The sequence below is a fragment of the Diabrotica virgifera genome, chromosome 10 (genome assembly GCF_917563875.1).
Source record: "Diabrotica virgifera virgifera chromosome 10, PGI_DIABVI_V3a".
In the NCBI taxonomy this organism is placed as follows: domain Eukaryota; kingdom Metazoa; phylum Arthropoda; class Insecta; order Coleoptera; family Chrysomelidae; genus Diabrotica; species Diabrotica virgifera.
Genome location: NC_065452.1, coordinates 34,483,211 through 34,751,128, shown reverse-complemented (window position 1 = coordinate 34,751,128; position 267,918 = coordinate 34,483,211). Strand labels below are relative to the sequence as shown.

At 33.6% G+C, this 267,918-nt stretch overlaps 2 protein-coding genes across 4 annotated transcripts; both read right to left on the bottom strand.

Moving 5' to 3' along the window:
• Positions 1-16,327: 16,327 nt before the first annotated feature.
• On the bottom strand, positions 16,328-75,256 carry LOC126878471 (spermatogenesis-defective protein 39 homolog). 3 transcript variants are annotated; one of them, XM_050641217.1, is made up of 9 exons: positions 74,925-75,256; positions 74,779-74,872; positions 64,951-65,123; positions 55,967-56,103; positions 55,674-55,698; positions 42,671-42,815; positions 33,393-33,610; positions 25,030-25,329; positions 16,328-16,504 (listed from the first exon to the last, which is right to left on the bottom strand). In XM_050641217.1, the coding sequence occupies exons 1-9, from the start codon at positions 74,997-74,999 to the stop codon at positions 16,484-16,486; spliced, it is 1,188 nt and encodes a 395-aa protein (XP_050497174.1). In that variant the 5' UTR covers positions 75,000-75,256; the 3' UTR covers positions 16,328-16,483. The 3 variants fall into 3 exon arrangements, with proteins under 3 accessions (XP_050497174.1, XP_050497172.1, XP_050497173.1); XM_050641215.1 differs by lacking the exons at positions 64,951-65,123; positions 74,779-74,872; positions 74,925-75,256 and adding an exon at positions 58,231-59,010; XM_050641216.1 differs by lacking the exons at positions 25,030-25,329; positions 64,951-65,123; positions 74,779-74,872; positions 74,925-75,256 and adding an exon at positions 58,231-59,011.
• A 17,496-nt stretch (positions 75,257-92,752) lies between these two features.
• Positions 92,753-267,395, bottom strand: LOC126878470 (ionotropic receptor 21a). The gene is made up of 9 exons (XM_050641214.1): positions 266,773-267,395; positions 261,633-261,829; positions 252,824-252,949; positions 244,083-244,244; positions 229,204-229,445; positions 217,285-217,425; positions 217,035-217,227; positions 102,052-102,250; positions 92,753-93,313 (listed from the first exon to the last, which is right to left on the bottom strand). Exons 1-9 carry the CDS (start codon positions 267,385-267,387, stop codon positions 92,753-92,755), a joined length of 2,436 nt encoding a protein of 811 aa, XP_050497171.1. The 5' UTR covers positions 267,388-267,395.
• Positions 267,396-267,918: the final 523 nt, after the last annotated feature.

Here is a 267,918-nt window from a genome sequence, read left to right as displayed (position 1 = left end):
GTCATTTTAAACATCAAGCAGGAGAAAGGCAGCCTTTCTGGTCGCGGGCCTTAGTATTCAACGCCCTATCACTGCATCAATCGCATGCATAATCAAAGTTCAAGTTCCTAAATAAGCAGGAAAGTGCCTTTCTTCAGTCGCTCTCATCTCTATACTCTATTGCAGTGAGTTAACGGCGTTTCAAACATCAAGCAGGAGCAAGGCATCCCATTTCTGGTCGCAGGCCTTAGTATTCAACGCCCTATCATTGCATCAACCGCATACATAATCAAAGACCAAGTTCCTAAGTAAGCAGTAAAATGTCTTCTGTCGCTCCCATCTCTATACTCTACTGCAGTGAGTTAAAGGTATTTCAAACATCAAGCAGGAGCAAGGCAGCACATTTCTGTTCGCGGATCTTAGTATTCAATGTCCAAAACGCCCCATCACTGCATCAATCGTATTTACATTTTTACGAAACCTATACTGCCTGGGGGATCAGCCTACAGACCTCTCAACCGCCTCACCAGTTCTCCCACGTAAAGGTATGTATCCATACGTGGGTGCTCCGTGCTCGGTGTAGCTGCTCAAATGGATACGGCATGCGCTTCCCTACGTATAAACCGCAAACCGGTTGAATCGAAGCACCTGAAGCACATATCCCGTCTAGGCCCGGGGCCTTGTGAGACTTAAGTGCCCCCAAAGACTCATCGGCGTGTTCATCCAGAGAGAAGGGAACAGCCTACTCAGCGAACGCATCCTGACATCCATGCCATTAACCAGACGTAAAGAGATCCCGTGTTACCGAGAGCTTCTTGTCCAGCACCATATCGTACGGAGGATACGCTCAAAGCGCATCATTACGATTTTGTTCCACTCTCCTCATACGTCCTCGTCTAATTCCGCACAGAGTTCCCTTTAGTATCCTTCTTTCCTAGTGCGGATCAGCCTGCTTAGCTCTTAGCTCTCTTTCTCATGTGAACGACATTCATCTTGCATTCCTATCACCACGTTTTGCACCACGTCTCCTTGCAAGCTGTATCCTGCGATGCAGGGCCACAATCTGCAATTACTTGTCAACAACAGAACACTTAACGTATCTCTAAGCGAAAACCCCATAAAAACTAAAAACACTAAGCAATTTCAAAATCATATTTCAACAGTAATATTTTTGGAAAGTTTCGCTAATGGTTTGGAATGAACACCCAATTTTCTAATTTTTAAAATTGCATTCAGATAATAAATACAGGGAGTAACGGAAAGGTAGGTCATAAATTAAATCACATATTCTGTGACCAAAAATAGTTCGATTGAACCTAACTTTCCTTAGTACAAATGTGCACATAAAAAAATTACAGTCAAGTGACAAAATTAAAATTGATTTTTCCAATATATGGAAAACTGAGAGATTTTGTATTGAAAATGGACATGTGAGTTTCTTATAGCAGGAACATCTTAAAAAAATAACAGTGAAATTTGTGCACCCCATAAAAATATTTTAGGGTTTTGTTACCTTAACCCCCCCCCCAAGTATTAAATTATTATTATGGAACCATTAGTTAAAAACAATGTTTTTAAATTTTGTTTGCCCCTTCGTTACTTTTTCGATAAGCCAGTTTTTATCGAGATATTTTGAACATTTGTAAAATCCACCACATATTTATAAATGGTTAAGTAAGATTATAGAGACCTGGTAATAATATGAAATATACCTAATATTACTTACCCATTTACAAATATGTGGTTAATTTTACAAATGTTCAAAAAATCTCGATAAAAACAACTGGCTTATCGAAAAAGTACTAAGAGGCAAAAAAGTTTTAAAAACATTGTGTTTCACTAATGGTACCACAAAAATAATTTAATTGGAACATAAACAAACAATTTGAGGTGGGGGGGGGGGGTTTAGGTAACAAAACCTTCATAATATTTTTATGAGATGCACAATAATTGTGTGAAAATTATTTTATTACTTTTCTAAGATGTTTCTGCCATAAGAAAGCTACACGTCCATTTTCAATATAAAAACAGTTTTTGATATATTGGAAAAAATTGATTTCCATTTTATAACTCCAAAGGGCTGTAACTTTTTTATGTGCACATTTGTACTGAGGTAATATAAGTTAAGTTCAATCGAACTATTTTTGGTCCCAGAATTTGTGATTCAATTTATGACCTACCTTTTTGTTACAGCCTGTATATTTTACATTAAAACTGTGCGGTTATTTATTTCGCCAGTATACCTATCTATTTTTTATTTTTCCACTCTGTATATTGTACCAAAGCAATGTCGTATTATTTTATTACCGACTTAACGTATCTGCAATTACCGCATATCTGAACTTTAGGTCAAAAGTAAACCACACCTGTATTATTTCATTAATTTATTCCTTCGAGAGACAGAAGGTCAGCACAGCAGATAATAAGGATAAAAAAATCTCAACGAAATAGTTATAAATAAAGTATTGTGTAAATTTTTGAAATATAGAGATGTCGACTGTAAACTCTAAATCACATATAGTGGTTACCTACACGTTCTAAATCCGTCCATAACACAAAGAAGAAGTGATGAAAAATACAAATACACTGCGAGGCATAAGTTATAGAAAATTATGCTCATTTTCATAGTTGATTTTTTCGTGAACAGATTGACAGATTCCGCTAATTTTTTTATTATTCTCGGTTTTTCTTTGGTATTTACACAGTTGGGCAAAGGTTTACTCAATCCTTTTTTTGTACTTATACCGGCTGAAAGAAAAGAAATGTTTTTCTTATGTTAAGTTTAAGACATCCTGTAGGGGGGACCAGTGGCGGATCCAGCATCTACAAGAGGGGGGCCGATTGGCTAAATTTCTATGAAAAATAAATGAATAAATGAGTGTTTTTATAATATTTATATATAACTTGGTTAGAGAGGGGGGACGATCGCCCCCATCGCCCTCCCCTGAATCCGCCACTGGGGAGGACAAGGTACAAGTGTGGGTATGTCTCGAAATCGTATTGTAGTTTTATGTTTTCTGAACATTTATGTATTTAATGTTATGTATTTTCTGTTCTTTTGTATGGTGTGGAAACGTGGACTCTCAATAAACAATGCCTCAATAGATTGGAAGCATGTGAGATGTGGACGTATCAAAGAATGCTAATAATCTCCTGGACAGACAGAATAACCAATGAGAAAGTACTAAGGAGAATACAGAACAGCAGGGAGATACTGGATTCCATCAAAATAAGAAAACTTCAATACTTGGGTCATATAACACGTGGTGACAGATATGAACTCCTAAAATTAATTATGCAGGAAAAGATTCAAGGAAGGCGCAGCATAGGTAGGAGAAAAATGTCCTGGCTGAGAAATCTCAGAGAATGGTTTGGATGCGGCTCAACTGAACTCTTTCGGGCTGCAGTGTTAGAAGTGAGAATAGCAATGATGATTGCCCACCTTCGTCGCGGAGATGGCACGTAAAGAAGAACATGTGTTTTAACTGAAACAATTTAAACTTAACAAAGACTCAGAACTCGTTGTCACCAACACATTTTTCCAATTACCTCCTCGAAAGCTGTACACATGGAAATCCTCTCAAGACAAACCCGGGAGAATTATCAGAAATCAAATAGATTACATTTTAGTAAACAAAATATTCCGAAACAGCTTTACATCTGTCAAGACTTATCCTGGAGCAAACTTAGAGACGGACCACGTTCCACTGGTGGGAGTATTTCGCGTCGAACTCAAAATAATGCAGAAAAAGAAATCACAATCATACGACTTACGTATACTAAAAGACCCTGACACGAAAATGAGGATCCAAGCCACGTTAAACGAGCAAGTGACTGCAACTTGAGACGAATCGAACGAAGAACAAATGATCAAACAGATGACCGAATTATTTCAAAGTGTAAAGGATAAACACTTAAAAGCAGATAAATTAACCAAGAAGAGATCATGGACGACAGATGAGATCCTGAAACTAATGGACGAAAAAATACCAAAAATGACCCCGACACATATAAAACAATCAATAAATCAATAAGAAGGAAAATTAGAGAAGCGAAAGAAAAAGAAGCAATGGAGAGATGCCAAGAAATTGAGACTCTACAGTCAAAGTACGATAGTCACAATGTACATAGGAAAGTTAAAGAACTCATAGGTGGACTAAGACGGAGACAGAGAGGAAATCTAACTGATACTGACGGAAACATCATCTTAGACAAACAGAGTAAAATTAGAACGTGAAAAGAATATCTAGAAAAACTATTTGAAGACCAAAGAGATAACACGTTTGAGTTAGAAGAAGAGGTAAATGATGAACCAAGAATATTACAACAGCAAGTTTATTCTACCATAACACAGCTAAAGAATGGCATAGTAGCAGGTCCCGATAATATACAAGCAGAACTACCTATTCAACTGATGGACAACGAATCAATAGAAATAATCACAAAGATATTCAACAATATATACAACTCTGGAGAAATACCAACAGAATGGCTGAAGTCTGAGTTTATTGCACTTCCAAAAAAAACAGGAGCCAAAAAATGCGAAGAATACCGTACGATAAGCCTGATAAGTCATCTCCTAAAATTGTTCCTAAAGGTAATCCACACGAGAATTTACAAGCTATGTGAAAGTCAAATTTCGCCCAACCAGTTCGGGTTCATAAATGGTGTTGGTACGAGAGAGGCTTTGTTTTCAATACAAGTCTTATTCCAGAGATGCAGAGACGTCAATTGCAACGTATACGCATGTCTGGTTGATTACGAGAAGGCGTTTGATCGAGTACAACACGCCAAGATGATGCAAATACTAAAAGAAGCAGGAATTAACAACCAAGATCTGAAAATAATTCGAAACCTTTACTGGAATCAGACTACAAACCTCAGAGTTGACGGTGAACACACCGAATATGTGAAAATCATGCGTGGAGTGAGGCAGGGCTGCATTTTGTCCCCTCTCAATCTTTACTCTGAAAGAATATTCATCGAAGCTTTGCACGAAACTGAAAAAGGTATTCTACTAAACGGGTCCCGGCTAAATAACATCAGGTATGCAGATGACACAATAGTATTTGCGGACAACCTAGAAGACCTCCAAGTCCTCATGAACAAAATCACGTATTATAGTCAACGATATGGACTCAATATAAACGTAAAGAAAACAAAGCTTATGATCGTCAGCAAGAAAAAGATAACAGAAGGTCAACTCTATATCAACCAAACCCCTGTAGAAAGAGTGAGGCACTACAACTACCTCGGCACCATAATAAATGAAGAGTGGACCAATAACCAAGAAGTAAGAGCGCGCATCGGAAAAGCTAGATCAATCTTCAACCGTATGGGCGCGTTTTTCAAGAGCCACAACCTTTCTCTTGGTATAAAAGTAAGAATGTTGAGATGTTACGTCTTCTCTGTCCTTTTTTATGGTGTTGAATCATGGACCTTGAACGAGGATATGTGCCGAAAGTTGGAAGCATTTGAGATGTGGCTATATCGGAGAATTCTTAAAATCCCGTGGACTGATCGGGTCACAAATGAGGAGGTCCTTAGAAGAATGGGGAAGAACCGAGAGGTACTACTGACCATCATCAAATCTCGAAAGTTGCCAATCTCAAAGATATGCCCTCCTACAAGCCATCCTGCAAGGAAAAATATTTGGAAAGCGAGGTCCAGGAAGAAGAAGAACATCCTGGTTAAAGAACCTCAGAACCTGGTTCAACACAACATATGTGCAGCTTTTTCGCGTTGCTGCAGATAAGGTGAAGATTGCCATGATGATCGCCAACATTCGTCACGGATAGGTACATCAAGAAGAAGAAGAACTGAAACAATAATAAATTAACAATAAGTTAACAAAACTTAACGCATAACTTAAACAGTTCTGATCGACACCTATAAGAGTTATTTGTCGTCCAGGTAAGCGGTATGCACAGCGCAGCATAAGACAGACGAGGTTGTTTAATGAAGGTTCTGTGATGTTTTGGGGTGGAATTTCCTTGAGAGCAAATACGGATTTGGTGTCTACGTGGAGCCTCTTTAAATAACGAGAGGTACATTACACAGATTTTTTTCTATGAACACGCTGTTCCTTTCGCACTATACAGGGTGTAACAAAAATACAGGTCATAAATTAAATCACATATTCTGGGACCAAAAATAGTTCGAATGAACCTAACTTACCTTAGTACAAATATGCACATAAAAAAAGTTACAGCCCTTTGAATTTACAAAATGAAAATCGATTTTTTCGAATATATCGAAAACTATTGGAGATTTTTTATTGAAAATGGACATGTGGCATTCTTATGGCAGGAACATCTTAAAGAAAAATTATAGTGAAATTTGTGTACCCCATAAAAATTTTATGGGGATTTTGTTTCCTTAAACCCCCTCAAACTTTTGTGTACGTCTCAAATAAATTATTATTGTGGTACCATTAGTTAAATTCAAGATTATTAAAACTTTTTGCCTCTTATTATTTTTTCGATAACGCAGTTTTTATCGAGTTGAGGCTTATTTTTCAACATGTTTACATAAAAATTTTATGGGGGTTTTGGTCTTTTAAACCCCCCAAATGTTTGTGCACGTTCCAATTAAAATATTACTGCGGTACTATTAGTTAAACACAGTGTTTTTAAAACTTTTTTGCCTCTTTGTATTTTTTCGAAAAGGCACCTTTTATCGAGGTGTGACTTCTTTTTTAATATGGTTTAAAATATCCCTAAAAATGTAAATCATAAATAAATGTTCATATTATTACAAAGTCTCCATAATCGTACTTAACCATATACAAATATGTGGTGGATTTGACAAAAATTCGAAATATCTCGATAAAAACTGACTTTTCGAAAAAGTACTAGGAGGCAAAAAAGTTTTAAAAATATTGTGTTTAACTAATGGTACTACAATAATGATTTAATTGGAACGTACACAAAAGTTTGGGGGGGTTTAAAGGAACCCCCATAAAATTTTTATGGGCTGTCCAAATTTCACTATAATTTTTTCTTAAGATGCTACTGCCATAAGAATGCCACATGTCCATTTTCATTAAAAAATCTCCAATAGTTTTCGATACATTCTAAAAAATCGATTTTCATTTTGTAACTTAAAAGGGGTGTAACTTTTTTTATGTGCACATTTATACTAAGGTAAGTTAGGTTCAATCGAATTAATTTTGGTCCCAGAATATGTGATTAAATTTATGACCTGTATTTTTGTTACACCCTGTATATGGGAAACAGTTTCATCTTAGTGGTATGATAAGACGTGACCTTCTCACGTATAGCATGTCGTAAGTTAAAACACATATTAAAGAGTAAACCCGTCTAGTTTCTTTGTTATTAAAGATATCAGAGATTTAAAAAATAAAATATTTACAAAATATGAGACTATACCATAATTTCGATGGACCCACCTTTGTACCTTTTCCTTCCTACAGTGAGTCTCAAACTTTTGTTTCAGTTAAAACATGTTAAAGAATAAAATCGTATATTTTATTTGTTTCTAAAGATACCAGGGACATTAAAAAAACAAAATGTTCACAAAACATAACACTCATTTGTACCTTGTCCTCCCTACAGGGTGTCTCAAACTTAACATAAGAAAAACATTTATTTTCTTCTGTGTATCCGTGTATCTGTAAGTCCCTTTTGTCAATGTTTTTGGTCTTTAGAATTTGGACTCATTTTTCATGTCTTTCTTTGCCAAATGTGTTTTCGAAATCAACGTAACAATGTACATCCACGTTCATGCCCATGCATCGTTGAGCTAACACATTAACCTTTCCTACATATCATATAAGTCTTATATGTATTAGCAATATCATGCCTATCAGTTTATATATTACTGCCAAAAGATGATCACCACCTTCCTTATACACTTCAGAGCAGATTTCGTCGATTCCTGAGACTTCATTATTTTTAAGTTTTTGGGTGGCATTTGGTACTTCCTTACTTGTTTTTGCTTCAATGTGTAGTTGCCGATGTATGTTTCGTTGATTTTCTGATTTCCCTCATGATCTATGCCTTAACGTCATTTATCATAGTTGGGGAGCGAATTTTATGCTAAATGCATATTGGTTGCATATTTCGCATATTTGAGAACTATACCAAATTTTGTAAAAAAAACGTGCATATCATGTGCCTATTTAAAAACATTTTTGTTCAAACCAAAAAATTTTAAAATTTTTTAATTCGACACAAAATATTCCCCGCACATGATGCCGTATCTTTTCGAGAACTACATGAAGTCGGCTCATTCACTACCTTCTCGGTTTTTCTTAGAAAACTCCCGATCTTTACCCATAATGTGCATCTAGTAGGCCGTCATAAAATGATTCTAGGATGTTAAATACCCTATTGTTAAGAGAATATTTACACCTCTAAACATCGTTTTACGATTCTCTAACGGAAATTTAAATATGATTTAAATCAGATCCCGTAAATCAAAAATTAGTCACCTTTAGTCGGTCAATGCGAATGTTTACTTTTTAGGTAAAAGTACTTTTGTTTGTGAATAGTGCAATATGCCGATCAGGTGCCTGGTTTATTCCCGGATCAGAACCTATCATGATCAGAACAAAGCATGTAATCAAATGGTGAGTTTAATATTGCTTTCTTCCTCTCTTTTTTAATAAATAATATTTGGCTGATTTCTCAACATTTTAAGTTTAAACAGTTTGCAAAAGTATGTGTTATTGTCGTAGATACCATATTAGCGAAAATTTTCGGTTACACAACACGTCGGGACAGAACTACATAAGTCAAAATGCAAGAAGATGAGCGAATCGAAACTAATTTTGATCAGTGACCCATTGACAGTAGACAATAATTGTTGATGACTTCATCCAATGAATATAAATTTCATTTATATTCGGATTTAAAAAACACGGGAAATCCTATGTTTAAAAGTTTCTTGTAAATATATTGCAAGAAAAGTGTTCCCGATGAAAGTTCATTGAGAAAAAATTACGTACCTTAAATTTACAACGATACCATAAAAAAATCAAGAAGATAGTGGAAAATCGATACATTCATTTTATTGTAGATAAATATTTGGTTTCTTAAAATGCGCATTTTTTGAAATTATTGTGCATATCTTGCGCATATTTCGTAATTTTTTATTGCATATGTATGCGCATATTTCATCAAAATTGCTCGCATATAATTCCGTTCCCTAATTAATCCTTATTAATCAGCCAATAGCATCCACTGCTGGACATAGGCGTCCCTCAGTTCTTTCAAGTGTGTTCTCTACACTGGGCCGCTTCAAGTGTTCTAGTCGGTGGTCGTCCTCGGCTTCTTTCATAGTTGCTGGACCTCCATTCCATGATTCGTCTTGTCCACCGTCCATCTTGTGTTCTAGCTAAGTGGCCTGCCCAATTTCACTTAAGCGTCGTAGCTCTTTCGTTGACATCTTGAACTACTGATCTTTGCCTGCTTTGTTGGTTTGTTATGTGGTCTCGAAGGCTCACGTTCAGCATTGCACGTTCCATGGCTCGTTGTGTAACTCTGAGTTTATTCGCGGATTTTTGCGTCAGTGTTAAAGTCTCTGCTCCATAAGTTTGTACAGGCAAAACACCTTTCGCTTGAGACACATGGGAATTGAGCTTTTTAGAATATGGTTTAGTCTACCAAATGCTGGCCATGTAAGGCCTATTCGCCTCTGTTTGATTGTTGTCTCTGCTTATTTTTATCTCGTGTCCCAGATATTTGTCTGTTTGTTGTATGGTATTATTGTCAATAGTTATATTTCCACTCATTACGAAATTTGTCATAAGTTTAGTTTTCTCAAAGTTTATTTTTAATCCTGTTCTCTCAGACAGAGATTTAAGCGAAATGTATCATAGAAACTGTTTCCTGTAAGTTATCTGCGATTAATACAACATCATCCGCAAACCTCGGATAATTGAATCTCTCTTCATCTAATCGTCTCCTTGTCTTACTCCTCAACCAAAGTCATTTATGTTTGTCAAAATATCAACATGAATTTAGTTAAAAGTGTTTGTCACACTGCCCGGCACGTACCAACTTGAAAATAAATATAACTTGTCAGTTATTTCCGCATTGCAAGGAAGATTATTCTCCAGGTGATTTCTTAATAAATTTTAATTGTTATTTAACTTCGAAATCTTGTTAACTCTCATGAAATCTGCCTCAACGTCCCTTATGTTTGTCAAAATATCAACATGAGTCAAGAACGCGTTTTTTGTGGCACTGCACACAGCTTACAAATGTATATGCCTGTTATTTTCGACTCATAGTATTGGCTCCGTGCGTCTCCCCTCTACTTACAGTCACGTGACACGCTGTCAGATTTTGTCAGGACGTTTTAACATCGAGTTTTATGGGATTATTTTGTTAAACTTGAATATTTTATTTTGTAGTGATAATAACCGAATACAATTGTTAGAATTCATTAGTTATTAATTTATACTGTAATTTGTCGTGCAACAAAAATATTTTCTTTTTCGTTAATAAGGATTTATTGATATAAACTGCGATAGTGAGGTTATGTATACAAAATCAAACTGATAATCAATATTGGAAATAGAAGAATTTATATCAGATTAAGTGCGTTTTTATTTTTTGTTTATATTAATACATAATATCACTAGCGGGACACGGCATTTTTTTTAAATGTCTCATTTAAACATACATACACAAAGCGTCCTGATAAAATTTCAAAAAACCGCCACCATGAGCAGGTCGGTCGATTTTGCTTTGACACTTTGTTAAAGCTCAGAGCGAATACAGATTGGGAAAGAATCTTACCTTGGTATGCGCCTTTAATGACAGCAACAGAGATACACGTATTTAAAACGGGTTAGAAGATATAGGAAGGCCGGGCGACCAAACGAATACGTATCGTAGGTACAGTGCATAGATTCTGTGGGTACCGGTGGGGGATGGCGTCTTTGCGCAGTATTATAGTCGGTGTATGAGAGAGAAAGTATTATCGAAATAATGAAATAACAAATAATATAAATTTGATTTCATTATTTCGAATACTTTCTCTCTCATACACCTACTATAATACTGCGATGCAGAATATGTGTACTGAATGTCCATGTCAGAACAGCGTTGCCAAAGTAGAAATTAACAAAAGAAATTGTGATTGTGAAAACGTTGAATTATAATCAAACGTTTTCACATTTTTTAAACAATATTGTTTTAGGTTGGATATCACCATCACTTCTTCTTCTTTTAGTGCCTATTCGTTTCGAATATTGGCGATCATTCTGGCTATAATTATTTTATTAACTGATGCTTTAAATAGATTAGTTGTTGTTGTGGAGAACCATTTCCTCAGGTTCTTTAACCACGATATTCTTCTTCTCCCAATTCCTCGCTTTCCGAATACTTTACCTTGAAGGAGTACCTTCAGTAATCTGTATTTAGTGCCGTTTCTCATTATGTGTCCGAGATATTCTAACTTTCTCCTTTTAATAGTATTCATCACCTCTCTTTCTTTGCCCACTCTTCGTAATACGGTCTCGTTGGTTATCTTGTCCGTCCATGACATCCTTAGGATTCGCCTGTATAGCCACATCTCGAAGGCTTCAAGTTTTTTCTCCATTGCTTCAGTGAGTGTCCAGGATTCAACTCCGTAATACAATATTGAGAAGATATAAAATCGTAGGAGCCTTATTTTTATCTCCAGATTAAGGTTGTGGCTTTTAAAAAGTTTGTCCATGTTATTGAATGCACTCCTAGCCTTCTCTATTCTACATTTTATTTCTTGTGAGTGATCCCATTGTTCGTTTACTATTATTCCAAGATAGTTATACTGTTTTACTCGGTCCACTGGTGTATCATTGATAAGTAGTTGGGCGTCTCTAATTTTATTTTTGCTATGATCATAAATTTAGTTTTTGATATATTTACTTGAAGTCCAAATCTTTCACTTGCTATCATTTACTTTGTTTATTAGTTGCTGTAAACTGTACAAACTGTCTGCAAAAATAACGGTGTCGTATGCATAGCGAATGTTGTTTAGGCGTTCTCCACTTAGAAGTATTCGATGTTCGCAATTTTCCAAGGCTTCACTAAATATATCCTCTGAATATAGGTTAAATAATATAGGTGAAAGTATACAACCTTGTCTAACGCCTCGTAGAATCTGGATCGCTTCCGTTGGTTCACCTCCAAGATTCGTTCTAATGGCAGCTATGTACGCCGTTGCTCCCGCTTGGCGGCGCTAGTGTAGTTGGAGGTCAACGTTTTTACAATTCGTGAAGTTTATTTATGGTGTTTTTGTTTACGATTTAATAAATTATGGCAAAAAATACTGATCTTGGACTGTTTCTACGTTGACAAACGGAAGGAGATGCGGATGGAGAAGTACGAGAAGGAATGCGAGAGTTACTGGAAAAAAGGAAGCCCTTTAACAGCCTCCACTGTTTATATAGCCATATCTATTTCCTAACTGCCCTGTCCCAGTTGCTTAGTCTCTTGTTGCCACAAGATCAAATTTATTATATTTTTTGGCTTCGCTTACTAGATGCTTCAGTTTTCCTTCCTTGGATGATCCTTTTATATTCCACGTCGCTATTTTAACTAGTTCTTCTTTATTGCCATTATCTCGTTTATTATTTTTCGATCCTCGTTTCCGTTTTCTTTGCCGGGTCATCTTTGTTGGGTCTCCAAATACTGCAATCAATTCTAGTATTTTGCAATGTCTTCCTCTATTCTTTCCAGCTTCTCCTTTTCTGTCTTCGATTTCCATAATTCATTGTTTATTGTCAGTCTTTGGTACCCTGCTTTGTGCTATTTCCTTTGATTTTCTCTACCTTAGCAATTCTTCTTATTTTGGCCATTATTTCCCTTTCCGTCTTTCGTCAGATCATCATTTACGTGTATTCTTTCTCTCAGTTAATTGAGTTTCATCTTATTTTGCATTACTTTGGTATTTTCTTTCTTGCTATTAATATCTACCAAATATATTTTGTCTCCCAGCTTTCTTGCTTCATTAACGTTTAATTTTACTCGCATTTCCTTTTCTATGAATTTTTCTACCTCATTCCCTAGCAAGAGTGGTTGATCGGTGTCAATCTTCAGTCCTTGAATCACAATATTTTTCCTTCTTCGCTCTCTTTTCTAATTTTTGTAGTCTTTCGTTGGAGATATTTAATTCATTTCGTAGTTGATTAATATCTTGAAGTGCCTTTTCATTAATAAGTTTCAGTTCTTCCATTTTCTTTCGATAATCTTTTTGCTGGAATGCCAGAGTTACTGGAAAAAAGGAAGCCCTTATCGAAAGGTAAGTATTTATCATCATTTAAGGGCCTGTATTTATCATCGCCTTAATATTTTATTTTTTTACAGTCGAATCCAGGGGCAATACGTAATCTGTTTCAACAAAATGTTTATTGCAGATACGTGCATTTATTGTCGGCAGATATTTATACCTTCTTATTGCTACAATCCACTTTTTTCTCATCAGAATATCTTTGGGGAACTTGTATCCTGATGTTCTCGATAAGGACAAAGGCACAGCACAATATTGAGGCATTTTATTTTCTCAAAATAAATTCAAAGACTCAAATTAAAAGATTGATTTGAATAGTTGACGTGACCTCCAACTACACAAGCGCCACCTACGTTGAGCTTTCCAGAGTAGCTGCCATTGTGGCTGATTGGTTCCAGTATAAATTTTATACGTCGGTCTTTATCATCCATTTGTGCTTTTGTTAGAACATCCATCATTTTTGGGTGTTGAACTGTATAAAATGCTTTTTGGTAGTCCACAAAGCAGGTGTAAATATCGCAAGTCATATATCTGCAGCTTTGAGATAAAACCTGTAGACTAAACAGTGCATCTCTTGTACCTACGCCTTTCATGAATCCAAACTGTGTGTCTTGTATTCTCTCTTCGCATAGCTTGTATATTCTACGATGTATAATTTTAAGAAAAAGTTTTAATGTATGGCTCATTAGACTTATTAGCCTGTATTCTCCGCACTTTTTTGCTCCCTGTTTCTTTGGTAAGGTAATAAATTCTGAAACTAGTCAATCTTTTGGGATATTGCCTGTGTCATAGATATTATTGAAAATTTTACGTAGCATTCGTAAAGATTCATCATCAAGAAATTTAAGAAATTCAGATTGTACTCTGTCTGGCCCTCGAGCTCTACCTTTTTTTAGTGATATTATGGCTGCTCTTATTTCTGCCACTAGTATAGGCGGTCCTGTTTCCGTAGGTATTGGAGACTGGTTCTCCCTCTCATCAAAAAATAAATTTCGTATGTAATTTTTCCAGGTATTATTGATACTCTCTTTGTCCACGATTATCTCTCCATTGTCATTAACAAGTTTATTTATTCTTCTGTTTTTACATTTGCCTGTAATTTCTCTTACCTTCTTATGCACGTTGAAGTCGTCGTATTTACTTTGCAGAACTTAGATTTCTTGCCATTTTTTCTTCAGTTCTTTCTGTTTGGCTTCTCTGATCTTTCTCTGTATCTCTCGCTGTAATGTTTTATACATGGAGTTATCGTTCTTGTTTTTTCTTCTTTCTTCCTTTAGTTGCAGAATCTCTGTCGTCATCCATGTCTTATTCTTACCTTCTTCGTTCTTCATAAAATTGTCTTTAATGTCGTCTATTGCTTTTTTATCACCATCACTATCTTTACTATATTCGTTTACAAAAATTAAATATATTATTTTTGCTACTTTGTTAATATTCTACTTCGGCATCGCTGTTCTAACATAGACATACGATACGTATTGGTTTGATCGCCCGGCCTTCCTATATCTTTGATGCTCTCATTAAAGGCGCATAACAACGTTAGATTATTTCCCAATCTGTATAACAGATTAATTATTTGTTAATTTCAATACTTGTTCTACTTCACATTTCATGATATCTATCTCCAAGCTTCTGCTGGTCTAAATATCAACAAGTTATAAAAGTTAACGATTGATCAGCTAATACGAAATTATATAACGCTTATAAAGCGTCTTAGTATCTTATAGTAACCGCAATAAAATATTTGTATACACATATTTTTGTAAAATATCTTTAAACATGTATATACCTAGGTGTAACAATTTATCATAAGGCATTACATTACATAAGTTTAATAAATGCATAATTTAGTTCCTGAAACTTGTTTATATGAAATATACATGAAATGTTTATTTAAAAATTACACTGTTACTTTATCATTTGATGTCAAGATGACTGCATCACTGACTTTTCATATTACTCCAGGGAAATAAGCAAAAAATAGACCATGTTCGGTACACTAAATAATCCAGGTAGCTGACAACTTTTTTAGTTATTGTAGACCTATAGTAAGAAAACCTACGTACCTGTTTTCTACCTAGGGTTTGAAGCCGTTTTTTAATTATTAACAATTTAGTACAAAAAACGTGATCTTTTCAAGATAAAAAAAATTATTTATTATAGGTATAAATATTAAAAATAATTTTAAAAATATTGTCCGTAAAAAATATTTTTATATATTCGAAAAGATGATATTTTAAAATAAATTTTCAAATAAAAAAATTTGGCCTAGGTCAATTTGGACCAAAGTTAGCCATGTTTTTTCTTAATTCACAGCTAATTTGTTTATAACAATTATGGAACCTAATTGAGCCATTTTGAAAAATTAGACTTGTATTTTTTTGTCAAAAAATTTGCAAAAACATTGTACCTTAACAGGACTTTCTACGCATTTTTAAAAACGTATTTCAATTGGTGACTAGGGGGAACCTACAAATCCCCCAAGTTCAAATACCGAACAACCAATTTCAAACTACTAAAATCTTCTATATCTCCTGAACGAATCAATGGATTTTGATCTGTCGTGTTTTAATGTGTATGTACTTTAATGCATGAAATTAAATACGTTTTTTTAAATAATTTTTTAAACTAACTTTTTAAAAAAATGAATGATAATTAATTATTTATTGAAGATCATTTATTTATCAAAGTGTACTTTACCTTTTTCTATGATTAACAATGGTAGTATCATTAAAAAATAGATTTATAGAAAAAAACTGTTTTTTCAAAAATTGTTAAACAAAGTAGACTGTTTATTAATTAATAAATGTCTAGATAAATTGCATATTTATAATGTACACAAAAAGTACATACAAATTAAAAAGACAAAGATCATAATCCATTCAACTGATCAGGAAACAGGTAGGTTTTCTTCTTGTCGGTTTACAATAACTAAAAAATTTGTCAGATACCTGGATAATTCAGTGTCCTGAGAAAATCCTTATTTCCCTGGACTATATGTATTATTTATTGATTTGTTAATATTTTTAGCGAAATAAGGATAGATTATAGTAATATTATTGCAGGCATGTTAAATGTATCAGTATTATTATTTTCCATTAAATAAAGAAATAAAAGTTTATTTATTAATCAGAGTTTTTCTATAACATTACATGTTAAAAAAATATCCTCATAGAAATATATAATTCCAAATACTTTAAGTAATATAAATATCCAAAACAAGGTTTCTCTGCAAGGCTGCTGGTTCTGATTATCACATTTAATTTTTCCATTTTTTGTCCTGAAACAACACAATACAAAATCAACATTGTTATTCTTGGAAAATTGCCAAAAATTATAGAGGTATAAATCTACTGAACACCGCATTTAAGATAACCACAAAAGTCCTAACCAACAAAATCAATAAATTAACAACTTTATCAGATGAACAACAATGATTCAGATCCGGAAGATCCTGCGTAGAAGCCGTATTTGTACTAAGACAAATCACAGAAAAGGCCATCGAGTACAATAAACCAGCTATCTTTGTTTTATAGACCTGACAAAGGCTTTCGATCGCATCCAAGTCGAAGACGTCTTACACCTACTGTATAGAAGAAACATACCAATCAATATTATACAAACCATCGAAAACATCTACTTCCATAATCGAATACAGGCAAATATAAATGGAAAACTAACACAGTTTATACCAGTACAAAGCGGAGTCAGACAAGGTGGCTCGTTAAGCCCACTGCTCTTTAATATAATAATGGACGAAATAATAGAAGCAGTACGTAAAGGTCATGGTTACAGAATTGGGTACAAAGAAATCCAAATATTATGTTATGCAGACGACGCCGCATTAATCGCCGAGACAAAAGACGATCTCCAAAGATTAGCAGAAAAAACCATCCATCAGCAGAAAAAACCAAATGTATGACAACATCTAAATACCCACTACGATGTAAAACCGAAATTGATGGGAAAATAATAAAGCAGGACTTACTAAGGAAGTAAAACCTCACTTGTAGGTAAATGGTATATAAATTTATTAAAAATTTTATCTAAAATGGTCCAAATTGGATTGAAGTCGGTACATCTATAGTACAAAAATCACACAAACGTTTTCGGACCAATCAGTCCATCATCAGGTAGAAAACCTAAAATAAACAAACCACTGTAAAAGAGGCCAAGATGAAATATGACAATATATTTCAGTCCGTCAGTTTGAAGCCAAGATGAAGACCACATTATAGTACCACTACATTTATAAATTCTTCAAACATCGACTTATTGTCGACATTGTTGTAGCCGAAATGGCCTGATTATTGCAATTTTAAGGTCTTTTGACCTAACTATGTAGCTAGTTCCAACTACTTTGGATCTAAAGTAAGTAACCACATGTTTTAATTTTCCTAACTTTCAAACAGTCAAAAATTTCATCTTGGCCTCTTTTACAGTGGTTTGCGTATTTTAGGTTTTCTACCTGATGATGGACTGATTGGTCCGAAAACGTTTGTGTGATTTTTGTACCATACATGTACCCACTTCAATCCAATTTGGATCATTTTAGATAAAAATTTTAATAAATTTATATACCATTTACCTACAAGTGAGGTTTTACTTCCTTAGTAAGTTTTTTATTACGGTATACAGCCAATGAGAGGAATCTTTTCCTTTATATTTTAATAAAGCAGGAAGCAAGGTTTAGATATCTGGGAATAGGTATAACCAGTTACGGAGATGTTGAAGAGGAAGTACAACAACAAAGCTACAAGCAAGTAAAGCGACAGGATCTCTTAATGACACAATCTGGAAGAACAAACGCCTAAGACAAGACACAAAAGCAAGAACCTATAAAGCAGCAATTAGACCTATATTGACATACACGGCGGGGACAAGACCTGATACATCTAAAACGAGATGACTACTAGAAACAACAGATATGAAAATACTTCGACGAATATCAGGGAAAAGTCTGTTGGATAGGGAGAGAAGCGGAAACATAAGAAGAACATGCAATGTAGAATACATAAATGGATGGTTGACAAAACGGAAACAGGAGTGGAACGAACGCATTAGTAGAATGACAGAGGATAGGATAGTACGAGTAGCATGAGATAAGTCACCAAATGGACAAAGAAGTATTAGCAGACCAAGAAAAAGATGGTGCGATAATTTAAACAATTTAGGAGGCTAATCTTGAAGAAGAAACAGGATTTACAGCCTACATACAAGAAGGAAGAAGAAGAAGAAGAAGAAGGAAAATTGCAAACGAAATTACTAACTGCTTACTATTTGCTTAGTTTTTTGTCTATAAGAGAGTTAATTAGTACTATCAGCTACAAAAACCTTGCCACCAAGTATGGTAACTAAATACAAGTAACAAAATATTGAAATTATAGTCACACAAGTCGTAACATCAATCGCAATGACTACTAAGAGTATAAGAGAGATGACGTCGAAGATGTATTAGAATTAGACAAAAGTAGAAAAGCTTCTAGTCTAAATAAGAGCACAGTCTATACCCTTTTTACTACAAAAACACGCTTACGTTATTCAAGATTTCTGACGACAGAGCATTGCCAAAACATTAGAATATGACTTTTCAATCATGGCCATGCAGAGGAAGAACAAATGATGGTAGAACCGGAAAAACCAGAAATTACCACAAATTAAGATCTTAATATACGTACACAGGAAGTTCGAAAAACAATCGAAAAGCTGAAGAACAGAAAAGCTGCAGGTAAGGATGGAATACCAAACGAATTACTAAAATATTGTGGAGCAGCAATTACAGAACAATTAACAACATTAATTAACAAAATCATAAAACACAATCAAATACCGGAAGAATGGAGAACGAGCGAACTAATTCTACTATTCAAAAAAGGAGATAAAACCAGCCAGAAAACTACAGAGGTATAAACTTGTTAAATACTACACTAAAACTTACAATTAAAATTTTACAAGACCTAATGAATCAGAGGATAAGTTTAGCAGATGAACAACAGGGTTTTCGTACTGGAAGATCGTGTACAGATGCAATATTCGTCATAAAGCAAATTACTGAGAAATCACTAGAGTATAATCGACCAGGATTTCTATGTCTGATTGACTTGAAGAAAGCATTTGACAGAGTAAGACTCGAAGATGTAATCCATCTTCTGAATAATAGAGAAGTTCCCTAAATATACTAAAAACTATTGAAAACATCTACAAAAACAACAAAATGGAAGTCAGAATAGATGGACAACTTACAGAACCTATAGATATAGGCAGCGGAATAAGACAGGGAGACTCATTGAGTCATATGCTGTTCAATTTAATCATGGATGAAATCATCAAAAAAGTCAACAAAGGACGAGGATATAGAATGGGAAACAAAGAAGTAAAAATACTCTGCTACGCAGATGACGCAATATTGATAGCCCAAGATGAAGATAGTCTGCAAGGATTAGTCCACAGATTTAACATAAGAGCAAAAGATTTCAGAACAATATGACAATTTCATCTCAGAAAACCAAAACAATAGTAATCAGTAAAGAACCAATCAGATGTAAAATAGAAATTGATGGTATCAGTATTGAACAAGTAATGGAAGTAAAATACCTTGGAATTACATTGTCAAGTTACGGAGACCTAGACAAAGAAGTGAGAAATCAAGTACAAAAAGCAAAAAGATTGGCAGGATGTCTTAATAACACTATATGGCGAAACCGACGTATTAACACTGAGATGAAGTCAAGAATTTATAAAGCCAGTGTAAGACCAATAATGACATATGCATCAGAAACAAGACCCGATACAGCCACAACACAAAGACTACTGGAAACGGCAGAGATGAGAGTACTGAGAAGAATTGCAGGAAATACACTGAGAGATCGAAAGAGGAGTGAATATATCAGAAGACAATGTAACGTACAGAGTATAAACGAATGGACACTAAATATAAAAAGAGAATGGAACAACCACATAACCAGGATGGGGGAGACAAGTGTGGTCGAAATAGCAAGAGGTAAATCACCAATCGGTAGAAGTATCGGCCGGCCGTGCAAAAGATGGAGTGACAACCTTCCATAGAGGTATCAAACCGCCAATGAACAAGCAGAATTGCTTATAAAGAGGAAGAAGAAGAATCATGGACATGTTTATTGTACAGTGAGAAGCTGTACTAAAATCACAATAAAGATGCACTAGAAATAAACAAATCAAGACACGTTGAATGTTACGAGGAGCACCCCGAATCATGATTTACAATGTATGTAACTTGTAAATCATGTAAACTTGTAAATCATTATTTGGGATTTACAATGAATATACATTGTAAATCATGATTTGGAAGTGAAAGTCACTAGAAAATGGAAGAAAAGAGACATGGAAAAAAATTACTGATTGATACTTTTAAAATGATGATAATGTTAATCATTTTAAAATTAGTAAAGACAGAATGCTAGAAATTGAAAGTAATGCAGGGGAGAACCTTAAAATAACGCACAGTATAATTTTTTAAATTATAGAAATACAGTAAATGTATTTCTACTGTATTTAAAACCCGTAAAACAAAAACAAAGATAATCAGATGCACAAAAATGTGGATAAACAAGTAAAATCCAAAATTAAGCAGGCAAAAGAACAATGCGCAGAAATAGAAGAATATCAGAAAAGACATGATAGTTTTAACAAACAAAAAAATTAAAGAATTAACTCAGAACAACAGAAAAAGAAAACCGAAAATACTAAAAGATACAAATGGGAAACTTGTGTTGACTACTAACGAAAAATTAAAGAGATGGACAAAATACATAAATGAAGTGTTCAAAGACAATAGAACAGAGCAGCTGAAAGTAGGAGACGATGATATGGTTTTAAAGATATTAACAGAGGAAATTAAATCGGCAGTAAAAGACAGCAAAAATGGTAAAGCAGTAGGTCCAGACCTAATCCCAGTAGAAAGCTTAAAATGCATAAATGATGAAACTTTAAGACATTATCGTAAACTTGTTTACCACAGTTTACAAAACAAAAAACATACTGTAACAAAAGAATGAATCACCGACCGCAAGTAGCAGCTCCAAACGGTTCCATCTCGAGAACATTCTGGCGAGAGCACGATATACGTGGAATCGGTGGAGACAGACGTGCTGTATGTGGAAGGTCACACAATAGCTAGAGGTGGCGAAGTCTGGAATTATCGAGAATAACGTTATTTTGTATTTAAGAAAATTGCGGTATTAGGAGAGTTTGTAAAAGAAAACTTGTATAAATAAATTCGTAAAACGAACCGAGAGTATTATTTTAACCGTAATTACGCTACAATACCAAATCAACGGTTACTCTCCACCTTTTGTGCTATCCCTAAAAATGCAAACGCTAAAGATTGCAGTGAATACAGAACAATATCATTAATAAGTCACATTCTCAAATTATACTTGAAAAGAGTACATGGTCGTATAAATAAAATACTGGAAGAAGGAATAGATGATAGTCAGTTTGGGTTAAGAAACGGACTAGGAACCAGAGAGGCGTTATTTGCTTTTAATGACTGTATTAGCTCAAAGTTGCATGGCTATGAATGTGGATGTGCATGTTTGTTACGTTGATTTTGAGAAAGCATTTGACAAAGTAAGACATGAAAAATTAGTCCAAATTCTAAAGACAAACAATATAGACAAAAGGGACTGAACTCCTTGAAATCAGGAGAGGAGTTGGGCAGGAATGTATTATGTCTCCATTACTCTTTAATGTATATAGTGAAAATATGTTTGAAGAAGCATTACTATCTCAAAGTGAAGGAATAATAATTACCGAAAGATCTATTAACATAAGATATGCGGATGGCACCATAATTATGGCAATATCTGCTGAACAACTCCAATTACTGCTAAAGAAAACAAACAGTTTCTGTGAAGAATGTGGACTAAAAATGAATATAGAAAAGACCAAATACATGATAATAACTAAGAAAAAAACATACAAACACGCATACATTTGGGAAATGTACCGATAGAAAGTGTTGATAAATACAAATACCTAGGAAACCGCATTTCAAAGAAAAATGATCAAACGGCAGAAATAAGGACCAGGGTAGAAATATCAAGAAATGCATTTGTAAAAATGAAAACAATTCTCTGCAACAAAGACCTTTGATTAGAACTGAGAGCCAGAGATTTGAGATGCTACGTGTTTGAGATACTGCAATATGGACGTGAAAGCTGGACATTGAAACAAGAACACATAAATAAGTCATTTGGAGTGTGGTGTTACAGAAGGATGCTTAGAATGGCATGGACATAGAAGAAAACGAACAAGGAAGTATTGCTAGAAATGGGCAAAGAATGCGAAATAATAAATACAATAAAAATAAGGAAGTTACAATATCTGGGACACGTAATGAGGAGACAGCGATATGAAATGCTAAGACTGATGATACAGGGAAAGATAAGAGGAGAAAAGAGTATAGGAAGAAGGAGAGTGTCATGGTTGAAGAATTTAAGGGACTGGTTTAAATGCAGTTCTATAGAACTTTTTAGAGCAGCGGTAGATAGAGTAAAGATAGTGATGATGATATCCAACCTTCGATTGGGAAACGGCACTTAAAGAAGAAGAAAAATATTGACTCTAAAGCTCTAACCGTTGGTGGAATATTTACGTTGAACACCTTGATTATACAGGGTGTCCCCGAAAATAGTGCGTTCCTTAAAGGTATAGGTAGAAGGCACAATGTAGAGCAAAAAGTCTTATAACATTTTTTTCTAAATTGATCCGTTTGACCAAAAAACGAAAATACATTTTGATATGCAAATTGAAGTCTGGCAACAACGCGCAACTCAAAAATCTAAAGATTAAAAAAGTAGGTATGTAGGTCAGTTGCATCTGGTAGGTAAAATAATGTAAATAGCAACCAAACCCATATCCATTATTTTGCAGGTAGGTACCTACGACGTCAACAACCCCAAAAATCACCTTAAAGTAAATAAACAAGGGGTTATTCGGTTAAATTTCCACAGTCACAGCAAGTTCTTCTAGGCTACGTTGCCATGTCATTCAAATTTATGAAAATAAAAATTCACTTATATGGAGAACAATGTAATTTTTTTTTGGAAACGGTTAACTTTAGAAAAAAATGTTATAGGAATTTTTTGTTCTAAATTGTGTATTATATCCATACCTTAAAGGAACGCACTATTCTCGGGCACACCCTGTATAGATCGCATCGAACATCGCGGCGAGATACGAGTCGAGATGCCTGGCGAGATGCGAGGCTTCACTATACACGGTGTATCATTAAAAACGTCGAATCTCTGAGTTGTAGATTCTAGACCTCAAGATATTAAGATTTAACACAGATCAATTAAATAAAATATGGCTCCTTACTGAGTTACAGGGTGTTTTATTTAAAAATTGAAAAACTATTTTTACCCAGTACTTTAAAACTATTTGACGTATCCTTATCATACTTGGCAGAAAGTGTGGCTACTAAATTATCATAAATAAACGTTTCTAGCTACTACCAGAGGCGTACGATAGGGGATAGTGCATGGTTGACCCTTCTCAAATTCTACGCCACTGGGGGAATTACTATTTTAGCGCAATTTTTAGATTCTCCAATACTTTCTATGTAAATAATAGACTCTTTATTTGTAACGATAAAGTCATTAGTTTTCGAGATATTTGTTAAGTTAAATTTAGTTAAGTTAAAAATGAAACGGCACGGTTATTTTGATTAATTTATTGTGTCGCTTTATTTTTAATTTCAAATATCTCGAAAACTAATAATTTTATCGATACTAATGAAGAGTATATTATTTACATAAAAAGTATTGGAAACTCTAAAAATTAGAATAAAATAGCAATTCCGTCAGTGGCGTAGAATTTGGGAAGGGTCAACCAGTCACTTTCCCCTTTCGCACGTCTCTGGTATTCGCCAGAAACGATTATTTAACATAATTTAGTAGGGTGTACAGTACCTAGACTTTCTGCCAAGTATGATAAGGATACGTCAAATAGTTTTAAAGTACTAGGTACAAACAGTTTTTAAATGAGGCCTATAGAATCAAAACCTGCTAAATACATATGTTGAAATTTTGTCAGGAGGTTAAAAAAACGTTAAAAATGTGAATTTTCCAAAAATATCCGGCATTTCTCAATCAAAGGGACATCAATAAATATCATAGAATGGCACACCAATTTGTCATTTTTCTGCATGTCCCTTACATCTCAAAAATTTGTACTTTTAGTTTGGATTTAGCAGAACGAAAAATTTGGATTTAGCAGGTTTTCGATTCTGATGGGCTCAAATATTAATCATATGAATCATATCATAAATTAATAAAAAAGAAACGGTGCCGTTTCATTTTTAAGTTCAAATATCTCGAAAACTAATGAATTTATCGTTACCAATGAAGAGTATATTATTCACATAGAAAGTATTGCAGAATCTAAAAATTGCGCTAAAATGGTAATTCCCACAGTGGCGTAGAATTTGGAAAGGGTTAACCGTTCACTATCCCCTGTCGTACGCCTCTAGTAGTAGCTATAGACGTTTATTTATCATAATTTAGTAGGGTGTATAGCCACACTTTCTGATAAGTATGATAAGGAAATGTCAAATAGTTTTAAAGTACTTAAAAGTACGTAAAAATAATTTTAAAATCATTAAATAAAACACCCTGTAACTCAGTAAGGAGCTACATTTTATATAAGTGATTTGGGTTAAATCTTAATAATTTGAGGTATAGAATCTACAACTCAGAGATTGGACATTCTTAATGATATAATGATACACCCTGTATTTCTACACTTTTATTAAAGTTAACTTACGGTGGACTGCAATGCATTTTCGATCATAAAATATTCTGGATTTTGAGGCGTTAACTTGTTAGCTATAAGTGAAGCCTTGTAATTTATAAGTCCAACTCTATCTCTCTGATTAATATAATGTTGAATGACAAACTTATGACAGTTCAATTTTTGCGCCAACAACAGACTTCTCTCAGTATTATTTATATATGGTAAGTACTGTTCCAGTACATCTTTAGGGGGATTGTGCTTGCTTAATCCATATACAAACAGTTCAGTTGGAATGACTGTTTTCAAAGAATGCTTTTTTGTTAGCCAGTTCTGAAACAAATAATATATTTTTATCAAACAGGAAAAAAATAAAAATTTAATAAAACCAAAAAAAAAAACCAGAAACGCAGAGATGTCGGACATCCTGTTTATATGTGTTTTATTGACTTTGAGAAGGTTTTGATCGAGTTAAACATATTGAAATGATTGTCATTCTTCAGCAGGTGGGTACAGATGATAACGCATTATTAAAAATCTTTATTGATATCAACGTGCAAACATCAGGATTAACCGTGACACTTCTGGAGAGCTTCAAATACGAAGATGAGTAAGGTAGGACTGCATTTTGTCCCCACTAGTATTTAACATCTATTCTAAAATCGCTTTCAATCAAGCAGTGGATAATGTTCAATGTGGTATCAAAATGAATGGCGTCAATATTAATAATTTGAGATACGCTGATGACACGGTGTTAATTGCAAGCAGTTACGAAGAACTTAAACATTTGATTAATAGGATTACCACAACGTGTGATGAATATGGATTCAGACTAAACATCGCAAAGACAAAGGTAATTGTTTTCAGTAAAACGCCAATACAACCGAAGCGGAAGTGGTAACAGCTTATGGTGTACAACTGGAGAGAACTAACAGTATCACCTATCTTGGTTGTAATCTAAATGAGAACTGGGACATGGGCAAAGAAATTAGAATATGTATAGACAAGGCCAGAGATGCATTCTTTAAGATAACGAAACTGTTATGTGAAAACAATATTACTTTGAGTCTGAAAATTAGATTAGTGAGATTTTATGTGTTCTCTATTCTTTTGTATGGTGTCGAAGGTTAAACCAAGTTAAACTTTAACGGATACACTTCTCAAGAAACTGGAAGCCTTTAAAATCTAGGTGTATCGGAGAATCCTACGAATAAGTTGGTTGGATAGAGTTCGTAACGAAGTTGTTTTGCATTGGATGGAAAAAGTTACGGAAGAAGACAGAACAGTTAAAAATCGCCAACTTGAATATTTTTGCCATAATATGCGACACCGAGAGAGATATAATATACTCTATTTAATAATACAAGGCAAAGTAGACGAAAGAAGAGGGGCCAGGTCGAAGAAGAACGCCATGGCTTAGAAACCTGAGAGAATGGTTTAACAGATCCTCTGCATCCCTTCGCCGAGCTGCCGTCAACAACATGGCACATAAAGAATAAAAATAATTTAAAAATCATAAAAGTGAAAAGACAAAAACAAGAAAGGAACAGAAGAGAAAAGCCGAAGGACAGTTAGCAATATGGAATGTCAGAGGAACCTTTTATGAAGGTGCTCTAAAGGAACTAGTCAATAAGACAAGGCAGTATAAAATCGATTTAATTGCTTTGCAAGAGAAAACAATTAGGTTCGGAACTAACTGAAATAGTAAGAAATCTATACATATAAATTCATCACCATTACAAATAAGTAAATAAGAGATGGAAGAAATAACCAAATCTCTGAAAAATGGAAAAGCTCCTGGTCCTGGTGACATCCCTGCAGAATTAGTGAAAGCCGGCACAGACAAACTCCAGGAACAGCTAAGAAATCTTTTTCAAGACTGCTTAACTGGTGCCAAATTAACAAAAGAATGGAAATTATCTGTCATGTCAACTATCCACAAAAAGGGCACCAAGAATCAGTGTAAAAATTACAGAGGAATTACGGTAAACAGCACAATAATAAGGATGTATGGGAAACTTGTAAAGAACAAAAAGAAAATGACTATAGACATTACGAAGCAGAGGAGTAAGCTGGCTTTAGAGTAGGGCAGTCCACAGTAGACCACTTGTACTCTATTCATCATCATCATGGCATCTACACTCCTAGCGGAGTGATTGCCGCCCTCTTTGGGCTCTTCCGATTCGTTTGTCGCGGTGAATCAATCCGCTTTAACATTCTCGTTTTACAATTGGTTGTGTGACTTGGCATCTTCTACAATTTTCCTCCATTCGTTCCTGTTTTTGCTTCTGGTTACCCATTCTCTGACTCCCATCTTCTTAAGGTCCTCCACTATCTGGTTCTCCCATCTAGTTTTGGGTCTTCCTCGTGGTCTGCCTGATACAGGTCTCCATTTGGAAATATTCTTAATAACGGCTTCTGGATTCCTCCTTTCTATATGTCCATCCATCTGAGTCTCTGTGCCTTGATAAATCTGACGATGTCTTCTCCTTTCAGAAGTTCCCTTACTTCGTGGTTCATGAGTTTTCCAAATTCATTATTACCTAAGTTTAGTGGTCCTGCTATCCTCCGAATTATTTTCCTTTCTAGGATCCTCAATCTTTCTTCCTCTTTCTGTGTCAGACACATTACTTCAGCACCATATGTGATTACTAGTCTAATTGCTGCTTTGTAAATTTTCAGTTTTGTATTCTGAGTAAGCTTCTTATCTTTGAGGAAGTTACTGTATTTCCAGTAAGTTCTGTTACCTGCCTAGATTCTTTCATTAATTTCGATACTTCTATCATTAGTTCCATTAACTGAGACTCCAAGATATTTAAAATGTTCTACCCTTTCAAATTCATATTCACCAATATTTAAGCTTATCATATTAACTGGGTTTTTTCTTGAGCATATTAGGTATTTTGTTTTGTTTTGATTTATTTCTAAACCCCTTTTGAATGCTTCTTTGCATAACTTCGTAAATTCTTCCTTTAAACAGTTTAAACTGTTTAGGTTTCTGCTAATTAATGCTATGTCGTCAGCATACGCCACAAGTTGCGACGTCGATGTTATAATCGTACCTTTTATTTCTGTAGCTCTCATTGTTCCTTCTATAGCGACATTAAATAGTGACGTTGATAAGAGAGTCGCCTTGTCGTATTCCACTTGTTATTTCTATATTTTTGGTGATTCCGTTATCTGTAACTATTCCTGCAGTCGATCCTTTCATTGTCATTTTCGTAAGCTTTATAAGTTTCATTGGTATATCTAGGTTTTTCATGTCTTCTATTAGGTCGGGTCTTGTTAAGCTGTCAAAGGCTTGCTTGAAGTCTATGAAAAGGATGTGTAAGTCGATACTGTGACTGTATGATTATGTGAACTGCGTCTATTGTTGACCTTCCCTCCCTAAATCCGTGCTGGTAGTCTCCTATTTTAGTTTCAATGTGTTTTGAGAGTTTTTGTCTGATTAATGATGTGAATAACTATCCGATGTAGTAAATGCTATTAAATGAATTGTACATTTTAGGAGACGCAAATGGGAGAGTAGGAAGAGAGCAGAATCACTCTGTAGTGGGGAGATATGGCGAAGAAACACTGAACGAAAACGGTACTCGTCTGAGAGATTTTTGCCAATTCCGATCGCTAAAAATAATGAATGGGTTCTTCTCACACAAAAATATCCACAAATTCACATGGACGCAACCTACAAAAAAACTACGGTCAATAATTGACTACATAATCCAAAGAGAAAGCTCTAGACTGAAGACTACAGACGTGAGGGTATACCGGGGACCAGAATGTGGATCCGATCACCACCTGTTGGTAGCCAGCATAAGAATAACTTACCGGTCAACAAATACAAAAAGGCTAAAAAAGACGAAGGAACTAACATTTCAGAAAAGTGTTATAAGTTGGAAAGCTTAAAACACGAATCGACCAAATTTTTGTATAAGTTGAGACTGGCCTTAAAATTAAGATTAATAGAAAGTAACACCGATAACACCGAAAAGTTGTACCAGCAAATAAAAGAAAGCATACACGCAGCAGCAAAGGAAGCGTTAGGATATTTGGAAAAGATGATAAACAAAATCCAGAATGGTGGTCAGAGAAACTAAAAGGTTTAGTAGATAACAAGAAGACAGCATACCAAAAATGGCTACAGACACAGGACTTACAAGATCAAAGAGTATACGCACAACTAAACAGAGAAGTGAAAAGAGAAGTAATAAGGAGTAAAAATGACACATGGGAAAGAAAGTGCGAAGAGGTGGAAAGACACATAGGCGGATCCAAAGTAGCTGAAGCATGGAAAACGATAAAAAATATCAGAAAAGAAAATAAAGGGCAGAGTAATTTAAATTTAATAACTACCAAAGAATGGGAAGATTACTATAAGATACTACTGAGGGAAACTAGACCCGAATTTGAGGTAAATCAAATGGAGATGCAGACGAATGTAAATGAACAAGTTAGAAGAATAACTACAGAAGAAATAAAAGAAGCCTTATTAGAATCAAAAAATGGGAAAGTATCAGGACCTGGAAATATCCCCATCGAACTGATAAAATATGGACCAGACATACTGCACGAAATACTGACGGAACTCTTCAACAAATGCATGTTGCAGGGAGAAAACATACCAGAAGACGGGAATTGTGCATACATTAGCTCGATTTACAAAAAAGGAGACAAGACGTTGTGCAAAAACTACAGAGGTATAAGTATAACCAGTGCAATGGGGAGGTTGTATGGCCGAGTATTAAAGAAAAGGGTGGAATTAGAAATTCAGGACATGGAAGAACAGAGTGGTTTTCGCGCCGGTAGATCGTGCGCAGATAACATATTCGTGATGCAACAAATAATAGAGAAAAGAAGAGCAAGGAATCTGTCTACTCACCTAACATTTATTGATCTGGAAAAAGCCTACGACACAGTACCTTTAAAGAAACTCTTTGACATTTTGACCACGATAGGCATAAGCGAAGCATATGTGCGAGCAATTCAAAATATGTATCAAAATCCGAAAAGCTGTATTAAGCAGGGAAAATCTATGTCGAAACCATTCCCTGTTACAAAAGGTTTAAGGCAAGGGTGCTGCTTATCGCCAACACTGTTTAAAATATACATCCAGAAAGCTCTGGAGCAATGGAGGAAAACAGTTGCTGGGATGGGAATAATGATTGAAGAAAACTGCTTAACAACTTTGTTTTTTGCTGCTGACCAAGTAATTCTTGCCAACGATGAACATGATATGGATTATATGCTAAGAAAGTTACAGATCGAATATGAAAAATGGGGCCTATGTATGAACATGGAGAAAACGGAATATTTGAGAATAGGAGAGGAAACCGAAGATCCGGAATTAAGAGTTAAGAAATATAAGGAAATGTAAGGAATATAGATATTTAGGAAGCATAATATCAGAAGAAGGAACTACAAAAAGAGACATACAGCATAGGATACAGCAAGGAAGGAAAGCAACTAGTATTTTAAATGGTCTACTATGGTCTAACAAGGTGAAGCTGAACACAAAGTTAACAATCTACAGAACAATTGTAGAACCTATTATAACTTATGGAGCAGAGTGTTGGCAACTCACAGGAAAGGAAAGGAAAAATATAGAAGTAGCGGAAATGGATTACTTACGTAGAGCATGCAGAGTATCTAGATTAGAACATGTAACAAATGAGGAAATAAGACGACGGACAAATAGTTTATATTCCACGGTTGACCATATAGAAACAAAGAAATTGCTATGGTATGGCCATGTTATGAGGATGTCAGAGGAAAGATGGCCAAAAAGAGCATTAAATTACACACCCATAAATAGAAGAAGAAGAGGAAGGCCTACAGAAACATGGAAGAAAGGCATAGAACAGTCTATGGCAGATAGAGCTATTGACGAAAACGAATGGGTGGATAGAAAACGATGGCGGGCGAAATGTGGGATGCGGAGGAGACCGTAGGAACCCCACTACTATATATATATATATATATATATATATATATATATATATATATATATATATATATATATATATATATATATATATATATATAATGATGTGAATATTTTGTAGCAGCTGTTTAACAGTGTTACTCCTCTATAGTTGTTACATTTTGTGGTGTCCCCTTTCTTAAGAATCGGAAATATCCATCCAGTTTTCCATTCTTCGGGAATTCTTTCTTCTTCCCAAATCCTTATTACTAGGTCGTATATTTTCCGTTGTAGTTCTTCTCCGCCTCGTTTTATTAGCTCATTTGGGATTTCATCTGGGCCTGCTGCTCTCTTTTGTTTTAGATTTCTTATCACATGTAAAAAGTCCTCATATGACGGCTTTTCGATTTCGATTTCATCAAGGTCTGTTTCCTCTGTATATTCGAGAGAACTTTCTCTCGCCTTAAATAACTCTCCGTAGTATTTCTCCCATATTTTGGCATCAATCTTAACTGTGGGTTTCTTCTTGTTTTGTGATTTTATATATTTGTAAAGCTTTACATTATTCTTGCTATTTACTTCCAACTTTTCTATAATTTCATCAATCCATATCTTTTTTTATTTGTACAGCATTTGTCTGAGTCTTTCTTTTTTCTCCTGTACTCTTCCAGATCTTCTTCTCTACCTGTCTTCAGCCATTTCTTTCGAGCTAGGTTTTTTCCTGGTTGCTGTTTCGCAGTCTTCGTCATACCACTCTTTTTGCCTTTTTATTTCTTTGTATCTTATTACTTTTTCTGCTGCTATCGAAATGTGGCCTTTTATTTCTTTCCACGTTTCTTCTATGTTATTAGGGTTCGAAACTTTTAAATTTGCTTCAAACTCTTTAGAATAATCTTTCTGAACAGTATCCGAATCTAGCTTCCTTACGTTCCAATTTTTTCTTTTCGTGAATTTCTTTGTGTCTTTAATTATTTTCATTTCCATATTTCCTATTACTAGGAAGTGGTCAGAATCTGCATTTGCACAACGATACGACCTGACATCTTGGATTGTTCTCCTCCACTTTTTTGAAATCAAAATATGATCGATTTGATTACCCTCCCTTGATCCTGGTGTTAGCCATGTTGCCTTATGTTCTTTTTTGTGTTTGAAGTGTGTGCTCATTATAAATGTGTATGTTGCTGCTGCTAGGTTACAAAGCATTCTCCCATTAGTATTCGTAGTTGTGTGGAGAGTTTCCTTACCAGCTACGTCCTTATTTATATCTTCCTTTCCTATCATTGCGTTGAAATCACCTAGTAAAATTAATATGTCATTCTTGGGTATATTTTCATATATCTCTTTGAGTTTCTCGTAAAAATCGTTTTTGTCTTCCTCATTCGCATTCTCGGTGGGAGCATATGCATTAAAGAATGTTAAGTTAGATTGCTTGTTCTTTATTCTGACATAAGATAATCTTCCACATATTGCTTTGAAATCTATCACTTCTTCTTCTTGCAGTACCGTCTCCTATCGGAGGTTGGCTACCATCACAGCAATCTTAACTTTGTTGACTGCAGCTCTGAACAACTGTATTGAACTGCACCCATAACACTCCCTTAAATTTCGCAACCAGGAAATCCTCCTACGTCCCACATTTCTCTTTCCCGAGATTTTTCCTTGGATTATGAGTCTTAGCAGAGAGTACTTTTCTCCTCTCATTATGTGGCCTAGATACTAGATATTCCAGTTTTTTCGTTTGTATGGTTTTTATGACTTCGCATTCCTTCCTCATCTTCAGCAAAACATCTTGATTTGTTACTCTTTCTGTCCATGGTATTTTCCACATTCTCCTGTAACACCACATCTCGAATGCCTCAATGTTTTTGATGTTTATCTTTTTAAGTGTCCAAGCTTCCATGCCGTACAGCAGAACGGAGAAAACATAGCATCTTAACATTCTCGTTCTTAAGTTTATATTTATGTCCCGGCTACATAGGAACTTTTTCATTTTGACAAACGATTGTCTCGCTATCTCAATTCGCCTCTTGATTTCTCTTGTCTGGAAGAAGAAAAAGGGGACTCTGGAAAGATCGGAAAGGAAAATATTGAGAAGCATTTTCGAAGAAAGACAGAAAACAGGTGGGAAAGAAAAAGTAATAACGCATTAATAGCTTTGTACAAAGAAACTACTATCACCAGGTTCGCCAAGTGACAAAGGATCAGATGGTTAGAACATGTAAAAAGAATGGCAGGGAACAAACTGCTTAAACTAGTTATGATCAGAAAACTAATCGATCCCAAAAGATGAGGTAGACTCAGAAGGAGGTGGATTAATAAAGTGAAGAAAGACCTTAAACATGTGAAGGTGAAGGACTAGAAAAGGAAAGCACAAAATAGAAGTGAGTGGAAAAATATTGTTCATCGGATCCTTCAGAGTAGTTACGAATTTTATATAAATAAAATAAGAACTGAAAATAAAACTATATATACTTACCGGCTTCATAAAAAAATCGTTTAGCTGTGGCCACATCCCCTTGGATGCCAAAACATTCATTACAGTCCACTCAAAAGCAAAGTCATCAATTTTCAGTCTTTTTTTAAATTCAAATATAACTTCTACAGCGTTTTTATTTACATCCCACTCTTTTTTACATAAAACGGCTAACTGTTCTATAACAGACTCACAATTTTCATTTTTTTCAATTTGCCATCCTAAAAATAAGATATTCATTAGATTATAATGTATCTGGGACAAAAATAATAATATACTAGTGTAAGAAAAATGTATAAATACATTCAATACCAACAATCAGCCAATCGCGTCCACTGCTGGGCATAGCAGTGAGCCGCTTATAGCCAGTTTCCCGCTATTCTTTTTATGTCGTCGGCTACTCTGTTTTTTGAAACATAGTTTTAAGCGAATGTATCAACGAAACTGTATCTTGTAAGTTGTCTGCGATTAATACAACGACATCTGCAAACCTCAGCTGATTTAATCTTTTTCCATCTACAGGGTGCATGGTAAAGAATGGGCCATAGCTTAACCTTAGATTCCTGAGGTTAAAATAGGTCGATTTAAGCTAACTTACTTTAGTATAAATAATAATATAATATCGTATGGCATTTTTGCCGGGGAGATCCTTTCGGATAGTTCCAGCGCCAATTACATCTTTAACCCTGTTTCAAGTAACTAGTGTCGATGTACACTAGCCCAGGGGGACCGACGGCTTAACGTACTCTCCGAGGCACGGTGAGACGGCTCGTGTCATTATTGGAAATGAAAATGGTTTGTCTTTGGCAGGGATCGAACCCACGTCTACTGGCGTATGAGGCCAGCGTTTATGCCGTTACCCACGGCCGCTCACAACTTACTTACTTACTTACTTTAGTACAAAAGTTGATAATAACCGAAATACAGGGTGTCAAAGTTAAACTTTCATTTTATTTATTTTTGAATATTTCCTGACAGGCATGTGATAACAACACGAAGTGCTTACATTTGGTAAGTGGTGCTGGTACTGTATACCCTAAACAAACAAACTAAACTAAACAAACGTTTCTGGCTACTACCAGAGGCGTACGACGGGGGACGTGAATGGTTGACCATTCTCAAATTCTACACCACTGGCGGAATTGCTATTTTAGTGCAATTGTTTGATTGTCCAATACTATCTATGTAAATAACATACTCTTTATTCGTAACGATAAGGCCATTAGTTTTCGAGATATTTGAAGCTGAAAACGAAGAAGTATAATATATTAATCAAAATAAGTGTGCCTTTTCATTTTTAACTTCAAATATCACGAAAACTAATGACTCTATCGTTACAAACAAAGAATATGTTATTTGCACAGAAAAGTATTGGAGAACATAAAAATTATGTTAAAATAGCAGTTTCATCAGTGGCGCAGAATTTGGGAAGGGTTAACCATTCACTTTCCCCTATCGTACGCCTCTGGTAGTACCCAGAAACGATTATTTAATATAATTTAGTAGGGTGTACAGAACTTTAAGAAGTAGGTACGTGTGACCGGTACTATAAAACTATTTGACGTATCCTTATGATACTTGGCAGAAAGTGTAGGTACTGGTACTATACACCCTGCTAAATTATGTTAAATAATCGTTTCTGGCTACTACCAGAGGCGTACGACAGGAGAAAGTGAAGGGTTGACCCTTCCCAAATGCTACGCCACTGATGAAACTGCTATTTTAGCATAATTTTTAGATTCTCCCAATACTTTCTATGCAAATAACATACGATAAAGTAACGATAAAGTCATTAGTTTTCGCGATATTTGAAGTTAAAAATGAAAAGGCACACTTATTTTGATTAATGTATTGTGCTCCTTCGTTTTTAGCTTCACATAACTCGAAAACTAATGGCTTTATCGTTACGAATGAAGAGTATATTATTTACATAGAAAGTATTGGAGAATCAAAAATTTGCACTAAAATATAAATTCCGCCAGTGGCGTAGAATTTCGGAAGGGTCAACCATTCACGTTCCCCCGTCGTACGCCTCTGGTAGTAGCCAGAAACGTGTGTTTAACATAATTTAGTGGGTTTATAGTACAAGCACCACTTACCAAATTTCGTGTTGTTGTCTTATGTCTGTCAGGAAATATTCAAAAATAAATAAAATAAAAGTTTACCTTTGACACCTTGTATTTCGGTTATTATCAACTTTTGTACTAAGGTAAGTTAGCTTAAATCCACCTATTTTAACCTCAGGAATCTAAGGTTAAGCTATGGCCCATTTTTTACCAAACACCCTGTATATTGATGACCATAACATGCCATTGAATGTTCTTAAATATTGACTCTAGACCTGTAAAATATTGTCTCATTGTCTTACTCCTCGCCCTACTAAGCTGAATTTTTCTGACTTCTTGTAGTCGTATACTTGATGTAGCGTTCTCATACATGTTTTTGATTGTGACATATACCTGTAATCTATTCGGCTTTGCTTTAGTGCTTCCAGTTCTGTTTCAAACTCTAAAGAATCAAAAGTCTTCTAGTAATCGACAAATGCAAGAACCAGTGGTATGTTGTGCTCGATGCATTTTTCAAATATCTTTATGGTATGCAAAGGGTCATTTGTGCCATATCATACTTAGTCCAGAGAAATAAGGTTTTTGTCGGGACACTTGAGCAGCCAGGTTGCAAATGGATTTTTTGGGTACTATATATACCTAATACATTATAAATACAAAAATGCCCGTCACAGTTCGGACGAGAAACTTAGTTATTAACAAATAAGGGTCAAAAATAGCAGTTTTTTCGTTTAAATCGCTACAGGTAAAAATAGGGTAATTAAATATCTTATTTATAATATGCTTCTTTTTGTAGATGAGCCAATGTTTAAAATGGCACTTTTTGAATTTTGGTCCGATCCTTTTTTGTTTCGGAAAGTGCAAAATAGGACTAAAATTTCAAAAATAAAAAATGTACTATAACTTTTGCGAAAATGGCCTTAAGACTTTCATATTGCACGAAAAGTTGAGTCAAACATTTCATATATTACACAAAAATTTTTAAGACGATTCGTCAATTGTTTTAAATTTTATTCAATTTGTTTATTCGCAATGTTATTGTTCAGAAAATAATAATGACATAGCAATTCTGTGGAAACCAAAGGCAAGAATAATAGTTATATTTTTAAAGTATTGAAAAAATCATTAAAAAGTAGTTTTTATCACTACGAAAAAAGTTTAGTAAAATAGAGTCATTTTTGGCTTCTAAACAATTTGAATAACTTTGTTAATATTGACTATAGAGTACATCTACTTTAAGATTTCAAAAGCTGGTATTTTTATACGAATTTTCAGAAAAAAACTTTTTGCCTAGGTTAATTAGGTTCAAAGTTAGCCACTTTTATTATTTAATTCGCAGTTGCTTCTATATACATCAAATTCTCCTGTAACAGTGTTAGTTACCATACTACTCCGAAACGGCTTGGCCAATTTTTATAAAATTTTACACGTTCATCCTGTAGGACGTTGAAAAGGTTTTAATCTATTTTTTATACCCATAAGTTATAAGGGGGGTTGCCCCCTGATATTTTTTTTTTATTTTTTTGGACACAATTATCTACCTTAATTTTATATGATGTAGAATTAAAAAATACATACAAATCTTAATTTTCACTCTTCTATCACCAAGCCCTATTTGTTAATAGCCATCTATATATTTACATCTATAAAATTCTCTTGTCACAGTGTTAGTTTCTATACCCTTCCGAGACCGCTTGACCGATTTTTATGAAATTATATATGTATATTCGGTAGGTCTTAGAATCGGTCGTAATCTATTTTTCATATCCCTGAGTGATAAATCGGTCGTAATCTATTTTTCATATCCCTGAGTACATACAAATTAAAAAAATTATGATCAAAATCCATCAACAATTTCCAGCGATATTAATAGCAGCATATGTTTACAGAATCAGTTTCATTTTTTGAGTGCACGTATTTTAGTAATTCCCCTCCACCGACCACGAATTAATTCCGTTCGGACGCCATTTTTAAAGCTTTATTAACCACTCTGTTGAGGTTCAAAGTTTACTCAAACTTTTACAGATAACCTATACTATATATCTTTAACTTCAAAATGGCTCTAGTTAGGTTGCTTAATTGTTATAAACAAAGTAGCCGTCAATTAAATAAAAAAAAAGTGGCTAACTTTGACCGTAATTAAACTAGGCGAAAAGTTTTTCTTTGAAAATTCGTAAAAAATACCAGTTTTTAAAATTCCATTGTAGTTTTAGTCTACAGTCAATATTAACATAGTTATTCAAATTGTTTATAAGCCAAAAATGACTTTATTTTAGTAAAATGTTTTCTGAGTGATAAAAATGACTTTTTAATGATTTTTTTAAATGCGTTGAAAATATGACTATTTTTTAACTATTTAGAATGGGAAATAAGCCACAATATTATTAAAAAATGATTTTTTTATGTAAGTTTATATTTTTACTCATTACAGTAAGTCACCACATTTTTATGGAGTACCGAAAATTCATAAAGCGAACATACCACTTAGACCCATTTGTAGTACCATCAGTTCTCCTTGTAGTGAACTATCAAAATTTTTATTAAACATTATAAAACCATTTGCTAATAATGATGACACATTTATAAAAAATACAAAACATTTTGTAAACAAATTATCAACTATTGAGTTTAATCCAAATAATATTTTAGTAAGTTTTGACATAAACAGTTTATTTACAAATGTGCCATTAGATAAAACTTTAAACATAATCAAAACGAAATTAGAGAATGATGATACATTGACAACTAGGACAAAACTAAATGTATCAGCTATAATGGAGTTATTGACATTATGTACTAATAATACCTATTTTCAACTAAATAATGAATTTTATAAACAAAATTTTGGTCTAGCAATGGGCTCCTCTTTATCTCCATTATTGGCTAATATATTTATGGAGGAGTTCGAAACTAATATCATTTCTAAACAAAATTTAAAACCCACTGTATGGTGGAGATATGTAGATGATGTGTTTTCAATATGGCCTCATAGATCAGAATTGTTGGATACATTCCTGAATATTATAAACGATCAAGAAGAGACAATAAAATTTACAATGGAAAAGGAATATAATAACACCCTGCCTTTCCTCGATGTTTTAGTCTTAAAGAAGGATACTGGATATGAGACTCAAGTGTATAGAAAACCAACACATACCAACAGATATCTCAATTACAAATCAAATCACAACATCAACGTTAAAAAGGGAATCATAAAATCCTTATATGATAGAACCAAAATTACTTGTTCTAACGAGAATTCCTTTTTAGAAGAAAAACAATTCTTAACATCTGTTTTATTAAAAAATGATTATCCTTTATCGTTTATAAATAAGGAATTGTCAAGATTGGATCGAATGGAACAGAACAACATAGAACGGGATCCTACAACATTCACAAGAAATAATACGAGGAAAATATCAATACCATACATAAAAGGACTATCCGAGAAACTTAAAACAATTGGAAATAAATTCAACATTTCAACAACATTCAAAACAACCAACACATTGAGATCTATTCTATCTAAAACTAAACCTAACAATGAACAAGAAAGGACAAAGAATTGTATTTATAAAATACCTTGTGAATGCGAACAGTTTTATATAGGTGAAACATCAAGACCATTAAACGTTAGAATAAGTGAACATCAATCTTATATTAAAAATAGAGAATTTGATAGATCTCAAATATGTCAACATGCATGGGATAATGAACATAGAGTTCAGTGGAGAGATTCAAGTATAGTCCTGAAAGAAACAGATAGTAAAAAGAGAAAAATCAAAGAAGCGGCTCTAATTATGCTAAACGAAACCAATTGTGTCGCAAATTCCTCGGTGGAATGCAGTAGGATGTGGATACCCATACTGAAAGAGGAAGTCAATAGAAAGAAAATACCACAATTAGTAAGTCAATAGTCGAGTTAGTACATATTTTATATTTTAGTATTACTTATATACCCATGTATTATTGATATTATTTATAATTTAAACAAAATTATAGTAAAGTCAGAATTTGGTATTAATTTTGAGAATAAATTAAATGTAAGACCAAATACTTACGATGTCGGGATAGTATCACGAGGTTTTTCCTGGTTTTCCCTCGTGATTTACTATGAGATCTCTAAGGCGAGAATTTTAATGTCACCGTTGCATGTGGTTGTCTTTTTAAAGGCAGATCACATGCTATGATATTTTTTTTTTTTTTTTTTTTTTTTTTTTTTTTTTGTGACGGATATTCTTGAGTTGGGGTTGATTTCATGTAATCGAATGAACTATCTTTCAGTAAAGTCGTCCCAGGAACGCAACTCATAAATATTGGCAATATCATTTTAAAGTCTTCTACTTTAAAATGTATCATATGTATCTGAATTGCCGATATAAATGAGTCAAATTAAATAAATTATTAGAAGAATTTTTTTTTTTTACTAAGCAACAACATTTTTGTTTATATTAATAGTATTTTGTATTTTGACAACGGCACCCGATTTGGGCGTCGAAACGTTAATAAAAAATCATTTTTTAATAATATTGTGGCTTATTTCCCATTCTAAATAGTTAAAATTGTAAAAATGCCACAAGAAAATAGCTTCAGAACATGACTATTTTTCTTTCATGTTGTTTTCACAGAATTGCTGTATCATTATTATTTTCTGAATAATAACATTGCGAAAAAAAGCTCTTTGAGATAAACAAATTGAATAAAATTTAAACTAATTGACGCATCGTCTTAAAAATTTTTGTGCATTGTATGGACTGTTTGACTCAACTTTTCATGCAATATGAAAGTCCTAAATTAATTTTCGCAAAAGTTATAGCAATTTTTTATTTTCAAAATTTTAGTTTTATTTTGCAATATCCGAAGCAACAAATAATCGGACCAAAATTCAAAAAACGCTATTTTAAACCTTGGCTCATCTACCAAAAGAAAAATATCATAAATGAGACATTTAATTACCCTATTTTTACCTGTAGCGATTTAAACGAAAAAACTCTCATTTTTGACCCTTATTTGTTAATAACTAAATTTCTCGTCCAAACTGTGACGGGCATTTTTGTATTTATAATGTATTAGGTATATAGGGTGAGGCAGATAAAGGGCCTATTAGAAATATCTCGAGAACTAAAGGCAACAGAATCATGAAAATTGGAATGAAGGGGTTTTGAAGAGTGATCTATTTAATGAAAATATTTTCATCTATTTTCTACTTCCGGTTATACCGGAAGTTGCTCATAACTTCGTTTTTTTAAATGGGACACCCTGTATATTTTTACATTTTTGGATTTTTCTCGATGTCTCCTTTCTTAATATGTGAGGTTTTATATTATTATACAGGGTAGTTTAAAAGATAATTACGTGTTTTTATTAATTTCGTAGCAGATTTCACACCCTGTAGAATTATAGTACTTTGACATCAAAAACTCTATTTACGTTCATATGATTTTTAATATAGTCTACTATTGTTAAACATTATTAGTATAGCTATATATTGAATTTTAGTATACAGGGTTGGTCAAAACATGGAATGAATATTTTCTGAGTTTTCTTAAATGGAACACCCTGTATTTTAGTATTGTAATGAAATAATATTTTATGGTACTTTTTCATTTTATAAGCATTCCCTATACCTAACTGCTTTAATTTGTGAGTTATTGGTGATTCAAGCCAAACATTAATTGCAACAAAAAATACGTGAAATTTTATTAGGTTGGCCTTGAAAATATTCAGTCACAAATGATGTTTCGGAAATAAATACATATTTATCTAGACTGATCGTTAAAATTCCCAATAGTGGTTGAGCTACCAAAATAGTTACATAGTTAAGATTCTTGGTGCGATTAACAATTAAGCACAAATTAAAGCAGTTAGGTATAGGAAATGCTTAAGAAATAAAAAAGTACCATAAAATATCATTTCAATACAATACTAAAATACAGGGTGTTCCATTTAAGAAAACTCAGAAAATACTCATTCCGAGTTTCGATCAACCCTGTATACTAAAATTCAACAATTAGCTATACTAATAATTTCTGACAATAGTAGACTATATTAAAAATCATTTGAACATAAATAAAGTTTTTGATGTCAAACTACTTTAATTCTACAGGGTGTGAAATTTGCTACGCAATTAATAAAAGAACGTAATTATCTTTTAAACTACCCTGTATAACAATACAAAACTTCATATTTTAAAAAATAAGACTTCGAGTAGAATCCAAAAATGTAAAAATATATAGGGTGTCCCATTTAAAACAACGAAGTTATAGGCAACTTCCGGTATAACCGGAAGTAGCAAATAGATAAGAATATTTTCATTAAATAGATCACTCTTCAAAACCCCTTCGTGCCAATTTTCATGAGTCTGTTACCTTTAGTTCTCGAGATATTTCTAATAGGCCCTTTATCTGCCTCACCCTGTATAGTACCCAAAAAACCCATTTGCAACCTGGCTGCTCAAGTGTCCCGAACATGGTATATTTTTGCCTTATTTCCCTGGTGTAACTCTGAAGCCTACTTGTTCCTTGGGCTGATAGAAATCAAGTTTAAGTAGTCTCTTCGTTAAGATTTTTATAAAGAGTTTATGCATATGTGTCAATTCAGTACCTACCCACATGTAAACATTTATTAAACATTATCACCAGGCGATCGATGGTTCTTCTTCTTCTTGTAGTTCCTTCTCCTATCGGAGGTTGGCTATCATCACAGCTATCCGTACCTTATTGGCGGCTGCTCTGAAAAGATCTACTGAGCTGCAACTATACCACTCTCTTAAAATTCTCGGCCAGGAAATTCTTCTTCTACCTATGGATCCTTTCCCCTAAATATTCCAGCTTTCTTGTTTTGATGTTTCTTCATTTCCTTTAAAGCTGCTCTTACTTCTGACACTGTAATGGGTAGAAGTACTTCAGATCCCTGATTTATGAGAGTCCTTACTCCTGTCAGGAAATTGTCTTGTAGTCTTTGGCCGGTATAGATATCTTTATAAAGACCTCTATAAATATATTACTTGAAAGAAACAGAATGGATGCATGGTTATAAACGGAAATCAAAAAATAGATCAGTGTTGGGGCAAAAAAGGACAAAAGTAATACTGAATTCTTAATTTAAGAAAGTAGAAATGTGGCACCAATTGATGCCAAAATAGAAAAAAATGTTAAAATTGTAAATGCGTGTTAAAATCCATATCTGGTTATAATATATTATCAATATACCTACGTAATAGTTGTATATATGGATTATATTCTGCACTATCATCTTTGTTATACATTTTCTGTAGAGAATCCATGCCTAAACTATTTAAATGACCAAGTATAATGCTCTTACTCTTAGTACCACGTGCCATTAGGTAATAAAGTTGTTTCTAAAACAATAAATACTATATAATGTCGTCAAACAGATCATCTGCAAGAAAATGTCGAATTTAAAATCATTCATAAGTAAACATGCAGTTGATTAGACGTAAATTGTTTTCATCTAAAGCAGCCCATAAATTGCGTTATTGCTCGACGAGCAAGTCTGTTCGAACAAAAATGATTATTGCATCATTTTTGCAAGCGAGCAAGAACAACAGTTTTCAACCCACACACTTCCATTTTGCGTCATTTTTGTTCGAACTGATTTGCTCGTCGAACAATAACGCAATTTGTGGGCCACTTAAGAGTTAATAATTAAGTGTAGCCATGATTATTTTGTCACCAGTTTACAATCAATAGTTGGTCTAAAAATATATCTTTTTGATGTGCTATCTAGCCTTTTTGAACCTGCTTTTCTTCTTTCTGGGTGACTGCATTCAATAGAAAAAGAGAAAATAACACTAAACTATATGTCAGAAATCCACAGCAACCAGGGAAAAAATCTAGTACGAAATAAATGGCTGAAGACAGGTAGAGAAGACGACTTGGAAGAGTATAGGAGAAAAAAGAAAGACTGAAACAAATGCTGGACAAATAAAAAGGGATGGATTGATGAACTAGAAGAGTTCGAAGTAAATAGCAAGATTAATATAAAGCTAAATATACACAACCAACACCTAGGATTGATGCCAAAATATGGCAGAGATAGAACTTATGAATGCATAGAAGAAACATACCTTGACGATAAAAATAAAATCGAAAATCGGTCGTATGAGGATTTTTTACGTGTGATGAAGAAATCTAAAACAAAAGAAAGCAGCAGGCCCAGACGAAATCCCAAACTAGCTAATAAAATTAGGTGGAGAAGAACTGCAACGGAAAATATACGACCTAATAATGATTTGTGAAGAAGAATGGAAAACAGGATGGATATTTCCTATTCTAAAGAAATGCGACACCACACAATACAACAGCTATAAAGGAGTAACATATTTTTAAACAGCTGCTACAAAATATTGATATCATTAATCAGACAGATACTCTCAAAATACATTGAAACTAAAATATGAGACTACCAGCAGAGATTTAGAGAGGGAACAATAGATGCAATACACATAATCACACAGTTACTTGAGAAGTGTTACGAACATGAAATCAACTTACACATCCTTTTCATAGATTTCAAGCAAGCATTTGACAGCCTAATAAGACACGACCTAATAGAAGACACGAAAACCTTAGTTATAGCGATGAAACTCATAAAGCTTACAAAAATGACAATGGAATAATCAAAGGCAGCAATAATAACAGATGACGACATCTCAAAAAATATGAAAATACTCACTATAACGTCACTATTTAATGTCGCTATAGAAGGAACAATAATAGTCCAGAGAAATAAGAATTTTCTCAGGACACTCAAAGATCCAGGTAGCTGACTACTTTTTTAGTTATTATGGACCTATAGGAAGAAAACCTACCTGTTTTCTGCCTAGAGTTCGCGTCCGTTTTTTAATTATTAACATTATAGTGCAAAAATCGCGATTTTTTAGATTTTTTGCACCCCATTCAAAAACTAAACAGTTGACATAAGACTACAAAATTTAATTTTTTAGAACATTGAAAAACCTTCAAAATGCCGATTTTTGAAAGTTAAAAAGTTAATTCGTTGCTTCGCAAATTGCAAAATAAGTGAAAATCGATATTTGTTAATAAATTCTACTAAATTTAACTTAGAATTTTAGGGTTTCACCCAAAGTTGGGTATTTTGGTACTTAACAAACCCTCAAAATTTGAGACCGATCCATTAATTAGTTTAAAAGTTATTCTATTTGTTTATCCCAGAGACCTTTATTTTGCAATAACATAAGACAGAAAATAATGAACATTGGGCAATTCTGAGTATGCCAAATGAAAGTAGAAGACGGATAGTATCAAAACGTATTAAAAAAAGATAAAAAATTAATTAATATAATCAAAAATCCTAATGCCAAATTTTTGAAATTTTGTAGTTTATAAACATCAATCTTTTTATATACTCGAAAAGCTAGTATTTTATCACGAATTTTTAAATAAAAAAATTTGGCCTGGGTTCATTTGGGACAAAGTTAGCCATGTGTTTTTTTTAATTCACAGCTAATTTCTTTATAATAATTAAGGAATTTCACTGATGCCATTTTAAAGAATGGGATTTGTATTTTTTGTTAAAAAATTTACACAAACATTTTATCTTCACAGCAGCCTCTACGATTTTTCAAAAATGTAGTTCAAACGGTTACTAGGGGGAACCGACGAATCCACCGAGTAAAAATACCGAAAGAGTAATTTCAAACTAATACAATTTTCTGTATCTCTGGATCAACTCAATGGATTTTGATCTTTCTTTTTTTAATTTGTATGTAATTTCTACGTACATTACAAATATACAATTTGTTTATAAATTTATTAATTAATAATCAGTCTAATTTGTTTACACAATTCTTGAAAAAATATTTTTTTACAATTATCTAATTTTTTAATCGTATCATTAATGATCATAGAAAAAGTTAAAGTACACTTTAATAAATAAATTATTTTTATTAGATAATTATTTATTGAGGATAATTTATTTATTAAACTATACCTTAACTTTTTCTATGATTAATAATAATAGTATGATTAAAAACATGGATTTTTGGGAAAAAATTATTTTTTTCAAAAATTGTTTAAACAAATTAGACTGTTTATTAATTAATAAATGTCAAATTGCAAATAGACAATTTACATATTTGTAATGTACAGAAAAATTACATACAAATTAAAAAAAGAAGATCAAAATATATTCAGTAGATCCCGAGATATAGAAAATGATAGTAGTTTTAAGTTGCCTTTTTTAGTTTTCGAACCCGTGCATTTGTCGGCTCCCAGTTCCCCCTTCACTTACCACGACTAGTCACCAACTGAACTACATTTTTAAAAATTCGTGTAAACCAACTTTTCGAATAGGTATATAAAATGATTTTTTCTACGGACAATATTTTTAAAGTTATTCTAAATGTTTATAAACCACAAAATTTCATTCAAAAATTTGGCATTAGGATTTTTGGAATTAGATAATTTTTTATCTTTTTTTAGTACATTTTGATAGTATCACTCTTCTACTTTCATTTGACATACACAGAATTGCCATATCTTCATTATTTTCTGTCTTATCTCATTGCAAAATAAAGGTCTCTGGGATAAACAAATAGAATAACTCTTAAACTGATTAATGGATCGGTCTCAAAGGGCCTAGCCGGGTAAGATGATGAAAAGTGCCCCCAAGTCGATTCGAATTCCATATAGGTCAACGTTTAGCATATATATAGAAACTAACTTTCTGAAATTCTTAGCCCCCTAGGTGGTCATGTGACCGACCTAGAGCCTAATTAGGGTTTTTATGTTTTTATTTTTTATCTCAGCCGCATCGAGAACTAGCGAAAAACTTTAAATAAAAAAGTTGTAAGCTTTAAAAAGTTCTATCCGAAAATAATTTTTTTTTTAATTTTTGGCGGGAAATTTAAATTTTAGAACGATTTTAAAATTTTAAATGAGTATAAAAAAATAACTAAGACATTCGTTTTTACGAAAAAAATATATGACGTGTATTTTTGCATAATGTTTCACCCTGAGTTTTTTCAAATTTTTAAAATTGGTGAAACGCACCTTTAAAAATAAAAAACTGCATTTTTTCGGTTTTGTTTTTCGTTTTTTGATACAATTTTATACATATTTTTCAAAAAAAGGTAACACCGTTACTGCAGTAGGTAAAAAACAGGAAAATAATTGGGGTTTGCTTAATAAAAATTTTTTGTAACGTCATCCATTTTCAAGATACAGGGCGTTGAAGAAAACAAAATTTTACACATTTTTTACGATTTTGCCGAAACTACTGGCAACATTGTAATAAAACTTGGCGGGTTTTAAGAGGTAGTTATTGTGCATGTTTTGACATTTTTTAACATACAATTAAGAATTTTATATTTATCATTGGCGCGCATAGGGGTAATGGTCTGAACTTTTTAAAGAAAAAAGATAGTACGCCACTGACATTTAAAATTAACAATCGTTTTTGAATTCCTCGTTCAATTTGTGACAAAAAATCTATCTTCCTATTTTTTCATACGACGCGCCATTTTTATTCAAAAAATAAAACATCTTAACCCTTACAAAGTCTTCGAAGTTCTATGAAATAAAATAATACTATTAGTAGTTTCTACATTGTATCTACATAAACTCGTACATCCATTATAAAAACTAATTCGAATACTTTGGAAGCGTTAAGATATTGTAACGATGTGATGCCTCGGCGGGCGATGAGCTGCTGTTACCGGAGGGGACTGATGGAGTCTCCGTGTTTGCGCATTCCTTCTTCACGGCACCGCTGGGGGAAACCGAAGGAGAGGGCATCGAGAGCATATTTAAGGCGAGCTAGGAGAATGAGAAAATCAGTCATGGTTCGTGTATTGAACTTACTATGGCTCAACAGCTGATGCCTCGCGTATTGAACGAGCTTCAGCTGGCCTGGCAAAGATGCGCCGTTTGTGAGGCGGAACTATGCCTAGGTAGACGCCACCGTAGTGACGTGGAGTCTTGCCACAATCGTTATCGCAGTAGGCGGTAGTAGCGAGGAACGAGTGACTGCATTGAAGTGAAATGCCGTCTCCAGGCTACGTTGTTTTAACGTAGCGAGATTATTATTGTATATATTGTTTATCGTATTATTTCGATGTTGCTATTATGATCGGATAACTATAATAAAGTTTAATATTGTTTTTCCTTTGCAGAAGATGGAATTATATTTTATTTTATTTGTTTTAAACTGTATATAATTACCTTTAATATATTTGCTTTATTTTTAAATTGTGTTTTACTGAGTCTGTCGTCCTTAAAACAACTACCCGTTACAAAATGGCGCCCGAGCAAAATAAAAGCTACGCAGTTTGTAACTACCCGTTACAAATTGGCACCCGAGCAATAATTAGAACCATACAAAGACACAGACTCAGTACCAGGTCCACGTCGTGGATAAATAAATAGAACCCGTTCAAAGATGATTAAGCTTCTTTGTTTTCAGATTCTTAAGGAACCGAAACCGAGAAGGAACCGAAAATAAACGTCGCCGATGCAACGAGCAGGAAGAGTTGCGACCGTTCGCTGTAGAAAAACCTTGGCATACTGTCCCAATGGAGTTGAGGGGATCACGCCCAAGATCTACAGAAGGAAGCACCTTCTAGCCAGTCATCCGAGACCAATTTACGAATCACCAAAAAAAAATGACATTGTTAATGGAACCGTCAAAGATGAAACCAGCAAGAAAAATGTGACCATCTACTGTAGAAAAACCTTGGTAAACTGTCCCAATGGATTTGAGGGGACCACGAGCAAGATCTACAGAAGGAAACATCTTCTTGACAATCATCCCAGACCAGTTTGTGAAAGAAAATCGACAGAAAGTACATGCCTTAAGGGTAAACCGTCGCAGATGCAGCCAGCAGGAAGAATGTGACCATTTGCTGTAGAAAAGCCTTGGTACACTGTCCCAATGGATATGAGGGGACCACGATCAAGATCTACAGAGGGAAGCATCTTCTTGACAGCCATCCAGGACCAGTTTACGAAGTAAGGAAGAACCGACCAAGACCACACCGATGATGAGTCCAAGCCGTGTTTCACACACGGCACAAAAAAAATGTATGCTACATTTTTTTTGTTTTCCAAAGAGAAGGGGGTGTAACGATGTGATGCCTCGGCGGGCGATGAGCTGCTGTTACCGGAGGGGACTGATGGAGTCTCCGTGTTTGCGCATTCCTTCTTCACGGCACCGCTGGGGGAAACCGAAGGAGAGGGCATCGAGAGCATATTTAAGGCGAGCTAGGAGAATGAGAAAATCAGTCATGGTTCGTGTATTGAACTTACTATGGCTCAACAGCTGATGCCTCGCGTATTGAACGAGCTTCAGCTGGCCTGGCAAAGATGCGCCGTTTGTGAGGCGGAACTATGCCTAGGTAGACGCCACCGTAGTGACGTGGAGTCTTGCCACAATCGTTATCGCAGTAGGCGGTAGTAGCGAGGAACGAGTGACTGCATTGAAGTGAAATGCCGTCTCCAGGCTACGTTGTTTTAACGTAGCGAGATTATTATTGTATATATTGTTTATCGTATTATTTCGATGTTGCTATTATGATCGGATAACTATAATAAAGTTTAATATTGTTTTTCCTTTGCAGAAGATGGAATTATATTTTATTTTATTTGTTTTAAACTGTATATAATTACCTTTAATATATTTGCTTTATTTTTAAATTGTGTTTTACTGAGTCTGTCGTCCTTAAAACAACTACCCGTTACAATATTTTATTTTTTGCAGCAAAACGGCGCCTCGTATAAAAAAAATGAGAAGATAGTTTTTTTATCGCAAATTGCACGAGGAATTCAAAAATGATTGTTAATTTGAAATATGTCAGTGGCGTACTATCTTTTTTTCTTTGAAAAGTTCAGACCATTACCCCTAAGCGCGCCAATTATGAATAATATCAAATCCTTAATTGTATGTCAAAACATGCACAATAACTACCTCTTAAAACCCGCCAAGTTTTATTACAATGTTGCCAGTAGTTTCGGCAAAATCGTAAAAAAAAAGTGTAAAATTTTGATTTCTTCAACGCCCTGTATCTTGAAAATGGATGGCGTTACAAAAAATTTTTACTAAGCAAACCCCAATTATTTTCAGTTTTTTACCTACTCCAGTAACGGTGTTAACTTTTTTGAAAAATATGTATAAAATTGTATCAAAAAACGAAAAAAAAAACCGACAAAATGCGGTTTTTTATATGTACTGAAAGGTGCGTTTCACCAATTTTAAAAATTTGAAAAAATTCAGGGTGAAACATTATGCAAAAATACACGTTATATATTTTTTTCGTAAAAACGAAAGTCTTAGTTATTTTTTTATACTCACTTAAAATTTTAAAATCGTTCTAAAATTTAAATTTCCCGCCAAAAATTAAAAAAAAATTATTTTCGGACAGAACTTTTTAAAGCATACAACTTGTTTATTTAAAGTTTTTCGCTAGTTCTCGATGCGGCTGAGATAAAAAATAAAATCATAAAAACCCTAATTAGGCTCTAGGTGGGTCACATGACCACCTAGGGGGCTAAAAATTTCAGAAAGGTAGTTTCATTATATATGCTAAACGTTGACCTATATGGAATTCGAATCGACTTGGGGGCACTTTTCATCATCTTACCCGGCTAGGCCCTTCGAAGGTTTGTTAAGTACGCCAATATCCAACTTTAGGTGAAACACTAAAGTTCTAAAGTAGTTTTAGTAAAATTTATTAACAAATAACGATTTTCACTTATTTTGCAGTTTGCGTCGCAACAAATTATTTTTTAACTTTCAAAAATTGACATTTTGAAGGGTTTTCAATGTTCTAAAAAATTAAATTTTGAAGTTTTATGTCAACCGTTTAGCTTTTGAATGGGTTGCAAAAAATCGAAAAAATCGCGATTTTTGCACTAAATTGTTAATAATTAAAAAACGGACGCGAACTCTAGGCAGGAAATAGGTAGGTTTTCTTCTTATAGGTCTACAATAACTAAAAAAGTAGTCAGCTACCTGGATCTTTAAGTGTCCCGAACATGGTCTATTTCTAGCTTATTTCCCTGGAGTATAAAAGCTACTGAAATAAAAGGTTCAATTATAACATTGACGTCGTAACTTAGCAACATCGACATAGCATTGATTAGCAGAAACCTTAACAGTGGAAGAATTTGCGAAGTTGTGCAAGGAAGCATCCAAGAGGGGTATCGCAATAAAGCAAAATAAAACAAAATACCTAATATACTCAAGGAAAAATACAGTTAATGTGAAAAGGTTAAATATTGACGAATATAAGTTTGAACAGTTAGAACACTTTAAATATCTTGGGATCTCATTTAATGCAACTAATGACAGAGAGATTGAAGATTCTAGAGAGAAAAATCATTTGGAGAATAGCAGTCCCAATAAACTTAAAAGTATTGTTCTGAAGTTATTTCTTTGTGGCAGTTTTGTAATTAACTATTCTAATTGGGAAATAAGCCACAAACTTTTAACTTGAAAAAAAATTTTTATTAAACTTAAGGGGAGGGCGGGGGTATGGTTTGAAATATTTAATTTTTTTATTATTTCAAATAAAAGTGCATACTTTCAAGAATACTCTCTGAAAATTTCAAAATAATCGGAGTAAAATTACCAGAGATACAGGGTGTTGAATATCCCTACCTTCGACTCGCTTTGCCGCGGCTTCGCGCCAGCACGCTTGAGCGTAGTGAGAAACGTTAAACAACTGTTCGCCTTCTCTTTTGTAGATTACTCCGCAATTCAAAAAACATATTCCAATGTTCATCACTTTACGATTTGGCAGACAAATAAGAAGATGAAGATGCAGTTGTCAAAACTTTAAACGCATTTTTCTCAAAACTGCTTTTTCAAATGCGGTGGACATTGTAACTAAAAAACTACTTCACCGATCTACCTGAAATTTTGCACAGATTTTCTTTAGAGATTTCGTGAGGTAACAACGTCGAGATATTTTTCGTTTCGTGCTTATTTTTTGTTCAACAATATTAAATCTGTTGGTTTTCACAAAACTTTTATCAAAAATTTCGTATTTTTGACTTCTGAGTGATACCAAAAATTCAAAAATCATTAAAAATAAAAAAACTCGACGTTGTTACCTCGTGAAACTCATAAGCTAATTAAATCTTTTTGAATTTTTTGTTTCATATGATCCAGTGATGAGTTCTGATGTCCACCGCAAAATCAATTTTTTTTTTGAGCTGCCTGCCAAAATTTGTCGCCAATGGCTTATTTTTCAATATTTTGGATTGAATTTTTTCTTAAATATTCTTTGAGTTGTACTTAATATGTTTATTTAATTTAAAAATAAAATAATTATGCCATAGCGTCGAAAAAAATTCACAAAAATGTGCCTGATATGTTGATTTCAAACCATACCCCCCCTTAAGTAATGACGAATTTAGACAACTGATAACTACAATATAAGATAATTTTTGAAAGGAGAAGACATTGTCATTTATCAAAGCACATAGCACATAGATGGATGGAAAATACAGAAAGGAGAGGTCTAGAAGCAGTTATCACGAAAATCACCAAATGGAGACCAATATCAGGCAGACTATGAGGAAGAACGAAAACTAGATAGGAGAACCAGATAATTGCAGACCTTAAGATGGGAGTTAAAGCATGGATAACCATAAGCAAAAACAGGAACGAATGGAGAAATATTATAGAAGACGCCATAAGTCAGACAACCAATTGTAAAACCAAAATGTTAATGGGGACTGATTCCCTACGACAATTACTAAATCAGAAGAGTCCAAAGAAATTGGCAATTACTCCTCTTGGAGTGTAGATGCTACACTCTGGGCCAAAATTAACCGTCCACCATAAAAATGGGTCACTTTTGATGGCTTATATCTCCTAAACCTGTTGTCCGATTTAACTGATTTTTTTAATATGTTATTATAGCCTTATTCCTTGAAAATATCGTTATAATAATATTGTTGCTAAACAGGTAAATTTTCATTGTCTACCGGGTGCACGAATCAAACTGTGTTTTTTTCTTAAAGTTTGCATCACCCTGTGGAATATTCTAGCATTTATAAAATATTGAAATTAAAACCTAACTGTAGCCTCATGTTTTCTCAACATTCTGTTTTTTGATTCATTCGCTGATGTTGGATAATAAAAAAGTTAGGTGCTTTAACAACTAACATGTTTTTTATCAATACAGGGTGTTTTTAAAAAATGTTGGCAAAGTTTAAGGGGTAATTCTGCATGAAAAATAATGACAGTTTGCTTTATAAACTTATGTCCACAAATGCTTCGTTTCCGAGATAGAGGGTGTTGAAATTTTTCGGACAAACTGACGATTTCAAATATGCAGATCCTCAGTGACACTAAGGATTACATTTAATTCCTGTTTTCTTCACTTACAATAGTTTTTGTTCGATCAGATTTATCATAATCTAAGTGTCCAGTCCGTTGAAACCGTTCTAGTATATTTTTAAACGTTTCTTTTCTTAGTTGTCGTCTATCAGGGAATTTCTGATGAAAAATTCTTATTCATAGTAGCACATTTTTGTTATACTCCACTAGCACAAAAATCTTATTAATCAGTTCCTCGTTAGAAAAATTCATATTAGTAATGGTAACAAAGCAACTGGAACTATAAAAATAGTATAATATAAAATTTTTAAGGAAATTTAGTGTCATAGCCGAGTAAGTAGAATATTGTATGTTTTTATTAATATTTTGCGCACCAACAATCTTAACTACGAATTTATTTGGATATCTCATCCAATATTAATAAATTAAGGATCAGGCCAGATTAGGATGTCTTTTTTTCGAAAAATTATTTTTTATTGAATATTTTCACGGCCACCTAATAAAATTACACGTAATTTTTCTTGCAATTAATATTTGGCTTAAAGAATCACGAATAACTTAAAAATTAAAGCACTTAGGTATAGGGAATGCTTAAGAATTAAAAAAGTACCATAAAATATCATTGCATTACAATACTAAAACACAGGGTGTTCCATTTAAGAAAACTAAGAAAATACTCATTCCGAGTTTCGACCCACCCTGTATACTAAAATTTAACATTTCGCTACACTGTTAATGTTTAACAATAGTAAACTATATTAAAAATCGTTTGAACTTAAAATAAAAATTTGATGTCAAATCACTACAATTCTACCGGGTGTGAATGTTGCTACGAAATTAACAAAAAAACGTAATTATCTTTTAAACTACCTCGTATCATATTACAAAACCATATATTTTAAGAATGGAAACATTGAGGAGAATCCAAAAATGTAAAAATATACAGGGTGTTCCATTTAAAAAAACATAAGTTTGTGTCACCCTGTCAATACGCACGTGCCTGTATATTTGAAAATATTTTTAAATTATGGTCCTATCAGTGCCCCAACTTTTACCTAAATAACTTTTTTTCGTATCTCTTACGACAAACGAGTAATTGGACTTTGTCATACTAATGCCCCACCCTGTATATCCATCCATTCCTGCCTAATTATATTTTTGGAAATAGTATATAGGTCTTCTGGAATGAACGAATATTTTACAAAATTATCCGAATCTAATGCTTCCTTGGCGAGCATGTCTACTTTTTCATTATGGATAATCCCACAGTGAGCTTTAACCCAAACAAACTTAACTATTTTTCCTTCTTTGTGCAAGTTTTTAAAATTAACTAAAATATTTAGTAAGAGATAATTAATATTACAATTAGTTGATATGTTTTTAAGTTTATCTAAAACACTTTTACAATCTGATATTATTAAAAATTTTTGCTTACTAAATAAACTATTTTTTATATATTTTAAGGCTTACATATACCGATTTGCTCAGCTGAATAACTTGAAAATTCACTCGGAAGTTTTTTTGCCTCGAAATAGTTTTCTATAGGGTCCCAAAATGCACAAGACGCTTTATCGTCTTTTTTAGATGTGTCTGTAAATACTATATGATGATTTTTAAAATAATTTTCTATGTCTGAATTAAACATCACATTTCTCAACGACTTCGGATACATGGGATAATCTCTTAGAAATCGTATATCTATCTCAGGCACATCAGTTAAGTTTGTTTGGTATATTGGTAACATTTCGTTTTTATACATTGTGTCTTTATATTCTTAACAGTCTTTATATGATTCACATAAAATAAGTGATTCCTTTTTCTTCCAGTACTTATTAGTCAAATCCATTATAAATAGGTTGTGAAGTTTACTAACTAGACTACTATTTTTAGATAAAATTTTCCATAAAAATTTATTACAGAAATATTTTCTTCTTAACTGTAGAGGCATTTCGCAGCATTCCACGTAAAGATTTGAAACTGGTGTACTTTTAAAGGTTCCAATGGACAATCTTAGGCATTTATTTACTAAATTACCTATCTTTTTTAAGTTACTGGAGGCTGCTTGGGAGTATAGAAAGCATCCGTAATCAAGAATTGATATAATAAATGATCTATATAATAACAGGGACATTTCTGGATCGGCTCCCCAGCTGTAAGTTACAGCCCTTAATATATTTAGTCCTTTCTCGGCTTTTTTTAATATTCTTTCTGTGTTCTTTCCAGAGTAATTTTCTATCAATAGTTACTCCTAGGTATGTTACGTGAGAAGTAACGGGAAAGCAATGCTCTTGTAGTACAATCTGGTTGGGAACTGCGCGTTTTCGGGTGAATATACATGATTTTGATTTTTTTAGTGAAATATTTAAGCCTTTCTCATGACACCATTCGTTAAATTGAAGAAAAAATTGGTTTAAAGAACTGTAACCAGATTCAAGATCACAATTATCAATGTAAATGCATATATCGTCCGCATACTCCAGTATCTTAAGGTCCCTAAATTCGTCTGACAGCCTTTCTAGGTCAAAAGTGTAGATTGTGTATAATAGAGGACTTAAAACGCTGCCCTGAGGTAATCCCAGACTTGTTGTTCTTGTATCTAAAATTTCCTCGTTTACTTTAAAGTTAATTATTCGATTCCGGTATAATTTTATAATTTTTGTAGAGAATTCATTACTAAATCTAATTCGTGTCATTTGTCGATGAAGAATTTCAAGATTTACTTTATCGTAGGCTCCCTCTATATCCATAAATAACGCTATAGTGGAACGATAAGAGAACGAAATATTAATGTCAGCTACTAAATGAGTAATATTTTCTACATTTTTAAGGTGGTCGGTTAATTATTTTGGTCCAGAGTGTATGTTGATATGTCATAAATAAAAGTACTTACCATATTGGAATAAACACCTGTTGAGCTAAAAAAAATCATAATAAGATATCAAAATTATTATATAGACTAATATAGAGCGTTTCACGTTAAGAATAGAACATTGCGGAGATGCCCCATGTATTTCTTATAGACGACAGAAGCGCGCCGATGCCACGCCGTACTGATTAGAATGAATCGTATATCGGCAATCGAGTAGCCACCCATGCCCGAGAGGTTTGGCAATACTGATCTCCATAAGCGTAGGTAACGTTCTATTCTTAACGTGAAACAAAGTATAGAACTATTATACTTACATATAAAAACTAGTTAGATCATCGTACCTATGGTTCACAATCAAATAATTGGCATAATGTTTTATTCCAGTCTTACTCTTTATTAGTTGGTTAACAAATATACTACGGTTTAAAGTGGATTCCAAAAATAGAATAACCTAAAAATCAATAGAGCAGATGATATAGGCATATCATTATAGATATATCGTTCATTTGGAAGAAGAGGGTTACATCTCAAAATGTTAAAGTTTTTTTTATTGCACCAATACCTTCCAAATAATGACTTCTACTGTGGAAAAATTGTTACATGTGTAAGTACACTAGTCTCCGAGAGATGGCAGATGCAACTCTTTGGTTTTCCCCTAACTTTCTCTACAGAATGTTATTCGCTTTAAAGAATACAGTTATATCTTGGAATATAAGAGACAAAAATAAGTTAATTTAATTAAAAGGGTGATTTGTATTTGGGATATAGAGTTATAAGTAAAGATATAACCATTTTTCTTAAAAATTATAACAATAAAAATGAACAGTATGTTCTGATAGAAGGATACTTTCTTAGTTGTAACTTGGATAATTCATCATAAAAAAGAAGCAATATTATGTGCGTAAAAGTAGTTTTGTGAAATGTAACCTTATTCTTCAAAGTTATTTTGTTATAGGTATGTGAATTATCTTTTTTTGCATTGGGTAAATTATTATAAATTAAACTGTAGTTTTATTTAGGGATTAATTTAATTTAACAACAAATGCTTGTTGTCTTTAGTAGAGAAACGCAATGTTTTCCTGAATACAATTTAAGTTTTCACAAAAATTTGTGAATAAAAACAATTATTACTATTATTGCTTTATGTTTCATTTTGTGTTGTATAAGAGATACGATTTTAATGTTTTATTAATAAGTTTTATTAAATCATAATTGATATAATGGCATTTTTAATAATACTTTATTAATACAATTCCTAAAATGTAACTTTATGAGCAAACATAGTGTCTTAAAAAGATAATATTTCTTTATTCAAGAAGGTTATATCAAGTTTTTTTTCTGAACCAGATATCTTAAAAAAAATTTTGTCAGAGCAATAAAAAGATCAGAAATCTACCATACTCAATCATTAAATCCTATAATATCAATAAACACTGCACAAAATAAATAAAATAAACTAAAATGAATCTTAAAGCCTTTCTACTGAAAAAGTGAAAATTCTTAGTTATAACTCTCTTCTTCCAAATGATCCTTTGCGATACATTTCTGATAAAAATATCTGAGATCTAAATAACAATTTACAAAAACATATTTTACGAACATATAAAAAAAACATCAATAGTTAAAATACACACACATTAAATTATATAGTCTACGTTTCAGTAATTACAGGTACAGAAAGGTCTAATGGGTCACGGCGTTTTAGTCTTCCTCTCCTGGGTCGCTTAAGTAGGTCTTGCGCAAGCGTATTTGGATGCTTCAGTAGTCTATTTTTGTAGGTTCCACTGAGTGAGAAAACGGTGTCTTTAATGTTTTGGATCTGAAGGTCTCGATGTATAACATAATTAGGCACATACCACGGAGCGTTGGTAATATGTCTCAAGACTTTTGATTGAAAACGCTGACGTTTCAGTAAATGGGAATTAGATGCTGTACCCCATATCTGAATACCGTAAGTCCATACTGGCTTTAGGATAGACTTATACAATAATAATTTATTGTATAGACTTAATTTGGAGTATTTGTTCATGAACCAATACATTTTCCTGTATATTATTCCTAGTTGTAGTCGTTTTTTCCAGATGTGCTTTCCCCAATTTAGTCGGCTGTCAAAATGTATTCCTAAGTATTTAACATCATTTCTTGTGGGTATGATGGTATTGTTTATATGCACAGATGGTACACTTTCCCTGCATAAAGTGAATGTTATATGTGCAGATTTGCTGCCATTTACTTTAACTCGCCACAGTTGTAACCATTTCTCTAAACCATTTAAATGATGTTGTAAATTTTGGCACGCTGTAACTGGAACCGAGCTAGAGGCCATTATAACAGTATCATCTGCGTATGTAGCAATTGTGCTGTTTGCTGTTGTGGGAATATCTGCTGTGTAGAGTAAGTATAAAGTTGGTACCAATATACTGCCCTGGGGTACTCCTGATAGAATTGGAGTTATGTTTGATACTGCTTCATTATGTCTAACCTGGAAGTATCGATTGGTAAGATAGGAACTCAGAAGTGTATAGATAGGATGGGGAAAATGAGTTTTTATTTTAGATAGCAGCCCATCATGCCATACCTTATCAAATGCTTGTGAGACATCCAAAAAGGCTGCAGTGCAGTATTCTTTCTTTTCAATTGCATCTCTTGCTTCCTTGGCAACCCTATGTACCTGCTCAATTGTTCCATGTTGTTGCCTGAATCCAAACTGGTACTCCGGTATCAACTTTTTTCTCTCGATTATAGGATTCATTCTTTGAAGGAGTAACCTTTCAAATATCTTAGATATAACGGGAAGCAAACTGATTGGACGATAAGATGGTAGTTCGTGCGGATCTTTATTTGGTTTCGGTATTAGAATAATTTGTGCCATTTTCCATTGAAACGGAAAATAGCCTAACTTTATTATAGCGTTGAATATGTACACAACCAACCGAAGTCCTTCTTCAGGTAAGTTCTTGCAGATTTTTCCCGATATTAAATCATACCCTGGAGCTTTTTTGATATCAAGATTTTTAACTAAATCTTTAATTTCATTTATTTTGATATTTTCAATCGGAGGTGACATCTGGTAGGATACCTCTAAGCTCTTGTGAATGAATTCTTCTTCTTCCGTAGGGACAATTCTGGGATGAGGTTGAAAAACTTGCCTGAGATGATTAGCGAAAGCTTGGGCTTTGTCGTCATCTGCCTTGGCCCAATCACCATCTTCCTTTCTAATGGGGAGCTGAAAATGAATATCAAAAAGACTAAATATATGATAATAACTAATTTCCAGTACAATACAGAAGTCTATGAAGATGCTTGGCTTTATAAAAAGAACCACCAGAGACTTTACTAACATCTCAGCTATTAAATCCCTTTATTTCTCCCTGTTTAGATCTCATTTCGATTACTGTTCCACAATCTGGTCCCCCTATTACTTTACTCATAAACTGAAACTTGAGGCTGTCCAACACAATTTTCTGAGATATACTGCCACTAAGATGCATGTATACTACGACTATTCTGCATTAGAGCGCATACTGAACTTACCTCCTCTTGAGGTACGCAGAAAACAAAGAGACTTAATAATTTTATTTAAAATTATCAACGGGCTGTGTAACTGCCCCGAGCTTCTCTCCAAAATATCTCTATTTGTCCCCAGTCGTTCGACTAGGCAGGTGCAAACCTTTTATGTTTCTTTTCATAGATTCAATTATTCTTAACTATTTATAATGGGAAATAAGCCACAATATTATTAAAAAATGATTTTTATTAACGTTTCGACGCCCAAATCGGGTGCCGTTGTCAAAATACAAAATACTACTAACATAAATAAAAATGTTGTCGCTTAGTAAAAAAAAAATCTTCTAATAATTTATTTAATTTGACTCATTTATATCGGCAATTCAGATACATAATATGATACATTTTAAAGTAGAAGACTTTAAAATGATATTGCCAATATTTATGAGTTGCGTTCCTGGGACGACTTTACTGAAAGATAGTTCATTCGATTACATGAAATCAACCCCAACTCAAGAATATCCGTCACAAAAAAATCATAGCATGTGATCTGTTTTTAAAAAGACAACCACATGCAACTGTGACATTAAAATTCTCGCGTTAGAGATCTCATAGTAAATCACGAGGGAAAACCAGGAAAAACCTCGTGATACTATCCCGACATCGTAAGTATTTGGTCTTACATTTAATTTACTCTCAAAATTAATACCAAATTCTGACTTTACTATAATTTTTTTTAAATTATAAGTAATATCAATAATACATGGATATATAAGTAATACTAAAATATAAAATATGTACTAACTCGACTATTGACTTACTAATTGTGGTATTTTCTTTCTATTGACTTCCTCTTTCAGTATGGGTATCCATATCCTACTGCATTCCACCGAGGTATTTGCGACACAATTGGTTTCGTTTAGCATAATTAGAGCCGCTTCTTTGATTTTTCTCTTTTTACTAGGTATCTGTTTCTTTGAGGACTATACTTGAATCTCTCCACTGAGCTCTATGTTCATTATCCCATGCGTGTTGACATATTTGAGATCTATCAAATTCTCTATGAATTCTATGAGATCTCTAACGCGAGAATTTTAATGTCACAGTTGCATGTGGTTGTCTTTTTAAAAACAGATCACATGCTATTATTTTTTTGTGACGGATATTCTTGAGTTGGGGTTGATTTCATGTAATCGAATGAACTATCTTTCAGTAAAGTCGTCCCAGGAATGCAACTCATAAATATTGGCAATATCATTTTAAAGTCTTCTACTTTAAAATGTATCATATGTATCTGAATTGCCGATATAAATGAGTCAAATTAAATAAATTATTAGAAAAATTTTTTTTACTAAGCAACATTTTTATTTATGTTAGTAGTATTTTGTATTTTGACAACGGCACCCGATTTGGGCGTCGAAACGTTAATAAAAATCATTTTTTAATAATATTGTGGCTTATTTCTCATTATAAATAGTTAAAATTGTAAAAATGCCACAAGAAAATAGCTTTAGAACATCAATTATTCTTACAACACATTTATTCCTAGAACTCTTCGACTAGCTAACTCATTAAATAACCATATTTCTTCCCTAACTTTTTAACTTTTTAATACTTTCGGCCAGAGCTTTTGTATTGTGATTGGTGTTACATGACCTGTATGTATTAGATAACTCAAAACCGTTATACCTTGGAACATTTCTGAATTGATTTATGTGTTATCTTTTGTTTGTAATTGTACTGACCTATATGTTATCTTATTCTTTTTTCTTTTTTGTAACTGTACTACTCATAGAATTATTTCTTCTCAAACCACTTTGTTATGTTATATATTATGATAATTTAAAACACTGTAACATTTATATCTGAATAGGGCTTGCCCGTGAATAAATAAATAAGAATAACACTATACAAACAAACATACATTTGGGAAATGTACCCATAGAAAGGGTTGATACATACAAATGTCTAGGAACTTAAATATCAGAAAATAATGATCAAACAATAAAAATAAAGGTCAGGATATAAATATCAAGAAATGAGCTTGTAAAAATGAAATGAATTATCTGCAATAAAGACCTTAGATTAGAACTTAGAGTTAGAGCTCTCATATGCTACATGTTTTCGATACTGCAACATGGACTTGAAAGCTGGACATTAAATCAAGAACACCTAAGGTAATGGCACCAGTACCTGACATTCTTAGATTGCAAATTAACTTATAATTTTTTACTAAGATAGATGAAGAAAGTCACAACAGAACATTTTAGTGTGACTATTACTACTTAATTTTTATAAATATCTTTTAAAAAATCGCAAAGTTGTTTATTTAAGATTTTATTTTTAATTTTTTTTGATAAAATACATGTTCCCCTATAGATGACAGGTAAAAATTGAAGGTCACCAGTTGGTGACAACACAAGAACCCTATAGGTATAGGTGACACCTAAATAAACTAAAATACAAATATGAAAATGCAGCATTTTTAATAAGTACCTACTCAAACAAAGATGTAAAAACTTAAATTACTGAATACATAACTTCTTAAATTTAAACACATTAAAACTTCCAACTATGACAAAAACTACAAGATTTTAAAACATTTCTTTCAAATCGGAAACTGGTGCTTGAAAAACAATTTTAAACCTATCACCAGATTGCACCAATTGTGGATTTTCTAATTTTCCCAAAATTTAATTAAAAGCTACTGTGGACACATCATCCTCAACAGCCTTAAAAGTTCTTTTTGTAGTATCAATAGATTCCCATAACTAATAATTCGTTCTTAGAGCATTTTTTCTGAACAATGCAGACATATTTAAATCTTTGGGAATTTCTTTTCCCTCCCACTGCACACTAGAATGAAATCACCATTTTGTAGTTCACTCAAATTTTCTATTATGATTAGCTTTTGTATATCTTCAGCGCCCGTATCTTCGAAATCCTCATTCCATCCAGAATTTTCAGACTCTGCATACTCTACGTCACTAACATCACTATCTTCTGATCCTGACTCGATCTTATTCTTTTTCTTTTTTAATACTTTTTCAGCCTTAGCTTCTTCTCTCTTTTTCTTTCTCTCAATTTTATTTTTTTCCTTTTCTTCTTTTTCTTGTTGTTTCTTTTTATTGTATTCTTGCCATGAATCAGAGGTCGCAACAGACGGTATCTTTTCTTTTCTTTTCCTTTTATTTAAAGATTCCTTGCTCGTTTCCGGCCAGAATAAGGCCCTTTTAAAAGGTAATGGAACATACTGACCTGCTTCTATGTTAATGTTTATATTAACTGGTGTTGATGTTACTATTGGAATTTTTTCAGGAGTAGAATTTTTTACAGGTGTTGAGTGAATAACTGATACATCTATATTATTTTCTAATTTATCAGGTATATTTTCTTTTTCTTCTATGTTTTCCAGTCTTTCCATAATTGTCACGTTTTGTACTGTCTAATCATCAACAAATGTCCGTTCTTGATATTTTTGAGATGATGTCACATAATCGCAAACTTTCTCCCAAATTTTAAATAGTGATTTGTCTTCATTGCCCTGAATACCTCTCACAAAATCTGAAACTTTTTGTTCACCAATAAGTTTGCTTAATGTTAACTTAAACGACATCCAATCTACGTTGTCTAAGTTTTCTTCCAGAGCTAAATTTTGAATTGGTTCTTGAAGCTGATTATTCTCTTCAGTATGTGGTGTAATTTTAGTACAATCCACTGCATTTGGGTTCCATGGCACCAAACCGCATTTACGAAAACCATTTTTTGCAATGTCTGGAGTAATCTTTGAATTTAAAATTTTTTCTAGCAGTGGTGCAAAATTATGTTTTTTTAATTCAGATATATTGTTTTCTAATCTCCATTCCAGGACATTTTCTTTCCAGGCACCCTTTAGAGATTTAAATATAGCTACATCCAGTGGCTGTAACAAGTGGGTTGAATTTGGAAATAATGCGATTAATATTTTACCCTTATCAATACAAAAATTACTTAGAGGCAAAGTCAGGTGGGATGAGTGTCCATCCACAAATATAATAATGGGCAAAGGTATTTTCGCAACTTCTGTCAGCCACGGGAAAAACACATTGGTGATATATTCAAAAAATCCTTCAGCAGTCATCCATCCGCTCTCTGAACGACCTATTCCCCACTGTTTTGGTACACTCTCCGCCAGAACTGCTGGAATTCTTACATATCGGAATATGACCATTGGTGGACCAACACTACCTGCAGCATTACATGCTACCAAAACAGTAAGACACTCTTTCTCATCATTTCCAACAGCTTGGTAGACAGATCGGTCACCTCTTTTTGCTAGAATGTTTTGTCCTTTTGGATTTAAAAAAAGGCTGACTCATCAGTATTAAAGACCCTGGTAGGGTCTTGAAGGATATCACAATAATTTGCTTCTGAGAGATAATCGTAAACTTCAGTGAACCATTTTTTAATTTGTTGTTCAGTTACATTTTTTCTGCTGCTGGTAAGATTTTGGCAAACTCGTTGAGAAATTTCTGGATGCCTTTTTAAAAATCCGTAATACCATTTCTTTCCAATTTTGTAGTTTTTTAAGTTCAGAGGTTTACTTAATTATATCGCCAATTTTCTAGCACTTATGATTAAAATGCTTCTTGTAATTGGGAATTTTCGACTTGCCATTGCTATATCCACTGCACTAGCCTATTTTCTTCCTCTGCAGTAAATATTGGATTTGGACCCATTCTTCTTTCTACTGGATTTTTCTCTTTCAATTTGTAGAGCAAGGTTACTCGTGGAACTTTATGGATTCTGGCAGAGGTTGCCGTAGGCATTCCATTTCGGCAATCTGCCAAAGCTGCTTCCATATCTTCATGACTGTATTGTAATATTTTTCTTGGCATCCTTTTAAATCTATAACAAAAAAAGCTGTCACCTATTGGAACCCACATTTTCTGATTGGAACCAATACCTGACACTGGGTGTCATGTACTGGGGTCAAACATTTTTTACATGAATTCTAGTTACCTAAAGGTAACACCCCTTGTATCTTGTTTATTTCAAGGTTATTTACTAAAATTTGTTAATAAATAAAAAAATAACTTCCAACCCTCACTAGCATTAGTTCTTAATATATCAAAACTTAAATAAAAAGTACCAAACAATATTAATAATGTTTTCTTACCTTTTTAGTCACTCTAATAACAAAAAAACTTTAAGACCATAGGACCATGCATCTACTTGTGAAAACTATTAATAGCCATCTTGGGTTCAGAAATAACAACTTACTTTTAATGCTCATTGATAGATGGCACTAACAGCAAAGAAATAAATGTATGTCAGAGAAGATTTCTGTAATTTTAACCTTATTTGATTGATCTTTTTCATAAGTGTCACCTATAGGTGCCCTGTCCACTACTGGTGCCATTACCTTATAAGCTATTTTCATTTGAAATGTGGTGTTACAGAAGGATGCTTAGAATAGCATGGATACAGAAGAAAACAAACACGGAAGAACTAATGCAAGAAACGGGCCAATAATACAAAATAATAAAGAAGATAAAAATACGGATAGAAACTTAAGAAAATAAGAAATGCTAAGATTGATAATACAGCGAATAATAAGAGAATGAAGGAGTATAGGAAGAAGGAGAGTATCATGGTTGAAAAATTTAGGAGACTTGTTTAAATACAGTTCCATAGAACTCTTTAGAACAGTAGTAGATAGATAGAGTGTAGATAGTGATGATAATATCCAATAAAAGGACTAAATACCTACACAGACCACATTAAAAAATAATTAATTCGGTATACTTACTTTTAATATAATATTTCCATCCATAGACTCTAGGGCAGAATTAAACAATAACAATTTATCAGAAAACTTTTTATAAACATCCAGTGAATATTTATGCCCAGATGCCATTTTTCTAATTACTTCTTCCACTGGTGGAACTGTATACTCATGGGCAGACTTAATATCATCTAAAACTAATATACAAGGTTTTACTATGGTTGCTTCAAATACCTAGGAACAACTTCCAGTGACAACACAGGAGAACGGGAGGTCAAAATATGAATACTGGTGGGGAATAAATTTGTCTTTGCTGTTCAACATCTAATAATGAGGTCAAAGCTTCTCTCAAGACGTATCAAAATCCAATGGACATTGAGAAAGAAAGAAATTAATAAACTCTTAGTATGGGAACGCAAAATCCTGCGAGTAATATATGGTCCTTGCAGGGACAGTGTGACAAATGAATGGAGGAGCAGGTACAACAATGAATTAGAGACTGTCTTCGGGCAGGGAAACATCGTGAGATACATAAAAGCCAACAGACTAAGATGGGAAGGCCAAGTGGTACAGAGTGATGACAACTGATTTATCAATGTGTTTTGGGAAAGACCAGACGGTAGAAGACCAGCAGGACGGCCTAGAAAAAGGTGGAAAAATGAAGTCAGAGAAGACCTGGAGAAGATGGAAGTGAGACTAGGGAAAATAGTAGCACAACAAGTAGCAAACAAGTCTATGTAAAGATGATACTGGGCAAATAATCAGTGAGCAACAGAAAGTGACAGAAACCTGGAAGCATTATTTTCAGACCCTACTTGGAACACAACTAGACATGGAAGATGAAATGGGTATGAACTACGTAGAAGAGAATGAAGTAGATAATGGAGTAGAAGCTCCAACTATAGAGGAAGTTCTCGAAGCTATTAAGGCCTAGAAAAACAATAAAGCTCCGGGAGTTGACGAAATACCAGCAGAACTGTATAAGGTAGGTGACGACCACCTAGCAAGTCACATCCACGCGCTCATCAAAGACATATGGCAAGAAGAGAAAATACCCAACGACTGGAAGAAAAGTATAGTATGTCCGATCTATAAAAAAGGAGACAAACTCCAGTGCAAAAACTACCGTGGAATCTCTCTACTATGTACAGCATATAAAGTCCTCATGTATATTATAAACCAGCGGCTCCAACCACTAGCAGAAAATATTATTGGAGAGTATCAGACGGGCTTCCGACGGGGAAGATCGACACTGGATCAAATATTTACAGTCAAACAGATCTTGAGCAAATCATGGGAACACGATATTGATGTTCACAACATGTTTGTAGACTTCAAACAGGCATACGACTCAGTCAAAAAGAACAAACTACACTATGTATATATTGGCTGAATTGACAATACCAAGCTACAAGCTAATAAGAGTCATTAAAGCCACAATGGATGAAACTCAGGCATGTGTACAAATACAAAACCAGCGGACAGACTTTTTCAAAATTTCGCAGGGACAAAACAGGGAGATGGGCTGGCCCCAACATTGTTTAACCTGGCACTGGAGTATGTGGCTAGGCAAATGCAAACTGGACGAGGAAACCTACTGACTAATCGAACGGTTCAACTGGCCGCTTATGCCGATGATATTAATATTATGAGTAGAACATCAACAGGAGCACAGGAAACATACGCAGAGTTAAAAACACAAACAAAAATGCTAGGTCTGGAAATTAACACAGAAAAAACAAAAATAATGACTCAAAAGAAGACATTGAAACGGTTGGAAAGTTTACATACCTGGGAGTAGAAATATATGCCGACGGATCAGAAGATGGAGAAATACGGAAGAGAATAACGCAGGCAAACAGAGCTTATTTTGCCCTCTCCCATATATTTCGGTCTAAAAGTGTCCACCGAAATACAAAGATAAGAATCTATAAATCTTTAATTCGACCAATAACATGCTATGGCAGTGAAGCTTGGCTCCTGAAAGAAACATCCAAAAACAAACTCGACACATTCGAACGGAAAGTACTGAGGAGAATACTAGGACCTGTGAGGAAAAACGGAATCTTCAGAAGTCGATACAACAACGAACTTTATCAACTTTATAAGGAAACACTCCTGTCAGACTTCATTAGAATACAAAGATTGCAATGGGCCGGACATGTGATAAGAATGGGAGAGGATAGGCTACCAAAAAGAGCACTGAAGGCTAAAATGCAGGGAAAGAGACTGGTTGGAAAGCCAAGAAAGCGCTGGGAAGACACAGTAAACAGCGACGCACAAGCCCTTTTAGGCGTCCGTGTATGGAGAAGAACAGCCACAGACAAGCAAGGGTGGAGGCAAAAAATAAAGGAGGCCAAGGCTCAATTTGGACTGTAGTGCCGTAGAAGAAGAAGAAATGCGGCAAAGACTCACGAAGAGTTATAAAAGCCAAAGATGATGATGACTACGGTTGCTTACAAAGTAAAACCAACAAATAGGCAAACATTTTCGCTAATCTAAGATATATTCTAATTAAATGTGTTGTTTACAATATTTTACTTACTTAGACGCAAAAATTATGGGAAATAATATTAGAGAGGAGAGGTATTAGTAATTAAGAACATTTACAACAACAATGTGAATTATTTCATCAGTCAAAACAGAACACCAAAACCACATACTACAAACGAGGGTCTGAGACAAAGAGGAGGATTAAGTTCAACACTATTCATAATATATTTAAGTATAAAAATATCTTAGAAATGAAGGCAAAATTTACAAAATAGTCATCAGACCAATAATGACATACATGGCAGAACCACAACCTAACAGAGAGGACAAATCCTTGGGCCTTTACTTTTTGTTATGTTCATAAATGACATCACCGATTATATAAAATTTGACAAGTTTCTTCTATTTGCAGACGATTTAAAATTATTTCTTACAATAAAAAACGAACATGACTGTATTAATTTACAACAAGATATTCAAGGTATATCCACATTCTGTAAAAATAATGATTTGAACTTAAATGAATCAAAATGTAAACTATTGACTTTTTCTAGAAAGCGAGAAATCATAAGAATAGATTATTTTATTAACGAAGTAAAACTTGAAAGGTTTAAGCTTTTAATAGGTACTATTAAGCTTTTTAATGTGTATGTGAGGTCAAAACTCGAATATTGTTGTACCATAAGGAGTCCCTCTACCATATCACATGGTGATATGATAGAGTGGATTCAGAAGAAATTTTTAAGGTCTTTATATCTAAAGAAATTTGGGATTTATCCTTTTAAGGTTTCCTATAACTTGCAGATAATGCTTTTTGACACTGTGTTATTGCGCGAAAGACGTAGAAATTACCAAATCATTTTCATATTTAATATAGTTTATCAAATCATAGATTCTCCTACGATTCTTTCATTTGTAAATTTTAATGTACCAGACCAAAGACTTAAATGTAGACACACTTTATTTAAAATAACTCCAGAATACGCAAACTCCCCCATGGCAAACTGCTTAATGGCAATGAACGATTTTATCATGAGTGAAGACCTTGACCTATATAATATGAAAAAGAGTACTATGCTACATAAACTGTGATACCCTTATTTATTGTTTTAAGTGTATTTATTTTATTGTATTGTATAAATTATTGTATGTTCTTATTTCTTTGTATTGATCAACTGTGCGTTTATAATTGGCATCATTGCTGTAAATGTGCAGTATAAATAAATAAATAAAAAAGATTCCTCGAAACAGCTGAACAGATGAAAACCCTTCGAAAAATCAATGGTAAGACACCATGGAACAGAGCTAGAAGTACAGATATATGACAGAGATGCAAGGTGAAAAACATTAATAACTGGGTAAGAAACAGAAGAGTAGAATGGAATGACCACAAAAGCCAAATGACAACAAATAGAGTAGTAAGGACGACGAGAGACGGTTCCCCAATAGGAAGACGATTAGTGGAAAGACCACGTAAACGATAGAACGACAACTTACTGGAGGCACATTGAAAAAATAGACAGAATAATGTCTATACAAAAAGAAGAAGAAGTCCATTTATAATTTACATGGATGAGATAATTAAAGATTATAACACAAAAGTCAAAAAAATGCATGTTGGTTAGGTATAGAAATTACAATTACAATTACATTGTAGTAGATATTTCAGAAGGAACATTCACTGAAAACTTCGTCATATTGGCCTAAAATGAGGAACAACTACAAGGAAATATATAAATATGGAATGAAATACTAAAAAAACATGGAATGACAATTAATTAAAATAAAACAAAAGTTATGGTAATGAGAGAAAATAAAGAAAGTGAAAAGATAAACATGAAAATAGAAGAAGCACGAACCCTACTTAGGAGTAGAATTAGAGGACAACAGAAAACGGGAAACCGAAATTACAAATTCAAAAAACAATAAACCTATACTTTGCAATGAGCAATAAATTCATAAATAAAAAAGAAATAACAAGAAAAACAAAAATTAATGTGTTCAAGCCAATGTATCTGGACTTCGGAGGTAACCTACACTATGTCGATCTGGTGTTGTTTTGAATAAGTTCTTTTAATCCACTTATTTTATTAGTTGAAGGGTCAGCAGGAAGAATGATGAATGTCTATCTGGAAGCATTTTCGGTAAAATGAGAAACAAAGTTACATATTCATTGTTATTCCCCCTTGCGTCCAATCTTGTGACATGTTTTTAAGACGATTCTTATCGTTATTTCCCCTTGGCCATTGACAGGTTAATAGTACTCTTTCTAAGCTAACAGACTGCACAAAAATCGCAAAATGACCAAAAATTGGCATTCATCGTTTTTCTCTCTGACCCTTCAGTTGGCTTACACAAATTGGTTATACAGGGTGTCCCGAAAAGATTGGTCATAAATTAAACAACAGATTCTGGGATCAAAAATAAATTGACTGAACCTCACTTACCTATATACAATAGTGCACACAAAAAAAGTTACAGCCCTTTGAAGTTACAAAATGATCCGACGCCCTGAAGGGTACTAAGGATTATGAGAAAGAAGAAGAAGTTACAAAATGAAAATCGATTTTTTTTCATATATCGAAAACTCTTAGAGATTTTTTATTGAAAATGGACATGTGGCATTATTATGGCAGCAAAATCTTAAAAAAAAATTAAAGTGAAATTTGTGCACCCCATAAAAATTTTATGGGGGTTTTGTTCCCTTCAACCCCCCAAACTTCTGTGTACGTGCCAATTAAATTATTATTGTGGCACCATTATTTAAACACAATGTTTTTAAAACTTTTTTGTCTCTTAGTACTTTTTCCATAAGCCAGTTTTTATCGAGATATTTTGAATATTTGTCGAATCCACCACATATTTGTATATGGTTAAGTACGAACGATTATAGACCTGTTAATAATCTGAAAATTTATTTATAATTTACATTTTTAGGTATATTTTGAAAAAGAAGCCGCATCTCGATAAAAGGTGACTTATCAAAAAAAGTCAAAGAGGCAAAAAAGTTTTAAAAACACTGTGTTTAACTAATGGTACCACAATACTGCCGTGCTTAGCAAAAACACCGTATCTGCAGAGACATCACATTCGAGTAAAATCGATTTTAGTTTAAGAATTCGTATACATTTACACAGGATATGGCATAATAAGACGCGGTGTGTTTAATGTGTTTTGGCTTAACTTACGTCATTTTTAGTAAGCAAATAAGATAGATATGTACATTTGGGTTAGAAAAAAGTAAAAATTTCATTTTTTCAGATTTTTGCAGATACGGCGTTTTTGCTAAGCACGGCAGAATAATAGTTTAATTGGAACGTACACAAACATTTGGGGGTTTAAAGGAACAAAATCCCTATAAAATTTTTATGTAAATATACTAAAAAAGAAGCCGCAACTCGATAAAAACTGGCTTATCGAAAAAATACTAAGCGGCAAAAAGGTTTAAAAACGTTGTGTTTAAATAATGGTACCACAATAATGAATTAATTGGAACATACACAAAAGTTCGGGGAGGGGGGGTTTAAGGGAACAAAATCCCCATAATTTTTATGTGGTAGACAAATTTCACTATACAGTAGACTCCCATAAGTTCGGCCTTGGTTAGTTCAGTCTCCTCTTAGTCCGGCCGGCTCTCTGAGCATTAGTCACACACTTTGCACATCAAAAATCATTAAAAAAGAAAATTCAGAAAAAAATTACTGACTTTTTTTAAATGTTTAAGAAGCCAAACCACCAATGTGCAATAATATTTTTAAATTTTATTAGGCCTAGAGTTCTGTAAGTATTTATTTATAGTATTTTTGTAACAGTCTATCTTTTCATATATTATGTTAAATATATGTCAGAGTATTCCTCTGTGTTGTCTTCTACTTAATGTACAAGTGTTTTCTTTTTGCTAGATCCATACAAACAATAAATGGGCATTTTTTAGATAAGCATCGTTTAAATCGGCCTAGGGTCCGGTCACGAGGTGGCCGAACTTACGGGAGTCTACTGTAATTGTGTTTTAAGATGTTCCTGCCATAAGAATGATACATGTCCATTTTCAATAAAAATCTCTAATAGTTTTCGATATATTGAAAAAAATCGATTTTCATTTTGTAACTTCAAAGGGCTGTAACTTTTTTTATGAGCACATTTGTACTAAGGTAAGTTTGGTTCAATCGAACTATTTTTGACCCCAGAATGTGTGGTATAACTTATGACCAATCTTTTCGGGACACCCTGTATATTACCATTAGAATATGTTATATTGTCTTTCAACAAATTATGGGATATATCAGTTTATTATTGACATCCTAAGTGCTCTGAACTCTGTTGCAAACACACGCTAAACACAGTTGCTCAAAATGACATAATGTAGTTTACCCGAGGTCCAGATATACACCTGTATTAACCTTTGGTCGTGGTTTTAACAGAACAACAAAAGAGTCAAATACAGGCAGTAGAAATGAAATAGCTTAGGCGAGTTCGAGGAATTACCAAAAGATATAAACTACAGAACACTCAAATAAGAGAAGATTTGGAAATAGAAACTTAGAATGTATAGAAAGAAGGCAACTCAGTTGGTGGGGTCCAGAGCCGTGCGGTACATCTTTTCAATATGATGCAAGTCTTCGAAATGCCGCCCCTTAAGTATTATTGAAACTTAACTTTTATTTTTATTATATGAATCTACAAAAAATGAAGGAAAACTTTTATTTTATAAACAAAACATACTTTAAATTAAATGAAATATTATGTATTAAAATTAATTAACATTTACAAACATTACAATTTTGTTCTTCTTACTAACTTAAATTTGGTAAACTCGTCAATTAGATTGGTTAAAGTAGCAGCTAGTGGCGACTCTATTGAAATGAGTGCTATATTTTTGTTTGTCTTATGGACTTTAGTAGATAGTTTTTAATAATTTTTAATTTTGAAAAACTTCGTTACCCACTAGCTACCTAGACAGAGTGTTAATAAAATTCTTAGTGGTAAATCTATATTTGGGTATAAAGAAATTAGGTTATTTTGGCACAAACAGTTCAAAATCTCAAAACCTTAAAAAAAGTTTCATGGAGTATGAGTATGGTATCATTTGAGATATTATATCACGCAATTTTTCTAAAGATCATTTTGCTCTATATCCTATTCTTATTCTTTTTCCATTGAAAGTATTGAATGAAGATTAATACAATATTTTTCTAGTGTTTTATCATCTGTTTTCCTCCATTAAAAATATCATATAAAAATTTAAAATTTTTATATGAGTTTCTAGAAGCGAAAATCGGCCAATCAAAAAATGAATGGCAATGTCTATGAAACATTATTTATTTTAAATTTATCTTCCTCTGTTAAGAACTCATCCACAGATTTTTCATAATCAAATTGGCGATTTTTTCTCCTGATTTCAATTTCAATCTCAGCTGGAAATTCGGAACATATATCAAGATTTTCTGCAAATTCATTAACAATAATTTTCATTTGGTCTTAGCCAGATTGTCTGTAACTTTTCATTTTTTCTATAATTTCTGATAACATTTTTACACAATCTGACAAGTTTATAGTTACATGTTACAACATCTTCGAGACTGAATTTGTATGAAACACAATATCATGCTAAAGAACTACGCCGCATATAAATTTATAATTTTTAATATTTTTTGCTAATCCTCATACTTTGACTTTAGTTTCTGGATCTTTGTTGATGTCTTTTATTGTTTCGAATAAGGCATCATAATATATTTCACAAAATTGAAATCCTAAAGATTTCAATGCATCTATTCGACTTGACCATCTAGTAGCACTCAATGGTTTTAGAGTTAGTTGTGAAACATGTTATTTTCAGAACTTCTCAACGCTTTGTAGAACCAGAAAAAAAGTGTACAGTTCTTGTATATTACAAAAAAGGTTGTTTTTTCTGTAGAAGAGAACGCTGCGTCATTTATGGCTAATTTTAAAGAGTGGCATGCGCAGGGCACCTAAAGCGCTCTCGGATATTTTCAAGTAGGTATTCTGTTTTGCACATCCTTTTTTGTTCCTTTCATATCGGCCCCGTTATCATAACCTTGTCCTCTAAGCCATTTTAACTCAAGACCTAACTTTTCCCAATTTGTCAAAAAAGTTCTGTTAAACCTTCAGTTAAAAACAATACAAAATTCTTCGATATTATTATTTGTTCTGACAAGAATTAAAAGCGACAACTCTTATCGTCAATGCGAGCAGTTCAATATGACTTACCTACTGGGGTACAATTGGCGATTATCGAAAAATATTTGGCGATTTTTGCTATTTTGACAATACAATTTTGTTTAAAATAATATTACCCATTAAACTTATCAATTCATGTTGCCTACTGTTGCTTAAATAAGTCACAAACCATCTCCTTGAACTATCCTGATATGTTCTTCCATTACTGGATCAAACTTCAAGAGCAATTATTGTACTAACTTTTCGTTACTTAAAACGTTAAGTTTTCATTATTAGGTTGAAACAAATGATCAGTTGTTCCATGAAAAACTAAACATTGTAGGGCCAAAAGTCTAATTCTTTTCAAAACTTCTCCAATAATGTTGGATTATCCATTATTATATTAGATTTTACTGATTATGCCGCCTGATGCGGCTGCCTCACCGCATCATAGCACTGCACGGCCCTGGTGGGGTCATCTTCAGAGAATGGATTATACAAAATTGGTGAAAAAAATTTGACAGGCAAAAACACAAAGAAGAAAGGTAGACCATGATAAACATGGGATAGAACCCTACAAAAATATTCGAAAAAAAGGGGAACAACATGGATAGAAGTAAGGAAATTGGCCAGAAATGAGAAAGAATGGGTCAAATTTCTACATAATGTAAATATCAGGAGCTTGGAAGAGTAAGGGCAAACTTGCAAAATGGTTGTTTCAAAAACAGTCCTTCCTCACATAGGTACTTTTAAAGAATGGGTCTGTTTATTATAACAGCATGTTTTGTACTCCCAAAATTCTGTAAGAAATAATATACCAATCCATTTATGTCTGAAACTGAACTGCATAATCCTCTAGAAAAGCAAGGGTGAAACCACAGGCTTTCATTGCTTTTCCATTAAAGGTTCGCCCCTTCTCCTCTGTAACCAGCTGGTGTTTCTTTGGCTTTATTTGTTCGCCCTTACTATTCCAACACGTTTGTAAACTTTAACTCAGTTTTGCTGAAGCATGGTTTTTGCAGTTCGCCCTTACTCTTCCAAGCTCCTGATATGTTTTAGAATATTAGTTAAGTAATCCTCAAGTTGGATATTAATATTAAGTTGTTTTTGTTTTGTATTATAATGTATTGTCGCCCTACAACTCTGTGGTAACAGGGTTTTTGAAAATATATATTTACTTACTTAGATCTAAAGATTTTTTGGAAATTAAAGAATGTATCGCAATAGTAGTATCTTTAGGAGCTGGTTGAAATTCATAATCAGGTTGCGGCAGTTCCTACAAAACAATTGTTAAAATCAGGTAAATATTAATTATTCTTCCTCTTTACCTCCTCATCTTCATCGAAGTTAAAACCTGATGTTGAACTACTATTCCAAAAGTCGTCTATGTTTTTGGAACTCATTATTTTGTTTCTTTAAACATTCTAATGTGCAAAATATTTTGAATAACTAAAACTTAGCTGTCATTTTTAATAGGTTAGGTAGGTATGTTTATTTAATCTTCTGTTTTTTTATCCAACGTCTTCTTAAGGTGCCGTGCATTTCTGCGTAGGCGTCCACCCGTCCACCGTCTTGTGCGATGTTAAGGCGAAATTACACGGTTCACTTTTGCCTTTCAATTTGAATGAAGCAACCAAATTGATCCATGTAAACATAAAAGTGAATAATTCAATGTCATTGAATATTGTCTTTCAATGGCATTGAAGGCCGCGTCTCACCATCAAATAATTTGATCAAACAGTTTGAGCAAACTTGACGTACTTGAAGTACGTCAAAGTGACGTCACAATTGCAGTTTTTTTGAAATTCTAAAAATCTGTGCTCTCACTATCAGTCTAGTTGTTTGTACTTTATTTAAAATTAAAATTTTTCATTATTATCCACAATGAACACTCAGGATGTGACGTCACTAACTGTCACTTTCAGTTTGCTCAAACCAGTTTGATCAAATTATTTGATGGTGGGACGCGGTCTTGAAAGAATTGAACATGCTCAATATTTTCACTTTTAGCGTTCAATCTTCAACGCTGTTGAACGAGAAATGAATGTGTAAACACAAGAATTGAATTATTCACTTTTACAGCATATTATTATGGAAGGCGAAGAGCACATGCTTCTGTTCTTGGAACATTTTTAAAAGTATTTGTGTCGATGGAATTATAAAACATAGAGTTATAAAAACCGAGATTGTGGTGGGAATTGGGAATGCTATTAAACTGCTAATTGAAGATTTGAACATATATTAGTGGTATAACCGAAGAAGACATAAAGTTGAAAATTAAAAGTACCCGTACTCGTTATACTTGTTAGTTAACAAAGATAAATCGATCGACCAAAAGCGCGGCTCAGGCTTGTTTGTCGTCATGATCGCACCCACCAACAACGGCGTTTCCTTGGCTGCTTTTTAGATAAATATTTTATAGGACTTTTCATTCATAGTCATTTGTTTCGAGCTTCTGTCATAATATGTCGCGTATAATCCGTGTATAATATTAATATTTTATAGGACTTTTCATTCATAGTCATTTGTTTTGAGTTTCTGTCATAATATGTCGTATAATCCGTGTATAATATTAATATAGGTAAACAGATTATACAAAATATGACAGAAGCTCGAAACAAATGACAATCGATGAAAAGCCCTATTAAATGATTACATACTAATGCAATTCCTAAACACATGACTTCATTCGACAACATCATTCAAAGCATATGTGTTGAATAGTTCACTTTCCACATACCGTGTATATAGCATTTCTTTCACTTCTGCTCCATTCAACCAAGGTGAATTCCATTTGGTTGAACCGTGTAATTTCGTCTTTAGTTAGTTAGTCAGGATTAAGGGCCGTTTGCACCGACTATATTAAGGCCCGCTTAAAGTAAATATTTTCGTTTCACCCTATGTCAAACTAGATTTTAATTTAAGTTTGGCAGTGGATAGGTAGCCGGTACCGGTGACTTCTTCCGTAACCAGTAGTTGGCTTTTATTGGTTAAGCAATTAAGTGGGCGGAACTACCGGTCAATGAGTTGGTTGCCGGTAAATACCGGTAATACATTAGGTAGGTACAATGATGTATTACTTACGAAAATTATACAAAATAGCTGCATTTACATTATACATTTTCAATGATTGTGCGAAATAAGTGCATTTTATTTTAAATAATTATTTTCAAGCAGTGTGCATTTTTATGAAAAAGTAATAAAACAGATCACAATAATTAACTCAAAGATCAAGTAAAACTTTATTAAAAAAATTAAAAAGTAACAATAGTTATGATTATTATTGTACCCCGGCAGAACCAAAATTTAGTCCCCATCGAACCCATCACAGATAATCAAATTTGCCTGATTGATGCAGTTCTCAAGTCAAAACTCTGCTTTTCTCCATGAACAATATCCTGTATAGATTTCCATGTTTCACAAGTTACCATAGTTTTAAAATTGATACCGAAACAATATTAGAAGAGATTATAGAAACTATTTGTTTTTTAAATTCAACTTGATCGGATAAGCTTTTCATATTCTTTTTTTTTGTAAACCAATTACGGTTAGCTACATCTTTCCTTTTGGTCTTTCAACCTTTAATTCAATTCAATGCTTTAAACTTTAAACAAAACAAACACAGGAGCGTACGAAGACGATGACGAAGCAAACATAAACATAATTAACCAAAACTAAAGATCAGTGGCGGCTGGTCAGAGGAGGCAAGGGAGGCTTAGCCTCCCCATAAATTTTTTACACACGCTACATGCACTGTTTTGTTTACTTTGCTATTTTGCTTCGCGTTAGAGATATCGCAAAAAGTTATTTGAACAAGTTGTTCCAAATAATATTCTATCCCACATACCAAGTTTCAGCACAAAATTCGCACTTTTAGTTTTTTCATTATTTGTAGTCTTATTATTATAGTTAGTCCATTAAAAATAGTTTATTATAAAAATGCCACAAGGAAATAGCTTCAGAACAACATTGTAGTCGGGATCCTAAAATCGCAGAGGAGGCTGCTGGCCGGAAAATCTCACTTGCTAATGCTCCGCGTAGCCCAGCAGCGTTTAAGGAGACCCGGTCTCCTTAGAGCTGCACATCGCTTAACGCACACGCTGCCCGGAGATCGGGCAAGTGAGATTTTTCGGCCAGCAGCCTCCTCTGCGGATTTTAGGATCCTGACTACAAATAATGAAAAAACTAAAAGTGCGAATTTTGTGATGAAATTTGGTATGTAGGATTAGAATAATATTTGGAACAACTAGTTTAAATTACTTTTCCGATATCTGTAATGCAAAGCAATAAAATATCGGTAATTTACCGTGTTTTTGCATTCGCGGAGTAAGCCGCTTTTAGAATTAAAAAAAATCAGTTGAGTATCTTAAACAATGTAAACCTTCAACCTGTATGGGCTGCAAAACTTCAAATCTGTATTTATTTTGATATGCATATCTACTTACAGAGATAGAATTGTTAACAAATAAACGACACAAACTTTGGTAATACACTTTTACAATTATACTAACTATTTTTTAAAATGATATATTATGAAATAATTATGAATTATGATGATATTATAAAATGTAAATAAAAAATGGTCAAAAAAATGGGGCCCTTAATTAGATTTTTTTGGCGGATTTTTTTTTGCTAGTGCAAATTTGTCTAGATAATTTACAGTTAAGTATAGCCTCCCTTATTGAAAAAATCACGAGCCGCCACTGCCAACGACATATGCATATCTTTGCGTTTGACTAATTATTTCTACCTATAATCATTGTTTTTATCTTCTTGATATTTATTTCAAATCCAGAGCTTCACTTGGACGAGTTAAATCATTTAAATAATGCCACTTAGAAGAACCATCATCGGCATGCCTGATGTTAATAAATATTTTATGCCGTTTACTTTAAAACATAAGCCGAATGACAACAAATAGAGTAGTAAGGACGGGGAGAGACGGTCCCCCAATATGAAGACGATCAGTGGGAAGACCACGAAAAAGATGAAACGACAACATAATGGAGGCACATTGAAAAAAAAAACAGACAGTCATTTCTACACAAAAAGAAGAAGACTTTAAAACCCTTATAGGAGTCTGCCAGTTCTTCTGAGCGAAGGTTTTTTCTGTATATAAGTTAAGCAACATTGGAGAAAGTATACAACCTTGCCTTACCCTTTTTTTAATTGATAAGTCTTTTGTTTTTGGTCCATAAGTCGTGGTCTCAAGATCCGGTCTCTGAACCTTGTTTATAAATGTGTTTTGACTACTTCATCTCCTGCATTCTCTCATAAGTGACCTAGCTGCCAAAGCCTGTTTATGATTATGGACTTATCGATACTAGGTTCACTATAAAGGCGATAAAGCGTAAAATTATAGCGTTTGCGTCATAATCCGTTTTCCTGCATGCTTTTATAAATATGCCTGAGGATTTTACGTTCAAAACAGTCCAAAACGTTCTTCATCACCTTTTGTCATCGTCCACGTTTCTGACGCGTGAGGACGGGCTGGATAATAGTTCTGTATATCAATATTTTTTACGTGAAACCGACTTCTTGCAATCGTTCTAATAGTAGATCGTGTTGTACTCCATCAAATGCTTTTTCGAAGTCTATGAAGTATAAAAAGATAGGTATCTTTGTTGGCAGTGATTTTTGGGCCAGAACTAGTAAACTGAACAGGACTTCTCTCGTTCCCATGCTGGTTCTAAAGAACCCCGCAAAAACCTCAAGGCCGCGTCCCACCATCAAATAATTTGATCAAACTGGTTTGAGCAAACTAAAAGTGACAGTTAGTGACGTCACATCCTGAGTGTTCATTGTGGATAATAATGAAAAATTTTAATTTTAAATAAAGTACAAACAAGTTAGACAACTCAATTCAAAAAATTTGATCAAACTAGACTGATAGTGAGAGCACAGATTTTTAGAATTTCAAAAAAACTGCAATTGTGACGTCACTTTGACGTACTTCCAGAGTTTGCTCAAACTGTTTGATCAAATTATTTGATGGTGAGACGCGGCCTTTATGGGAAATGGCTCTCTGTCAGATGCTCTGAAACTTTGGATTCTGATAGTCCTTGATATGTAGAACAAAAGACTCCATGGGCGCGTAGCTCCAAAAAATCATAGTTCTAAGATATAAGCCTCTGAAGTTATAGGTACAGTGAGGACGTTTGAGTTGGAATAAATTCATTTCCTCGAGAATGGGAGACTCTGGAGATAAATTACGAATCAGCTCGATTTTTATTTTTAAATTATAATTTTTTGGTGTATATATCATACTAGTGACGTCATCCATCTGGGCGTGATGACGCAATCGATGATTTTTTTAAATAGGAATAGGGATCGTGCGATAGCTCATTTGAAAGGTAATTCAATTCTCTATTCACTAATATAAACATTAACATAATTATTTATACAGGGTGGCCAAAATTTTTTAATTAAATTAATTGAGACAAAAAGAAGAATGTATATAATTTATTTAATTCGAAATACACTTTACTGCTGTAAGAAAACAGAAAAAATGTTAATTTGTCAACCCCCTCCCTTTCACTTCCCCCACCCCTTATTTTTAAATAAGGAATAGGGATCGTGTGATAGCTCATTTGAAAGGTAATTCAATTCTCTATTCACTAATATAAACATTAACGTAATTATTTATACAGGGTGGCCAACAATTTTTTTTATTTAAATTAATTGAGACAAAAAGAAGAATGTATATAATTTATTTATTTCGAAATACATTTTACTGCTGTCAGAAAACAGAAAAAATGTTAATTTGAAAAATAAACATTGCTTTTCGCTTAACCCTTAAATGCCCGTGATATGAAAATAACCATAAATGCCCATGTGGGGTCTCCTAGGGTCCCCACTAAAATTTTCAATTTAGTAACGTCATTTAGCACTGACTAAAAGGAAAACACGGTTAAAAATAATTTTAAGCATATTTGAATAATTTTTATTTATTTTTCATACAAAATTAACGGCTTTTCTAGAAACAAATTATTTTCAATACGAACAAAATTAAAATTAAATAATAATATAAGCATATAACTTTTAGTTCCAATTTTTACATACAATAGTTTTTTCTTCTTTTCTGTGCACCTGACGTATAAATTTTTTGCAAAAAGAGCAAACGGTATTCACTTTTCTGTCACAGTTTCGCGGACACTGGTAACAACGAGCACGTTTCTTAGCTGAATGGACGGATTGAGTTGCAACTTCGGTAGTTGGGTTTACCATTGGTATGCCACAATCTTTTAGAGCAGATTTTACATAGGCTTTATGTTTTATATATTTCGCTCTTTTTTCCATGTTGTTTCGAGCAAGCTCAGCCCCTAATTGTAACAGGAAAATACGTCTTCGTGAAAAATTATTTTTCTTCCAATCAGGATTTTTTTCAATGTATAAAATATAGGCATTTAGTGCACATATGTCTATAATATTCATAAAGAGCCTGAATGGCCAACGAGCAGTTCTTCTTTTACAGGAATATTCCCTAATCAGTTTGTCGGCATTATCAACACCACCCTTGGTATTATTATAGTCTAAAATCATCAAGGGTTTGTTTTGAGAGTCTTGACAAATTATATCACTATCGTGTTGACTTGAAAGAAGATGTACCATCCTGTGTATTTTAGGTATGTACGAAACCATAGCTAATTCTTTAGTAAAAGCAAATATTGACGACTCCGCAGGTCTTTTTGTCAAACTTAGTTGTGGTGGTGTATCAGGTTTATTTTTGCGGACGGTCCCAAGTAAAGTAAGGTTTTTAGATAAAAGATATTGAGCAAGAGGAACACTGGTAAAAAAGTTGTCAGTTGTAATTCCTCTCCAACTGCCATGATATGGTTCCAACAGATCTTTCACAACATGAAATCCCTGATTTTTCTCTATTGTACCACCTGGTAGTTTTCCAAGGTACACCTGAAGTTTTGATAAATAAGATGTTTTAACATCCGCGGCAGCCCAAATTTTTATCCCATAGCGGCAAGGTTTTGATTTTATATATTGTCTAAAAGGACACTTTCCTCTAAAACTCACTAACTGTTCGTCAACGGTTATATGTTCGTATGGTTCAAAGGCTTTGTCACAGTTAGAGACGAACATGTCCCAAATTACTCGTATCGCCGCTAACTTATCCTGTTCCTTCCGCTCCACCCTGGTCACTTTGTCATCAAACCTCAAGAAACTCGATAATTCTTCAAATCGGTTCCTAGCTAATGCGGCTGTAAAAAATGACCGGCGTATTGAGGTGTCTGTAGACCATATCTCTCGTGTCGATACTTTCCCACACCTTAAAGCACCAGCTTTGATAAGTGCTCCTAAAAAGCTATCCAGTTCATTGTTGGTAAGTACCGTCCACTCTTTTTTGTTATTCGGATGTTTTTCGTTCCACTCTTGATAACGCCTAACAGCTTCTTCATTAGTATGAAGGCATATGACATTCTTCATCTCTTCGGTCAAAAATAAATTGAAATAGTCTAAAAACGTGTTGGAATTTTTACTATAGTTTGTTAAGCCTGGATGTACATTTATAATATTTTTTTGTTGCCTCTTGGATCTCACGAAAGGTAGGCTATTCCACTGCATTCCAGATTTGGATGTATATGTTGGACCACTAACCTCACTAATATTATCGTCCACTTCGGTAGGTTCTGCATCTGATTCCTCGTCACTGTTGACTTCTAAATTGTCCTCAGTTTCCGAAACATTTTCCTCAAAAACATCTTGCTCTTCGCTATCTGATTCGTCGGTAATCTCATAGTCGAAATCGGAGTCTGATATCCCTTCTTCTATATTTCGGATAATTTTTTCATGTTCTTGGTCGCTTATTGTCATTTTCAATCTCTTACGGTCCATTTTTCAATGTAAACTGACGAAAAATGTTAACAATAATAAAAATATTCTGGTGCCTCTAAATGCCCAATCGGGGTCACAGCGAGACCCCACTTATCTAAATCTCTCTTACAGACCACTGCACCTCACGAATGTTCGTGGTATACTAACAGAAAACGTAGGAGACACGTCCACACAAATACCTGATTGCGCGGTTGCCAAATGTTTCAAATAAAGATATTATAGCCAAAAATGTATGTCTGGGGTCCCATAGTGACCCCGATTGGGCATTTAAGGGTTAAATTAAATGTTCAAACTGCTAAGAGGCAGTTGGGTGGCAGCTTTAATATTGAATTTAAGCGAAAACAATTATTTATCAAATAAACATTTTTTTTGTTTTCTGACAGCAGTAAAATGTATTTCGAATTAAATAAATTATATATATTCTTCTTTTTGTCTCAATTAATTTAATTAAAAAAAATTGGGCACCCTGTATAAATGATTATGTTAATGTTTATATTAGTGAATAGAGAATTAAATAACCTTTCAAATGAGCTATCACACGACCCCTATTCCTGTTTAAAAATATCATCGATTGCGTCATCACGCCCAGATGGATGACGTCACTAGTATGATATATATGTGCCAAAAAATTATAATTTAAAAATAAAAATTGTTCTGATTCGTAATTTATCTCCGGAGTCGCCCATTCTCGAGAAAATGAATTTATTCCAACTCTAACGTCCTCACTATACCTATAACTTCAGAGGCTTATATCTTAGAACTATGATTTTTTTAAAGCTACGCGCCCATGGAGTCTTTTGTTCTACACATCAAGGACTACCAGAACCCAAAGTTTCAGAGCATTTGACAGAGAGCCATTTCCCATAAGTTTTCTGCGGGGTACTTTAAACTGATCGTATCCAATGATTGTTTTGCACTTTTAATAGATTCGGTTATGTACGATTTTTAATAGGAGATAATATGATTAACCCCTATAAACCCTCTCTTGTCGTTTACCCATTACTGAGGATCGCAATTTATTCCAATATTTCTAACAATTTTTTTCCATTGGTCTCTATCTTCAGCTGCTCTAAGAGCTTCGTAGAATGAGTTTCCAGCAGAATTGTTAATTTGGTCGGACCATCTAGTTGGTGATCGTCCTCTTGATCTTCTCCCCGAAACGTTTCCAGAAACAATTAATCTCTCCAAACTATCATCACCTCTGCCAACCACGTGACCGAAGAATTGCAGAATTTGTTGCAGGTTTATTGTGGACAGCCTTTTTTTAATCTCGAGGTGGTTTAGGATGGAAACGTTTGTCCTATGAGCTGTCCAAGGTATGCAGCATTCTTCTCCAGCACCACATCTCAAAAGCATCAATTTTTTGGCGCTCGCGTGCAGGAAGAGTCCAAGTCTCTGCCCCGTATAGAAACATTGAGAATACAAGGGCATTCACCAGTCTCATCTTGATATTTTGAGAGATAGATCTTTTTTTTTGGGAGGTGAGAATCTTCAAAAGACCGTCTGGGAAGGTGTCCCAGGTGTGTCGGATTCGATCCGTCACGCTTCACCGTGCCGAAACGCCTACCGACTAAACTCACCTCCTCTTCCTCCAGCCGACAGGTCTGGAACCGCTCTTGGTGAGCATGTCTGACCCGTCGACCTTACTCATAACTCCTTCCGGGCACCCTCTGCGTGCACTCCGTAGATTAAGTGGCCACCCAGCCGCCCCGTCCCGCACACACCCCGCACAAAGACCGGTCGGTGAAGACGACCGTCCCGTGCAGCCCATGTGCGGGTGGGGCGACCGGGGTGCCCCCAATCCAACATGAACTAGCAAAAGGATACCAGTCGACAGTTACGAGCAACTCCAAACATTCGTGCTTTCATCAATTTACACTCATACCCCTTCATTCTACAGTTAAAAGGAAGCAGTCAGTGAGGTTGGGTGTAAAAAGCCTCCCCCACTACCTGATACAAAACAAAAACAGACAAAAAAAACAAGACCAAACAGAAAGTAAACAAAACAATACAAAGGCGGTCAGCATGGGTCAGATGTAAAAAGTCCTCCCCCTGCTGACTACCGCTTACAACACGCAACACATTTGAGTAATAAAATTGATTTAAAATGATAAATATTGTATAAATAAGATTGAAGAAGTAAAAGGAGATAAAACAAGATAAAATAAATAAATAAGTAAAACTAGTTAAAATAAGACAGACAGCGCAGGTTGGATGTAAAGGATCCTCCCCCCACTGGCTGCCATCTACGACACAAAAAAAACGTTAAAAAATAAATAAATAAATAGACGGTCATCCCGCTTGCAGTCGCCTCTCTTTCTCCTCTTTGTGCTTCATTGTCTTCGTGACGAAAGCAATGATCAAGTCGAAGTCTCTCTTGCTATTGATAGCTTTATCAATTAGCTCGTGAGGTTTGCCTAGAGGGGATCCCAGTCCCAGCTGCAGCTCGGTACGTCCCGCCTGGTATGCAGGGCACACGAAGACGACATGCTGCGCGTCATCCACTACTCCACACTCAGGGCATAGATCGTCCACGGTTTTCCCTATACGATGAGTAAATTTCCTGAACGATCCATGTCCCGTCAAACATTGTGTGAAATAGTAGCTGACGCGCCGATGCCGGCACTCGTACCACCTCACCACATCTGGAATCAGGGATCTCGTCCAGGCCGCCTTCTCGACTTCGGCTGCCCATTCCGTCTGCCACATCTCTAGACTTCTTTTCCTTTCTTGTGGACCTGAACCTATTGCCCCGTTGCCCTTCTGGTACATTCGGACTCTTTCTCTGGCCAGGATGTGCACCGGTACAGACCCAGCCACCACCTGTAAGGCAATTGTTGATACGGTTCTGTACGCGCTGCACACCCTAATCAGAGGTTTCCTCTGTGTCCTAAGAAGCATGTCTTTATACTTTTTCATTCGAAAGACCTCGTGCCACACTGGGGCTCCGTATAAAACTATGGATAAGATGGATTGTGCCATCACTATTCTCTTCTGGGATCCAGGACCCCCTATATTTGGCATAAATTTATTTAGTGTAGAGGTCCTTTCTTCTGCCTTCCGACATGCTTCTTGTACGTGTTGTCCGAATTTAAGCTTGTCGTCGAAAGTAATTCCTAGGTACTTAACCGTCTTTTGGGGTCTTATTACGGAGCCTTTGTATCCAAATATTATGTCATCTCTCTTTCTTGGTCCCCTCAAGATAATGGATTCTGTCTTCTCTACTGCTAACTTTAGATCATTTCTCTCTATCCAATCTGCGATCTTCTGTATTGCTTCGTTTACTTTTTGTATTATTCCCCTATTCATGTCGTCTTCGACCAGTAAGGCTAGATCGTCCGCGTATGCAATCGCTCTCACTCCTCTCTGTCTGTTTACTTCTAGTACCCCGTTGTATAATATATTCCAAAATAAGGGTCCCAGGACTGACCCCTGGGGTACACCCGCGGTCATTTCTTTCTTCTTTTTCTTCGATATGCATACGGTTCTTTCAGATAGAGATAGATCTGTCTTTCCAGACTTTAGTTAGGCGATTCATCGTATATTTTGCCATACCAATACGTCTTCGAACTTCTGCTTCACAGTTACCTTCGTTAGTTATACTAGACCCGAGATAGACAAAGCTGTTTACTATCTGGTATTCCTGTAACCATGTTAGTCAGTTGAATAGCGTGGAATTTGTCGACCACCATTATTTTTGTCTTAGCTTTATTGATTTTCAGACCAACTTTATTGCTTTCATACTCAACTCTTCGCAGGAGATCAAACATTTCTTGATCATTTGCTGTTATAAGTGTAGTGTCATCAGCAAATCTCAAATTGGAGACTTTCCTACCAGCTACTCTTACTCCACCGGCCCATCCTTCTAAAGCCATCCTCATGACATGTTCACCATAAATATTTAATAAGTCGGGTGACAACACGCATCCTTGCCTAACACCTCTCTCGGTCTTGAATTGGTTTGAGAACTTCTGATCTAGTCGTACTGTTACAGATTTTTAATAAGTGTCACCAGGTGCATTGGTGGGCCCATATCTATTAAAATGGACCACAAATTTATCCGGCTTACACAATCAAATTCCTTTTGGTAGTCAACGAAGCATATAATCATAGGTACTTGAAATTCTCTAGACTTTTCAATTAGATTTCTCAGATTCAGGATTTGTTTCCGTGTACCTTTACCCTTTACAAACCTCGCTTGTTCCTGAGGTATTTGGTAATGTAGATAGGTTTTTAATCTGTTTTTGATGATATGCAACAAGCTTTTACTAGCATGTGTTATTAGTGACAGTGTGCGGAAGTATTCACATCTGGTAGTAGTTCCTTCTTTATGTAGCGGGATATAGATTGAGGTACACCAATCAGATGGCCATTTTCCTGAATTCCAAACAGCGACACAGATAGAATGGATATGTAATCCTTTGTCACCTAGTAACTGTAATATTTCACCTGGTATTGAGTCAATGCCTGGGGATTTATTTCTCTTTAGCGATTTAATTGCATCTTTAACTTGAGAGAGTAAGACAGTAGGTTCTCTAGGGTAGTCAGAGGGCCACTGATTTTCTGCTGATACCTCGTTATTTTAACATGTTTCCAATATTTCGCAGTATCGGTCTTTAGAGTACTTTCCTTATCTATTACAGACCACTTTTGAGATTTAAATTCTCTGGTAAGGAGTTTGATCTTCTGAAATAATTCCCTCGGTTCATTTCGACAGCCATGTTCCTCTATCTCTCTGCATATTTGAGAGATGTAATCAGCTTTGTATTTGCCAAAGGCAACCACTATAAAGGAAAGCAAAAAATAAAATACATGTATAAATGCAGTTTGTTGAATTAAACATTAAAAATATCTATACATACTGTTCTAAAACAGTTTGTTCACGACATTTTAGTGTTTTTAATATATTTTGAAAATAAAGTACATCTTGTAAAATGAATTATTTATTTCTCATCTCGAAGTAGAAACAATAAATGCAGAACCTATTTTACAATCTGTATTTATTACTATTATTAAGTGTTCTTTTTTCTTGTTTTTAACAACTAGATTTTCGTCTCTCTGTGTGTGTGTGTGTGATGAGAGAGTGGATGGCATTAGACCATGTCTATTTGCCACAGAATTTTTTAATTTAAAATTGATTGTATCTTCTAGGTATAATTACTTTTTCATATATCTATTTTAGCTTCTAAGATAAATTTAATTAAAATATCGTAAATTCCTTTGTCTTGTTGTGCTAATAGAGTAGTGATACTAATCGGTAGACTTGTAAGTTTTCTTAGTTCTTGATACAGCGTATCTGTATATGCAGTATATTTTTGACACTCTAAGAAAATATGATTTATATCGGCTACAGGATTTTCCGGACAATGGGTACAATGCGGAGAGTCAATGATACCTATCCGAAACAAATGGGCTGGGAAACGTCCATGATTCAATTTTAAACGAGATACTATAGACGAATGTCGCCTATTATAATTCCAAGTGTTAATATGTGGAATAATTTTTGGTAATGCTGGGTGAATTTTAAAATAATGACTTTCAGAATTGGATGAAGATGTTCTGTAATGAGCCTCCCATCTATCCCTAACATCTTCCTTATACAAATTAATAATATCTAATGAGTTATAAATATTTAAACTCAATTCTGAATTCAATGCTTTTTTGGCTGCAAGATCAACAGCTTCATTTCCAGATATCCCTGAGTGACCCCTTACCCAAACTAGTGTAACTCCTATACCACGCTCTTGCAGTTTAAATATACTATTTCTTATAGATAATATAAGATTATTTTTATAGTGTTTTATTGGGGAACTATTAATTGCCTGCAACACTGAAAGAGAGTCACTTACAATTATCACAGATGAAGTTACATTAGCCTCGCACCAATCTAGAGCTTTCCCTATGGCTATCGCTTCTGCACTAAAAACTGTTAAATAATATGGAACTTTAAATTCCTCAACATGATTGGTGTCTGAAACGAGAAATGCACAGCCTGTTTTATTTTTATTTTTTGATCCATCCGTATATATGACTGTTTTATTTTCTCCTAGATTACCAAGTACAGATTTGAACATTAATTTTGTGAGATTTGAATTATCCGGATAGTTTGGTATGATAATGGTTGGTTTAAGTATTAAAGCTTCAAAGTTTGTTTCGTATAATGGATAGTTATTTAGGGTATATATAAGTTTTTTATGCTTTTCTGTATAAATAAAGGCATCAGCAAGTGGAGGAGAATTTTTAATTCTCCAATATTTGTTTATAAAACTCTGAACTGCTACATCTGCGATTTTCTTGACCATAAATGTACTAAACGTCCTGTATTTTATAATTTGTTTGTTCGCTAAATATTGTCTACGAAAACACAAGGGCGGTTCTTGTGCTTCAGCAAGAATTGCACTATTTGGTGAGGAGACCATAGTTCCTAGACATATCTTTATTGCTTTATACTGTATTCTGTCTAAAATTAATAAATTTGACTTACTAGTTGAGGCGTAAAGTGTACATCCATAATCCATTATTGATCGAATGTAGGACTTATAAAATGTAAGGGATATATTAACATCTGCACCAAATTTATATTTGGAAACTACGCGCAGAAGGTTAAGCCCTTTTTCACATTTCTGCTTTACGTGTTTTATGTGACTCGTCCATAAAAGCTTATTATCAATATGGACACCTAGATATTTATATTCTGTCACTAAGGGAATAGTAATGTCACCTATGGTACAAAGATCAGAGGTTTTTAGTCTGTGTCTGGTAAGACACATTACCGCTGTCTTGTCCTGTGAAAAACTAAAACCCATATTATTAAACCAATCACGCATGCAGTAGAAAATATGCTTTAAGTCTCTAATACATTGTTCATATGAATCTTGGATGGTATAAAAACAAATATCGTCCGCGTATTGGATAATTTTTATAGTGTCATCCATCAAACCATGCAGTTCAGCTGTGTATACGTTAAATAAAAGTGGACTCAATATAGATCCCTGCGGTAAACCGTTACATACCGTTCTTGGTCCGTGGAGTACATTTTTGTGATCACGAATATATATTTTCCTGTTTAAAAACAAGTTTATTATATTAGTTGCTACCCATTTGCTGATACCCATTCCACACAATTTTAGTTTTAAGATACTCAAATCAACCACATCATACGCACCTTTTAAGTCGACAAATAAACATAACATGTATTTATTTTCAGAAAAACATATTTGTGCATCAGTAACCAAATGAGTCAATGCATCAATAGTACTATGACCTCTACGAAATCCGTACTGTGCAATGGGTAGAAGAGAATTGCTTTCAATAAAATATTCTAGTCGAAATTTAATCATTCGTTCAAATGTTTTAGTAAGACACGACATAAGTGATATAGGTCGAAATGATGACGGTAATTTTGGATCTTTATATGGCTTTTGTATTAGACATATGACAATGTTTTTAAGACTCTCAGCATAATCTTGTTTCAACCACCAGTTGTTGAAAACTTTTAAAATGATTTGTTTTGCTGAGTCTGGAAGATTGTGTAAAATTTTATAGGTAAAACCGTCCAAACCAGGAGCCGTGTTCTTGGTTTGTTTTAGTGCCAAAGAAAGCTCTGAAAAGGTGAAAGCTTCAGAAGTACTATCAAAAGTAGACCGAAAATGAAAATTATTTAGATCTTCCACGTTGACATTGGAGGCTGAGGGCGGGGCAAGCTGATTCAAAACATCCTCAATTAAATCGTTATTTAATGGAGGTCTCTTTTGTTGGTGATATTTGTTTCTGATTGATTTTATATAATTCCAAATTTTAGAAAGTGGAGTAGATCTATTAAGTTCATTAATAAAATTCACCCAGCTATTTCTTTGTTTTAATTTGAAAATGCGTTTAGCCTTTGCAGAAATATTTTGATAGACCAGGTAATTGGGAAAATTTCCTTGTCTTTTAAAAACCTTAAGGGCTTGGGAACGAGCTTCTACTATTTTTGAACACTCTTCGTCCCACCAGTAGGGCCTTGGCGAAGAAGGAAGAAATGGTTTTTTAACAGGCATTGATTTAGAAGCTGCTGAAGATATAACGTCAAATAAATGTTCTGTCAGTTGACAGTTATCTAGATCATTGACAGGAAAGTTAATATTTATTTCATTTTCAATAAGTGCTTGGAAAAAAGACCAATCAGCCCGAGAGTCGTTCCATTTGGATGCAGGATTTATTTCGAAAGATGTAGGGGAAATCTGAAGTTCAAATTGTATAGGATAGTGGTCAGAACCTAGTGTATCTTCTCGTACGGACCAATTTATCAAATCCGCCAAGAAAGGAGAGACAATGGTTAAATCGACTGCAGAGTGGTTGCCATTTGGATTTACCCTAGTGGGTGATCCATCATTTAAAGTAACTAGTTCCAAAATATCTATAACTTCTATTAAAACCTTTCCACCACGATCTTCCGGGATAGGACCCCACCTGTAATGGTGTACATTAAAATCACCACAAAAAATTGTACGAGAAATATTAAACTGTTGAAATAAATTTAACCAATCCTTCTTTGTCACAACTATATCAGAGGGTTTGTATATTGAGACAAAAGAAATATTCATATCCGGAATAAATACTGCACATACTTCAATGCCGTTTTCAAAATTTGGGACTATTACACATTCTTGATAGTTTATGGTTTGTAAAATAAAAATACCAACGCCTCCATAACCATTATCTCGACATTTTTTATAGAAATTGTAACCTTTTATATAAAAATTACTATTAGACTTTAGCCAAGTTTCGGAAACAATGATTACGTCAACGTGGTTTGTATTAAGGTAATTTAATAAACTACCTTTGTTAGTTGTTATTGATCTACTGTTCCACTGTAAAATAACTAATTGACTTCTAAATATTTGTTTGTTAGCCATTAAAAGTACTTATTAAAAAAATTGTTTTTCACTTGAATCAGATTCACTAAATGTATCCATAATATCAGTCGGATCGTTTGAAACGAAGGCATTCTCAACAAAATCCCTGATGTTGGATTCCGTAAGAGTATTAAGTGAAAATTGAGAATTTTTTTGAAACTTATTTATAAAAGATGTAATTAGCATTATAGTTTTTTCTTTATAATCTATAAACTCTTCTCTGTAGGGGTTAGGAATAATGGGTTTAGATTTTTGACTAGGTTTATTTGATTTTTTAGGTGGCATATTATCAGCTGTAGGAGAGGTTGGATGTGATCGCTTAATGGATTTTGTAATGTTTGGTTTAGGCATTGATTTTGGTTTTTTAATAGTGAAAGTAGATGAGCTATTACCTGAAGTGTTTGGTAGGGACGGAAAATTATTATCATTACTTAATATTGAAAATCTATTATTAGTCGTTACTTTTGCATATGATGGGTTGTTATATATGTGTTCTGCTTCTTTAAAAGATATATTTTCTAAGGCCATAATTTGTTTTATCCCTTTTTGTTTTGTGTATACAGGACAGACACGTGATACTGAAGGATGGCTGGTATTATTACAATAAATGCACATGTTTTCTTCCTTACATTCTTCTTCTGTATGACTGGTATCTGCACACCTTCGGCATCTCTGATTTTTTGATTTGCATTGCTTGGCTGTGTGGCCGTAATGCAAACATTTGAAACACTGTACAACGGGTTGTACATAAGGTTCAACGCGGAAGTTACATAAATTTATTTGTACACATTGAGGAATTTCATTCCCTAAAAATTCAATAATGATCATTTGTCTATCAATTAAGCACGCATTTCCATCAGAGTCGATAATCCGCCTTTTCATACGCTGAACACCCACTACCTCTCTGTTTGATTTGATTGCAGTTAATAAATATTCTTCGGAAAAGAAAGTATCTACCATTTTGACCACCCCTTTTTTATGAGTGTAGAATTTAGGAATAAATGCTATTAAATCATTTTTAAGAATAACATCGTGATTAACTAATGAATTTGCTATTTCTAATGAATTGAAAATAACTTTAACTCTATTAATTCCAACGGGTTTAATGTCAATTACATTATTCTTCAATTTCTCATCAACAAGAAGAAAATGGCCAATCTTAATGGGGAATAACCTTCCTAGGTTCAAATTTTTATGCTGCACGAAAACAAAAAAGGGCCCTTTATCGCCTGGTCTATATTTATTATTAAAATCGATTTGTACATACCTGTTCTCCGTGTTATCAGTTTCACTGTTTTTTTGATCGGGCGGCTTATCAGCCGCCCTTTTTTCGGACATTACTACTTACTAATTAATAATTGTGTTAAACTAAATCCTATCAAAACTAAATTTATATTGTCTCTTTTTTTAAATCACTTCCGCAATAATAAACGCACAAAACTCGAATACGACTGGTCACTTTGCCTAACGAATTCGAACTGTCGTCTCTCTGTATTTGCTTCCTTAAGGGCATTATCAAAAATTTCATCGATTATATTATCAATTTGGTTGTCCTTTACGCAAAATTCAGAATCTTCGTGTTTTGGTTCACTTTTCTTTTCTGAATTTTCGTTACTAACATCCCTACCATCATTTGTATCTTTATCATGAGTATAATCTTTATCATGAGTATAATCATCATGAGTATAATCTTCGAAGGATCTCTTAATCTTGGAATAGTGTTCTTGGAAATTAAATTTAATTCTATTGGTTTGTCTTGCATGAGTTCTGGGATTGCTTTCGATGGACTCGTCACTGCCGCGTCTGTTTTTCCGTTGACATATCTTGTAGCAACCACCAAACCATTCAAATACCAAGGCGATTCCTGCCATAACAAAGCCGATGCCAAGGAGTAGGAACATTCCTTGCGTATCCTCCAAACTTAAAGCTTTATCTTCGTAACTTAAAGCTTTTAGTCCTCCTCCAGAACTAGCCTAAAAAAAGGAAATAATTTGAACAATGAATTAAATTAAATTAAAAGACAATGTATGTTTCACTTCGATTCAGAGGCAAGGCACAATCTACAGACAGCTGTTTCTGTTTTGAACTTCATCAGCGTAGATGCTTGTCCGCCTCTGAATCAAAACGAAACGATATTGTATTTTTAAGGGTAATTTCAAAAACAGATTAAAATCCACCATAAAAACGCTGCCGCGACATCTATTAAAGAAAATAGGAAAGTCCCAGATACAGAATCCAGTATTAAATATAATAATAGACACTAATTTAAATCTGAAACTATCCTTATTAGAACCTTTCTCTGTTAACATCCTAAATCTTCCACAATTTATAAGGCATAGCGACGACGAATATAGAAAACGGAAAGGATTCTACAATATGTACGCATTCCGTTTTCATTCGTCTAGGAAAAGGTACGAGCAAAGGTTCTTAGTACCCACAATCTGAGTAAAAATAGAAGTGAATTAAATTGTGAATACTAAGAACATTTTCTCGTACCTTTTCCTCTCTCTTCAATCCTGACCCTCCAGAGGGAGTGTAGTGGTCGACGTGATGTCGTGTATTGTCCGTCTCCAAAGATCTCTGTCTCTGGTCATTTCTTTTAACTCATGCATGGGTCTTTTGCATATTCCCGTAATTTGACCGATCCATCTTGTTGGGGATCTTCCTCGTGATCTTCGGCCTTCCACCTTTCCTTGTATAATGAGTCTTTCCATGTTTTCTGTGTTTGCTCTCATAACATGTCCAAAGTATTTTAATTGTTGGAGATGGACTTTAATGGAGAGTCGTTGGCTAACTTTTAGCTCTCTTAAAATTGAATTATTTGTTCTATGGTCGGTCCAAGAAATTCGTAGCATTCGTCTCCAACAGACATTTCAGTGGCGTCTATCTTTCTCCTTTCCGAATTTCTCAGGGTCCAGATTCACATCCGTAGGTCAGTATTGGGAATATTAAGCAGTTGATCAACCTCATCTTTTAAGCTCTTGAAATTTGACAGTTCTTCCATATTGTGGTCATTTTTGCTGTGGCGACTTTTGCTAGATCACATCTACGTTTTATTTCTTCCTGTAGTGACCCTGTGTTTGTGATTAATGATCACAGATATAAGTATGAGCTCACAACCTCAAACCGATCAATTGTGGTTATGTGTGGATGATTGTTATGTAGTCTATCCACTATCATGATCTTTGTCCTTGATATGTTTAATTGCAGACCAAACATTTGACTTTCGTTTTCAACCAGTCGTATAAGATCAATCAGGTCCGCTTGACTATTTGCAAGAAGGGCTGTGTCATCTGCGAAACGTTGGTTGTTTATTTTATGACCATTTATTGAGATGCCTTTTTCCCATCCTTCAAGTGCTGTTCTGATAATATGCTCTCCATATATATTGAATAATTGTGGAGATAGTATACATCCCTGTCTGACACCTCGTTCTGGATGAAATTCATTTGAAAGTGTGTCAAGCACTTTAACTGATCCAGTAGTGTGTTCGTATAGTTCAGTTATAAGCGAAATAAGGTGTTGGGGTACACCTACTTCTTTTAGTATTCGCCATAAGTGTCTCCACTTGACCCTGTAGAACGCCTTACGATAATCTATAAAGCATATGTACAGTGGACTATTGAATTCCCTAGATTTTTCGATTATCTGCCTTAAAATTCAACAGGTGTTCTCTAGTACCTCTACCTTTGGTAAATCCAGTTTGCTCTTGTGGAATTTCTCTTTAAAGGAATGTTTTTAGTCTCTCATTAATTATATGTAGCATTATTTTACTGGCATGTGATATAAGAGAAATAGTTGTATAATTGTCGCATTTATGGAAGCTGCCTTTTTTATGAATTGTCGTTGTTGTAGATTTTGTCCAGTCTTCAGGCCATTGTTTAGAATGCCATATTTGGTTACAGAGTAGATGAAGTAATTTTACGCCAGTTTCTTCTGTGGCTTTGAGCATTTCTGCTGTTATCATATCTGGACCTGGTGTTTTATTATATTTGAGCTTACTGATCGCGAGTCTTACTTCATTTTCAAGTATATATCAGGTTCTTCTTCTACCTCGTCAGAGATTTGGCTAACAGGTTCTTGGCGTTGATCATCTTTATATAGGCCCCTGCAATACGATCTCCATGTCTCTGCTATATCTTCTCTGTTTGTTCTCAGAGTTCCAGTGTTGTCTTCAATGGCCCAAGTTCTGGCTTTGAAGTCTCTTGTTAAGTAGCGTATTTTTCTAAGTAGATCTCTCGGCTGATTATTCTGATCATGTCTCTCAATTTCTTTGCATATACTTTGATAGTACAGTTTTTTTTATATGCCTTGCATCTTCGTTTTATTTTCCTAGACGAATGAAAATGGAATGTAATTGCATATTGTAGAATCCTTTCCGTTTTCTATATTGCTTTGTAAATTGTGGAAGGCAAAGATTTAGGATGTTAAGAGAGAAAGGTTCTAATAAGAAAAGTTTCAGATTTAAATTAATGTTTATTATTATATTTAATAATGGATTCTGTATCTGGGACTTTCCTATTTTGTATCATTTTAACAGTTTCACAGACCAATAAACCGGGATATCTTCTCTTCTGCTGCCTTTTTTCTGCCAAGTAAATAACCTGGTTTTGGTATCCATTGATCTGGACAAAGCGTATGATAGAGTTCCTCGAGAGATCCTGAGATGGACGCTTATTAAAAAAAGTAGTAAAAAAGGTAAAAACGCTCATTAGGTAGTGTTGAGAACTACTAAAACACCATGAACCAAGCTAAGAAAGAAAAGAAAGTTCCACTAGATTGGCAGATAGGTATTATAACACCGTTGTATAAAAAAGGAGATAGCAAATAATGCTCAAACTATAGAGGAATAACACTTGGAAGCACAGTAGGAAAACACCTTTGAGGAGAGCCAAGGTGGTTTCAGAAAAGAAAGAGGGACGAACGATCAGATTTTCATAATGAGACAAATAGTAGAAAAGGCTCTTAAAACAGAAAAAGAAATACATGCATGTTTCACAGATATGGAAAAAGCTTTCGACAGAATTAAAAGAGAAGATATTTGGAAAATACTAGGGAAGAGAAAAATTGAACAAGATCTGATATGATGCATCCAGAGTTTATACGAAAAAACTAAAAGCTATGTAAGGACAAGAAATGAAAAATCAAAAATATTCGACAGATGCATTGTATTAAAACAGGGTTGTGTCCTGCGTCCACTACTCTTTAACCTAGTACTAGATGACGTAATAAGGAAATGCAAACACAAATGGAGAAAATATAATGTAGGATATTGGAAGTTGAGAATGATACAAATAACAGAACTATGCTACGCAGACGACTTGGTGATCATTGGTGAGTCAGAAAAACAATTACAAGAAAATATAAACATACTGTATGAAGAGCTAAAAATCATAAACATGAAAATAAACAAATAAAAATCAAAAACAATGATAATTGAAAGACTAAAAAAACAACATAAAATAGAAGCAAGTGGCAAGCAACTGAACAGGTAGACAGATATAAGTATTTGGGGGTAATCATAACCCGGGATGGAAAATTAGAAGATGAGATAAATGAAAGAATTGCAAAGACTGGTAAGCTGTACAATAATATCAAGAGCAACTTTGTAAATAAGAAATAAATATGTACCTAAGTATATAAAAACGGAAATAGTAAAAAAGATTGTGAAACCCACTCCAACCTATGCCTGTGAATCTTGAGCATGAACAAAAAGATAAAAGAATAGACTAATAAGCACAGAAATGAGATTTTTGAGAAAAACAAGGAAAGATAAAATTAGAAATCAAACCGTTAGAGAAAATCTGAAAATACACCCAGTTACAACAACAACCGAACAAGGACACCTTAGATGGCTCGAACATGTACTGCGAAAAGAAGAAAAAATAGTAAGACAGATATATGAAGCGAAAGATATGGGAAGAAAAAAGAGAGTAAGACCAAGAAAGACGTGGACAGAGGAAGTGAGGGAAGCGGCCGACAAAAGAGGAATAAAATGGGAGGAAACAAAAGCATTGACAATGGATAGAAGGAAATGAAAGGAAATGTGGAAGAAAACGAGGGAGAACTAAATTCCACAATAACTCATACCGAAAAGTAAAAGAGCTCTGGATTAAGTAAATAAGTAGGTAGTGTTAAGTTGGATTAGATAACAGCGAAACTACAGAGGAATTAATATTGCTTAATATATGCTAATGATATAGTGCTAGTAAAAAATACCGAATGGGACTTAAATCAAAAACTAGAACAGTGGAAATAAGCTCTTGGGGAAAAAGTTTAAAACTCATTACGGCAAAAAACATAATATTTGGAATGTTCATTTAAAGGTGGGCACCCAAATGTTAAACTGAATAAATTCTGGAATCATGAAGAGTTTCATATCTATTATGATTTCAAATATCAATTAATCGTTGTAGTCTAGTCGCAACATAAGGGGTCCCGTGGGAAATTCTAGCTCGCCGTGATTTGATGACGGTATTATAGGTTTTTTGGGTCGCTCAATCCAATTTTAGTGGTCTAGAAGCCCAAATATGGTCAGTTTAATTGTTATTATCAAATTATGGAAAAATTAGGTATTTTTCAGGTATTAAAAAAGCCATGTAAAGAAATTGATAGTGTTAAGGTCTTCTCTGGTGTATTTTTGGTCGCTGAATCAGATGCAACTAGTCGAGATTACTCAAAATATGTTCTTATTTTGAATAACAAAATAATTGTTTATTCGCCAAAAAGCTCGAAATAATGCGCTATCTACAGCAAGTTTGTAGTCTTTTTCATAGTATTTTTATACGCTTAATCCATCGCCACTAGTCGTGATAGCTTAAACCACGTTCCGAAGTTGTTATTAATAATTGCAAAAATAACGGTTTATAGTACGTTTATTCACGGTTTTTGCTCCAAATTTAAAAAAACCGCTTCGGTTGACATGGAATTTGGCATACACGTAGTTAACATGTCAAACAAAACAAGTGATATTGTGCCGATGTGTGCTTTTATCCTGGGGGTGAGTTTCACCCCTTTTCGAGGGTGAAAAAAGATACCTTTGAAATAAGTGTAGACGTAGATAAACTGATTAATTCTAAGTAACTTTTGATCTAGGTATAGAGTTTTTTCACTAAGTCAATACTTTTCGAGTTATTTGCGAGTGAATATGTTCATTTTTCAACAAAAAACCCACGTTTTTAGACGGTTTTTCGCAAATAACTCAAAAATAAATTCTTTTTCAAAAAAAATTGTTAGCAAAAATATAGACTATAAAAAAGTGAAAAAAATGGTGTATGTGTGAGGTCCGTAGACCCAGAAGAAGCGGAGTTATAGCTAATCAACAACATGTTCGTATTCGTCAAATTACAAATCGATTATTCAACATAAAATAACCAAAAAATGAAGCACTTTTTGAGGAAAACGAATTACAACTTTTTAAAGCTTAAAAAAAAACTTTATTTTGTTTTTTTGCAAAAGTATCTAGTGTCAAAAATAAGCAAGTTACGCTCAAAATAAAAATAGATTCTTGTTTTTTGTAAAAAAATCGGGAAATCACCCCCTAATTAGCATCTCAAATGAAATTAACCGTTACCGCTTCGCAAGTTGCTTTACTTATGTTGTATTTTTATGATCTGTAAGTTTCATCGCGTCGGCTTACTCCCAAAACCAACTAACTCCATTTTTAAAAGTTTTGAAAAATCTACCTTTTAAACTTTAATTTGAAATGAAAAATCGGCTGAATTTAAATAATGATTTAATAATTGAAAAATATGACAAAAATATTTTTCAGTTATTAAATAATTTTTTTAAATTCAGTTGATTTTCAATTTCAAATTAAAGTTTAAAAGGTAGATTTCCCAAAACTTTTAAAATGGAGTTGGTTGGTTTTGGCAGTAAGGCGACTACGCCGACGCAGTGGTGAATTTCGCCGAAAACCTGGCCAAAATGTAAAAATTTAAGTTTAATGGTATACCCCGAGAAATTTTATATGAACCTTGCTCTGTAAGCCTTTGAGAATCATAAACGGCCGTTAATGGTAGAACAATACATGCAGATAATGCATGGGCGCCCATCAAAAAATTTTTTAGGGGAGGGGCCAGACGTGAATATGTTGCACATTACATTTTGTATACTTTGGATGACAATATAATGTAGTTTAAAGTTATAGAAAAGCTAGGGGGGCCGTGGCCGTGCCCATGGATATGGGCGCCTATGAGATCATAATATATTTATATTAGTGTAAAGGTGTGATTGAACGACAGCGGACCAAATAAAAATTAAGTGTGTTATACAATAATATTGGGGCATTGTTTGGTTTTTATTTAGAACTATAGACGTGTATTATTTGGTTAGTTTTTAGTAGATGCTACATCTGGAGGTAAGTGGAGTATTTTAATATACTTTTTAGACTTTTTTTTTCGTAAAATAGACTATATTTACAACATATTTGCAAAATATTGGCAAGAATCTTCAATCGTTTTATGTTTTCCAAGTTTTAAAAAGGGAAAAGTAAAAAAGTCTACTTTGATTAGCAAAGATATTTTGCTTAATAAATAGTTCAAAATGTATGTACATAAATATTCCTTAAAAAATCATCTACAGACAGGTGCATCCTTAGCGGAATTTTTCATTTTAAAAAAATATAACCTAGAGAATTTCTACATTAAGAGACTTTAATGTTATATGGTCAGTTAATACAGTAAGAACAAAATATGAAGTATCTGATCCAGTAAATTTACAGTTTTTTTTACACAAGAGCCGCCGTTTTTTGTTATTTTTTTTTGCTTTCTTCTTCTCTTTCTTAACCTTTAAGTCCTTTTACTCTTATGTATAATTCTATGTTTTTGCTTCCTTGCTTTTATATTTTTTAATAATTTTGGTCGTGTGAGCCAAAAATTTTAACTTTTTAAAAATGAAATGCATAAACGAAACTTTGTGTTAAGAAGCCGCACATTGGTAGGTAATAATTATAATTAATCGGATCCATTTACAAAACAATTAAAATGTATTAAGAGTTGACCTACCTATTTTTGGCTTCTTAATATAAAATATCGTTCATACATTTTATTTTAAAAAAAAAGGCAAAATTTTTGAACTCACACGACCAAAATTATTAAAAAATATAAAAATAAGAAAGCAAAAAGATAGACCTATACATAAAGGTAAAAGGACTTAAAAGATTAAAAAAAAGAAGAAGAAAGCAAAAAACAATAACAAAAAACGGCGGTTCTTGTGTAAAAAAAAACTGAAAATTTACTAGATCGGCTGCTTCATATTTTGTTCTTACTTTATTAACTGACCATAACATTACAGTCTCTTAATGTAGAAATTCTCCAGCATGTTACAGTTTTTTAAAATGAAGGATTCCGCTAAGTTTGCAACTTGTTGCAGATGATTTCTTGAGGAATATTTATATACATATTGAGTTATTTATTAAGAAAAAAATCTTTGCTGACCAAAGCTGACTTTTTTACTTTTCCCATTTTAAAACTTGGTTAACAGAAAACGATCGAACATTCTTGCCATCATTTTGTAAATATGTTGTAAATAAAGTTTATGTTAGGGAAAAGAATCTCAAAAGTATATTGAAATACTCCACTTACCTCCAGAAATAGCATCCACTATAAAATAACAAAATAATACAGGTCTATAATTTTAAACGAAAACCTAACAATGCCTCAATTGTATAACACACTTTAATTTTATTCGGTCCGCTTTCGTTCAATCCCAACTTTACACTAATAAAAATATGTGATATGCTTGTATTGTTCTACCCTCAATGGCCGTTTATGATCCTCAGAAACCTACCGAGCAAGATTCCTATAAAATTTCTCGGAATATATAAACTTAAATTTTTGCATTTTGGCCAGGTTTTCGGCAAAATTCACCACTGTGCGACGGTTCGAAAGTGCTTATAAAACCATTAAAAACGTGTTTTTTACGTTGAAAAATGAACATATGTATTCACTCGCAAATAACTCGAAAAGTATTGACTTAGTGAAAAAACTCTATAGAACAAAAGATGCTTAAAATTAATCAGTTTATCCACTTCCGGACTTATTTTAAAGGTTTCTTTTTTCACCCACGAAAAGGGGTGAAATTCACCCCCAGAGTAAAAGTATATGACTTGTTTTGTTTGACATGTTAGCTGCGTGTATGTCAATCCAAGTGCTTTTTTAAATTTAGAGCAAAAACCGTGAGTAAACGTATTATAAATAGTAATTTTTGCAAGAAATTATGAATAACAAAGTAGGAACGTGGTTTAAGCAATCACGACTAGTGGCAATCGATTTAGCGTTTAAAAATACTATGAAAAAGACTACAAACTTGCTGTAGATGTAGACAGCGCATTATTTCGAGCTTTTCGGCGAATAAACAATTATTTTGCTATTAACAAAATAAGAACACATTTTGAGTAATTGCGACTAGTCGCATTCGATTCAGCGGCCAAAAGTACACCAGAGAAGACCTTAACACTATCAATTTCTTTACAAGGCTTCTAATAATACCTGAAAAATACCTAATTTTACCATAATTTGTTAATAACAATTAAACGCACCATATTTGGGCTTCCAGACTACTTCCATTGGATTCAGCGACCCAAAAAACCTATAATACCACCATCAAATCACGGCGAGCTAGAATTTCCCACGAGACCCCTGATGTTGCGACTCGACTATTGTGAAACAACTATAGGTATCTAAGATAATTATCTACAATATCTACTTACAGCTAGCAATTTTCCTGTGGCGCTTCTCATCATCTCCCATTCTACATCACTTTTTATTTTACTCATAATACCTGATTCTTGAATCAATTCAATTCCATTGCTTAATACGTCTCCATAAACAGCTTTTAAGGGATAAGCCAGAGAGACGCTAAACGGCACAAAACATTCTTTACTTATGTGTAGGACAGATCGTTTGCTCCTAAAATGTTTTTAGAATACAGTAATATACACACAACCACACTTATATGGAATCACCATGTATTTCAAAGCAATATTTATTTCTTTTGAAAAAACTTGTTATTGTTGCGAAGAATATTAGACCAGGGCGCATCTGTAAAAATATTAGTACATTTGGACGTTGAGAGGTGACTCAAATTTTTTTGCAGAAATTGCTTAAAAATAACTCAAATAATGATATTTGAATTATCCTCCCTCTCAAAAAGGTCCGGAACGTTGAATAATCAAAATGTCAAAAAATGAAGGAAAAATTCGATTTTTTTCTTCGTTTTTTGATTATAACTTTAAAAGTGTTCATTTCCGAGAAAAGTTGTACTGACATAATAGTTGCGAAATTAAATTTCCTACAATATAGATTTGGTTAAAAGATTAAAAAAGAGTCACCCTTGTTGCAAAATAGCAATAATTGCGAAAAAAACCATACAAAAACAAGTATTCGCATTTTACGTTTTTCAACCATTTATGCTACACTTAGGACCTTCATATTTCACCCAAAAAAACTTTATGATACAGTAAAACAATACTGTAAATTTCATTAGGAGCGGTTTAATATATTTTGCAAAATAAATTTTGCAATCCAGCTTTCGCAAAAAAAATTCATTTTTTCAAAATGTTACAGGACTGAAAATAAAGCAGATAGCAAGTTGAAATTTTTTTTTTCTTATAGAAGTGTACTGTACCTTTCATTGGCAATTTGCAAAACTAAAATCGATTAACTACCTCGGCGTTAGAAATTTTTTTAAATAAACATTAATTATTGGTGCTACGCGCAGGATAGCGGATAGTTTGCTCTGATTGGGCATTCCAATGACCTTTGATAATGATTGATACATTTTAATTTTTATTACATTTCGATATAAATAAATAAATTTGTTTGTTGCAAAATAAAAACACATGCTCTATCCTTTGAAATAACACTTTTTTTAGCAAAAACTTTCTTTTTTCATATATTTTAACTTGGAGAATAAAAGTTTATCATTTTTAAACATATGAAATTGTTTAAACAATATTTCACAAACAATAATAAAATTAGTTTGATTTTTGTGGAATTAAAATATTAAAATACAACAAAATATAGAGTAAGACAATAATATATTAGATAAAGATTGGAAGAAATTTTGGTGGAAATCAACTTCTGTGAATCGAACACCGCTGTCCTGCGCGTAGCACCAAAAATTAATGTTTATTTAAAAAAAATTCTGACATCGTGGTAATTAACCGATTTTAATTTAGCGAATTGCAAACGAAAGGTACTATACACTTCTATAAGCAAGAAAAAATTCAACTTACTATCTGCTTTATTTTCAGTCCTGCAACATTTTAAAAAAATGAATTTTATTTGCGAAAGCTGGATTGCAAAATTTATTTTGCAAAATATATTAAACCGATCTTAATGAAATTTACAGTGTTGTTATACAATATCATATAGTTTTTCTGGGTAAAATATGAAGGTCCTAACTGTAGCATAAATAGTTGAAAAAGTAAAAAGCGAATACTTGTTTTTGTATGGTTTTTTTTCGCAATTATTTCTATTTTGCAACAAGGGTGACTATTTTTTAAATTTTTAACCAATTCTATATTGTACGAAATTTAATTATGCAACTTTTATGTTAGTACAACTTTTCTCAGAAATGAATAGTTTTAAAGTTATAATCAAAAAACCAATAAAAAAATCGAATTTTTCCTTCATATTTTGACATTTTGATTATTTAAACAATGTTCCGGACCATTTTGAGTGGGAGGATAACTTAAATATTATTATTTGAGTTATTTTCAAGCAATTTGTGCAAAAAAATTTAAGTCACCTCTCAACGTCCATCTCAAAACAGATGTGCCCTGGACTACACAGGTTTTTATTGAAAATAAAATCGATAAGACAATCAGATAGTACAGCTCCGTACGGTATAGGTTATTTGCTGGCGTTGCAGATTGAACGAGAATACATAAACTAACTTTTGCGTCCAGAAACGAAAATATGCCTCATGTGGGGTTATAAAACTTACAACAGGGAAAGATTATTGGTCTTGTGGAGCAAGTAATGTTGTTAGAGGGACATAGGTGCAGAGCTAGGCGTAACACAGGGCGTTCTGTCCAAAACCTATGCTAGGTAAGAGGAACTAAGCTAGCTCAAAAATAAAGCAAGGGAAAGTCGCCAAAAAGTAATAACGGCTCGCCAAGATCGTTTAATTATCTAATCAGCCGGAAGACACCCAACCATTTCTCACCTGCAGCTCCAAAGGCAGCTTTTGGAAGCTACAGGTGTAACTGTTTCAGTTGAAACAAAAAGAAGAGTTCGTGCCAAGAAGTATACAGCAGGAGATAGTTAAAGCTTCCCGATTTATCCAGGCAGCACAAGATTGATCGCCTAAATTGGTGTCTTCACCACCAAAACTGGAACATTGGCAAAATGTGCTATTTTCAGAAAGAGTCAGGATTTGTGTAAAATCAGATGACCTTCGAAATCGTGCACATCAAAGAAACATGAAACGTAAATTACGTTTCATGGAAATAAACCACTGCTAAACAAATATACGTCCGGCCATTTATAAAACTCTCCAAAAATAAAAATGTGTCATGAGCATGAATCACACTCGTTTCATTGGTAGGCGGACTTTCAGATTTGTTTAGCAGTGTTTTCTTTTCATGAAACATGTTTTTCGTTTCATGTTTCATGTTTTTCGTTTCATGTTTCTTTGGTGTGCCTTAGAGGTCGAGGAAAACAAGCAAGAACGAAAACTGTCAGATCTGTTCACAAATATACAAGGGAAAGTGTAATGTTGTGATCCGTAAAAAAACTCCTTTAATTTTCATCCAATCAACTTTAACTGCTCACAAGTATTGTTTTGAGTTCCTTTCGTCATGTAAATCAAATATTAAACAGTATTGTTCATACAAATATTTATTAGCAATCAAGAAGCTACAACTTATAAGTTACATGATGCTAGCCGGAATGACGTTACGTCGCTGACATGTGTCTGTCGTTGGTCTTCTTCTTTTACATCCTAAACATAATATATTACACGTTCCCTTTTTTTTAACTAAAATACCTCGTACAAAACTAAAACACAAACACAAAACTAAAATACAAATATAAACAAGTGGCAACCTTAACTTATTATTACCACAATTAATTTCAATTTAACATGTAGTCCTTTAAATATGTAGAAGGCTTGTGAGATCTCTTACTATTTTTAATGATAGTGTTACAAGAATAGTCTAAATTTGTTAATGTGGTATTGCGGTATTCCATAAGTAGAATAGGCAAATCTTTAGTAGATTCAGACTTTTGTAACATTTGTTTAGTTATTCCCACATATTTTTCTGTAAGTCCATTTGATTGGGAATGATACGGACTGCTAAAAATAACTTCAAAATCCCAATCTTGAGCAAACTTCTTAAAATTCTCAGAATTGTATGGCATATTATCTGCATAAAATTTTTCAGGGATACCGAATTGAACAATTTTTTCTTTGCAAAAATTAATTACCTCTTGAGATGTTTTACCTTTAGTTTCAGTTACTTCCAACCACTTAGAATAGGAATCCACAATCAATAAATAAATCTTATTATCATATTGAAAAAAATCTGAAAATAAATATTGCCATGGTCTACAAGGTATTAAATGATTAATTAATGGATCTTTTTGATTAAATCTTTGAAATATTTGACATTTTTCACATTTTGAAATCATATCATCTATATCTCTATTTAAATAAGGCCAATACAGTAATTGTCTAGCTTTGGCTTTAGTCTAGCTTTAGCAAAATAAATGAAAATCGTTATTTGTTAATAACTTTTACTAAAACTACCTTAGAACTTTAGTGTTTCACCCAAAGTTGGGCATTGGGGTACTAGGGAACCCTCAAAATTTGAGACCGATCCATTAGTTAGTTTAAAAGTTATTCTATTTGTTTATCACAGACACCTTTATATTTTTCAATAACATAAGACAGAAAATAATGAAGATAGGGCAATTCTGCGTATGCCAAATGAAAGTAGAAAAGTGGTACCATCAAAATGTATTAAAAAAAGATAAAAAATTATCTAATATAGGCAAAAACCCTAATGCCAAATTTGAAAATTGTTGAAATTTTGTAGTTTATAAACATTTAGAATAACTTATAAAAATATTGTCGATAGAAGAAATCATTTTACATAAATTTGTGTATTTTTCACGAATTTTAAAAAATGTAGTTCAATTGGTGACTAGTCGTGCTAAGTGAAGGGGGAGCTGCGAGCCGACAAATGCACGAGTTCAAAATTTAAAAAAGCAACTTAAAACTACTATCATTTTCTATATCTCGGGATCTACTGAATAGATTTTGATCTTTCTTTTTTTAATGTGTATGTAATTTTTCTGTACATTACAAATATGCAATTGGTCTAGACATTTATTAATTAGTAAACAGTCTAATTTGTTTAAACAGTTTTTGAAAAAATATTTTCTTTCACAAAAATCCATGTTTTTAATGATACTGTCATAGAAAAAGTTAAGGTATGCTTTAATAAATAAATTATTTTCAATAAATAATTATCTAATAAAAATAGTTTATTTATTAAAGTGTCCTTTAACTTTTTCTGTGATCATTAATGATACTATGATTAAAAAAAAATAGATTTTTGTAAAAAAATTATTTTTTCAACAATTGTTTAAACAAATTAGACTGTTTATTAATTAATAGATTTATAAACAAATTGCATATTTGTAATGTACGTAGAAATTACATACAAATTAAAGAAAGAAAGATCAAAATCCATTGAGTTGATCCGGAGATACAGAAAATTGCATTAGTTTGAAATTGCTTTTTCGGTATTTTAACTCGGCGGATTTGTAGGTTCCCCTAGTAACCGTTTGAACTACATTTTTGCAAATTCGTAGAGGGTGCTGTGAAGATACAATGTTTGTGCAAATTTTTTAACAAAAAATAAAAATCCTATTCTTTAAAATGACGTGAATGAGACTGCTTAATTAATATAAACAAATCAGCTATGAATAAAAAAAACACATGGCTAACTTTGTCCCCAATGAAACCAGGCTAAATTTTTTTATTTGAAAATTCGTGTTAAAATACTAGCTTTTCGAATTTATAAAAATATTGTTTCTACGGACAATATTTTTAAAGTTATTCTAAATGTTTATACATTACAAAATTACAAAAATTTGGCATTAAGATTTTTGACTATGTTATATAAGAAAGGAGACCACAAAGATTGTAACAACTATCGAGGAATTACACTGTTATGTTCTTCTCTCAAAGTCTATGAAACAGTACTAGAAAAAAAGCTGAGAAACATTACAGAAACTACTTTAAATGAAGCACAGAGTGGCTTTAGAAAGGGACGAGGAGTGCAAGACCATATTTTCACGGTAAAACAAATAATTGAAAAAACGTTACTGTCTAAAAAGAAAGCATATATGGCCTTCATAGACCTGGAAAAGGCATTCGACAGGGTGAAACGACAAACTGTGTGGGACAGCTTGATAAGAAGAGGGGTTGACGATAAACTAGTTGAAATCATCAAAAGTCTTTATAAGAGAAATAGGAACTACATAATACATAAAAACATGAAATCAACAGAATTCGAAACAACTGAAGGACTAAGGCAAGGAGGTGTCATAAGCCCAACCCTCTTCAACATCTTTATGGACGAAATCATGATAGAGTGCACACCACAACTAAAGAAATTGCATGTAGGGTACAGGAATCTCCATAGCGTAACCATTTCGGAATGTGCATTCGCAGATGATGTAGTAGTTATCTCAGAAAAAGAAGAAGACCTGCAAAATAACCTGCAAGCATGGAATCACGCATTATGTAAACAGGGTATGAAGATAAATACACACAAGACGAAGACAATGGTAATATCGCAAGAACCAGTCGTAATAAATATGCAAATTAATGAGGAGGCAATAGAACAAGTAAACCATTTCCAATACTTGGGCGTTACAATCGAAAATAATGGAAGGCAGGACAAAGATGTTGAAGAGAGGATAAGTAAAACATCAAAACTATTTCATGCAATAAAAAATAGCTTCTTAAACAAAAAGGAAATCACAAGAAAAACCAAACTAACTGTATTCAACACCATATATAGACCAGTGCTCACATACGGCTGTGAATCATGGATACTAACTAGAAAACTAAAAAGCAAGATACAAGCCCTAGAAATGAAGTATTTACGAAGAGTTAGAGGAGTGACAATGAGAGACAGAATAAGAAGCACAGATATACGCACAGATCTTAAGACAAAATCTGTACTTGAGTATATTGAAGAAAAACAACTAAGTTGGTGGGGACACATGAAAAGAATGAAAGACAACATACCGGTGAAGAAAATATGGGAAGCCAGGATACAAAAGAAAAGAAGTAGAGGAAGACCTAGAGAAGATTGGGATACTGTAGTCGCTAAAATCATCCAAAGGAAGGGGAAAAGAATAGCAGAAGCAAGCCGATTAGCATACAATAAGAAACAATGGTCAACATTTGTACACACGTGAAAGGATGTGCCAGTCCCGACACTGAAAAGTAAAAGGGACTCAAAAGACTATATATATACTATGTTAAATAATTTTTTAATACATTTTGATACTATCACTCTTCTACTTTCATTTGGCATACGCAGAATTGCCCTATATTCATTATTTTCTTTATGTTATTGCAAAACAAAGGTCTCTGGGATAAACAAATAGAGTAACTTTCAAACTAATTAATGGATCGGTCTCAAATTTTGAGGGTTTATTAAGCACCAAAATACCCAACTTTGGGTGAAACCCTAAACTTCTAAGTTAAATTTAGTAAAAGTTATTAACAAATATAGATTTTCATTTATTTATCAATTTGCGAAGCAACAAATTGACTTTTTAACATTCAAAAATCGGCGTTTTGAAGCTTTTTCAATCTAAAAAATCAGATTTTGTAATTTTATATCAACTATTTAGCTCACGGTGAGCTTGAAACACGTTATCTAATTTAATATAGCTTAAACTTTTTTTGTTGGAATATCTTCTATAACTCAAAAATAGACAATATAAGACAAAATTTAAATCTGCTAAGCATCCCTTTTTGAAAAAAACGATTTTTTCTAAAAAAATATAAATTTCTGAAAAGTAACATTTTACATAAATATTTTGCAATAACCATCGTTGTAATCGTTTGCAAAATGAATGAAACGTTTATTCAAACTTCTATATTAATAGTACATGAACACAGCAATATATAAATACAGGGTGGGCCAAAGAAAAGAGTCCACCTCGATATTTGGCAGTAGTTATTCGATTTTAAAAAATGCCGAAACAGATCGATTTTTATTTTTATATTGCAATTTTTTCGCATATCTTTCATACTAGTGACGTTATCCATCTGGACGTGATGACGTAATCGATGCTTTTTTAAATAGGAATAGGGGTCGTGTGGCAGCTCATTTGAAAGGGTGTGCAATTCTCTATTCAGTAATATAAACATTGATATCATTATTTATACAGGGTGTCCAAAAAATATTTTTTGAATTAATTAATTGACGCAAAAAGAAGAATGTACTTTTAATTTATTTAACTCAAAAGACATTGTATTGATGTCAGAAAATAGAAAAAAAATGTTTATTTCACAAATAAACATTTTTTTTTCGCTTGAATTAAATGACAAACAGCTTCCCACCTACCTCTTTTGACAGTTTTAACATTTAATTTAAGCGAACAGCAATGTCTATTTGCCCAATAAACATCTTTTTTTTATTTTCCGACAGCAATAAAATGTATTTTGAGTTAAATAAATTAAATACATTCTTCTTTTTGCGTTAATTAATTTAATTTAAAAAATTTTTCTTTGGCCACCCTGTATAAATAATGATATTGTTTATATTACTGAATAGAGAATTGAACACCTGAGCTACCACACGACCCCTATTCCCATTTAAAAAACCATCGATTACGTCATCACGCCCAGATGGATGGCGTCACTAGTATGAAATATGTATCGAAAAATTGTAATTCAAAAATAAAAATCTACCTGTTTCGGCATTTCCTTAAAATCTAATAATAAACTATTGCCAAATATCGAAGTCGATTCTTTTCTTTGGCCCACCCTGTATAAACAAATACATATCTATTTTTTTTTCTTTTGTCCACTAGTTTGCAAATTAAAAAAAATGCAACGGGTGAAGGATATGCGGGAGGGTTCAAGAAATTCTTCAAACATTTCAGACATTTATATATTTTTTAGAAAAAATCGTTTTTTTTTTTTTCAAAAAGGGACGCTTAGCGGATTTAAATTTTGTCTTGTATTGTCTATTTTTGAGTTGTAGAAGATATTCCAACAAAAAAAGTTGAAGCTATATTAAATTAGACTAGACAATAACGTGTTTCAAGCTCACCGTGAGCTTTTTAATGGGGTGCATAAAATCGAAAAAATCGCGTTTTTTGCACTAAATTGTTAATAATTAAAAAACGGACGCGAATTCTAGGCAGGAAACATATATAGACCAGGGCGCATGTGTAAAAATATTAGTACATTTGGACGTTGAGGACGTGACTCAAATTTTTTTGCAGAAATTGCTTGAAAATATATCCAATAATAATATTTGAGTTATCCTCCCTCTCAAAAAGGTCCGGAACATTGTTTAAATAATCAAAATGTCAAAAAATGAAGGAAAATTTCGATTTTTTTCTTCGTTTTTTTATTATAACTTTAAAAGTATTCATTTCCGAGAAAAGTTGTACTGACATAAAAGTTGCGTAATTAAATTTCCTACAGTATAGAATTGGCCAAGAATTTAAAAAATAGTCACCCTTGTTCGCATTTTAGGTATTCGCATTTTACGTTTTTCAACCATTTATGCTACACTTAGGACCTTCATATTTCACCCAGAAAAACATTATGATACAGTTAAACAATACTGTAAATTTCATTAAGATCGGTTCAATAGATTTTGCAAAATAAATTTTGCAATCCAGCTTTCGTAAAAAAAATTCATTTTTTCAATATGTTACAGGACTGAAAATAAAGCAGATAGCAAGTTGAATTTTTTTTTGCTCATAGAAGTGTACTGTACCTTTCATTTGTAATTTTGCAAAATTAAAATCGATTAACACCACGACGTCAGGAATTTTTTTAAATAAACATTAATTATTGGTGCTACGCGCAGGACAGCGGATAGTTTGCTCTGATTGGGCATTCCAATGACCTTTGATAATGATTGATACATTTTAATTTTTATTACATCTTGATACAAATAAATAAATTTGTTTATTGCAAAATAAAAACACATACTCTATCCTTTGAAATAACACTTTTATTAGCAAAAACTTTCTTTGTTCATATAACTTAAAAAATAAAAGTTGATTATTTTTAAACATATTCAATTGTTTAAACAATATTTCACAAACAATAATAAAATTAGTTTGATTTTTGTGGAATTAAAATATTAAAACACAACAAAATATAGAGTAAGAAAATAATATAAAATTGGAAAGAAATCCTTTGTAAAAGGTATAAAATTTTTTTATTAAAAATCCCTTAAAAGGGCTACATCACAACAAAACGTTTTCGATTTTTATAAAAAATCATCATCAGTGTTCGATAAACTGGATGCTAGCTGAAAAATAATATATTATATAAAGATTGGAAGAAATTTTGGTGGAAATCAACTTGTGTGAATCGAACACCGCTGTCCTGCGCGTAGCACCAAAAATTATTGTTTATTTAAAAAATTTAAAAAAAAGGTACAGTAAACTTCTATCAGCAAAAAAAATTTCAACTTGCTATCTGCTTTATTTTCAGTCCTGTAACATTTTGAAAAAATGAATTTTTTTTGCGAAAGCTGGATTGCAAAATTTATTTTGCAAAATCTATTGAACCGATCGTAATGAAATTTACAGTATTGTTTTACTGTATCATAAAGTTTTTCTGGGTGAAATATGAAGGTCCTAAGTTTAGCATAAATGGTTGAAATACGGTAAATGCGAATACTTGTTTTTGTAGGGTTTTTTCGCAATTATTGCTATTTTGCAACTAGGATGACTATTTTTTAAATTTATAACCAATTCTATATTGTAGGAAATTTAATTACGCAACTTTGATGTTAGTACAACTTTTCTCGGAAATGAATACTTTTAAAGTTATAATCAAAAAACGAAGAAAAAAATCGAATTTTTTCTTCATTTTTTGACATTTTGATTATTTAAACAATGTTCCGGACCTTTTTGAGAGGGAGGATAACTCCAATATTATTATTTGATTTATTTTCAAGCAATTTCTGCAAAAAAATTTGAGTCACCTCTCAACGTCCATCTCAAAACAGATGCGCCCTGGACTAATAGGTTTTCTTCATATAGGTAGGTCTACAATAACTAAAAAAGTAGTCAGCTACCTGGATATTTGAGTGTGCCGAGCATGGTCCTGAGAAAATCCTTATTTCTCTGGACTAGAATTCCTTGGACCGACCGTAGGACAAATAATTCAATTTTAAGAGAGCTAAAGTTAACCAACGACTCTCCAGTAAACTCTATCTCCAACAATTAAAATACTTTGGACATGTTATGAGAGCAAACACAGAAAACATGAAAATACTCATTATACAAGGAAAGGTGGAAGGCCGAAGATCACGAGGAAGATCCCCAACAAGATGGACCGATCAAATTACAGGAATATGCAAAATGCCTATGCATGAGTTAAAAGAAATGACCAGAGACAGAGATCTTTGGAGACGGACAATACACGGCATCACGCCGACCACTCGAAATCATCAATTACGTCATCACGCCCAGACGGATGACGTCACTAGTATGATATTATACAGGGTGTTTGGTAAAGAATGGGCCATAGCTTAACCTTAGATTTCTGAGCTTAAAATAGGTCGATTTAAGCTAACTTACCTTAGTACAAAAGTTGATAATAACCGAAATACAGGGTGTCAAAGTTAAACTTTTATTTTATTTATTCTTGAATATTTCCTGACAGGCATGGGATAACAACGCGAAATTTGGTAATCGGGGGTTTTTTGGGATGAGAAATCTAAATTAGCCACCAAAAATGATATATCACCCAGATGGCGCCACATATGCCTTTAAGCACTCATTTAATACGTTTAATGTTATCCCCCACTCTACATACTTCTTGAATCAAAACTTTTATTCTCTTTATATTTTTACTTAAAAAAGGTACGCTACATTCATCTCGCTAAACTCAACTGTTTTCGAGATAAACGCATTTTAAATCTGCGAAACAACATAATTTTTTGCATAATATCATTGTAGTTACCCCCGAAAAATCAACTTAAAACCATAATAATTGTGCCAGTACTGCCAGGTTTCATATTTATGTCATTGCATCGCAAATTTGATATGAAGAAATTTGCGATATATTTTTGGAAACTTTTATGGTTTTAAGTTATTTTTCGGGGGTAACTACGATGATATTATGCAAAAAATTATGTTGCCTCGCAGATTTCAAATGCGTTTATCTCGAAAACTGTTGAGTTTAGCGAGATGAATGTAGTATACTTTTTTTATGTAACAATATTAAGGGAATAAAAGTTTAAATTCAAAAAGTATGTAGAGTGGGCAATAAAAAAAATTGAACCTATTAAATGAGCGCTGAAAAGTGTATGTGGCGCCCTCTGGGTAATACATCATATTTGGTGGCGAATTTAGATTTCTTGTCCCACAAAACCGACCCTTACAAAATTTCGTGTTATTATCCCATGCCTGTTAGGAAATATTCAAAGATAAATCAAATAAAAGTTTATCTTTGACACCCTGTATTTCGGTTATTATCAACTTTCGTACTAAGGTGAATTAGCTTAAATCGCCCTATTTTAACCTCAGGAATCTAAGGTTAAGCTATGGCCCATTCTTTACCAAACACCCTGTATATAATAATAATAATAATAATAGTAAAGACTTTTTAGCCCAACAACAACAACCACAAGCGAGCCAAACAACAGAGAGCTCCACCCGCTGAAGGTGCTGCGCTGGAACATCAGCCGGCGCTCACTCAAGCGGGGCGACCGAGGCAGCGCATGAAATGGACTGTGTCCATTAACGAAAGCATCTTGCGCTTCTAAGGTGACAAACCTCGGTCAAGAAACGATCGGCTACCGACAACAGCTGTATGCCGAATTTTTCAGAGAGTACCCAGATATTCAAGTATCGGAGCAACGAGTATCAGATCAATACCGGGTAATCATAAGAAATAATCTTATCCCAGAGACTAGAAGCGATACCATCAAAAGCGAAGTCGAACGGGAGATTAACAACCAAGGGCTAGTATTAGATCAAGTCCCTAATGAAATCTCTGATGAGCAGATTCCTGAGCTTCCCATACCAGAAACTCAACCATACACCGCAGGAAAACAACGAGCTACGTGATAGCCTAGTGAACGAAATGGCTCGCGATGTACAAGAGTGTAATGGAACAAACCCACTTAGCAGACCACCGCTACCAAGAATAAACTCTTGTAAGAAACTAGGTGCGCTGTTACAAATTGTGAACACTGAAGTCCTACCCAACTATGTCATAGAAGCTCTCACGTTAGAATATTTGCATATGCTAATCTACTGTGCAGCAACAGCAATTGCCAATGTAATGGGCGTTAAGATCAGAACACGACGGGGTACAAATAACGTAAGAACTAGTAACAGAATTGCACCCTGGAAAAAAAGACTACTCGGAAAGATTGAATTACTGCGTAGGGATATTGGCCAAATCACAGAATATTTACGTGTAGTACCAAGTAGAAAAGTCATTAGGAGAGTTGAAGAAATAATGCGGAGCATTACAAGACACTCGAGATACGATCCAGAAAATAACATAGCCCAACAGTGTCTGGATACATTAAAACAAAAACTCTCCGTCTATTCAGGGCGACTAAGGAGGTACAAAGTTAGTAACAACCGAAAATGTGACAATGCACTTTTTGAAAATTCCGAGAAGGCGTTCGACAGAAAACTCAATTCCACCGTAGAAAGTGTCGACAAGTCTTACCCAAGCCAAGAAGAAATTCATGAATTCTGGGTAAATCAATTTTCCACACCAGCTGATTTTAACAACAATGCTGGCTGGATAGAAGATACGACGCACAACTGTCACCACTAAGTTACTGCTAACTACGAACCATTCACGACTGAAGAGGTCTCAAATATTATCAAAGAGCTTCATAACTGGAAATCCCCTGGACAAGACGGAGTACAGAACTTCTGCCTTAAAAAGTTTTGGAGTATTCATAAGTGCTTATTAGGGTGGTGCGAAAAAAGTCAAGTTGATAATTTTGTGTCGCTATAGTGCGGAAAAGTTGAGATTTGTAATTACAAGAAAAACAAAAAAAGAATTATTCAAATCGGACTTTATCTTCCGATCCCGCAACAGGCCTAAAGATTATGAAAAAAATGGAATTTTACCTTTTTTCAAAAAAATTTTTTTTATCCTTCGTGTACGTTTTATTTACCGCTATAGTAAAATTTATTTACAGTTTGCATGGTAGAGTAATAAAAAAAATAGATTTACGCATTTAACGAAAATCTTCCGATCCCGCAAGGTCAATCACAATCACAATCTATAAAAATTTTAAATTTTTGATGATTTTGATAAATTAAAAAACATTTAGTTATCTCATTTTTCTGTTAATTGTAAAGCTCTTCGCTTGTTTAGATATTGTATGACAATATTTAAACAACCCAGAACTCACAACAAGGGGGTGGTTGCAGTTCTAGCTCCACACGCACCCCTCTCTCCAACCAACCAATGAGTGTGTGTTTCTTACATTATTTACATATGTACATTTCTTTTTCAGCTGTTTGTGTCCAGCTCTTAAACATCAACTTTGTATTGCGATTTCTAGATAAAATCTGGCAGCATGGACCTTGATTTAAATGTTTTCCTGATGAATCCATCTGTTGATTGGGGCCCACATACATTAGCATTAGACGATGGTTCCGTGGGCAACTTTAGACAACGATCGTCATCTTGCATGTGGCAGGGATAATTTTGTACATGCCACTCTGGCATGTCTCCCGGTGTAATGCAAGAAGTTATATCTTTATTTGAAACTCTTCGAGGAACTGGTGGAGAAGATAGTTTTGTAACATTCCAGTCTATTATTTCAGTGTAGTCCTCTGCTTGAAAATTTAAAGTAGGAGGGATGAAATTTCTAGTACTTTTGCCCTTGACTTTAGTCTGTCCGGCTTTTCACACTCTCCTTGGCCCTAACTCTCTAATGTGTTTCCTTTCTCCCTACTACTTGAAATTTTGAAGCACAGGACTAAACTAAAATAATAGACTGGAATGTTGCAAAACTATCTTCTCCACTACTTCCTCGAAGAGTTTCAAATGAAGATATAACTCCTTGTATTACATCGGGCGACATGTCAGACTGAAATGTACAAAACTATCCCTGCCACAAGCCAGCTGATGAACGGTGTCCAAAGTTGGCCACGGAAGCAACGTCTAATGCTAATGTATGTGGGCCTCAATCAAGAGATGGATGCATCAGGACAACACTTAAATCAAGGTCCATGGTGCCAGATTTTACCAAGAAATCACAATGCAAATTTGGTGTTTGAGAGCTGGACACAAACAAATGAAAAAGAAATGTACATATGTAAATAATGTAAAAAACACACACTCATTGGTTGGTTGGAGAGAAAGGTGCGTGTGGAGCTAGAAGTACAACCACCCCCTCGTTTTGAGATCTGGGTTGTTGAAATATTGTCATACAATATCTAAACAAGCGAAGAGCTTCACAATGTAACAAAAAATGAGATACCTAAATGTTTTTTAATTTTTCAAAATCATCAAAAATTTCAAATTTTTATAGATTTTGATTGCCCTTGCGGGGTCGGAAAATATCCGTTAAATGCGTAAAACAATTTTTTTTAGTACTCAGCCATGCAAAGTGTAAATAAATTTTACTATAGTGATAAATAAAACGTACTCGAAGGATAAATAAAATTTTTTGAAAAAAAGGTAAAATTTTCTTTTTTTCATAATCTTTAGGTCCCTTGCGGGATCGGAAGGTAAAGTCCGATTTGATTAATTATTTTTTTGTTTTTCTTGTAATTACCAATCGCAACTTTTCCGCACTATAGCGATACGGAATTATCAACTTGACTTTTTTCGCACCACCCTAGTGCTTATCAACATTAATTAAGCATGTTATTTCTAATCCGCAGGAAATGCCATCATTTCTAACTCAGGGAACCACTTATGTAATACCAAAGGATCAAAATAACACACAAGATCCAGCCAAGTACCGCCCATTTACTTGTCTTCCGACTTTGTATAAATTGGTCACATCCTGCGTAACCTGACGTATCTACCAACACTGTGCTCTAAACAATATCATAGAGCCTCAACAGAAAGGATGCGCTAAGGGTTCCATGGGTTGCAAAGAACAACTTATCATCGACTCAGTCATTTCTAACCTGGCATTCACCAAAAAAGGAACCTCTTTACTGCCTTTATTGACTACAAAAAGGCCTTTGATTTAGTGCCGCATGAATGGCTTATAGATATATTGAGAATATACAAAGTCGATAACATAGCGACCTTTTTAAGGTATATAATGACAGATTGGAAAAGTAAAATTCACCTCCAAATACCTGGTGAAAACAATATCGAAACGGAAAATATCGCAATCAACCGGGGTCTGTTTCAAGGAGACTCGTTGAGTCCATTGTGGTTCTGTTTAGCTTTGAACCCCCTTTCCCAGCTATTAAACTCCACTGACTCAGGTTTTAGCATTAAAAACAATAATACTGTGGTAGCGAAGCTCAATCATCTTTTGTATATGGATGATTTGAAATTAATGGCTTCCACTCGAGAACACCTACAACAGATGCTAAAAACTGTGGAAACATTATCTAATGATATTAGTATGCAGTTCGGCCTAGACAAGTGCCGTGTTTTGAATATAGTCAAAGGAAAGGTACAGCCCGGTGGATTCGATATGCAAAATGGCCAGAGCATCGAGGCCATGGGCGAAAACGATATGTACAAATATCTTGGAGTAAAGCAGGCGCGGAAAATTGACCATAAGCAAATGAAAACTGAGATAACTACCGAGTTTATACGCAGGGTAAAACAGCTGCTTCGTTCACAGCTTGACAGTAAAAATTTGTTTAAGCACTAAACACCTACGCTTGTTCCGAACTTGGCTATTCATTTGGTATTGTTAAGTGGACAAAAACGGATATAGAAAATCTTCAGCGAAAAGTACGAACACACCTCACAAAAGCACAAAAACACCACCCTAAAAGTGCAGTAGAACGTACGACATTACCGCGGTATTTAGGAGGAAGAGGACTTATGGATATAGGTGAGCAGTTAGATAAACAAATTGCTAATTTAAGAACTTATTTTCAGATGCAAGCTGAAACATCTACTCTACATCGCGCTATCTACGCAGTAGATGACACAACACCGATCAAACTGAGGGAACCAGAAATGCGCATAAACCAGCTCACTAAGGACGAAAAAATGCGCAACTGGATGGTTAAACCTCTGCACGGGCGACATCCCAATGAGGTCAGCCAAGACTATGTCGACAATACAGCGTCGAACTATTGGTTGACATCAGGAAAGATGTTCCCTGAAACGGAGGGTTCATTACTGGCCATTCAGGATCAGGTTATACCAACCAGAAATTACCTGAAATATATCGTCAAAGACCCTCAGGTTCAAAACGACAGATGCCGCTATGGATGTCAAGCCCAAGAAACCATCCAACATCTTACAGGGGGCTGCCAGGCATTTGCTGCAACTGAATACAAGGAACGGCATGACGCAGTGGGAAATATCCTTCATCAAGAGATAGCTATCAAGCTGGGACTTCTCCAAACGGACCATCTTCCATATTATCAATACGTCCCTTTGAGTATGCTTGAGGATGGCAACTACAAGCTATACTGGGACCGCACTGTGCTCACAGACCAAACAGTGGCACATAATAGACCAGATCTCGTACTAGTTAATAAATTAACAAGACAAACAACATTAATTGATGTGGCGATACCTAGCAACAATAATCTACGTAGTAAATTTACTGAAAAGATCGCCAAGTACAGAGATCTGGAAATTCAAATACGAAGACAATGGAGAATGCAAAGTACCCAGACGATACCTATTATTATGTCTACTACTGGAGTCATTCCGAAGAACCTCCTCGAAAGCATAAAAAGGCTGGGTCTAAATGAACATCTTTACAAGACCATGCAGAAAGCTGTACTACTCGCAACGGCCAGATGTGTACGAAAATTTCTGGGAGATACACCTGCATACCAAGTCACCTAGGGCTCGATAACACGGAAAGAGTCCCACCAGAGCTCAATCCTTTTGATACCGTAGGTATCTGGGATGAGTCAATTTTCCCCTTAGAGAGAGTGTGAGCTGTATGGCTAAATCTGGAAGACTTTTTATTAATTCGATATATAAAATAAACAAGCATATAGTTACAGGATACTGAAAAACATAAAACGATATGCATATGTTTGCCAAAAAATAAAAACATGTATGCCAAAAAATCATAATTTAAAAATAAAAATCGACCTGTGTCGGGATTTTTCACGAAAGTGGCTTATGAATTTATTCCATAATTTTGAACCGCTCTTTATATACAGGGTGCGCCAAACCTCTGGTTTTCCTTGATTACGGCTAAACTATGGGATATATGTTGTTCTGAAGCTATTTTCGTGTGGCATTTTTGTAATTAACTAGTTTTGATGAGAAATAATCCACTACTTTAGTAAAGAAATGATTTTATTAACGTTTCGACGCCCAAATCGGGTGTCGTTGTCAAAATACAAAAAATATTAATGAATTAAACAAAAATGTTGTTGCTTAGTAAATATGTTTATGGGATATCGAACTACTTTTTTCGATTCCTTTTTTAAATTGTTTAAAATAGGCCTTTCATTTTCAATAATCTCATTTTTTCTTCAAAAGTATACAAGGATAATTACTTTTCAAGTAGTTGATCGATTACGCAGAGACATTCATCCATGGTTAACTGCACGCACACTTTTTAGGTACTGTAACCAAATTTAAATCTGGTAACAGGGCTACTGACATACACAGCGCGCTTACGCCGTCGATCCTTAAAAAATTTCAGACACTAGCCGGTCCCGAGCGACAGCGAGTATATAACCATTGTAACCACAAATACGACTGGTAACAGAGTATAATAAAGTGCCACTGAGTCACATAAACTCGCCAATATTTTCGTGTGTCTACGAGTAGTTGGCTATTTACTGAATTAGGTACTATTAACACATAATATAAGCTTTGTTCCAGCAGAATGTTGAACTGATTCAGGATCGTACTGAGCGTGCGCTTTAACATAAAACGCGTTCCAGCAACGAGAAATTTACACGGTTTTATGTAAAGCGCACGCTCAGTACGATCCTGAATCAGTTCAAAATTCTGCTGGAACAAAGCTATAATAATATACTTCTATTGGTAAAAATATTGGTAAATGGAATTATTCATCGTCATTAAAATATTTATTTGCAAGATTTTTAACTGTTACCAATGGTAACAGTGGTTACATGGACGCTTCGCCAGTGCTAAACAGTTAAATTTTCATTGTATAATGGATGTACCAATCAAACTGTGTTTTTTCTTAAAGTTCGCATCACCCTGTGGAATATTCTAGCATTTATAAAATACTGAAATTAAAATCCAATTACATATTTAGCCTCATGCTTTCTTAACATTTTGTTTTATGATATTGTCATTCGCTTACATTAGACCATAAAAAAGTTAGGTAGGTACTTTAACAACTAGCCATGTTTTTTATCAATACAGGATGTTTTTAAATAAGTATCGCAAACTTTAAGGGATAATTCTCCATTAAAAAATAACAACAATTTGCTTTATAACCGGTTTGTCCAGAAATGCTTCGTTTCCGAGATAGGGGTGTTGAAATTTTTCTTACAAACTGACGGTTTACTTATTGCTTTAAAACCGGTTGAGATATGCAAAAGAAAGTTGGTGGGTTTTAAGACGTAGTTATTGTACATTTTTTGACATACAAGTAAGAATTTAATATTCACCATTATCGCGCATACAGGTAATATGAGCCGTCATATTACATAGTACGCGCAAAATCTTGGTCCAATGCTATTTAAACGCATTAATTTTTTTTGAAATCCTGAGAAAACTAATAAATATTTTTGAAAATTTTAAACGCACAATGAAAGTCCTTTAGAATAAACAAAAAGTTTCTTTTGAATGAAATATTTGAAATTAAAAACCACACTAAATTTTCTCTTTTTTAAAATATTATTATTATATTCCAGGGCGCATCTGTTTTGAGATGGACGTTGAGAGGTGACTCAAATTTTTTTGCAGAAATTGCTTGAAAATAAATCAAATAATAATATTTGAGTTATCCTCCCTCTCAAAAAGGTCCGGAACATTGTTTAAATAATCAAAATGTAAAAAAATGAAGGAAAAATTCGATGTTTTTCTTCGTTTTTTGATTATAACTTTAAAAGTATTCATTTCCGAGAAAAGTTGTGCTGACATAAAAGTTGTGTAATTAAATTTCCTACAATATAGAATTGGTTAAAAAATTAAAAAATAGTCATCCTAGTTGCAAAATAGCAATAATTGCGAAAAAAACCATACAAAAACAAGTATTCGCATTTTACGTTTTTCAACCATTTATGCTATACTTAGGAACTTCATATTTCACCCAGAAAAACTTTATAATACAGTTAAACAATACTGTAAATTTCATTAAGACCGGTTCAATAGATTTTGCAAAATAAATTTTGCAATCAAGCTTTCACAAAAAAAAATTCATTTTTTCAAAATGTTACAGGACTGAAAATAAAGCAGATAGCAAGTTGAAATTTTTTTTGCTTATAGAAGTGTACTGTACCTATCATTTGCAATTTGCAAAATTAAAATCGATGAATTACCACGGCGTCAGGAAATTTTTTAAATAAACATTAATTTTTGGTGCTACGCGCAGGACAGCGGTGTTCGATTCACACAAGTTGATTTCCATCAAAATTTCTTCCAATCTTTATCTAATATATTATTTTCTTACTCTATATTTTGTTGTATTTTAATATTTTAATTCCACAAAAATCAAACTAATTGTATTATTGTTTGTGAAATATTGTTTAAACAATTGCATATGTTTAAAAATAATAAACTTTTATTCTCTAAGTTAAAATATATGAACAAAGAAAGTTTTTGCTAATAAAAGTGTTATTTCAAATGACAAAGTATGTGTTTTTATTTTGCAATAAACAAATTTATTTATTTATATCGAAATTTAATAAAAACTAAAATGTATCAATCATTATCAAAGGTCATTGGAATGCTCAATCAGAGCAAACTATCCGCTGTCCTGCGCGTAGCACCAATAATTAATGTTTATTTAAAAAAATTCCTGACGCCGTGGTGTTAATTGATTTTATTTTGCAAAATTGCAAATGAAAGGTACAGTACACTTCTATAAGCAAAAAAAAATTCAACTTGCTACCTGCTTTATTTTCAGTCCTGTAAAATTTTGAAAAAATGAATATTTTTTGCGAAAGCTGGATTGCAAAATTTATTTTGCAAAATCTATTGAACCGATCTTAATGAAATTTACGGTATTGTTTTACTGTATCATAAAGTTTTTCTGGGTGAAATATGAAGGACCTAAGTATAGCATAAATGGTTGAAAAACGTAAAATGCGAATACATTTGTTTGTATGGTTTTTTCGCAATTATTGCTATTTTGCAACAAGGGTGACTATTTTTTAAATTTTTAACCAATTCAATATTGTAGGAAATTTAATTACGCAACTTTTATGTCAGTACAACTTTTCTCGAAAATGAATACTTTTAAAGTTATAATCAAAAAACGAAGAAAAAAATCGAATTTTTCCTTAATTTTTTGACATTTTGATTATTTAAACAATGTTCCGGACCTTTTTGAGAGGGAGGATAACTCAAATATTATTATTTGATTTATTTCCAAGCAATTTCTGCAAAAAAATTTGAGTCACCTCTCAACGTCCAAATGTACTAATATTTTTACAGATTATGCGCCTGGTCTATTAGTATGTAAAATATTTGGAACAGATAAAATATGAGTTTGCTGACTAAAGGAGTTTTCAAACTTACGATAAACATAATTGTAAGATCCTATATAAGAACGACCTTCATCGATCTGTTTAATGGATAAAAGTTATTTGATACAGTGGCGGATTCAGCGGTCCGTTAAGGAGGACCGATTGGCTCAATTTCTATGAAAAATAAATTAATGTTTTTATAATCTTTATTTACTAAAGATTAGTAAAAGTCTACTTAAGTTGGAAACATATGGGAAACTTTTTATTATAAATTTTACGAAAAAATTCTTCATAAAAAGTTCTGCATGGTGTAAAAGCTAAGATTTAGTCATCAGATATCAAATTGTATCATTATTATACGACGTATGTCAAAAGATATGAATTTCTCTCAAGAGTAAAGTAGGTACAGGTATGTTTATTTTTCTCAATATCGAAAATTGTTATTATTAAAAATGGTTTGAAATTGCAAACTATGATTAAATATGCAATTACATGATTCTAATTGAAAAAAAAAATGCAAATTTTTCTCAAATTATGGATACCTAACATCGCTTTTATTTATTTCACATGTGATAACTTTTTTATTATTAATTTTACGAAAAAAAGTAATTCTTCCTAAAAAGCTCCATATGTTCTAATACCTATATCAAATTTTATTAATTTTATACGAGGTATATAAAAAATATAAATTTCGCCCAAGAGTGAATTACCTTTATAGTTCACAATATTTCAATTAGAAAGGATGTACATACTTACATGTTGTTCTGAAGCTATTTCCTTGTGGCATTTTTATGATTAACTATTTATATGGGAAATAAAAATAAAAAAAAACGAAACGTTAATAAAATTATTTTTTTCAATTTAATTGTGGCTTATTTCCCATATAAATAGTTAATCATGTACTTACATATTGGAACATCGTTTTTAATTCTGAACAACTCTTCATAACAATTTTCAACATTGTGAAAAATAAATGTACCTACTTTATTCTTGAGCGAAATTAATATTTTTTGACATACCTGGTATAACATTAATAAAATTTGATATCTGATAGACGCATCTTAGGTCTTAGAACATACGGAGCTTTTTATGAAGAATAACTTTTAAAAATAATAATAATAAGAGAGTTATCATATGTGTAATACATAAAAACGATGTTGGGTATCCATAATTTGAGAAAAAATTGCATTTTTTTCAATTAGAGACGTGTAATGGCATATTAAGTAGTTTTTAATTCCAAAAAAGTTTTTATAATAACAATTTTCGATATTGTGAATATATACAGGGTGTCCCGAAAATATTGGTCATAAATTATACCACACATTCTGGGTTCAAAAATAGTTCGATTTAACCTAACTTACCTTAGTACAAATGTGCTCCCAAAAAAAGTTACAGCCTTTTGAAGTTACAAAATGAATATCGATTTTTTTCAATATATCGAAAACTATTAGAGATTTTTTATTGAAAATGGACAAGTATCATTCTTATAGTAGAAACATCTTTAAACAAAATTATAGTGAAATTTGTCCACCCCATAAAAATTTTATGGGGGTTTTGTTTCCTTAAGCCCCCCAAACTTTTGTGTACGTTCCAATTAATTCATTTTTATAGTACCGTTAGTTAAACACAACGTTTTTAAAACTTTTTGGCCTCTTAGTATTTTTTCGATAAACCAGTTTTTATCGAGATGCGGCTTCTTTTTTAATATATTTGGGTCATTCCATTTCAAATCATTCAATTTTGGACCTCCGATTTGTCTGAAAATTGGTATATAGCTTCTGTGGGACGTAAAAATAAGATATTTAAGGTCAAAAAATCTTCTTCTTTTTTCTCAAAATGTTATTTTATGCGATTTTACAGTGATTTGGTGTTAATTTATACAAATTTGCATTTTATATTGTAAAGTATCAAAGGAAAACGTAATATTTTAATAGAAGGGACTCAAAAATGTCATTATATGGTATTATAACAAGTTACTTTGATTCAAAACAAGCTTTTGATCAAATTTTATAGTGTAGAAAACGTTAAAATACCGTTTTTTACATTTTTCTCCATTCCCAAAATACATCATAATCGATTTGGCTGAAAATTTGCCCACAGATAGACAAAACATAGGACTTTAAGTGGTGAGAAGGATTTGAATTATATTACAATACCAAAAAATTTACATGCAATATTATAGTCAAAAATATAGGCGTCTACTGTAAGTACAATTAACTCGAAAATATCGACCTCACGACAAAAATTGTTAAAAAGAAATTGTAATAATTGTAAATAAGATTTATTTGGAACAATTTCAGTTCCTACCATTTTTGTCGAAAAGTTAAAAATGGCAGAGATATTGAGCAAAACAGGTTCTCCTTTAAAATCAAGATGGCGGCTAACGTAACGGAGGAATTCATTCGTGATTTTAAATTTAGGCTACTATTGACTCCCCCAAAGATCAGAAAAATAAAATTTTGGGCAGCTCGGCATTCAAGGTCAAATGCTATCCCGACTGGACTAATATATACTTTTGAGTCTGATATTACTGCATGTAACTTTTTTGGTATTGTAATATAATTCAAATCCTTCTAACCACTTAAAGTCCTATCTTTTGGCTATCTGTGGGCGAATTTTAAGCCAAATCGATGATGATGTATTTTGGGAATGGAGGAAAATGTAAAAAACGGTATTTTAACGTTTTTTACACTATAAAATTTGATCAAAAACTTGATTTGATTCAAAATAACTTGTTATAATGCCATATAATGACATTTTTGAGTCCTTTCTATTAAAATATTATGTTTTTCATTGATACTTTACGACAGAAAATGCAAATTTGTTTAAATAATCACCAAATTACTGTAAAATCGCATAAAATAACATTTTGAGAAAAGAAGAAGAAGAAGATTTTTTGGCCTTAAATATCTTATTTTTACGTCCCGCAGAAGCGTTATACCAATTTTCAGACAAATCGGAGATCCAAAATTTTTTGCCTGAGTGATTTAACATGGAATGTACCATTTACATACAAATTTTATGGGGTTTTTGTTCCTTTAAACCCCCCAAATGTTTGTGTACGTTCCAATTAAACTATTATTGTGGTACCAAAGTTAAACACAGTGTTTTTAAAACTTTTTTGCTTCTTAGCCTTTTTTGATAAGTAACCTTTTTCGAGACGTAGCTTCTTTTTCAAAATATACCTAAAAATGTAAATTATAAATAAATTTTCAGATTATTAACAGGTCTCTATAATCGTACTTACCATGTACAAATATGTGGTGGATTCGACAAATATTCAAAATATCTCGATAAACACTGGCTTATCGAAAAAGTACTGAGAGGCAAAAAAGTTTTAAAAATATTGTGTTTAACTAATGGTGCCACAATAATAATCTAATTGGAACGTACACAAAAGTTTGGGGGGTTTAAGGGAACAAAACCCCCATAAAATTTTTATGTGGTGCACAAATTTCGCTTTCATTTTTGTTTAAGATGTTGCTGCCATAAGAATGCCACATATCCATTTCCAATAAAAATCTCTAAAAGTTATCGATATATGAAAAAAAAATCGATTTTCATTTTGTAACTTCAAAGGGCTGTAACTTTTTTTATGTGCACTATTGTATATAGGTAAGTGAGGTTCAATCAACCTATTTTTGACCCCAGAATATGTGGTATAATTTATGACCAATCTTTTCGGGACACCCTGTATATTTTATATATGAATATAAACGTACTTTACTCTTGAGCAAAATTCATATTTTTTGACATACCTCGTATAATATTGACAAAATTTGATATCTGATGGTTGAATCATAGGTTTTGGACCATGTAGAACTTTTTATGAAGAATAACTTTTTTCCGTTAAATTAATAATAAAAAAGTTTCTCATATGTTTCAAACTTAAGTAGACACTTTTAACTATTTATAATGGGAAATAAGCCACAATATTATTAAAAAATGATTTTTATTAACGTTTCGACGCCCAAATCGGGTGCCGTTGTCAAAATACAAAATACTACTAATATAAACAAAAATGTTGTTGCTTAGTAAAAAATTCTTCTAATAATTTATTTAATTTGACTCATTTATATCGGCAATTCAGATACATATGATACATTTTAAAGTAGAAGACTTTAAAATGATATTGCCAATATTTATGAGTTGCGTTCCTGAGACGACTTTACTGAAAGATAGTTCATTCGATTGCATGAAATCAACCCCAACTCAAGAATATCCGTCACAAAAAAATCATAGCATGTGATCTGTCTTTAAAAAGACAACCACATGCAACGGTGACATTAAAATTCTCGCGTTAGAGATCTCATAGTAAATCACAAGGGTAAACCAGGAAAAACCTCGTGATACTATCCCGACATCGTAAGTATTTGGTCTTACATTTAATTTACTCTCAAAATTAATACCAAATTCTGACTTTACTATAATTTTGTTTAAATTATAAATAATATCAATAATACATGGATATATAAGTAATACTAAAATATAAAATAAGTACTAACTCTACTATTGACTTACTAATTGAGGTATTTTCTTTCTATTGACTTCCTCTTTCAGTATGGGTATCCACATCCTACTGCATTCCACTGAGGAATTTGCGACACAATTGGTTTCGTTTAGCATAATTAGAGCCGCTTCTTTGATTTTTCTCTTTTTACTATCTGTTTCTTTCAGGACTATACTTGAATCTCTCCGCTGAACTCTATGTTCATTATCCCATGCGTGTTGACATATTTGAGATCTATCAAATTCTCTACTTTTAATATAAGATTGATGTTCACTTATTCTAACGTTTAATTGTCTTGATGTTTCACCTATATAAAACTGTTCGCATTCACAAGGTATTTTATAAATACAATTCTTTGTCCTTTCTTGTTCATTGTTAGGTTTAGTTTTAGGTAGAATAGATCTCAATGTGTTGGTTGTTTTGAATGTTGTTGAAATGTTGAATTTATTTCCTATTGTTTTAAGTTTCTCGGATAGTCCTTTTATGTATGGTATTGATATTTTCAACTAAATAATAAATTTTATAAACAAAATTTTGGTCTAGCCATGGGCTCCTCTTAATCTCCATTATTGGCTAATATATTTATGGAGGATTTCGAAACTAATATCATTTCTAAACAAAATTTAAAACCCACTGTATGGTGGAGATATGTAGATGATGTATTTTCAATATGGCCTCATAGATCAGAATTGTTGGATACATTCCTGAATATTATAAACGATCAAGAAAAGACAATAAAAATTACAATGGAAAAGGAATATAATATAACACCCTCCCTTTCCTCGATGTTTTAGTCTCAAAGAAGGATACTGGATATGAGACTCAAGTGTATAGAAAACCAACACATACCAACAGATATCTCAATTACAAGTCAAATCACATCAACGTTAAAAAGGAAATCATAAAATCCTTATATGATAGAGCCAAAATTACTTGTTCTAAGGAAAATTCATTTTTAGAAGAAAAACAATTCTTAACATCTGTTTTATTAAAAAATGATTATCCTTTATCGTTTATAAATAAGCAATTGTCAAGATTGGATCGAATGGAACAGAACAACATAGAACGGGATCCTACAACATTCACAAGAAATAATACGAGTAAAATATCAATACCATACATAAAAGGACTATCCGAGAAACTTAAAACAATAGGAAATAAATTCAACATTTCAACAACATTCAAAACAACCAACACATTGAGATCTATTCTATCTAAAACTAAACCTAACAATGAACAAGAAAGGACAAAGAATTGTATTTATAAAATACCTTGTGAATGCGAACAGTTTTATATAGGTGAAACATCAAGACCATTAAACGTTAGAATAAGTGAACATCAATCTTATATTAAAAGTAGAGAATTTGATAGATCTCAAATATGTCAACACGCATGGGATAATGAACATAGAGTTCAGTGGAGCGATTCAAGTATAGTCCTGAAAGAAACAGATAGTAAAAAGAGAAAAATCAAAGAAGCGGCTCTAATTATGCTAAACGAAACCAATTGTGTCGCAAATTCCTCAGTGGAATGCAGTAGGATGTGGATACCCATACTGAAAGAGGAAGTCAATAGAAAGAAAATACCACAATTAGTAAGTCAATAGTAGAGTTAGTACTTATTTTATATTTTAGTATTACTTATATATCCATGTATTATTGATATTATTTATAATTTAAACAAAATTATAGTAAAGTCAGAATTTGGTATTAATTTTGAGAGTAAATTAAATGTAAGACCAAATACTTACGATGTCGGGATAGTATCACGAGGTTTTTCCTGGTTTACCCTTGTGATTTACTATGAGATCTCTAACGCGAGAATTTTAATGTCACCGTTGCATGTGGTTGTCTTTTTAAAGACAGATCACATGCTATGATTTTTTTGTGACGAATATTCTTGAGTTGGGGTTGATTTTTGGGGTTGATTTCATGTAATCGAATGAACTATCTTTCAGTAAAGTCGTCCCAGGAACGCAACTCATAAAAATTGGCAATATCATTTTAAAGTCTTCTACTTTAAAATGTATCATATGTATCTGAATTGCCGATATAAATGAGTCAAATTAAATAAATTATTAGAAGAATTTTTTTACTAAGCAACAACATTTTTGTTTATGTTAGTAGTATTTTATATTTTGACAACGGCACCCGATTTGGGCGTCGAAACGTTAATAAAAATCATTTTTTAATAATATTGTGGCTTATTTCCCATTATAAATAGTTAAAATTGTAAAAATGCCACAAGAAAATAGCTTCAGAACAACATTAAGTAGAGACGCTATATAATTAAGAAAATAGAAAATTAAAACACACATATGCATATATCTCAGTATATATGTATGTACAGTACCTACACTGAGAACTATCATTGACCGAACTTTCGTTAAATTTGACCGGGGCCACTTTTCCATAGGGAGTGTCGCGAGGTCCTTTGATTTGATTTTTTGTCCATTGATTTATTCTAATGTAACGTAACTAACAAAATCTAACCTTCTTCTTCTTCAGGTGCCGTGTCCGTATTCAGACGTTGGTTGTCATCATGTTTACAAGTTCCTGAAACCTCTCTCTATCGGCTGCTGCGCGAAATAATTCTTCTACCGTGGAACCACGCCATTGTCTAATATTACGCAACCATGAAAGATGAAAGTTTCTTTCGACCAATCCATCTCTTTCCCTCCTCTTTTCCTTGTATTATAAGGCGAATTAGAAGGTAGTTAGGCCCTCTACTTATATGGTCGAAGTATTCTGTTTTCTCCTCTTTATGATGTTTATGAGCAGACGTTCTGAATTCATCATTTGAACAACATTTTCATTGGAAGTGTGCGAAAGCGAAACCCACGATATCTTTAGGATTGGTCGATAACACCACAATTCGAATGCTTCTAATTTATTTAGCATTGTTGTTTTTTAACATCCATCCTTCGGTTACATAAACTGGTTTCCAGGTCATAAAAGCCTTCGTGATATTTCAATCCTGGTTATTATCTCTTTATCACAATCGTAATTTACATTTAACCAACTGTCAAGGTATTTAAAATGGTTTACCCGTTCTATCTCCTCTCCATCAAGAGAAAGCACGCCTTGATCTACATTTATCTTTCCAACTGCTATCCACTTTGTCTTTGAAATATTGATTTTTAGGCCTCTCCAATAACTTGCTTCACTGACTAGATTTACTAATGGCTGGAGATCTTCTAAATTTTCTGCAACAATGGCTGTGTCGTCAGCATATCTGATATTGTTAATTACTTCTTCGCCCAGTCTTACTCCCTCTTGTCTGTCGTCCAAAGCCTTCCTAAAGATTTCTTCAGAGTACAGATTAAAGAGACTGGGTGACAAAACACAACCCTGTCGCCTGTCGCACTCCACGTTTGATGGGTAGTTTTTCAGTACGACTATCTCCAACTTGGATAGATGCTACTTGATTGTAGCTTGATTTTAGCTAAAATATTTTATTTATTTATTTATATTATATCTAACCTATAACTGCTAACAAACCAGTATTTTGTTGATGTGAATACTTCTTATCGCTCGGTATGAAATTTTGACGGGACTAAAATCGTATTTGGCCTTATTTGAAAATCGAGCCGCGTTTAGTAACCTTGCGGTATACCGTAATATACATCTATATACACCGTGGGCCGAAATAAAGGAGTACATTTTTTAATTGAAATAACTTTTTTGTTTTTTGGGCGATTTAATTTCTTTTTGCAGGGCTAATAGCCTAACATGTCTTCAACATGACTGAAAATTTGGAAGCAAAAATAACGTACAGGGTCGGACTTATAAAAAAATTTATGTAACGATGCATTTGAGCTCGTTGCAAATGAAAACTGTCTTAGCTAAAATTGAACTGATATGCTCAGTTCCACTGACTAGATTTGACGTATGCGCGCCAATGGTGAATATTAAATTCTTACTTGTACGTCAAAAAATGTACAATAACTACGTCTTAAAACTCAATAACTTTCTTTTGCATATCTCAACCGGTTTTAAAGCAATAAGTAAACCGTCACTTTGTAACAAAAATTTCAACACCCCTATCTCGGAAACGAAGCATTTGCAGACATACCGTTTATAAAGCAAATTGTTATTATTTTTTAATGGAGAATTATCCCTCAAAGTTTGCCATATTTATTTAAAAACATCCTGTATTGATAAAAAACATGGCTAGTTGTTAAAGTACCTACCTAACTTTTTTATGGTCTAATGTAAGCGAATGACAATATCATAAAACAAAATGTTAAGAAAGCATGAGGCTATAATATGTAATTGGATTTTAATTTCAGTATTTTATAAATTAAGCTAAACTATTCCACAGGGTGATGCGAACTTTAAGAAAAAACACAGTTTGATTGGTACATCCATTATACAATGAAAATTTAACAGTTAGCACTGGCGAAGCGTCCATGTAACCACTGTTACCTTTGGTAACAGTTAAAAATCTTGCAAATAAATATTTTAATGACGATGAATAATTCCACTTACCAATATTTTTACCAATAGAAGTATACTATTATATTATGTTAATATTACCTAATTCAGTAAATAGCCAACTACTAGTAGACACGAAAATATTGGCGAGTTTATGTGACTCAGTGGCACTTTATTATACTCTGTTGCCAGTTGCATTTGTGGTTACAGTGGTTATATACTCGCTGTCGCTCGGGACCGGCTAGTGTCTGAAATTTTTGAAGGATCGACGGCGTAAGCGCGTTGTGTATGTCAGTAGCCCTGTTACCAGATTTAAATTTGGTTACAGTACCTATAAAAAGTGTACGTGTGCAGTTAACCATGGATGAATGTCGCTGCGTAATCGATCAACTACTTGAAAAGTAATTCTCCTTGTATACTTTTGAAGAAAAAAATGAGATTATTGAAAATGAAAGGCCTATTTTAAACAATTTAAAAAAGGAATCGAAAAAAGTAGTTCCATATTTTAAATTTAGTTGGTACAGTGAAAATCCTTGGTTATGTGGTTGCAAGAAAAATAGATTGTATTGTTGGCCATGTCTTCTGGTTTCTACAGAAAAATGGGTGGACCAGGTTCACGATTTAAATAGTTTTAGAGTTTTAAAAAGGAGACATGAAATTTCTCCGTTACCTACATGTAAGATGTATACCCAATTTGATTCGGTTTGGCAAAACAAGAATCGAAAGTTCTTTTAACCAAGCTTTTAAAGCAAATATTGCTAAACATAATGAGTAAAAAAATAGATAGGTATATCTTTAGCACACTTATAATAGATACCGTATGTTTTTTAGCCAAACAAGAATTAGCGTTTCGTGGTCATTTTGAGGGCGACGACTCTGACAATCGAGGCAATTACAGTGAATCCAAAAAAGATCAAAAATTTTGCCAACATTTAGAAACATCAACTGTTTTTTCGAGAGTTTCAAGTGATATACAAAATGATATTATTGAAGCTATATATACATTTAGCCATATCTTGGTAACACTTTAGAAAAAGTCACGCGTCGCCACTGCTGTTTAGCAACAATACTATTACAGCGATATTGCTAAAGAATAAGGCTATAGCATAGCATATTAAGAAAATGACTTAAATCGGATAACATGTTAAGGAAATTCGGGACATCAAAAATGACCCATTTTTAAGGTACCCGGTTAATTTTGCACCCCAGTGTGCAAACACACATTTAATTTCAAACAATTTTTAATAATAATAATTTTCGATATTGAGAAAAATAAAGGTACCTATTTTATTCTTGAGAGAAATTCATATTTTTTGACATACCTCGTATAATAATGATACAATTTGATATATGATTAAATCATGGTTTTAGACTAGAGCATGCAGAACTTTTTATGAAGAATTGTTTCGTAAAATTTATAGTAAAAAAGTTTCCCATATGTTTCCAACTTAAGTAGACACATTGTATATAAAGATTATAAAAACAATCATTTATTCAAATTTAGCCAATCGGCCCTCCCTCTAATCGATGCTGGATCCGCCACTGAATTAAATAATTCTTATCCATTAAACAGATCAGTGAAGGTCGTTCTTATGGGATCTTAAAATTATATTTTGTCCTGCTTGACAAATTGTTTCAAAAGATATTCCAAATTAAAATATTACCTTCATTCTACTGTCGATGAGTCGTAAGTCATCGAGTATTTGCAGGATGCGATGATCTCAGAAATGCCTAATAAATCTTATCTCAAGTAGTTAATAGTTGCTGACAACTTACATTGCTATTTACTCCATGCTGTATCGTCATCGTCGCCCCCGTTAGGTAAATAATTATTCCGATTCGATTTTTTTGCACAAACTTACTCAAAAAGACTTATAACAAAATCATTGTTTAAACATTTTTTTAACAAATTCACAAAAACAATGTTTGCCCTTCGGACAATTTTTTTTTTAAATCATTTGGGTCTTCGGAGTAAAAAAGGCCTCTTCTGATTTTTCTTTAAAATTTATTGTTGCCGAGTTATACGCGATTTACAATTTTAAAAATGCGAAAATAACCATTGTCAAGGCACTCAGTTAAAAATTGTTATTATGAAAGTAAGAAAGTGACCAAATCAAAGTTTAAAGCTCCCCCCCCCCCCTACAAGATCGTGAAGAAAATTTTAACTATTTTTACTAAGCTGTTATTTTTAATTATTAACAATGAGCACTAAGAGCGTATTGAGGCGGCCGTCAGTGTGAGTGCGAGTGAAATTCGCCATTGGACGGCCCAAATGGTGCTCTCTTTCGCACTCACCATGCATTGACGGCCGCCTAATAATACGCTCTTAGCGCTCATTGGCAATAATTAAAAACAACAGCTTAGTAATAAAATAATGGAATGAGATCATGGAAGAGCTCTTCCACGACGAAAAAGGAAACCTACAAGACATATCTTTCGAAAACAGAGAAACAAGTGCAGAAATTACAAAGGAAGAAATATTGTACGCACTAAAGAACACCAGAAACGGAGAAAGCCTGGGGCAGATAGGCAGATCAACTGCCTATTGATATCCTTAAAATAATCGAAAATGAGTACATGGATGTCCTCTTACAGCTCTTTAATGAAATTTATCAGTCGGGTGACACCCAATGATGGTTGACCTCAACATTTATTTGTCTCCCAAAAAAGAAAAATGCTAGAGAATGGACCGACCAAAGCACCATAAGCCTGATGTCTCACACACTTAAAATGTTTTTAAAGATCATTCATAAACGCATTTACCAAACACTTGATATGGATATTTAAGAAACCCAATTTGGATTCCGTAGAGGCGTAGGTACCCGTGAAGCTCTCTTTACATTCAACGTACAGGATACATGTGATACATTTTGTATAATTTTATTTTTCTTATCCCGGTTTTTTATAGCGTTCTCAGCCTTCCGGTTCCTAGTTTCCAGCTTCATCTTATTTACACCTGTTTTATAGGTACCCATGGGTCATGGGTCATCCTCTATTTGCGAATGGGACGTGCCGTGAGGACGCCCATAAAGTCTATCCTACGTTAGGGTGACCAAACTCCTGTATAAATGGGATTGTCCTGTTTTTAAGCTACAAAATCTTCGTTGTTATTTATTATATGCCCCACATTTTAAAATAAATTACATATTCATAGGTAAATTGAAAAAGGTTTATGTCTCAAATTAGAAAAAAAGAGCATGTTTCAATGATTACGTCTCGGTGGAGGCCCCTGAAGAGTATCGCCCCCAAACCCTATTTGGATGTGTCCCGTTTTTTCAAGTTTATGATTTGGTCACCCTATCTAGGCTCTTTTGGTCAACGGTATAAGGATGGGGAAGCAGAAGTAGGGCAAACACCCCATTAATGATCCAGAGCGATACGCCCTAGTCAATCAATCATGGTAATGCTCAACACTAAAATAAATTCCGGAATAAGTCCTCCGATCGGTTATCCGGGGAGGACAGTTTTGAGTTCACCACAAGATAATAAATTGAAGTGCAGAAAGAATATCAAGATCTGTACATGGAATGTCAAAACCTTATATAAAGCAGGAAAAATCCACAATGCAATACAGGAGATGAAGAGAATGCATATTGAAATCATGGGAATAGCAAAAATGAGATGGCCAGATTCTGGAGAAATACAAGTGGAAAATCACAAGGTATACTACTCGGGAAAAAGTGATGGATCACACGAATATGGAGTCGGATTTATCGTATCAGCCAAAGTTGCCAAATGCGTTACTAACTTTACGCCAATATCAGAGAGAGTGATGTTACTACAAGTACAAGCCAACCCCGTCAATATAAATATTATCCAAGTTTATGCTCCCACTGCAGACAAAGAAGAGGAAGAAACTATTGAGTTTTATGAGAATATCAACAGAATTATACAGAAAATTCCACGACAGGAAGTTCTTATCATTATGGGAGACTTTAATGCCAAGATTGGAGCTGGAGATAAGACGCAGTACATCGGCGCACATGGACTTGGAGTCAGAAACGACAGAGGAGAGCGCCTAGAAAAATTCGCAGAAGACTCAGAACTCGTTGTCACTAACACATTTTTGCAATTACCACCTCGAAAGCTGTACACATGGAAATCCCCTCAAGACAAACCCGGGAGAATTATTAGAAATCAAATAGATTACATTTTAGTAAACAAAAGATTCCGAAACAGCTTTATATCTGTCAAGACTTATCCTGGAGCAGACTTAGAGACGAACCACGTTCCACTGGTGGGAGTATTTCGCGTCACACTCAAAATAGTGCAGAAAAAGAAATCACAATCATACGACCTACGTATGCTAAAAGACCCTGACACGAAAATGAGGGTCCAAGCCACGTTAAACGAGCAAGTGACTGCAATTAGAGACGCATCGAACGAAGAACAAATGATCAAACATATGACCGAAATAGTTCAAAATGTAAAGGATAGACACTTAAAGGCAGATAAATTAACCAAGAAGAAATCATGGATGACAGATGAGGTCCTGAAACTAATGGACGAAAGAAGACACATACAAAACAATCAATATATCAATAAGAAGGAAAATTAAAGAAGCGAAAGAAGAAGAAGCAATGGAGAGATGCCAAGAAATTGAGATTCTACAATCAAAGTACGATAGTCACAATGTACATAGGGAAGTTAAAGAACTCACAGGTGGACTAAGACGGAGACAGGGAGGAAATCTAACTGATTCTGACGGAAACATCATCTTAGATAAACACAGTAAAATTAGAACGTGGAAAGAATATCTAGAAAAACTGTTTGAAGACCAAAGAGATAACACCTTTGAGCTAGAAGAAGAGGTAAATGATGGACCAAGAATATTACAGCAGGAAGTTTATTCTGCCATAACACAGCTAAAGGATGGCAAAGCAGCAGGTCCCGATAATATACAAGCAGAACTACTCAAACTGATGGACAACAAATCAATAGCAATAATCACAAAGATATTCAACAACATATACAACTCTGGACAAATACCAACAGAATGGCTGAAGTCTGAGTTTATTGCACTTCCAAAAAAACCAGGAGCCAAAAAGTGCGAAGAATACCGTACGATAAGCCTGATAAGTCATCTCCTAAAATTGTTCCTAAAGGTAATCCATACGAGAATTTACAAGCTATGTGAAAGTCAAATTTCGCCCAACCAGTTCGGGTTCATAAATGCTGTTGGTACGAGAGAGGCTTTGTTTTTAATACAAGTCTTATTCCAGAGATGCAGAGACGTAAACTGCGACGTATAAGCATGTCTGGTTGATTACGAGAAGGCGTTTGATCGAGTACAACACGCCAAGATGATGCAAATACTAAAAGAAGCAGGAATTAACAACCAAGATCTGAAATTAATTAGAAACCTTTACTGGAATCAGACTGCAAACCTCAGAGTTAACGGTGAACTCACCGAATATGTCAAAATAATGCGTGGAGTGAGGCAAGGCTGCATTTTGTCCCCCCTAATATTCAATCTTTACTCTGAAAGAATATTTATCGAAGCTTTGCACGAAACTGAAAAAGGTATTCTGCTAAACGGGTACCGGCTAAATAATATCAGGTATGCAGATGACACCATAGTATTTGCGGACAACCTAGAAGACCTACAAGTCCTCATGGACAAAATCAAGTATTACAGTCAGCAATATGGACTCAATATAAACGTAAAGAAAACAAAGCTTATGATCGTCAGCAAGAAAAAGATAACAGAAGGTCAACTCTATATCAACCTGTAGAAAGAGTAAGGCACTACAACTACCTCGGCACCATAATAAATGAAGAGTGGACCAATAACCAAGAAATAAGAGCGCGCATCGAAAAAACTAGATCAATCTTCAACCGTATGGGGGCGTTTTTCAAGAGCCACAACCTTTCTCTTGGTATAAAAGTAAGAATGCTGAGATGTTACGTCTTCTCTGTCCTTTTTTATGGTGTTGAATCATGGACCTTGAACGAGGATATGTGCCGAAAATTGGAAGCATTTGAGATGTGGCTATATCGGAGAATTCTTAAAATCCCATGGACTGATCGGGTCACAAATGAGGAGGTTCTTAGAAGAATGGGGAAGAACCGAGAAGTACTAACCACCATCAAATCTCGAAAGTTGGAATACTTTGGACACATTATGCGAAATGAATCCAGATATGCCCTCCTACAAGCCATCCTACAAGGAAAAATATTTGGAAAGCGAGGTCCAGGAAGAAGAAGAACATCCTGGTTAAAGAACCTCAGAACCTGGTTCAACACAACATCTGTGCAGCTTTTCCGCGTTGCTGCAGATAAGGTGAAGATTACCATGATGATCGCCAACATTCGTCACGGATAGGCACATCAAGAAGAGACCTAGGCTCTCATTTAAAATCTTGTGGAAAGAATGCTAGTTACACAAGTAAAACAACTCAGAATGAAATAATTGAATGTTGTGGTGATGTGATCACTGACAAGATCATATTTAAAATAAAAGAATCAAAGTTTTTTACTATTATGGCAGACGAAACGACAGATTTGTCGCTTAAAGAACAGCTAACCATCTGCATTAGATATTTCGACACTAAGAAATGCACCATTGAGGATCGAGTGAATTGAAAGCTGAAGAAATCTTGGACGTGTAAGCAAGGAAGCACAACCGAAAGTTATCTCTCAAGGTTTTATGAGAAGATTGTCGAAGAAAAAGTAATTTTCTTCATGTTTTTAGCTATATGTATTGAAATCAAGGGCGGATCTAGGGAGGGGGCCATGGCCCCCTTCGAGAATTTAGAATAATATAAATTTAAATATTTGCAGTTCAAATGTTTTTAATTTCAAACACATATATATGTATGTACCAAACAGGGGATAAATACGTTTTCTGGACTAGAATTGAAAAAAGAAGTAACGGAGAAGCTTTAAGAATGACTTTTGGGTTTTTTATAAATCAAAATGTTGATAACTTTACAGAGTGCTAATTGTTAGTACGATCTTGACAGCCATCAAAATCGTATGAATTTCCATATTCTATACACACAAAGAATAAAAAAGAAGTGAAGCGTTACTTGAGTCACTAACACTTAGAACAAAGGAGTTGGTTGGTATTTTCGCACAGTCAAAAGGAATTGTTTTACAAATATTGCGTTTCATTTTTCTAATGAAAAATATGGTCACAATAACGGGATGACAGCCCAAAGCCTTGTCACGAAACCTTTAACATCTTTCGCCAAACTCATGAGCAAAGACGGAGTCATATAAACCCATGAAAAGACATCATACCACAAGGAGTGCGTTCAGGTTGAGCTGGATTTTCTAAAAAGTTATCGCAACCCTCAAAAGTCAGTCATTAACCAGATAGACTCTCAGAGGTCTAAACAGAAACAAAAAATAAAGAAAGACTTCGACCAATAGTAGGGTCTATAGTTTATAGTGTTCTTAGGTCGACAAAATATTCCTCTAAGAGACCATCGTGATGATGGCCTCATACTTCTGGACGAAGATGCTGGACCTAGGAATGAGGGGAATTGCAGTGGTACTAAGGCAAAACCCGATATGTCAAAAATTATCGATTTTTCGTTTTTAATGCCAATATGTACATTGAGCGATGAAGAATGTGATGACAAAGCCCTGCATGGCTAAACGCATCCATGTAACCAGTAGATAGATAATAAAATTGTTTCCGATATGTCCACTATTACAACAACACCGCGAACTTTTAAACTCATCTGCTGCAAAATCACGTTTTTTGACATATCGGGTTTTGCCTTAGCACCACAATGTTAAGTTTTAAAATCGCATCAGGAGATAAGACTCTTAAATAACACCAATCTACAGCATCTTCCTGAGCAACATGCATTAGTAGCAGCAGTCAAAATCAATTAATAACATGTTGTGGTGAAGAAATAATTGAAAAAATAATATTTAACGAAACGACTGACGTATCCCACGTGGAACAGCTCTCTCTAAATTTGGGATACATACACAATAACAACATTCGTGAAGACTTTGTCAAATTCATTGACGCTTATGAGAAGCTAAAAATAATTAGTGAAAATCAAGAATGATGTAAAGAACAAGGCCTGGCAGGAGAAGCATTGGAAAAAATAGTATTAAACTTGGTGTAAGAACTGCACTTGAATCCGAAGAAATGTGTAGGAATCGGTACTATGGCAGGAATGGTGAGTTTTAAGGCACTTCTCAAAGTGTGTGAAAAGTGACTTAAAACTCACCATTGTAACCCTAATTTTTTAAAATTAACCCCCTTACTTCTGGTACTCCTCCCCAAAAAAAGTTTATGGCCCCTCCCGAAAATCGGTCCTGGATCCGCCCTTGATTGATATACAGTATAACTACGTATACTTATGTGTTGTGTATTTTATCATGTAAACAACATTTTGGAGATCTTAAATTTATGGTAACAGCTAACAGGTCGAGGTCTTCTGACCACTATTTTTGAATTAAAATGGTAATATTCTATATTGATAATTCTAAAGTTCCTAATAAAATGCAAACAAATAATTTTGAATACAACTGCATATTTTGGTATAAATAAGTTCATTTATTAAAAAAAAATTAGGTTTATGTATTTAGTCATCGCAATTCTCTCACTATAAAACATAATAGTCCTTATTCTAAGTTTGAACCTTGTGCCCCCCCCCCCAATCCGCCCCTGAAAATATCCATAATAGCTGTATTCGCGCTGCAATCCCGAACTTACCCAGAGGGAGAACGCCTACGCAGTACAAAATTGGACGTTCAATAAGGTCGAATTTTTCCCTCTGAACACCTAATGCGCAGGCGATCTCACTCTGGGTAAGTTTAGGATACGTTAAGCAGGCCCGGATGATCCCATGAACGAGTTTTCGTCTGCCGAGCGCATGACGTCACTCACAGAGTAATAGCTGGCGGGATATATAGAATAGAAACCAATATAAATAACGGCCAGTTTTTCTTATTTTATTCAAATTACAAAAGGAAAAAATCTGAACTTTACACAGAAGTTACTATATATGTAAATACAACGTTTTGTCCAAGAAATTCAAAATAATTGCCCACAAATTAAAATTAAAAAACATATTTAGAAGACCAAATAAATTTGTATAAACAACTTACAAACTAAACAAGTAATCACAAAATATGTTCAAGCATTTTTTTAAATATGTAGTTATGTTTGAATAGAGCGTAGATACTACCAAAAAAAATAAATATAATGTACTGTTTTTGACTTAACGTTTGTATAAATAAAATTCTTATTCCTATACTTATTACTAAATTTTAGGCAAGTATGCTAATAAAAACGTATGAAATATGCGCAATCTTGAAAAAATGTGAAAACGTTGAATTATTCACGCCCGTCTGTCCGTCCGTAGATGCAAGTCCTCCGTCATTATACCAGATAGAATGACAAGTGAGGTGTCGAATGGTATTCAAATGGTAAAGATCAGAAATTTGACATCGGACTTTTTGCTTTAAAGTTTCAAACGAAAGTACCGTTTTAAAGTCAACGAAATAGTATAAGCGATATATTATTCGACATGCCTTAGCAAGACGAGAACAAATATAGACATACTTTTGTTTTTTATATAATTTTCGGTTAAAATGTTCTAACCGGAAGTGCCATATATTATAGTCGCAGAAATAGTACCTACATGTGACGTATCAATAAAATCGTATTGAAGAGTCGAGCTTGAATCTTTAGTTCCGGTTTTGAAGTCATTTCCGTTAAACAATTATAAACAAAAGTTTATAAAAATGACTCAAAATTAGTGAAATCGTATATTAATCGACGCAAAATTTCACGAAAATTTCAAATATCTACTTCTGGTTCTACTTTCGATGACTTTGGGTGAAAATCTAGGACTTACGAAGTCAAATTAGATGTTTACCTAAAAAATATGCATGTACCTAATAATAAAAAATATAAATAGGTAACTTAGAACATAGTACCCATTTTGTCTACAAAAATATTTACAATATCTTCATATTTTATTTCTTACAGTTAGAGCTCCATTTTTCTGGCCCCTTTTGATTTCCCGGGAATATGGAAATTTACATTGCAAATAAAGAGAAGAATTTGTTTTTCTAATGTATTATTATTTTTCAATGCAATTAGTATAAAAACGTATAAATTTGATTAACTATTAAACATTTTCAGAAAAATTCAAAAATTTAAAAGAAAATTCAAAACTTTAAAGGAAATTTGAAAAATAGGAAAATTATAAATGTGCGTTTAATCTGAATTTTCGTTGTTTTTATTATTGAAATAAGTTTTAAGACAATAATAAATTGTTCAGTGTTTGATCTTTCCGGTTGGCTTTTTTTTGTACAATTTGCTGAAGTTTTATAAACACACATTCGCTTTCTGTTGATGAAGGTCAGAACTTCTGATGCTTTTTAGTGCAGTGAGTAATTTTTTAAATGTCCGGTCAGCTGATTTGAATTGTCGTACAAGGCGACCTCTTTTTTAATGACCGTTTATAATTATTCATAACCATAAATTTAGGTAATTCAAAATAAATATTTACCTTACAATAATTCTGGACGCTTCAAAATGAATCAGATCGGTTACATAAACAATAGAATGTTTATGCTGACCGATATGATACATTCTGATTTAAAGCCAAAATTGGAAGGTTTGACATATATGTAATTGAAAAAGGAAATATAAAAAAGTAGAATACTTTAAAATTATTATTAAGCAGACAGAGATAATTATAACTTTTCAAAGCTTCTCATTTCATAATGTGGATTCAAAAAGAAGCCACAAAAGCTCAAATAAACACAAATTTAACGAATTTGTAAGTGAAAACCTATATTTACTGCACGCTAACTTTTAAAACAACTTTGTGAGTGACGTAGTTCGCGCCAAGGAGGATCCGCTCACCATCCTATCTCTGGTTAAGTGTATCGTGGGATACGTTCGGCACATGCAGCGCGAATACAGCTATTATTATGTAACATTACACATGACTAAGTTACATAAGAGCGCTGGAAGTGACGTAGACGTAACGTAGTTGCGCAATACTGATGCGGATTTGCACCTTATGCCGCGAATATGTTGAGGAGTTGATAGCCGGAGTTTATGATTCATTTCTTACTGAAGCCTGTTGATTGTTGATTGAAAGAAATTGAACGTGATTTATTTTGGAACATTAAAGGGCTATACTAAGGTAGGTTAGATTCAATCCAACTATTTTTGATCCCAGAATATGTAATTTAATTTATGATTTGATTTGTTAAATTTTCTGGCAGTTCTGCAGTCCACTTGTATATTGTTAAAGTATGTTGTATGACTCACTTGGCTTTCCTTACAATTTTCTTCCACTCATTTCGATATGTGCATAGTTCCCTCCAGTTTCTCACTTCCAGAATTTTGATATCTCTTATGACCTGGTCCTCCCATCTCTGTCTAGGTCTTCCCCTTGGTCTTTCAGTTTGTGGTTTCCATCTGGTGATCTTCTTAATCAGTAGGTCGTTTTTCCTTCTCTCTATGTGTCCCAGCCATCTCAGCCTCTGTGCTTTAATACTTAAATCTAACTATATCTTCTCCCTTCATTATGTCTCTTAGTCCATGTGAACTTAGGATCTTCTTCTTCTTAAAGTTTCCTCTCCTATCGGAGGTTGGATATCATAATGGATATCATAATGGATATGGTCACTTTGTTGGCTGCTGCTCTGAACAGTTGTAATGACCTACAGTTAAACCATTCTCTAAGGTTCCTCAGCCAGGAGATGCGTCTTCTTCTTATCCTTCTTCCTTGGATCCTTCCTTGAATAATAATTCTCAGCAACTCATATTTTTCTCCTCTGGTAATGTGACCCAAATATTCCAGTTTTCTAGTTTTTATACTCTTCATGTTTTCTAACTCCTTATTTAAATGTCGTAGCACTTCAACATTGGTAATCCTTTGAACCCACTGGATTTTCAATATTCTTCTGTAACACCACATTTCGAACGCTTCTATTCTTCTGATGTGTTGTCTCTTCAATGTCCAAGCTTCCATTCCGTATAGCAATATAGAAAATATGTAGCATCTTAGAGCCCTCAATCTGAGAGGCAACTGAAGGTCTTTGTTTGTAAGCAGTGTCTTCATTTTTATAAATGCTTGCCTTGCAAAACTTAGGATATTGGAGCCCAATCACTTGATTCTTGTTCTTCTTTTATATAGGCAGTACTGGCTGTTTTTCTTCAACAGTGCTTTTCATTCTATCCCTTAGTTGTCATTCCATCTTTTCCTTTGGCGTCCTATACTTCTTCTGCCTAACGGTGACTTGTCCCTGGCTATTCTTACTATCCTTGATTCAGACATCCTGCTTATGTGTTGATTCCACTCTTCTTTTCTGTTCTTTACCCAGGTATTAATATTGTCTACCCCACATATGTGTCTGAGTTCCTCACTACTTACCCTATCCTGTAGTCCTTTTCCAGCAATCCGTCTTAAGATCTTCATTTCGTTGGTCTCCAGATGTCTTCGTGTTTTGTTTGTATCTGGTCTTGTTTCGGCCATGTAAGTCATAACCTGCCTAATAACTGATTTATATATTCTGGCCTTTGTTTCCAATCTGAGGTGTTTGTTTTTCCAAATTGTGTCGTTTAGGCATCCGGCCGTTCTATTGGCTTTAATTGTTTGGTGTTTTACCTCTTCTTCGATATTGTTGTCGGCTGATATATTACATCCCAGGTATTTGAAAGTCATTACTTGTTGTATAATTTGATTGTCTTACTCCAATTTGCATCTTATTGGTTCTTTGGCTATTACTAAACTTTTTTGTTTTCTGGGCTGATATTTTCATATTAATTTCTTTTGCATTAATGTTGAATTCGTGCAGTAATCTTTGTAGGTCATCTTCGCACTCTGCTACTAACATGGTGCCATCAGCGTAACAGAGTATTTTTATCTCTCTATCTTTATTAATGTCATCACAAATATTAAAAATAGTGGATTTATCTTACTAATAAACTGGTAGGCTTGAAATGTTTGAAAAAATGTTTTTTAACCTCTATAGATTCTCTACAGATTCAGCGTCCCAGATATTTGTATTATAAATATCCATGATATATGAGCTGCTCAGAGGAAAAGTGGTATAACTCAAAAACATTTGTTAGTGAAATGGTATTCTTCTAATTACAAAGAACTTCCAATCATTGCAATTAGGCATCCCATATAAATTTCAACAAAATATTGTCAAGAATGTGTAGCAACTGGCTCAGTAAGTATTACTAAGAGTTATTAGTTCATTAGCATGCAAAAATCTTTAGTTACAAACAGTTAAGTTATATGCAGTTATACCACTTTTCCTCTGAGCGCCTCATATATCAGCATATAAATATTGTAAGTCAGCTATTTACATCCCCAGATCAAGACCAGATTAATAAACCAGATCAAGATAACTCAGGAGAGATAAGTAATAAAAATATTTAGGGAGAACTTATTTTTTAGATATCATTTTAATCGATCTAAAGATTTGAAAAATTGAATCTAATGTAACGCAGCTAACGAAATATAACCTAAAACTGCTAACAAACCAGTATTTGGTTGAAATGAGTACTTCTTATGGCTCGGTCTGGTCTTTTGCACGGGCCTAAAATCCTATTTGGTGTCATCAGAAACAGTTGTGGTGTACTATTATATACATATCTATACACTTATTTTAACTTTCTGTGTAAACTATTCTAAATTTACAATCAATATGCAGTAGAAATAAACAAGCCAAGACACATTAAATGCTACTAGGAGCACTTCCGAATCATAATTTATAATGTATAAACTTTGGAAATCATGATTTGGGATTTACAATGTACATACATTGTAAATTATGATTCGGGAGTGCTCCTAATAGCATTTAACGTGTCTTGGTTTGTTTATTTCTACTGCATCTTGATTGTAAATTTAGTATAAGTACAGATCCCGAATTTTCTATTTGACTAGTTTCTTTGCTAGGCTTGGTTTCCGGAAAAGGGGTGATGGGTTTACCTATAAAAAAAATGACAAGGAGTAAGGGCTGACATATCTCCAGGCTGATTGGACATGGTACAGAGGGGACAAAAATTGAGGACAGCCTCTATTATTTGGGATAGTACCATGGAGAATTCTTCGAAAGTGAGCATGATCATGATGAGGGGTGTGAGGAGGAGTAAATTTCCAAGTGTCTGAAGAGGCCAGAAAATCCTGTATTGAAGTTTATGTATCCCTATTCTTTAAAAATTGTGCAAGTTCCTTTAGCTAATTTTTTGAGCTAAGAAAGTTGGTGGGTTTTTTTGAAGAAAATATGACAGGGTACATGTACTGATGAAATGTTTAAAGATGAGGAGAAATGACTCTGTAGTGAGACTTAAGACAAGTTCAAGATGATAGGCTCCAGTGACCATGCAGATAAATACAATATAACATTTGGTTATGGGGACTTACGAAGTTTGGTTGTTTTGAGACTGTATGGTCCACCTAGGCCTGTACATACGTTTGTAAATGATTGAGAACAAAACAAACATTTTAAATTATTTACTTTAGATTCAACACTAGATAGATGTACGATACATGTAGAGGCATGAGGAATTACAGTTAGAGTTTTGTGTATAAGTATTTGAGCTTTGCAATGGTAGCTTTGGTAGCCTATCCCCTCCCATTCTTATCACATGTCCGGCCCATTGCAATATTTCCGGGTGTCTAATCCTAAGACTTATACTCATGACTGACAAAAAAATACATATTTAGAATGTGTATAATCAATGGCATACATGAAAGGCATCATGTGGCTCACATGTATGATATCCACACAGAATGTGTTAATCAGATTACTTAAAATGCATGCTTTGTTATCATATCGTTCCTTTAATGTATTAAGAGCAATCAGTAAGTTTCTTTCAATGACTTCTAAATTTTGAATTAACCCCTTAATGCACAGTTTTTTTTAAAAAGGCCGGCCAAAAAAATCAATTAATTTTTAATATAAAAAGTGATCCTAGTGTGTAAGTCAAGCCAATGAGTACTTGAATTTATCCGATGACTGTAATGATTGTCACAAAACTGTCACTGTACGATCATAATTTTTGTTGGAACAATCAGAAGAACGATCATTTTTTTTTTGTTGGAACATATTGTGTTTACTGTGCAGGAATGTGATCATTACATGACGGTTTTACCATTAAAGTGTAGGTGAAACAATGTGGCGCGATATTTTCGATTTTTGGCACTGTAGACACGCTCGAGTCCATTTCCTCACATCTGATTTAATGGATGGCCAAACATATCGCTGTGTGATCATCTTCACAGAACTGTTGATTCCGGGATGTGTTAGGTTATGCATGGTGCGAAAAATTGCCATTCGAAGTGGTTTCGGTACAAATGGTCTGGCTGTAGATGTTGATATGTCACGGTACAAACTCACGTTTTGTTCGGAGAAGCGTATTTTCTTCATTTGCAGTGATGTTTTCTCACTTAAAAAAGTTTGCAGTTCTGGATCAGTTTCTTGTGCGAGAGCTAAGTTCATGATGTCGATACATAGGAACAAACCTATCATCATTAAATTATATTTTATTTTACATTATATTTTAGTAAAAAATATTGAAAAATGAGTGATATATTTTTTATATGTTTTTTTTTTCATTTACATTGCTATTTTCAATCATCGATTGGATTCGGGTGTGAAAATTATAGCAACATTAAGTTCAATGCTGCTTGAATTATCTAGAGTGTGCACAGTTTGGCCAGTTTAGCACGCTTGAGTTAACTCGATCATGCACGTTAAGGGGTTAATTCCAGAAGTTCACCACTGACATAATTTTTTAAATACATTAACTTTTGCAAATCATTTATATTCGGAATATTGAGAGAATGTTTATTATTTGAACTTACCTTCAAGTTATCAATCTTCTTTTGACATCATAACCCTGGATGGGTCTTTGCCTCAGATCTCTCTTGTGCCCTTCTTCTCCATTGTCTTATATTCATGGTTTTCAGGTCATCTTCCACGTCATCCAACCATCTTGTCCTGGGCCTTCCTTTTTTTTGCCTTCCTAACGGCTTCCACTGTAATATTTTATTTGCAGTTTTCGAATCTTCTTGTCTCTGAACATGTCCCACCCATAACAGTCTTTGACTTTTCACAAATCTTACAATATCATACCCTTCATTCAGTTCACTAACCTCGTTGTTTCTCCTGATTCTCCATGTACTGTCTTCCTCTTGCACCGGGCCATAATATACTTTTCTCAGCATCTTTCTCTCGAATGTCCTGAGTTGGGCTTCATCTTTTTTCGTCATTACCCAGGTTTCACAACCATAGGTTACAGGTCTAATCAAGGGTCTGTAAATAGTCATTTTGGTTCTTCTGTCTAATAATTTCGATGTCATCAATCTTTTATTAGCACAGTATGTATGATTTCCACTGGAAATACGTGCATTAATTTTGCTACTTACGGAATTCTTCTGATTGATTTCTGTGCCCAGATTATGTGAAGGCATCCACATGTTCCGTAGTATAGTTGTCTATTGCTATATTATTTTCATTCTCAGGTGTTCTTTTGATGGTCACGTACTTAGTTTTTGTTTCGTTTATTTTAAGCCCTCTTTTTTGTGCTTCAGGATCAATTTCCTTGAATGTTTCCATTAGTCCTGTCTTGCTTCTACTTTTGAATGCCTGTAAGTGTTAAAATCTTTAACTTCATCATCATCCCTATCTGCAGTTTCCCTAGAGCTGTGTTTCCCAACAAAGCTGGCGTTTCCCCGGTGGGTCGCTGGCAGATTTCAGATGGGTCGCAGTAGCTGAGTAGTGTATAGTGGCCGTGTTCTTTATTTTATTCTATCATCATGGGTGAGGAATGGGTCGCGAATATGAAGAAACATCAGAAGGTGGGTCGCCAGACATAAAAGGTTGGGAACCACTGCCCTAGAGTATTCATCTGATATCAACGAATATAGACTGATGTTGCTGATATTGAATGGTTTCCTGTTGTTCAAAATACATATGTACATCTTTAATAGCTTTTCCCTGTTTTCAAAATGCAAAACATCAAGTTCTACATCTATGTTCAGGTGTGATACTCCCTTTTACTACTTTTCTTTCATTCTTTAGAATTTCAAAAGCCATAATGAGGGTGTATTATGGTTAAATAATCAAGGAACAAAAATATAAGCGCAGAGATAAATTCACTTAATTTCAAATTCTTAATCATAGTTCAAAATAACACCAAAACCAAAACAAAACTTTCACTTTAATGTCAAACTGTCAGACTTGTTGATAAATGTCAATTTACTCCTCGTGGTCTCCATAGCAACAACGTAAAAATACTCTTGTTAAGCAGGGCTCACGCGATGCGTATATTGGCGAATAATCGTTACTTGCGTACACTTGCCGTGTCGTGTGAGTGGGTTACTAATATAACTACAATAATTATTAATAATGACTCTTTTCTTTGATGTTTTTAATTCCCATCACTCTTTTAACCGTTTTCCATGTCATTCTATTATTCTTATTCCATTTTTCTTGTATTGTTTTATCTATCTGTCCTAGGAGTTCTCTATCCAGTTCTTCCCGAAACCGCTTTTTTAGTTCTGGATATTTCAGGTTGTCCAGGTTAAATTTTCTATCTTTGTGTGCCTGTTCTTCTCCTGTCTGTTTATACGGCATCTAAATTTTATTTGTAGAAGAAAGTAATCCGAGCCACATACCGCTTCCTCGTATCCATTAGGTTTGTTGCAGCTCTTCTGTCAATTAAAATATCTATTAGGCGAGTGGCAGCAACCCCTAAAATGATGTTATACCGACCACGACAATCACTTTCAGGTGAATGACGAATTTTGGGTCATTCTTTATATTTTCGAGGTCGCTGAATCCACGTGAAGCTTATTTTTATCTAAAATTGGTGGAACACCTTAATATTTGTTCCATGGTAAGTTTTGAAAATGACATGATAATGACTAGGTACTGCAAACTGACCATAAAACCATAAAATACTATGTAAAATACTTATTTATTTTTTTTTAATTCCAGAAAAACGTTTTAGTTTTATTTATTATTACGTTAATTCTTACAAAATTTTATTATAACTATACAGGGTGATTTATTATAGTGTGATAACGCTGCGTAGATCCGCTCTAGGAATAGATAGCAATAAAAGTTAATAACAACAATTGTAGCCAACTTTGAGCTTCACATTACAACATTAGTTAGAATGTTACAGGGTGTTCGATAACATTGACAGTGGCAATTATCCGTGGCACACCAAACTTATGGTTTTTTAAATGTAACACCCTGTATTTTATTTTATATCCGAAATCCTGTTAACTTTTCCATCATAAAAATATAAAGGTTTGTTATGTTATACATACAGGGCATTTACAAACTTACAACCATTTTTTTATGAAAATCGTAACAAGTTCAACTCCCTGTATAAATAAAAATAAGCACAACAGCAATTGTTTATTCATGCCATAATTTTTTATTTATTACTAGATATCAAAATTTTCAAAAATGCTTGATAATGTTCTTTTGAAAAAGTCTTATCACTATTGAAAAGTGCCGTTATCGCACTTTAATTTTTATATAACATTCCCTATGTATAAATTTATTAGTTTTCGAGATACAGTAGAACCCCGATTATCCGTGTGCGGATTATCCCGGTTGCGGATTATCCGTGCCATGATTTTCTATTACTCATATTGTATTTTTGAGGTTTTATCAAAATAGCGTCACCGTAAATCACTCGACGGAAACTCTGTATAGACCGGGCAGTATCGTCGCCCCCGCTAGCGAAATTATTCTGATTCGATTTTTTTGCACAAACTTACTCAAAAACAGGTCCTTATAACATATCCACAGGGTGCCGGGCGGTGCCGTGGTCGAAAAATTGTTTAAACATTTTTTTTAAACAAATTCACAAAAATATTTTTTTTATTGCGAACAAATTTTTTTAAATAATTTGGCTTATTCTGAGCAAAAAGGTTTCCTATCATTTTTTTCTAAAAGTGATTGTTGTCGAGTTATAGCGATTAAAAATTTAAAAAATGCGAAAATGGCCATTTTCAAGGCTTAATAACTCGATTAAACATTATTATTATGAAATTAAAAAAGTGACCAAATCAAGTTTCAAACCCCTTCTTCAAGGAACTGAAGAGATTTTTGTCGTTATTTTATTACAAAGCTGTTATTTTTAATTATTTACAATTAGCGCTATAGTCCAGGATTGATCGTCTCCCCCGTTAGTGAAATTATTCCGATTCCATTTTTTTGCAGAAACTTACTCAAAACGAGGTCTTTGTAACATATCCATAGGGTGCCGGGCGGTGCCGTGGTCGAAAAATTGTTTAAATAATTTTTTTAAACAAATTCACAAAAATATTTTTTTATTGCGAACGATTTTTTTTAGATAATTTGGGTTATTCCGAGCAAAAAAGGTCTCTTGTGATTTTTCTCTAAAATTTATTGTTGTCGAGTTCTATGGCCACTTTCGCATTTTTCAAATTTTAAATCGCGTATAACACGACAACAATCAATTTTAGAAAAAAATCACAAGAAACCTTTTTTGCTCAGAATGTCCCAAATAATCTAAAAAAAATTGTTCGAAGTGAAAAAATTATTTTTGTGAATTTGTTAAAAAAAATTGTTTAAAAAAGGTCTCTTGTCATTTTTTCCTATAATTGATTGTTGTCGAGTTAAATGCGATTAAAAATTTGAAAAATGTGAAAATGGCTTAATAATTTCAAGGCTTAATAACGCGATTAAACATTATTATTATGAAATTCAAAAAGTTACCAAATCAAGTTTCAAACCCCTTCTTCAAGGTCCTGAAGAGATTTTTGTTATTATTTTATTACAAAGCTGTTATTTTTAATTATTAACAATTAGCGCTATAGTCCAGGATATATCGTCGCCCCCGTTAGTGAAATTATTCTGATTCGATTTTTTTGCACAAACTTACTCAAAAACAGGTCCTTATAACATATCCACAGGGTGCCGGGCGGTGCCGTGGTCGAAAAATTGTTTAAACAATTTTTTTAAACAAATTCACAAAAATAAATTTTTCACTTCGAACAAATTTTTTTAGATAATTTGGGACATTCTGAGCAAAAAAAGTCTCTTGTGATTTTTTTCTAAAATTGATTGTTTTCGAGTTATACGCGACTTAAAATTTGAGAAATGCGAAAATGGCCATATAACTCGACAACAATAAATTTTAGAGAAAAATCACAAGAGACCTTTTTTGCTCAGAATAACCCAAATTATCTAAAAAAAATCGTTCGCAATAAAAAAATATTTTTGTGAATTTGTTTAAAAGAAATTGTTTAAACAATTTTTCAACCACGGCACCGCCCGGCACTCTGTGGATATGTTATAAGGACCTCGTTTTACGTAAGTCTCTGCAAAAAAATGGAATCAGAATAATTTCACTAACGGGGGCGACGATATATCCTGGACTATAGCGCTAATTGTTAATAATTAAAAATAACAGCTTTGTAATAAAATAATGACAAAAATCTCTTCAGGACCTTGAAGAAGTGGTTTGAAACTTGATTTGGTCACTTTTTGAATTTCATAATAAGAATGTTTAATCGCGTTATTAAGCCTTGACAATGGCCATTTTCGCATTTTTCAAATTTTTAATTGCATATAACTCGACAACAATCAATTATAGGAAAAAATGAAAACAGACCTTTTTTGCTCAGAATAAGCCAAATTATCTAAAAAAATTGTTCGAAATGAAAAAATTATTTTTGTGAATTTGTTTAAAAAAAGTTACACTGCAATTAGAAATTGGGCGTTTAAAAATGGTATGTCCCTTTCAAATAAAAAAACACAAGCATGTATATTTACCAAACGTAGGAAAGGCATTCCAAAGGAAATAGAAGTAAAATAATAAAATCAATAAATAAGTAAAGAAATAAAAATCAATAAAATATCTTGGGGTGATTTTGGATCAGAAACTCTTATGGAAGGAACATATAGAAAACACAGTTAAGAAAGCAGAAAGGGGAGTGAACGTGTTGAGAACCATTTCACATTCGAAATGGGGAGCAGATCCTAATATTTCCTTACTGATGTATAGATCCTATATTAGATCAATAATAGACTACGGATCTATTTTATATGCAGATGCAGCAAATGTTCATCTACAAAAAATTGAAAATGTTGTCAATAAATGTTTAAGACTTTGCATAGGTGCTTTAAAATCTACTCCAATAAATAATCTACATGTGGAGTGCGCAGAGATGCCATTAAGGTTAAGAAGAAATAAACTGTGTAGTCAATTCTTAGTAAATTTATCACATAAAGAATCAGAAATAATTAATAAAATTCATTGGCTTTCGATAAATGATTTAATAAAAGGTTATTGGAAAAAAAAAGAAATCTCCCTGTATTGCTGAATGTTATAGAGAACTGGCAGAATATAAAGAAACTTTACATACAACCCCAATTAATTTAAATTATATTTTTAATACAGTACAATTAAAAAATTTAAAAATAAACTTCCTAAGAGATTATTCCAATTACCCAACATGTATTAGAGATGTGATGTTTAAAGCTGATATTAAAGAACTATCATCAAATGCTTATCAAATCTACACCGATGCTTCCAAAAGTACTAAAGGAACAGCATGTGCAATATACGATCCTTAAACAAATGAGAGTAAGATGTTTAAATTAAACGCAAATAGTAGCATATACTCAGCTGAATTAATAGGCATATTAGAAGCCCTAAAATACTGCCAACATCTTCCAGACAAGAAAATTTATATTTTCTCTGACAGTAAAAGTGCTTTGCAAAAAATTAAGCACCTTCAATCTACATCTAAAATAAATTATATCATCTTAGAAATATTACAAAAAGTTGAAGAATTAAATAAAGATTTCAAAACAATACATCTAATATGGGTCAAAAGCCATTGTGGAATACTGGGCAATGAAACAGTTGATGTCTTAGCTAAAAGGGCCATACACGAAGGAGAAGGAACAAAATACAAATGTACAACAAATGAAATAAAAAAAGTTATTAACAACGTTTGGAAATCAAAATGGGAAGAAGATAATAAAAACAATCAAAAAGGCAAACATTACAAAGAAATTCAAGAAACGATTCCCAAAAAACCATGGTTTATAAAGGGGAATCTTTCCAAAAATGCAATAAGAAAAATTTGTCGTTTGAGGTTTAATCACGTACCGGTTCCCAAATTTCTATTTAAAATTCGTTTAAAAACCGATCCATATTGCAATTGTGGAGAAATAGGAGACGCAGAGCATCAAATATTAAATTGCTCTCTAATACAAGCTCAAGTGAAAATCTTTTTGGACAAAATTTATAAGTTAAAGGATGTCATACATACAATTAATTTAAAATTCTTATTAAATCAAAGTAATAATCCACAACTGGTCATTTTATTATGTGAACATATTAAAAATATTAAACTGGAAATATGAGTAGCTATGGTTAACTATCTGTATTTAGAATTAGATAAATATTGTAAAAAAAAATGTAAAAACAATGTAATAAAAAAAAAACAGAAACCATTAAGAAGACGAATAACCTCCGCGAGGATGAATCGGGTTTTAGTCTTACCGTAATGGAAAAAAAACAAAAAACAAAAAAAAAAAGCAAAAAAAATATATATAACAAAAAAAAAATAAAAAAGATACAAAAAAAAGGAAAAAAAAATATAATTGAATAAAAAGATAAAAAAAATATAATGAAAACTAAAAGTAAAAAATGTGAATGTAAAATAATAATAATAATAATGATGTGATGATATTGTAATGTATACATAGGGAAGTAAAATAAACATAGAGTAGTTGAAATTAATGTAAAAATGAGCAAACTCGGTTAGATGGGCGAATGGACCCTAAGGTCCGCAGTCATACAAACCCAAGAAAAAAAAAAGTTTGGATATCCAAGTTTAAGATACTTTTCCTATCCAAAATTAGGCAACCTTCATGTTCAAGGTTATGAGATTAAAATAAAAAAAATACTTTGCAGATATGTTCAATTTAAATATTGAGGCTTATTCTACAACTATTTTTAAGAATATACTTGCCAAATTTCACTTTAATACTGTCAGTACTTACCTTTTTTATAACAGTTTTCAGTTGGATAAACAACAAACTCGTATCACGAAAAAACATACAATTATATGGTTTCATCTAGTAGTATACAATGGAACTACATATATGGTTTACACATAACCATTTTATGTTAGAAATCTTTAGTTTTGTGCATTTAATTACAGTAAACTAATAATAGGTTTTGAGATAACGCAGTATCCAATATTAGGCAACTATCCAATATTAGGCGACTTTCTTCTATTTTTTTTACCCTGTACTAACTTCATACGTTTTTTTATTGTAGATATTGAAGAGATGGAGCAACACATATTCGAATGTGAAGTGTGTTGGGATGAGTTCAGACAAGAAAGCGACTTAACAACACATTTGAGAGTGCACACTCGGGAAAAACTATACAAGTGTGAAATTTGTTTTGAGCAGTTTAGTGAAGCAGGTCATTTGAATACACATTTGAGAGTTCACACTGGGGAAAAACGAGGTAAGTATGTCAAAAAATATGAATTTCGGTCAAGGGTAAAATACCTTTATTTCTCTCAATATCGAAAATTCTTACGATAAAAGTTATTTGGAATTAAAAACTAAGATCAAATATTCAATTACATGCTTCTAATTGAAAAAAAGGATTTAAAAATTTTTTCTCAAATTTATGGATACCCAACATTGTTTTTATTTGTTACAAATATGATAACTCTTTTATTATTCATTTGACGAAAAAAAGTTATTCTTCATAAAAAGCTCTGCGTAGTCTAAATTCTAAGACACAACCATGATATATCAACTTTTATTAATTTTATACGAGGTGTGTCAAAAAATGTGAAATTCGCTCAAGATTATAAGTACCTTTATATTTCACAATATTTCAATTATTTTAGAAGGATATAACTGCATATCGAAACATAGTTTTTAATTCTAAGCAACTTTTTTAATAACCATTTTCAATATTGTGAAAAACAAAGGTACTTTACTCCAGATTGAAATTCATATTTTTTGACATACCTCGTATAAAATTAATAAAATGTGATATCTGATGATTTCATCTTCGGTCTTAGGACATACGGAGCTTTTTATAAAGAATACCTTTTTTTCGTAAAAGTAATAATAAAAAAGGTATCGTATGTGTAATAAATAAGAACGAAGTTAAATATCAATAAATTTTGAGAAAAATTTGGAAAATATTTTTTTCAATTAGAAGCATGTAATTGCATATTTGATCTTAGTTTTTATTTCCAAACCACTTTTCACAATAAGAATTTTCGATATTGAGAGACATAAAGGTACTTTACTCTTGAACGAAGTTCATATTTTTTGACATACCTCGTATAATATTGACAAAATTTGATATCTGATTATTAAATCTTAGGTTTTAGAGCATGCATAACTTTTTATAACGAATAAATTTTTTTCGTAAAATGAATAAGAAAAAAGTTTCCCATATGTTTCCAACTTAAGTAGACACGCTGTATAATTAGGTTTCTAAGTTTGGATATCCAAGTTTAAGATACCTTTCCTATCCAAAATTAGGCAACCTTCATGTTCAAGGTTATGAGATTAAAATAAAAAAAATACTTTGCAGATATGTTCAATTTAAATATTGAGGCTTATTCTACAACTATTTTTAAGAATATACTTGCCAAATTTCACTTTAATACTGTCAGTACTTACCTTTTTTATAAAAGTTTTCAGTTGGATAAACAACAAACTCGTATCACGAAAAAACATACAATTATATGGTTTCATCTAGTAGTATACAATGGAACTACATATATGGTTTACACATAACCATTTTATGTTAGAAACCTTTAGTTTTGTGCATTTAATTACAGTAAACTATTAATAGGTTTTGAGATAACGCAGTATCCAATATTAGGCAACTATCCAATATTAGGCGACTTTTTTCTATTTGTTTTACCCTGTAGTAACTTCATACGTTTTGTTATTGTAGATATTGAAGAGATGGAGCAACCCATATTCGAATGTGAAGTGTGTTGGGAGGAGTTCAGACAAGAAAGCGACTTAACAACACATTTGAGAGTGCACACTGGGGAAAAACTATATAAATGTGAAATTTGTTTTGAGCAGTTTAGTGAAGCAGGTCATTTGAATACACATTTGAGAGTTCACACTGGGCAAAAGCCATATAGATGTGAAATTTGTTTTGAGCAGTTTAGTGAAGCAGGTCATTTGACAACACATTTGAGAGTGCACACTGGGGAAAAATCATATAAGTGTGAAATTTGCTTAAAGATGTCTACTACGGCAGGCAATTTGAAAAGACATTTGCAAATACATACTGGGGAAAAACCTCACAAGTGTAAAATTTGTTTTAAGCAGTTTTCTCAAATAAGCCATTTAAAGCAACACCTAACAATTCATACCGGGCAAAAACCATATACATGCGATATTTGTTCTAAGCAATTTAGTCAAGCAAGTGACGTGAAAGTACATTTGAGAGTTCACACTGGAGAAAAACCTTATAAGTGTGAAATTTGTTTTAAACGGTTTGCACTCAAAGGTAATTTAAAAACACATATGAGAATACACACTGGGCAAAAACCATATATATGTGAAATTTGTTTAAAACAGTTCACACGATCATCGGAATTAAAAACTCATTTGACAGTGCACACCGGAGAAAAGGCTTACAAGTGTGAAATTTGTTTTAAGCGGTTTTCTCAGAGAATTCATTTGAAACAACATATGCGAATGCATACCGGGGAAAAACCATTCAAGTGTGAAATTTGTTTTAAGGCGTTTACTCGAGCAGCCATTTTGAAACGCCATACGAGAGTGCACTAAGCACTAAACTATGCACTAATGATATAGTAATTCGGTGCGCTTACAACGGTGTCGGATTAAGAAAGAAATGAACGACTTGACTGGTCAGCTGCAGTTTGATTATCTACACATGAACGCAGTCATTTTTTATTTGAAGGGGTACATTTATAAATCAAATAATTTTTAATATTTAGGTGATTGTATAGCCTCACAAGCCTAAACGACATAATTTCAGGATTCTTTATAATACATTTGAGAGCAAAATAATCGACTCACTTGCTGAATTGTACACGTTAGAAGTCTCGAATTTTCTAAACCTGTTGTCCGATTTGAGTGATTTTTTTAGTATGTTATAGCCTTACCTATTATTTAAGAAAATCGATGTAATACGGTGTTTTTTTTTTCTTAAAGTGCGGAACACCCTGTGTAATTCTAGCATATATGAAATATTTAAATTAAGACTCAAGTGTAGCCTTAGACTTTCTTAATATCTTGTTTTTTTATTCATTCGCTTATGTTCGATAATAAAAGAGATATTATGTACTTTTACATTACAAATGAGGTCAGTAGGTATACTATTTCGGCTTGATCAATATCATTCTCATTCCAAATCTCGAGTTACTGTTTTTACCTCTTGTAAGGTTCTAGGAGGTGGCAAACGCTGTGGTAGTCTTCTGCCAATTATGTCCCACAAATTTTCGATCAGGTTAAGATCTGGACTATGCGATGGCCAATGCAAAGTACGAAGATTTACCTGTTGTAAATATTCGCTTACAGTTCGTGAACGTGGTCTTGCATTATCGTGCATTAGCAAAAAATTGTTACCAATATAAGGAGCCAATAGCATGGTAGCTAAGTCCTTCGCTATGTAAGATCATTACTTGAACACACTCATCGGCGGTCAAATTCCTTGTAGCGCATTCCATTTCCACCAAATAACAAAAAAAAACTACGGATTTAATTGAAACTTTAAATAATAAATCTACTAATTTTCACAACAAACCCGACAAATTTTGACAGTTAACCATTTGACATCCATTAAATTGTTAATTTCTCATAGCCTACTTTAGTCTTGTTTATTAAACGCTTTTATTTAGTTCAATAGATTGCGTCAAATCTTTGGATGTTAATTTGACTACCTTTTCTTCCATGCAAATGAATGAAAATTTGCAGACATATGCATTCGCGGTGACAATACACGAATAGACAACAAAAATTTTTTGTTTATGTTCATTAATTGTTTAAATAAAAAAAAACGATTTTAATGGAAAAAGGCCTAAATTCTCTTGTTTTTTACAATGTAGAAACTTGAAACTTTTACGGATGGTAGCTAATGATATAACCTATACATAATTTCACTTTTTACGTTAATTGTTTACGTTATGCGTCATAAATAAACAATAAAGTTTTAAATTTTGAACACTCATATATTTGTTTATACAGTACGATGCAAGTGAAAGGAATAAATTCGTTATTTCGTAAAAAGGCGATTTGAACCCTGGAATGCTACCTGGGGTACACTTGTACCCCAACCTTGTTTGTAAGTTACACCAATTTGCAGTAGTGGGTGTAGAAAATATGAAAATAAACTTGTGAATAATAATATAATAAAATATTTTTGTATACAAAATAAATTCTTAGCATGTTATCTTAAGATTGTTTTTGTCATAAGTTCTTAAAACATACATATATAAATATTTTAGGTCGATTTTATTTGGGGTACCACTGTACCTCGATGTAGCAGATTGAGTTTAGAAAATAAGTGTAGCAATCCAGGGTTAAGGAAAACTCCCGAAAGAGGTCGATTTTATTTTTAAATTACGATATTTTGGCATATATGTCATACTAGTGACGTCATCCTTCTGGGCGCGATGACGTAATCGATGATTTTTTTAAATGAGAATAGGGGACATGCGATAGCTTATTTGAAAGGTCATTCAATTCTTTATTCAGTAATATAAAAATTTATATAATTATTTGTACAGGGTGTCCAAAAATAATTTTTTAATTAAATTATTTGACAAAAAAGAAATGTATGTAATTTATTATTAAACACTTCTCTTTAGTTCAATCGTTTGTGTCAAATATTTAGACGTTAATTTGACTGCCTTTTCTTCAATCAAAATGGATGAAAATTTGCAGACATATGCATTCGCAGGAACAATACACGAATAGTCAATAAAATTTTTTTTATGTTTATTAATTGTTTAAATAAAAAAACACGATTTTAATGGAAAATACTTAAATTCCCTTGTTTTTTACAATGAAAAACTTGAAAGTTTTAGAGATTGTAGCTAGTTATATGAACTATAAATAATTTCACTTTTTACGTTAATTGTTTACATTATGCTTCATAAATAAACAATAGAGATTAAATTTTTTTGTCGATTCCGACTAATTTTCATGTTTGTTAATCATGTTATGTTCTATACATATATTTTAATAAACATGATATATTTTAATGTTTGAAAACTGTAAGACTAAAAACTAAAAAATAAAAAAATATAAAAAAAATTTTTAGGAAACGCTTTTCTTTAGTTACGAGTGACTAAAATTAAAAATATAAAAAAATCAACTAAAAAGCAAAAAATAAAAAAAAATTCAAACACATTCGTTAAAGAAAAGCGTGGGGCGCATCTTCATCGAATAAACGGTTTTCGCCCCACGCTTTTCTTTAACGAATGTGTTTAAATTTTTTTTTATTTTTTGCTTTTTAGTTGATTTTTTTATATTTTTAATTTTAGTCACTCGTAACTAAAGAAAAGCGTTTCCTAAAAATTTTTTTTTATATTTTTTTATTAAACTAAGAAGAAAAAGCCTTTGACACGATAGAGCTGGATAGCATTTTAGAAGCTCTAAATGAATGCCGCATTGACTACCGTTACAGTACACTCATCTATAATATTTATAAAGAGGCAACAATGAGTGTTAAGTTACATGATAAAACCAAACAAATAAGCATAGAACGCGGCGTAAGACAAGGCGACACACTCTCGCCAAAACTATTCATAACTGTTCTGGAATATGCCTTTAAGATGCTCAACTGGGACAATAAAGGGATCAAAATAGATGGATCAAAAAGTTAAATCATCTTCGTTTTGCAGATGACATAGTCCTTATAACTGATGACCTAGGAGAAGTAAAGAAAATGCTAAATGAGTTAGACGCTATCTGCTGGAAAATAGGCCTGAAAATGAACTTTTCTAAAACTAAATTTATGACTAATCTGATTCCTAGCGGGCAGCTGATTATACGCGAACAAGAAGTAGAACTAGTGGAAAAGTACATTTACTTGGGTCATGAAATTAGAATTGGCAGAGATAACCAAACATGCGAAATAAAAAGAAGATTAACTCTTGCTTGGGCAGCCTACGGAGCTCTGAGAGACATATTTAGGAGCAGTATACCGATCGGTTTAAAAAGACAAGTGTTTGACCAATGTGTGCTACCGGTAATGACATATGGAGCAGAGACACTGACTCTAACCAAGGCAACAGCGTCGAAAATGCGGGTTGCTCAAAGGCGCATGGAAAGATCCATGCTGGGCGTAACTCTACGGGATAAAATAAGAAATGAAGATCTCAGACAAACAACCGGTATCGCAGATGTTGTAGAACGTATCACCAGGCTCAAATGGAACTGGGCAGGACACGTCGCCAGGCTGAAAGATTCAAGATGGGCACGAAAGCTGATGGAGTGGAGACCAAGAGAAGATAAACGAAGTAGAGGAAGGCCGCCTACACGATGGGCAGATGATATCAGGCGGATTAGTAAAAACTGGCAAAAATCAGCACAAAACCGTGAAGTGTGGAAACAATTGAGGGAGACCTATGTCCAGCAGTGGACGTGAATTGGTTGGATGATGAAGAAGAAAATGAGGATTTATTGATGAAAAACATCGCTAGTTGTTAACGTACCTAACTTTTTTATTATCCAACATAAGCAAATGAATAAAAAAATGTTAATAAAGCCTAAGGCTACAATTTAATTTTTTTTTATATGCTAGAATATTCCACATGGTGTTCCGAACTTTAAGAAAAAACACAGTATGATTGTTACACCCGGTATAAAATGACCTTTACCTGTATGGCAACAATAATATTAAATCGATTTCTTTTAAATAATAAGGCTATAACATACTAAAAAAATCGGACAACAAATTTAGGAAATTCGAGACTTCTAAAGTGTACAATTCAGCAAGTAAGTCGATTATTTTGCTCTTAAGTGTAGTTCATTACCCGTATCAAAAAAATCAATATTCTTCTTCTCGTTCCTATACTTTTCGGATGTTGAAAATCATATTGTCAATCATAACCTTGCTCGCTGCGGTTCGAAACAGTTCCGTTACGGTTTTCTTAAACCATGCTTTCAAATTCCACAGCCATGATATTCTCCTTCTACCGGGTCCTCGCTTAACTTTAACTTTACCTTGCAATAGGGACTGCAGCAGGGAGTAACGGTGCTGATTTCTCATAACGTGTCCCAGATACTGCAATTTTATGCGTTTGATGATAAACACAATCTCCGGTTTCTTCTTCATTCTTCGTAGAACTTCCTTGTTCATGATCCTTGTTGTCCATGACATTTTCAGTATTCTTCTATAAAGCCACATCTCAAATGCTTCAAGTTTTTAAATAGTGGTGTCTGTAAGCGTCCATGCCTCTGCTCCGTACAATAACACAGAAAAAACAACATCTCAAATGTCTAATTCTTGTATATAGGGATATGTTATGGCTTTTGAAGATAGCGCTCATTTTGTTAAAAAGGCCGTTCTTGCTTTTCCTATGCGGCACTTTATTTCCTGTAAATTGCTCCACTGCTCATTTATAATAGTTCCCAGGTAGCAATACTGTTTTACGCGCTCTATCTGCGTTCCATTAATGTAAAGATGAGCCCCATATATATTCTCCTTGCTAATAATAATTTCTTTGGTTTTTTGGGTATTAATGTTTAGTCCGTACTGTTTTCTGTACTCGTTGGTTCTGCCCATTAGCCTCTGAAGTCCCACTTAACTATCTGCTATCACCATGGTGTCGTCGGCATATCTAAATATTGTTTACTCTTTCTCCATTTAGAATGATGCCTTCGTCTACTCCGTATACAGCCTCGTTTTAAATTCTCTCTGAGTACATATTAAATATCAACGGCGGTAGGATACATCCCAGTCTAACTCCAAGTAATATTTTTATGTGATCTGTTTCTTCTCCGTTAATTATCATATATGCAGTCTGATTCCAGCACAGTTCTGAAATTATTCTGAGGTCTTTGAAATTATTCTAATCATCTTTTGGTGTAGAACTCTGTCAAATGCCTTTTCATAGTCGATCAAGCACGCGTATACGTCGCAGTTAACGTCCCTGCATCTTTGAATCAGCACCTGTATTTCAAAAAGTTCCTCTTTGGTACCCACTGCATTAATAAACCCGAACTGTCTGTCCGATATTTGTTGCTCGCACTTCTTATAAATTCAATTCAAAATTTTAACAAACAGTTTCAACATAGCTCATTAGGCTGGTTGTTCATGATTGATTGAAAATCAATATAAGTACCTAATATTGCATATCGAAATAACTATCCTGTGGTAGACCATACAGGGTGGGGCATTAGTGTGACAAAGTCCAATTACTCGCTTGTCGTAAGAGATACAAAAAAAAGTTATTTACATAACAGTTGGGGCACGGATAGGACCATAATTTAAAAATATTTTCAGATATACAGGGTCACCCATATTAACAGGGTGACACAAACTTATGTTTTTTTAAATAGAACACCCTGTATATTTTTACATTTTTGGATTCTTCTCGATGTCTTCTCTCTCAAAATATAGGGTTTTGTAATATTATAATAGGTAGTTTAAAAGATAATTACGTTTTATTGTTAATTTCGTAGCAATATTCACACCCTGTAGAATTGTAGTGATTTCACATCAAAGTTTCTATTTATGGTCAAACGATTTTCAATATAGTCTACTATTGTTAAACATTAATAATAGAGCGAAAAGTTTAATATTAATATACAGGGTTGGTCAAAACTCGGAATGAGTATTTTATGAGTTTTCTTAAATGGAACACCCTGTATTTTAGTATTCTAATGAAATGATATTTCATGGTACTTTCTTATTTCCTAAACATTCCCTATACCTAAGTGCTTTAATTTTTGAGTTATTCGTGATTCTTTAAGCCAAACATTAATTGCAAAAATATTACGTGAAATTTTATTAGGTGACTGTGCAAATATTCAATAAAAAATAATTAAAAAAAAAGCAGTTATTAATCTGGACTGATCCTTAATTTATTAATATTGGATGAGATATCCAAATACTTACGTAGTTAAAATTGTTGGTGCGTAAAATATGAATAAAAACATAAAAGATTCTACCTAGTTGGCTATGACAATAAATTTGCTAAAACATTAGACATTATACTATTTTTATAGTTCCAGTTGCTTCGTTACCATTACTAATATTAATTTTTTTAATAATTAACTGATGAGTAATTGATTAAAATGGTTTTTGTGCTAGGAGAGTATACCAAAAATGTGCTACTAGCAAAAAGAATTTTTCATCAACAATTCCCTGATAAACGAAAACCAAGCAGAGAATCTTTTGAAAGTATACTAAAACGATTTCAACGGACTGGATACTTAAATTACCAGAAACCTGATCGAATAAAAACTATTGTAAATAAATAAAATGAAATGAATCTTATCCTTAGTGTAACTGAGGAGCTGCATATTAGGAAGAACGTTCTTATAATCTAACTATCTAGACCTAGACTGTTGAAATCCTTTTAGTGTACTTTCAAAAGTTTCTGTTCTTGGTTTTCGTCTATCAGGGAATTGCTGATGAAAAATTCTTATTGCTAGTAACACATTTTTGTTATACTCTCCTAGCACAAAAATTATTTTGATCAATTACTCATCAGTTATTCATTAGAAAAATTCATATTAGTAATGGTAACAAAAGCAACTGGAACTATAAAGATAGTATAATGTCAAATGTTTTAGCAAATTTATTGTCATAGCCAACTAGGTAGAATCTTGTATCTTTTTATTTATATTTTACGCACCAACAATCTTAACTACGTAGGTATTTGGATATCTCATCCAAAATTAAAAAATTGAGGATCAGTCTAGTTTAATATCTACTTTTTTTTCGAAAAATTATTTTCGATTGGATATTTGCACAGTCACCTAATAAAATTTCACGTAATTTTTGTTGCAATTAATGTTTGGATTAAAGAATCACGAATAACTCAAAAATTAAAGCACTTAGGTATAGGGAATGCTTAAGAAATTAAAAAAGTACCATGAAATATCATTTAATTAGAATACTAAAGTACAGGGTGTTCTATTTAAGAAAACTCAGAAAATACTCATTCCGAGTTTTGACCAACCCTGTATATTAATATTAATCTTTCCGCTACATTATAAGTGTTTAACAATAGTAGACTATATTAAAAATCGTTTGACCATAAACAGAAACTTTGATGTCAAATCAGCACAATTCTACAGGGTGTGAATGTTGCTACGAAATTAACAATTAAACGTAATTATCTTTTAAACTACCTCGTATAATATTACAAAACCCTATATTTTGAAAAAGAAGACCTTGAGGAGAATCCAAAAATGTAAAAATGTACAGGGCGTTCCATTAAAAAAAAAAAACAAAAGTTTGTGTCACCCTGTCAATACCGGTGACCCTGTATAACTGACAATATTTTTAAATTATGGTCCTATCCGTTCCCCAACTTTCATGTCAATACTTTTTTCATATCTCTTACGACAAACGAGTAATTGGACTTTGTCACACTAATGCCCCACCCTGTATATCGAATTATCTACTCTGCGGTAGATGGTTGACCGTTTATCAAACCGACACTAATGTAATTTTCCTATTTAAAATATTACTTGCGGGTAAATCCTTATTGTTGTTTTAGTCAAGGAAGTCGGGAAAATGTTCTTATTAGTCAGGTTTTTTGCACAATCTTACTCCTAAGTTAGTATTATGCATTTGCTAAGAAAGGTATTTTTAACAAGGGTGTATTGTATTTTATTATCCATCTTATTATTTTCCTTAAGTTATCCTATTTATTAAATTTTAATTAAAATTTTTTTAAAAATTTAATAATTAAATAGATATTATCCCTCTACGCATCCGAGGCTTACACTTATGTTACTGGTGTACCTAAAATATTACAATTGACCTGCTGATTCGTTTATTTATTTATTAATCCAAAACCGGTGTAAGTTAACTGAATACACGTACTATAGAATGTACTACAATTTTTTTCTGTACTAAGTATAAATAACTAGATAGTATCTTCCCGCACCAGCAAACAGACCGACGTGATAATGACGTGAATTTTGGGTACATTGGTCACCAATATACGTAAATTGCTTACGTGAAAATTTGTCTTTAAAATATACGTCTTTAAATTACTTGAATAACTCGTCTTCAATAGACGTGTTATTTACCTTAAATAGCAATAAAATGTTTCGGGAAATTCACGTTACAAACACGTGTTGATTAACGTATCTTTTAGGGAACGTATATATTAGTTGTCACGTGAAAGAGACATCCTCGGTTTACGTAAATAATTCGACCTTAATTAACTTATGAATCACGTAATTATAATTACGTATATATATTATCCTCATAATATATGACGATAATATACGCTGACCTGCGCGAAAAACGGACACCCCAAAAAATGGGTCATTTTTGATGTCTCGTATCTCCTAAACCTATTGTCCAATTTAAGTATTTTTTTAATATGTTATAGCCTTATTCTTTAACAATATCGCTGTAACAATATTGTTGTTGTTGCTAGGCAGGTCATTTTTCATTGTATACCGGGTGTACCAATCAAACTGGGGTTTTTTCTCAATTTTCACAACGACCTGTGGAATATTCTCGCCTTTATAAAATATTGAAATTTAAACCCAACTATAGCCTCAGGTTTTCTTAACATTCTATTTTTTGACCCATTCTCTTATGTTGGATAATAAAAAAGTTAGGGACATCAACAACTAACCATGTTCTTAAACAATACAGGGTGTTTCTAAATAAGTGCGGCAAATTTTAAGGGGCAATAATGCATGAAAAAATAATGACTGTTTGCTTTATAAATGTATGTTCGCAAATGCTTCTTATCCGAGATACCAGATGTTGAATTTTTTCTTACAAACTGACGATTTATTTATTGCTCTAAAACCTTGTTGAGATATGCATTGCTTGTTGAGATCTCTCTCTCTCTCTCCTGTCGTTTCCCCATTACTGAGGATCGTGATTTCTTCCAATATTCCTAACAATGTTTCTCCATTGGTCTCTATCTTCAGCTGCTCTAAGAGCTTCGCAGAATGAGTTTCCAGCTGAATGCTTTATTTGGTCAGACCATCTAGTTGGTGATCGTCCTCTTGATCTTCTGCCGGAACGTTTCCAGAAACAATTAATCTCTCCAAACTGTCGTCACCTCTGCGAACCACGTGACCAAAGAATTGCAGAATTCGTTGCAGACATATTGTGGACAGCCTTTTTTTAATATTGAGTTGGTTTAGAATGGAAACGTTTGTCCTATGAGCTGTCCAAGGTATGCGCAGCATTCTTCTCCAGCACCACATCTCAAAGGCATCAATTTTTTGGCGCTCGCATGCGCGAAGAGTCCAAGTCTCTGCTCCGTATAGAAATATTGAGAATACAAGGGCATTCACCAGTCTCATCTTGATATTTTGAGAGAGAGATCTGTCTTTCCAAAGTTTAGTTAGGCGACTCATCGCATTTTTTGCCATACCAATACGTCTCCGAACTTCTGCTTCACAGTTACCATCTTTAGTTATACTAGACCCGAGATAGACAAAGGTGTTTACTATCTGGTATTCCTGTAATATGTTACTCAGTTGAATAGTGTCAAATCTGTCGACCACCATTATTTTTGTCTTAGCTTTATTGATTTTCAGACCAACTTTATTGCTTTCGTACTCAACTTTTCGCAGAAGATCAAACATTTCTTGCTCATTTGCTGCTATAAGTGTAGTGTCATCAGCAAATCTTAAATTGGAGATTTTTCTACCAGCTACTGTTACTCCACCGGCCCATCCTTTTAAAACCATCCTCATGACATGTTCACCATAAATGTTAAATAAGTCAGGTGACAACACGCATCCTTGTCTAACACCTCTCTCGGTCTTGAATTGGTTTGAGAACTTCTGATCTAGTCGTACTGTCGCTATATTAGACTGATACACATTTTTAATAAGTGTCACCAGGTGCATTGGTGCGCCCATTTCTATTAAAATTGGCCACAGATTTATCCAGCTTACACAATCAAATGCCTATTGGTAGTCAACGAAGCATATAATCATAGGTACTTGAAATTCTCTAGACTTTTCAATGAGTTGTCTCAGGTTCAGGATTTGTTCCTTTGTAACTTTACCCTTTACAAACCCCGCTTGTTCCTGAGGTATTTGGTAATGTAGATAGGTTTTTAATCTGTTTTTGATGATATGCAACAAGATTTTACTAGCATGTGTTATTAGTGACAGTGTGCGGTAGTTTTCACATCTGGTAGTAGTTCCTTTTTTGTGTAGTGGGATATAAATTGAGGTACACCAATCAGATGGCCATTTACCTGAATTCCAAACAGCGACACAGATAGAATGGATGATATGTAATCCTTTGTCACCTAGTAACTGTAGTATTTCACATGGTATTGAATCAATGCCTGGGGATTTATTTCTCTTTAGTGATTTAATTGCATCTTTGACTTCAGCGAGTAAGACAGTAGGTTCTCTAGGGTAGTCAGAAGGCCACTGATTTTCTGCTGATACCTCGTTATTTTTATATAGCTCGCCACAGTAGTTTCGCCATGTTTCCAATATTTCATCAGTATCGGTCTTTAAATTACCTTCCTTATCTATTACAGATCACGTTTGAGGTTTAAATTCTCTGGTAAGGAGTTTGATCTTCTGGAATAAGTCCCTCGGTTCATTTCGACAGCCATGTTCCTCTATCTCTCTGCATATTTGAGAGATATAATCAGCTTTATCTTTGCGGCACTGTTTTCTGATTTCTCTCGATAACGCTCTGTATTCATCGTTTGTTCCGTATCTAGTTTTATGTTCTTTTCTGCGTTGAATCACAGTCCACGTATTATCGGATATCCATGGCTTACGGCCAGTGGAAACCGCTGCCTCACAGTCTTTTGCAGCCTCGATTACCGTATCTTTGAGATAGATCCAAGTGCTCTCAGGCTCACTATCTACTTGGTCTAAAGAAAGAGCTTGTTGAGATAGGCAAATGAAATTTGGTAGGTTTTAAGAGTTTATTGCGAATTTTTTAACATACAATTAAAAATTTTATATTCATCATTGGCGTGCATGCGGGTAATATGACCCGTATGTACGCCAATGGTGAATATAAAATTCTCAATTGTATGTTAACAAATGCGCAATAACTACCTCTTAAAACCTACCAAATTTTATTTGCATATCTCAACCGGTTTTAGAGCAATAAATAAATTGTAAGTTTGTAAGAAAAAATTAAACATTTGTATCTCGGAAACGAAGCATTTGCGGAGATAGGTTTATCAAGCAAACGGTCATTATTTTTTCATGCAGAATGACCCCTTAAAGTTTATCGCACTTATTTAGAAACACCCTGGATTGATACAGAACATGGCTAGTTGTTAAAGTCCCTAACTTTTTTATTATCCAACATAAGCAAATGAATAAAGAAACAGAATGTTAAGAAAACCTGGGGCTATACTTGGGTTACAATTTCAATATTTTATAAACGCCACAGAGTGTTGTGAAAATTGAGAAAAAAACTCAGTTTGATTGGTCCACCCGGTATAGGTACAATGAAAATTTACCTGTCCACCAACAATATTACTACAGCGATAATGCTAAAGAATAAGGCTATAACATATTAAAGAAATTACTTAAAATGGGACAACAGGTTTAGGAGATACGAGACATCAAAAATGACCCATTTTTTGGGGTGCCAGTTTTTCGTGCCGGTGAGTGTATTATTCTCATATAATATGATATGAATAAAACGAGCATATCAAGTATTAACAATGTATTTTTATTTAGTAGAATTTAGAGACTTTATAAACATTTGTCTTGTATTATTGTTATACAAGATAAGGCACCCAAAATGGTACTGACCTAAATACACATTAAAAAATATGCAAACAGGTCAATTTTTATTTCGAGGAGGACACTTGTTTTTACTAATTGCACCATCGGCACTTCAACCCTCGAGCAGTAGGGTAAACATTAATACGAAAGACATTATAATAAACCCGCCTAAAATAAAACGAGGGAAAGAAAGTTCTTCACGTTTCACTTTTTGTTGTGAGAAGCTGATAGCTGATTTTAGAGGTTATGATCATCGATTATAAAAATCGATTATTTTTATATTAAAGTTTGATATGATTTTATATTATTCTAATGTCAAACATGTATAAATAGGATTCACTAATATAATATAGGTGAATGATTTGGCACTGAAATACGTTTTTTTCCCGTCATAAATCACCGAGTTACGGATTCGTTGAACTTTGCCTTAAAGTTAACGTAGGTAATCATCACGTAACTGGGCTCAAGTATGTTTGCTGGGGTTGCTCAAATACGTCCGAGTTCGCGCATGATGACGTAACTGGAGACCTGAATTTGAATTTGAATTCATGTTAAAGTTAAATGGGATTTGTATGCATTCTGTGATGAAATAATTCATCTTCAGATTCTAATTCAAATAAACTACTTTTTGGTGTTATTTGTTTATAAGAGACATCTCACTTTTACAAAAATAAAATATAAAATACACTTAGCTTACAACCGCGAACGATTCAAACTAATCGGACCAAATCGGACAGTACGAACTTGCAGGTCTCCAGTTACGTCACGACTCCCCTCTCTTCAGGATGTGCAATATATTATCTCGTTATTTATAGTATCATGCATTGATAAATAATATAAGTAGTATATGCGGATATATATGAATTAGTTAGTTAATTAATGAGTTATTGTGAAATTTTTGTAATTTCGACCAATTTTGTAATTTCGCAATTATATTAACAATAAATGAATATATCAAACTTTGTAATACGCCGTTTTAAAGCTTTTTCCATGTTCTCGAAGATGTTTGTATTAAAAAAACCATAAGTTTCACTGTTTTCCATAAGTTAAGAAATAGTTACAATTTGTTCTTCTAGGTAGTACCTGTCGTAAAAACGTCTCAGTACTCTGACTGTCAAAGTGTCACGAACAGAGTATATTTTTGTCTTATTACCCTGGCCTATCTGTTCCTTTTTAAAATCGTCTAGCCGAGTTAACTGGAATTACAGCCACTAGACATATTTTATTATATATCTACGCATAGAAATAATTGGAAGATTTATATTATTGTAAATTTAAAGAGACATACCCTAACTTGTTTCATTTAATTTGTATAAGTGAAATTTAAATTTTACAGTGGAATACATTCTAACTGCGATGGAACAAAGGTGACATTTTGGCATAAATTGGTAACATTTATTTGATAGTTGCGGTGGTGACACTTCAGATTTGTTTTACTTTATCGTACTACATACGTAGTATGAGTATAATAGATAAAGTTATACGATCGTGCAAAAAATTTTTTTCAGATTTCACTTTTTTTCGACGTTTTGAGTCCCCCTGAGTCTAAAAAGCAAATAAAAAAAAACATGTCGGAAGTATGTACGTACGTATGTACGTACGTATGTATGTGCGTACGTATGTCGCCAGCGCCCAGCAAAAAGTACAGGACCGATTTCGATGAAATTCGGTATGAGTAAGTTTAAGAGAATTTTGTTGAGAAACTAAGCTTTTGAAAAAAATCTCTCAAAGGGGGGCCGAAATAGGGGGGTTATTTGGGGCCCACTTTTGCAAATTTTGACCGAAACGAATGAAATTTAACTTAAAGTTAGCTCATCGATAGTTAAATAGAAATACGGAATTTGACATTTCCAAATCCAAAATGGCGGCCAGCATGGCTGACCGCCCACCCGACACATTTCCCTACCAATCTAAAAACTTGTTTAAGATAAATTTAATTTGAAAAAATATTTATATAGCCTAAAGATAGGGCTATAACAAGAATATTATCGTTTTTCAGAAAAAGTTATGGGTTGCCTATATTTAAGGAGTCAAAATTCGACATAACTTGGAACTAGATTTTCTCAAAAATGGCTCCAAGAAATTTATTTATTTTTTGATATATATTTTTGATATCCTGTCGGTAAATTGAATAACATTAGTCAGATTTCTTAACTCCTCATAGGAGGGGAGTTATGAATTTTTTATAAAAAAATATTCGAGTGCCCGTAACTTCCTCTGTAATAGAAACTAAAATTTGAAATTTGGCAGACATATATAGTACTTTATTGTCTATTACAGCAATAAATTTTACCCACAATATGGCTTCCGGTTGAACCGGAAATGAAAAAAATCTTAATCCTTTTGATATGCCCTATGTATCTTTACATATTTTGAAAGAATGCAAAATTACCTTTGTAATGATAAAACACTCTGTGCTGTAACTCAAAAACTTGAAAAGTTACAGAAAATAGAAATTTTGCTAGAATCTTGTGTGTGTCCTCTCTCACGCGATCATAGCAGAGCATTATTATAGGGCAGTCAATGAGAGTATTTGGCTCCGAATTCCATCCTACTACATCGATGTACTTGATATTTTCACAGTAAGTAGGGAATAGCTCAAGAAACAGAATCTACCCTATATACTATGGAGCTTTTATCTTGGGGCAATTCCCACCCCTTCAAGGGGGTGGAAAATTTGTTGGTCAAAATAAGCACGGAAGTGGCTAGAGAACCTATTTTTAAGTAAAAATTGATCTATACTTTTTTTGAGAACTCAATACTTTTTGAGTTATGCGTAGTTGAAAATTGGCCATTTTCATTTAAAAATGACACGTTTTCGGACGGTTTTTTGTGAATACCTTAAAAACTATGCATCAAACTAAAAACACTATATAATTTTTTTTTAGATTATAAATAGATTCGTTCCTTCGTAAATTTTCTATAATACAAAAAGGGATATGGTAGGTAAAAAGAGTTTGTTTCTTGGTGCATGCTCAAAGTGCTCATGCTTTTGTAGTGTTTGAAAAGGCCTTTAAAACGAGCACCGTTAAATGTCGGTTACATTCAAACTAAGCGAGATATGGTGCAAAAAATTATATGAATAATGTACTTTAAGGAAAAATGAGAAGTAGATACATACATTTAACCTCTCATCCAACAGAATTTAAATGCATTGTTTTTCTCTTGCAATACCTCTTAATATAGTGTTATTTCTACTTTCAAAAAGTTGGACGGATTTAAAATGAAAGGTTTTTGAAAAAAATAAGAACAAATTATAGAGCGCATTTTTAAATTTTCTTAAAATTCTTCCTTTTGCTCCATGCAATTCGAAAATAAAAATGTTCTATCCACGAGAAGTGGTGGAAACCGCCCCCATGATAAAAGCGCCATAGTATATAGTATATAGGATAGACTTTGAATTAGGCTACTCCCAAAATTTCATTAAAATCCATGCAGTAAAATGCAAATATTGTAAACTATTAATTTCTCAGAAAAATGAACTAATTTTAAATGAAAGTATGACTAATATTCTATTGATTTATGCAATAATCTATAGTGTGTCCCCGAAATATGGCATCGAACATTTTCTCAAATGCAGGAATTAATGATGCGTAGAACCATAAAATATTTTCAGGTATACAAGGTGTTTCTAAAATATCAAAATAACGAGTAACTTTGTTATTTTTATAGAATGCCAGTATCTAGTACGATAACGATAATATATCGGTACGATAAAGTTCTCGGGCGGCCCTTCCGTCCAGCGTTTTTATTCTATACTATAAGTAGGTATTTGTTTTATTATATTTATTGTTTTTATTATTTATTTTAACTTAAGATTATAACTTAATTCTTGTTTTCTATTTTTAACGTTTTTATTTATTTACATTGAATATTAATTTGTTTTGTTGTATGAAATGAATTCAAGTATTTTTTGTAATTGGTCAACAATGTCAACTTAAATCTCTGACGTAATACGGACTCTATACGGACTGTAAATTTGCTTTTGGTGCTATTTCTAAAATATAGTACTGACATGTTTCATATTTAATAGATTAATGCAAATATAAAAAAACTCTTACATGTTTTTTAAATTTTTTAAAAATAAATTATATTTTATAAGTTATTCGATCAAATGTCGCTTAATTCGTTAATAATTTTTTAAGATATGCACGAGTTAAGATCCAGATACCGGATTAAAAGACATCATCATCATGCAACCTCTTCTGTCCACTGCTGGATATAGGTCTCTTCCATTTTCGCCACTCTCCACGGTTCTGTGCGTCTTGTTGCCATTTCTTGGATATTAAATCATTATAACTTAATACCTTGAAACCGTTTAAATAAAAAAAGATAGCCAACTGTATAGAGAAAGAAGAGTTGATTGTGACAATCAAGGTTTGAACTATTGAAAAAGCTCGCAATATTTAAAAAACCAATTACGAAATTTGGTAAGTAGTGCTGGTACTATCCACCCTACTAAATTATGTTAAACAAATGTCTCTGTCTACTACCAGAGGCGTACGACGGGGAACGTGAATGGTTGGCCCTTCCCAAATTCTACGCCACTGGCGGAATTGCTATTTTAGTGCAATTTTTTGATTCTCCAATACTTTCTATGTAAATAACATACTCTGCATTCGTAACGATAAAGCCATTAGTTTTCGAGATATTTGAAGCTAAAAACGAAGGAGCATAATACATTAATCAAAATAAATGTGCATTTTCATTTTTAACTTCAAATATCTCGAAAACTAATGACTTTATTGTTACGAATTAAGATATCGTAATATTATTTGCATAGAAAGTATTGGAGAATCTAAAAATTATGCTAAAATAGCAGTTTCATCAGTGACGTAGAATTTGGGAAGGGTCATCCATTCACTTTCCCATGTCGTACGCCTCTGGTAGTAGCCAGAATCGATTATTTAACATAATTTAGTAGGGTGTACACTGCCTACACTTTCTGCCAATTATGACATGGATATGTCAAGTTATTTTAAAGTATTCTTTTTTTTAAATAATTTATTCTTTATTTAAAACTTTAAGAACTATGTGTGCCCGGTACTATAAAACTATTTGACATATCCTTATAATACTTGCCAGAAAGTGTAGGTACTGTACATCCCACTAAATTATGTTAAATGATCGTTTCTGGCTAGTACCAGAGGCGTACGACAGAGGAAAGTGAATGGTTGACCCTTACCAAATTCTACGCCACTGATGAAACTGCTATTTTAGCATAATTTTTAGATTCTCAAATACTTTCTATGCAAATAATATACTCTCCATTAGTAACGATAAAGTCATAAGTTTTCGAAATATTTGAAGTTAAAAATGAAAAGGCGCACTTATTTTTAATTAATGTATTCTGCTCCTTCGTTTTTATGAAGAGTATTTTATTTACACAGAATGTATTGGAGAATCGAAAAATTATGCTAAAATAGCAATTCCGCCAGTGGCGTAGAATTTGCGAAGGGTCAACCACTCACGTTCCCCCGTCGTACGCCTCTGGCAGTAGCCAGAAAAGTTTGTTTAACATAATTTAGTAGGGTACCAGAACCACTTACCAAATTTCGTGTTGTTGTCCGATGCCTGTCAGGAAATATTAAAAAATAAATAAAATACAAGTTTAACTTTGACACCCTGTATTTCGGTTATTATCAACTTTTGTACTAAGGTAAGTTAGCTTAAATCGATCTATTTTAACCTCAGGAATCTACGGTTAAGCTATGGCCCATTCTTTATCAAACACCCTCTATGTATATAAATGTAATTATACAGGGTGTCCCGAAAAGTTCGATTGAACTTAACTTACCTTAGTACAAATGTGCTCATGAAAAAAGTTACAGCTCTTTGAAGTTACAAAATGAAAATCGATTTTTTTCAATATATCGAAAACTATTAGAGATTTTTTATTGAAAATGGACATGTATTATGTTTATGGCAGGGTATTCTTAAAACAAAATTATAGTGAAGTTTGTCCATCCCATAAAAATTTTATGGGGGTTTTGTTCCCTTAAATCCCGCACACTTTTGTGTACGTTCCAATTAATTCATTATTGTGGTACCATTAGTTAGACACAATGTTTTTAAAACTTTTTTGCCTCCTAGTATTTTTTCTATAAGAAAGTTTTTATCGAGATGCGGCTTCATTTTTAATAAAATTTTTATGGGGGTTTTGTTCCTTTAAACCCCCCAGCCCCAAATGTTTGTGTACATTCCAACTAAACGATTATTGTGGTACCATTAGTTAAACACAGTGTTTTAAAAACTTTTTTGCCCCTTAATATTTTTTTGACAAGATACCTTTTATCGAGATGTGGGCTTCTTTTTCAAAATATACCTAAAAATGTAAATTATAAACAAATTTTCAGATTATTAACAGGTCTCTATATCGTACTTAACCATATACAAATATGTGGTGGATTCGACAAATATTCAAAATATGTCAATAAACACTGGCTTATCGAAAAAGTAATAAGAGGCAAAAAAGTTTTAAAAACATTGTGCTTAACTACTGGTGTCACAATAATAATTTAATTGGAACGTACACAAAACTTTGGCGGGGGGGAGGGGGTTTAAAGAACAAAACCCCCATAAAATTTTTGTGGGATGCACAAATTTCACTTTAATTTTTTTTTAAGATGTTGCTGCCATAAGAATGCCACAGGTCCATTTTCAATAACAAATCTCTAGCAGTTTTCGATATATGAAAGAAAATCGATTTTCATTTTGTAACTTCAAAGGGCTGTAACTGTTTTCTGTGCACTATTGTATATAGGTAAGTGAGGTTCAATCAAGCTATTTTTGACTCCAGAATCTGTGGTATAATTTATGACCAATCTTTTCGGGACACCCTGTATACACTGCCGAGCAAAGAAATCGGGTCACTCGATGAATTGTACACGTTTGAACCTGTTGTCCGATTTGAGTGATTTTTAGTATATTATAGCCTTTATTATTTAAGAAAATGTATGTAATAGTATTGTTGCTAGACAGGTAAATGTCATTTTATACCGGGTGTAACAATCATACTGTGTTTTTTCCTTAATGCTCGGAACACTCTGTGGCATATTATAGTATATATAAAATATTGAAATTAAAACTCAATTGTAGCTTTAGGCATTCTTAGCATTTTCTTTTTTGATTCATTTGCTTATGTTGGATAATAAAAAAGTTAGGTACTTTAACAACTAGCCATGTTCTTCATTAATAAAGGGTGTTTCTAATAAGTTTGTCGCACAACTTTAAGGGGTAGTTTTGCATGAAAAAATAATGACCGTTTGCTTCATAAACATATCGATACCTAAACTCCAAAACTTCTCAACTGTTTTTGTTCGTTTTTTCTATTTTGATCTTTATGTATATAAAAAAATATATGTATATAAAGAAATTTCGTATTTCAAAATACGAAAATCGAACAAAACCAGTTGAGAGGTTTTGGAGTTTAGGTATCGATATGTCCACAAATGCTTCGTTTCCTAGATATGGGATGTTGAATTCTTTCTTACAAACTGACGGTTTATTTATAGCTCTAAATCCGGTTAAGATATGCAAATTAAATTTGATGGGTTTTAAGAGGTAGTTATTGCGCATTTTTTGTTGGTTGACGACTGAGGCACAATTATATATTAGAGCTCGAACTTTGTTTTAAAATAACGAATTATGTACCCGTCAAAGGATGTCTTTTAATACCATATCTTGAACGTTAGAAAATATGTTGTGTTTTGTAATAAAGAATTAACCGACTATTTATGGCGCTTGATTCATTGTTACACTTAAAAGATGCGTATTTTTGGTGTTGGTTCTGTCCAGGTCCTGGGCTTTTTACCCGTGCGTCATCATTTAAAGCATACGAAATAAGTCCGAAATTTACTAAACGCAACCAGCAAGTGACAGAAAGTGGCTACTGCTCCGATCACGGGTTATAGTATAAAATTTGAAGTTATCAAATAAATAGAATGTCAAATGTAAGTTTTGCTTTAAAATTTTGGTGCATAATACACTTACCATAAAAGGACCCCGCAGAAACATTATGGGAAATGGCTCTCTGTCAAATGCTGTGAAGCTTTGGGTTCTGGTAGTCCTTGATTGTAGAGAAAACAGCAAAAGACTCAATGGGCGGGTAGCTCCAAAAAATCAAGGTTTTAAGATATAAGCCTCTGAAGTTATAGGTACAGTGAGGACGTTTGAGTTGGAATAAATTCATTTTCTCGAGAATGGCAATTCTCGGAGCTAAATTACGAATCAGGTCGATTTTTATTTTTAAACTGTAATTTCTTGGCATATAATACACTAGTGACGTCATCCATCTGGGCGTAATGACGCAATTGATGATTTTTTTTAAATAAGAATAGGGATCGTGTGATAGCTCATTTGAAAGGTTATTAAATTCTCTATTCACTAATATAAACACTAACATAATTATTTATACAGGGTGTCCAAAAATTTTTTTGAATTAAACTAATTGAGACAAAAAGGAGAATGTATATAATTTATTTAATTCGAAATACATTTTACTGCTGTCAAAAAACAGAAAAAATGTTAAGTTAAAAAATAAACATTGCTTTTCGTTTAATTTAAATGTTCAAATTGCTAAGAGGCAGGTGGGTGGCAGCTTTAATATTGAATTTAAGCGAAAATCAATATTTATTTATCATATAAACATTTTTTCCTGTTTTAGGACAACAGTAAAATGTATTTCGAATTAAATAAATTATATTATACATTCTTCTTATTTTCTCAATGAATTTAAAAAAAAATGTTGGGGCACCCTGTATAACTATTTATGTTAATGTTTATATTATTGAATAGAGAATTAAATAACCTTTCAAATGAGCTATCACACGACCCCAATTCTTATTTAAAAAATCATCGATTGCGTCATCACGCCCATATGGATGACGTCAATGGTATAATATATATGCCAAAAAATTATAATTTCAAAATTAAAATCGACCTCATTAGTACATCGGCTCATCTCTAGAGTCGTCCATTCTCGAGAAAATGAATTTATTCCAACTCAAACGTCCTCACTGTACCTATAATTTCAAAGGCTTATAATATCCTAAACCCTTGATTTTTTGGAGCTAGGGGTCTATTGTTTTTTTTTGTTCTACACATCAAGGACTACAAGAACCCAAAGTTTCAGAGCATTTGACAGAGAGCCATTTCCCATAAGGTTTCTGCGGGGTCCTTTCAAACTCCAATATAAAATTAGTTGTGAAAACAACAACCGTTTGTGTAATACTTACAAATAACTTCAAAATGTAAAAATTCGACAAAATAACAGCAATAAATTAAACAGACTGACAGCCACAAAAGTAAACAAACCAGAAAAGTCACAAATTGTACTTAAAATCTGAAAACATCCTCAAGCGTCTTTTTTGTACCTATCTCTTTTCAATGAACTTAGTCTAGAGCATTCATAAAAATAACATGTGTTTTTACTTAATAACAGGCGCTAGCTGGTTTGTCATTAGTTTCATGCGTGGAAGAGAATGATGCTATATACAAAATATGTGTTTTATCTCGCCGGGTAAAGAATCGTGGACTCTTATACTATACTAAATACCTATACTAATATACTAAATAAAAATTGTTCTTGTAGTTTAAACAGTTTATTGAACTTTATACAAACCCTTTACAAAATAGTAGGAGAGGCGAGATCTGCTGTCGACCTTGACGTGTTCGTGACCAACTTCACAACTTACAGAGCTGCCAGATCGTGCCGATAGTACATCTGCCTCTTTACAAAAACAAGTTTCATGAAATTCAATAATACTTCAAATAAGCTGGCTGTCGAGATATTCTTTTCGAACGGGAAGAATCATGTTCCATATCAGAGCAGTTATTACCTGTATTTGGAACAGTTAGCGCATTATTGTTATCTCTACACGACTCATGATTACCCGCACAATCTTCCCAACTACCTTCTTTACAATTGGAATCAGAACCAGAAGTGGGCAGAGGCAGTGCTGGAATAAATTCAGGTTCAATGTAGTATGGTGCTGGAATGAGGTCATGACGGTTTCGTCTGGAATTTCCAAAATTGGTTTTTAAGATCTTGGTTCATTTAAAATGGATGAAATTTTACCGTACAACCTCAAATCAATTGCCCAAACATTGTCTCCTATAGATAAATCTGACAAAGTCCTGGCCCTATGTCTAGGGTTACCATAATTTATAAGGGCCAAATCCGGGCAGGGTATTCCAAGGGATTGTAGAAAATGTAAAATGTAAATTTGACTGTGTTGCTACCTCTACATTGTAAATATATGCGAAATGCATATGGCACAATTAAAAGTACAGCTGTTTCGCTACAATATGCAACTAACATCGAAAATCTCTGCCAGTTTAAAATACATATTATACACCTATGTTTTAACATAATTTAAACCTAAGGTGCTGCGCAGAATGAAATTTCCCACCGTTGGGCCTAATATTCCAATTTGGTCTTGGAGAAAGAAATGAGCGAGGAGACCGACTGGGTGAATTTGTGGCAGAAGAAGAGTTTGTGATTACTAACACTTACTTCAAACTCCCTTACAGAAGATTATATACATGGAAATCACCTCAAGACACTCCAGGCCGCATAGTGAGAAATCAAATAGATTACATCATGATTAATAAAAGATTCCGTAACAGTATAACATCAGTCAAGACATACCCAGGAGCTGATATCAAGTCAGACCATAACCCACTGATTGGCAAAATTAAGCTCAGGCTAAAGAAGGTTAGACGTAGTGTCAATCCAAAATTCGATATCAGGCTATTAAAAGACCGAAACACAGAACAGAGTGTAAAACGGTATATACAGAACAACTTGAATATTTACCGTTATTCAATCGGATTTAATGGACCAGGAGATAGAAAAGTTGCATACAGTTTCACAAGACATACGTGAGAAATTCCTCAAACCACCAAAAATAAAGAAGAAATCGTGGATGACAAACGAGATTTTAGATATGATGGAAGAGAGGCGAAAGTCCAAAGATCAGGACATGTCATTATACAAAAGAATAGATAAAGAGATCAACAAAGCAATTAGAATAGCTAAGGATACACGACTAAGAGAACAGTGTACGGAAATCCAGCAACTGCAACATAAACACGATTTATTCAATATGCACAAAAAAGTTAAAGAAGCTGCAGGATTATACAAACCTAGAAGAGTTGGGTGTTTGGCAGATAACCAAGGCAAACCACTGTTAAGTGTGGAAGAAAAACTAGACACGTGGAAGAAATATGGGGAAGTAACTTTTGCAGATGAAAGGCAGAATACCATTGAAGACACTGAATGCCAAACAGGACCCCCGATTAGCATTGAAGAAGTCACGTCAGCTATTAAAACAACTAAAGATGGTAAAGCTGTAGGGCCTGACCAGTTTTATGTAGAATTCCTAAAACTTATGGATGAACAAGGAATAAAATGGATAAAAACTGTATTCAACAAAATATACGTAACTGGAAAAATACCCCACAGCTGGTTAAAATCGACCTTCGTAACTTTACCCAAAAAAGTAAATGCCAAAACATGTGAAGACTACCGAACAATTAGCCTAATGAGCCACTTACTCAAAACGTTTCTAAAAGTGACACACGGCAGAATATATAAAAAATGCGAAGAACAGATATCATGGACGCAGTTTGGATTCCGCGATGCCTTAAGCACCCGAGAGGCTCTATTCGCTGTCCAAGTGCTTATGCAAAGATGCAGGGATGTTGACTGTGACGTGTATATTTGTTTTATCGACTACAAAAAGGCGTTTGATAGAGTAAAACATGATAAACGCATAAACATCTTGAAAGAAGCGGGAGTAGATGATAGAGACTTGAGAATCATATATAATTTGTATTACAACCAAACTGCCAATATTAAAGTGGATGACCAATTGACAGAGGCAGTCTCCATAGATAAATGAGTGAGGCAAGGATGCATCCTATCCTCGGTGCTGTTTAATATATACTCTGAATGTACCTTCGAGCAAGCGCTGGGAGAACTACAGGAAGGCGTATTAGTCAACGGAGTGCGTCTGAACAACATTAGATATGCCGACGACGCCGACGCTGTAGTTTTTGCAGACAATCTAGATGGTTTGCAAAGAATAATGTCGCGCATATCAGATATAAGTAGAGAATACGGACTTGATCTCAATACGAAAAAAACAAAGTACATGGTAGTCAGTAAGCGCGAAATATTAAATATACACATCTTTTGGTTCACCAACAACTAATTGACAGGGTCGACAGCTACACATACCTTGGTACCAACATAAACAGTCAGTGGGACCACTCAAGTGAAATAAAACAACGCATAGGAAAAGCGAAATCAGCGTTCATAATGATGAAGCCACGATTTACCTCTTGCTACCAAAACCTCTATCATCAGATGCTATGTATTTTCTACGTTATTATACTGAGTAGAGGCCTGGATACTTTCCGAGGCTTATTTGAGAAAACTTGAGGCATTCGAGATGTGGTGTTACAGGCGCATTTTGAGAATTTCGTGGGTGGATCGTGTGACTAATGTTGAGGTTCTACGTAGAATAGGCAAGGAATGCGAGATTATTAACACAATCAAAGAGCGCAAACTAGAATATCTTGGCCATGTTATGAGGAATGAACAGAGATATGGCTGTTGCAACTCATTCTTCAAGGCAAGGTATTTGGAAAGAGAGGACCAGGGAGAAGAAGAATATCTTGGCTTCAAAACCTGAGAAAGTGTTTTAATACATCGATAACCGGACTATTCAGAATAGCAGTAAGCAAAGTTAGGATAGCCATGCTGATCGCCAACATCCAAAACGGATAGGCACCTTAAGAAGAAGAAGGGCCTAATATTTTCCATTTTTTTAGTAAAGAAAAAAATCCGGACATTTTTCATATCCGGACGCCAATCCGGACATGTCTTTCAAATCCGGACTGTCCGGACGTATGGTAACCCTACCTATGTCTTTTATTAAATTGGGACGCCGATTTTTCTTTAGCTCTGTTTTCTCTTTCTAATACCGAAACGGTATTAACAGGTTTATTTAACAGCTCTGAAATTACGGGTAAGGGAGATCTCAATTTACGATACATTAATAATTCGGAAGGCGAAAATCCACATTCAAGGGGTGTGGTACGGTAAGCTAATAAAGCTAGACTAAGGTCTTCATTTTTCTTAAGGAGATTTTTCGCTATTTTAACTGCAGCACCTATACATCCATTTGATTGTTGGAAATAATAACTGCTAGTACCTAATAATATGCTAGTACCTATGTTTGAAATCATATTGAGAAGCAAATTTTTAAATTGAGTACTGAATTGAGGCCCATTATCAGAACGCACTATCTCTGGAATCACATATCGACTGAAAAGTTATTTAAGTTTGGATATTATTAACAATTCAGTCATAGTGGTTAATTTAAATATCTCGAAGAAACGGGAATAATAGTCAGTAACGATTAAGTACAAACAGTTATGTTTAAAAATGTCCAGAGAAAATTTCTGCCATGGGCACTCAGGAAAAGGATCCCTTGTAAATGGCTCTACCGGATTTGTTTTATGTTCTATGCATATAGGACAATTTCTGACTAAATTTTCGATCTGAGTAGATAGACCTAATTACCATATTATTGAAGCTTTTGGTCTCGCTCTACATTTTACAATCCCTAAATGACCTTGGTGTAGATATTCTAAACACCACCGAAATTTTAGACTTCTAGGGATAAATAACACTAGTTTACAACCAATTTGCGACAATGCAAAATGCTGTTTTTGTTAATTTTTGCTCTCTGAATATGATTATGATGGTAAAAAGTTCCTAACACGTAAGTTGAGTTATGATTTTTTCAAAAAAAATGAATTATGATTTAGTATTTTACTAAATTTTTTTTTAAACAGTTATTTATAATATATTGGGGCTGGCGCGTGATCTTATCAAATTAAAGTTTTTCCTAAAAATTGTACATAATTTGGCAACACTGGGATATCTAATGTCTACGAATAACACATTAACATTTAAATAAATAATAAACGAAAGGTAGTCCTTAATCAGTAAACCTACCCATTTAAACTTACATAGTTCTAAACAATTTTAACAACTGTTACTCTTGCATGACAAAAGTGTCGGGGTTTTCAAGGAAGAGCAAGCATAAAATTGAATATTCAGATATTACCTCAGCAATAAAATCAGTTTTTCATGGAGAAGATTTACCAGTTCTAGGGTCTCAGCAAATTGGGAGAAAGATTTGGAAATGTATGGTGATAAAAGTGAACCTTATGATGTATTAGAAAAGAATGGTTCTTATTTTCCCGAAAGCGACGAACAAGCACCTTATTGCACCCAACAAGCCGAATTACCTGATTTACCCTTAGGTTCTAGATTACAATAATGGATTTTTTTAATGGAATTTACTAGCCAGTACAACTTATAATATTTAGAAATCGAAACCAGGAGCTCGTTTTTTACTATACAGGATAAAATTTATACCAAAAAAGGATACCGGCAAACATTTTTGAAGTCATAAAAAAATGAACAATAACAACACGACAAAAATTAAAACAAACGACACCACTACGGCCAGCATACCAACACCAGGAGGAATCGGGCAGGGAGACAGCCTCAGTCCATTTCTATTCAGTATGCTAATGGATGAAATAATAGAGGATGTGGAATCCCTACAACTAGGATACAAACTCGGCCACAGTAGAATCAGTATAGTGTGCTATGCGGATGATGCAGCCCTGATTGCAGAGGACGAGGATGGTCTACAAAGACAATTTTATCGATTCTATCAAGCATGTCGACGACTCAACATGAACATATCCACGCAGAAAACAAGATGCATTACCATTGCGAAAGACCCAATTAGATGCAAGCTACACCGAGAGAACGATTTCTTTTCTCCTAAAACACCGATTTCTTTGAGCAATATTTCGTAAAAGTTAACATATCCTATTTACTTAAACATACCGGTTCACATATAAAGAAACGAGTTTTTTAAACACAACTCAATAATTTCTTACAGATAATTTCTTCAATACTAAGAAATGCATTAATGGTTACATTTAATTTTCTTATCCTAAAGTTTTTATTTCTTAAATTGAAAGCTACAAATATTTTGCATTATAAGAAATATAATGTTAAGTTAATCCATATTTATATTTGTGAACAAGAAATTTTCTTGCAATCAAATAAATATTTTAAACCACAAGAAATAATTCTTCAGAAATACCCTCTGTAGTAACTGTGGTTATAAAATAAAAACTTTGTCATTAATGCCGAAATGTTACTTGCAAAGAGATTTTCTTCCACAAAAGAATTGCGCAGATTAACTAATTATGATTTAGTCGTCAGTGTTTGTCAAGATGGCGTGATATGTTCATGTTCATATAGATGGATTTTAGATTTATTGGTGTTCTTTAAAAATTAACGGATATTTTGAAGGTACGTACATATATAGGTATTAAATAAAAGTAAATTGAGTAATTTAAGATGTAATAATAATATTGTTGCGTATCCGAATGGTTAAAAAAGAAACATAATAATATCTTTATATGCTTTTTAGGTATAATGATGGACGACTCTGAAATAAAGGAGCTTATTATTCTAACTGGGAAATATGTCACAATTTCAAGCTGGAACAGAATTATATAATACATAGCTTCAGAACAATATTAAGAAAGGAGTTATTAACCAACTGCGGGGCATTCCAGAAATGGTAGAACTTCATACATGTTAGTACCTTTTTAAAAATGTGTATACTTATGTATCAACTATAATAGGTTTCTTGAATGTATCGTCTTCTATAAAAATATACAATACAACGCTATATCAAACATGGCGGGTGCAACGCTGAGCCGCTGAGGATGTTTTCTGTTAATTTATTTGAGATAAAGGAATCAGTTACTCTAAAAGAAATATATGTTTATGGTTAAGAAATGTTATTGCCGATAACCGTGAATTAGTTAATGTGTATTAAATGACTTAGATGTAAACTAATAATACTTTCTCGTAATAAAATTTCTTAATGCTTAGGTATGCTGTCTCTTTTAGATTATAAAAATTAAGAAAATTACCTATTATTACGTCTCCTGCAATGTTTTACATTGGTTGTATTTTCCCTCTTTTTTTAGCTAAACAATGTTTATTGTGTGACTTAATATTATACAGATAAACAATTAATATTTCATTAACAAAAAGAAAAAAATAAACAAAGATGTGTAGGTTGAATAATGCCATGTTTGAACTAAATATGATTGATTATTATTAGTATTAATAGTTCTTATGTGGGGCCGTGTATTTGTTTTTTTTGTATTTCCTAAATTTGTCAAAATAAATATCTATATCTTTATAAAAAAAATTTATTAAAGTAAGTTTACTCTTTTTACATAACGATTTTGTTTTAGTGAATTGCTGATATAAAAAGTGCTATTAACAAAAGGAGGAAAATTTGAGGAAGTTGGATTTGCCTCTCCATCCTTTTATTGTTGTGTAGAAGCCAGTGGTTTAAGAGTGGAGAAAATATTTGTATGTAATAATAACGTTTTATATCTTGTTTTATTAATAAATAATGGTTTTACCTTAACACAATGATTTATTTCGCCGTATGTAATATCACTTTATTTTCAAGAAATATTAACTTAACTCTAAATATACGTTTATCTCTGCGAAATATATTTCTTAACATTAAATACATTAATTATTAATAGTACAATAATAATATTCCTTACTAAGAAATATTATTGCTCAGAAAGAAGTTTTGTAATGTGTAAACAATATATTTTTATGACTAATAAAATTAATTAACATTAAGTGTAATTTCTTTCTGATACATGGGTTTGAAGTTTGCCAGAAAGTGATAGTTCAATCATGTTTAAAATATATTTCTTTGGCTATAGTAGAATTTATTTGAAATATTTTAGAAAATTATATCTTACATACAAAGATATATTTCTTAGGCAATATGCCAAGTCGATCTTTCTTAAATATTAATAAAGTTTCTTTATGTCAAGAATTTTTTTCTCTCGGTGTAGTGGTAGAGGAAAAACCAATAGAACAGCTACACCAGTTCAAATATCTAGGTGTAGAGTTAACAAGTTATCATGACCCAGCCAGAGACCTAAGAGGACAAATTAACAAGGCCACTGTCTTGTCCGGATGTTTGAGAGATGTGGTCTGGAATAACCCATATATGAGAATGGACAGCAAAGTTAGAATTTATAAAACTTACATCAGACCTGTTATGACCTATGGCATTGAATCAAGAGAAGACACCAATAAAACCAAATGCATGCCACGAACAGCCGAAATGAAGACACTAAGAGCAATAGCAGGGAAGACAAGAAGAGATAGAATACGAAACAACACCATCAGGGAACAATGTGGCGTGCAAGATGTAGTCAGATGGGGCAGGAAAAGACGAGGAGAATGATTCAGTCATGTAAAAAGAATGGAGGAGCACCATGGGCGCCCATATATCAAAATCCAGGGGGGGGGGCAAGTCAACTCAAATTTTTATTTTGATCCATACAACTTAATAAAAACTAAAATAGCCGATTGCAAAAATGCAAAAATATAAACGTGCTTTACAAACAGTAAAGAAATACCAGAAAAGTAAAAGTAATCTTCAACAAAAAATTATTAACAACATAGCACTTATTTTATGGTATGACTTTATACATACAAATTTTATTATACAAAATTTTTTATGTAGGAATAAAAAAATCAATTTTAAGCAAGGATGTTAAAAAATAGTAATAAAAAAAGCAGGTACTCTGAGATACGAAATGCAACACAAGCAATAGTATAGTTTAAATAATATGTAAGTAACATAATATCTGAATTGGAAAATTTCTTTTACTAGGAAATTAAAACAAATATTCAAAACTGTACTACGTTGAAAGGGTTAGGGTAGGGTGTACACCCTTCTACTAAAATGCTTAGCCGAAATTGCATAAATAGTCCAATGTGTGCAGTCTTCAAATACTTCGCTGGGTGCCAACTTATTTATATTTGACATTAAAAATTTGTACTTACATGTTGTAAACAATTGAAGAAATTTAATTAAAAATTTATTTGTTATAATTTATTAAAAAAAAATTTTTTTTTCAATTAGTATTGTATTTATTATTATTTATTGAAACGAATAATTTCCCAATAGAATCTAAAATGGTAAAATGTTAAACCCAACAAAACGTAAAAAGTAAACTTGATATTGAAGGCTAGTGCTCTGTATCTGCTGGTGAAAATAAAAACTGAAGGTTTCTGGGCTTTTGTCCAAACTCATCTATTACTTTTTTAATAAAATCATTTCGATTGTTTTCTATTTTATTTCTATGAACGCTCATCATACATAGACCATCTAATCTTTGTTCACTTATCGTGGACCTAATCCAGGTTTTAACCCTTCGAAGAGTTGAAAATGATCTTTCAATCGTGCATGTAGTGGGAGGAAGGCACAAAGAAATTTCTATAGCTTGGGCTATAGCTGGGTAAAATAAGCAATGGTCTAGTAGCTCTATCATGGAAATATCTTCTACATCTAAATTGGTTTGATTTTTCCAATAATAGAGCCACAATGATGCCTGTTCTTTTAGATTAGTAATTTTGTATAAATTATTTATGATTTCTATTATTTTGGCGAGGTCTTCTTCAGTTAATTTTATTATGTTTTTGGGATGCAGGTTATACAATAACATACCAGGATTATTGTCTTCTGAAAATCTGACACCAAGAGAACTAATTAAAGAATCTAGGTACGGAATAAATAATGACACTCTAAAAAAGTCTTCAGCGGAATTAACTGCATGGTTTGACCGTTGTGTTTGCTTTCTAGCGATTCGTGGTTTTTCAAGGGTAATACTTAGAGATTCGGCATCATTTGTACTCTTTTCAAAAATTGTTTTAAAAGTTGTTTCCGCTTCTTGTCTGTGCTTTGTTATCATACCAAGAAATAACTGTATATGATTTTTAACTGCCAGCATATCTATTGATTTAGTTTGTAAAATGTTTACTATGGGTTCTAAGAAAGAAGAATATTTGGAAATCAAATTTAGGGAAATTATAAAAGTGGAATCAGATGTGGCAAATGAAAGCTGCTGTGCTTTTGATCTTGTTGAGCAATTAAATTTGTTATCTGCTATTATTGTTTCTAAAACATTTTTGATTTCAATAAAATTTTCTGAAAATATTCGAATAGATTTGTATTTTGATGACCAGCGAGTTTCGGATAACAAAGGCATGTTTGGTGCTAATCGCCGTCTCAAAGTACTATCACGAAAAAATTTGATGACATCTTTAATAATTCCCACACAATTCTGAATTTCTCTAACAGTATTTAAATCATTGACAACCAGATTTAATTTGTGTGAGGCACAATGAAAAAATAATGCTTTAGGATGTTTTTCTCTAATTATTTTTTGAACACCACCCTCTTGACCAGCCATAGTCGCGCATCCATCAAATCCCAACCCCACCAATTTTTCCACATTTAAATCAATTTTTGAAAGAAATGTTAAAATTTCAAGTGCTATTGATTTAGCATTTAATTCATTTAATGGTACGAAACCCAAAAAATCTTCATGAATTATATTTCCGTTAACTGTTTGTTTTTCAACATATCTCACCCCAATAGATAGTTGTTCGACTCCAGATATATCTGCAGTCTCATCGCCAAGCAAGGAAAATGCGATTGTGTTTGGATGGTTTATTTTTTCGATAATTTGCCGTCGAACAACTAAGCCACATATATTTATTAGCTCATTTTGAACTCTATGTGAAGTATATTTTGCTTTGCCACTTGCACTTTTTAAATGATCTATTAGACGAGTGTCACCAGATTCGGCCCTGAAATTAAGAAGTTTTACAAAATTTCCATCGTTAGATTCTTTTCCACGCAATGCTAAATCGCTCGTTCCACAAAGAACGATTGTTGAAAGAATAGAAAACAATTTAGATCGATTTTCTTCAATTTTTAAATGAACTGCTTTATTTAATTGCAAATCTACACTGAGACTTTTTTGCGATATTACATCAATAAAACCTTTAGATTTTATGAGACTCTCTTTATGCCATTCGGAATTTTCATGAGATTTTGCATATTCGTGAAATTTTTTGTATTTATCAAAAGCTTTACAAATGAAAAGGCTTTGATATCCCCTTTTTACAGGCGATCTAAATAACACACAATGTATGCATAATGCTCCTTGTAATTTTTTTGAATAAATTATCCACGGAAATTGATTAAACCATTCGTATCTAAAGTACCTGCCTTTTTGGGCATTATTGCAATTTTCCTTAAAGTTAAAATTTCTATCTGGATTAGGTATATTTGTAATTAAATTATATTTTTCTGAGTCCGTTAGATTACTAGCCATAGTTATATCAATAAAATCACCGATATCAAACTCAAAGTTTTCAATATGTACCGAACCGGAAATTTCACTTGACGTTCCTGCTGCGATATTAGGAGTTATATTTTTTGATTTAGCAGCATTCGGATTTTTAACTTCCAAACTTGGTTTCCTTTTCGAAGCAGGCTCATCAGCCAAGGTTCCAGAGGTATTTGGTAAAGGCCTTTTAAGATATTTTCGAATATCCTGCATGTTTAGTAAGATTCCTTCTGCAACCTAAAATAGGTATGAACACATTTTTTAGAAATCTAGGCCAGTACTACCAGGCCAGCAGTACAAGAGGTCGCGTTGATTACTAATTTTATTTAATAACAGTTTGCCCCTAATAGTTGCGGAATTTAAACGTCAGCTGTTCAAGTATTGGTAAAAATGTACAATTAAACAGCACATGAAAGTTGGTATCTTTTATAATAGTGCAGTCACTCACAGTTTTTGCTAAGAATTTTAAAGTACCGCTTGGATTGACATGAAATTTTGCATACACATAGTTAACATGTCAACATTCTTTTTTTTAACTTTTATTCGTTATCATCTTCAGCTCCGCTACGGAACAGGAAACTGATGCTCGTTATGCTGATTATTAAATTAAATTATTTTATTCAGTATAAAATTCCCAGAAATAGTGCAATGCAACGCAATGCAATCTCTTCCCTACTATAAATATTTTTTAAACATTTTAATATGGGATCTATAAAAATACTTAGATACCTACCACGATCGATGTTTTCTATCAGTTCAGCAGACGTTTTTCTTGAGGTGGAGGTTGTAATAACTATAAATATAAACGCCAAATTGTTGGTAATTTACGCTGCGTGTCCGGGAGAAAAACTTGAAAGTAAATCACTTTATAACTTGAGCACCTAAACTACTTCAACATTATTACAAAATCACTAAACTGATTTAATATTGCACTAAGCGAACCTCAAAAAGTAATAATAAAAACGACGAGTTTCGAAAGAAGCGGGAGGAAGAAGGAGCAATAGGAAAATAATAATACAATCGGATCGGATACACCAATTTGTCTATCTTGTACAACAGGTAATATGTTATGATGCTGCATGCAAAACCACCTTAAAAAAACTAAACAGTATTCAAACTACAGCTTTGAGATTGGCACTAGGTGCATTTAAAACTAGTCCGGCTAGTAGTATGCAGGCTCTAACGGGAGAACCACCATTACATATAAGACGACAGCAACTATCCTTGAACTACATTGCAAAAATATCATCCCAGAAACAGCATCCTGTTTTCTCTCAAATATGCAGCCCTGGTCTTCCTCCTAACAAAAAAACAAAAAACTCTACACCCCTCATAGACAGAATCAAGCTCACAAATTTCGATAAGAGTCAACTCAGTGTATCGCTAAATATAAATGCAAACTTTCCCCCATGGACAAACCTCCCATTAACTATTGACTTAACACTAAGTATCCAAAATTAACTACAAATCCCACAATAATTAAACATCTATTTATGGAAATTCTAGACCACTATCCTAAGTATTTGCAAATCTTTACCGACGCTTCTAAAACTCCAAATGGTCACGCTGCTGCCTACTACTCTAGTGAAAATTCTTACAGCATATCAATACCTACACATTGCAGTATTCTTACAGGCGAGACTACAGCTATTCTGGAAGCCCTAATCTTTTTCAAGAAGAGTAAAACGATGAAATGCATTATCATAACAGACTCATTAAATGCATTATTAGGGCTGAAACAAATGTATACCAAAAACCCTATTATGCAAAGAATAAAAAATGAACTAGAAACACTTCGATCATTAGGAAAGGAAGTGGCTTTTATCTGGGTACCTTCACATGCAGGTATATATGGAAATGAAAAAGCAGATGTATTGGCAAACAAAAGTCGAATAACCTCAAACCATACAGCTAAGTTGAAAACATATCCATATACCGACCTGAAGATTCTGGTCAAGGTCCACTGTACTAATACATGGCAAAATCATTGGGGAAAATTATGTAACAAATTAAATGAAATCCACCCAAAAGTAGATGTTGTCCTGGATAATCCGTCCAACAGAAGAAACCAAGTCATTATTAACCGTCTAAGAATTGGCCATACTGCCTTAACACACAAATACTTAATCACAAAAGAACCACCACCAATCTGCTCCAACTGCTTCGACCCACTGACTGTTAAACATATCCTACTTGAGTGTCCACAATTTCAAAAAGAAAGAAGATCCCATAGAATCACAGACGATGACCTCAAGACAATCCTCACCAAAAAAGTTTCATCAGTGTTAACATATTTAAAAGACATCAAATTGTATAACTCTATATAATGTAATAATTTGTAATGTTATATCCACTAATAACCCTGCGCGGTTGATGTGGTTTTGTGTTTAAATAAAAAAAAAAAAAAAAAATTTGGTAATCGAAATTACAATTCATGCTTAATCTCAATTGCTATTCATTATTTTCGTCCCGAAAAGCGATTTCATGGAGATTGCTATAACTCTCATGCACTGAGGCTGAAAAACATTTGCGTCGATTGCATCCACGGGAAAACTTTTAGAGAATTATTCGGCAGCAAATATTTCTTGGGGAAATTTTGTCCGGGATTTTTTGTGGGGATATTTTGTCCAAAAAAAAAATTGTGGGGATTATTTGTCCTGGATTTTTTGGTCGGGGATTATTTGTCCGGGGATTTTTTGTCCAGGGATAATTTGTGGGGATTTTTTGTCCAGGGATAATTTGTGGGGATTTTTTGACCGGAATTATTGGTCCGGGGATTATTTGTCCTAGCTTCAGTCCAGGTGTATCGTCGCCCCCGTCAAGTAAATTATTCCGATTCGATTATTTTTGCACAAACTTACTCAAAAAGAGGTCCTTGTAACAAATCCACAGGGTGCCATGAGGTGCCGCGGTCGGAAAATTGTTTAAACAGTTTTTTTAAACAACAGATTTCTCACTTCGGACAAATTTTTTTTTTAGATCATTTGGGTCATTCGAAGCAAAAAAAGGTCTCTTGTGATTTTTCTCTAAAACTGATTGTTGTCGAGTTATACGCGATTTAAAACTTGAAAAATGCAAAAATGACCATTTTCAAGGCTTAATAACTCGGTTAAAAATTATTATGAAAGTCAGAAAGTGGCCATATCAAAGTTTAAAACCCCCCACCCCACCCTACAAGATACTGAAGAAATTTTTTACTAAGCTGTTATTTTTAATTATTAACAATGAGCGCTAGGAGCGTATTGAGGCGGCCGTCAATGTGAGTGAGAGTAAGATTCACCATTGGTCGGCCGGAATAACGGCCTCATAATATGGAAAAAGAGGTCCAGGACGAAGAAGAATATCCTGGTTGCATAACCTGCGAAAATGGTTTAACTTAACCACTACCGGACTTTTCAGGGCAGCAGTCAACAAAGTCAGAATAGCCATGTTAGTGTCCAACATCCGTAACGGATAGGCACCATAAGAAGAAGAATACGCGCTTAGCGCTCATTGTTAATAATTAAAAATAACAGCTTAGTCATAAAATAATGACAAAAATTTCTTCAAGATCTTGTGCGGGGGCTTTAAACTTTGATTTGGTAACTTTTTTTCTCAGTTTCTCATAATAATAATTTTTAACCGAGTTATTAAGCCTTGAAAATGGCTATTTTCGCGTTTATCATATTTTAAATCGCGTATAACTCGACAACTATCAGTTTTAGAATAAAATCACCAAACCTTTTTTGTTTCAGAATGACCCAAATGATCTAAAATAATATGTTCGAAATGAAAAAAATTATTTTTGTGAATCTGTTAAAAAAAAAATTGTTTAAACAATTTTTCGACCACGGTACCGCCTGACACCCTGTGGATTTGTTATAAATAGCTATTTGTATAACAAGGGAGGAAAGTGCTACTTTTCCTCCCGAGAATGAAGTTTACTGCCCGACGCGTAGCGGAGGGCAGTAATCATTCAAGGGAGGAAAAGGCACTTTACTCCCATGTTATACATATGGTTTTTCCACCTTCCTCAAACAACAAGTCATTTTTTTATTTTTACTTAATATATTTATGTAACTAACCAAGAAAATTTATTAGAACTAAAACCAACAAGTAGGTACATTATAACTGTCAGCTGTCAAATATAAGTCAAATTATTAATGTAAACATTGTTAAATCAAAATAGCAATTTACTGTTTTTTATTATTCTGCAAAATACAGAGTGTTTTTAAATAAACGTTAAAATTTATAGATACTTACGTAATAGAAAATAGATATTGTACAGGGCGTCAATAAGTTATATTTCATGAATGAAATACCATGACGTCACTTTTACTTTTCCTCCCTAGAGAGGAAAAATATTTTCCTCCCTAGGGAGGAAAAGTACAACTTTGCTCCCTACAATCAGGTCCGGAAAAGTATACTTTCGGTAGAGGTAGGTGGAAATAACAATTTACTGTTTTTTACCATTCTGCAAAATACAGAGTGTTTTTAAATAATCGTTAAAATGTATAGATACTTACTTAATAGAAAATAGATATTGTACAGGGCGTCAATAAATTATATTTCATGAATGAAATACCATGACGTCACTTTTACTTTTCCTTCCTAGGGAGGAAAAATATTTTCCTCCCTAGGGAGGAAAAGTACAACTTTGCTCCCTACAATCAGGTCCGGAAAAGTATACTTTCGGTAGAGGTAGGTGGAAAAACCTCTTTTTGAGTAAGTTTGTGCAAAAAAATCGAATCGGAATAATTTACCTAACGGCGACGACGATACAGCTTGGACTTTATCTGCCCAGAATGTTAAATTACAGACATGAACCAAGAAATGTTGAAAATATCTTTTATACAGATCTCTGGAAACTGCTTTAAAACTATGGTCTGAAACCGATTGCACTTGCAACTATTTTCTTATTTTGGCAGCGTAAAAGCTCGGGGATTCGCCCACGAGACCACGAAGCCTGAAACTTGTTTCCAACAGGTTTCAACCGTTATTTTAAAATAATTGCGCCGTGAGTGCTGGACCTTAAAGGCAAACTAACAAAGTTTTGGGTTCGAATAAGGTGATCAATTTTACGAATATTGGCAGAATAAACCTCGTTTTACTGTTCAGTTAATTAGTATTGGGTTGTGCACTATCAATAAACTTACGTGCATAGAAATCGGCCCACTTAAAAATTTGGTCATTTTTGAGGTCTCATATTTCCTAAACCTGTTGGCCGATTTAAGTGATTTTTTAAACATGTTATAGCCTGATTCTTTAACAATACCACTGTAATAATATTGTTGCTAAACAGGTAAATTTTCATTTTATACCGGGTGTACCAATCAAACTGTGTTTTTTTCTCAAAGTTCGCATCACCCTGTGGAATATTCTAGCATCTATAAAATACTGAAATTAAAACCCAACTATAGCCTCAGGTTTTCTTAACATTCTGTTTTTTGATTCATTCATCTATGTTGGATAATAAAAAAGTTAGGTATTTTAACAACTAGACATGTTCTTCATCAATACACGGTGTTTCTAAATAAGTGCGACAAACTTTAAGGGGTAATTCTACATGAAAAAATAATGACAGTTGGTTTTACGAACGTATGTCCGCAAATGTTTCGTTTCCGAGATACGGGATGTTAAATTTTTTCTTACAAACTGACGATTTATATTTGTTATTGCTTTAAAACCAGTTGAGTTATGCCAATGAAATTTGGTGGGTTTTAAGACGTAGTTATTGCACATTTTTTGACATACAATTAACAATTTAATATTCACCATTAGCGCGCATATGTGTAATATGACCGATCATATTACCCGTATGCACGCTAATGGTGAATATAAAATTCTTAATTTTATGTCAAAAAATCCGCAATAACTATCTCTTTCAGTCAGTCAGTTTGTAAGAAAAAATTCAACATCCCGTATCTCGGAAACGAAACATTTGCGGACATAGTTTTATAAAGCCAAGTGCCATTATTTTTTCATGCAGAATTAGCCCTTAAAGTTTGTCGCACTTATTTAGAAACACCGTGTATTGATGAAGAACATGTCTAGTTGTTAAAGTACCCAACTTTTTTATTATCCAACATAAACGAATGAATCAAAAAACAAAATATTAAGGAAACCTGAGGCTATAGTTGGGTTTTAATTTCAGTATTTTTATAAATGCTAAAATATTCCACAGGGTGATGCGAACTTTGAGAAAAAAACACAGTTTGATTGGTACACCCGGTATCCAATGAAAATTTACCTGTTTAGCAACAGTATTATCACAGTAATATTGTTAAAGAATCAGGCTATAACATGTTCAAAAAATCACTTAAATCGGCCAACAGGTTTAGGAAACATGAGACACCAAAAGTGGCCAAATTTTTAAGTAGGCCGATTTCTATGCACGTAAGTTTATATTTATTATTAAGCTTTCATGTGAAAATTAAGCACGATTTTAGTGGTCTTCAGAAGTAAACATAGTGCTTTATAAGAGTTCAAAGAAGGGATGTGACGAAACTAATAGATGTAAAGTGTAATAATTCTCGCGTTCCTCATTTTTATGGTATTCTGTGTCCGTAAAGTAAAGAAAAATGGGAAATAGATGGATATGTGAAAACTACAGAGGTGTTGCTCTGTTAGATACGCGTTACAAGATATTAGTCAGTGTGCTAAGAGAGACAACAGATTTGCTGAAGATAAACTAGCTGCATATCAGGCCGGTTTTAGGGTTAATAGATCAGTGAAAGATCAGATTTTTACACTAAAAGAAGTCCAGACTACCTGCTACGAACATAAGGTATCCCTTCAGGCGTTGTTCCTACATTTTAAACAAGCGTATGATAGGATAAGAAGGAATAAAAGGTATGAAGCACTGACCTCCTTGGACATACCCGCAAAACTGATTAGGTTCGTAAGAATGACTTGAATAACACGCGAAATCAAGTAGTATGCAGAGGATTCTCATCAGATAAATTTGAAGTGAACAGAGGTCTTAGACAAGGAGATCCGTTATCCACGGTGCTGTTTAACTTAGTATTGTAAACAATAATCAGAAATCTTCTCTTCTTGATGTGCCTATCCGTGACGAATGTTGGCGATCATCATGGCAATCTTCACCTTATCTGCAGCAGCGCGGAAAAGCTGCACAGATGTTGTGTTGAACCAGGTTCTGAGGTTCTTTAACCAGGATGTTCCTCTTCTTCCTGGACCTCGCTTTCCAAATATTTTTCCTTGCAGGATGGCTTCTAGGAGGGCATATCTGGATTCATTTCGCATAATGTGTCCAAAGTATTCCAACTTTCGAGATTTGATGGTGGTCAGTACCTCTCGGTTTTTCTCCATTCTTCTAAGGACCTCCTCATTTGTGACCCGATCAGTCCATGGGATTTTAAGAATTCTCCGATATAGCCACATCTCAAATGCTTCCAACTTTCGGCACATATCCTCGTTCAAGGTCCATGATTCAACACCATAAAAAAGGACAGAGAAAACGTAACATCTCAACATTCTTACTTTTATACCAAGAGAAAGATTGTGGCTCTTGAAAAACACGCCCATGCAGTTGAAGATTGATCTAGCTTTTCCGATGCGCGCTCTTATCTCTTGGTTGTTGGTCCATTCTTCATTTATTATGGTGCCGAGGTAGTTGTAGTACCTCACTCTTTCTACAGGGGTTTGGTTGATATAGAGTTGACCTTCTGTTATCTTTTTCTTACTGACGATCATAACTTTGTTTTCTTTACGTTTATATTGAGTGCATATTGTTGACTATAATACATACGTGATTTTGTTCATGAGGACTTGTAGGTCTTCTAGGTTGTCCGCAAATACTATGGTGTCATCTGCATAACTGATGTTATTTACCCGGTACCCGTTTAGTAATATACCTTTTTCAGTTTCGTGCAAATCTTCGATAAATATTCTTTCAGAGTAACGATTGAAAATTAGGGGGGACAAAATGCAGCACGGACAAAATGCAGCACTGCCTCACTCCACGCATGATTTTCACATATTCGGTGTGTTCACCGTCAACTCTTGAGGTTTGCAGTCTGATTCCAGTAAAGGTTTCTAATTTTTTTCAGATCTTGGTTGTTAATTCCTGCTTCTTTAGTATTTGCATCATCTTGGCGTGTTGTACTCGATCAAACGCCTTCTCGTAATCAACCAGATATGCGTATACGTCGCAATTGACGTCTCTGCATCTCTGAAATAAAACTTGTATTGAAAACAAAGCCTCTCTCGTACCAACAGCATTTATGAACCCGAACTGGTTGGGCGAAATTTGACTTTCACATAGCTTGTAAATTCTCGTATGGATTACCTTTAGGAACAATTTTAAAAGATGACTCAATCAGAAATAGTCGAGTTAAAACGACCGGAGCCATCTTCAACAATGAGCATCAATGTCTGGCATTCGCTGATGTTCTTACTGTTCTAACGAAAACAAGAAAATAATTAAGAAATGTTATGAAAAGATTAGAAAAGCAGGCAAAATATTTTGACCTAGAAATAAACCAGAAAAGTCAAAGTACGTGTACATGATAGTTGGAAATACAGAGTAAAAAGAAGATTGACAGTTGACTTTCATATCTAATGAATCAAGGGAATATAATTTAGAGAGAGTGGTCCATTTTAAATATTTGGGAGTTATTATAGACGAGAAAGGTCAGGAAGAACGGGAACTGCTAGAGGAACGTTATAACGAACTAAGTATCAGTCGCTTCATAAAGGCACACAGAGAGTGAGATGAATGCGCCAAGTGATGAGAATGGAAAGGAAGAGGATGCCAAAGATGATCCTAAAACCGGACCCAATCACGAAAAGAAGGAAAGAAAAAACCAGACAAAAATGGTTTGACAGCGTACAGCAGTGGCGGCTCGTGATTTTTACAATAGGGGAGGCTATACCTAGCTGTAAAATATCTAGACAAATTTGCACTAGCAAAAAAATGCGCCAAAAAAATGTAATTTAATAATTAATAATATCATATATCATTTTAAAAATAGTTAGTCTAATTGTAAAAGTATAATACCAAAGTTTGTGTCGTTTATTTGTTAATAATTTCATCTTTGTCAGTAGATATGTATATCAAAATAAATACAGATTTGAAGTTTTGCAGTCCATAGAGGCTGAATTTTTTTAATTCTAAACGCGGCCTACTGCGAATCCAAAGACACGGTAAATTACCGATATTTTTCTTTCCGTTACAGATATCGGAAAAAGTTATTTGAACAAGTTGTTCCAAATATTATTCTAACCCCACCTACGAAATTTCATAACAAAATTCGCTCCTTTAGTTTTTTCATTACTTTTAGTCAGGACCCTAAAATTCTTTGTCCCGAGATGGACGCAACGGAGGCGAGAAGCCAGCCAGCCTCCCTTGCTAAATCTCCGGGCAGCGTGTGATGGCACCGTGGATGGCATTGTTAGGAGACCGGGTCTCCTTCAACGCTGCTGCGCTGCGCGGAACATTAGCAACCGAGGCTGGCTGGCTTCTCGCCTCCGTTAATGCATCTCGGGATAACCCAGGGTCCTACCTACATTAATAATGAAAAACTGAGACGCAATCATGCGTTCTAATACTAATACTCCGTGCGTATGGATATTTAGTGATAATTAGTACATTCTTTCACGGTTTTTGCTGTAAATTTTAAAGAACCGCTTGGATTGACATGAAATTTGGCCTACGCCAAAGCATATGTCAAAGAAAAAAAGTGATATGGTGTCGATTTGTGCTTTTGCCCTGGGGGTGAGCTTCCCCATCTCGGGGGTGAAAAAATATATGTTCAAGATAAGTCCCGAAATAGTTAAACTGACTAATTATAAGAAACTTTTGTTCTACAGAGTTTTTTCATCAAATCAATACTTTTCGAGTTATTTTCAAGTGAATATGTTCATTTTTCAATAAAATAACCACGTTTTTAGACGGTTTTTCGCAAATAACTCAAAAGGTAACGTAAGCATTTTGTAGAAAAAAAATTTTCTTAGCAAAACTATAGCCTATAAAAAAGTGAAAAAAACGGTGTATATATTAGGTATCTATACCTAGCAAAAGCAGAGTTAGAGCTAATGAAAAATAGGTTCATATTCGAAAAATTCCAAATAGAATAATTCAATGTGAAATATCCAAATAATGAAGCATTCTTGGGGAAAACACATTACAACTTTTTTAAAGTGTTTAAAAAAGCTTTATTTCTGTTTTTACAAAAAAAATTCTAGCATCAAATGTAAGCAAGTTACGCTCAAAATAAAGTTGGTCCCTTTTGTTTTGGCAAAAAAAATCAGAAATATCACCCCCCAATTAGCAACTTAAAAATGAAATTATTCGTTACCGCTTCACAAGTTAATTTACTTATGTTGTGTTTATATGATCTGTAAGTTTCATAGATTCAAAGTGCTTATTTTTGAAAAAATTGGTTTTAAAGTAAAATTTTTAAAAATTTTAAATATCTTAAAAATTGTTAGAGATACCAAAAATCTTAAACAATAAATAAAGTCGGCTTTACTTTTTTGAATATTTTGTATTTGTTTGTTTTTCTGTAAGACAAAAATTGGTTAAGATTCTAAATTTGCATACAATCGTGATAAGTGACTCGTTCAAGCCCTTTTAACTACAGCTCTTTCAAAAATAAGGACTTTCAACCGATGAAATGTACAGATCATATGATCAATACATACGCGAGTAAAAACTTTGTGAAGTGATAACAATTAAGTTCATTTGAAATGCTAATTGGGGGTGATTTTCCCGATTTCTTACCAAAAAAGGGACCAACTTTATTTTGAGTGTAACTTGTTTACTTTTGACGCTACATTTTTTTTGAAAACAAAAATAAGCATTTTTTAAATACTTTAAAAAAGTTAAAATGAGTTTTCTCCAAAAAAGTGCTTCGTTTTTTGGTTATGGAACGTTAAAATATTCGATTTGGAATTTGACGAATATGAACCTATTTTTCATTAGCTATAACTCTGCTTCTACTAGGTATAGTGACCTAATAATATACACCATGTTTTTGACTTTTTTACGTGCTAAAACCGTCTGAAAACGTGGTTATTTTGTAGAAAAATTAACATATTCACTCGCAAATAACTCGAAAAGTATTAACTTGGTGATAAAACTTTATAGAACAAAAGTTGCTTATAATTAGTCATTTTATCCATTTCCGGACTTGTTTCTAACATATATTTTCACCCCCAAATGGGGGCGAAACTCACCCCTAGGGCAAAGGTACACATCGGCACAATATCACTTTTTTTCTTTGACCTGTTAGCTATGCGTTTGCCAAATTTCATGTCAATCCAAGCGGTTCTTTAAAATTTAAAGGTTTTGCAATATTTCACCTTTAAAGAACGTACTAAAACGTACTATAAAATATATAAAATATATATTAAAAAAACAGTAAAATAATTAAAAAAAAAACAAAATAAAAAAAAGCTACACAATGTACCAATGTATCTATAAAAATATTGTCGAATGTACTTATGTTTATAAGAAATTTATGACTATGAATCTGCAATCAATCACGAACAAGTCTGGCTAATTGGCTCTGCCAAAGCCATTTTTCAAAAAAAAAACGTACTAAATGTGGAATTTTATTCCACATTTAATGTTGAATACACGTTGTATATTAAGAGTGCTTGTTGTTTTTCGCGATTCAAGATAAACAAAAGAGTGTAGCGTCTGTAAAAAATTTATGGGGAGGCTAAACCTCCCTTGCCTCCTCTGACGAGCCGCCACTGGCGTACAGGAAGATCTCAGAAATGAAGGAATTATTGGTTGGGAAGAAAGAGCAACAAACGGGTATGAATGAAGGAGAATAGTGAGACAATTTAGAAGGCAGGGAGCATGATTGGATAAGAAGCTACCCCACCTGATACAAGTTTTGTAATGTATAAGTATTATACAGGGTGTCCCGAAAAGATTGGTCATAAATTATACCACACATTATGAAGTCAAAAATAGTTCGATTGAACCTAACTTACCTTAGTACAAATGTGCTCATAAAAAAAGTTACAGCCCTTTGAAGTTACAAAATGGAAATCGATTTTTTTTAATATATCGAAAACTATTAGAGATTTTTTATTGAAAATGGACATATATTATTATTATGGCAGGAAAATCTTAAAACAAAATTATAATGAGATTTGTCCACCCCATACAAATTTTATGGGGGTTTTGTTCCCTTAAACTTTTGTGTACGTTCCAATTAACTCATTATTGTGGTACCATTAGTTAAACACAACGTTTTTGAAACTTTTTTGCCTCTTAGTATTTTTTCGATAAGCGAGTTTTTATCGAGATGCGGCTTCTTTTTTAATATATTTACATAAAAATCTTATGGGGCTTTTGTTCCTTTAAACCCCCCAAATGTTTGTTTACGTTCCAATTAAACTATTATTGTGGTACCATTAGTTAAACACAGTGTTTTTAAAACTTTTTTGCCTCTTATTATTTTTTTGATAAGTCAACTTTTTGTCGAGATGTGGCGTGGCTACTTTTTCAAAATATGCCTAAAAATGTAAATTATAAATAAATTTTCAGATTATTAACAGGTCTCTATAATCGTACTTACCATATACCAATATGTGGTGGATTCGACAAATATTCAAAATATCTCGATAACTACTGATTTATCAAAGTACTAAGAGGCAAAAAAGTTTTAAAAACTTGTGTTTAACTATTGGTGCCACAATAATAATTTAATTGGAACTTACCCAAAAGTTTGGGGGGGTTTAAGAGAACAAAACCCCCATAAAATTTTTATGGGGTGCACAAATTTCACATTAATTTTTTTATAAGATGTTGCTACCATAAGAATGCCACATGTCCATTTTCAATAAAAAATCTCAAAGAGTTTTCGATATCTGAAAAAAAATCGATTTTTATTTTGTAATTTCAAAGGGCTGTAACTTTTTTTGTGTGCACTATTGTATATAGGTAAGTGAGGTTCAATCAACCTATTTTTGACCCCAGAATCTGTGGTATAATTTATGACCAATCTTTTCGGGACAGGGTGTATTATTGTATTATATTAATAGAATTTGTAGCCCTAGGCCTTCAAGGTCTGTTGAGCTTTGTAAATAAATGTAAATAAATAATGAATAAATAAAAAATAAAAATGTATACCATTTTTATTCAGGTGCAATACGAAGCCAAAACTGTCTTAATTTTTACTCAGGTTTGTAGCGTGCAAACCCGCTACTTTGTAGAATTTATTTTAATAAGACCCACTCTGCATTTAGAGGTCCTCTCAGGTAGCTGTTGATTTTGATTTGTAGCAAATATTTATTAGTCGGTCCATTTATATTCTTTTCGTGCACCCTGTATATCCATTTTCAATTCAATAATGAAATTAGTGATGCCTGATTTAAATTAGAAAAGTTATTTCCATCATCTCGAATAATATTTATTGAGAAAATATTATTGCCATTTTCATTTTAAACAGTTTAATTATTTCCAGTTTTCGTTCTTTATAAATATTTTATTTCGAAGCAAAATTATTTATCAAGCCATTAATTTTTTGTAATTTTAAAACGTTCAACTTTGTCAATTTCAATGAGAATGTCTTTTTCGTTATCAGCTAATCCTGACCTTCAATTAATTTCTTTTACCTTTATAAATACCATGCTGGTGCCTTTCCGGCTGATTTTTATATTCTTCGCCAAGTAGGTAATACAGTGCAACAAGCGGGTGGTGGTGGCTGATCTTGTCGTATTCTGCATTTGTCGCTGTGTATTTTCGCTCAAGGTCACCCGCCGGCCGCCAGCAACAGGCGTAGAAAACAAAAACCTTTTCTGATTACAGGGAAAAATTTACAGATATTAGAGGATTTAAATTTTCAAGTGAAAAACCGCATTTCTCGGTATTTCGCTGGATTAGTTTCCGGTTGTTTGCTGTTTTTAGGTATTGTTGCAAGTTTCTCGCCACAATATGCGTAAATAATGTATTTTTATTTTTTAAATATACTTACATACCTACTGATTTTTTAAATAATATTACTAATGATAGGGGGGGGGGCAACTGCCCCCTCTTGCCCCCCCTATGGGCGCCCATGAGGAGCACAGACTACCAAGAATTGCTCTAGAAGGAAAATCAGCAGGCAAGCGTCCACCGGGGAGACCACCAAAAGGATGGAGAGATAGCTGGCAGTCTACCTCTCAAGAAATACTTCAACGTCGGAATTAACAGATCGACAGATCTACAAGTATAAGAAGAGAAGAAGGATAAAATGTGTATTTGTGTTAATCCAAATAGTGTTATGAGAAAATTGGGATGTGCACAAAATTGTGTAGGTACAAAAGACTTAGTATAGTTTTTGTTTCTAGTTCTGAACTTATATGTAAGTATATAGTATATAAGAATTTTTATAGTAAACAGAATTATTTGTTGCATTCTATAACTCCAAATCTACCATTTCACCTGACCAGACAATGTACGGTGGACGCCTACGCAGAATAGAAATGTGCGGCACTTTAAGAAGAAGATAACTCAAAATATATAGGTACGTGGTGGAACATTTTGGTGTTTGAATTCGCATTCAGGACGCTTTAAACTCCCCGGTACAGCCATTTTAACATCAGTCGCAACATTTTTTTGTTTATTTGTTGACTAGTGTAATCGGCAATTTCTAAATCATAGATTATCGCTAAAAGACAACTCCAACCTATAATTAATAATTATAATAAGGCCTTAAGCATTCCTCTATTGTATTTTGTTCAGGCCAACCCGACATACAATATTCTTTTAATTTTAAACAAATGGGATCTTTTATCTGTTCTTTCTTAATTTCTTCAATAAAATAAGACTCTACTTGAATCGAACTAACTATAAGATGTGCATGAGCTTCCAATTCGCTTGCTAATTCATCTTCAATTGGGTCGCTGCTATTCCCATCAAACCGACGTGAAAGAGCATCCGCTACAACCAGCTTTTTGTTTCTTCTTCTTTTTGTATAGACATGACTCTGTCTGTTTTTTCAATGTCCCTCAAGTAAGTTGTCGTTCCATCGTTTTGGTGGTCTTCCCACTGATCGTCTTCCTATTGGGGAACCGTCTCTCGCAATACAATGCATCTCACCTAGACTGCAACGACCAACATCCATAGGTCTGGTTGAATACAGCATCTAGGACCCCAGCGCCAGTTGCAGAAACTAGGGGTCGACAAGACAAGAATTCTTGTCTTGACAACTTCTTGTCTTGTCCTGAGAAAAAATCAAGTAATTTAAAAAAATCTTGTCTTGACGTTTTCTTGACATTTTATATCTTGTCTTGACTCAAGAAATTTCAAGATCTTGAAATTTCTTGATTACGCGGTCCGGTGATTCCCCGGCAACCTTTTTTGTTACGTTGCGTGCTAACACAGCCACTGGGGTGAGTCCTGATCGAAAATCTAAATAAATGCAAAATGTTGGATAAAGAATGGGTTCTGATCGGTGATCAGTAACTTTTGTCAGTATCTGAGAAGCTTTAAAACACTTTCTTCAATACTCGAAGGCTTTAAGGGGAAAATATTGCACACTCCCATTGGTGGTAATTGGAGTAAACTTACTTTTAGACAAACTGGAAATATTAGGCTCATTAACTTGATAATTAAATTGATAGAGACACTACCGACGAGTAATTAATTAATTTACTTCATTCAAGCTGCGAGAGATAAAATACTGAAACACTATAACAAAACTAACTGGATATATGTACTGTATAGTTCTTATTTTGTATCCTCGGCATAAAGCATAAAGTAGAGGCATTTTCCTCTCCATCTTGGAGAAAGCTTCTACAATCAGAGGCAGTACAAAAATTTGAAGAAATATTTAAAGCTTACTATTTTAATAAATCCCAGAATAATCTACAGAGTCCAATACCAGAGCCAGCACTTAGTCTGAAAAAAGAAAATAACTAATTCGATTTAGATATTACTTACCTATTTAAGAACGCTGACAATGATAACTTACAATCTTGGAAGTATGAAATTGAAAAATACATAAATGATCCTAGGTTAGAATGGCCAAAGATTTGGCGGAACGCCAGCAACATCTGTACCTGCGGAAATGCTATTTTCAAGAGCATTTTTAACAATAACAAAGCCAAGAAATCTGCTAGGCGTTGACTCCATTATAGCCACTTTACACGATGCAACTAATTGCGCCATTATTTGCACAATTTCTTGCAGCAATAGAAATTGCATCGTGTCATACACGTATTACACAGAAAAGCTGCAACTTCTTGCTGCAAGAAGTTGCAGCTAAATAGAACATGTCCTATTTTTCATGCAATTTTTTCTGCAATTTGTTTATATTTCTAGTGGCTTTGAAAGCTACACTGTTTGTTTTTACTACATTGACATTCTGTCATTCTAAATTTCAAACTTTACAAAGTTTTAATAAAACTAGAGGAACTTTTTACCAATTTTACGCTGCACAGATAATAACATTATTCTGGTGGATAACTTTTATGCAACATAGGGATTAAAAAAACTATTTTCTATTTGTATTTCTTACAACTTGTTTCCTTTTGTAAATGAATAATGTAGATATTATAGGTACACTTGCATTAGGTATTAATTGATTTTGTTATAATACATATTATTATAATTTTCTCAAATTATAATCTAACATTTTTTAATCTAATTAAGTGATAACTCAAAAAATTACATTTAATTTATAAAAACAACATAACCTAAAATTTATGCTATTTTGTCAAGTTTCTGTTCCATAGTTTCTGTCTATTTCATGTCAGTTTATGCAATTGTTTGCACCGTGTAATCACTTTATTTTTAGTTAGTTGCAACTTATTGCAAAAGTTCTTTCGCAAGAAATTGTGCAATTAATTGCGCAATTACTTGCATCGTGTAAAGTGGCTATTAGAAGTGTTATCTGCCTTAATTCATGGCCATACCGATTTAAAAATGTGCTAAATTTGTTATTTAATGAAATCTAGTTTGCAATTTTATTTTCAAATTTTTGTAAATCGTTTTAGCAAAAAAAGTGTTCAATAAATTAAAATAATATGTTATGTTATGTTACAATAATGTTATCTTTTTCACAAATAAATACGTTTTAGAGTTTTCATTATTAGTCAAGATATTTCAAGAATTTTCTTGACAAGAAATCTTGGTATTGACATAAAACTTCTTGTCTTGTCTTGAAATCTAAAATTACTTCTTGTCTTGATCTTGTCTTGATTTCAAGACAAGATCAAGACAAGATCTTGAAATTTTTAAGAAGTTGGCGACCCCTAGCAGTTGTGCTCAGTGCCGGTTTATCCACTGGGCGCTTGGGGCTGGCGCCCAGGGGCCCGGGGCCCGAAGGGGCCTGTTCCTTTTAATTATAAAAAAAATGAAGACGCTAAATAATCTACATATTCTCCGAAAAAAACCTCATACGCAGATACGCCAATAAAAAGCCTATGTTCTATTATTACATTTCTTCACGCCTATACACAGTGGCGTAGCCTAGCTCTACAAGGGCCCCGTGTCAGTGTTTGTGGCGGGCCCTTTTCCAAAAACTACAGAAAGTTATCAGATTTAGCTATGTCTCGTATTGTATTCAAAATAATCGCATAAACGGAGTTTTTTTAGTTTCTAATAATTTCATTTTGAATTGTGGGGCCCAAATAATAATAGGTATATCTCACTTTTCGGCTTTAAAATAAGTTCTCTTTTAAAATAGGAACAAAATAAGTTCTTTTAAAATAGTTAAACGAAAGACAAAAATAGATGTACATACATCTAATTTATAGATAAAGAATAGATTATTCTCGAAAATGACATATACGCAAACAATAGTACACACCCTTTCAAACATTCAAAAGTAAAGTGATTACAAAAATTGCAATTTGGCATTATACAGTGGCCTCTAAGGCTAGCACTCCACTTGCGATTTGTAGTCGCGGTGACAAAGAAATCGCTGTCGCAGAAAATTTAGAGTCTAGAAAATTAGTCGCTGTTTTCAGAATCGCGAATTGAATGCTACAAGGGTGTGACATCAGCTTTTAAATGTTTTTTTACTCTAGATATAAAGAAGTTAAGACGTCAATTAATACTTTATGCGAGAAACATAAAAACGATGTTTATGAAACCAAAGAGAACTTGCATAATGAAATTACCCATTTTGTAACGTTATGCCAAAATTTGAATAAACATATTTTATGAAAAATTTTATGTCATCCAGGATGTAAAGGCAACTTTTTCTTATTTGACGCGTCAGGTGAGCGGTCTTTTCCGGCTTTAAAAAGAATAAAAACATATTTAAGGTCAAATTTGGGTCAAAAAAACCTAGACGCATTATCACTATTGTATAATATAGTATATAGAGAATGAAGAACTGGAAAAACTGAATTCTGATAATATTATATGGAAGTTTGCGAATACCAAGTCAAGAAAAAAAAATGATCTAATTTTTGTCTTTATGTATTTTTTAGAATATGTTTTTTTGCTTGTCATGTGTTGTTTTGTGGAACTTTCTATTTTTTATTTATTTTTTTGGATTATTTTTTACGTTTGCTATTCTTCTTGCTTGTTTAAAAAAATTACTGTATGGATTTTACAATAAACCTTTATAGTTAATGCATGTGCTTTCTTGTTAAAAAACTGACAACGAATAGCAATGAAGGGGGCCCCTAAACCGCCAGCGCCCAGAGCCCGAAGTTAGGATAAACCGGCACTGGTTGTGCTTATTATAAATAGGTAGGTACCTACGTACCATTTCCATCTTAAGGGTTAGATATTTATGTGCAAATAAAAAAGAAAGAACTCATATAAAGTTAAGCATATGGTTTAGTTATAAAAGAAAATTAAAGAGAATGTTATTTAAAAGAATTTAATAAAAAAATGTCCTCCGTTTGGTTATGATTTTGGGGAATAAAAGTTCGAAAAATAAGGAAAGTTCGTTACAAATACCTTGTATTCTACCCTTGTTGACTGCTGCTAGTAACTCGTGCAGACCTCTCCTCGGTATCTTTTTTTGAACACTTCACTGCACTGGCACTTAATATTAAAGTCACTGCAGGGTTATTCACTATATTTTGACCCCCCTGCAAACTGCTTTATTTAGAGAATTAGAAAAAAATGTAAAATACAAAAGTTAGATAGTTACACGATTTTTTATGTAGTTTTTGAAAATGATAGTAGAAAAAAAATATGCAAAAAAATGGCCGCAGATGTTAACTTTGTTAATTTAAATGGAACTCACTGTATTTGGTTACACATTTGAATAGAACGTTCTATACCGAACATTTCCATATTACGTTTGATGGGCCTATCTGGAAGAATAAGGGAGATACTATATATTTTGAATAAATCTCAGTCATGATTATTGTTGCCAGGTCCGATTTGTTTTTAATCGGTACATAAGCAAAAACAAATCGGGATTTAGGGTTGAAGATCGGGACCAATAAACAACAATAGTCCAGTACATGACTCCGTTTTGGAGTGTAATTTTCAGAGTCAACTCCGAATTGCATGAAAATCTGGTTTTAGGTTCTACTTACTGTCTACTTCAAAGTTGAACTTGTACCATTGGTTGCTTTTACTTGGGGGTGACAGTACCCCCTTCTCGGGGGTAAAAAAACGCGCGTTTAAAGTAAGTCCCAAAATGGATCAACTGACTAACTCTAAAAAAACTTTTGTTCTATATAATTTTTAAACTAAGTCAATACTTTTCGAGTAATTTTATCGAAAAAAATATTCTTAGCAAAAATGTAGCTTTTAAAAAAGCAAAAAAAAAATTGTATGTTCAGAAAGTCTATATAACCAGAAAATCAAAGTTGTAGCTTATCAAAAGTACGTTCTTATTCGTCAAATTCCAAATCGAGTTTTTCAATTTGAAATAACCAAAAAATTAGGTAAGCAATTTTCGGGCAAAACCTATTAAAAATTTTTAAGGTGTTTAAAGAAATCTTTAATTTTGTTTTATATAAAAGTCTCTAGCGTTAAAACTAAGCGAGTTACTCTCAAAATAAAGTTGGCTCCTTTTTTTTGGTAAAAAAAAAATCGTGAAAATCTCCCCCTATTTAGCACCGTAAATAAAATTAATCGTTACCGCTTTACCATTTACTTTATATGTGTATTGTTTATACGATCTGTAAGGTTTGCCGGTTGGAAGTGCTTAGTTTAAAAAAAAATCGTTTTATAGTAAAAAAAAATTTTCCTAAAATATTGGAAAATGCCCTTTTTTCAAAATAACGTAAAAAGTATTAGGGCTACTAAAAATCTCAAGCAGTAAAAAGTAGATAGGTTATGCTTTTATAAATACGATAGATTCATTTTGTTTTTCTGTAAGACAAAAGTTGGTTAAAATATGGCTGTTCATATTTTGCATACACTCGTGATTAGTGACTCGTTCAAACCCTTTCAATCATGTAAAAAATACATAAGTAAAGTAAATTGTTTGTAAAGCGGTAACGATTAATTTCATTTGGGGTGCTAAGTAGGGGGAGATTTTCACGATTTTTTTACAAAAAAAAAAGGAGTCAACTTGATTTTGAGCATAACTCGCTTAGTTTTGATGCTAGAAACTTTTTTAAAACATAAAAATAAAGCTTTATAGAAAAAGTCTTAATTGGTTTTTCCCGAAAAGTGCTTAATTTCCTGGTTATTTCACGTTGAAATATTTTATTTGGAATTTGACGAATAAGAACGTATTTTCCATGAGCTACAATTTTGCTTTGCTGGGTCTATAGACTTTACGAGTTCACAACTTTTTTTATTTTTTTATATTATGCTACATTTTTGCTAAGATTATTTTTTTCGATCAAATACTTACTTTTTGAGTTATTTGTGAAAATCGCCTGAAAACGTGATTTTTTATCGAAAAATAAACATTTTCATTCGTAAATAACTGGAAAAGTATTAACTAAGTTAAAATTCTATAGAACTAAAATTGCTTAGAATTAGCCAATTTATCCATATCTGGACTTATTTTAAACGCGCGGTTTTTCAAACCCAACTAGGGGTGACTGTCACCCCACGAGTAAAGGCAACCAACGGCACAAGCCGTTCAAATTTTTATGCAATTCGGAGTTGATCCTGAAAATTACACGGTATCGCCGTATTTTCCGTTCAATTACTGGACTACAAGGTGTTTCTATAATCGGTATTTAATCCTACATAATAATAATAATCAGACGAAATTCCAAAAAAATCGTAGATTAAGTAAATTATTTATTTTTTATTAAAATTAGATTTTTCATTCGATTTTACCGCTTTTAAAAGCGCCTTGTTTTTATAACATAGTTATAAAATTCACTGCAAGCCCTCCTGAAATTAGTTTTCGTGGGTCAAAATCGGGACATTTAGTGTCCCGATTAGGTACACATCGGTACGCGTCCCCAGACCCCTGAAAATTGGGACGTCCCGCGCAAATCGGGACACCTGGTAACGTTAGTCATGATGGTTTTAAATGTAAATAAATACCTGGTACATATTATATTAATATAATATTTAATTTATGTTAAATAAATTTATTATATTAATTTATTTAAGATCTTTTCAACTTCCGTGTAACCCATTCTAATTAAATATTATAAATTGTCAAAATATTGTTGTTGCCCTGATATTTCTATCACTGTCGTAATTATGACTAAGATTTATTCGAAATACTTACCTATTACCTATTCAAAATATTTATTCAAGTAGGTATCTCGCTTATTTTTCCAGATAGGCTCATCAAATTCAATGTTCGGTATAGAACGTTCTTTTCAAATGTGTAACCATATACAGGGTGTTTACATTTTAATTAACTAATTAACAAATTTAACATCTGCGGCCATTTTGTTTGCACCTTCTTTGTTTTTCTACTGTCATTTTCGAAAACTACATAAAAATCGTGTAACTTTTGTATTTTAGATTTTTTTCTAATTCTGTAAATATAGCAGTTTACAGGGGGGTTAAAATATAGCAAAAACCCTGTATATGGTGTTATTGTTATTTATATTAAAAGATGAAATTCCATAGTTCATCGATGCAAAAAAGGTAGGTAACTGCTTGTACTATTATTATTGAGAACTTCTCATCAATTAAAAACTTGAAACTGTTTTCTTTTCTTTCATTTGGATATAGAAAGATTAGGAAGGTTTGTGGTTTGTTAATCCATTACTTTTTGATTAAATACTGTGGACACGACACTTTATTCTTATAAGAACATATTCTCCGCTACCGCTATACAACAACATAGAGAACTGGTAAACTACCTATAAGAAATTCACTTAACAAACACTCATTTCCTGCTACTTTCACAAGGAATCATTTGAGCCTAACTTTGGCTCATCACAAAAAATCTCAAATCAAACTTAACTTCATGACTAAGTGAATTGAACCCTTGACTTCAACTCTTAATTATAACCGAAACTACTCGTTCCAACAGAGAACTGCACCTCTCATTTCACCATCATAGGATCCATCCAATCAAAAAAATACCTATTTTGTCTCTACCACACCTTCAACCAATTAAATTAATCAAAATATATTCTAAGCCATACCCACAGCAGCCATGCTAATTTTTTGAACCAATGTGAATGAATAATAATGAACAAATTCGTTTATTGTCCAAGCTTTCTCACGTAAAACTTGCTGATCTAATCATTTTCGCAGGTGGCCTGTTGACTGAGAACTCAAAACTGTTATTGGTTTATACCCATAATTCCAGCCATGATACTATAAATAACATGATACTATAAATAACAAGATAATATATTGCACATCCCGAAGTCGTGACGTAAGTGGAGACCCAAAAGTTCGTAATGGTTCGTAATCATTCGTAATGTCCGATTAGTCTGAATTGTTCGCGGTTATAAGATAAGTGTATTTTATATGTTATCTTTGACAAGAATCTCGACACTAATTTTTTTCGAATACATTGAAGTTTAATGTTATTTTGCTAATTGAATAATTTCATCACAGAATGAATACAAATTCCATTTAACTTTAACAAGAATTCAAATTCAACTTCCGGTCTCCAGTTACGTTATCATGCGCAAACTCGGACGTATTTGCGCTACGGGAAGATACTATCTCGTTATTTATAGTCCATGATTCCAGCTATAAGATAAGCATTCTACAATATTTCTGTCGCCCGATGTAATTAAGTCCTTTGCTTTGAAATATAAACTGCGTTAATCGGTATTATAATCAAATTGAGATACTCTCAGATAAAAAGTAAACACTAATGCTTTACTGTGTGAGAAAACTAAAAACGATTTACGTTCGATATTCTCATGAGAAAATAACGTGTGACAAGGCATGATATTTCTACGTCTTGTACTCAGGGCCAGTTCTAGGGTTTTGAGCGCCCCGGGCAAAATAAAATTTGGCGACCTTTCATACAAAAATATACCTACAAATTTTTGGCAAATACCTATAAAAAAAAAATAGAAGAAAATGCTAGAAAATCAAAATTTCACTATAAAGAACTAAGTATGTGAAAATATATTTATTTAAAAAATAGTACAGTAGTTATTATTAACTACTGTTATAACTGATCCAACATATGACATAGCATAAGGAAGTTCAAACGACGAAGGGGCTAGATAAAAGATAAAGATAAATGCACATTGTCAACAAACAGAAAAAAATGTTAATGTTGTACAATACCAAAAAAGATGTTGAATGTGCGCAAGATACAGCTGCATCCCCAATGACTAAATTGAGGGAGTGGCATCCATATGGCATAAAAAAAGCATAACGATAGTCTTTGCAAACACGAGCTTGTACACCTTTATTTTATCCATTCATGTTAGAGCCACTGTCATATCCTTGGCCTTACAATCATCTAAATCTAAATTCAATTAAAATCATTCATTAATTTTTTATTTATCTCATATAATGAGTAGGACTATGATTCGATACTCAGAACCAAACTATGGAAAGCAATGGAACACATCGAAATTCCACTAATATTAATAAGAGCAGTCTACAAGAATAAAAAACTAGCTATCTAAATTAAATGGATAATAGAATATGCAGTCCATTTAATGAAATGCAATGAAAACTGCTTAAATCTTTAGTAATGTGCAGGGTATTTCTAAATAAGTGCGACAAAGTTTAGAGCTGCATGTAAAAATAATGACAGTTTCCATAAAAGTATGTCCGCAAATGCTTCGTTTCCGAGATACAGGCTGTTGAAAATTTTCTTACAAACTGACGATTTATTTAGTGCTCTAAAACCGGTTGAGATATGCAAATGAAATTTGATTGGTTTTAAGAGATAATTATTGCGCATTTTTTGACATAAAATTAAGAATTTTATATCTACCGTTTGGCGCGAATACGGGTAATGGTCTGAAATTTTTAAAGAAAAAAAAGTACGCAACTGAGATATTTCAAATAAAATATCATTTTGGAATTCTTCGTTCAATTTGTGATACAAAAATTTATCTTTCCTTTTTTCATGCAACGCGACGTTTTTATGCAAAAAATAAAACATCTTAACCGTACAAAGTATTCGAAATAAATTTCTATAAAATATATTCATACTTATGAACAAGAACTTGTCATTTCTAATTCGTTCATACCGAGTTTATTGGCAGAAAAAATTGTCAAAAGAAGAAATAAATCACTTTTAAATGAAAGAGTAGGTAAATGTATTTACTAACACGGATGAGAATAATAATTTTAAAAAACCACTTCAAATGTTCAAAATTCTCTTCAAATGTTCAAAATTCTGTTTACCTCCTGACAATGTGCAATTTAATATTATGTTTCTTACCATAAATTTTATATATTTTTTTACGTCGATACCTACTTACCGAAATTTATATAACGTAAAAATAAAAAAAATACCTAATTAATACCACAATACCAGAAATTCTCAATATCTAACAAATCTTTGTTTTATTTCACTTTAATTATTACACACTCACGGGCACACGCCATCGCCAGTCTTGTTAACTGAAGTTTATAGAACAGAAAGACAAAATTATTTAACCTTAACCATTGAGGCGTATGTAACATCTCTGACATAATATACAAGCGCCAGTATTATAATATCCCTGACTATTCATAAATTTGATCTTTGTCAATTTTTTTAAGTATGTAGGTATGTATTACATTGTTACCATAAGTGATAGGTACGTGACAAGAATGTCCTTTTAAAAACTGAACAAACTTTTTAGATCGTAAAAAACATTTTTAGTCTTCATTAATATTGTATGGCCGATAAAAATTCTTAGGTTGCATTACATTGATTAGAAAATTTTTGTTTTTGTCTATTATTTTTTTTTTTAGTTATTGATTCTGATTATAGCTAGCAATAGTTTTCTTATTATTAAAATTATTATTCTATCATGTCTTAGGAATGATGCGCAAAGTTAAAAAAAAAATATGTAAAAAATATTTTATTTTTATAGGTATCAGCATCCCTCAAAATTTGGCGCCCCTCAAAGTTCGGCGCCCCGGGCGGTCGCCCGGCTCGCCCGCCCCTTTATCCGGCGCTGCTGTATTCATTGAAATGAAATGCGTACAAATTTAATTATTACACACCCACGGGCACACGCCATCGCCAGTCTTGTTAACTGAAGTTTATAGAACAGAAAGACAAAATTATTTAACCTTAATCATTGAGGCGTATGTAACATCTCTGACATAATATACAAGCGCCAGTATTATAATATCCCTGACTATTCATAAATTTGATCTTTGTCAATTTTTTTAAGTATGTAGGTATGTATTACATTGTTACCATAAGTGATAGGTACGTGACAAAAAGGTCCTTTTAAAAACTGAACAAACTTTTTAGATCGTAAAAAACATTTTTAGTCTTCATTAATATTGTATGGCCGATAAAAATTCTTAGGTTGCATTACATTGATTATAAATTTTTTGTTTTTGTCTATTATTTTTTTTTTGAGTTATTGATTCTGATTATAGCTAGCAATAGTTTTCTTATTATTCTATCATGTCTTAGGAATGATGCGCAAAGTTAAAAAAAAATTATGTAAAAAATATTTTATTTTTATATCAGCATCCCTCAAAATTTGACGCCCCTCAAAGTTCGGCGCCCCGGGCGGTCGCCCGGCTCGCCCGCCCCTTTAAGGCAAGCGTCCACAGACCCGCATCGTACGCATCGGACGCATCGTACGCAACGGATTTTAGTTTGCCTTGTACAGAAACTTATGTAACCGCGTCCACTGATCCGCATCGTACGGATCGCATTATCGATTGTCAAACTAAAATCCGTTGCGTACGATGCGTACGATGCGGGTCTGTGGACGCTTGACTTTATCCGGCGCTGCTGTATTCATTGAAATGAAATGCGTACAAATAGATAGAATGTTTATACCGGGGCGTTCAATAAGTACAGTCTTTTAAATTCCGATACAGTCTAGAAAAATCGAAGGGTTTTTGACACCGTTTCACACCTTTTAAGGTCGACACTGTGCAATACATCGACGTGAATGTGGTAGGGTGAGAGAGAGGAAGAGTTGATGTGCGAGGCAGTGTTGCCAGATTTCTCCCAGCATGTTGCAATCAGAAAGAAAAAGTTACCTTGTACTCATATTAGTTCTGACAATATAATCCAACTGTGCCCTTGATCCTAGAAACGCATACTTCCACAGAGAATACCTCGTCGTGTTTTTTAACCCTTCTTCAATTGTAGGAACTAAATCTAGACTTTTAAGTAATTTTGCAGATACGTCATCACTAGAGTTCAGAAATAAATACTGCCATTCTCCTTTATCTAAAATAATTGGTTATATGTTTATTAGCAGACGCGTAGAAACGTTCTTTTACTTACCCAGCACTCCTATTTGGTACCATCCACTCAATAACTGACGGGCAGTATCCACAACTGATGGAAATACTGGCAAAGTTACGAATGCAATGATGGAACCAGTATAACAGGATGTTATTATTATAGTAAATATCCAGTAAAACCCTGAAATATTAGGAGATTTACAGTCCCTGCTCATATTACTAGACTCACTAATCAAATTCTGCTTTTCTTTGTTTTATATTCAATTTGCTTTATCAAGCTTCAATTTGCTTTATATCCAATATAATTGCTATTTTAATGATTCAAAATTGAACGAAAATGCATTAAACTCCATTTTGACCAAGCAAACTGCAATAAATCCTTGAACAAAGATTTATTGGGAAGAAGAAGAAGACCTTATAATTATCTATAAGGACATTCTAGAAAACCAAGAAGATGATATTGATAATGAAGGTGATGAAATTGAAAAGGAATGTGATTGTCTAGAAAATGATATGGGTCTGTGATATGTTACGCATAACTGCGTACTGTTAAGGTGGCTGGAGTAGGGATGGCGGTTTTTGACAAAACACCGGTTTTCGGTTATACCGGTTTTTTTGCTTACGGTTTAACCTGGCGGTTATAACCGGCCAAAAACCGGTTTTCGGTTTTTTTAATCCAATAGGTTACAAAGATACATTTACAGTACACTTAAGTTTGCGATACTCCATTCAACTTGATATCAATATGATCAAAATTAGTACTATCGAAAGAACATGTATTACACTTAAACACGTTTGTATATTTGTAGAATAGGTACATTTTAACTCATTTAATACTTCCTGTATGAGTGTATCGTTTTGAAAGCGTAGCGAAATTCTTGGAGATTCGTATTCGTAATCAGTAATTCGATATTCATAGTCAGAGCATTATTTTTGGTAATCAGAAAAAGTCATTCACCCACTTTCAATGTCAAGAGTTAAGTGTTAAAAATAGATGATGTTTGCGTCTAATTCAACCAGATCACTTCTTATGTAAATATTATGATTACAAATACCTTTTCAAGGAAATATTATAATAAAACTTAATAATTGTTTCTGGCTGATGTGAGATTGCACTTTCAGTTTGCTTCTGTATTTTATAAAATAAAATAAAATTTGAATTATGGTTTTGTTTGGAATAATTACTTGAGAATAATAATTATGATTGAGATCCAAAATAATACCTAACCTAATCCTAATCACCGTAAAAACCTAATAACCGGTTTTTACCTTAAAAAGAAAAAACCGGTTATAACCGGGACAAAAACAACCGGTAAAACCGGTTATTGCGAAGTAAAAAAACCGGTTTTAGGTTAAACCGGTAGGTTTTTCCCATCCCTAGGTTGGAGTGCTGAATAGTGATAGCCATGACAGTGACAAGTCAGCATGGCTGTCACCAGGATGCCGTTAGCCACTTGACCTTGCCAGAGACGGCAGAGACTTCATTGACGACAGGACAGATGTATGAATAGCTTGTAGTAACGGTTGTAACTTTATAATGATAGATTTAATAAAGTACTATTAAGGCAAGCATCCACAGACGCGCATCGTACGCATCGGACGCATCGTACGCAACGGATTTTAGTTTGCCTTGTACAAAAACTTATGTACCTGCGTCCACTGATCCGCATCGTACGGATCGCACCATCAGGAATGCCGAAGGGTTGCTCCGAGAGGCAACTTTTGCGTTGCGTGCCGATGAATCATTCGGAATGTCGATCAGTGGACGCACCCCACGGAATTTCGCTTGGGCCAGTGGGAGCTAATCTACGGCTATTTGCATTTTGATGATCGTCTTGTTCGTAATGAAACAAGTAAACTCAGTTTTAACTGTTATTTTATATATAGGTACAAAAAACCTATATATAAATATTACAACCCATGATAAAAAAAATATATTACAACCCATGATAAGTTGATTATGGGGATTAAAATATCATAAATATTACTCACTTTTCATGTTTATTAGTCTTTTTCAAGATATCTTGAGTATCTAACTATGAAAATTATTCTCGTTAAAAAAACAACACATTTTTCTATCACAGCAATGAGCAATGAACTTTTAAAAAAATATTATGACTTGTTAATGATGTTTCTGAGAGAAGTGTAAAATTGATGCGAGACATTTTATTGTCCCTCACAAAACATGAAAAAGCAACCAAAGTGTGTTACAAGTAGTTAAAAACCAAAAAAGTACATATTTAATTAATCTTTAAAGAAACTTTTTTACTGATGTAGTTACTATTTTCCATTTAAATCAAATTGTATAACAGCTTTGTGTATTCCTTTATATTCAAATGTATAATTACTTAGAAAAATGGGTGCTATTATGCGGTCTACCATCGTGTTTCTGCTATAGCTTGCGGTCTACCGAGAGAATTGGTGTGTAAGCTGTAATATTACTATGCCGATAAAAAAATGTTTACAAATAACTTTTGAATCTATTTTTTAAAAACATGTATAGTTTGTGTAAGGTTTTATAGGTCCAAAGTTAATAATTTTCGAAATATTTAAAATGACATATGAGAGTTTTATCAGTATAGTGTAATTTTTAAATAATTTATTATCTTTGACATAGGTATTTGGTATATCAATATAAAATACGATCAATATAAAATATCAATAATAAAAAATGTGATCCTTTTTGCAAATACATTTTTTTTCATTTTTTTAAATGGTATATTGTATATTAGTATTGCATTTTGTAGTAAATATTACAGGATTTCTTTTAATATCAGGTTGTATGTACCTAACATCTTTCGTTTTGTAGATATTTAAAAAATAACTATACATTTTACGTTTTTGTGGATTTTTTATTACTAAACAGATACATTAAAATATCATACTAATAAATATAGTTAATATGCATAAATTAATTATTAAATTAAATAAACAACCAATAAATAAATAAACAACCAATTTTAAAGTCTACCTTAGTAATTTTTCTACCCTAGCAGGTAGTGGCATCGGTAATCCGATCGCTGCCGATACAGTGGACGCAGTATGAAAAATTAATCCGATGCGTACGATGCGTCCGATGCGTACGATGCGGACCTGTGGACGCTTGCCTTTAGTCTTGATTCCTATGCTTATTCGATTTAAGACATATCATACATGGTGTCAGGTCGGGCCGAGGTTTAATCTCTAGTAGTGATTTGTGTGTAGAAAAATGGAAAATCAATTTAAACCTCCAGAACCCCTTGTGCTAGATGACGGAAATTTGGCGGCAAACTGGAGAAGGTTCTCTCAAAAATTTCAACTATATATGGATGCCACCGAGTTGGAAGATAAGCCTGAGAAAAAGAAACTTGCAATATTCTTGAGTTTACTTGGAGATGATGGATTAGAATTGTTTAACACTTTTACATTTAGTGAAGGTGATGAAAAAAAGTTGCAACCGGTCTGGGATAAATTTGAAGAGTACTGCTCTCATAAGTCGAATATTATTTATGAACGGTTTAAGTTCAACAGCATTGTTCAAAAAGAAGGAAAAATTTTTGATAGTTTTGTGACCGAGTTAAAAAAAGCAGTGAAAATGACAGAATTTAAAGATCAGGACGACATGGTTAGAGACCGAATTGTTATTGGAATAAAACACAAGCAAACACAAGAAAGTCTTTTAAGAGAATCGAAACTCACATTGCAAAAGGCTATTACAACATGCAGATTAAGTGAAAGCAGTAAAATTCATGCACTAGCCTTTACATTCGAATCAACAGTGGATGCAGTTAGATCAGAGAGAGTTATTCCACAAAAAGTATGCAGATATTGTGGGTTTAAGCATCGAGGAAGAAAGTGTCCTGCATATGGTAAAACGTGTGCCCATTACCAGGGTAGGAATTATTTTGCTGGAGTGTGCAGCAAGAAGAACACAAACATGGAGCAGAGAAAGTTAGTGAGCAGAAAGGGAGTACATGAAGTAAGAAACCAAGTGAGTGATAGTGAAAGTGAAGGTAGTGAGCTATTTATGCCCAATATCACTACGCTTGCAAAGAATGCGTTTACGGTTGTTAAATTATGACTTAAATGTATTATATAAACCTGGAAAGTATCTGTACGTTGCTGATACATTGTCACGGGCGTTTTCACAAGAATGTGGTCTGAAATCAGATGCTGAATTTCAGTTTGCAGTTCATGCGGTAGTAAATAATGTAGCTATGTCTGATGCTAGAAAATCAGAATTTCAAAAAGATGAACAGTTGCAGACTGTCATAAACTTATGCATACAGGGATGACCAAAACACCAGCGTGATGTTCCAGAGATAGTTAGTAAGTTTTTTAAACTCCGAGACAACTTATGTGTCTGTGACGACTTGTTATTTTATGGCAACAAGATTGTTACTCCCAAAAGCTTGAGATCTGAAATGTTAGGGCTGGTGCATGAAGGTCATATTGGCATTGAGAAGTCAAAAGCTAGAGCCAGGCAAATTTTTTACTGGCCAGGAATGAGCTGTGATATAGAGGCGTATATAAACAAATGTAAAACTTGTGAAAAATTTAGACAAAAGCAGCAAAGGGAAATGTTATGTCCATACCCTTTACCAGAAAATCCATGGGAAAGAATTGGCATTGACATTTTTACATGTTATGGTACAAGTTATCTAATAGCTTATGATTCTTTTTCAAACTGGATAGAGCTTCACCCAATAAGAGACAAATCTGTCAGTTCTGTCATTCAAATTTTAATGTCAATGTTTGCTACACATGGCTCACCAGTCTATGTATGTTGTGATAATGTTCCGTTTAATAGCTTTCAATTTAAAAATTTTGCCAGAGAATGGAATTTTCAAATTAAGTTTAGAAGCCTCAATTATCCACGATGAAATGGACTGGCTGAGAAAGGTGTAGCCATTGCCAAGAGTATTGTTAAGAAGTCCGTTGATGACAGTTCTGACATTGAATCAGCACTCTTACAGTATATGAATGCACCCCTTAAGCATATTGGTTATACTCCTTCACAGCTTTTAATGAGTAGACACTTTAGAACTAAGTTGCCGGTTGTTAAAGAGATGCTAAAACCAGCAGTTTGTCTAAATGTAAACGAAAAATTGAGTAAAAGGAGAAATATATATGTGAAGGACTATAACCAGGGTGTTAAGGATTTAAAGTCTTTGGAACCTGACACAGATGTGGTGATATACAATCGATGTCAAAAGAGGTGGGAGCCAGCACAAATATTGTCACAGCATGAAGCCCCAAGATCTTATATCTTGAGAGATGAGCATGATAATATTGTCCGTCGCAATAGAGTAGATATAAGAGAATCTCTGAATAAATTTGAGTCACAGCCAGCTGTAACACTTACATATACTGAGGATGCAGGTTTAGATCAAGGACCTTCAACCTCAACACAGCTGGCAAGGGCTGAATCACCTACCTCTTCTTCTTCTTTGAGTGCCTCTCCTATCGGAGATTGGATATCATTAGGGCGATTCTAATTTTATTTACTGCTGTTTTGAACAATTCGTTAGTGGTACAGCCAAACCACTCTCTCAAATTTCTCATCCAGGACATTCTTCTACGGCCTGGATTTCTTCGTCCTTGGATTTTTCCTTGCATTATGTTTTGTAGGAATGTGTACTTTTGTCCCCTCATCAGGTGACCTAAGTATTCAAGTTTTCTCTTTTTTATATTCAGTAGAACTTCTGGCTTGTTATTTATTCTGTGTATTACTTCTTCATTTGTAATTTTATCCACCCAACTTATTCTTAGTATACGGCGGTAGCACCACATCTCAAAGCTTTCAAGATTTTTAATATTCCTCTGTTTAAGAGTCCATGACTCAACACCGTAGAGCAAAGTACTGAATACATAGCATTTTAACATTCTAGTTCGTAGATGAATACTAATATCACGATTACAAAATAATTTTTTCATTTTTATAAAAGTAGACCTGGCAATTTCAATACGTCTTTTTATCTCGTGATTTTTGTCACCTGTTTCATTGATAAGGGTTCCCAAGTATTTGTATTCGTTTACTTTTTCAAGTTGGGTACCGTTTATTGTGATACTAGTGTCATTTATTGGATTCTTACTGAAGGTCATATATTTGGTTTTTTTGACGTTCATCCTTATGCCGTAGTTATTACATATCTCATTCATACTTTCAACTAGATGTTGTAGATCTTCCGCTCTACACCTACCTCTCTTGACATACAAAATAATGTAACTGAGCAATCTGATATGTGCAGAACTAAGTCAGGTAGAGTTGTTAAACCTACTTTAAAACTAAATTTGTAAAAAGGGGAGATGTGATATGTTACGCATAACTGCGTACTGTTAAGGTGGCTGGAGTGCTAAATAGTGATAGCCATGACAGTGACAAGTCAGCATAGCTGTCACCAGGATGCCGTTAGCCACTTGACCTTGCCAGAGACTTCATTGACGACAGATGTATGTAATAGCTTGTAGTAACGATTGTAACTTTATAATGATAGATTTAATAAAGTACTATTAGTCTTGATTCCTATGCTTATTCGATTTAAGACATATCTTAGAGAGTCTACATATTTCAGAAGCTTTATTTTATAAATTAAGAGTGTTTTCGTAAACTGGTGTTTTATTTTCGACATTTAGGTAGTTACTTATTTGGAAAAAGGACATAAATACAACTAACGGTTCAGAAAAACGAAATAAATCCATTCATATGAGAACAATTTTCGGCAAACAGCAATAAATCCAACAAAATGAAAGCTTTAAAAATTGAAAACTTAGAAATTGAACATAACACTCCAACTTTCTGTCAAAAATAATGTTATTAATAAATCTCTTTAGTCAATAAAATATTTACTTCTAACTAGGTTTAATTCAATTATAGACCAGGGGTGGGATTCTGTGTACAATCGCTAACGCCGATCACTTTCTATCAATGTCAATATATTTGAATTTTTAGTTTTAATTCAAATATTTTCTTGTTTTACTGTGTCACTTCAGTATCAATTAGAGTATAACCTAGCAAAACTAGAAAATAATTCAATTAAAGCTAAAAATTCAAATATTTTCACGACAATTGACATCGATAGAAAGCGACGTGTAGATATCTAATCTAGAGTGCACGGAATCTAGCCCCAGGGTAGAAAAATAAATATGAGCGATTTCAGGGTAAAAATCAATACAGGCATTTGAAGGTGCTAAATGTTAGGATGGATATAGTTAATTAAAAATACATACAGAGGTACTCGTAAGTCGACCTCATTTTTTTATGTAAAAAAGGCCAAATTCAAAAAATATGGTTTTTTGCCTATAGCATTTTTAGTATCATATTTACAGCAAAAGTTGTTTTACAAAAGTTGTGTATCATGAAAAAATGATTACTTTGAATTTTTATAAGTTAAAATCCATGAAAAATTAACCGAGATAATTGCAAAAAACCACGTTTTTTGCACTATTTTTTAACTGTTAATAACTTTTACCAAAAAGGCCGTAAGGAACTTATTGTACCTTGATCACGAGGAAATTAAGTTCCTTTATTAGTGTACAAAATTTTAAGAAGATCTATTTGTTAGTTTACGAGTTATGTTAAATGTTTATCCCAGACATCAAATGTTTAAACAATCATTGTTGCCCTAGGAGAAGAAAGTTAAAAAAAAAGGATATATCTGTTTTTTAAATGTTGTTAAACAAGTCGCTAAAAAATGGTGAGTTTTTTCCTTATAAACAATTAGAATATCTTTGTTATTTTTTCTGATAAATAATTATAATTGACTGTATCAAAAATCTGGTAAAAAACACATATTAAATAAGAAAAACCAACTTTCTAGGACCCATGATAGTCAAGTTATACTTTTTTTTTGAAAAATCACATCTCTGTTGTTTATAAATATTAAGAGTTGAAATTTTTACAGAATGATAATAAATATCTATATTTTATATTTCAATTAATAAGTACGAAATATCTTCTATTTAAAACGAGTAATAACCGTTTAAAGTGAAGTTACTCACGCTGACTGAGCTGGGACCGTGTGGTGGGGAAGATTGTCGGAATCCAGTTTCGCGCGTCGAAATTTTCCTATAGAAAGTTCAATTTGGAGCACTTGAAAATTTTTACAATATCTCAGCTTCCAGAGAACGTAGAGCCTTCATTTTTTTTTAAATTGGAGTAACTCGACGAAAGAATAGCAACTAGCTAATTTTCATTTACCGGAAAAATCGGAAAATTCTGGAAAATGCACTTTTTTATTCACCATGCATTTACAACGTTAACACATATAATTTCATAAATATTGTCATGAAATATTATAAATTTGTGAATAAATATCAAAATAAAATTATAGTGCACCTATACCTATTTATATACAGGGTGGTTCATTTTATTCGCCTCGATGTCTGTACGTAAAATGACTTGATTTAAAAAAAAATTCTTCATAAAAAATATACCGGGCCATTAAAACTGCAATCTAAAAATAATATGAATTATACAGGGTGCTTCAAAAAAGAGTGGTAGATCAAAGATATATTTTTTTTATGGAACACCCTACACCTGATGAAATTTTTAAATTGCCCTTAAAAAAGAAGCTAGACTATACCTAAGTACAGGGTGTTTTGATTTATTTCGATTTTTAGAAAAATTTAAAGATTTAGAAAAAAAAAAATATTTTTCAAATCTAAGAATCAGTGACAATTTTTTTCTTGGATCTTCATAATAGACTATTTAGCATATTTAAACAGATGTTTATTGTAACAAAATTTATAATTACTTAATCGTACATTTTTAGATTTAAAAATTGATTAAAAACAAAAATGTTCTCAAATTAAAAAAAAAAATATTATGTATAGATTATAATTATTCATCTTCATTAATTCTACACAGTTTTTGTACAGATTCATTAATTTCTTCCACATTATCCATAATTTCTAGAAATAAATCAATTGTACCGAGCTTTGCATAAATTGCAAAGATGACACTGGCGAAAAAAGATGCTACAACCTTTTGACAGTTATTATAGATGACGAAAGCGGAAGTTGAAGAACATTTGTTTCAAAAAATTAGGGATAATGTTGAAGAAATAAGAAATTAATGAACCTGTACATAAACTGTGTAGAATTAACGAAGATCAATAATTATAGTCTATACACACATTTTTTTTTTCAATTTGACAAGGTTTTTGTTTTCAATCAGTTTTTAAATCTAAAAATGTAATATTAAGTAATTATAAATTTTGTTACAATAAACATCTGTTTAAAAATGCTGAATAGTCTATTATGAAGATCTAATAAGAAAAAGTTTGTCACCGACTCATAGATTTGTAAATATTTATTTTTTTCTAAAATTTTATATTTTTGTAAAAATTTAAATGAACCAAAATACCCTGTACTTAGGTATAGTCCAGCTTATTTTTTGAGGGCAATTTAAAAATTTCATCAGTTGTAGGATGTTCCATAAAAAATATATCTTTAATATACCACTCTTTTTTGTAGCACCCTGTATAATTCACATTATTTTTAGATTGTAGTATTAATTGCCCTGTATATGTTTATGAAGAAATTTTTTTAAATCAAGTCGTTTTCCGTACAGACACCGAGGCGAATAAAATGAACCACCCTGTATATAAATAGATATATACTATAATTATATTTTAATATTTATTTAAAAATTTATAATATTTTAGGAAAATATTTATCAAAATATATTAGTGGTAACATTGTAAATGGATGTTGAATAAAAAGTTCATTTTCCAGAATTTTCCGATTATTCCGGTAAATGAAAATTAGCTAGTTGTTATTCTTTCGTCGAGTTACCCACATTAAAAAAAATGAAGGCTCTACGTTCTCTGGAAGCTGAGATATTATAAAAATTTTTAAGCGCTCCAAATTGAACTTTCTATAGCAAAATCTCGACGCTCGGAACTGGACTCCGACAATCTTCCCCATCGCATGGTCCCAGCTCAGTCAGCGTGAGTAACTTCGCTTTAAAAGGTTGTTACTCGTTTTAAATAGAAGATATTCCGTACTTATCAATTGAAATATAAAATATAGATATTTATTATCATTCTGTAAAAATTTCAACTCTTAATATTTATAAACAATAGAGATGTGATTTTTCAAAAAAAAAGTATAACTTGACTATCATTGGTCATAAAAAGTTGGTTTTTCTTATTTAATATGTGTTTTTTACCAGCTTTTTGATACAGTCAATTATAATTATTTATCAGAAAAAATAACAAAGATATTCTAATTGATTATAAGGAAAAAGCTCACCATTTTTTTATCGACCTGTTCAACAACAATTAAGAAACAAATATATTCTTTTTTTAACTTTTTTAGTACTTTTAGTCTTTAAGAACTCATTGCACTTTGCTAAAAAGCTCTGAAAATACTCCTAGGGCAACAATGATTGTTTAAACATTCGATGTCTGGGATAAACATTTAACATAACTCGTAAACTGACAAACAAATCATCTTGAAAATTTGTACTCTAATAAAGGCACTTAATTTCGTCATGATCAAGGTATAAGTTCCTTACGACCTATTTGGTGAAAGTTATTAACATTTACAAAATAGTGCAAAAAACGTGGTTTTTTGCAGTTATCTCGGTTAATTCTTTATAGATTTTAACCTGTAAAAAGTTAAAATAACCGTTTTTTTATGATACACAACTTTCATAAAACAACTTTTGCTGTAAATATGATACTAAAAATGCTATAGGCAAAAAACAATATTTTCTGACTTTGGCCTTTGTTTATAAAAAAATGAGGTCGATTTACGAGTACCTCTGTAGGTATTTTTAATTAACTATATCCCCCCCTACGATTTAGCACCTTCAAATACCTGTATTGACTTTTTTCCCGTTTTTATTTTTCGGCCCTGGACTATTAGTTTTTTGTCGATAACTCAAAATCATATATGTATTTTTAATTTAATGCCTTTTGCTGAGTTGCTCCTTAACTATGTTAGCTATATTTAAGAGGATTTATAAATAAAAGTATTAACTTTTTTTAAATGAACTGAACAAAACAATTGACATTATCAAATGATTTTACTACAATAATCAATAGTTTGTTAAACCATCCTCGATTTTATGAAGAGCAGCTACTCTCCTAGGCATGTTATTTCTGTATTGTACTGCTATTTCTTTCAAATATCAAAAAAAAAACTACAAAGTGATCCTAAAGATATGGATCCAGAGAGAAATGTACAAAATCAATAAAAAAACCCTGAAACTCGGTTATATAATCGGTGGGTGGGATCATAAATATAGTATATCTATGTAGAACCGCCTCAGTGACCTCAATTCACCATTCAAGCATTTCCGTTTCCCAATGAAACACTACTAAATGCTACGTGTTGTCTGTGCTGCTATATGGCATAGAGGGCTGGACACTCAAAACGAGGGATATAAACAGATTAGAAGCCTTCGAAATGTGGCTTTATCGCCGTATCCTAAAGATATCATGGACGGCGAAAGTCACAAATGTGGATGCCCTTAAAAGAATCAACCAAGGGCGCCAACTTTTCGATACCATCAAGAAAAGGAAAACACATGCGAAACGAAAAATACCAGTTCCTTCAACTTATAATCCAGGGTAAAACTAAAGGCAAGAGAGGAACAGGACGCAAGAAAATGTCCTGGCTCCGAAACATAAGGCAATGGACAGGGATTAACGACATACAATCTCTGATACACATTGCAAGAAACAGAGAGTTAATGGAAAATGTGATCGCTCACATCCATTAGTGGATTTGCATCGGAAGAAGAAGAAGAATGAAACACCCTGTATAATTTGAGCAGGAACTATATTTACATTTATTTCTTAATACATTGACCGCCACGCGAGTTGCATTTAACTCGCGCCTTGTTTGGTCCAGGCGCTCAGTGAGTTAAATATAATTCACATCAACATTTAGATTCTGCACGTGGAGCCTGACGGCACAAACAAAAAATTTTAGTGTGGCCGTTAATGTGTTAATTAAGTACTTTTACCTATCAAGAGTTTTGTCGTCACTTTATCAGCTTTACTCCAGGATCCTTTGCCAGAAAATGTGAAGCAATTGGTAAATGTTCCAAAGACATACCAGAACATATTTTCCATTTCTTCTGGATTTTTAATTAAATGTCGAAGTGTAAGTTTATCTGAGAACGCCAGAGGGAAGATCCCGCCTAAATATATGAAGATCAGGGCTATCCAGACTGTCCAGTTAAAAGGTCCTAAAATAGCTCGATACCTAAAATTTTATTTGGAGTTACACTTTATTGTTATCTACGAGGATATATTGATAAAAAACTAGCCTTTGATAGATGGTGTTACTTGATAATGAATTGCTCTCGGTTTTGGCATTTGCCATTCATTATATGACGTCTATCAAAATTTTAAGCCAAAAAAACTATTAGTTTCGTTTTTACAGCCGGCAGAAGCAAACAACTATTGTCTTCTTCTTCTTCTTTTAATAGGACTATGTCCTGTTTCTTCTGTTACAGTCTCTGCTGTGATCTGGAGCTCCAGCTCTCGTATCATCGTTTTTGGGTCTCGCTATGGGTCGCTTGGTGTTGGGCTTCTGTGTCTTCGCCCATTTTGCCATACGTTTAGGGTCCATCCGATCTCCGGGATCCCTCCACATGCATCGTCGTGCTCTTGTCCATCTCACTACGTCTTGAAAGCCTAGCAATATGTCTTCGTTTCGTATTCTATCTCTGAGTGTGATACCTCTGATGGATCTTAGGGTTTTCATCTCTGTTGTTCTCATTACTTGTTTGGTCTTTGTTGTCTCGGCCCTTGTCTCAGCTGCGTATATCAGTACGGGTCTATCACACGTCTTATAAATGCGGACTTTGCTTTCGGTACTCATATATTTATTCCGCCAGATTATATCCCTTCAGAAAAACAGATATTCTCGTTGCTTTCGTTGCCTGCTGTTTTGTTTCATGTCACAGATGCCTATCGCTAGATATCCCAAGTATCTACAATCCATTACCTTTTCGATTATAATATGGTCGTCCACTACTAATTTACATTTAATAATTTCGTTCTTGGATATTAACATCGATTGGGTTTTCTCTGTTGATAGTGTCAGGTTATACTTTTCGGTGGTTATTTTAAATTTTTGTAGTAGGCGTTGTAAGTCATCTTCGTTTTCGGCTATTAGTATTGCATCATCTGCATAGCAAAGTATTCTCATGGTTCGGCTACCCTTTTTGTATCCCTGTCATTTTGTTAACACTAGTTATAACTTCATCCATTATTAAATTAAATAGGCATGGACTGAGGCTGTCCTCTTGTCTAATGCCGACATTGATTTTGATTTCTTCTGTGAGCCGGTGTGTCGTTCTTATTCTTATTTTGTTGGATCTATGGAGCTCTTTGATTATATTTCTATATTTCTGACATATTTTTCTTTCCAATGATAGTGAGCACGTCCTTTAATCGTACTCTGCTGAATACCTGTTTCAGATCTACAAAGCATGAGAACATGGGCTTGTCGAATTCTATTGATTTCTCAACTAATTGTCGCATGATGAAGATAGCGTCTATTGTAGAGATGTTTGGGCGGACCCCTGCTGTTCTTCCGATAGACCAACTTTCTTGTATATTTTTAGGACAACTATTGTGTTTTCGGGAAAATGGAAAAAATCGAGTATCGTTCGGTGAGTTCCTCCACAAAAAGGGGAAAACGAATGTGCAAATCAAAGCCGACCTGGATTTTTTTCGCCGATTTATCACCGTTGATGAAACCTGGGTGCATTATTACACACCGGAAACATTGATTATAAAGCACCCACCCAATGTAGTTATTAATCAATGCCGGAAAGCAAAAAACAGTCGAAACAGTGGCGCAAACGCGGCGAAGGCCCACCGAAGAAAGCAAAACGTGCACATTCGGCCGGCAAAGTCATGGCGACTGTTTCCTGGGATGTGAAGAGCATCATCCACATCGACTACTTGGAAAACGAAAAAACAATCAATAGCGAGTACTATGCAGCATTATTGGATCGATTTGATGACGAATTGCGTCGAAAACGCCCCAGTTTGGCAAGCAAAAAAGTGATTTTTTTACTTTTTCTTGTTTGCACTTTCCAACCCTAAAAAAATGGGTCGGAGGACGCCGTTTCGTAACAAACGATGAAGTCGTCGCTGAAACTTCGGCCTATTTTGAAGAGCTCAAGCAAAAGTACTAATCAGATTGGATAAAAAAATTGGAACATCGTCTAAGTACCTACATCGAGCTAAAAGGAGACTATGTTGAGAAATAAATCGATTTAATCACAAAAAAACTTGATTTTTCTATCAAAGGCTAGTTTTTTACCAATCCACCCTCGTACTGTATTTTATTTGAAACTTAATTTTTGTACTAGGTTTATTTGAAAATACCTTATATTTTACATTTAGATTTCTATCTTGGAAATCGTTGTTAAAATAAAATATATTTTCAATTAAAATTGTCCTCTACGTTCATTAAATATGGTAGAAAACATAAAAGTGACACAACTAAACGTTTTAAAACCATTAGGTACGGTTTTATTCTAAATTTCGAATGAAATCCCTAGATTATTGTAAAATTTCAAGTAGAGTTTTACCCTAAAAAACGTTAAAACCAAACTGTAACGAAAAAAACCCAATTAATGAAGACCAGTCCATCATAATTCTCTTTTCCGTTTTTTCTATGTTGGTCGGCTTCCCTAATTACTTTTCTCCATAAGTTTCTATCTTGGGTTATACACTTCGCGTCAAAATAAACTGGTACAACTCTTATAATAGACCAGGGCGCATCTGTAAAAATATTACTACATTTGGACGTTGAGAAGTGACTCAAATTTTTTTGCAGAAATTGCTTGAAAATAAATCAAATAATAATATGTGAGTTATCCTCCCTCTCAAGAAGGTCCGGAACATTGTTTAAATAATCAAAATGTCAAAAAATTAAGGAAAAATTCGATTTTTTTCTTCGTTTTTTGATTATAACTTTAAAAGTATTCATTTCCGAGAAAAGTTCTACTAACATAAAAGTTGCATAATTAAATTTTCTACAATACAGAATTAGTTAAAAATTTAAAAAAGAGTCACCCTTGTTGCAAAATAGCAATAATTGCGAAAAAAAACATACAAAAACAAGTATTCGCATTTTACGTTTTTCAAACATTTATGCTATACTTAGGACCTTCATATTTCACCCAGAAAAACTTTATTATACAGTAAAACAATACTGTAAACTTCATTAAGATCGGTTCAATAGATTTTGCAAAATAAATTTTGCAATCCAGCATTCGCAAAAAATATTCATTTTTTCAAAATGTTACAGGACTGAAAATAAAGCAGATAGTAAGTTGAAATTTTTTTGCTAATAGAAGTGTACAGTACCTTTCATTTGCAATTTTGTAAAATTAAAATCGATTAACACTACGGCGTCAGGAATTTTTTAAAATAAACATTAATTATTGGTGCTACGCGCAGGACAGCGGATAGTTTGCTCTGATTGGGCATTCCAATGACCTTGGTTAATGATTGATACATTTTAATTTTTATTACACTTCTATATAAATAAATAAATTTGTTTATTGCTAAATAAAAACACATACTCCTTTGAAATAACACTTTTATTAGCAAAAAATTTCTTTGTTCATATATTTTAACTTAAGAGAATAAAAGTTTATTATTTTTAAACATATGCATTTGTTTAAACAATATTTCACAAACAATAATAAAATTAGTTTTGATTTTTGTGGAATAAAAATATTAAAATACAACAAAATATAGAGTAAGAAAACAATATATTAGATAAAGATTGGAAGAAATTTTGGTGGAAATCAACTTGTGTGAATCGAACACCGCTGTCTTGCGCGTAGCACCAAAAATTAATGTTTATTTAAAAAATTGCCTGACGCCGTGGTAATTAATCGATTTTAATTTTGCAAATTGCAAATGAAAGTCCTTTAACATTTTGAAAAAATGAATTTTTTTTGCGAAAGCTGTATTGCAAAATTTATTTTGCAAAATCTATTGAAGAGATCTTAATGAAATTTACAGTATTGTTTTAACATATCATAAAGTTTTTCTGGGTGAAACATGAAGGTCCTAAGTGTAGCATAAATGGTTGAAAAACGTAAAATGCGAATACTTGTTTTTGTATGTTTTTTTCGCAATTATTGCTATTTTGCAACTAGGGTGACTATTTTTTAAACTTTTAAACAATTCTATGTTGTAGGAAATTTAATTACGAAACTTTTATGTTAGTACAACTTTTCTCGGAAATGAACAGTTTTAAAGTTATAATCAAAAAACGAAGAAAAAAATCGAATTTTTCCTTCATTTTTTGACATTTTGATTATTTAAACAATATTCCGGACCTTTTTGAGAGGGAGGATAACTCAAATATTATTATTTGATTTATTTTCAAGCAATTTCTGCAAAAAAATTTGAGTCACCTCTCAACGTCCATCTCAAAACAGATGCGCCCTGGACTATAACCGAAAATCGTGTTTTTCAAGTTGGGTAAGTTGGTCGAATGTCGTAGAACGTATAGCAAGGCTCAAGTGGCAATGGGTCGGTCGGACATGTTGCCCGAGATAATCCCGAAAAATGGACACAGAGACTAACAAACTGGAGACCAAGAGAGAACAGGCGAGGAGTAGGCAGACCGCAGAAGAGGTGGGCAGATGATATCAAACAAGTCGCGGGCAAACAGTGGATGAGAATTGCCAAGAGTAGAAATCGATGGAAGCAAATGGAAGAGGCCTCTGTCCAGCAGTGGACGAACACAGGCTGAAGAAGAAGAAGAAGAAGTTGGTCTTGTTAAATGTGTCATTCTAATTTCTAGGGCATCGTTGCCAGTTCAACGAAAATATTATCTATTGAAATCTAGAGCCAGTTGTCGGATAGACAACTGGCTTCTTCTATTTTAGAAATTATTCTCTTATCACACTTACTTAATTGACGTGGCATCGTTAAAAATTTACTTTGATCAACTTGTCAAATCTGACTGATGTTAAGTAATTAAATAAGTCATCGAGGACTGGACCTCGTACCTACTACTTTTTATTATATTTAATCGTTTAATTTTTCAGTTATAAGTGGATTTTTTAAGATTAACTTAACCCTCTCTCTGGTTATTAAATTTATTAGACTCCTACGGTTTTTGAAGTGAAAACTTCTTTAGGGACGTTATGCACTTTTTGGATAGGGGAAAAAGCCTTGAATTGGCGACCGTCATCGCGACCGTCATTGCGACCGTCATCGCTTATGCTATATATTATTATGTGTATGTATATATAAATTGTGTAGAGGTGTTTAAATTTAAAATAAATGTAAAACATATTTTAAGATGGGGAAAAAGGATTTATTTCGCCACTGTCATCTCTTCGGCTAAATAAATTTTGAACGTATATACATTATGTGTATGTATATATAAATTCTATAGAAGTATTTAAATTTAAAATAACTGTAAAACCTATTTTTGGATGGGGAAAAAGGATTTATTTGGCGACCGTCATCTCTTCGGAGAAATAAATTTTGTACGTATGCATATTATGTGTATGTATATATAGGGTGTCCCAAAAGTAGTGGAACGGTCGAATATTTCGCGAACTAAACATCGGATCGAAAAACTGAAAAACATGTGTTCAATAATTTTCAAAAATCTATCCAATGACACCAAACACCAACCCCCACTACACCCCCTGGAGGTGGGGTGGGGGGTAACTTTAAAATCTCAAATGGAAACTCCTAGTTTTTCTTGCAGATTTGGATTCGTTACGTAAAAGTAAGCAACTTTTATTCAAGACATTTTTTCGAACTGTGGATAGATGGCGCTATAATTGGGAAAAACAATTTATCCTGATACCATAGGTAAATTATAGAAACGGTCTAATATCTCGAGAAATACACTTCCAAATGAGAAACCAAAAAACAGGTTTTTAATATTTTTCGAAAACCTATCGATAAACACCAAAAATGACCCTCCAACCCACCCCTGGAGAGGGGGTGGCGCCTAAATTAAAATCTTAAACAGCAACCACCACTTTTTATTGCAGATTCGAATTCGTCATGAAAAATTAAGCAACATTTATTCGAAACATTTTTTAAAATTTCTGATAGATGGCGCTAATAAACCGTATTTTTCCAATTAAAGCGCCATCTATCAACAATTCTAAAAAATGTTTCGAATAAATGTTGCTTAATTTTTCATGATGAATTCGAATCTGTAATAAAAAGTGGGGGTTGCTATTTAAGATTTTAAAGTTACCCCCACCCCACTTCCAGGGGGTGGGTTGGAGGGTCATGTTTAGTGTTATTCGATAGGTTTTCGAAAAGTATTAAAAACCTATTTTTTGGTTTCTCATTTGGAAGTGTATTTCTCGAGATATTAGACCGTTTCTATAATTTACCTATGGTATCAGGATAAATGGTTTTTCTCAATTATAGCGTCATCTATCCACAGTTCGAAAAAATGTTTTATTATGTAACGAATCCAAATCTGTAAGAAAAACTAGGGGTTTTCATTTGAGATTTTAAAGTTACCCTCCACCCCACCTCCAGGGGGTGTAGTGGGGGTTGGTGTTTGGTGTTATAGGATAGATTTTTGAAAATGATTGAACACGTATTTTTCAGTTTTTCGATCCGATGTTTAGTTCGCGAAATATTCGACCGTTCCACTACTTTTGGGACACCCTGTATATAAATTGTATAGAAGTATTTAAATTTAAAATAAATGTAAACTATTTTTGGATGGCGAAAAAGGATTTTTTGGCGACCGTCATCGCGACCATCATCTCTTCGGCGAAATTAATTTTGTACGTATATTTATTATGTGTATATGTATATATAAATTGTGTAGAAGTATTTAAATTTAAAATACATGTAAAATCTATTTTAGAATGAGGAGAAAGGATTGATTTCGCAACTGTCATCGCGACCGTCATCGCTTCGACGAAATAAATTTTGTACGTATATTATATTATTATAATGTACGTATAATAATAGTAATATTATTGAAGTGAAAACTTCTTTAATGGGGTTGTGCACTTTTTAGATGGGAAAAAAGTATTGAATTCGCGACCGTCATTGCGACCGTTTTGCGAACGCTTCGGCGAAATAAATTTTGTGCGTATACATATATTATTATAAATAGTGTAGAAGGCACGCAACGCGTATATAATATTTGTATATTGGTATAACACCTATTTTTGGATGGGGATAAAGAATTGATTTCGCGACCGTAATCGTTTAGTCGAAATAAATTTTGTATGCATATATATTCCCTATCTTCTTCTTCAGCCTGTTTGCATCCACTCCTGGACAAAGGCCTCCCCATGAGTTCTCCATTCTTCTCTGTTTTGTGCTATTTGGTGCCACTTTCTCCCCATTTTTGCTTTGATGTCGTCTAGCCATCGTTTTTGTGGTCTTCCTCTACTACGACTGTGCTCGCGTGGTCTCCAATGTACAATGTTTCTCGTCCACGTTTCGATGTTTTGTCGTGCCACGTGTCCTACCCAGGTCCGTTTCATTTGCATTTCAATTCATCCAATTATATATTCCACTTTCGTCCTGTTTTGCACGTCCTCATTTTGTATATGTTCCCTCAGAGATATCCCTAACATAGCTCGTTTGATCGCCCTCTGTTCGTCAATCTATTGGCTAATACCTCTGTAAGTGTCATCGTCCCCATTCTATACGTCATAATTGGTAAAATACAACTGTTGAAAACCCTTGTCTTTAGATTTATTGGTATATTTTTGTTCTTCATTACATCACTCTGAGTCTTGCTACTGATGCCCAAGTCATTCGGATTCTTCTAGTTATTTCTGCCGTTTGATTCTGTTTGCCTAGTTTGATCGTGTGACTTAGGTATATATGCTTTTCGGCACTTTCGATATCACTTCCATCTAAGTCGATTGTGATATATTGATTTGTCATTTCTTTTGTTTTATTTGTTTTTGTCCTCTGTGTAACTTCTCTCTCCGTTCTTATTTTGCTTGTTGTTAGACCTTCTATATATTTATTTGCATAGTTGCATTGTCGTATATGTATTTGAGGAGTATTATATATCTAGAATCAATCCTTGCGTTATTCATTCCTTCTAATACGGCCCTGACTTCTATGGAATCGAATGCCTTATTGTAATCCACAAATACCAAATGAAGAGGTTCATTGTATTCGTTGCACTTTTGAAAAGTGTCGTTATTGTCTGTAGGTGTTCTATGGTACTATGTCAACAGGCTGGTAACTATCGAATTTATTTGATAGCCTGTTAGTAATTATTTTGGTAAGCATTCTGTACGGATGTGGCAACAGGCTTATTGGTTTCAAATTTTCGCGTTTGTAGTACCTACATATTTGGTGTATGTATATATAAATAGTATAGGACGTATGCAACGCGCGTATAATATATGTATAGAACTTCTTTTTGGATTGAGAAAAAGCATTGAATTCGCAACCGTCATCGCTACGGAGAGATATTAGTAATTTATATACTATAGGTTGAATTGCGTATGTATAAGTTCAAACGAAGTTATAATGGTTGGAGGAGGGACAGAGTGTGTACCCGAAGGAGCTTGCGAAGCAAGCGCATAAGGGGCCACACGGTCCCTACTGATTAAGTGATTAGAGTTTAAAGTATTTTTGAAGTGAAAACTTCTGTAGCGATTTTGTACACTTTCTGGATGGGGAAAAAGCATTGAATTCGTAACCATCATCGCTTTGCCGAAATAAATTCTGTACGTTTATGTATTATGTGTATGTATATACAGTGATGAGCACGCTAATAACTGGCAAAATAGCTCAAAAGTTGGAAAACATAATACATTGCGAAACAAAAAGAGATGAAACTAGTGGAGGTGAAAATTATCGTTATAAACGTATTATTTCACATTACATTACATAGCTTCCCACCATTAGACGTCTGTGACAGGAGTATTTTATAAAATTCTACTGTCACAGTGACAGTTGTCATACTCCTCTGATACGTCTAAAGGTGGGAAACTATGTAATGTAATGTTATTTTATACATTTATAACGATAATTTCCACCTCCACTAGTTTCATCTCTTTTTGTTTCGCAATGTATTATGTTTTCTATCTTTTGAGCTATTTTGTAATTAGCGCACTCATCACTGTATAAATAGTATAGGATGCACCCAATGGGTATACAATGTAGGTATATAACTTCTCTTTGGATGGGGAAAAAGCATTGAACTCGCGATCCGTATCGACACGGCAGATATTAGTAATTTATATACTATAGGTTAAATTGCGTATAAGTTCGACCGAAGTTATAATGGTTGGAGGAGGGATAGAGTGTGTACCCGAAGGGGCTTGCTTCGTAAGAAGTTTTCACTTCTGTCGGCGCTCCCACGAGTGCCTTATTTTTGTTGTTGTTAATGATAAAAATAATACCTACCTATCTAAAAACTGTATACATTTTTGAACGTATTTTTTTTATTTAGATTTAGTGCAATTCCGTTATCTGTAATGGCAACAACGAATTGATTCACGAACCATTGTGTCAAGTCTGAACACAGGTTTACATTGGGAAAAAAGTGTACCAGTTTTTTATGACGGGAAGTGTACCAATATCAACGTATCAACCTCCCGACATGTCCTGCCCAGCGTCTCCCCCCCGGTCTTCTTTAGTCTTTCTCTTCTACTGCTCTCAAGAACCCATAGATCAGCAATTCTTCGTATTGGGTGATTAACTTCACAACGTTGATAATGATCAAAGCATCTTAATCTATGTTCTCTCATATTGACGTTAATCGGTGCCACCCTTAGACTTCTAATATACTCATTCTTAATTGTATCTTTTATGTCACTCCACTCTTCCATCTAAGCATTTATTCTCATTTCCGTGCATTCATTGTTCCTTTTTCTTTGTAATTGCCAAAAATTCAGTTTCGTACATCACAGCTTTAATATTGCTATGTTGTAGAATTTTTCCTTTAGCTTCATTGGAATTTCCAAATACTCTGTTTTTGTCCTACTAAGTTTTGAACCTTTTTCCTGATGTAAATTGGAGCTGGAGGGTAGTGATGTTGATTATAGTTACTTTAGAGTATTCGTTACCAATCGTTACTTTTGTATGAAGTAATCATTTACAGTATTCGTTACTTTGATTACTATGATTACTTTTGTTACTTTTGTATTTGAGTACCGGTAATCATATAGAGAATAGTATTCCTCAGTACGTAGGTATTTTGTGTAAAGTAATCATTTACAGTATTCGTTAGTTTGGTTACTATTATTATTTTTGTTACTTTTGTATTTGAGTACCGGTAATCATATCGAGAATCGTATTTCTCAGTAGGTAGGGATTTTGTTTTGTGTAGGTATTCCGATATAACAACGACCTTCGCCGATCTGTTTAAGGGATAAAAATGATTTGATTACTATGATTACATTTGTTACTTTTGTATTTGAGTACCGGTAATCATATCGAGAATCGTATTTCTTAGTAGGTAGATCTGTATAGGTATTTCGATATAACAACGACCTTCACCAATCTGTTTAAGAGATAAAAATGATTTGATTACTATGATTACTTTTGTATTTGAATACCGGTAATCATATCGAGAATCGTATTTCTCAGTAGGTAAGTATTTTGTATAGGTATTCCGATGTAATAACGACCTTCACGAAGTATGAAGAAATCAGAGTAATCAAACTAATCCAAGTAGATACAATAGTCTTTACTCGCTCTGTTACGATTGGTACGAAGGAATCAGAGTAATCAAAGTAATCAAAGTAGATATAATGGTCGTTACTCGCTCTTATACGATTGGTACGAAGTAATCAGAGTAATCAAAGTAATCAAAGTAGATACAATAGTCGTTACTCGCTCAAATACGATTGGTATGAAATAACGAAGTAATCAGAGTAATCAAAGTAATCAAAGTAGATACAATATTCGTTACTAGCTCTGATACGATTGGTACGAAGTAATGAAGTTATCAGAGCAATCAAAGTAACGATTTGCCTCTCTGTATAGTAATCGTTACTTTCGGAATTCGTAAGTAACGAGTACTTTGTAACGAATAGTTACTTTTTCAACATCACTACTGGAGGGTCAGATAATGTATCAAGAGACTGCGTTTAAATATCTAGGCATGACACTATCTAGCTACGGAAAGCTCGAAACAGAAGTGGAAGATAATGGGAATAGATCAAACAAAGCCGCAGGATGTGTGAAGGAAAGAATATGGAGAAATAATACTATCGGGAAATAAATGAAAGGTAAAATTTATAAAACAGTCATCAGACCAATAATAACAATAATTATATGAGGCAGCGACACAGAGAGCGACAGAGGGAACAAAAATAATTCTAGAAACAGCGAAGATGAAAAATCGATGTCAAGACACTATGAGGCAAAGCTAGAAGCACAGATATACGACGAAGAGATGCAAGGTGGAGAACATGAAGGACTGGGTAAGAAAAAGAAGAATAGAATGGAACGATCATATAAACCGAATGACGATAAATAGGATAAGTAAAGACTGCGAGAGATGGTTTCCAATAATAAGACGATCAAAAATAACTTACTGGAGGCACATTGAAAAACGCACAGTAATGTCTACACAAAAAGAAGAAGAAGACAAGTTAGGACGCAAATGTTCAGGATACTTTTAATTAAACTAAAAGTTATCAATCGAAGCAGCGCAGAAAACGACAATAAATATCGCCTCCGTACCACCAGATTGACAACAGGTGGAATACTTTCTTTGGTTACACCTCCTGAGACTTTTACAATTTATAAGTCATACAGGTGCCGAGAAAATTAAGATGAGAGAATTTTAAATAATTCACAACTCATCTACTCAGCATGGTAAAGCTCCAACAAGAAAGATTCCTTAATACTCAAAAGAGTAAATGAATTAAAAATGTATAAACATTCTCAATTTCTTTGCAAAACGAAAATGCAGCAGCTGCATAATACTCTGGTTAAAGCGGAGAGTGCAGGAAGAGTCTATACCGGTTTCGGAAATCTTTTTCCCCTCATCAGTAAACCCATATCCTCTTCTCTCCGCTTTAACCGTTTACCATAGCTTAGGGCCTTCCCGAATTGCAAAGAAAGAAATGTCACGGATGAACTAGGGCCATCTACCGGAAAACATACTAAGTTATCAATCGAAGCAGCGCAGAAAACGACAATAAATATCGCCTCCGTACCACCAGATTGACAACAGGTGGAATACTTTCTTTGGTTACACCTCCTGAGACTTTTACAATTTATAAGTCATACAGGTGCCGAGAAAATTAAGATGAGAGAATTTTAAATAATTCACAACTCATCTACTCAGCATGGTAAAGCTCCAACAAGAAAGATTCCTTAATACTCAAAAGAGTAAATGAATTAAAAATGTATAAACATTCTCAATTTCTTTGCAAAACGAAAATGCAGCAGCTGCATAATACTCTGGTTAAAGCGGAGAGTGCAGGAAGAGTCTATACCGGTTTCGGAGATCTTTTTCCCCTCATCAGTAAACCCATATCCTCTTCTCTCCGCTTTAACCGTTTACCATAGCTTAGGGCCTTCCCGAATTGCAAAGAAATAAATGTCACGGATGAACTAGGGCCATCTACCGGAAAACATACTAAGTTATCAATCGAAGCAGCGCAGAAAACGACAATAAATATCGCCTCCGTACCACCAGATTGACAACAGGTGGAATACTTTCTTTGGTTACACCTCCTGAGACTTTTACAATTTATAAGTCATACAGGTGCCGAGAAAATTAAGATGAGAGAATTTTAAATAATTCACAACTCATCTACTCAGCATGGTAAAGCTCCAACAAGAAAGATTCCTTAATACTCAAAAGAGTAAATGAATTAAAAATGTATAAACATTCTCAATTTCTTTGCAAAACGAAAATGCAGCAGCTGCATAATACTCTGGTTAAAACGGAGAGTGCAGGAAGAGTCTATACCGGTTTCGGAAATCTTTTTCCCCTCATCAGTAAACCCATATCCTCTTCTCTCCGCTTTAACCGTTTACCATAGCTTAGGGCCTTCCCCAATTGCAAAGAAAGAAATGTCACGGATGAACTAGGGCCATCTACCGGAAAACATACTAAGTTATCAATCGAAGCAGCGCAGAAAACGACAATAAATATCGCCTCCGTACCACCAGATTGACAACAGGTGGAATACTTTCTTTGGTTACACCTCCTGAGACTTTTACAATTTATAAGTCATACAGGTGCCGAGAAAATTAAGATGAGAGAATTTTAAATAATTCACAACTTATCTACTCAGCATGGTAAAGCTCCAACAAGAAAGATTCCTTAATACTCAAAAGAGTAAATGAATTAAAAATGTATAAACATTCTCAATTTCTTTGCAAAACGAAAATGCAGCAGCTGCATAATAATCTGGTTAAAGCGGAGAGTGCAGGAAGAGTCTATACCAGTTTCGGAGATCTTTTTCCCTTCATCAGTAAACCCATATCCTCTTCTCTCCGCTTTAACCGTTTACCATAGCTTAGGGCCTTCCCGAATTGCAAAGAAAGAAATGTCACGGATGAACTAGGGCCATCTACCGGAAAACATACTTTGGAAAACATACTGTTTTCCGGTAGATGGCCCTAGTTTATCCGTGACATTTCTTTCTTTGCAATTCGGGAAGGTCCTAAGCTATGGTAAACGGTTAAAGCGGAGAGAAGAGGATATGGGTTTACTGATGAGGGGAAAAAGATCTCCGAAACCGGTATAGACTCTTCCTGCACTCTCCGCTTTAACCAGAGTATTATGCAGCTGCTGCATTTTCGTTTTGCAAAGAAATTGAGAATGTTTATACATTTTTAAACTAAAAGTTCTTCAATGTGTTTAAGATCTGTCTAAATTCAGCTGTGAAATATTGGTACAACCAGTTTAGAACTGTCTAACTACTGCTAGGTACTATCGGTTTACAGCGTTCTCCGCCGCCTACCGACTCCTAACCGCCATTCTTCTCTGTTTAACATAGGCCTGGAGGGATTTCCCTTTCCGATAGTTCTTTTTCAATTCCCTCCCTCAAGCTTCTTCTCAGTCTTCCTCATTTCCTTCTCCCTTGTGATGTCGCCAAAATTTTTTAAGGATCCTGTCATCTGGCATTATGTGTACAACGCAACGCCGTACCATATTAGTTGTTTTGTTTTATGTCATCAATTATTGTATTGTGACTCCCATTTCTCGTATCCTCTCACTTGGTATCCGATCTCTTCTTGATTTGCCTGCTGCTCTTCTCCAGAAGTCAATTTCTGTTACTAGTAACATTTTCTCTGTTCTTCGCTTCAGTGGCCCAACTTTCCTGCCATATGTGATTACACTTTTAAGTACGGTATTGTACTTATATGAGTTATTTGTTCGCTTTAGATATTGTTTGGTTCCACAGAATGCCATTCATCATGGATATAGCTTTTCTACTCTGTATGTTTCTGTCTTTTATAGCAGCATCGAGTCGTCATCTTGAGTTATCTTCATACTCATGCACTTGTATTCATCACAGTGTTTAATTTCTACCCAATCGCCCCATCGTCTAATGTAATGGACTGCTTTGTACCTCCAATACACATGGCTTCAGTTTTCTTAATGTTGACTTAGAGACCCCATTTATATTCTTCTATTAGCTTCCGCGTCATGTAACTCAAGTCATCATGATCCTGAGCAATCAGAATTTGGTCAGCGAAACATAAAGTGTATAGTATTGTCTCGTCATTGGGAGGGATTCCCATACCATTGCATTTTCTTTTCCCCAGCTTGAGTGCTTGTTCCAGATAAATTTAAAAAAGGGTAACCGAAATCCAGAACCCTGCTTCAATCCTTTCGTGACCATAAATCCCTCAGACAGAACTGTCTAACTTACTTTCTAATATAAAATTTTAGATATAAAAGCTAGACCTTGGTAGAGCTGTTGATGCGAGGGAAATAAATGCTGCGCAGTCCCGAGAATGCCATCTAGTCAAGCCCATTCTGTCCATCTTATCTGGAGTAACATAAATTCCGCCTATTCCAATATTTGCCTTCTTCCTCATTACGGTTCTAGTTACTGCTTCTGATGACCTAAAACATAATAGTGGATTTCTATTTTTGTGCAATCAAAATATTAATGCAATAATATAAGAGCATGGTTATTTGGCCTTTATCTGTATTGTCAAAAAACCAACAAAAAATTTAAGAGCAGGGCCGTAACTACGATGTTGGGGGCCCCGGGGCAAACGTAATCTGGGGGGTCCGGAAAAATGTTTGATATTTAACCCCTTGAAAATGCATTTTCCCTCCTGTGTGAACACCACACTCTCTTCTTTCTTTTTTTTTCAGCATGTCTTGCAATAATTATAAAATTAGCAGCGCTAATGAATACATCTTCATCTGTATCTGAAATTGTGGACGGATCATCAACGAATGTAAATGGTCTTACTTTTTAGCGAACGAATAACCAAGCGAACTACCAAGCAAACGTAAAGTCACCATAAGGTGCCTTAAGCAACTGCAATGTGAGCCAAACACAGTCAGTGAAGCTGGTCAGTGTAGTGGTGGGACTGATCCTAATTTGCTCATTCTATCTTACCCTTCTTTTCAAACTGTGGTCTGTGGTACCATGTGGTTCCATGGTTGTCTGGGAAAATTGGTTAAGACAAAGTAGCTGGGCTGGGACCTGGGGCCCCTATTCCGGTTGAATTTTAATTTTTATTTCGCCAAAATATCTAATTTCCTCAGCAACAATTTATATCTTTACGAAAGGTCTCGGGGGCCCCAGCTTAGCCCGGGTCCCCTCTTCCAATGGCATTTTAGGTTTTGTTACGCCGAAATAACTAATTTCCTAACTAATAATTTAAATTTTTATGTTAAGTTCTCGGGGGTCTCAGCTTAGCTCAGGCCTCAGGGCCCCTGTTCTGTTCCAATTGCATTTTAGTCGAAAAGACTAATTTCCCTAGTGAAAAATTAAGACATGTTGCTGTCTTTTTAAAATTGTGTCATTTGAAAATATTTCGTTGATATTGGCTTTTAAATTACATATTTTTATTATCCTCGTTAAAATCTATGCACGGCCAACCAAAAGGAGGCCTCTGTGAGGCCACCCTTGGCCGGGGGCCACGGGGCACTACCCCGGTTGCCCCAATGGTAGTTACGACCCTGTTTAAGAGCACCTAATATAGTTAATAACCTAAACAAAAAACACAAAAACTATCTGAGACCAGTAAGACCTGTAAACCCAAAGTGTAGTGATGAGGTTGATGGGATGGTAGCTAATCGGAAGAGGACGACATATTTATTAAGGTATATAATGAATTTATGTGCTTATTGACCTCTATGGTGGTTGCTGGGATGGATTACCCTTAGTTGAGGGTTTATCAGCAAAAATACACTGGTTTATTATTCCATATAAATACTCTAAATTGTACCCGGCTGATAACTAACTAACTACATTTTATTCTTAACGGTAGCAAACCCTAAACTTAGTTAAAACTCTCCAAGTGATCTGACTGACTAAATTAGAAATAATGATTTCGTGTTATTTTGGATATATGCGTGTTTTGTTTGTATTTCCCTTTTAATTTAGTTTGCAAGTATGAAATCATAACACGACTCTTTGCTGAACCGACGACACGATTAAGTGTGTCACTGACGTGCGTGTGCCCCAGATACGTAATACCTTGATCATCTTCTTTAAGTGCCATCTCCTCGACGGAGGTCGGCAATCATCATAGCTATTCGGACTTTAGAGACGGCTGCTCTGATAAGTTCATTTGATGTACATCCGTACCATTCTCTAAGGTTGCGCAGCCACGATATTCTGCATCTTCCAATGCTTATTTTTCCTTGAATCTTCCTTTCTTCCTGCATAATCAATTGGAGCAAGTTGTATGTCTCTCCACATGTAATATGTCCGAGATATTCTAATTTTCTTGTTTTGATGGTATTTAAGATAATACCTTGATAGTATGTTATTATTACGTAACCTAAACAATATCGTATTAAATATAAATCTTTTATTTAATCTTTTTTAAAAAGGATTTTTTAGAAGTTTCTGAATACTGAATTAAACGCCATTACACCTCTGAGCCTCTAAGGCGTGCAATTCTGGCAGAACCCCTTCTTCTTAAGCAGGCCGCGCACTGAATCGGCATAGAGCGATCGGCTCGGTAAGAGCAATCGGCAGATTTTGTTATACATGGAAATAAATGAGCCACCGCGCACCGCCTAAGAACGTTTGACTGTCGAATGTTATATGTCGAATGTATATTGGCCTAGCACTGCAGAGGCGTAGCTACCGCCGTATCAATTATACCCCCAACATTCAGGGGCCACGGCGCGGCATGTCGAAACAAAAGTTCCATTTAAAGAAATTGAACAAAATATTCTACAATTTCATTCTTAAAACGCTTTGAAACAGCGTGTATTGTTTGGATATATTTTGCTGTAATCTATTCTTTATCTATATTGTATTTATTTATAGAGTGATGAACGCGCTAATAACCGGCAAAATAGCTAAAAAGATGGAAAACATAATACATTGCGAAACAAAAAGAGATACAACTAGTGGAGATGGAAATGATCGTTATAAACGTATAAATTAACATTAAATTACATAGTTTCCCACCTTTAGACGTATCAGAGGAGTATGACAACTGTCACTGTGACAGTAGAATTTTATAAAATACTCCTGTCACAGACATCTATAGGTGAGAAACTATGTAATGTAATGTTAATTTATACATTTATAACGATTATTTTCACCCACACTACTTTCATTTTTTTTGTTACGCAGTGTATTATGTTTTCCATCTTTTGCGCTATTTTGCCGGTTATTAGCGCGCTCATATATTTCTACGGAATTTGAGGTATTTCTTCTTCAAGGTAATAACTGGTTAGAGCAAATGATACTGACTTGATTCCCACATATATTGCATGTGGGATACCACAGGGTTCAGTATTGGATCCTCTACTTTTTCATATATTTATAAGTGACATCACTAATTTAAAAATCGATGGAAACATTTTTATTTTTGCTGATGATATGAGTATCACTTGGAGCAACTCAAATATTGTAACTCTTCATGCAGCTATAGTTTCTGATCTACTTACGATAAAAACCTGGTCCGACCTTAATTTACTCTCTTTTGAGGTGAATAAGACAGTAGCATTATTCAAACCCTTGCTTCTTAATAACATCCAGATTAGTACCGTTGATTCTGTAAAATTTCTTGGCATTTTTTTAGACAGCAAACCTAATGGTCCCTTCTTATCGGTTTGTTAAATAAAAAACTAGCCTCAGCTTTCTATGCAGTAAGATCTGCTTCGAAGGAAATCTGAATTATCTAAAGTATCTTCCAAAATAACATATTTTTTTTGTTCGAGTCTCATCTTCGATATGGTCTTCCTTTTTGGGGTTCTAGTACAGCTGCCGAATCCGATATTATTTTTAAATTACAAAAAAGAGCAATAAGGTATCTGTTTGGATACCTTATTGCAGCTCAATACAACAATACATTGCAGAAGCTACTTCAAAGATCACGGAATTTTAACACTTCCTTCTATATTCTAGAAACTGTTTGCTTAATTAGAAACCTAGGTACATATCTTTCCAGACCTAATCATGACTACTCCACCAGAAATTCAACCCTTGATGTCTCTTTACCGATCCCGTCCACTGAGTTATACTGCAACATCTTGTCGCAAGTTCCGTAAAATAATAATAATAATAATAATAATTTATTCAACAATTTTAGGTACAATATTTTTAAGTATTTACATATAAAGTGAATAAATTAACCCGAAGGTCTCCGAGAGGTGTGGATACACCTGTTTCGGTAAATAGGATATAAAATAATAAATAATAACATACTAACGTAAATAATATAAATAACATAAATAGCAACATAATACAATATAATATAATACAATAAATAGATAGGAACGTTTTTTTAAATTATTGTAAATACACAGTTATGTTTTAGTAAATATGGATAATACGTAGAATAAATAACATAATGAAAACAATAAAATAAATACTTAGTTTAACAATAAAGCACGAATAATTAATTTTTTTAAAACAATTATGTATGGCTGAATTAGTTAGTAATATTTTTGAAGAATGGTGTATATACGCATGTTTTATTAAATATGATAAAAATAATAAGCAAAATAAATCAGTTTAAAACAATATAAAATTTGAAATATAGGTATAGAAATTGGTAGTGAATTTTGATATCACTGGGGATATGATTATATATTTTTGGGGCTAGAAATAGAAAACTTCTTTGACAGAAGGACTTTGTCATTTTCGGAATCATATAGAGGTGTTTGGTGTTTGCCTCTTGTATCATGCTCATGTGATGGTAAATTGTTGTCTGTTTTCATGGTGTGATATTTTAAAGACACACAAAGAAAGTATAACTGTTTCAAGTCAAATATATTACTATCCTTATATAATCTATCTGTAGAGTAGGTGTATGGTTTAGATATAATAATTTTCAGAAATCTTCTTTATATGATTTCCAGTGGGAGAATGTGTGTTTTCAGGGCGCTTCCCCAAGCCAGTATACCATAACGGAGATGACTTTCTACTAGTCCGTAATATAGTGTGCGAAGGTATATATTAGGTATGCGTTTTTTAAGATGTTTAAACTTATACAGGATAAACTGTAGCTTTTTAATGATATATTTAATGTGAAAGTCCCATTTTAGATGTGTATCTATAAAAACTCCTAGATATTTAACATTTGTTACGGGTTTAATATAAAAATTTTGTTTATTATGTGATATTTGAAGGGGTTTGAAAAGATCAGTAGTCAAGTTAGAGTTAAATATTGGTAGATAAACAGTTTTCTTAAAATTGATTGTTAGTATTTTCTAGTCAAACCATTCTTTTATTAGTTGTAGATCACACTCTGCTTTTGTTTTTAATTCATACCAATTCTCAGCATCATAAATAATAGCAGTATCATCAGCAAACCCAATTATATGCCCTGTACTCTGTAATGAAAATAATCCATTTATATATAGATTAAACAGGACAGGACCTAATACTGTTCCCTGTGGCACTCCATATGTTATACCTCTTTGTCCGCTTATTACTTCGGAGACCCTTACTACCTGTTGTCTCTCAGAGAGGTAACTTCTAAATAATTGTAAAAAGTTGTCTCATACCAATTTTCTCTAAGGTTTGTAAGAGGTTATTGTGACTAACAGTGTCAAAAGCTTTGGCCAAATCAAGAAATACGCATAAGCAAACTTTATTTTTGTTAAGTGCTTCATATGCTTTGGATGTTAAATTCAAAATGGCATCTTGGGTGGAAGTATTTTGCTTAAAACCAAATTGGTGAGGGGAAATTAAATTATATTTTTTGATATATGCTGTAAGCCTATTTTTCAATAATAATTCAAATATTTTAGAAATATGCGGAATAAGAGATATATGTCGATAGTTTGCAGCAAGAGTTTTGTCTTCATTTTTGTATATTGGTATGACTACTGTTGTTTTGAAGGCTTTAGGCCATATTCCTTTTTCTATACATATATTGATAATATGAACCAATGGCTCGAGTATGTATGGCGAAATTGTTTTCAAATATTCTGCATTAATGTCGTCAATACCAGTTGCCTTTTTACACTTCAGTTCATTTATTATTGTTTCTATTTCAAATGTATTTGTAGGTAATAAAATCATTGAGTTTGTTAGGACGGTATTTTCATATACCTGGCGGGGATTAGTACTAATTTTTTCAGCCAAAGTTTTGCCCATCTCTGAAAATGTCTTATTAAATTCATTTGCAATATCAGAGGGCTCAGTCAACATATCTCCCATTTGGTTTTTAAGACTCTCAATAGGTACTTTTCCTTTTTTTGGTCCACTTAAATCTTGCACTACACTCCATAATTCTTTATTGTTATTTGAACTTTCTAGGATCTTATTTTTATAAAAATTCCGTTTTGTTTTGTCGATAAGTGAATGCAGTTTATTTCTATATGTTTTATATTTTTGTAATAAATCGTGATCATTTGGATGAAGCCTTGTTAGTCGATATAGTCTGTCTTTTTCACTAGTGGATTTTACTAGAGCTTGTGTAATCCATGGTGTAATTTTTGTGTTTTTTCTATTTCTTGTTTTATAATAAGTACATTTGGCAATATTTTGTTGTATAATTGTTATTAATTGATCTGTTGCTAAATCTGGATTGTTGTATTTCAGAATACAGTCCCATGTTTGTTTAGATATATCATCCACAAGTTTCTTGTAGTTGATGCCTTTAGTATAATATTGTTTTTTTTTATTAATTTTTTTATTGAAGACTATTTGTAATGCTATTGCAAAGTGATCTGTTATATCAGTTTCTATTACTAGAGGAATAATATTATCTAAACCATTATTTTTGATTTTATAAATATATGATCTAAGCAAGTTTTTATTCGAGTTGGGTTATTTATGGTGGATATAAATCCGTACTCGTTTAGGGTACTTATATATTCTATGGTATCATTATTTAAATCTAATAGATCAATATTGATATCTCCAACAAAAAGGCAGTAACTTTCAGAGTTAATAGTATTATTGTGTAAGAAATGTTGTAAATTATTAATAAATTCAGAAATACTCGGGTTATAATTTTCCTTAGAGGGTGATCTATAAAAAGCAAGAACCATAATTGTATTGCTATTATCAATAATTAATTTTATTTTTAAAATGTTTGTTGGTCCTAGTTTTACGATATCATATTTGATAGAATATTTACAATTTATGTAAGCCACGACTCCGTCATTTTGATTTAAGTCCCCTTTATTATATATTACGTTATACCCTGGTATGTTAAATAAATTAATATCATTAATTTTCCATGTTTCAGTTAAAACAATAACATCAAAATTTGTAGTAACATCATTTAAAAGTAGCCATCATATATAAAATATAAAATGACAAAAGCCTATCGATCTGAAAGACCATATTATTATTCTGTAGAAGAGTTTCTATGAATAACTAAGAAAGTACAGTTACCCTTATGTACAAGTAGGTAATGAAAGTATTTTATCTATATTTGGGTGTGATACGGAGAACTTATTAGTTCCTGGTAGGGATTGCAATACAGCAGCATTTTCAATCCAGCTGGATTTTTGTAAGATTAGCTTAAATCCAGCTGGATCCAGCAAAATGTGGAATCCAAATAAAATCACCATTTTAATGTTTTTTTGTCTGTATTCTAAATTTTTAAACAACAGAAACAAGAATTATTTAGTTTTTTGGAAGTGAGACCTAAAAAACATATTTTATCTATCGTCTTATCGCCTAACCTACTTCGCACAGAACTGCACATAGAGCTGGTTGCGGAAAAAGCATTTTCGGCCTCTATGCTGGTCGGTTTTAAGGTCATCAAATAGAGATAGACCATGGACAATGATCGCCTTTCACTCCTTCGGTCTCATAAACGACCATTTCCTTTTCCAAAATCTTTTCGTAATCTTTTTGAGAATCAGTTTTTTTTGGTTATAAAAGTTTTCTCTTTCTCGTTTCAATTCAATCTCAAGTTCTTGTTCCAAAGTAAAATTTACGGGCTCTTGATTAGTTGGTCCATCTTCTTTCATTATGTCCTCTTCCCCTGGTTCTACAATAACTTGTTTATTTATACGATTCAAAAAAATTTTCATCTCTTGTAGCATTGCATTCTTTTTCAGCATGGGGAAATAACCAGGATTGTTTAGTCCTTCGTCATACTTTTTTGGATTTTGTAGGTACCTGTGATTTCAGAGAGGCTCCGTTCCGCGATTCTGTTGCGTAATGTTTCCGATAGATCGGCACTAAGGCTAGAGCCCTGGCTATTTAGTTTGTCTAGGACAAATTTCATGGTTGTGCCGGCTTTTATCAAAATGGACTCTCTTCTGCAAAGAGCTTCTACAGCCAGTTTCACCGGTTAAAGAGTGGCGATCAACTCATTGATTATTGAGCAAAGAATTTTATCGCAAAATCAATATTTATCAACGCTATATCGATGCAAATTTTTAGGCTGTAGAAACTTTCTAGCATACTGATCTACTGCTAGCGCCAGCGTGTAAAGAAAGCGCTGGATCCAGGTGGATTGCTGGATGCTGGATCCAGCAATTGCAATCTCTAGTTCCTCGGTTGTATTATGGTTACTAAGGTTGTATTATGCAATTTGCAATTTATTTAAATTTTGCAATATATTGTTTTTGTTTAAGTTTATTATCTTTTATTTTTTAATATTGACGATTTATGTAATTTCAGTAAACTGTATTTGTTGTTGTTTTTTCTTGCTCTTTGTAAGCTTTGTCCATAAAATTGTAAAATTTCCAGTGACAATAAAGTACATTTATTTCTATTCTATTCTATTCTATACAAGCGTTTTTGCTGCTTTTGTTAAACATTTTTTTAGCACTATCCCTTATCAGTCGTGGAAAAGGGTCCCGCGACAAACTTTGATAGGGAGCCCCTGTGGGGCTAGCTACGCCACTGCCTAGCAGACCTTTCTATCCTGCCTACCTTTGAAGTTCTTTGAATATGTACCTTTGAATTATTTTTCGGTGATATCTATACACCAAATCTATTTGGTCTTCCTTTTCTTTTTATATTTATTTTCTTAGTAATTATCCTTTATGCTAAAGTAGTTGACAAAATTAAGAATACTTACCCCACGTCCGAATCTTCTGTTGCCTCTCTATAGTCAGTAGTAAAATTATAAAACTTGGACAATAAATTGACCAACCTAACCTCAATTCCCTCAAAGATCTTTTCCCCTTCATTACTCCTTCCTCCTCTGCAACAAATCGATATTGATAGTATGAGATTTATTTGTAATTGAAGTAACTGAAAATACTAGTTTACGAATAATTTAACTATTAGTGCGTTATGAGGACTAAAGGCAATTTAACTCATTCGCAGACACGACTGCATATGCAGACACTTACAAAAGGAAATTACTGTCTGCATTTGCAGTCGTGTCCGCGAATGGGTTAATTTATGTGTTCTGCAATATGGCAATCCTGCAAGATTTACGAATTCAAATACCCCAAGACTGACAAATCATTCTAAGCCTAAGTGTAAGGGATGACGTCAGGAAAAAAGTCTACAATAGAAAAATGGGTGGAAATGCATAACTGCATTTTAAAGTGCATAACATGCATCCAAAAGTGCATAAACATATCACAATTAGTATATTAAGTGGCAGATTTTGTGAGTCAGGGGGTTTTTGGAGTCACTGAACACGAATACGCAATAAAAACCAACACCTCCGAAGCACCTCGTGCCCTGGGTTACTGCTAATGCACGTCATCCCTAGTTTCGAGGGTTTTCAGCACTCAATTGATGCAAATATATTACTTGGATACCCTACTAATACTACTTAAAATCCTAAAAGATTGCTTCGCCTACCGTTTTCAAAATTTATCTGGAACAAGCACTGAAACTGTGGAAAAGAACATATAATGGCATGGAAATCCCTCTCAATGACGAGAAAACACTACACACTTTATGTTTCGCTGATGACCAAATTATGATTGCTCAGGATCATGACGACTTGAGTTACATGACACGGAAGCTAATAGAATAATATAACAAATGGGTTCTCGAAGTCAACATTAAGAAAACTGAAGTCATGTGTATTGGAAGGACAAAGTAGTCCATTACATAAGACGATGGAGTAGAAATTAAACACTGTAATGAATACAAGTACCTGGGCAGGAAAAGAAATCCAGATGGAACACCAGTGGCGACGCGTGACTTTTTCTGAAGTGTTAACAAAACCAAATGCAAAAAATCTTATTTAAAAAAATGAAGGTATTGCTAAGTGTATATATACACTCACCGGCACAAAATTCCGCCACCCAAAATTTTTGATTAAGTTTGACAATCTATAACTTTATTATTTGTACTTCCATTTTCAAGATTCTTGCACGAGTTTGTAGGTATACCTCGTCCAATTTACTTACCGTTGCACGTCATCCGCGCCATAGCCTGTGACACGATACCAACACGAAATATTTAGGCGGTGGGTGTGTTCTTTTTTAGAATCAAAATGATTCTAAAGGGGAACACACCTACCGCCTAGATATTTCGTGTTGGTATCGTGTCACAGGCTATGGCGCGGATGACGTGCAACGGTAAGTAAATTGGACGAGGTATACATGTATTGATGTCAATTGCTATTATTCCGGTAACAAAAAATTTTTGCTTAGATGGCATTATACGGGAGTGAATGTAAGCGTTGTTTTTTCTCCTAACTTTAAAAAATTCTGTGGAAAAATTCGAGGGCTGATTTTGTTTCATACTCCTTTTGTATCATCCTGGAGGTATCACTAAGGTCTTGTTTTTTGAATTATCTGAATATCTCTTTTCTTGTAAGAGCTGTAATTAAAAACACTGCTTTGAAGGCTTATCTAATTAAAAATATCAAACGCACTAAAATTAACAAAACAAAACAAACTTAACAACAAAAAAAAAAAACAATTCAATAGCGGTTATGTCCACCTCTTGCAACAACGACTGCTCGCAATATGTTTAGCATCTAATAAAGATTTGTTTTTCTTGCCTGGGGAATAGCCCGAGGCCTAGGATGACGGCAAATAGCTTTTTTTATTCATCCCATAAATGCTCAATATGATTGAGATCTGGGCTGCATGCGGGCCATTCTAATCTTATCAATCCAACCTCAATTGTATGAGTCAATCAGTGTTTTTATTTACAAAAAATGGTACAGCTCTTACAAGAAAAAAGATATTCGGATAATTCAAAAAACAAAATGTTGGTGATGCCTCCGGGGAAATATGACAGGATTATAAAACAAAATCAGGTATTCCATTTTTCCACAGAATTTTTTAAAATTAGGAGAAAATACAACGCTTCTTTCACCCCTGTACAATGACTTGCAAGCAAAATTTTTTGTTACCGGAATAATACCAAACAATATGAATACATGTACCTACAAACTGGTGCAAGAATCTTGAAAATCGGAGCACAAATAATAAAGTTATATATTGTCAAACTTAATAAAAAATTTTGGGTGGCGGAATTTTGTGCCGGTGAGTGGTGAGTGTAGCTTCAATAATATCATTTTGTATATCACTTGAAACTCTCGCAAAAACAGATGTTTCTAGATGTTGACAAATTTTTTTTTCAATTAATGTTAACAATTCCTTGTAATTGCCTCGATTGTCAGAGTCGTCGCACTCAAAATGACCACGAAACGCTAGTTCTTGTTTGGCCCAAAAACATACAGTATCTATTATAAGTGTGCTAAGGATATACCTATCTATTTTTTTAACAAACTCATTATGTTTAGCAATATTTGCTTTAAAAGCTTGGTTAAGAGAACTTTTGATTTTTGTTTTGCCAAACTGAATCAACTTGGGTATACATCTTACATGTAGGTAACGGAGAAATTTCATGTCTCCTTTTTAAAAATTTAACACTATTTAAATCGTGAACCTGGTCCACCCATTTTTCTGTAGAAACCAGAAGACATTGCCAACAATACAGTATATTTTTCTTGCAACCATAATATAACCAAGGATTTTCACTGTAGCAACTAAATTTAAAATATCGAACTACTTTTGTTGATTCCTTTTTAAATTGTTTAAAATAGGTCTTTCAGTTTTAATCTCATTTTGTTCTTCAAAATTATACAAGGAGAATTACTTTTCAAGTAGTTGATCGATTAAGAAGCGACACTCATCCATGGTTAACTGCACGCACACTTTTTATAGGTACTGTCACCAATTTTAAATGTGGTAACAGCGCTACTGATACACAGCGCGCTTATGCCGTCGCTTCTTCAAAATTTTCAGTCACTAGCCGGTCCCGAGCGCCAGCGTGGGTATATAACCATTGTAACCAGAAATGAGTCTGGTAACAGTATAATAAAGTGCAGCTGAGTCATATAAACTCGCCAATATTTTCGTGTCTACGACAGTGGCGGCCCGTGAGGTAGTGCCATAGAGCCATGGCACTACCTTGCTAACTATCCATAAACATATTTTTTATCTTCAAAACTTTTTATTTCCTATTAATTTTTTTGTGTGTATTTCTTTTGATCTTCATAAATTATATAAAATATGGCAACTATGGGCGCAATACAATCCCTGCCGACAGCGGAGAGTATTCGACAGGAGAATCTCCTTCGCGCCGAAGTCAGTACTGGCACGAGCAAAGAGAGAAAGATTTTACGAGCATTATATGTAAGTGACAGAGAAAGAGCTATATTGGACTATTAGTATACCTTAACATTAGAATCTCTGTGCCAGGCACGAGGGTATGAAGCCAGGTCTATTTATTTTGAGTTTCTTTACGTGCTGGTTTGTCGCTTTTATTATGTATATTTTCTGTTAAAAAGTTTTTGTATTTATAATTAAACTTTTAGTGCATCATGATCGTGGGTATTTGATAATATTTTGATTATTTATTAAGTTTAATTTATTAATTGACAATAAAGATTAGTATTTAAAAAAAAAAAACTACAAATGTTATAAGGTGTTGTGGAGCTTTCGAGTTAGCTTTAAGAGGTCACGACGAAAAAGAAAATTCAGAAAATAGAGGTATATTTAAGGAGCTGGTCAATTTTAGTGCCGAATTAGACAAATACTTAATGGTTCATACTATTCAAAGTACCAGATCTTTCAAAAGTCTACCTTCTCCGGACATTTAGTTGCTTCTAATTTATTTATGTCCGAGGAGTTTTCTGCTTATAAGCATCAGTTCTCCGAATCATTTCTTAATGAACCATGGAGACAATTTTAATTTTTAAGCAAAACTCGGTTTAAAACTGAATTAGAAGTAGGTACTGTATTAGCGAGACGAATTAAGTACTACCTCTGGGGCTGTTTCGCTATCGGTTTTATTGTAGAGGGAAGGTTTAAAAAGCACATTTGAAGAAACTATTAAACTTTTAAGTATTTTAGTTACCATTCCTATATCAACATCTGAAGCAGAACGCTGTTTTTCGATGTTTACATCGAAACCTAGTGCTTTAGGTATGCTATCTGCAGAAAAGCATTTTGTAAATTGTATTGATAATTTTAACTATAAAGTCATTGAAAACTTTGCAACCAAAAAATAGAAGAATGAACTTCATATATCGTAAACTTTAAAAGTGACATTACAAAAATTTGTGCATGTGTGTGAATAATGAAATAGTATTATTTTTATAAATTGGTAAATAGAGACTAAATCGTAATAACAATTTTCAAGCACTATCAGCAGTAAATGCTGGTGGTAGGTTAAGAGGTTTTTATTATTAATTAATTTACGGAACTGTTTTGATCAATGTTGGACAATTTCTTGGCACCTCAGATCAATAAATTAAAAGATATAGATAAAAGTATCTGCGCATATTTTTTTTAGTTTTTGTTGTCAGTATACCTTTTTTTGACAATATCGTGAATCCGTCACTAAAAATTTTGGCGGCTGCCCGAGTTGTGGCACTACCTTCTTAAAGTGGTACGAGCCGCCACTGGTCTACGAGTAGTTGGCTATTTACTGAGTTAGGTACTATTACCACATAATATAATAATATATTTCTATTGGTAGAAATATTGGTAAATAGCATTATTCATCGTCATAAAATATTTATTTGCAAGATTTTTAACTGTTACCAATGGTAACAGTGGTTACATGGACGCTTCGCCAGTGTGGAACACTCGATGCTGTTATAAAAGACAGAAACATAGATGGTAGAAAAGCCATATCCATGATAAACGGCATTCTGTGGGACCAAACAATATCTAAAGCGAACAAACAGATCATATACAATACCATACTTAAAAGTATAATCACATACGGCAGTGAAGTTTGGCTAGTGAAAAAAAGAACAGAGTAAATGTTACTAGTAACAGAAATGGACTTCTGGAGAAGAGCAGCAGGTAAATCAAGAAGAGATCGGATACCAAATGAGAGAATACGAGAATTGATTGGTGTCACACATACAATAATTGATGACATAAAAACAAAATAACTAATATGTTACGACCATGTACAGAGAATGCCAGATTACAGGATCCAGTGCCGGATTTAGGGTACTTGCGGCCCTAGGCCAAATTACCCCGAGCGGCCCCCGATAACTTCACGATTATATAATTAAAGCATAAAGCACATAATATTAATACATAACGTTTATTTTAATTTTACTTTTTAACCTTCGTCGAGCGGCATAGGTACAATTGTAACTTTTGAGTTTTCAAATTGTGATAACTTTTTGTGTTAACGAGATAGAGACTTGAAATTTTGTGACATCTCTACATTTATCCGGTTGATTATGTGAGCCAAATATAACAAACAAATTTTTATTCAATTCTCAGCAGGGGACTTAAATTTTTCCTACCCCCATAAACGACGGCATAGGTACATTTGTACCTTGTATTTTTTTTATAAGTATTATAAAAAATCAATATATATGTTACGTGATAGTTTATTTGAATCAATATACAAAAATGAATGGTAGTGCTGATTTTCGCAATACATTGATGTCGGAAAAAGAATTGTCGTCACATAAATGTAGAAAACATACTACACAACTCTTTCTCGTTTTAGGTTGTTTTTCCTTTCGTTTTGACAAACATGGCAACTTCCGGTTACTGGAGTAGATTCACGATTGCTGTGAGATATTTGAGTAGGAGTATCTACAGCAAGACAAAGATCTTTAGAAAGATCCTTCAAAAATTTCTTGCGTTGGTCCTTTTTTTTGTAATGGATTGTGATCTCGATATAATGTAGGATGCTAAACCAGTGACGTCAATCATATTATAAAAAAAGGTTAAGAGCCAAAGCAATATTAGACGTGTGATTTTATACTCACCCAGAATTGTATCCATGGTATCACCCTTTAATTTTACTCTAATACTCAATCATTTCCGGCTACTTGTCCTGTTATATGCATGGACGAGAGTAACACTACTGCTTTGTTTTTCTTTAGAAAATGAGATCATACAATAGCATCATGATTGTATGCAAGATTTGTGGAAAAGATATGTATACTCTTTTCTAACTTACTTTCATATTGGTTAGTAGAAATCTCTTATTTTTTTCTAAAAGAGCAGCTAACGTCATAGGACATGAATTCTAGATTTTAGCAAGTTCAAAACTGGAAAAAGTTATGTGTGGTAATTCGCCCAGAATTTTTAAAAGACGTGAGCAGATTCAAAACTGTTCGTTTGCCAACGTTAAGAAGATATATATTGTGTAAATTTTGTGCGGCCTCTAAATAGAAACAATTATTGTTCATCTATGGTTATGCATTGGGATGGTTTGTAGACTTGTTGCAGAGTTTTATTCAGCATTGTCCAGATATCTTCTATGAGTGCAGCCTTATCGGCTGTTTTGCGTTATTGGTGGGTATTTTTGTTGTCAAATCTTATAAATTTTAGCATGGTCTTAAAACACTCACGAGACATTGCTGCACATATAGTGGCAGAGACTCCATATTCCACATCTCATGCAAGTTTTCTTTGCTGATTCTATGTATACCTCTTTTGTCGGCATGTCGGCAAACTAAATGTAGAATCATTATAACTCATGATAATTTCCAGGTATACACGTATTGGCAAGCACCAAAGAACTTAATGTGAATGAAATCTTCCAATTGAAATACAATACACTGCTACTCTTCCTAGAATTTGTTTACGACCACTATTTCCGGATTTATTGTTACAGTAATTTCAATAATTTACGTAGCGGCTTCTAATCTTTGTTTGTAAATCCGTACAAGAACAAATTACCAAATATTATTATTTATTTATTGCACTAGTAAAAAAATTTTTACCGGTTATGCTAGTAGTAAATAATATTATCTTAAACCGAACAAATATTTCCCTTTAGATTAAGGGTTTTTAAGAAAATGTATAACAGGTAGGATTATTGTACCTATGCCGTCTGTTATCGGTGTAAAATTATACCGCTCGACAAAGGTTAAAATTGGTACAACATTGGTACTACAAAAAGTACATTGGTAAATAATCACATTGAACATTTTGACAGGCGACATTTTGCGCCTCTGCCCTTAATTGTTAAAATTAAATAGCATTTGTTTCATCCGGGGGAAAAGTAGATACAGGTGACAGCAAAAGACTAAAAAAAGCCGAGTTGAAAAGACATTATAAGTAAAAGAACAAGCACAATAATATGAACTGTATAACAGTAATAGGCTACGGTACTGAAAAATAAAAATATTAAGAATACCACAAATCAACTTCTACATCGTTAAATTGTCACATTATTCTCTTATACTGAAAAACGTCAATGTCATGTTCTTAATTTGGATAATAAAATTGGATATAGTGATTAACATTGACACTCACGCCACTCCATCACTCACTTTTCTAGCTTTTTTGCTGCAAAATCTTTAATCAAATCGTTAAGGGGATGGGTATGTAGTTTCGGCTCTAATGCTATTTAAATGGGATTTATTTTTTTCAAATATTGAGAAAACTAATAAGTATTTTTGAAAAATTTAAACGCAGAATGAAAGATTTCGTTCTTACCGAGAGCTGAAAGTCCCTGAAAACTTATGTAATGTTTATTTTAGTAAGTTACAGGGGTGAAAAACTAAGAGAAAATGTAGTGTAATTTTTAATTTAAACTATCTCGTTCAAAAGAAACTCTTTATTTATTCTAAGGGACTTTCGGTTTCGGCCGCGGACTTAGGCCGCGGCCTAGTCGGCCTAGTGGTAAATCCGGCACTGACAGGATCCCTAAACAGATTTTGAGAACACCACAAGGGAGAAGGAAAATAGGAAGGCCGAGAAGAAGCTGGATAGATGGAATTCAAAAAGAAGCAGACGAAAGAGAAATCCCTCCAGGTCTTTGACTAAGGAGGAGAAGAATGGCGGTTAGGAGTCGGAAGGCGTCGGAGGGCGCTGTAAACCGATAGTTTTAGTAGTAGTAGATTACTTGGAGATTCTGGAGTCGCTGAACACGAACACGCAATCAATACACATACCCCGAAGTACGTGGTGCCCAGGGTTACTGTTAAGGCACATCATCCTGAGTTTTGAGGGTTTTCAGCACTCGATTGATGTTATCAAATTACTCGGTGGTTTATGGGATCGCTGAACAAGAATAAGTAATCAGGACTCACCCTCGGAGCACCTGGTGTCCAAGGTCACTGCTGAGGCACGTCATCATCAGGAGTTTCGAGTGTTTTTGGGTTGCTGAACAGGAATATGACATCAGAACCAACCCTCGGAGCAGCTAGTGTCCAGGGTGACTGATATCCACGTCTTCTGATGGAATTTCAAGGCTTTCTGACACTAAATTGATACATATAGATTGATGGTGGGGTTATGGAGGTTGCTGAACACGAATATGCCATCAGAACCGACCTCTGAAAACCGAAAACCCTCAGTAGACCCTTAATGTGTATAGTAGTATAAAATGACGTGGATTTTGAAGTGTGGGAAGAGTGTGGAACTTGTTTATTTAAAAATAAAATATTAACGTTCTGTTTTAAAACTTACTTGAAAATTACAAAAGGGGGTTGGTTAGACATTGCTACAATGAATCTATGTCCTGAAAATCCATCGCTGAACTTTTTAGGAAACAAATCCACTTTTCTTGTTAAATTTCCGTCCTGAAAACTTGACAAGACTACAGGTTTGCTGGAACCAAGGGCATCTATGTAAAGCTTATGCGTATATAAGATATACGGAGCTTCCTGTTGAAAAGAAATTAAGTTAACAAACAATTGACAAAAATAACAAAACTTTCTAAAGATAAAAATATATAGGGTGTTAATACATCAATTTCAAAAAACCTCTACTTTATAGAACTCTCATAAATTAATAAAACTTGATACTAAAACACAGAGAGAAAGTGTAAAACTAAGATATAGTATACGACTTTTAACAGGACATGTCTTCATGATATTTTTCAACAACTGTTTTCTTCTAATCCTAAAGATGCCTATCTTCGAATGATGTTGGAGACCACATTAACTTATCTTATTTTAGACACATGCTCTTAAAACTGCGATAACGGTCATGGCATGACTCCACGTCACTACTGTGGCGTCCGCCTAGGCATAGTTCCACTTCACATACGGTGCATCTTTTGCCCATCGAGCTTATTGCTAGTTCAACTCGCTAGCAACAGCTGTCGAGCCATGGCTAGTTCAACACGCTAGCCACGACTGATTTTCTCATTCTCCTTCTTCTTCAGGTTCCTTCCCCTATCGGAGGTTGGAAATCATCATCGCTATTTTAATTTTATTGGCCGCACTCTGAATAATTCTAATGAGCTGCAACCGAACCACTCTCTCAAATTTCTTTTTTTCTCATTCTCCTAGCTCGCCTTAAATATGCTCTCGATGCCCTCTCCTTCGGTTTCCCCCAGCGGTGCTATGCGCCAACGCTGACACTCCTCCGGTCGTCTCTGGTAGAGCAGCTCATCGCTTGGCGAGGTATCATATCGTTACAACTGCTGGATATAGGCCTCCTCTATTTCCGTCCACTGTCTTCCGCTTCTGTCCTGGGCACTTAGAATCCAATTAGTGGTCATTCTTTTTATATCGTTCGTCCATCGACTCGGTGGTCGTCCTCTACTTCTTTTATCGGCTCTTGGTCTACACTCGAGCAACCTCTTTGTCCATCTCCCATCTATCAGATGGGCCACATGACCGGCTCGGTTCCATTTAAGTTTAGCCACCTGATATATAACATCTGTGACTACTGTTCTCTATCGTAGTTCTTCGTTTGTTAAATTTTCTCGCAATGACAGACCAATCATCGACATTTCCATCTTACGTTGAGCAATTTTTAGCTTCTTAGCAGATGGTGTTGTTAATGTTAGAGTTTCAGCACCATAGGTCATAACCGGTAAAACGCATTGGTTATAGACTTTCCGTTTCAAGCAGATTGGAAGATCACTTTTGAATACGTCTCTGAGTGTACCATGTGGGGCCCCGAAGAGGATAATTCTTCGTTTCAATTCGCATCTTTGATTGTCTCTCGTGATTCGTATTTCATGACCAAGATATTTGTACTTTTCCGCAAACTCAATTTCGCAGTCGTTAATGACAATGTTTTCACTGGTAACCAGGCTTGTCATTAGCTTTGTCTTAGATATGTTAATTTTTAACCCAACCTGAGAGCACACTTCTTGAAGGTCTTGCAACATTATTCTAATATCCTTTAAATTATCTGCCAATATAAAGTAGAACTACATCGTCTGCGAAACGCAAGTTTGTTAAGCCGGACTCAAACGACTCGTGTACTTGGCGAATAATCGTCACTTGCGTATACTTGCCATGTCGTGTGAGTGGGTTACTCGTACGATTATTTGTCACTCGTTGCCACTCGTTCGTCTTCCAACTGTTGTCGGTAAAAATGACCCGAGTCAAAGGGATCACGATTATTCGCACACTTTCGAAGTACATACTTGTCTATACTTGCAGAGGCGGTCAAACAAAATGTATAAATAATTGGCATTTACTGCGACTATTCATTTAGACCAGTGCATTTAGCACTAAAAACACCGGAATAAATCGATTTTTAAATACACCACCTAGAGACTTGCTAGTTTTGCATTGTGTTTAGGATGATATCAGGAAAAAGGCTACAATAGAAAAATGGGTGGAAATGCCTAATTAATAATTGCTTTTTAAAGTTCTTAACATACATTACAAAGTGCATAAACATGTCAAAAATAAGCATATTAAGGGCCAAGTTTTGTTACTCGCGTGGTTTTTGAGGTCGCTGAACATGACTACGCTATCAGAACCTACCCTCGGTGCACCTGGTACCCAAGGTCACTGCTAGGGCACGTCACCTGGAGGTTCGAGGGCCAACGGCCCTAAATTGATGCAATCAGTTTACTTGGAGGTTTGTGGAGTCGCTGAATATGAATATGCCATCAGAACCGACCCCCGTAGCCCCTGGTGCCCAGTGTGAATGCCGTTTCTTCGTCATCTTCTGGAGTTTCGAGGGATTTTGGTACTAAATTAATGCAAACGGATTATACGGGGTTTGGGTGCTGCTCAACACGAATAGTCCATCAGAATCGACCCCCGGAGCACCTTGTACCCGTGGTCACTTCTAAGGCACGTCATCTTCTGGGGTTTTTAAGGTTTTCGGCACTGCATGCATGCAAATAGATTAAGTAGGCTCTTTTTGGGGTCGCTGAATACGAATACGCCATCAGAACCGACCACCTGGTACACAATGCTAAGGATGTTATTTTCAGAAGTTTGGAGGGTTTTTGGACATTAGGTGCAACGGGGGGTAGGTTTTGATGGCGTATTTTTGCTCAGCAACCCCAAGAACTCCCGAGTAATCTGTTTGCATAAATTTAGTGCCGAATACCTGGAAACTTAGCCGAAACTTGCAGTAAACCTGGATACCAGGTGCCCCGATGGTCAGTTCTGATGGCGTATTCGTCCTCAGCGACCCAAAAACCCCCCGAGTAACAAAATCTGGCCCTAATACACTTATTTTGACATGTTTATGCAATTTTGGATGCATACCATGCACTTTAAAATGCAACTATGCATTTCCAGCCATTTTTCTATTGTTGACTTGTTTACTGGTGTCATCCTGAACACAATGAAAAAAGGTGTAACTTTCTACGTGCTGTATTTAAATATCGATTTATTTTTTCCTAAATGTCCTGGTCTATTTATTAGTAATCACACCACTGATTCATTTGTCAAGGTCGTTAAGCCAAATGTTTACGCTCGCGTACTTGTAAATTGTACACGTCGTGTGAGTGCCCTGTTTGTCATTGCAATCGCAAACTCGCATACTTTCCAAGTGGGCGAATAATTCTGTACTTGCGAAGTACACGAGTCGTTTGAGGCCGGCTTTAGATTTTGTCCATCTATATTTAAACCTATCTCCCTCCAACCAAGCATTCCAGACAGAGCCGGATTTAAGGTAGTGGGGGCCCTACCTCCTACCATTAAAAAAATGTTGATCTACTTTTATAAATATATTTTTAAATAATAAAAAGTACAAGAGCTATAACTTGCTCTTGCTACAGTAAAATATTAAAAATAATAGTAAGATGTATGGTTAAAGTCCGGGAACTTTTCGAGATATTTTAATTGAAAATTTCTTGATTATGTGGGACATATTCTAGTTCCATTAAGACATCGTGACCAATGATTCAAACACTCTTGGCCCATCGTAGACCGAAGGCGATTTTTAATTAACTTAAATTTTGAGAATGATCTCTATCCACTTCAGTTAGTTAGCATCAGAACTCATAGGCCTAACCAGAGGGGGGTTTAGGGGTTATAACCACCCCCAATTGGGTCTACTTTGAGCTCTATACGTTTAACATCATTATGTGTTGTTGACAAATCAAGCCATTTTGAAGTTGTAACTTCCCTCCCCCCTTAGGATCATCCTGGTTACGCCGTTGTCAGAACTAAATATAAACAAAGTGTCACTTCAACATTTGGAAAAGCATCATTCATATTTTCTTTTAGGAGTTGGTACATTTGAAGTTATTTGCTTATATTTGATGAGCTGATTTCCTCTTTAGATGAATTGAAAAATCTTACAAACTGTACCAGATGGACACATAAGTTTTCATCTAAATGATTTCTATAAATTTTGGCAAGCTTTATAGTGAGTGAGCTTCAATTTCATTGAGAGTTAAATTTTCCAAAATGATGTAAAAATCCAAAATTGGAATGAGTATAAATGAATCTGAAATTGTAGGTTATTTAATTCCCAAGAACTTGGTTTGAAAAAAATTTTTCTACGGCAAAAATTGAGTGAGTCGTAAATAATTGATTTTTTCGAAATAAAACGTAACACTTTCGATAGCGAATAAATCGAAAATTATTAATTTTATCAAAAAAATATATAGAACGTTTTTCGCTTAGAATGAATGTTTTTACCAACTTTTGCGGTCAAAATATAATAAAAAATGTCCGCCCCCGAGATGGGGTGCATGGCAACCGCCCCCGAGATGGGGTGCATGGCAACCACCCCCATGGTAAAAGCGCCTTTTTGCATGATATAGATTTTGATTCTAGGACTATCCACTACTAATTCTCAAATTTTCATGCAAATCGATCCATTCTGTAAACATTGCGAGGTTTTGTCCTATTTTAAGCTTCATTTTGGACTATCACCCGGTGGAAGGTGAAAAACATAACGATGAACAATGTATTATATTATCACTTCTACGCTCCTTCATTTTATACTTCACATACATTGTCGATGTCGAGTTCCTGTATTTCCTGCCAATATCTGTTTAAATGAACCTCTTATGTTTGGGGCTTTGTGGGGGCCCCCGAAATGTGGGGGCCCCGGGCAGCTGCCCAGCCTGCCCCCCTTAAATACGGCCCTGATTTCAGAACGATGATAAACAGCTAGGTGACATAGTATCGCCCTGCCGTACTCATCTGCCAATTCGTATGGGATTGGTATTCTCGTGCAGCTTCACTACCATTGTGGCGTTCTTATAGATGTTGTATATTAGCTTAGTATATCGATAAAATCGATACAGCATACATGTAAAGCACTCAAGACTGCGTCCAGCTCAACGGTCCAGCTCAATATCGTTTACTTAGTTAATAATTTATGGAAAATGCTGACATTAGACATTGAAAAATTAAGAAAAAAACAACAAATAGAGTGGCACACTTACCTCATTGGCCGCCATAATTCTTTCAGACTGTACAATAACCAGTAGATTTACAAAATACCTAGACTCCTCGTGAGATAAAAACTCAAACACCCTCCATTGTGAAGATCTTGCGATCACAATTACTTTAGCATTGTTTTGTTCTCCAATGACCTCCTTTGATTTCATGACGTCTTTCATGAACAGCAAGTAGCTTAAACATGTGGGCTGCATATCGTCGATGTTTGTGAATAAATTGACTTCATAGTCTTCGGTAATTTGACCGTGCATATAAGCTATGGGAAAACTTGTTAAAAGTTTTTCTAGTAGTAAATTGTCCTTTTTTTCCGTGAACGTATCAAAGAGAATAATCGGAGTACAGTCAGAGAGGTAGTCAACAGTGATCTGTTTTAAAAGCATCACAAGATCCAACTGTCGTTCCAACTGGTTTCTGTTTAGAAAGGCATCTGCCCATTTTTCTTGTTGGGATTTTTCGTGAGATTTCTGCAGTGCTCTTTTGTCCACACTTCCAGAAGCCGAAACTGTTACACATTGTAATATCGCATAAACCGAGAAATATAGCAACATTTTGCTCAGATTACCTATAAAGGAGTAATCTATTTTGACATACGGTTTCATTGGAGTCTTGCTTGTTGATTAAAATAAATGTTTAATCATACGTCAGGTGTACATACATGAAATATAAATGTAGTAATCTATACACCTGCGTTTTATCTACAATTTCATTTATACACGCAAAAAAATACTTTTAACCGATTAATAATAACCGATAATTAAATAAATTAATGGTGTAAAGTTTATAATACACATACATAGTTTCAAAAGTTCTGCATCACCTAAAATAATTATGTTCATTTTCATAGTTGATTTTTTCGTGAACAGATTAACGGATTCCGCTAATTTTTTGAAGTGAAAACTTCTTTAGGGACGTTGTGCGATTTTTGGATAGGGAAAAAAGCAGTGAATTCGCGACCGTTATCGCGACCGTCATCTCGACCGTCATTGAGACCGTCATCGCTTATGCTATATATAATTTGTATGTATATATAAATTGTATCGAAGTATTTAAATTTAAAATAAATGTAAAACCTATTTAAGGATGGGGAAAAAGGATTTATTTCGCGACCGTCATCGCCACCGTCATCTCTT

What these genes read in the sequence shown, in the direction of transcription:
- LOC126878471 (XM_050641215.1), bottom strand. Translation starts at nt 58,995, where the DNA reads ATGTTAGTAAAGTCTCTGGTGGTTCTTTTTATAAAGCCAAGCATCTTC. An exon ending in CAGGTGTTTATTCCAATATG is followed by an intron (nt 42,816 to 55,673) that starts GTAAGTACTTTT and finishes TTATTGTTTTAG; the next exon opens with AAACAACTTTATTACCTAAT. An exon ending in TCCATATATACAACTATTAC is followed by an intron (nt 33,611 to 42,670) that starts GTAGGTATATTG and finishes TCTTATTTTTAG; the next exon opens with GATGGCAAATTGAAAAAAAT.
- LOC126878470 (XM_050641214.1), bottom strand. Translation starts at nt 267,387, where the DNA reads ATGAAACCGTATGTCAAAATAGATTACTCCTTTATAGGTAATCTGAGC. An exon ending in GCATCAACAGCTCTACCAAG is followed by an intron (nt 229,446 to 244,082) that starts GTCTAGCTTTTA and finishes ATAAAATTTTAG; the next exon opens with GTATCGAGCTATTTTAGGAC. An exon ending in GACGACAAAACTCTTGATAG is followed by an intron (nt 217,426 to 229,203) that starts GTAAAAGTACTT and finishes CTAATATTTCAG; the next exon opens with GGTTTTACTGGATATTTACT.